Source organism: Meriones unguiculatus, chromosome 3, assembly GCF_030254825.1.
Source record: "Meriones unguiculatus strain TT.TT164.6M chromosome 3, Bangor_MerUng_6.1, whole genome shotgun sequence".
In the NCBI taxonomy this organism is placed as follows: Eukaryota; Metazoa; Chordata; class Mammalia; order Rodentia; family Muridae; genus Meriones; species Meriones unguiculatus.
The window spans coordinates 149,855,884-150,144,241 of NC_083351.1; the positions used below are offsets into that span (position 1 = coordinate 149,855,884).

The 288,358-nt window shown below is 41.9% G+C and overlaps 5 protein-coding genes, 1 long non-coding RNA gene and 1 pseudogene across 16 annotated transcripts; 2 read left to right on the forward strand and 5 right to left on the reverse strand.

Annotated features, from left to right (window-relative positions):
• Positions 1-2,070: 2,070 nt before the first annotated feature.
• Positions 2,071-17,521, forward strand: Srd5a3 (steroid 5 alpha-reductase 3). 2 transcript variants are annotated; one of them, XM_021650959.2, is made up of 6 exons: positions 2,072-2,325; positions 10,071-10,213; positions 11,663-11,698; positions 12,130-12,327; positions 15,492-15,626; positions 16,581-17,521. In XM_021650959.2, exons 1-6 carry the CDS (start codon positions 2,105-2,107, stop codon positions 16,838-16,840), a joined length of 993 nt encoding a protein of 330 aa, XP_021506634.1. In that variant the 5' UTR covers positions 2,072-2,104; the 3' UTR covers positions 16,841-17,521. The 2 variants fall into 2 exon arrangements, with proteins under 2 accessions (XP_021506647.1, XP_021506634.1); XM_021650972.2 differs by lacking the exon at positions 11,663-11,698 and having other exon boundaries at positions 2,071-2,325.
• Positions 17,522-35,870: 18,349 nt separating this feature from the next.
• On the forward strand, positions 35,871-60,400 carry Tmem165 (transmembrane protein 165). Its single transcript, XM_021650937.2, has 6 exons — positions 35,871-36,323; positions 48,579-48,804; positions 54,683-54,858; positions 55,287-55,466; positions 58,866-58,971; positions 59,624-60,400. The coding sequence occupies exons 1-6, from the start codon at positions 36,108-36,110 to the stop codon at positions 59,698-59,700; spliced, it is 981 nt and encodes a 326-aa protein (XP_021506612.1). The 5' UTR covers positions 35,871-36,107; the 3' UTR covers positions 59,701-60,400.
• An 852-nt stretch (positions 60,401-61,252) lies between these two features.
• Clock (clock circadian regulator) lies at positions 61,253-148,521 on the reverse strand. Of its 9 annotated transcripts, none has more exons than XM_060380776.1 (24): positions 148,257-148,520; positions 147,024-147,102; positions 123,053-123,120; positions 122,316-122,393; positions 110,833-110,922; positions 110,198-110,257; positions 109,596-109,744; positions 106,724-106,815; positions 101,368-101,457; positions 94,647-94,767; positions 91,544-91,657; positions 91,291-91,409; positions 88,973-89,055; positions 88,649-88,755; positions 87,576-87,723; positions 86,994-87,069; positions 82,985-83,126; positions 81,804-81,904; positions 81,299-81,388; positions 77,711-77,863; positions 76,608-76,814; positions 75,755-75,960; positions 71,326-71,638; positions 61,253-68,343 (listed from the first exon to the last, which is right to left on the reverse strand). In XM_060380776.1, the coding sequence occupies exons 5-24, from the start codon at positions 110,877-110,879 to the stop codon at positions 68,164-68,166; spliced, it is 2,598 nt and encodes an 865-aa protein (XP_060236759.1). In that variant the 5' UTR covers positions 110,880-110,922; positions 122,316-122,393; positions 123,053-123,120; positions 147,024-147,102; positions 148,257-148,520; the 3' UTR covers positions 61,253-68,163. The 9 variants fall into 9 exon arrangements, with proteins under 9 accessions (XP_060236759.1, XP_060236757.1, XP_021506561.1 ...); XM_060380774.1 differs by lacking the exon at positions 148,257-148,520 and adding an exon at positions 147,958-148,160; XM_021650886.2 differs by lacking the exon at positions 123,053-123,120 and having other exon boundaries at positions 148,257-148,519.
• A 7,529-nt stretch (positions 148,522-156,050) lies between these two features.
• Positions 156,051-177,130, reverse strand: Pdcl2 (phosducin like 2). 2 transcript variants are annotated; one of them, XM_021651465.2, is made up of 6 exons: positions 176,985-177,130; positions 171,206-171,326; positions 170,380-170,470; positions 163,570-163,713; positions 160,842-161,050; positions 156,051-156,538 (listed from the first exon to the last, which is right to left on the reverse strand). In XM_021651465.2, exons 1-6 carry the CDS (start codon positions 176,988-176,990, stop codon positions 156,387-156,389), a joined length of 723 nt encoding a protein of 240 aa, XP_021507140.1. In that variant the 5' UTR covers positions 176,991-177,130; the 3' UTR covers positions 156,051-156,386. The 2 variants fall into 2 exon arrangements, with proteins under 2 accessions (XP_021507140.1, XP_021507148.2); XM_021651473.2 differs by lacking the exon at positions 171,206-171,326.
• Positions 177,131-179,211: 2,081 nt separating this feature from the next.
• On the reverse strand, positions 179,212-208,232 carry Nmu (neuromedin U). The gene is made up of 10 exons (XM_060378726.1): positions 207,616-208,232; positions 202,724-202,782; positions 194,644-194,691; positions 190,479-190,538; positions 189,023-189,052; positions 188,881-188,931; positions 186,367-186,441; positions 183,208-183,261; positions 181,528-181,596; positions 179,212-179,508 (listed from the first exon to the last, which is right to left on the reverse strand). The coding sequence occupies exons 1-9, from the start codon at positions 207,737-207,739 to the stop codon at positions 181,561-181,563; spliced, it is 537 nt and encodes a 178-aa protein (XP_060234709.1). The 5' UTR covers positions 207,740-208,232; the 3' UTR covers positions 179,212-179,508; positions 181,528-181,560.
• Positions 208,233-220,531: 12,299 nt separating this feature from the next.
• On the reverse strand, positions 220,532-221,021 carry LOC110557185 (ATP synthase F(0) complex subunit C3, mitochondrial-like; annotated as a pseudogene).
• Positions 221,022-253,989: 32,968 nt separating this feature from the next.
• Positions 253,990-265,897, reverse strand: LOC132652810 (uncharacterized). Its single transcript, XR_009590367.1, has 3 exons — positions 265,625-265,897; positions 255,189-255,268; positions 253,990-254,048 (listed from the first exon to the last, which is right to left on the reverse strand). It is a non-coding gene; the product is annotated as an uncharacterized LOC132652810 (long non-coding RNA).
• Between the last annotated feature and the right edge of the window lie 22,461 nt (positions 265,898-288,358).

Here is a 288,358-nt window from a genome sequence, read left to right on the forward strand (position 1 = left end):
AAGAGCCACCTGGCATTCTACTGATAACACGTTAGTCAGGGCTGGAGAGGTAGCCCAATGGCTAAGATAAACACAGCGCTTGCAGAGGATGAGAATTTGACTCTGTATTAGTAATAATACTTTTGTTGCTGTGGTAAAACACAGTATTCAGAAACAACTTACGGAAGACGTCGTTTGGCTCACGGTGCCAGAGGGAGAGTGTGTAGTGTCAGGGGAGGCTCCGCAGCAGGTGGCTGGAGCAGGAAGCTCGGTGTCCTGTTTGGTTTGTTGTGTTTTGTCAAGTTTACACATGGCAGAGTCATCTAACTGGGAAGAGAAAGCTCAACTAAGAAAATCCCTCTATCATGCTGCCTGTAGGGCCTTTTCTTGATTAATGATTATTGACATGGGTGGACCCCGCCACAGGGGGACCCCTGGGCAGGTGGTCCTGAGTAGAAGATGAAAGGCTGAGCAGCCAAGAGGAGTATGCCAGGAAGCGACATTCCCTGATGACTTCTGTTTCAGCTCCTGCCTCCAGCTTCCTGCCTTGAGTCCCTGCCCTGGCGTCCCTCAGAGATGGACTGTGACATGGAAATAGAATTGAAAGAAGCCCTTTCCTCGCCAGGTTACGTTTAGTCACAGTGTTTTAGCTCAGCAATAGAAAGCCAAGAAAAGACACGGAGAGATGACATCTTCACCTACAGAGCAGACGGTGTGAACCGGAAATGGGGCAAGTCCCTAAACCCTAGAGCCTGCTCACAGTAACACACTTCCCCCAGCAAGGCTCAAAGTTCCTTACCCTCTCCCAAACAGCATCACCAAACCAGGGACCAAATCTTCAAATACATGAGATGATGAGGAACACCTTTCATCAAAACCACCACAAACGACTGTAACTCTAGCCCCGGGGGATCTGACTTCTTTTGGGAAATCTGAACGGCACCTGAACTCAGGTGTGGACATACTCAACACACACCTGCATACACACAATCTAAAAGTAATAGAAAAAATATTTTTTAAGGGAAAAGATGTGAGTGTACCATAATTTGGCTAAACACGTCAAGGTGTACTCAGGGGTGTTCACATTTTTCTGTCGGAGAGATGCTGTGATAAAGGGTTGTGTTAAAGGGGTGCACTTGGATCCCAGTTGCTTCCTCCTTTGTGAGTACCCTGTGTTATTTCAGACCCGATGGCCTGAAATGCCCGTAAGCACCTGTCAATAGGGAACCAGACCTTCATCCGACGTGATAGCGTTTTCCATTGACACCTGAAAGATGGCATCAGGGCAAGAGCCAGATCCTTGGAGGGAGGTTTGTAGAGATCTGTTGTCCCCTTGGACTCCAGACAGTGAGTGCAGGTCTACCAGATCTCCCGTTTTCATTCCCAGCAGCAGACCTTGCCAACAGCTATTTACTGTCCATAGAGCCGGACAGCATTATGAGCAGATGGGCGAAAAAACTCAAGTCCATGGAGGGAATTACTCTGCTTTTCCACTCCAAGATCCAGAGTCGGCTGGAGCAGCTACAGCTCGCGGTCGACAAAGCCTAGAATTCCTTAGCCAGGGCTCTTCCAGAGGTCAGCCCTAAATTTACACAGTGACCCCCATCTGGAACACACTGATTGATCTGGCCCAGGGTGGTACTAAGATCCTTCAGATGGTCCTGGGGGACCCTCTAGGAATCAAGAATCCAGCCTGGACCACAGCAGTAATCCCGCAAAGTTGGCGGCAAGTGGGGCTGGTGAGAACTTTCCCGCCAGAGTTGGAGTCCCACAGGCCACGAGGTGGAGGGAGAGATCAATTCCCCCAAGCTGTTTTAGCCTTCCACCCCCAAGTCTTGGCATACGCCCACTCCACCAAATAAGACTGTGTGACTTATTTACTTAAGACTTGTACTGCTTGCGTGCTCCTGCAGAATTGCAAGCCGGAGTCGCCTCTAAGGAGCGCCTGTGCGGGAACAGAGGTGGTGAGAGTGCAAAGCGCAGCTAGCCAGCGAGGAGCCCCGGGCGGGGCCGCGCATCCCGCCCTGGAGCCGCGTCACCAGCCCGCGCGCCGCCGAGGCGGGGAGGGAGGGGCCGGGGCGCGGGAGCGGCGCGGCGGCGCGCGTGCGTAGCCCGCTCCCCGGCCATGGCTGGCTGGACGGGCGCCGCGCTCTCGGCGCTCAACCCGCTGCGAGCGCTGTGGCTGGCGCTGGCCGCCGCCTTCCTGCTCGCGCTGCTGCTGCAGCTGGCGCCCGGCAGGCTGCTGCCGAGCTGCGCGCTCTTCCAGGACCTCCTCCGCTACGGGAAGACCAAACAGTCCGGCCCGCAGCGCTCCGCCGTCTGCAGGGCCTTCGATGTCCCCAAGAGGTAACCGCGGTGGCCGGGCGCGCCGGCAGGGGGCAGCAGAGGCGGCGCGGGCGTGTGAGCCTCCGCCTGCCCGGAGCCGTCCCCGGAAATGACCGAGCATCCCAAGCTTGGCCGGGACCTCAGGGGCCCCGCCCAAGTTTCTTCATCCCAAATAGTCCGCTTCCCCTCCCCTGAGCTCCATACTTGACGTGGCGACAGGGTCTTCCTCGATTTGCCCATTTGCCTCCCCGACCTGTCACAGTCAGGAAAGAGGTCCAGAGGGTGCCCTCGTGGGGCTGCGCCGGCATCCCTAACCTGCATCTCAGCAGGTGCGCTGGCACGCTGGCCCAAGAGGCTCCATCCTGGAAGACTGAGTAACCAAGTTGTGAAATACTAAAATCGTTGAGGCACAAGTAGATTGAATCCACTCAGGGTATGTGAAACCGGCTACATGTTTTCATTTTTGGCCCATACTGAATTCAGTATGTAGGAGAAGTCAGTTTCACACTGTTCTAGATAGTAAAGCTGTGTCCTCTTTTTTTTTTTTTTTTAATTCGTCATACATTTGCGTTTAGAATGGAATTTGAAGGAAGTTTAGAACTGAATGTGACGGGTTGTTTTCAAAAGTCTGTAGACAGTCCTCTACCTCTGCAGATGGTGATGGTGGTGGGGCATTGAAAGAACACTGAACAAGTCCAGCTCTGTCTTGACTTTTGGGAGAGCGCTCTATCCTGGGATTTGTGTGAGTAGAGAGCCACATCACTGCGAAGAATGAATGGTAAAGAGATAGGGCCTGAAAGATCTCTTTCTTGGAGGCTCAATTTTTAAAATACGGGCAAATCCTGCCATCCTAGGGCAATTTGGTTTGATTGTGTCCCTTCCTGCTAGACAGCAATTTATTTTCTGACTTTTGAGAAAAGGTCCTAGTGTCTCTGAATTTCAAAACACACTGAAAAAAACCATTTCTCCCCTTTCTGTCTCTGGATGGGGCACCTCAACGGGTTACACTCACATTAGCTAACAGCCAAGAAGAAGGTGGACCTTCCCTGTATTCACCCCAGTAACACTTGGTACTCTGGGCTTCTTGTAATTTCTACAGTATTGTGAAATAATAAGTTTTCCTTCTTCCAGAACTCTAGAGTAGAACCTCCCATGGTGATTGTTGATTTCTCCTAAATCGAGCCTTTGATTTCATTTCGGTACTGGGGATGGTCCAACAAATCCAGGCCAGTAAGGAAAGGTGTTTTTAAGTGAGGCGGAAGAAAGAGAGAAAAAAAGACAACCAGAGCATTTGCATGAAAACTGACAAGGTCTTCAGAAGAACAAATGGCAACAAAAATTGTTCCACGTTCCTTCTTGCATATCCCTTTCCTTTTAAATTGCTGCCTCCCCATTTATATGAAAAAGGGATAACAAGAGATGGATAAAGTAACATTCTGTTGCTGGCTTTGCACTTCCTTCTGTTTTCCGAAGTATTTTCAATGACATTGTGCTTAGCACTTTCATAATGAGAGGGGGAAAAAAAAGATAGTGAGTTGGAGGCCACCACCACAGCTGAGTTGCCCGTGTGTCATAAGCTGATGACTCCCAACACTAAATGCCTTTCTTCATTTAGCCTTCATGACAGATCTGTGAGGGACATGTCACTGTCCTAATTTCTACTGGGAGGGACCTGTCATTGTCACCATCCTCATCCATGTGCAAATACGTGTGTACATTCAGGCTTGTTGTACAGTGAGTGTGGCGCCTAGACCTGGAGTCCCGCCTGTTGCTGTAGGATCCCAAACTCTTAACCTCCAGCTTGCCTCGTTGGCAGGCTCTTGCACCGTGCAAGCCTGAGTCATGTCTGAGAGATGGAATGGCTCAGGATTTACCCGCAGAGGGCGGCACTTCGTAGTTTCTCGGTTAATTCAGATTTTATAGTACGTGGTGATCTTAGCCAATGTGCTTACTCCTTAAGTACTTTGAATAGTTTGTCCTTGTGTGAGATGTAATGACATCCTCAGGAATGAGAACAGAAAGCCTATGACTTCCACTCTTACAGACGGGCAGCCCGGAACCACGTTTCTGCACATAGGGTAGTATTTAGGTCATTTCATTTGTGATTTCCTCCTAAGGAAGCAAGAATAAGTCAGTTCCTGGAATGTCGTTTTCTGTTCTCCAGCCTGGTACCCGTTGTTTGTTTGTTTGTTTGTTTGTTTATTTGAGTTTCAGGGGTTTGTTTGTTTGTTGTTGTTGTTGTTTTGTAAAGCAAGGCAAAAGCAGGTTTTCTTGTTTTGATTCAGTCCCTGGGGAAAGTGTAAAAATAAGTGATCAGGACCAAGAGTCTTATTATTCTTGGCGTTTACAGAAGAAACACGTCTGTTTCTAAAATTTCAAAATAGCTACAAGTAGCATGAAAGGCAAAATCACTGAGCTGGGATCACTCTTCGGGTCAGATGCTGCCCAGTTTTCTGTCCTAGAGTCCAGGAGCATCAGGGGTTCTGTGGACTAGATACAGATTACGCCTTTATCTTCATCGCCCTCTTGCTGAAATGTTAGCATTTTCTTAATTATGAATGTTATCAACAGGTCAATAGAAATGTCTCCAAGTTTGTGATAGAATATATAATGCATTAAATAATATTGAAGACCCCTTGAGAAAGTATTGCTCCAATAACCACAAAAACATAGTGGTTATTCACCACTAGACCTTACTATTCAGGACACAGAATTGCATGAGTTCTGCATGGCATGAACTTGAGTTTTAATCATTGGACTACCTAGCTGGCCATATAATTGATTTTCTTATTATCTTCCATGTGTCTTGTACTTGTGGTGACATTTTGAGGAGGGTCTAGGGCCTCTGTCAAGGAGCGTTTGCATTTGTCATCGGCTGTAGCATCCCCAGCTCCAGCCTGGAGGCGATAAGGCCCTCCCACCAGAATATTTGGAACAAAGGGTAAGAGGTTGGATGCTCAGTTGGCTTGGTGATTAGCCTTGAGTTTTGAGAGTCACCAGATGAGCTAGTTACCATGTCCTCGCTGATTTAGCTTACCCGTTTTCCCAGAGGGCCTGTTGTGTACCTCAAAGGAAGTCTAGGCTCCTTGAAGCTTATAGGCAGACAGAAAAAAAAAATGTGTAAACAAATTTCAGAGAAGCAAAATCTTTTCCGAGGGAGATAAATGCTCCAGAGGAGAGCCGGCGAGGTTATTTGAGCAGGACCAAGTTGTGAGGAGGGACTACCTGGCGTGGATGGGAGAGACGCCCTTCACAGAGTCTTGTGGGCCCTGATGGATTGGGAGCGTGTTCTGGGGGTGGAAGCTGCTGAGGGCTTTGTGGTGGCCAGGGAAACACTCCATCATAGGACTTACCAAGGGTGGTGCTGTTGTGTGGGAAGGACCGAGTAGGAGGCTGCTGTGTTAGTCCAGGAGGGAAACAGTGGTACTCACATGGGTCACAGCTGCAGCGTCACAGTACCTGCAGGTGTCATAGGGTGGGGGTGGCATTCAAGTAGCAGGGGGCCTAGTCATCTGGGTCGGACTCGGTGAACATCAATCAGTTCCCTTCCCTAATGACCCTGAAGCTCTCGTGGCCTAGCTCTGGGGCCGGTACCAGTACCAGCACTCAGTGCACATGTATGTTAAATAAGGTTGTGTTTCCTGGGCTTCAAACCACAGAGCAGCTTCCACCCTACAAAGTCTTAGCTCCTTCTGACTGTGCACCCTGCAGCTTGCTCCTACCGAACCTATTTCAGTTCAGGGCCTCCCCACCAGTCCTCATGCTACCACAGAGCTTTTTGCATGACCTGAAATCTTCCCTTTCACCTGCCCCACGGGTAAAAGTGTAGATATTGTTATCTGCACTGAGGCCTCCCCTACCTGCCTTACTTAAGATGACAATTCCACAACCCCCAACAGTCCTTCCTTCTCCTTCCTGCATTGATACAGCCCATAATAATCACCGAAGTTGCTATTAGGCAAAGGAGTACCCACACCAAGTCTTGTGCAGTCAGAAGATCTCTGTGTCCCTACTCCCAGGACCTAGAAAACGGCACTTCTAGGAAGTAAGTTACGGGAAGAGGAAAGAGGGGGGATGTGTTAACCCAGAAGGCACTGGGGTTTTGAGGTCTATGTTTTTGGTGGGTCTTTGCTGACTCTTTAAATACAAGCAAGAGATAGGACCTCCTGTAAGGACTGGAAAGTGTTTTCTGTAGAAAGACGTTCAGACTGCAGAACAAAACATGAGACAAAAACAGTGTAGTGTGTTTAAATGAAAAGTGCCATGGAACAAGTAGAGAGAGCCGTGTAAGTGTGTAAGGCACGGCCCAGCAACTCATTCGAAACAACTGATTCACTTCCTTATAGGTTTCACATAAACTTGGAAGTCTGTGATGTGGAGCTAGGTAAACAGGTTCAAGCAAGCCTCCTCAGCAGGCAAGAGCGCAACAATGTGACATAAACACCAGTCACTCTGGCTGCATGGAGAGCCAACTACTGCCACTGCTGTGACCTTGGATAAGGAACCCTTAGTTTCCCATGTGCCATGTGAAGAGAGCAAACTGTGGGGTTGTGACAGTAAAACTTCATAATCATGCCTCTTCCCCCCCCCAGTTCTCCGTCTACATCCTTTACATCACACCTAAATAGTCTCTATGTCACCAACAGATGGATGTTTCATTTGTTTTACCTTGGTTTTTTTTTTTTTTTTTTTTTTTTGTTTAGGGGTTTTTGCCAGCATACATGCCTGGGCACCGTGTCCATGCCTGGTGCCCCTGGAGGCTAGAAGGGAGAGTCATATATCCTTTGAAAAAATTGGGTGGTTGTGAACTGCCATGTGGTTCTAGGAATCAAACCTTGGTCCTTTGGAAGAGCAGCAAGTGCTCTCCTTCACTGCTGAGCCATCCCCCAACCCCTCAGATGGATGTTTTGAAACTTTGGAAGGGATTGGATAATGGTGTTCTTTTTAAAATGCTTTATTTTGGTATGCCTGTCTGGATCCCCATTACAAAAGACAGCTTCCTTACAGGGCCCCGTCTCCTCTGCCCTGTCCCCTCTTCTCCAGGTCATGCCACACAGCCAGCCACAGGGGAGCCAGAGGTGGAGCACACCCAACATGTCCCCCTCTCCGTGCCTTTGCAGCCTTTCAAAGTGTACGAGGTGACCTCCCTTAATAGAAGTCCGTCCATTCCCCTGCAAAGCTTGTCACTTCATGTAGAATGTTTAGACTTAAGAGTGTACACCATCAAGTGAGGTCACACAACCTCAGAAAGAGACAGACCAAGTGTTCTCGCTCCACAGGCTCTAGCCAATGATACATGTATATGCAAACACGCGTATGTGTGGGTACACTATAACATAAAGAGAAAAGGCTAAGTAAAAGGAGTGAGAAAGGACACAGTTAGGAAAGTGGATATAGAACTAATTGGTTTTCTAGTTCTAATTCTGCCATGAATTTTTGGTGGCAGATAAGTGCGTAAAATATATTAGATACTGAAAGTGTAAAATCTAGTGTACAAGTCCACAGCTCCTGTTCCAAATGCCCAAACTTACAATATAGAAGTTACTGAGTGTATACACCTTGGTTCTGGCTAGTTTTGGTGTGTGATGTTTTTATTTATTTGCAGATTTTTTAAATAATAAAGTTTATACTTCTTTAAAAGGAAGTGTGCAAGCATTGCATGTTCTGTGCAGGTGTCCCTTCCAGAAAAGCCATCCCAACAACCCATCCATCTGGTCCCTTATCTAACGTTAAGACAGAGACCAGGTCAGTTTACATTCTTGAAGCTCATGCTTGCAGAACTTGGCCTAAAACCCTTCAAGTGGGCCCTAAATATTTATGAAAGAAAAAAAAAATTAGGTTAAGTGCCTAGCCCTTCCCTCCCCCTAGAACCTGAAGTTAAAACTGTCCTCAACCTTCTCCAGTGACTGGGGGCCTCAGCCCACACCTGTGCTCAGTGCCAGATAGTACGTCTTAAGGATGACCTGGAATACAGCAGAGTCCAGGAGCTGTGCTGGAGATGGCTGCGATGCATGAACTTTTGAGAAAATGAGCCCTCTCTTCTGGTGGTTTCTGAATAGTTGGGTGGATGGTCCCGGTGCGATTTGCCAGCTGCAGCTGGGAGCACAGAGAGGGCTGCAGCGGGGTGATTGGATTGGTTTTGTCAAACTGGGCTTATGGGCATGGGTGAGAGCTCTGACTTCTTTTACAAGTGTATTCTCACCTGTCCAGGCTTCGGAGCCTATATTTAGTCCTTTTTGACTCTAGGTCATCCCTGATTGTCACAAGCCAGCGTGAAAAGAAGAAAAGGAATTCATTATTGGGTCATGAAAGACCGAGGAGGGTCACACGATCACCTCAAATGATTTGAATATAGGAAAACTTGTAAATTGAACCTCCCGAACTCAAAAATATGAAATGCTTCAACATCCAAAACTTTTTTCGACAGTGCCCCATGTGGAAAAAATTCCATACCTATCTTCATGAGATTGGTGATGGTGAAATGGCAGATACGCTAAACAGTATCATTCATATAAAGTCACCTTTAGCATATTAGGTATAGAAGGTATTAGTTATATGAGTACATCCTGTGTTTAGACGTGGGTTTCACGCTTCAAGTTCTGACAGTGTATATGCAAAGGAGAGACTGTGTCACACCGGGTCTATCTTGAGCATAGGAGACCTCTAAAGCCCACCCCCACAATGACACACTTTCTCCAACAAGACCACACCCACTCCAACAAGGCCACACCTCCTAATAGTGCCACTCCCTATGGGCCACACATTGAAACAGGAGTCGATGGGGGCCATTCCTATTCAAACCACTGCAATGGCTACAGCCACAGTAGGCCAGTAATGCCAGCACTGTAACCAGCAAAGACAGGAGGATTGCTGGAATCTGCCTCCACAAAATAGCTCAGTGGTCCACATGGTAGACTAAATGATTTTGTTTCAGCAAATCAGCATCATTTACGTTAAGGTATAGCACTGCTAATTTCATTTTATTGGTTTTGTGCCTTTATGTATATTTGCTTTGTAAAATAGGTTCTGCAAAATAGGCTCGTGGTCTTAGTTGGAGAACTATAATCATAAGGAGTTGCTACCTGGCATTATTGTTGTAATCTTTTTTACATTGTAAAAATTTAACTTGAAAGGGTGGAGGAGAAAGATAATGGACCAGGTAGTAAAAGCCTGCGGCATAAGCTTGAGAACCCGTTTGAGCCCAAGCACCCACATAAAAGCCAGACATAGTCCAAGCACCTGTAATCGTAGTGCTAGGGAGGCTGGGACTTGTTGACTGGCTAGTTTAGCTGAAGTTGCAGGCAGTTATGAGCTGGCTGACGTGGGTGCTGGAAATCCAACTCGGGTACTCTGCAGCAGCTGTGCGTGCGCGCATGCGTGCACAAGTGATAATAAACTGAAAAATTTTAAGATAAGGTACATTGGACTAGAAAGATGGTTTAGCAGTTAAGAGCATGCCCTCCTGTTTCAGAAGGCCAAGTTTCATTACTGCGATCCAGTTTGGGATCTAAAAGACTTTCATAGAGCTCACTGGTGTTAGCATGACCCAGATCTTCTGTGAGGGAGCAGCGGCTCCTCATGAGATTTGGGGACCACTCTTGTTTCCCAGAGATGAGAGATCGTTAACTGACCCCCTTTTCACTTCAGTTTAATGAGTCTCATGATTTGGAATGTGGATGGAGGGCCCAGGTAGAGGACGGACCTTAGTCTTCCTGGGACTTGGAGAGGTCTGGCTGGCTGTTGCCTAACTCTTCCTCTTGTTGCAGGTATTTTTCTCACTTCTACGTCATCTCCGTGTTATGGAATGGCTACCTGCTCTGGCTCCTCTCTCAGTCTCTGTTCCTGGGAGCGCCTTTTCCAAACTGGCTCCGCACTTTGCTCAGAACTCTTGGGGCCACGCAGTTCCGAGGTAATTTGGCTCCCTAGCCTGTTCCTGGTTCCTGAACAAGGTTCTCACCAATCGGGTCCCTCTGCAGGGCCTGGAAAGTGGAGGGGAGACAGTTTGCATGGTTAGTTGGTCCCAAGTCCTCACTGAGCTGTGGCACAGCCCAGGGTCAGGCTCTGTTCTGCCTCCTCGCAAGCGTGCTGAATGCAGGACAGGCTGTTCTCCTCTGATATTATTACTATGTGATAATCTTACGAAGAGGGCCTCACACGTGCTGGGGAGGCTTTGGAAATCCCGCAAGTTTGCATTGAAACATTTATCATTTATACACCTGCAGCCAGAATCGTGCCTCAGGGCTCACAGAAATTTGATTTGGGTTTGGGGACTGGTGAAATGGATCAGTGAGTAAACCTGTTAGCCACCAGGCACTGTGATCTGACTTTCACCTGTAGGACCCACACTTTGGAAGGAGGAACTGACTTCTACAAGTTATCCTCTGTCCTACAGAACACACACAAATATACACGAGTAAATAAATTAGCTAATTAAAATTAAACAAAGTTTTGTTCTGTTGCAAGTCTTCATTTAAATAGTGAAGCTGTGAATAGCAGTATAAAGGGCTCTGTAGAAGGGGATGGGGTCCCTAATGGTTATACACCCTTTAGTTCCTCACTGTGGTTATGTATTTGGAAGCTAGATTTGAGGAGTTTTCATTACTTATTTAGCCTGTTCATAAAGAGTTAATAAAGGGTTTTAATATTCTTAAAATACAAAGATCAGAGTGAATCTATACTGATAGAAGTTAGAATGGAGTCCTTAACCTTGGGACAGCCTGAAGCAGGGTCATCCTTAGAAAGTAGCAGTGGGGGCCGCTGGTCAAGCCCCCCCCTTTTTTTCTTTTCAAATATTTTTATTTATTCATTTTACATCCTTATTGTAGCTCCATCCCTCCTTCTTTCCCAGCCTCACCCTTCATTCCTCCCTCCCCTTTTCCTCAGAAAAGGGGACTCCCTTTCCCATCCACTGTAGCTCAGCAAGTTACATCAGGACTGAGTGTGTCCTCTTCCCCTGTGGCCTGGCAAGGCAGTCCTACCAGGGGAAAGTGATCAAAAAGCTGACAAGTGAGTCTGTGTCCAATGCAGTCCCCACTTCCTTTACTAGAAGACCCACACGAGGCCTAAGCTGCCCATCTGCTACATCTTCGTAAGGAGCCTAGGTCCAGTTCATGCATGGTCCTACTCCTTAATCAGGATGCCAGTAAGACGTGGGAGTCAAAATTGACCAAGCTGTGTCCTTGTGCTGTGTGTCTATGTTACTCTTTTAAAAAGGCAGACTGGATCTTACAGTATTTAAAATGAGCTTTTCTTCTTACTTCCTTGGAGCACTTAATGATGGGCCCATAGGAAAGTAGATCTTGGGACCCACTCACTATCTCTGTAAACAAGTAATACCTTTCTCTTTTTCTTTTGGCAGCACTGGGGATGGAGTCCAAGGCCTCCCAAATGCTAGGCAAGTGCTTCACTGCTCAATTCTATCTCCTCTCCTTTATTTTTGAAGTCTGAGAAGAAATACTGACCTGTTTGAGCCCCTGCCCCTGTCTCTACCTTGGTGGGTAGGTAGGTGTGACCCCAGGAGCCCACGAGATAGGACTGTCCCAACGTCATCACGTTACTCCCTAACTGCCAGCATTCAGCATGTTGGCACGGGAACTAGAACCCCATGGACCCTTCCGTGGTGATGCCCATGTGGCCTGAAAGGCTCTTCCATAACAGAGATGCCATTCAATGTGGCTGTGTCCTCACAGCTTGGAAGAGGAAGTCTTTGGTTTACATAGCCTCACCAGCCCTTTGACGTTGGTCTTATGTGGAGCCAAGGGTAAACACAACCCTTGGCTCAATCCTGGAGGAGAAGCTCTGACCGTGCCACCTTGTGTGTTGCAGTGGGTGAGCTGGCTCTGTCTGCCTTCTTGGTGTTGGTGTTTCTCTGGGTCCACAGCCTGCGGAGACTCTTCGAGTGCTTCTGCATCAGCATCTTCTCTAACGCGGTCATTCACATCGTGCAGTACTGTTTCGGGCTTGTCTACTATGTCCTGGTTGGCCTGACGGTACTGAGCCAAGTGCCCATGGATGACAAGAATGGTGAGTGGCCCTTGCCGTGGTCCAAAAGTCATCATGTCAAAAGGAAGATATGTCAATCATGACTGCTAGAGCCTGAGAAACACTAGCATAAAGCAGCCATCACTGCTTTCAGTGACAACTCTAAAGTACAAATCATTCCTGAGAATGTTTAAGGATTATGAAGTTAAGCTGCGTGGGGTCGACTTATAGGGAGGTAGGAAGTATGGATGAACTCTGAACAGGAGGCGGGAAACTCCAAAGAAGAGACTATAAAGAAAGAGGCATCAAAGGAGGTGGCCTCACCAAGATCCAGTTATCGGGGAGTGAGAAGCCACTATATGGGATTAAATCACAGAAAATGAGACTAAGGCACTTCAGGTGAATGGTTCTGATTTGAAGAAGGAATGCAATCTCTTGCCATTAATTCTTGGGATGACTGTCCTTAGAACAAAGCCTTTCTTCCTGTGGGGCAGCCTGAGGGAAGAGGAAAACTGTGTGAGTTGGTAACTGGAGATTGCCTTAAGGTTTCCTTGGTGATTAATGGAGATTGTCTTCATGCTCTCTAGCCAGGAGGAGGGAAGCCAACCTTTGTATTTGAGAAGGAAGTGAAGTAGGTTGTTGTTTTATATGGGACTAGGAAGCTACATATGACTATCAGTTTCATGAAAACAATATGTGCAGATAATATAGAGCTCTTATCCTTTTGGGTGATTGGAATGGCTGTTTTAGGGCTGAGGTTAACTTGACATTTCAGCCCCTTTGTCCATGTCCTATATCATGAGTTGAGAGAGAGATCTGTATTTCCAACTCTTGGCGATTGAGCCTTCTGTTGTCTGATTTCAGTCTCAGAGTGCTCCTTGAAGCCCACTCTGTTGCTGTAATGCACTTCCCGAGGCTGTAAGAGTTATCGGAAAGGCGGCTTATTGATCAGGTAGCACCTCGATGTGTGAATTATTTACCGTTCAGTCAGCATCTCTTCTAATTTCTCCAGACTTCGTTTAGCTTTAGTTTCTTTTCTGTTGCTATGATAAAATACTGTGGCCAAGACAGCTTCCTGAAGGAAGAGCTTATCTTGGCTCACAGTTACAGAGGGCTCAGAGTCAGTCACAGTGGGAGGCACAGCAGCAAGCTGGTAGGAAGCTGAGAGATCACATCTCCCCCGTAAGTAAGAAGCAGAAAGAGAACCGGAAGTAGCGAGAAGCTATATAGTCTCGACTGTATCCTCTAGTTTACATACTCCCTCCAGCATGGCTGCTCCATCCGAGCATCCACAAACTGTACCGTCAACTAGAGACCGGTTGTCCCAATCCCTGAGCCCGGAGAGGACGTTTCTCATCTAAACCACCAGGGTAGTCATCAGTCAAGTCAGTCTTAGCCCCAGCTCTTCCCACGGCGGCATTCCGACGCTCAGCCAGCCCCATGGCTTTGGCCCAGAGGTGCTTTCCTGCCCACTAGCTCTCTCTCTCTGTCTGCTTCTGTTGGCCTTACATCACTTTTCTGAACTTTCTTCTGTGGCTTGAGCACAGCTTCTACCTTCTGCCCAATAAAAATGTTCAAAGAGGCAGCCAAGACACATACACACGACATATTTTGCCAAGCACTTCCTTGTGGAGCTGCTTCTGTTTCACCTGCTTACCCCTCGAGAGGTCACCTGGGGTCATCAGGCAGTATGATTGTACAAGTTAGCTATTTCTGTTGTCAAGACCAAACACCCGACAAGAAGCAGCTTAGTGAAGAGGGCATGGAGGTGGGAGAGCGCTGCCTAGCAGTGGGCTTATGTGTCTTGTCCAGGCCTGGCAGGTGGGTCACACCTATATTCCCAGCACCTGGGGTACAGAGGCAAGAGGATCACTTCAAGTTCAAAGCCAGCTTTGTCCATATACTGAATTCCAGGCTAACAAGGCCTACACAGCAAGACCCTATCACAGCAACACAAAGCAGAATTCACCAGAATAGTGGGAAAAGCTACCTTTGCCGTCCGGGGGATCTGAGAGAAATGCTGTAGATTTGAGTGTCTGCTGGGCCTGTGTCACTTGGCTGAGTTTCTCTGAGCTCAGAACCTCGGTGATGAGGGCCACAGAATGACCTCACAGGGCCCTTATGCACGTGTCTGTTGCCCAGAAGAACCAGGGTTAGAACTGCAGTTGCCAAAGGTGAATTTGCTGGGTTCTTGTAGCCACTGCTTCCCACCTGTGGGTTTCTGTGTAGAGCAGTGTGACCCTTGGAGCTCTTACCCAATCAGTTCTTAGGGCTTTTTTAGGGCTTTGGCTTAGCTCCAGGGCCCGAGGCTTTTGCCACTGGACAATGTTTGCTTCTTCAGTTAGGACAAGGAAGTCTGTTGTGCTAACAATGGTGAGGATTCCATTTGCCTTTTCAATGCTATGGCTTGCTTGTGGAGCCCTTCAACGCCTGCCTTCCCTTCTTGCCACTACATCAAAAGAAAGGTCATGCTACCAGGGGCTTCGGCTTTGGGGACAGTGTCTCAGACTAGGCTCTCTCTAAACCCAGAAAGGGCATCATTTTTGCTGCTCCTCTTGGTGTTTAACTTTCTTCTCTTTATGAGAGACCTCACCTTTTACCTCAGAAAGTTTCTTTCCTGTCCAGAACTAGGCAGACTAGACTCATATTCTCTCAACCCCCCTCCCTCTCTCTCTCTCTCTCTCTCTCTCTTCCTTTCCCTCCCTCTTCTCATCTTTGTTGTCTAAGTTGACCTTGAACTCCTAGGTACTTGGCTGCCCTTGAACTCATGATCCTCTTGCCTCAACTTCCCAAGTACTAGACTAGCAGGCATGTAATCACCATGCCTAGGTTAGCTCAGCTTTCTAGGTTCAGGAACTCCCTGGCAGGGCTCTGGGTGGCAGCTCAGGGAGATGTTTCTCTCAAGAATTTTTTCTTGATGGGAAAAGGTGAGCAAGGCAACTTAAAACGGGACTCAGCCATAGAAGCAGCAAGCAGTCTTCACCACACAGTAATTCACCCAGGGATGGGCCAAGTTCTCGCCAGAAGCATGTGAAGAACATTCGAGAGAAGATGTCAGTATGGTCTCTGCCTGTGGCCAGCGGAGCTGCAGAGACTAAGAAGTAGCCCCAGCTGTCCAGAGTCGACTACGGGGATAACATGACGACTCAGATCCCGGAGCTCTGCAGCTGCAGCCTTGGCTAACAGGACAATTCCTGTCTCCACAGTGTACGTCCTGGGGCGGAATCTACTAAAACAAGCTCGGTGGTTCCACATCCTGGGGATGATGATGTTCTTCTGGTCATCTGCCCATCAGTACAAGTGCCACGTCATTCTCAGCAACCTCAGGAGAAACAAGAAAGGTGAGGGCTCTTCTGGAGCCTCTTAGATGGGCTCAGAGGTGGGCTTTCTCTGTCCCTTCATTCCTTTCCTCCCTTCCCTTGTCAATATCAAATACTCCCTTTTGACGAAACACCTTCCAGAAGCGTGGTCCTCTGGCTGGTGAAATGAGGTGGCAGATCTCAGATTTAGGTCTGATGGTCTGTGGTTCTGTCCTGTACCCAGCTCTGGGGACAGCACAGCACACATGTGTTTGACTGGCATGTAGACAGCTCATCTCAGTATGGAGTCCTGTGACCCAGCTGAAAGGAAGAGACGCAGCTTCTGAGTTAGCCTGGCCTGACTCATCATGGATACAGTTTGCATTATTCTTGTTTTATAGACGAGGAAACTAAGGTGCAGTGAGATTACACAATTTACATGAAGTTACGCAGTTACCAACTGGGAGAGTCAGGATTTGAACTCACCCACTCTGACTGTGGCATCTGAACCCTTATGTGCTTGTTAGAACTGCTGGGAAACCTGAGCAGAGACTTTTTCAGGTGCTTTGTTTTGTTGAGGGTTTTTGGTTTTGTTTTTTGTTTTTGTTTTCATTTGGTTTTGGTTTTGGTTTTTCTTACTACTGTTGTTTTGAGACGGGGTGAGTCTGGTATAGCCCTGGCTATCCTGGAACTCGCTAAGTAGCTAGCCTCAAACCCACAGAGTTCTTCCTGCCTTGGCCTCCTGAGATCAAAGGCATGTACCACCACTCCCAGCAGGCCTTTCCTTTTGAGACATAGTCTCACTATGCGGCACTAGCTGGCCTTGAACTCACAGAGGTCCACTTGCCTGTGCCTCCCCAGCGCTGAGATTAAAGCCATGCCATACCTGTGCCTGGCTAAGGTTGATGGACAGTGGAAGTGGGTGTGATAGTTGGTAGAGTTTCTGTCAGTGGCTCTGGAAGTGCACTGGTAAAACAGCACCGTGTTCCATTTCAGGTGTGATCATTCACTGCCAGCACAGGATCCCCTTTGGAGACTGGTTCGAATATGTGTCTTCGGCTAACTACCTAGCAGAGCTGATGATCTACATCTCCATGGCCGTCACCTTCGGCTTCTACAACTTAACCTGGTGGCTGGTGGTGATGTATGTCTTCTTCAGCCAAGCCCTGTCTGCATTCTTCAACCACAAATTCTACAGAAGCACATTTGTCTCCTACCCAAAGCACAGGAAGGCTTTCCTCCCGTTTTTGTTTTAAAGGCAGACTGTATGGGGACAGATTCCAGTGCTGGAGACTCTGAGACAGAGACTGAAGTACGCCTCCTGCAGGAATGCTGACATTTTCCGTTCTACTTCAGTGCTGAGCTGTGTCCACTGAGCAAGCCAGTGCTCCTGGAGGAGACATCCGGGCAGGACCTGCACTTGCGGGCTCTGCTTTCTGCCAAGCTTTACCGAGCCAACCAACTGCTGACAAGCAAATGGGCATCTCCAAGCTGCTTTAGGCTCATACTAACCAGCAGTATGAACAGCTTCTCATGCATGCATGGTTGAATGCTCTCTCTCGTTCTCTTCTATTCTTTCTTGTTCTCTCTCTTATCTAAGAAAGAAACAAGATCACCTGTGTCTGGGGTAGCCTTGGGAACAGTGAACTGGACTGAATGCTGTGGGATATGATCAGTTTTTCTTGAATGTTTTATGTCAATAAAAACAGAAACCTCTGAAAATAACATGAATGTATGGTATCATACCAGTGGTCCCAGAGAGAAAGGAGTTTGCTGGTGTTAGTTAATATTCTGAAGTTTCCTATCAGTATCTCCACTTACATAACTGCTGCCCTGAAAACCTACCTAATAGTACGCTTGCAAACCTCTTTGAAAGAATTCTCTTTTTGACATGTGTACTGAAAACATTGAGAAATAAAATATTTTTATACCATGCATACAGACATGCCCTGGACTGAAAGAAGCGGTCTCACTCTATCCTCTCTCAGACTGTGTTAGCATACGCCTGTGTCTGTGTCAACGAGTAGAGAAAACCCAAACTATACTAGGAATAAAGTTACATCTCGAATAGCGTATGTTAAAGGAAATATCCAGTAGGGTCAAAGGGAAGTGGAGGCTTGGGGTGAAAGAGACTGAAGTGAGAAAGAATAACATTGTTCGAGCATCAGGAAAATCCTACATCCCTGCAGTGGAACCCTTTGTGGGCCTGGATGTGGCTGGATGGCCAGTGCTTGCCTGGAGTATCTGAGGCTCTGAATTTAGCTCCTAACACTGAGAAAAAACTTGGGCATACTGCTTACTAGCTGAAGTACTTGGTTTATGGCTTTGGTTTTGGTTTGCTTGTTTTGTCTTTTCTTGGTTTGTTTTGTTTTGTTTGAGTCAGGGTCTCATGTAGCCCACGCTGCTTTGAAATCATTATGTACCAGAGGGTGATCTTGCCCCCCCCCCCTTTTTTTTTTGCTCTTGCACTTTTGACCCTCCTGACTCAGTCTCCCAAGTGCTGGAATTTCAGGTATGTGCAGTCCAGTGCTGTGGGCTGAAGCCAGTACCTCATGCGTCTTACACATCTGTCCATGTCTCCAGCCCCCAGCTTCCTCAGTTAATGCAGTATCATATACTCTGCTGAGTAAGACATCCCTAGAGTTACAAACCAAGGCTGTTTAACTGATGGGAGTTTCAGTCTAACATATTTTAAATATTTATGTACTTATCTTGCAGTGAGGGGGTTGAGCTCAAGGCTTCACAAAAGCTAGGCAGACCCTTTTATTACTGAGCTACACTCTATGCCTCTTAATCTAATTTTAAACACATTATTGTGGGGCACAATAATAAGAAGTGAGAAGTGTTTTGTTTGAGGCAGAGTCTCTCCAGTATCTCTGGCTGTTCTGGAACTTAGTACGTGGACCAGCCTGGCCTCAAACTCACAAAGATCCACCCACTTCTGCCTCCCAAATGCTGGGATTGAAGGCATGTGCCACCACACCTAGCTACAGATAAGGAACCTCTGATAGACAGAGCAAGGAGAGCACCAAAATCTAACTTGGTGAGCTCATCAGTTTTATTGTGGTTACTAACAAGAGTATGAGTGAGATGTTACTTAGAGGAACAGAAAAGACTCAGACAGTTGCATCACCAAGGCCCACCCCAGGATGGGTGACAGCTCACAAAAGCTGGGGAAACTGGAGCACAGCACAGCCTGCAGGCAGCTCAACAGGTTAGACAGTGTCCTCTCCAGGCAGCTCAGCCGGTCTCTGCTCCTTCCAGTCAGCTTAGCTTGTCTGAGTGTCTCAGCAGTCCTTACATGTTATATATTTGGGGGGGAGGGGCCTTGTGAATTTGCTCAGTTCCAGGGACTTCCTGAAGCCATTGAGTTGTTTCTTTCCTGAGTTTAATGAGCTTCCCTACAGGATGGAATGTTCCAACTCTTGTGTTTAATGAGCTTCCCTTAAAATGGAAGGTTTAAGTCTTGGAGGAATGTGCCATCTAACACACGCTTACCAAAATCCATCCTGAAGCTCCGATGTGAATTTTTTGGTTGTGTTTTCTCTATCTACCATCAATTAAATCACCATCTAATCATGAGTAATTATTCAAATAAACGAGGTTTATCATTTAGAATTTGCTGTCTTTGGGACCAGGGTTCAGAAACATAACTCTTCCAACATAGGAGATGGCTGTAAATCGTATGGTAGTCTGTTCCTAACTCCCATACAAATAGCATGCACGACTTTAAACAGTTTAAGGGAAAGTTATATTTTACTTTAGGATGAAATTTTATACCTAAGTTCAACTGAGGATTTAGACTTTGGAGTAAAATAAAGAACATCTCAAAAAAAAAACAACAACAACAACAAAAAAAAAAGAACATCTCTCCTGTGGGGTCTGTCAATGAGAAAGCACCAGTTTCCTGTTTATACCCCTCCCGCCCTTTGCTAACCCTTGCACACTGTCCGTTATTTCTGTCTTCCTCTTCTCCCTTGCACAAGCATGTCACTTCTAGGTGAAGATGAAAGAGGGAATAGAGAAGTGTTCCAAAGGTCTCAGAACAGGGCTGGGATGTAGCTCAGTCCCTACAGCAACAGCCCAGCATGCCTGGGTCCCTCAGCCTGCTCCCAGACAATGTAAAAAACCAGGTGTGTGCGTACCCGTCATCCAAATACTTGGAAAATGGAGGCAGGAGGATCAGAAGGTCAAGGTCACCCTCGCCTTACATAGCAAGTTCAAGGCCATCTTGAGCTACATGAGACCCTCCTCAGAAAAGGAAAAAAAAAAGCAGGCATGGGCACGTGTGTGTGACTTCGTGAATAAAGTAGCTTGAGTGTTGGGTGGGGCCTAAGCAGCGCAGCATACTTGAGAACCATGCTGCATCTAAAGGGGCTGATTCAGCACTGAGGTTTGTGTTTATGAAAATGCTCCAAAAAGGAGAGTACCATACAGATTCACAACTGCTTCACAAGGATGACCCAGAAACAGCTTCACACCCTGGGCTGTATCAGCAACACTGTCAAGTTAGGAAATGGTGCCACACTACCTCAGAACAACATTCTCTACAGCAGTGTGCTGAAAGGTAGCCTTTGTTTTGGGGCTGCAACTCATCCTGCACACTAACATTTTCTTAGAGTGTGCGCCGAGTATTTGTCTCCACAATGTTGTGTTTCGTGTTATATTATTAATGTGGTGAGTGTCTATTACTGTGATCTGTTAGAGGTAAAATATACTAGTATCCCCCAAATATTCGTGTATTAGAGGCTGGTTGCAGCTATCGGGTTTAAGTGGTGATTAGAAGGCTGAAGAGGATCCTGTCCTGTTTCATGTTTTGTCCTTCTTCCAATGTCCATCCCATTTGCCTTTCTGAGAGAGGATTGATCATCTTGCCAAGGGTCCTCCTTCTTGCTTAGCTCTTTAGGTGTGTAGATTTTAGTATGTTTATCCTATATGTCTAATATACACTTATATCCTATATTATATGTCTAATATCCACTTATAAGTGAGTATATACCATGACAGAAGCCTCTGAAGCCACAAAGGGCCTCTGAAAGACTCTACCCAGCAGGGTATCAAAGCAGACGCTGAGACTCATAGCCAAACTTTGGGAAGAGTGTAGGGAATCTTATGAAAGAAGGGAGAGATAGAAAGACCTGGAGGGGACAGGAGTTCCACGAGCAGAGCAACATAACAAAAAAATCTGGACACAGAGGTCTTTTCTGAGACTGATACTCTAACCAAGGACCATGCATGGAGGTTACCTAGAACCCCTGCACAGATGTAGCCCATAGCAACTCAGTGTCCAAGTGGGTTCCCTAGTAATGGGAACAGGGGCTGTCTCTGACATGAACTCAGTGGCTGGCTCTTTGATCACCTCCCTCTGAGAGGGGAGCAGCCTTACCAGGCCACAGAGAAAGACAATGTAGCCAGTCCTGATGAGACCTGATAGGGCAGGGTCAGATGGAAGGGGAAGAGGACCTCCTCTATCAGGGACTTGGGGAAGGGCATGGAAGGAGATGAGAGAGGGAAGGTGGAAATGGGAAGGGATGAGGGAGGGGGCTACAGCTGGGATACAAAGTGAATAAACTAATAAAATAATTTTTTTAAAAAAAGAAAAAAATTTTAAAAAAACACTTCAAAAATAAATAAATAAAAGAAGGCTGGAGAGATGGCTCAGCAGTTAAGAGCACTTGTTCTTCCAGAGGATCCAGATTCAATTTCTAGTACACACATGATGCCTCACACCTGTCTGTAACTCCAGTTCTGGGGCATATATCACCCTCTTCTGAACACTGGACGCTAGGCATGTGCATGACGCAAGATAGACCCATATGCACAGATTTGTTTGGTCATTTAAGAGTCGGTTGGCCTGTAAATTAATCCGTTGATTAAATTACTAGTCAAATGGACTTCTAATGGGTGGGGCCTGGTTAAGGAAGCAGCTCTCTAGGCCCGGGACTTCAAAGTGTCTCTCTGTCCCTTGGCAGTTTCTCAACCCTCTCTGCTCTAAAGTGATCAGCTTCCCTCTGGCCCACCCTGCCACCATGGTATCTCTGGCTTGCTCTCATGGGACTTCTCCTAAGAAGATAGAAAGAAACGTTTTATTCAACCCAGATCAGAAGGTACCACCAGACTGAAATACTTCCCGTCTAAATCTAGCTCCGTGAACCATTGACTCAAAGACAGCTATACCACCAGGAAGTCCCTTAGGGCGGCGTGAAGCTATACAGCTGTGAAGTCCTAACCCATGGTCTTCGCACCACAGAAAAGTCCCCTGGACAACTTATGAGTGACTACCCTATCAAAAGAGTTTGTCTCCCACAAGTAACTTGGGGAGTAACTTTATAGAAACTTGGGGAAGGGATGGCCTTGTGAGCCTCCTGAGTCTAGGAAACCTCCCATGACTGACCTCTATGAGGGAATGCTACTAGGCCTAATCAGATAAGGATCTCAACTGGGTGATCACCGTTTGGATTCAAGAGGGCACCGAGCATATCCAACACACAGGGTTAAGCTTCACAATGCCTTCTTGCTCCTGCATTCTCTCCACTCCCTCCGATGCCCAGTGTTCCTTGAGCCCCGGAGAGGTGACAATAAGGTGTATCGTTATTCTCTTCTATTAAGGGCCCAGCATTGAACCACTCTGCCACAGTAACAGTCATTTATTCTAGGCAATGTGACTAGTTAGGTGTTTCCATAATAACCGCTACCCTGAGCAAGGCCAGCAACAGTCATAATCTGTGGCCACAAAGGTAAATGTTTAGAAGGCCACAGGGACGACACATCCATGTAACAAAACAATAGCAGTAACTTCCGCCCTGAGCCGATGACTTTGCTCAGCCAGAAGTTTTTGTTTTGGCTTAAAGTGTCAATCCTAGATTCCCTCTGTAGAGTAGGTGTTAAATCCAACTAGAGAGTAGTTGTTTGTGACCTGACAGTTGTGCTGCTATTGCTCCTAGAAGCACATCGTGCCTGGTATGCGGGTGGCATTGATACCTGGAGTTAGTCCACAGCTGAGCAGGACCATTGTTTACCTCAGCACCTGACACAGCACTGTGTTTGCAGCACTATTAAAGACAGCCGTCAGTGAGGAAGCTACTGTTTCAGCCCCAGGTGGATTCATCCAGAACCTTCAGCCAGAGCGTACAAGATTTTCAGCAATAGAGACTCAACTATCTAGTTCTGGCATGCAAAAAAAACACAGCCTGTGTTGTGTGTAGGAGTGGGTGACCCTCGGAAGCCTCCTTGCTAATAACTAGTTAAGCCACCTGCAGCTGGCGTTGGGATTTTCATTCCGTAACCCTACAGCATCTGGGTGCCCCTGAAATCCAGGCAGAGTGCTTCTGTTTTTAAACCCTTTAGCCGCTGTTCTTCCAGATGCCTCTTCAAATCTGTACGACACTTAGAGGCTAGCATGGTATGATGGGATCTTTTCACACAGGTCGAGCTGTTATCTCTGAAGGTCCATGGCCATCTGTTCTAAGGAAGTGGGAACTGGTCTCGGAATTTGGCAGCTAAGAGGATACTTACAAAATATGAGCAGGGTCCAGGACAACATGAAAAGATCCCATGGTGTGTGTCTAATGTTCTTTCAAAAGAGCAGTAGTGGGCACAGCAGCACAGACAGGGTCATCACCCCATTTAGCTCTTCACAATCCGGGCAGTTTCCATAGCTGTCTCACCTCACAGGGTACACCCGACCGTTAGGGCCTTAGTGTGGACAAATAATCTTGAAGCTTTGTTGCTTCGTTTTGCTCAAACATGTGACTGCTCCTATAGTTTACACCCCAAGGCAGAAACCCTGTGATGGATGTTATCCAAAGTGTGAAGCATCGGCTTAGCTGTCCTGTATTTTCTCACCACTGTGAGGGGTTTATTGGGTTCACGGGTTGAAGGGAGATAGTCATTGTGGTGAGGAAGACACAGTGCCGGGTGGCTCTGTGGCGGCAGAAGCACGAAGCGGCCGAAACCTGCTCACCACTTAGCAGACCGGTAAACAGGGAAGGCAGGAAGCAGGCCTGACTGTCAGCCTCAAAGCTTGCCCCAGTCAGCGACTTCCTCCTGTGAGGCCCCATCACTTAACCGTTCTACAGTCTCTCAGGGTACCACCACCAGTTGGGAACCACGTGTTTAAATACGAGAGCCTCCAGCCAGCCGGTGGTGACTCACACCGTTAATTCCAGTACTCAGGAGGCAGAGGCAGGCAGGTCTGTGCGTCAGAGGCCAGTCTGGTGTATGGAGTGAGTTTTAGGACAAGCCAGGGCTACACGGAGAAACCAAGTCTTGAAAAACCAAGTAATTAACTAATTAATGCATGAGCCTCCGAGGAACACTTCACATTGTAAACGTAATGCACCCCACGTGAACTTCTCACAGGAAAGGAATGTACTCAGTACCCCCCCCCCCCCAGAGAGGAGCCATAGTCACCTCACCTAGGACAAGGGTGATCTTTTCTCACCTGTACCACTCCGTTATCTCCATATGCATCCACAGATATCCGTGGCCCCTGTGTTTCGGAGGGCTGCTCCACCATCCATGCCCAAGTGCTCTGAACACAAGCAGGGGACCAATAAAAACGGAGTTCAACTTGGGGACTCCAGTTGCCCTCTATTTCCCTGATAAGGGCAGCCTTGTCCACTCTTTTGGAGGAGCTGTTCTCACCCCGTAAGATCTCCTGCCTCACTGAGCAGACAGCCCAACCTCAGTGATATGGCTTCCTATATCCAGGCATACTTGTGTGCATGCACATAGGAGGTCAGCTGACGATCTAGGGTGCCAAGCATCAGGTCCCGTCACCTTGTTTTCTTGAGAAATAATCCCTGACTAGCCTGGAACTTGCCTATCTATGCTAGCTGGTCAGGGGGCCCTGGCTATCTGCCTTTTTTTTTTTTTTTTAAATCTCTACGGCTGGGGGATTATGGGCACACAACGTTATGCCTAGTTTTTGTCTTTTAACATGGGTTCTGGATAGCAAACTCAGGTCCTCATGTTTGCAAGGTAGGCGCTTTGGTAACTGAACTATCCTTTGGACGCCCAGTGGCGTTTCTCATCAACCAGTCCACACAACTGCCATCACCCTAAGATGGCAAGCCTTCGCGCCCTAGGAAGAAGAGAGCTGGACCATGATCCCTTCCTGTAGGCTTAGACTTTCAAACCCCTACTTCACTGAAGGTTCTTAAACGCCCTTACCTCCCTTCGAAACCCCCACCCTTAAGTGGGAGATGAGTAGGGAAAGGGGCTGTGCACCAGCTTTATTTGCTCCCTGCTGATAAGGGCCAATGGGTCCTTTGGGGATTACCAAACTCAGTCTTCAGGATGGCAGCAGTCTAATCAAACAGCAAAGCAGCAGCAGCAACATGAATCAGAAGCAGTGGAACGATTTGGTAGAAGTGGCTAGACTCTGCCCAAATGGCGGGAGTCTGCTGAAGTGGCAAAACTCCACCAAAGCAGTCTGGCAAAACTCCACCAAAGCAGCCATAGAAGTTCTCTGGTATGTTTCTCTCTGTGAAGACCGGCAAAGTATGAAAACCATAGCATTGCAAAAGAGATGCAGAAAGTATTGTCTTGCTGTCTCTGGGCTTCTATTTAACCCTTTTCAGCGTCCACAAAAACCACGCCACTCACATGAGGCAGCTTTTCATGCACCCTCTCACGGGGGCTGTTTTCTGAGGGATCTGTTTTTCACAGGGGAAAAGCATTCCCACATCCCACATCTGGGACCAAAAAAAAAAAAAAAACATTCACATGACACAACTGAGTTTCCAGAGAAATCAGAAAGTCCCACTTCCGCTCCCACTCCCAAGAGACACTCCCCTGCCGCCAACCTTGGTTCCACCAGTGCATGTCCCGGCAACAGACTTCACAGAACTTTTCCTAAGGAGACGTAAAGAAATGTGTATTCACCTAGTGAGAGAGGACACTAACAGACCAAAAAAAAAAAAAAAAAGTATTTTGTCCAAGCCTAGATGATAAGTCTCTTGGAATTACTTACCAGGGCATGGGTGTCTGGTTCAAAGGCGGCTATGCCGCCAGGAAGTCCCTTGGGTAACTCATAGGTGGCTATATCACTGAAGAGTCTCACTTTTATGTAGCATAGATGCCCGTAAGAAGGTGCACAACTGAAAAGTCCTGTGTAGCACAGGTGATTCGTTAAGAGTCGATGATGAGTCCCTGGGCAATTTATAGACAGCTGTAGTATCAAGGAGCCTCCTGCTGACCCATGGTTTGTTTTAACCACTTCTGTAACCTCATGGAGAGAGGGGTCTTATCAATCTTAAGAGTTATGTGAGCTCCCTGCTTCCTCCATGAGAGAACAATAATAGGACCAATCTCGTGTGCTGCTATGATTCATGACAGCAATGATCATGTCCAGCCTGGAGGAAACAGCTACCTAACACTTGCCGTAGGTCTGAAAGCCATGAAGCCAGATAACTGTGGACTTGTGTGAGTAGCAATTCTTTCTTCTCTAAATTGTTCTGCTCACCTTCTCTAAGGTGTTTGGTCACAGTGACAAAACTGTCACATCTACCAAGAAAGCTTAACAGATATGCATTTTAAAGAGATGAAATATTTGCATAATCACAGGTACCTCTAGAAACTCCAGGGCTAGTGAGTAATGTATATTAAAATAAACTGCTGTCTTAATGACGTCCTGAACATGGCCAATTATTGCACTTGGAGCTTTAATTTACCTAAAGAGTTTCTGATGTCTCTTCTTTTGACCAGGAAAAAATAATCAGTTTGGCTTGTGGTTGTTCTGCATACGTGAGTGTATGCTGTGCATGCATACATGTATGCATGTTTATATATGTGTGGGCACATGTGTATGGGTACTTGTATGTGTAAGCTTGAGGTTGGCATTGGATGTCTTCCTTAGTTGCTCTCTACCAAGGACTCCAATGCCCACCCACTTTATTTTTTTTTTATAAAGATAAAGTTTTAATAACTGGCAAAGACCTTCCATTATGAAACCGTTTTTGCTATGTCTCTTTATCCACACAACTAATAAAAATTTTAAGTTAGAAAACCAGCTTGCAAAGACTCCTAGTAATGGAGACACAGAGCCCGACTCAGTCATCTTCTGTAAACAGGCAAGGCCCTCAAGTGGAGGGACTGGGACCCAAACCCAGCCTCAAAACCTTTCACCTACAGTTTGTCCTGCCTGCATAGTGTGCTGGGACCAGAAGCCTAGCAGAACCATCATCAAAGAGACTAGAGAGGCTTCATCCAGCAACTGATGTGAGCAGATGCAGAATCCACAGCCAAACGTTACACGGAGCTCAGGGGTCCTACGGAAGAGGCGGGGGAGGAAGGATCTGAGGAACCAGAAGGGTCAGGGAAACACAGTGAGAGGCCCACAGAATTAACTGACGGGGCCTCATGGGAACTGGCAGGGAGCCACACCCTGCTAGGGCCTCTGCATGTATGTTATGGCTAAGTAGCTTGGTGGGAGTCCTAACACAGGGAGCAGGGGCTCTGATTGTTTTGCCAGCTTGTGGGACCCTTTTTGCACTTGGGCAGCTTTTGTGTGATGGTATGTGCCTGGTTAGGTCATGTTAGGTTGATGTGCCTGAGAGGCCTGCTCTTCTCTGAGGGAAAGCAGAGGTGAGGGTGGATCTGGGGGAGAGAGGAGATATGGGGGGGGGGGGAGAGGAATGTCAGGGGAAGGGGAGGAAGGGAGAATTGCAATCAGGATGAGAGAAGAATGTAAATATTTTTAAAAAGGGAGGGGAGGAAAACCAGCTTGGTTTGTGTGTAGGAAAGTGTCACTCTCCAATGCTATGGTCAGACAAATTCATTAGCATTGCATTTTTCTCCCATAGAACACTTTTATTGATTCTATGGGAGTTTCAAATCATGAACCCTGATCACGATCACTTCCCGGTCCTTCCACATACACCCCTCTTGTGACTTCCCCTCCTCAAAAAAAAAAAAAAAAAAAAAACAAAAACAAAAAAAGAAAAATAAGAAGAAAAAGTCTAATTTGTGTCACCTGTATACTCAGTGGAGCATGGTCAGACTCTCAGTGGCCTGCCCCTTAAATGGCTGTGTGTCCTTGCCCTCCTCCCACGCCTCTGCCAGAAGCCATCAATTGTGGAGAGCCGCTCTTCAGCGTCCCCATCCTTCAGAGTTCTCTTCAGTGGCTTCCTGTCTAGGCTGTCACTTTGGGTGGGGGGCATAGAGATTGTCACAGAGGCTTTCCATGTCCCTCTCTCCCAACGTGGGTCTGCAGTCATCAATAGCACAGCAAAAGTAGTCTCCTTGCTTTTTACAGTCATCAGGGCCATCGAGGACATTTTCTGGAGACAACTCAGACCACAAACAGCCCCCTCCTTCAGTAGGACTTTGGGACCTAGACAAGGCCCTGGGAGCTGCCTGAACCACAGATAGCAACACGCTCTCAGGTAGCAGCGCAGGCCATTCTCATCTATATGGCCCTCAGCCCCAAGGTCCACAGACATCCACATGACCGCAGGCTGCAGCACAGGCCAGGACATCCACATGACCTTCAGTGGCAACCGTGGCCCTCAGCACAGACCCCAGCCGCAGCAGGGCCAGGATTTTCCCTCTCAGAACAACTTCAGATTGTCGAGGGATTAGGTTTTGTTTCTGGTTTGTTTGTTTTTTTCTCTCCCAAGGAAGACACGAATTTTTTTTTTTTAAATATTAATTTCATCCCATTTTCTGGATGGCACCCTCTGCAAGGTCTGTCAAAGAATGTGACTATTTAGAAGCAGAAATGTCTGAGGGCATTTCGGAGGGATAAGTAACATTTGGCTTGCCATACATAATTCTTTTCTCATTCATTGACTGCACTCTTGATTTAAGATCAAAAAGGCCTTGGAAGGGTGAGGGAGGTGGCTTAGTGTGAGGATTTGAATTTGGAACCCCAGAACACACAAAAAGCAAGATGAGGTAGGGTCTCCAGAATCCCAGCACTCCTGTGACAAGGTGGAAGGTGGAGACATGAGAATCCCTGAAGGCCACTGGCCAACAAGCTTTGCATACCTGGTGACAAGCAATGAGGGACCTCCCCCCCCCTCACACACACACACACACACACACACACACACACACACACACAAACTCACAGAGCGTGGGGGATTTTTAAAGTATCTGAAGATACGGCTGTCTCACTGGGTGATATGAGACATGCCTGTCTACAGAGGAAACACATTGGCCTATTGTCATGACTCCAGAGTGTATTTTTCTTAACCATAAAATTCAAACAAGTAAAACAAGAAGCATCCCCACGGCCACGGCCACTGCATACTGCTGCTGCTTGGCAGAGAGCTCTCCAGCTGGTCTGCTGAAAGCCTTTGGCCCCTTCCCTTTGCACAGTGTGTATTCTAGTTGGAGTCCCTCATGAGAAGTATTTCATAGGGTGGTCTAAAACAATGTTACGAAATCACCTTTAAGAATTCTTGGTAAGGGAAAAAAAAACTATTTTGGATCTGGGAAAGATATTTTTCTCTTAGGAAAAAATTTGTTCTCTTAGGGAACAAAAAGGGGCAGAGTGGAAACTCATCTGTAATCTCTTAAGAGAAGAAAATCCAGGCCAATTCTCACCATATCTCAGGACACTTACTCTAGGTCACTTTTAAGGGGAGCAGGAGGCACTAATGACGGGTGTTTCTCCTAGATCAGGGAAGCAGTTCTGATGGGTTTTGTACCTGTTTTGATCACTTTAATGTCTTTCCATAAGGAAGGCTAGTTCTCAAGTCTACATGTTAGTGATGTGAAACAGAAGAGCAGTAATTTATATGTTAAACGAAATGCAGTGACATCCCTAACAGGTAACACGTAAAGGTCTGAAGGGAAGACTTCTGCCTCTGAGAGGGTGAACTGAGTGGGAAAAGATGCAGATTTATCAACAGCCTGTTGCTCTGAGTTAACGTGAAGAATCTGCTGGAGTTACAGGCAACTGTGAGCCACCCACGGATGTGGGTGCCGGGAACCAAACTCAAGTCCTCTGCCAGAGCAGCAAGTGCTCCTACGTGCTGAGCCATCTCTTCAGCCGCAAGTGCATTATTTATATACGAAGAACCAACTGTTTACAAAGAAGACGGTTCAAACGTTTCATTTGTAGAGCCAGCCGCGGTGGCACACACCTGTAGTCCTAGCGCTCAAGGAGGCAGAGGCAGGTGGATCTCTGTGATTTCAAGGCCAGCGTGGTCTAGAAAGTGAGTCCACAATAGCCAAGGCTACACAGAGAAACCCTGTCTCAAACAAAACAAAACAAAACAAAACAAAAAAGTATTCTTGTAACTGCAGACACAATGGCAGAATACACAAACAGACCTTTTGAATTATATACAAATCATGAGGCCGCCTTCAGCTTTCTTTGTGCTCTCCATAATTCTAAGGAAACATTTCTTCATTTTAACGGAAACATGAAAATGGCATTGCAGATATTTATATTAATACTTAAAATTAAATCCACACTGAGAAAAAAAAATGAATTTGCATAAAGAGTTAAATCTGCCTAGAAAAATTTTCTACAAGAATCAACAACTCTAGAAATACTAAAATGTATGTTTGAACTAATTTATCAGAAGTTGGACATAGGGGCTGAAACTGCCCTCTGTGGTGAAGCGCTTGCTTAGGGAAGACAATTTACAACACACACAAGAGACAGAAAAGGGGACAGTGCCCGCCTGCCGATCTTCACCAAGCTCTGCCCCTGCCTCCATTTTCAGGGTGTTTCAAGGTCAACGATGAAAGAGAACCCAGAACTGCACACAAGTCACATTCCTCTGTGGAGTGGGACAGTGTGTGTGCATGACTGGTAATTACAGGCTGGAAAGGCCATGGCTTTCTGGGGGCCCTAGTTAATTATCTCCTCCTTCCTTCTACCAATTCTCTAAATCATTAGATAGCAACACAAGTTTGGCTTTTATAAAATAAAGAATTTAGAGAAGGGTCACAGAGAAAAGGTTTTTTTGTTTGTTTTGTTTCTTAGATAGTTCCTCCATCCATGGGCAGAGTGGTTAGAAATCAAAAACAAGCTAAACCCAAGCAGAATCAGGACTGTTTATTTGAGCGAGGCACAGAAAGGATGTGGGACTTGGTGCCTTCACTGCTGAGCTCCTGTTGTGGTATTCAAGATTCTGGTTCTATGCTGGGTGTGGGTTATGGAATTTTCACACTGCAAGCCTATCAGGGGCTAACCTGCTTGGTCAACCATGTAGAAAAAGATTGCAGATAGACTTGATGCAAGTCAAATACAGCCTATAGACAGGCACTGTTTTGTCGCTGGGTCTTTTTTAAATTTTAATTGGGGCTGTAGAAATGGTTCCATGGTTAAGAGTACTTATTGCCTTGCAGAGGACTTGAATTTGGTTCCCCACACATACATTCAGCAGCTCACAGAAGGCTATCAGTCCAGTTCCGGGGGATCTGAAGCTCTCTTCTGGCCTCCAGAGGCACCTGCAGGCACATATACTCAGGCACACAGCTATACACATAAAATAAAATGATTGAACAAACCTCTTTAAAAATTAACAAATTAAAATTTTGAACTGCTCTGATGATGAATGAACGTGTCAACCAGGCTTTTTGTTTTGTTTTGTTTTTTGGATTTTTGAGATAGAGTTACTCTGTGTAGCCTTGGCTGACCTAGACTTGCTTTGTAGACCAGGTTGGCCTCCAACTCACAACAATCATCGGCCTGTGCCTCCCTGAGTGCTGGGATTAAAGGTGTGCACCACTGTTCCTGGCTTCAACCTGGCTTTTTTTGTTGTTTAAACACTAAATTAGCTTGCTTAAAATATTTTATAGACGTAATTAATGTCTGCAGTCAGTTGAGTCTAACTGAAGGAAACTGTCTTCAGTGGATAGGTTCAAATGGATAGTTTCATCGAATCTGCTGAAGCATCTTGAGAGCAGAATCTGAGGTCTTTTGGAAAAGGGAATTCTGCTTCTGGATCATAATAGGAAAGTCCTGTTTTAGTTTCCAGCCTTAGGAAGTTCAGATTTGAGCCAGGAGTGATGGTGCATACCTTTGATCCTAGTACTCAGGGAGGCAGAGGAAGGCAGATCACTGTTAGTTTGAGGCCAGCCTGGTCTACACATTAAGTCCAGGACAACCAATGCTACACAGAGAAACCCTGTCTTGAAAAAGCAAAATAATAATTAATAATAATAATATTTGTTCTTGGTCTACTGTTGTAAAGAATCCTCACTGACACTGTTACTTTGATATAGACTATTAATTTCTTGCCTCAGTAGGCTTACTCCCCTTAGTTTTTGTAACTTAAAGTTCCTGACAGAAAAAAAGAAAACATTTCCCAGCTTCCCTTGCAGCTAGCTATATCCATAGTTTAAAGTCTAGTCTAGTCAATAAGATGTAAGCAGATGCACATTGTGGAAGCTTTATAAAATGTGCCTGATGGATCCCCTGTGCCCCCACTTTGACAGTCAGACATGTATCTTGCAGCCTGGGATTTGGGAGCTAAAGTCTAGAGGACATACTGAGTCATGAAGGTAAGTGCCATACCTCGAGAAAGACAGCACAAAGCTAGAAGGAACTTTGATCTCTGCTCTCCATGGGTCTGCTGGATCGGTTCCAAACCACCTTTTACTGAAGGAAACTTTTCTAACTGATGCTAATGTTGCTTGGGATTTTATGTTAGAACTATGTAGATGTAGTTCTAGTTTGCTACGATGGCCAGCTTTTAAAAAATAGAAACATTACATAAGAATTTGGATCTCTGACTTGTCCCGGGAACATATGAGTGTTTGATAAACTTGAGGTCATGCTCCCTATTATAGCAATTAATCACTACAGAATAACAAAAACCTGTATCAGATGGGGCAGAAGGGCCTACCAAGTCCATTTCCTAGAAGTAAGACAAAACTATGTTCTAAAAATAAAACCAGCAAGTTCAAAGGTCCTGAAGTGGAAGCAAGTGTGATGGTGGAAAAATGTAAAGATGAGCTCATACAAGGAGGCAGGGGTTACACAATCTTTCTTCCAGAGGCAGGGACTTTGGTCTTTATTCTAAGTGCATTTAGATGTTACTCATTTGTGTCTGCGTGATCTGTGTGATGTGGATGTGTCCCTGTGTGAGAGTGTGCCCTTGCCACGGTCACAGGACAACTTCAGTTGCTGGTACTCACCTTCCACTTTATTAGAGAGACAGACAGTGTTGCTTGCCTCTGTGACTCGATGCTAGATGGCCTGTGAGCTTCTGAGAGGTTCTCCCATCTTTGCCTCCCATCCCACTGTAGGAGTGAAAGGAAAGACACGCACTGTGTCCTGCCTTTACACTGATGCTGGGGATCCAAACTCAGGTTGTGTAACAATCACACTTACCAGCTGACCCAGCTCCCCAGTCTTCGTTAGAGAATTTTAAGCAGGTGAATGAAATTACCTACTTCATTAAAAAAAAAAAACTCATTGTGGCTGCTCGCTAGATTGTAGACTTGTAGTAGCACATACCTGTAGTCTTCCCCCTTGAGAACTAAAAGCAGAAGGCCAGCCTGGGCTACATGCAACCCTGCCTCAAAAACAAAACAAAAGAAACATAAAAAAAACTACAAAAAAGCAGACACATGGAGACCCAGTAAGAAGATATTTAACGGTACCCTGAGAAATGACACCTGTTTTGGAAAGTGAGACTTATGATCTGTTTTAAAGGTAGAGACAGCCAAACTTGCTGGCAGATTGGATGTGGAGTTTGGGGACATGATAGGTGCTCCATGGCATGAGTGCTGGTGCCGTTCACTCATATGGAAGGCTGAAGGAGTAAGAAGAACAGATTTCGATGGGTAAGCAGAAGTCCCCTTTGCTTACACTTTGTTTGAAATGCTTGTGAAACATCCCGAGAGAGGATGAGCAAATAGTTGCATGAGTGAGCATGGAGCATTATTTAGCACTCTTCCTGAATGTTCAATCTGCTTTCCTAGGTAGAAATCCAGGAAATCCCATGAGTTACCTCTGAATTGCACTCAATGCATGAAATACATCAAAGTCATACTCAGTCTCTCTTGAAGTTTCCCTGGACCAGCTGGACTTACCTACTAGGTTGTAGATCTCCACTGCTTCAAGGGGCTTAGCCTGCATACCAGGCTTTATCTCTCATAGTAGGTATGCGAGAAAGAGCTGAGGTCGGGCATCCTGCAGATTGCTCTTTGTCAGCCACTTATGTTTCAATTTGCATGTGCCTTCGTTTTTAATTTGGGGTGATCTTGAGCTGACTCGGTGTGACGTTTTCAGCTTCTGCTTCCCCCTCTCTTTTTTCATTTTTTCTCTACCTGGTGTCTTCTCTAACCGGTCTTTATTCAATGCAGTGTTTTAAAGAAATAAGCAAACAAAAAGACTTTTAGTTCATTTCGGGGGCTGATTCTGGGTTGCTGGGGCAGTGCTCTTTCCCTTACTTCCAAAAACATCAGCATGAAAACAAGGAGTCAGACAGGTAGGAGGCCAGGTTGTAGGGAGTTTTTATTAATTTATTTGTGTGTGTTTGTGTGTGCATGCCGGTGGGAGGGCAGAGAACAATTTTGGGGAAAGCTGATTTTTTCATTTCACTATTTGGATTCTGGGGACCTTTACTGTGATGGAAATGTATATGTGTGTGTGTGTATAAATATCATATATATATATATACATATGTGTATGTATATAGACATTAAATATCTACATATATGTATGTATGTATGTATACACACACACACACAAACACACACATATAATAGGTGGAGGCCAGATGGGCTGGGATAATAAAGATTCAAGAGCTTTCCTCATTCAGTAGAATACAGCACTGAGCCTGACCCAGCAGATATCATCTTCCTTGCAGGCTGCAACTCCCAAGAGAAACAGCACAGCGGGAAGAGCCCAACATGCACAGTTTTCCTGTTCCAATTAATTCTATATCACTGGAGATGCAGATTAGGAGGTGAGGAAAAAGCTCTTCCCATAAAGACTAGACGTTCACTGTGGATTAACTGGCTGTTGCTATGACTGAATTCTGAAAAACTGGATTTCCAGTAAGTAGGCTACCAATGGGTATCCAGCAAAATTCTGTCACCTGTTAGCTGTGGAGATAGTTTCTTGTTCTACATTTCTCATTTGTGAAAACATTAAAAGGAAGTCAGTACCACCTTGTTAGGTAGCTTGGACTGTTCTGCCTGGATCAGAATAAACAGTTGATAAAGATCTACTACCAACACAATGACAATAAGTACCCCAGTCCCCTTTTACATAATGTGCTAGGTGCTGGGGCTATCTAGATAAACGGTTTAATCTAGCATATGGAAGCCTTGAGGGCCTGTTCACAGGCGTGCTATACAGCCTCGATCTCGAGTGTTGCCCAAAGGTCCGTATGCCAAAGACCTGGTCCCCAGCTTAGTGATGTTGGGAGGGGTTGGTATCTTTAAGAGCTGGGGCCCGCGGAGAGGTGTCCGGTGACTGGGGGCATGCTCTCAAAATGGGTAGTGTGGGAAGGGTCTTTCCATCATCTGGTATCTTCCTTAATTTATCTCTCCATTGTCTTCAAGCTTTCGTTGTAGAGGTCTTTCATTCCCTTGGTTTTAGGTTTACTCCTAGGTGTGTGTGCTTGTGTGTGCGTGTGTGTTTGCGCGCGCAACTCTGGCAATTACGTTGCTCAGCTTTCCTTTAAAAAATAATGCAGTCATATTCTAGAGCCTAATTCTTTCCTGTCTTCTAGTCTTGCCGACCCAAGGCCTCCGTCCCACAAAAGTCCTAACCACTCAACTCCAAAAGCCAAACCTTTTCAGGATATCCGATGTAGATGGGGCAGGGTATCCTGAGGGAGGGCAGGGTCAGATGTTTTTTGGTCTGCGGCTATCCAACAGTGTTTTAAAATAAAGCTTGGACGTTTTCGTCTTTCACTTCCGAATCCCACTCGAGAGACTTCAAAGCCAGCCTACGGACCCCCGAAGCATATTCTTTGCAGGCGGCCCTGGGACTTGGTGAGGGTGGGTGGAACCTCACTCTGAGGTGTGGCAGTTCCTGCCAGGGAGTGCCACGTAAGTAGCGGGGCTTGGACTCACTTGACATTTAAAAGAAGTGGAGGTGGAGGCGGCTTCCGTTTTAATTACCCAAGACTCCTGAGGAAGTGCTGGTGGGAGCACAGCAGCCTGGCCGCCATGGAGCCCAGAGGCCAGGGGGTCGCCGGTGGGAAGGATGCAAGGAGCGTCAATCACCCAGTGCCGGCTACCTGCCCCGTGCGCGGGGTCCAATGGGAGGAGCGCGAGAGCCGCACCTCAACCTGCCGGAAACGTCACTACGCCGGGGCTGACGTCGGGCCAATGGGAGGCCGCTCTGGCCAGGGGGCGGGGCCGGAGGAGTTGGGCCGCGGAGGCAGTTGAAGGAGTGTGTGTGGGTTCTGCCGCCCGGCAGCCGCGGAGCGCCCGCAGCCGGTGTGTCCCGGTCGCCGCGTCCCGCGTGGTGCAGGCCGTCCCGCCGAGCCGCGGCGAGGCCTGACGGACGCGCCCTCCCGGCACGCCGGGCTCGACGCTTCCCTTCGCCCGCACTTCCTCCTGCTGCGGCGCGGTGCCGGCTGGGCGGGCGGGATGGCGGCCGCGGCCCGGGGGAGCGGCCGGGCGCCGACGCGACGGCTGCTCGCGCTCCCGCTGCTTCTGCCGCTTCTGCTGCTCTGGGCCCCGGGCGGTGTCCGAGCCGGCCCCGAGGAAGATCTGAGCCACCGGAATCAGGAGCCTCCGGCGCCCGCCCAGCAGCTGCAGCCGCAGCCCGCGGCTGTGCAGGGCCTCGAGCCGGCCCGGGCCGAGGTGAGGGCCGCGTCCGGAGGGGATGGGGCGGGCGGAGGCTGCGGTGCGGGCCGCCGGGTACCAGGCTCCGGCGCTGCTTGGCGCCGCCCTCTTTCTGAGGCGGCTGGGGGAGGGGTGCCGGCCCCTGCTAGCCTCGCTGGGAGGAGGGTGACAGACGGCCTTCCCGGGCGCGGCCTGGCCTAGCCTGGCTGCCTGGGGGGGAGGGAAAGAGAGCTTCTGCCACAGGGGTCCCCGGAGGTCCCCTAGATCGCTGGTAACCCAAACGCTTGCCCGGGAGTCTGGGTCTTGCTGATCAGATCTGCCTTACTGGAAACGACTGGAACTACTCATCCCAAGGAGAAAGTTTTTAGCACGGAGCAGCTGGGAGACTTTGGCTTCTCGAAGGATCCATCGCATTGGCCGTGTCCTTGTTGAGGCAGCCCATCCAGAGATGCTCACCCGGATTCAGCTTGGCACACCCTGTGGTTCTTTGCCAAATAATTGTGTAGAGAGATTATGCACCGCCACCCTCCCTTTTGGAAAAACGTGCTTTGGCTTGAAGGAAGTGGCCCTTAAGAATGTAGAGACTTGCTTTGTAGTGAGGGATTCTGAAACTACAGAATTTATAAGTCAACCAGAATGTCGTAGTTTGTTAACTTCACCCAATAGATACGAATTGACCCTATAATCTATTTTCATAGAATTTCTCCTTTCAATGCTACTTTGCTCTGACTTGGATTCTCTATTTCCAGTTTTGACTCCTGCATTCTGGAGGTTTTTAGTGTCTGCTAGTTAGGTCCATTATGGCGTTCAGTTGATTTCCTACCTCCACCCCAGTCTGTGTTCCGACTCTGTGATCTTCTCAGAAATCTTCAGAAAAATTACTCTGTAGTGACTTCAGTCGTATGGCAGGATGGTTATGCATGTTTTCTTCACCATTCCGGTCCAGCCAAACCCCAGGTCTCCTAGGGACCCACCACTCCCTCACTGGATTCTAAAGTAGTGGCTTCCGAAGCCCTGGCCTGACATGTGCTCTCTTGCCAGTCTCCTAAACAAAGACCTTGCAACAGAACTCAAGCTTAGAGCCTGCGGGTTAGAACCCTTCCCATCTTCAAGAGCGAGCAGAAACCTTTGGAGCCTTTCCCAAGATGTCCTTGTTAGAAGAGACCTTTCTTTGAGTAATGGGAGTTTTCATTTCCTTACAGTTCATGTTACATTGTTTGCCCTTTCCAGTATTTTATTTTTCTATGTGGTACCATAAGATGGAAGTTGGTGTGATTCTAAGTTTGGTTTTTTATATAGCATGTACTTCCTAAGAACCACCTGTCCAGAAAGTAGTAAAGCTCTTGAGAAATAAGGGAAAATTCTCCTTACTGGGAGTACTCAGGAAGAAGTTAAATAAATAGCCACTTGTTAGGAGGTTTAGTGATCGTGAAGTTAAGATTCAGTGAGCCGATTTCAGCCTCACTTCAGCCCTTAGGCAGGCAGAGAAGGTGGCATTTCCTGGTTGTGGATGGGGCAGCCTAGGTTTGAGAAGAGTGGTGGATTAGTGTCCAGAGGCAGAACCAGAGCTGGAAAACAGATCCCCAGTTCTCCTTGTAAGGTGCTCTTAGCAGCCCTTCCATTCTGCTAGATCCCCCGAGCCATTTGTTTCATTCTAATGGATTTTAGCGGTTGGTGGATGACATTGATGTAAGCCCTTTATCTTGATACCCCCCACACTTTTGAGGGACTTTAATGTCTTATCTATTTTTACACTCTTGCTTCAGACTTGGTTTCTTAGAACATGTACACGTTCTATCTGCTCTTCAGCTGGTTAACGTCTTGAGAGCATTGTTATAGCTTATCCTTTGTCTCTTTCCTAAGACCTTGTATATTGTTGGCATTTATTTGTTAAGTAATTTTCTATGAGGAAAACGTTAAGACTTTACATTTCAGTTCCTATCAGGTTTTAAATATCTTAATGGAAAAACTATAAAATGAACTCAAGCAGGAAAACACTTTTTTAATAGTATATATGCAGCTGCCTTTTACTTGCTAAGGGATTTACTAGATGAAGTTAAGAAAAACTCAGCTTTTATCTGCTACTGCTGGTGAGTTTGTTCATTAATGGATTGGTTTTAACTTAGAAAATTGAACTGAAACCGATTATCTAGTTGCTAATTCTGGGATTCTTGTAAAGTTTACAACACACACATATGGTGTTGGGGAGATCAGAAGTGTTTGAACATGAGGGTGAGAATGGCTTCCTGATAGTACAAATCAGGTTGTAGTGGAGAAGTAGGAGTCAGGGGCTAAGGAAGCCAGGGCTCCAGTTGTTGGGCATAGAGGCATTGGGTAGAGGGGGCCCCCCCTGTCCTGTTCTCTGCTGACTCTGCATCCTGAAGGAGGCCTTGATCAGCAGCATTGCTGCCATTCAGATGACGGGGGCTTGGCACTGTCTGGCTGGCCTGTCCCTGCTCTGTACATCTGCTTCTGAACACCCCTGCCCCCTGTGCTGAAATGCTGAGTCATCACTGAGCGCTGCCACCATACCTCAGCATCAGAAGCTTACTGTAATGCAGTCTCCACTGGGAGTGAAACAGCCCTAGATGCAAGAGCGCAGTTTATGAATGTGTAACTTTTAGGCATTTCATGGAGGTTGTCATAGTACAATTTTTAAGACAGAAGTGGTGGTGGGCACAGCTGTAGTTATCACAGATCCTTTTTAGGTTCCTGGAGAAAGTCTGCCCATGTTAAGCAAAGGTCACAGTGCTGAAGACAGTATATGCCGGCCCCATTTAAGTTACACACACTTGCCCTTATAAGTAAGGTGTTGGAGGGAAGATGCAGACACTGTGGGTTTTGCTTTAATATTTTTATATATGTTGAGAGTTGTTTCCTTTGAGAATTGATGATTTACACGTAAAAGCAAAACTGTCTCATTTTAATTGTACTTTTGTATAACTTTTTGTTGTGGCTCAAATATTTCTTAAAGTGCTAGAGTACAATGAAGATTTTTTTCTTAAACTGTTTAGTAAAAATCTCTCCTTCTGTGCAGAAACATAAATGGTCACCATACTGTTCAGCACCCAGAGAAGCCAGGGTTTGGATTTGCTTAGTATCTGGGTTTCAGCTGACTGTGCAACTCTATGCCATAGATGTTTTAAAAGGATGGAATATTGAAGTTTAAACTGTGTTGAGAGCAGACTGTGAAAATAAAGGGGGAAATCCTGTCTTCATTGGCAGGCACTCGGGTAGAAGAGACCATACAAAGTGGTTGTATCTGCTGGGTTCAGTGCAGTGGCTGACCTTCCAGACAGGGCTCTCTGTGTCTTCATAATCTAGTTAAAAAGAAGGCTAATGGTGTCCCAGTTATTCTAGCCCTTGGGAGGCTGAGGCAGGAGCAGAGGGGTTCCCTTTGAATATAGGATCATAAATAAACCACAGTTGTTTTTTTTGGTTTTTTTTTTTTTTTTGCCATAGATAGTGACCTTAGTTTGGCACACCTCCGCCCCCCCCCTTTCCTGGGTGGAGTATATATTGTATATATTCTGATATTGAAGGAACTATTCTGGCTGCAAGCCCTCTTAGCAAACCTAAAAAATCCTATTGTCCGATCCTGCCCAGAATCTGTTTTTACTCAACTTCTTGCTGTTATTTTACTTATTTTTCTGCAAGAACACCTCCACAGATTCCATGGCTTTACCATTTTCATTAAATGGTTAAATGAAATTTAAACTGTCTCTGCATGGTTGTAATTGATACTTTCAGCTCTGAAGACTGAGTTTCTCAGGGTGCCCTCTGCATGAAAGGACACTTCGTGCTCCATTTATTGGGTGTCACCATGTCATCAAAAGAACCCTTTCAGAAAAATCAGTAAAACTAAGTATTTAATATGCTTCAAATTTATAAATACATGGTAGAATGGTAATGTTTATAAAGCAGTTGCTAAATGTTAATCAGAAACAAATTTTATACCCTGCAGGGTATAGTCCCTCTACAAGGAGAGAAAAAAAAAATCTGGGCACAGGGGTCCTTTCTGAGACTGATACTCCAGCACAGATGTAGCCCATGTCAGCTCAGTGTCCAAGTGGGTTCCCTAGTAATGGGAACAGGGACTGTCTCTGACATGAACTGATTGGCCTTCTCTTTGATCACCTCTCCCTGAGGAGGGAACAGCCTTGCCAGGCCACAGAGGAAGACAATGCAGCCACTCCTGATAGACTAAGATCAGAAGGAAGGGGAGGAGGACCTCACCTATCAGTGGATTGGGGGAGGGGCATGGGAAGAAATGAGGGAGGGAGAGTGGGATTGGGAGGGGACTAAGGAGGAGGCTACCACTGGGATATAAAGTGAATAAACTAATTAATAAAACAAATAATTAAAAAATAATTTTTATGAAAATTGTTAAAATATACTCTTAGTAGGAGTCAAATGTAACATTAGTAAAAATAATATTTTAGGTTGATGAAATCACCCAGAAAGACTTAGGCATTATATTAGAATGTGTTTATCAGGTCTTGGTGGCATGCATCTATAACCACGGGCCTGAGTTTTAGGTTAGTCTGGGCCTTGTCGGTCCTTCGAGCTCTGTTAGGGGTCCAGCTCCATAGCAAGAGCTACTCCTAACTCAGTCTCTCATCATTGTGGTCTTTTAAAGCCGGATTTGTCTGCAGGGCCAGTGTTCTAGGTTATATGGCTTTTTGTTTTGTTTTGTCTTTTTTTTTTTTTTACACATGTTAGTATTTTCTGAAAAGGCCAGTTCTGACTTTGTCAGTACTGTTGAGGCTGAGCTAGCTAAACGTTTCAGATTCTGTTATCTTCACACGATGCCACCTCTTGCTTAATAACTTCGAATCAAGTGATACATAAATTTTGAGAGGGATGGAATCAGTCTTTTGGTGGCAAGCTATAGATTCTGTTTCAAAACATCCAGCCTTCCTGGTTTCATTCTGAATAAAAGGGAAATTCAGAACAGTCATGTTTGTGTTCATTAAACTGTATGTCTCGGATGGGAATTCGTCTTTTCTGTCATTTTCTCCTGAGGATAATGGTGTGGTGGGTGACACACACTATAATCTTAGCCCTTGGGAAGCTGCAATAGGAGGCATCAAGTTAAGTGCAGCCTAGGCTGTGTAGTAAGACTGGGTCTCCAGGAGCCAGACTCTCCTAAATGAGGATATTATGTGTTATTTAGTGTGTGTGTGTGTGTGTGTGTGTGTGTGTGTTATGAGAGTGTGAGCACAAGCGTGCCATAGTATGTATATGGAGGTGAGTGAGTGATTATTGTTCTGGAGTTCCACCCTGTTTGACACAGGGTCTCCTGTTTTATGCTGTGTATGCCATGCTAGATAGATGTCTTACAAGCCCCTGTCTGCCTGTCCGTACTTCCAATCTCTTTGGAGGAGCTTTGAGGTTCTAGGCAGAGGCTGCAGCACCTGGTTTGCAGGGTTCTGGGATCTAACCTCAAGTCCCTCTTTCCCCAACCCTCTGCAAATATTTGTTTGTTTACTTGTTTAAGTATAAGCTGCTGATCCTGTTCTCAAGATGCAGTTTGTGTTTCACTTATTAAAATACTGACATAGTGGTGTTTCTGGAATACTGTGAGGAAACCCTACCAGTTCATGTCTTGTGGTGTAGTGTTGTGTAACCGTGCAGTGAAGTCCCAACATTGAAACTGCACTCCCTTCCAGCAGATGTCCTGTACAGCTACGTGTTGGCTTCTGTGCTCTTCTGCCTTTTTCATGTCTTGGATGAAACTCTTGTCCTTGCCATACCTCCTCCACTGTCTTCGTTTCTTGTAGGAGGGCAGTGTTGTGGATGGCCCCAGCATCTTGTGCCTGTCGGAAAGTGTCCTCTATCCAGCTACACCCCAGTCCTGGTCACATTGTGCTCTCCTCAGACCACCATTGCAGTCTTCCTTTGATTCTTTTGTTCTCTCCTCTTCCCTCATTTCCTTCAGTTCTCTCACATAGTTTCTCCTGTTTTGAGAAAGGAAGAATAAATAATGAGGGACCTTCATTCTCACGGCTTGGCCTAGATAGTTTCTGCTCTGCCATTTAAAAACCGATTCTACTGGAAGATTAGCTATCAGTTAATCTTTGCTTTAATCTTTCATCATCTGAGTTCCCTCCTTGCTCTTTTGTTCTTTTGAGATTTATTTATTTATAAATGATACTAAGAGCAGCTAGTATTTCTCTGCTGAGCCCCACCCCCCATCATTTTGAAGCACACTTATAACCTAGCCAAGTTTTAAGTCCAGAGCTCTTTTCCTGTTCTCCTTTGACAAGGCTAACTGTCCTCTTAACAATTTTAAGCCTAACACCATCATGGCAGTGTGAATGTTTTAAGGTGAGGTAAGCCTTTTGAGCCTTAGGTTCAGTTGGGATCACAGCTTTTATGATTTTTTTTTTTTTGCATATCAAATGAAATGATATGGAAACGTAGTAACCCAGGGACCCACTTAGCTGGTGGAGTTGCCCTTCTGCTCAGTGCAGTAAGCAGTGGGCACTGTCCCAGCTAAGACAGCCTTTTCATCTGTTTGCTGTCCTCCCTTCTCTTCCTTACCTCTAAATAAGCTTTATAAGCTTTCTCCCATACCCCAGGTTTCTCTCTCTCTGTCTCTCTTGGTTTTTTGAGACAGGGTTTCTCTGTGTAGCCTTGGCTGTTCTAGATTCACTTTGTAGACCAGGTTGGGCTTGAACTCACAGAGACCGATGTTCCTCTGCCTGTCTCTCCGAGTACTGGGAATTGCAGGCATGGAAAAGCGATGTTCTGCAAGGATTTGATGGTTGTGGACACTGACCTGGCAAGTTAGTTATCTAGAGATAGGTTATCCAACAGGAAAGATAATGTTTGTCAGGAATGCCCCCAGCATGCTTTGGCACCTGTACTTTGTGCTTTGTAGGAAAACCTCCATCTTGACCTTATGGCCTTTTGAATGATTGAATGTGCTGCTCACATTATTCTTGGTAATCTGTTACTTGAAGCAGCTGCTTATGGATTATATCCACATCTCAAAGTTGCCTGTGTTGTCACACCATACTTTGTGTGCACATCTGGAGAAACTGGAGCCCAGCTAAAGACATCCGGAAAGCTGACCAGCATATGAGCTCTTGAGCTGGATATGGGGAAAACAAAACAACAGTGGCACATTGGAACACTGTGGGGAGAGCAGCACAGCTGCTGCAGGTCAGTTTCCCTAGAGCAGAAAATAGCTTCACAAAATAATCACAAAACTAAGCCCAGTAGACCATGGCATGCAGAAACGTAGTCTGTTAAGTTCTATGAACTAACACCCTATGCATATTGGAACCCAGAAGCATGCATCTGATGTTGAGAGATGAATTTCTGAAAATACTCCTGTTCTTCAGGTTTTTTAGTGCTAAGGTTCCCCAAACCACAGGGTTTGTATAAAGAATATGGCTGTGATTTTACTTTGATCATTAAGGAAACTTAACCTTATGTAGGTTTGTATTGGGATGGCAAGGGAAAGCTACAGAAGTGAAATGTTTCTGTTGGATTACACATAGTCAGGCAAGCATGAAGCCCCAGAAGACTGAGAGAAGAGCTGGGAATTTGGAAATCAGTTTTATATTTTCATGTTTTAAATATTGTAGTTTTGGATGCCGATCTGTAGATTAATGTATCATTACAGTAAGACATCCTTAAGTGGGATGCCTCCAGTTTTTCAACACTCAGCAGCATTCCCTTTCAAGTGTTAACATGTAGCCAGTCCCAGAGCAATGACAGAGAAGTGCTTGGGAATAATGAGCAGGCTGATGAGTTCATGGCTCCAGTTGTGCTCTGAAAGAGACAGAGAGGGAAGGACACAGCTGGAGCTTCACTCTTAGTGTTGACTGCAGTCAAGTTCAGGAGGATGAACCTTGCAAGCCAAGGGTAACCCCGGGAATGGGGTAGTGTTGTGAGTTTTCCCTGTGCTTTCATTTCTGGTAGACAGCACACAGGTCTTGTAAGCACCAGACTTGTAAGGTTCATTTTTGTGAGCTTTAACTACTTGCCTCTGCCCTGGGAATCACATCCACTTGCGAACAGCCCTGGCTATATCAGGCTGTTAGCACCAGGTCTGTACCCTGAGTCTGACCTAGTCTGATCTTGTGATCCACTTCTACTTGTCACCTCCAGCTGAGTGTATCTAAACCACAATCCTTGTTTTGATGCTTCTTTTCCTCATAGCTTCAGGAGCATGACTTTATCCAGTAGCCAGGCAAAAAATGTCTTTCCACATCCTTAAGTGAACCCTGCCCTCCCTGAGACTTTTTTTTTCTTTCTGTCGTGCATATTCTTTCTTTCCTTCTCTGATTAGTTTCACTATTGCTCTTAGGCAATTTACCTTTCGATAGGCAGACATTCCCCACTGACCTGGTTATTAGTCACAGGGCCTCATCCATGTTTATCTTACATTCAGAATCTTAGGAGCTTTCCTCTTGACTCTGAGTTAGTTATCATTATCATGTACACTTTTCATTTGGGGTGCACTATTCAGACAGCAAGCATTGTCTCTGAGATAAACAAGCTTTATTATTTCTCATTGTTGGTCAGGATCAGGCAGAATGCACGTACTGTGCAGTACTTCTGGTCAGCCAGTCTAGGAGTGTAGTCCTGGGTCCTGTGGGACTTGAGAAAGACCCTCACACCGCACACTCCACTTGTTGGCCAAAGGTTGTCCCACAGGTGTGGGCTCCCGGACAAGTGCAGCGCATGTACTTTCTGGTGGGATCTGCTTGAGGCCTGCCACAGCATGCAAGGAGTTAATGTCCTGCTGGAGTAGCAGGTCAGGTTGACAGTCTTTGGAAGGGTCCTTTGCAGAGGATGCAAGTTTGGTTCCATGTACCCAATTTAAGGTGACTCAGAGCCACTTGTAATTTTAGTTCCAAGGGATCCAACTCCCTCTTGTGGGTTCTGTGGGCACCTCCTCTCAGAAGTACGTGCACACATCGTTAAAAATAAACTTTCAGGTAGGCCTTTGAAGTGATGCATACGAAGTATCCTTACCTGGTTGCATGGTGGCAGAAATCCAGAAGTTACAGAAGGCTGTGTGGTGAAAGGTATCACTTCGCCTTCTCATCCTCTGATCTGCGGCTTAACAGATCAGATTACCACTGGTTGACTGGTGTTTTAAGTAAAGTTCCTTTGCAACAGAGCCATGATGTTTCATCAAGTATTTGAAAGCTGCTCTAAAGTTATGCCACACAGGAAGAATCAACATATAACATACCATTTTAAAGGTAGTGTGGAAATGTTAGAGTACTTCATAACAATTAAAAACTATTGTTTAATGTTGGGCTAAATTGCCCTCTCAAGTAATTTTGCCTGTCTTTATTTTTTAAAATAGGAAATTTAAACCAGAAAATATGAAGGTATATTATGAGGCAAATTTTTTAGCTTGTGGTGTTTTGCATTATACACTGCTGTGCTGTCTTCTTCCGGAGAAAGCTCTATCTTGGGAACTGGTGTGAATCGATGTGATTAGATCATTGAAATTGAGTAGATACAGGTCAGGGTTTACATGTATTCTAGGGAGTTCAGCAGTGAAGTAACATGGACTAGTTTGTTTCAGAAAGGCTGGTGAGCTGGTCTGTTGGGTGTTGTAAGACCCAAGTGCTGCTGTATACTAGGTACCATCCTGAGGACTCAATTCACTTGAAACTCAAGAGTTCGGGGTCATGGATGCCTTGGTTGACAGATGATTGAGTCAGGTCATACCGTAATGCTTTGGATACAAACTCAAGCAGTCTGATTCCAGAGCTGTGGATTTAGCCGCTGTACTAAGTGAGCTGGCCAGACCAGACCAGGGAGCCAGTCCTTTCATGGTGAGCAGTAGATCCATGCTAACAGATCGTCTTCTGACCCAATTTCTATTTCATTTTTTTTAAATGATTGAGAATTTCACACAGGAGTATTTGCATGCTTTCTACCTTTCCTACCCTCTCTGACTCCACTAGTGTCTTCTCTCAAATTCATACATTATTGTGTGTACATTATGTGTGTGTGTCTATACCCATCCACACACACATAGGTTATATACACAGAACCTCTGTGTTCAGTTAGTGTTGTTGGTCTGGACTTCTGAATACTCAGCCTCTCTTCCACAGGTGATTGCAGTTCGGCCCTCAGCAGAGAAGCTCTTTCCAGCAGACGGGCCCCTGCAAATACCTGAACTGGTCAGAATGCAGACAGTGAGTGACCAGGGGCAAACCAGCCCCAAATGGGACACTTCTGATGCTTAACTTTTAAAAATCTCTTGTCTTCACAATATCCTGATTCTTCATTTTTTGCCGCCCAGGACAGGCTTAGTAAGTGGAAAGAACTATAGATGTAGTTTTCTTGTCTTCTGTATGGAAACATTTGAGAATATGGAGGGTTGTGTTTGCTTTACTGTGTTGCACTCTATTTTTTTCATTTATTTACTTAATTTGTGTCTGTCTGTATGTGTGTTTGGACATGCACGTGTAGAGATCAGAAGATAGCTTAGAGGAGTTGGTTCTCTCCTTCCACTGTGAGTCTTGGGCATTAAACATAGGTAATCAGGTTTGGCAGCAAGCACCTTCACCCACTGAGCCACAGCTGGACTAAAATTATTTCTGTTTTTGTGTGTGTGTGTGTGTGTGAATGTATGCCACATGCATGCCTGTGGAAGCCAGAAGAGGGTGTCTAATGCCTTAGAATTGGAATTACAGGTAGTTTTGAGATGCCTTGTGTAGATGCTGAGGACCAAACTTGAATCCTCTTGAAGAGCGCCGAGCCATCTCCCCGATCTTCCCTTTATTGTATTCTTCAGGCAAACTTGATTGCTCATTTCATACAAGAACAGACTAAATTTGGCCAAGGACTTAAAAGCTTATAAAACCAAAGTGTTTTCTTCTCCTCTTAATTTGAAATGCAAATTTTTTTTCTTTTCTTTCCTTTCCTTTTTTTTTTTTTTTTTCTGAGCTTTGGAGCTAAGTGATCTTAAGTGCTACATATTTACTCCTGAACTTTTCTTGGACTTCAGATCTTGAAATTTTGAGAAGTCTTTTCACATAAACACTTTATCTCTGTGTGGTGGCTGATGCTTGATGCTTACTCCTCATTGGCTGTTGGACCAGCTAGAAGCTCATCTTACAGGAATATCAGCATAGACAGAACGAACATGCTGATGGAGAGAGAGCCTTTAAAACGTACCTGCTTAATTAAGGGCTTGGCTGCAAGTACTGCAAAGAATTTCCTTGTTTCTGAACAAATCTTACAGTTCTGTTGTGCCCTGTAGTATTTGAAGTCAAGTTTGTGTCATGTGTTAAGGAATAACATATACAGTAAAAATTGAAGATTTACATATAGTATACATAGAGCCACATAACTTTTCCAGTTACTGAATGATGTCTCATCTGGTGACCTTAGAGTTCCAGCCAGCGAACGTTCTTCGTGGTGGGCCTGGAACTAAACATACTAGACTTCACAGGTCACATCTATCCCGGCTACGTAAAATCTCTGTCGTGTGATTTTCCTTTACGGTTTTTTTTCTTCTTCTTCTTCCACTCCCCTTTTTTTCTCTCCCTTCCTCCCACTCCCCTCTTCTTTTTATTTTTTTATTATCTCTTTAAGTTGCAAACAGGCTGGGATTACCTCTGCTAGTTTACCAGCCCCTGATTTTAGGATCTCTTCATTTCTGATGCTCCTCAGTGGTCAGGGCCTTCTTAAAGGGTAGGGCTCCAGAACTTTCCACTGAACTTTGGAGGAGGCCAATTAAGTTTTGTCTTACTTTTCACCAAGACTGCTTTGCCTTTATTCTGGATCACTTTGCAGGATATTTTTAGAGTTCATCATAGGACCATCTGCACATCAGGTTATATTAAACCTTATCTTAGCTAGAGCCTCCACTGACTGTAGCCTCTGAGAGCTTCCTGGATCCTCCATATTCTTTTGTAGTGTCAGTGATCTTGTCAGCTTCATTTCAATGAATGTTTGATAAACACACCTGAGTCTTTTACCCAAATTACTAGTGAAAACTTGAATGAGACAGCAGTAAATTGACTGTAACATGTGCTTAGAAAATAAGATAATTACGGTGTCTATGCTGCAGTCTTCTGAATTGCTTTGTATAGAGAGCTGAATTACGGTTACTACTAATGGCATTCAGAATTATAAAACAATAAATCACTGGAATGACCACCACTAACAACTATAATAAACAATACAATAATAATAATAATAATAACTACTACTATTCTCATTTAAAATAAAAGAATATCAATTAAAGGACTAAAAAGTATTGTTTGTTTTATTAATTTTCAGAAAGGATTTACACCAGCTGCCCCAGTTCAAACCAACAGAGAAGATGCTGCCACCCAAACAAATCTGGGATTTATCCATGCGTTTGTTGCTGCCATATCAGTCATCATAGTGTCCGAACTTGGCGACAAGACTTTTTTCATAGCTGCCATCATGGCAATGCGCTATAACCGACTGACTGTGCTGGCTGGTGCCATGCTTGCTTTGGCCTTGATGACATGCTTGTCGGGTAAGGGTGCTTTCCCAAGAAGCACAGTGAATTGAGGGAAAGTGTACGTGGAGTTTGATTCATTCACCCAGTTACACTGGAAACTGCTTATCCCCAGAATTCAGTAAACAGCAAATGTGGTTTCAGTATATACATTGTTAAAACCCAGTTTGACTTCTTAAATGGAAGTTTTAGTTATTCAGATCCAAGATATGTACTTTTGTCACTTATTCACTGGTGGTTTTTAGCCTTAATTTTTCTTTATTTTTAGATTGATTCATTCTGTGTATGTGAGTGTTTTACCTATGAGTATAGGGGCACTATATGTACCTGGTACCTGCGGAGTTCACAAAGGTGGTAGTGAGCCATCATGTGCATGGAGAACCAAACCTGGGTCTCTGCAAGAGCAATATGTGCTTTTAACCACTGAGCCATCTCTAGCATTTATTCTTAATTTTATTCTAGTTGTGTTTTTTGTTTGTTTGTTTGTTTTCCTCCTTTCTCTGAAATCCAGATAAGCTTATTTATATTTGCTATTTTAGAAATGGGATTCAGGCCACGGCAAACTGCGTGTTTTCTTGCTGGAAGCCACTGGGTGGCAGTACTGAGAAGCAGTTTTTAGTTTATTTTCATTAAGCTTTTTCTTACCCTGCTTATGTGGAATCAAGTGTCCTTTAGTCTTCTTATTTGTGTTACTCTTTGGCTTACTGCTTTGTAGGCTCTAATTTTAGAGTGTCGAACCACAAAAAAGTGAGCTTAACACTCAAGTAACTAAGCACTATTTAGTTGCTACATCAGAGCTACGTCGAGTGTGTTTGAGGCTCAGTTGGGTTTGAGTCTGACTTCCCACGGCATACCCTAGTAACTAAGTTAGCTGACCCATCTCTGTAAAGTTAATAGTTTTCTACCTACCTCATGATTTCTGTTCTACAGTGATGAGGTAATTTATCTGGAGGGCTTTGCCATTTAACTTATCATAATGAAACCAATTTCTTAAGAGGCAAAACAAGATCAGATTCTCTGGTGCTTTGATGCTTAATGAAAGCTTGTGTTTTTATAAATACATAAGTATAATTTGAATACTACTCACAATTTGAAAAAATAGTATATTAATATTTTATAGTAGCAATTAATTTTCTTTTCAGAAGTGATGTGTCACAGAAGAGGGGGCTGAAGATTGTAAGAACCTAAGGTCAGGGAGGACCAGAGTGAAACAGTCGTGTAGACATGACAGACGACTGCACTCAGAGCAGCTATGGTGGCCCGCACAAGAGCAAGCCTGCCAACAGTCATAAGTCAGGAAGAGGCTCATAATCCCCCACCCCAGACTCAGGAAGTGTGGACAACTGGTGGTTTCTGGGGGAGGGAGAGCGCATTTTCTTGAGTGTGGCCTCCAGGAGGTCATCCATTTTCTAGTGGAGGGCTTCATACCCAGGAGTATATGGTCTTGATTAGTTCTTTAACTTAAAAGAAGAAGATAAGTTGGGGGTGGAAAGTGTACGGGACTGGACCTGGGAGGAGTTAGCTCTGAATATGATCTCTCTCTCTCATATATTTATATTTTATATAAGGATATATATTTTTATTTATGTATATTATCTATATTTTAAAGAAGGAATATTGATTGCAGGAAATGGGGCAGTTGAAACTGTTGGTCCCACTTGGGATGCGCTGTCTGAATGCTCTCAGGAGTGTGTTGCTGCTGGCAGCTTCATTACTGCATCTGTGTGCACTTTCTGTGCTGCAGACGCAGTTCCATCAGCTCTCCCAGCTTAGTTTTCTCAGCTCTCCTTCGTCGTCTTTCCTAAACCTCTCCTACCTCCTGCTGTCTGATGGTTCTGAGGGCCCTTTCAGGACCTAAACATCTTTTTCATACTTTATCTGATGTTATCTAAAATACATGGTTTTTTAAACTTAAATTTAAAGAGTTGCAAAGATCTCATTTCTGGTATACTGTGTAAAGCAAAAACAGGTACAGAATTTAAACTGTCCAGTGCAGGGCTGGAAAGATGCTCAGAGGGCAAGAACACTTGCTGTGTAAGTGTGAGGACCTGAGTTTTCGTAACCAGCACCCATATAAACAGCCAGGCAAGCCCAGCTCTGGAGAGAGACAGTGCGCTCACTGGACAACTGAACTGTTGAGCTTCAGGCTCAGGGAGAGACCTGATATCTTCCTGTGGCCTCCATGTACATACACCTTCATACTCTGGGTGCACACACCAAAAATATAGGGACATTAAAATGGGAAATCTGAAGCTGGAGAGAGAGTTTAGCAGTTAACGGCACTTGCTGCCCTTGCAGTGTTCCAGGTTTGCCTCCCAGCACTCACGTGGCCATCTCCAACTCTGGTTCAGGGCATCCATCAGGTGACCTTGTTTGTCCTCCTTAAGAACCAGGCATGCATGCAGACAAAACACACCCAATAGACAGACAGGCAGGCAGGAGGCAGGAATCTTAAATACCGTTAGCTTCATATGTGCTGTTACTCTTATTCCTTTGAGGAAACACATAAACTCGACAGTTGAAAGCGTGTGGAAATTGGTTTTTCCTGTATTGTTTTCCTCATCAAGCCCTACTCTCATAACTGTGAAAGCTTTGTATGGATCATACTACTTTATCTTCCTGTAAGAAAGTATGCATATGATGCTGGATTTTAAAAGTAATTGAAGGTTCTCTAAACACTTAATTTTATAAATTGAATTATTATGGTTATTATTAGTATATAGTAAAAGTAAATATATCACAAACTTAGTCATATTTTAAAATGGGAACTTGATCCCATTAGTTTGTGTATGAATATTTATTGCTAGAATGAAGTAAGATACATCAACACTAATTTTTTTTAAGTTTTTTGATATCTGAGAAATTGCATTCACACACATATATATTAAGGATATGCATCTATATCTATATCTCTTTATATAAATTTTTGTTATAGCCTTGCTACTCGGTTCAGAGCTCCTGAGGTGTTACAAATCATATGATGAAAATGATAATGATTTATGAAGTGATAGCTAGTGCAGTAGGATTTCTGTATTCCTTTTATTAACATCAAGTACATCAAATAAAGTTTTTCTGAAATGTATCAAATTACTGTTTACATACACGAAATGTAAGTACTTTAATTTGTCATATTTAGCAATGGTGGAGAAAACTGAATTATTGATTGAGTGAACTGTTGCCATTGAGTGCCAGGAAAGGTTTGTTTATTATTTGTATTTTGTTTTTTTGTTTTTGTTTTTTTGTTTTTTGAGACAGGATTGCTCTGTGTGGCCCTGGCTGTTCTAGAACTCAGAGATCCACCTGCCTCTGCCTCCCAGTTGCTGAGATTAAAGGCCTGTACCACCACACCCATCTGGTTTAGAAAAAAATTAAAGGAAACCAGAGGAACAGCAAGTGGAGGAAGAAAAGCCAAGCCTACCAAAACACTGTTAGGGTCTGCTTCCAGTAGAGAAGCTAGTCAGGAGGGCGGAGCGTTGCCACTGTGCTCCCCATCCAGGCTCCCACTTCTGCAGCTCGGGCTGTCTGCAGCCAGCTATACGATAGTACTAACTGGAAAGCTCCAGGAACCACAGTTCATAGGTTTATACCACATAATGACCTTACTATAGTGAACTCGCCCTCATTCTCTCCCTGGACATAAATGTCCTTGCCCAGTGGGGGTCCACATTCTGTGCTACACCATTATTCAGTGACCACCTTGATCTTCAGATCTGTCATGGTAACACAGTTGTGTGCTTCAGAAGCCGTTGCTACACGTACTCCTGGCCCCAGAAGACAAGGTCCGTGATAGAACAGATAATGTGGGGACGTGAGGACAGGAACCTAAAGCACAGATTAGTGCTGTGTGATTGCTTCTGGGCCAGGGGACAGCAGTGTAGCAGGGTTTGGAAGTCTCTGAGTCTTCAGGCACTCACTGGAGGTCCCCGATCATAAGTTCTGTGTGGGTTGGGAGGATATTGTCTCTAAAGAGAAACGGAGAATAAACTTGGGAGTTTCAAAAGGTTTTCTATATTTTATTTCAACATTTAAAATTATTTTGAGGAAGTAGTTTTATTCTTTTTTTGTCTTGTCTCTGTGTGTGATTGTGTAGTGCATGTGTGGAGGTCAGAGGATAGTCTGGAGTGTTTGCTGGTCTTTGCCTTCCTCTTGTGTTGACCACTGTGTCTGTGAGCCTAGCTGGCCTGGCTCTGTGAGCTTCTGGGTTCTCTTGCTCTGGTACCCATCCCCCCTTGCCCCATGTGAGCACTAGGGTTGTAGGTCTGTGTAGCTGTGTCTAGCTTTGGAGTTTATTCAGACTCAGATCCTCATGCTCACACAGTAACTGCTTTACCTGCTGAGCCATCTCCCCAGACTTCTGTGGAAGAAGTTTCAAATCTGAAGCTGTACAGATACAGATAATGAGTGGGTACTGGCGTACCTTCCCTGCTAACCTTACCCAATTGCTTTTTAGTATCTGGATCTAGTCTGTGTGAAAAATGGGAGTATATTTATATTATTTTTGTCTCTGTAGGTAAATAATGTGTACTTATGCACACATAATTTATATCTATATATAGATGATAGATAGATAGATAGATAGATAGATAGATAGATAGTACTTTAGTCAACCATACTTTAACTTTTTGTTCTTTGTGGCACCTGTTTCCACCTGTACAGTGTCCAGGCAAGATCAGGTGTTTGATTTAGTTGCTATTTTTAAAATCTGAACTACTACCTAGACTTAAGTTTTGTGATACAAACAAGTTTTAGAGAATATGACCATGCCCTCTCCCATACCCCTTAGCTCTTCCTCTTTCTGTGTGGGATGTTTTCATGTGCTTAAGCTCAGGCTACTTCTGAGCTAGAAGTGGCAGGGTGCCCTGTCTTCAGAAGAGGATCCTGTAGAAGCATGTGGCAGCCATTTTCCCCTCACTGTTTGCCTGACCCAAGCCAGAATTTTCTTACGTAAGTTTGTCTTCTCTTGCAGCTAATATCCAGCCTATGAGGAGACACTGAACCACAATACATACCTTGCTCTTTACCAAAATTTCCCTAGAGATTTAGTGTAATTCTCACATATTTTCCCTTGATGTTTTCAAATTGGTAGCTTCCTCATTCTGGCATCTGCTCCAGAGATGAGTGACCTCTGGCCTCCCACACTCCTTCCTCCTGCTCTTATGCTCCTGCACTTTCTCCAGCTGTTTGTTGACTACATTGTCCAGGACTGGCTTGTGGGATCCTGTCTAGCTGCTTTCCTTGTCCTTATGGCAAGGTTCTTGTTTTTCCTCAGGCTCGCTCTGCCTCTTCTGGAAAGTTCCCCCAAATGCTCTTTGTTACTAAAGTGTCTGTTTTTTGGCCCTTTAGTAAATAAGCAAGAGATAGAAAATATATGACATATTGGTGTGTCTACACATACCTATAAGGAATTTTCAGAATTGTAAGATACACTAAATTTACATAGTTAAAAAAGAGCAGTGCTGTAAGAGAATCTTGTCATGACTCTTTACCTTTTAAAGATCTTTGACAAAAGAACTATCCAGTGGTGGAGTAGAGTGTGGCTTCTAGTTTGTAAAGTCGTGAAGGTCTTAGAGGACATCACTGTCTGCCTAGTTTGAGTACTGTGTCTAGCTAGCACAGATGTAAGGGGAAGCCAGCGCTAGTTGATTAAGAACGACTAGAGAAGCAGTCAGCATCTGAAGAATTGTCTCTATAGCAGATCTGTGTGCTATTGTAATGAGGCCATGCCCATCACTGGTAGGCTTTTATGGGAAGAAAGAAGCAGAAGTATTTCAGGTCTTTAATATTTGATGTGTCTAATATGAACCGTTTTCCTTCAACAATGTAAATTATGATTCTTGATGTAACTTGCTTTGGTCTGTTGTGGAAAGCACTGTTAACTGTTGGCATTTCCTTTCAGTTTTGTTCGGCTATGCCACAACAGTCATCCCCAGGGTGTATACATACTATGTCTCAACTGCACTCTTTGCCATTTTTGGCATTCGAATGCTTCGGGAAGGTTTGAAGATGAGCCCAGATGAGGGTCAGGAGGAGCTGGAAGAAGTTCAGGCAGAGTTAAAGAAGAAAGACGAAGAAGTAAGTTGTTGGCTGGTGCATGCCAAAGGCATTCGAGGACAAATCCACGAAATGGTTTTCAGTGGTCACATCTGTATGTGTGGGTTAGCTTAATTAGTTTCCACTCTTATTATAACTTGGCTCTGGTTTTGGGTTACTGTGAATGTGCCAGGGAGGGAAATGTTTGCCAAATGCAGTCAGCTTTTTAGACTTATGGTAAGTGTCTGGATCGTGGGAACTGTTGGCTCTGCATGTTTCTGAAGCATGCGCATGCTGTTTGGCTTTGTTAAGGAGTGGGAAAACTGACGCTGTGAGGCTGGTGACCAGAGGGCAGCTGGGGAGACATGCACTTTCTATGCACAGTATACCATACAATTTAAATGCATTAAAAAGATGAAGTGACTTTATGCTATTTTGATACACTTAATGGTAGTTTTTATTTGTTTCAGTTCCAAAGAACCAAACTCTTAAATGGACCAGATGTTGAAACTGGTACAAGCACAACAATACCTCAGAAAAAGTGGTTGCATTTTATTTCACCCATTTTTGTTCAAGCTCTCACATTAACATTCTTGGCAGAATGGGGAGATCGATCTCAGCTCACTACCATTGTTCTGGCAGCTAGAGAGGTGAGTGGAATTTGATGCTTCTGTATCAGGACCACTGTTTCCCATTGCTCCATGCCAGGGGACAATCGGGCCATAGGTGACTACCCGCGCTAGGAGGTTGACAGGTGTTCATTTTATGACCTGGAATTAGCCTCCTTTTTCTTTATGTCTCTAGTTCTTGAACCCAAATTTAATTCTTCTTTTTGTCTTGTTGAGTCCTTTTACTGTTTCAAATACAGCTGTGGTTGGTATCTTTGTTGCTTGGCTTCCTGCCATGCCTTCTCTATATGCTTATTGGGAATACAAATTAGTATATCCCAGGCTTTTAATCCCAGCCCTGGGGAGGCCTGGAAATGTGATCTTGAATTCAGGGTCAGCCTGGGCTACATACTAAGACTGTCTTAGTAACAAACAAAAATTTAAAAAATAGCAACATTTGTCTAAGAGGGGAATTTGTTCAGTTACTAAATTTCTGAGCAGCTTTTTGGTTACTCATTTTCAACATCACTTACCTGCTAAGTTCTCTCTCACTGACCCTAGGAGGGTTACTTCTAAAATAGAGAAAATAAAAATAGGGTCTGAGGACATGAGGATGCTTACAGTGCTCATCTTGGGTCTGTCTCATATATTTTTTCTGTAGGGCATGTCTGTTCCACCTCAGCTCTAGAATGCTGATACTTGCAGTGCAAGTTAGAAGACACCTGCCAACCCTTATTGAACAGATAAGAACCTGAGGCTCAGGGAGCTGGGGTGCCTCGAGTATGGACCAGAAGTGAGCTTGTCTCTGTGTTTTGATCCTATTGGCTTGCTATTGAGGGCCGGTAGAGAGTAGTTAACTGTCATCTCCCATCAAATGTCAGTTCTTGTCCACAGATGCCGATATCCTGACGAGCTGCACACTCTAGATCTTAACTCTGGATCAGTTATGCTATTGTACACTGAAACATTTAAATCCTTGGAAATGTCTGTCATAAAAGATCAAGTTCCTTAACATTCCTATAGCTTAAAATAGTAAGTATTTCAGGCTAAGGCTGAGATCATAGGAAAAGGTTTTGTCAGAGAACCTTAAAAATGCTTTATTTGGAGATGGAAAAAACAAGAAAGGAACTCTCCCATTTGATTCTTGTAAGACAAACTTTAAAAATGTTCCTTAATGGTTATGTCTTGTCTTCATTTCTAGTCTTCCATCAGCTCTTAGAATTCCAGAATTGGGCCTTGGAAATGAGCTTGTGGTGGAAGAGGTTCTTCCACTGCCGGGGTCAGGGGAGGCACTGCCCGCTTTGTGGACTTCTGTCTGCAGGAGGAATACAACAGTGCATAGGGCTGTCAGCACTCACGGTTAGGTACTCTTCTGTGTCTCTTACACTGTAGCTGTTCTTAAAGAGCTCTCAAACTGTCTGTTTTTTTCCTGTAACATTATTTTTTGCGTGAATCATGCTATTTTGCTTTTGAAGGCTCCATTAATACAGGTTAACAGCATTTTTCAGTCTTTGCTAAAAGAATTTTAACTCACTGATTTTTTTTCTAGTACCATTTTATTTTCAGATGGAGTGAAACCACAGCATTCTCTGGTACATGCACAGACTGTATATATGCTGCCTTTGTATTTCACAGCAGCTGGCTGCTGACCTGCCGCTCAGCTTTCTTCATCCCACCCAACCAGTGCATCCCTGGACCCCAGCATCCCACCCTTCTTATAATGTAAATCTTTTGCCTTTCTCCCAGTTCAATTTTGTGAGCGTTTTCTACCTTACTCTCTCCACTTTGTCTTTAGAGGGGAATGAAACCCCTTTCCTTGGTCCTTCTGTTCCATATTCTACTCTGACCTTCTGAAAGTTCAAAGATCATTGATTATTGTGGTTGGTTAAGTGGACAAAGCTCCCATCCAATTGCTGACCTCACAGTGTGGGATAGTAAATCTGTTATGAACTTGAGTGGACTAGAGTAGGTTAGAAGATCCCACTTACGAGTGGGGAGGAACCATTCCCTGGTCTCAGATCCTGGACTACATAAGGAGGAAGTGAGCTGAGCACAAGCATCCATCAGTGTCTGCTTCTTGGGAGGCTTGAGTGAGCAGTTGCTTCAAGCTCCTCCACATGATGAGCTATATACTCAGCTGTGAACTGAAGCAATCCACCGCCCTGAAGTTGCCTTTTCCAGTTTATCACAGACCAAGAAAAATAAGACATCAGGGATGTTCACAAGTGCTCACTGAGACCTGTTGAGGCCAAGCACCTGGTAGTCTTCATTCTGTTGATTACATCACGGTTGACTTGTCCATACTTTTCTCCATGAGTTTTTATACGTGCTATCTGAGGTGATGTTATTCACCATCAAACCTGACCTTTTGAAAAGGCGATTCTCTTTATCTATTCCGGGTCAGCCTTGTTCAGGCACTCTTGCCTAAGCCTCCTGAGATTACAAGGGTGCTGTGCCTGGCTTTCAATTGAATACACTCATCTTTTAATTTGCTAGCACCCGTAATTCATTCTTCTCTGCCCCTTTTAAAATTACATGGGTGAGTCTGTATATGCCATGTGTATGCGGGTGCTTGCAGAAGCCAGAAGAACGTATTGAATTCCCTAGAAACAGTGCCAGGCAGTGGTGAGCCACCTGACATGGATGCTAGAAAGGTACTCTGATCCTCAAGATGAGCAAGTATTTCTAACCACTGAGTGGTCCCCGTCTATTACATCAGTATCACCGTTCTTCAGTTATTTGTCACACCTGATTTCAGATGTCCCATGTGCCTTCATCTCCTTCCAGTCCACTCGGCACTGTTTCTTACAAGGGTTGTCATTTCTCATTGGACTTAGTCCCATGTAGTTAATTGTCTCCTTTAGATTTTGACAACAGAAATCAGCTTATGTTAAAAACTGGCCAGTGTCTCAAGACAAAGGCTGACATCAGAGTCTGAGTTCATAGGGATTTCTTGTAGCTGGGCATTGAGCCCTGGCACATGAGTGGCAACCTACAGCACTACAACCCCATCCCTGACTCCCACCCTTCCTTCAAGGCTCCTCCAGAGCCTCCTTGACTCTCTGTAGAAATACTACAATGCTCTGTTGTTTCTTCCTTCACAAAAGACATGAGGTTCTTACCTACTCTTCTGGGCTATCTTCTGGAAACCCTTCCAGTTCATTCTGGTATTATTTCTTACCTTGGGCTAAAAGCACAAGAGTTAAGGAGAAGGATTTCTGCTCTCAGCAAGCACAGCAATACTGTACCATATAGGACTTAAAACATTCAGATGAAGCTTTGCACTGTCCGAGTTTCCTGAAGCAGCTATTTCCTGTTTCATGATTTCTCAACTGCCTCTGGCGTTGTGTGGTTCATGACCTGTGTCCAGTTCTAGTTGATACTCTTCTTCTCAAGCAGCATCTGACTTACCAAATTAACACTAGCTACATCTGCTTCCAGGATCCCTACGGTGTAGCAGTGGGTGGAACAGTGGGACACTGCTTATGCACTGGATTGGCAGTAATTGGAGGAAGGATGATAGCACAAAAAATCTCTGTCAGAACCGGTAAGGTCTCTTTTTTAATTAAAATTGCAAGAGGCATCTGTTCTAATGCTTGAAAATCACAGATATTAGAGTGCTAGCTTTGATAATCTCCTCCAGAGGCCACGTGGTCCCTGCTTCCCACTTGGGCCTGGGTATTCATATCCGTAGGTCCACTGACTTCCCCATGTGTACACATTAGAAAATTGCAAGTTGATCTAAAACATGGCCAAACTTGTTTTCTAAGCCAGAGGAAAACTTGTAGAACTATGTGAGTTTTGGCCTGAAGTGTTTAATAAGCAGACCCTGTGTGAGACTTCAACATTTTCAACATTTAAAGGGAGCTGGGGTCTGAGCTTCTGAGCATTGATGGTCAGGTTTGGCAGCAGCACCTTTTCATGCTGTGCCATCTCCCTTGGTCCTGTATGTTCTTGATTTTAAAAAGGATGAGTACTACTGCTGCTTGCCAATACTTAGTTTAATGTAATTCTTTCTGTAAGCAGTGCCCAGACAAAGGTCTGAGTTTCAGGGAAGAGTAGAGATTCAGGAATGCTGTGCCACTGGCATTGTTTTCAAGAACAGTTAGTGAGGTTGGAAATGCAGGGAAACACAGTTTTGTTGGCATGACGTCACAGTGGAAGAAATGTCACCTTACTCATCTCTCTTTTTTTTCCAGTGACAATCATAGGAGGCATCGTTTTTTTGGCATTTGCATTTTCTGCTCTATTTATAAGTCCAGATTCTGGTTTTTAAAAAGCTGTTCATCTGTATTCAGCCGAAGATATGCAACTATTGTTTTTCTGTACATAATGTACATTACAACTAAAAGCAATGGAAAATACTGTATTTTGTAGCATTAATTTGTAAGTTTGACCCATTTAATTATTATGTCTAAAAGAGATAATCATTGATTCTATTTGTAAAAATTTTTAAAAGAAAAGTCTGGCTTCTAAGTGTGGGTTTTCTCTAGCTAATTATGTTTACACTTCAGCCCCACTTCTGCTTGACATGTGTGTCCACAGGAGTGGCACAACTGACTGCGTGAGTTTTCTTGTAGCATGACCCCTATATAAACACATTTTCTCCTTGGTCACTGGGGTATTTATATGTATACCTTAAACATTTCCTTGGGGGAAAGAATGAATTATTTCTACTTTTAAAAACATATTCCTGAGCCAGTATAGTAATCAGTAGTTTTGTCTTTGGGGAATTAGGATTGAAGAGAGAAATAAGGTGTTTCTGTTGTATCAATTACAAACAGTAAGAGTTGCTGGCTAGGTCCATTATCCCTCATTTTTTTTTTAATTGGGTAGGACACCCAATATAAAAATAGTCAATATTTGACAACATGGACTTACCAAATTAAAAGAATACTATGAATGTATTCATATTTTTTCTATATTGAATAAACAATGTAACAAATACAATGTAAATAAAAGTGGTGTGACTAGTACTTGTTTTTCCTTGTGTTACACAAAATACCTTCTAACTTACCAAAGTAGTAGTATTTTCTCTTACTTGATTATATTGTTATTTTCTACAAGAAACTAATATATGCAGTTTAAAGCAGAGCCCGCAAGCATTCCTTATGACAAGGTTGTTTCACAGAGACCTCTGTGACCACTCGGTGTGTTGTGACTGCTCTGTGCACCCAGGCGGCAAAGGCTGTTTTCTCCCAGCCTGTGTTCTAGTGCAATATAATAGTCTTTTTTAAATATGAAGGCATTCTATACAGCTGTCGAGGCATTCCTGTGTGGAACACGGCAGAACAGCGCCAGACAGTGATGACAAATGTACACACTGTAATCTGTAACTTGAAGACATGAAGAACCCAGTGCAGTCTCCTTACAACCTTCTGAAAACTGCTGAAGTTGCTCTTCAGTTGTTAGCTCTTCCAAATATTAGGCAGTAGCAAGTATTTATGAAATCATTTCTGCACACTTTTTAAAGGAGTTTTCCAACTCCATAAAAAGTATAGTGTTAGAGGGTAGAAAAACAATTTCCATGAGTTAAAACACCCTAAAGAAATTCTAAAGTCATGTCCCCACACTACACCTTCTAAATTGGTTAGACATGCCATAACTAGAAAGTAGCTGGCAGCCGCTGCTACACTGCTGAATCTCAGTTGAGGCAGCGCAGCCCAAGCACTGGGTGAGTATGTGAGAAGTAAGCATAGCTGTCTGAGGAAGCATTCTTGTAGCTGCCGGGCACCATTTCTTAAGAGAAAGTGGAATGTAAAACATAAGCTACAAGGTAAACACTGTTAACACAATTGGGCCCACTGTTGAATAAAGAAAGGAAAATGTCTGACAGATTTAAAAACATTTAATAGTCTTTCTATTAATCCAGATGTGACTCTTACACATTACGTGCCACATAAAGCAGGTGATACTGAGAAGCAGCACTGAGGTATTCTTTATTTTTAGAACTGAAGGAAACAAAGTCTGGATCTAATTATTTTTACACTTACAAAAAATAAAACATTGCTACTGCTTGGCTCTTTTGCTGTAGTTTTAGGTTCTGAATACATTACAGAGTCTAAGGGGAAGCGCAGTAAGGTAGTACATGAAGATTTAAGTCGAAGCTGTGTACCTCCTACAGCAAGAGGCCTGAGTGACAGCATGCCAAAAGGATAACGTTGATAAACAAGCAGAGCCAACTGTATCAGACCCAATTAAAATGGCAATATTTCACTGGCAGCAGAAAAGTCCGTATTTTATTCAGGACAGTATTTCCAAATGTAGCTATGAAGACCAGGGAACCTAATATAGCACCATTGAAACCATTCATTATCCGTCATGTCTCCAGTTTTGGCCAAGGGGTAACAACGCCTGAAAGAACACCAGTCTCAGCTCTACGGATTACATTTATTTGAATTAAACACTTGCTGTAGGGGAGAAAGGTATTCTTATCTGATGACCAGTATCATATGCATCTCCCTTTTGGAGCTGGAAGGGGTGAGCTATGTTTATTCTTGTTTTAATTTAAACTCAGAACCAAGCAGTAAGAACAGCAATGTCAGGAAGAGCACAGCAAGACCACACAGAACACAGAATCTGGTGCATGTTTGTACAGCTATGAACTGATTAACAATTAGTTTATAAAGGTAGAACATATATATGTTTATATATATGTGGGTTTTTTTTTTTTTTTGCACTAACTGGTTTATTACAACACTAATTTGTCTTTGGGCTTCAGTCTTTACACAGGGTGGATGTGGAAGCGCTACACTAGGTTTCTCCCAACTTAAACCACAGGAAAACAGACTTCAAAATAATTTCAGGATGCTTTAAATAATTGTGCTGGCTGACGCATCCACTGCTTAGTAAGGGGCTTTTTGTAGCAGTGTCTTTGCCTGAAGAGGACTCTCTAGGTATACATCAACTTAACAGCTTCTTCTGGATTTTAGCTTTGCAGTACTCTTAAAACCACTGCCAACAGTAAATGTAAACCAGCACAGGCCAACTCAAACATAAACATTTGATTGTCGTTTCTTAAAGCGATGTCACAGTTTGTTTTCTTAGACTTAAAGGCATACATCTAAAAATGGTATATTTTCAATTTACCCCCTCAGAGTTACCTTTTGAGTAATTAAACCCAACTTGTTTCTGACAGTGTTCTAATCACTGTTCCAAGGAATCCTTGTGTATGCTAGACTCTGCCTGTGGGAATCCAGAGCCACAGGGAGTGCTAATGGAGAATCATATTCCAGTTCATGTGAGCAGGAAGGACCCCTCGCACAGCTAGGCTTCCCATGTTGAAGCACTGACTTACTGGACAGTGCTGGCTATATAGGATCTAAAGATAGCCAACTTTTCAAAGAGTTTTCAGTGTACACACATTGTCCAGCTATATGTAAGGACTTCAATATATGGATATATTATAATGATGACAATCATTAAAGGACAATATTTTGCTATCATTTCCCCAAATGGGCAAAATCAAGCTACGCGTGTTCTCTCACACTGGCCTTTGACTATGTTGGGGAAATAGTTTTAACAAGTGCCTATGAAACAGAGAATGTAACAAGTGACACAAGAAAAAGGTTGGTGTAATGTGAAGCAGAGCTGAAAGGAGTTAGCTTAAAACTTTTTTTTTCCTCCTTAAATGAGTTCAAGAGAGGACGGAGGTGCAGGATGCCCAGTCTGACCCTCCACTACCATCCTGATGTATAATGAATGGATCCCAATTACCTGTCAGTGGGGAGCATTGGAGGGCGGAATAGTGACTTCCCCAAACAAGAGCTAGTCCTCCAAGGACAAGATACTGATGCAGTAACTTAAATACAGGAGACCAATCCACTTACTAGATAACACAGAGATACAAATATAAATATACAGCCATTTTATTCACGCAACCCAGAGAAGTGCTTTTGGAACAAGTGTTCCAGCCACTTCTAAGTCCTTCTATAAATACTTACTATTGTGATTGTCGCTGAGTTCAGCACCTCAGTGTTTTGCTGGTGGTGTCGGTGGGATCTCAATAGTCTCCACAAACTATATATAAATACAAACTACTTCACTAGGGCATTTTCCCGGGGAAACCCAGGCAGCTTAGAAAATATTGTTAAATACTCAAATCTTTCAAAGTATATTTCAGAAAAACAAGGAATGTCGTGTATGACAACAGAAAAAATATGCAAAACAGTCCACGTGGAAAAAAAATTTTAATTTTTAAATATATAAGTTGCTTAATTTCTGGTGAGCTGTTCAACACTGTTTTAAATATCCTGAATTAGTAATGATACCAACAATTTACCTCCAGTGTTTCCACAGGAGACATTAAAATAAGACCAAATTATAGTTTTCTTCAACCAAAGCAGTCTTTCTCAGTCCTTTTTGTGCAAAAATAATACAAGAGCAACTCAAATAGGAACGCTGAAATGACATGCCAACATTTCAGGGCACATTAAAACACTCAGTAATTCCTGAAACTATTGTATCCTAAAATAGTACTACCAACCATTTACAGATTAGTTCCGTATATCTACTCAGACAGATGCATATTCCTAGACCTCTGAAAATAAACAGGCTCATTGGTCTCTTTTGGTGTCCACACAATAGGCAAGATAGGTTTACAATAGTGTTTAAATCAAGCTACGCATCTACAATCTCCTGACTCCACCACATTCAAAACAAAAGTCATAGTTTATTTGGCTACCTTGAAATCACTCCCATAAACCTGCTACGGTTCACTGGATCTAAACATTTCTCAGAAATGTGTCATTTATAATTTCACCTAAGTGATGATTAGGGGATCCTTTAAAAATGGTTAATGCCTAAGATACAAACTTTATCTAAATGAATAATTGCAATAAAGTGCTTATTACCTTTCAAAATGATGCGTTTAGACTGTGGTATGTTGTTCTAAGTGTGTGCTATTCCTCCCATAAAGGATCCCCAGGCATGAGTCTGATCTCACCTGTCTCAGAAAGCAGCAGCACTATCTTTTGGTAGGTAGGCTGACAATAGGCACATTACCCATGCGGATGAGGCTGTACTAGGGCTATGGCGTAAGGGGAGGGAATTAGAAAAGTGGGAGGCATGTGGAGGGTTCCTACTACACTCATAGTTATATACAAATATATTAAATATGCTATAAAAATAGTCAACTCTTTTCCTTTGCAATTTCTTCAGAAGCTCCTCTTAGAAGAGTATTCACTCAATCCAGACACACTTAAAAGGTCTCTTTTTCCAATTACTATGAAAATGGCAAGTGCCTTTGTGCTGTTTCTTCACCACTGAAAAGTTCCAGTCAGCTTACTCCTGGCTATATGCCTTCGGCAATATTAATATCCAGTGTTTATACCTTTCAATGTGGACTCTGTGGTACTAAGAACAGGACCACAGGTACTGGAAAGGTGAATGAGTTTTACACAAATATTTATCAACAAACCTTTAGTCACCAAAGAAACAGAAAAGAAATACTAAAAATGCTATCTGCGTTCCACTTTTTAAAAAATTGCCTCAATATAGTGGAAAGATTTTAAACACAGTAATATCCAAGTAAAAAGAATCTACCTGTGAGGCTATTTTAAGGGTCCTTTCTAAGGCTTGAACAAGGCTCATTTCCCCCAACATGATGCCCTTAATATGACTGGACTGCTTCAGTGTTCCACACTAACTTCAAGAGACTGCTTTAAGGCAACGACCAACTACAGCACACAGAATCCAAACACTCACTGGTCTGCACAGTTTTCTATCACAAACTATTCAAAAGCACTGGCATTCTTGTATTAGTAGTACATTCCAAAGCCATGTCTATACGACAATGGAGCACAGCACTCTAAAGCTACCCTAAATTTAGGACAGAGCCTGGGGAAGGGCCTGAAGTGCTCATTTGCAAGAAACCCTGCCTACCACATCTGCTTTCCTCCCGTAGTTTGTACTCTAAGGAAGAAAAGAGTAACTTTGCAGTGTGTCAGCTCAGCCTTGCTGGCCGCCTCCTAGAGCAGCTTTGTGTTTACTGTCCTCATCCTACGTGTTCAGCGACACCAAGTCACTCCATCAGAAGCAGTCCAGAGCAAGGTACCTGCAGGGCCACTAGAACCTATCTGACCTTCACCCTAACAATTCTTAACTAAAAAGCACTGCCCAGAATAAATTTTTTTTAATGAAAAATGAATCCCCATGAAATACAGCAGGGGGTGTTAAGGATTCTAAGAAGCTGAGAAGTGTTTCTATTTGGTATCTTTTCATGATTTAGATTTGGGGTTTCAGTCAACACCTTTGGCTACAGAAATGAAGACCAGGCAACAGATGAACCTTGATCAGAATGCTGAAGTCTTGTGGGGAGCAGACAGGGACAGTTTGCCATCCAAAGAACCAAGAACTAAGGACCTAAGAGGCAGCTGTTGCCGACAAGGGTTGCCCAGCATGACACTCCATGTGGACAGCAAAGTCAGCAGCTAGGAGCTCTTTATCAATTGCTACTTTCAAGCAGGAAGATGAACTGTGAAGAACAGGAATTACGTAGTTAGTATGGTATATCTCCTGTTAGCTAAATCCTTATCACTAGATATTGCCAAAAAATAAACGAGGCACAACTCAGATGACATGGAATGGCATAAGATTAAGAAGGCAATTTGGAAAGGGAGAAAAGCAATGTGGGCGCTCTAGTTTACATCAATTTTATAATGTGTACACGTCTGCCTACACATGTAGTCTCACAACTATCCCTGGTATTCACATGAGTGTCAGCTAGAAGGACTGTGATATGTTAGTTACTGACTGGTATCTAGCCACACTTCTTTTGCAGAAGGGTAGGTACCAATTTTCTTTGGTTGTTTTCTTTTACACCACTAACCTTCTAACTTAACTGCAGTCAGTAAACAGGAAAACAAAGACATACTGAAGGATGAGAGCAAAGCTGAACATAGAGAACTGACCGAGTCTCGAGTCCCCTGAGCCCTTATCTAACAATTCTGCATTAGGTTCTTTTCACTGCTGAAAACCTTTGTTTAGCAACTTCACCCCTGTTGCACACATTCTTTTAAGGTCAATTCTAATTTGTCACACTTGTCCTCCCTTTTCTCAGTAATGTTTTATATTCTATATTCTACTTATCTTTTGTTCTATAATTGCAAATTTCATTATTAATACCATAAAATTTTTAAAAATGTTTTTTAAAATGTGATTTTTATTTATTACCTATAGAGTATGATATTGCCAAATGAAATCTTAATTCATGTTTAGAAAGCATGTGAGCTATAATATTCTAGTGTTATGATGAAGGTTAAGACAGTTTGTACCCTTTCTCTGAGCAAGTATTTACTGGTAATTTTTAAAGGACTACTTAGCTTTAAAAGAAAATAAATGATCTGGAAACAGTTTTGGGATTCCATTAACAACCGTGATACTATTCGGGTGGTTCAAGAGATGTAGCAGTGCTCATGGGAACCTGAATGACACTGAGACCCACATGCTGCTAAAAATGTACTAAGGTTTCAAAACTGCTACTGAAACCAGACAATGAATTCAAGATGGTGAGTTATCACCTGAATTAAAATCAAGGCACTATGGGTTTTTCCCCCCCTCAAATAACCCTGAATCATTTCTGACTAAAAGAAGCATTGAAATTTTTAAGGATAATAAAAAGATTCCAACAAACCCTAAAAGTTAAAATTCCCACCACTGAGAATGTTAAAAAGTGCCTAAAATGTTTGTGTGCAAATTTTACTCTTATAACTGAAACATTCTTGAAATCACTTTCAGGCTTGTTGAAAACCATTTACATAAATATTCCGACTATGAAATATATCAAAATATGTGATCAAACTCTTAAGCAACCATCTAAAATAAAGCAGTGCAATTCTATTTTCAAACATAATTGAAAAATAATGAAATAAGGGATATTTCTGAATAAATGGAAATATAGCAATAATTTAACCTGAAAAAAAAAAAATCCATTCCCAGCAGCACATTAAACCTCACTAACAAACTGTGACATCACAGCCAAAGGACGAACAAAAAGACTTGTGCCCTGGAAAAAGTGACTAGAACACTATGTGTTGTAAACAAAATGAAAACGAGGCTGCTATCAGTTTGTACGTGGTGTCAAAACCTAATGAAATGTACTCATTTCTGTGAGGGACAGACAATGATTTCATGCTGCATACAGAAAGTTTGCTTTCTCTCCTCCATCCAGACACACACACACACACACACACACACACACACACACACACACACACACCAACATAGCATCTGTACACAGAGAACTCAAACCTGCGCAACATTCTGAAAGTAATCACCGTTCTGTCATTATCTGAACAGGAAGAGGGGTTTGGGATGGGGCTACTAACTACTGGACTGTCTTCATGGCGTTCTAAGCAAACCCCTGGCAGTGGTGCGTCCTCTGTAACATCTGATACCAGGCACAGAACCACAGAAGCCACCAACATTGTTAGTGCTTTTCTGATTCTGTAAAGGTCATGGTTGATAGTTGAGCTTGTTAGCATTTGGCAATATACTCTTTCTCCATCAAAAAATATCTGGGCAAAGAAACTATTAGAATTGGCTGTGTCCCTATATCTCCCACTGGCTGGTATTTAATGCACATCTGTAGCACTGGGCAGTGTTTCCCAACCAACTAATCCAGGAACTGGAACACTCAAGACTACCCTCATGAAACTGCTGAACTTCTAACTATATGTCATCCAAGTGACTCTTTGTGGCCATTCCCTTCCTCTCTAGTGTCAGAGAGGAAGTATGTGTGCTACTGTGGCTGGACCTTGGAAGGGTCAGTCAGGCTATCAGTCCTGTGCCGACTAAGCTGCTGTTGCTGCTGAGGCTGGTGTTGCTGGTGATGCGACGGAGGGAAGGTGCTCTGTTGCAGTGGAAAGGCCGCAGAGAGGATGAGCTGTGTCGAAGGGTTTCCATGGAGCAGCCTAGACGTCTAAAAACAAAAAGGATTATGCACCATGGTTATGCCTTGACACTCTCAGTTCACACTGTCAATCCACAGGGACACGAGCTTGAGCTTTAAATTCTTATTTTGTATGCTAATCTAAAAACTGTTTTTGAAAAACAGAAGCCTTGCCTCTTTCTGAAAGCTTAACAAAATTTAATTTTTCAAAGGAATTCTTGCTGGATTTGTTTTGAGACAAACCATATATTTTTACTTTATTTTCTATGGGCCCAAATTTTAAGCAGTAAAACTGGTAAAGACACAAACATTCTGGTCAGACAGACAATGCACACTGGTCTGCTAGTAAAGAATCGACTCAGAGGTTGGGAAAATAGCTTCGTCCGGAGTGCTTGTACTCCCAGGATGGGTGAGCTGAAGAAGGAGGATCGCTGAGGCTCTGGCCAGCCAACCTAGTAAGTGAACCCCAGGTCCCATGAGACCCTGCTTCAAAAAACAAGGACCACCACCTGACTATGGGCCTTCATGCATGTGCACTCGCACACTGCGTGTATGAACCCCTCCACACACGTGCACAACACAGAGCAGAGCTAAGATAGTAAGCACAGGCCTTGCACATCCTGGGGCTAGCTTGAGATACCCCAGCTGCAGATGCGTGACATCGACTTCTCCACACCTCAAACACTCCCCTTATTGAAAGGGACTACTATGCTGAGTCTGGACAAGCAGTAAAGAAAAAGGAAGGCGGGCACAGCTGGAGGCTGAGGTTCTGTGTGGCTGTAGGAGGTAACAACAGAGCAACAAAAACAAAGGCCCCACCATGGTCTGCCGTCACTGTCCACACCGTGCTTTCATTTCCCACATCTGACCTTCAAAGTCTCAATTTTATTAGTCTGTTTCTTTCACCACATTTTGACTTGTTAGTCTATAACTCTGGCACACAAAAAGGGACTATCTGAGAGAATGGGAGAATTCTCTCAGAATGGGAATAAAGTACTTCTGAAAGGCAACACACTTGCTGCATTCTTGAACTTAACCTGAAGCTAAACCGGGTGACCGACATTTACAACTACCATGCATACAGGAAACCTATGCACACAAGCACAAGGGGTCTTAAGCTTAAGACGAGGAAACCTGTCAGGGAGGGACCTTTACAATTTTTCCTCTTCAGTTGTTACTAGAACAAGTCTTTGTAAGACAAAGAGATTTTAAGCATTTACTTTCCTGACTATAACACAAGTACATTTTCAAAAAGGACCATTAGAAAAGCCAAATTATGTATTTATTATCTACATCAATAGGTTTATGAAAGGCACTGCCTATCTAATATCTGTATGGTTCTTTGTTTGGGGGATACATCTTTGTGATGGGGCAGGGCAGAAGAGAATGTTCACTGTATTAACAATAATTCTTAAATACTCACTCACTGTGTTTGCATGTATACTACCAAGGTTCACACATGGAGGGCAGGGAACAACTTGTAGGAGTCAGTTCCCTCCTGCTACCATGTGGGATCTGGAGATTAACCTCAGGCTGTCAGGCTCAGCAGACAGCACCTTCAGTTACTAAGCCATCTCCCTAGCCCCAAATGTTCATTTTTTAAGGGCTTGTCCGCTTTGACAGATTTAGAACCTTAAGGCAAATTAGACAAAGCTTTTGTCTAATTCTCACAGGATATATAGCCATATATATTAATATTATTATATTATATTCACCTAAGTAACAGTCCAAGAGTGGTTTTATTATTTGTAGTAATAGCTAACCCAGTTATTAATTGTAGCAGTTGAGACTTAAGCCCTATAAATACTGCTGGTATGATTTGGCAATATTTTAGCAAGGAGGCTGCTTCAGAATTCCATGTTGCCAAAATAAGAATTCCATCTAGTCCAGATGGACTCCACCAGATTCCTCAACTCTGGAGTCTAGAAACCAGCTCTGATGGTCTTTGCTGAGGATCCCAACCCAGGTGACCTTCTTCTGGATCCTATGGACAGGCAGGCTCTGTATGATTTATCCACATGAGATCTGTGTGGGTTTTGTCATTAATGTATTACATCTGCCAGTATCATGGCCAACAATGACAGCTAACTATTTACCTTATAGTATATTTAGCATTTTACGTGCTTTTGGTAAAAGGGCATAAAGTATGAACGATATTACCTCAGCTTTACCGATGAGGTTTGACAAGGTTAAGCTCAAGTGCATGTGACTCAATGACTCAACTGAATACACCCCAACTTTAGGGCCTAAATTCTAATGATTACCTACACTGCACCCTACTGGAGTTCTCAAAATTCTAATAAGCTGGCATGATGGTGTACGCCCTTGTCCCAGGACGCAAGAGGTAGAAGCAGGAGTATCTCTGTGAGTTCCAGGCCAGGTAGGGACACAACGAAACAAAATCACAATCTAATAATTTTTATTTTGTTTTGTTTTTGTTTGAGACAGGTTCTCTCTGTGTAACAGTTTTGGATGTCCTGGACTCACTTTGTAGACCAGGCTGGCTTTGAACTCACAGAGATCCGCCTGCCTCTGCCTCCCTGAGTGCTGGGATTACAGATGTGTGCCATTGCGTCCAACTCTAATAACATGTAATCTGATGAATAAGGTAACTCCTAGGCTGAAAAGAGGGTCCTTTTTGATATCCCTGAACAATGAAAACTGTACTTTGATGGTAACTAAGAAGAAAATGGGTTTTTATTAATTCTGGAAATATTTTCCCAAGAGAGAACAGGCTCTACAAGGGACCTGATATGGACAGGAAGTAGGCTACTTATTCTGTCCAGAAGTTCAGATAACTAAGTATGGCTAGGCAAGACTTTAAAAGCTTTCTGAAACTAAAGAGAAAAAAAAGGTACACTAGCCAATCAGTGTTTTCTATTTTTGTAGATATTTAAATCCCATAATAGCTGTTACAGATTTTACAGATCCTTTTCGAACCTATTCATTTAATATCTTACTTGGTTATAAAACAGCCAAATGGCTCAAGGCAGCTTCCTCGGGGAGAATTACCTGTAAGAACTGCTGTGGTGGTTGGGTCAGCTGAGCCTGAGACGGTTGCTGAACTGAAGGAAGCTGCTGTTCCTGTGAGCTCTGCTGCTGCTGCTGCTGCTGCTGCTGCTGCTGTTGCTGCTGCTGCTGCTGTTGCTGCTGCTGCTGCTGCTGTTGAGTTACCGATAACGTCTGTGCCTGCTGCTGTTGTGTGGCAAAGGTAGGATAGGCAGTCACCACCTGACCCATAAGCATGGTACTTGGTACCATGACGGCCCCACAAGCTACAGGAGCAGTCACTAATTTGGTCACAAGTTGTTGACCTTGAGAAAATCTGTGAGAGAAAACAAAATGGAGTCAAAAAGCAAACACATTACTCAGCTGAATATTATCTCAGACAATATGCATAAAATGGTTCGTTTATTTTCAGATATTCTCCTTGGAGGCTAGGGACATAGCTTAGTGGTGGAGCGTTTGCACAGCAGATTGTGCAAACCAAAAATAGTTTAAAATTTTTGGATGTCAGTTAAACTATATAGTAAAATGAACACACTAGAACAAAAACAGACACAGCAAAACACAACTTTTAAAAATATTTACATTCAAGATGGACGTAATAAAAATTAGTTGAGAATGAGTAAGCAATCTAAACACTAAGACATAAACTGTACAACTCTTAGAAAAAAACAGCACACAAGCTTCATGACACTGGACTTGGACAACACAACACTAAAAGCACAGGTAAGTGACATTAAAAAAAATAATTCAACTGGACAACATCAAGTTTAACCAGACATCTAAAGAACTCTTACAATCAAACAGCATTCAAAAGTTAAGCTTTTCTCCAAAAAAATACAAATATTCAACAGACACATATAAAAAGTCCTCACCAGACCTAATCACTAAGAGAAACGAAAAATAAAACAATAATGGAAAGCCATTGTATGTGCCAATCAGAATAGCTATTATAGAAAAATATAACAGACTAGGAAAATTGTTGTCTTAATTTCTTGTCTATTGCTATGCTAAAGTGCTTTTTATGACCAAAATGCAACAAGAGAAGGAAAGGGTTTATTTGGCTTAAATATCCCAAGTCACAGGCCACTGAGGGAAGCTAAGGCAAGAAAAATGGAGGGAGGAACTAAAGCTGAGACCACAGAGAAACCGACTTCCTCTTTGTTTCTTTTTTCTTTCCTTCTCCTTCTCCTCCTCCTTCTTTTTTGTTTTGTTTTGTTTTTTGACACAGGGTTTTTCTGTGTAGCCTTAACTGTCCTGGACTTGCTTTGTAGACCAGGCTGGCCTTGAACTCACAGAGATCTGCCTGCCTGTGTCTTCTGAGTGCTGGGATTAAAGGCATGTGCCACCATGCTTGGCTTTCTTCTAAACCCCAGAACCACCTGGCAGGGGACTGCACTGTCCACAGTAGGCAGTGCCCTGCCACATTAGTCATTCACCAAGAAAATGGCCTACAGACTGGCCTACACAATGATGGAGGCATTTTCTCAATTGAGGTCCTTCTTCCCAAGTAACTCTAGTTAACTATGTAAAGTTTACAAAACAAAACTAACAAACTAACCAACTAAGCCAGACACTCCTCTTACAGTTTCTCAAAGAATTATAGGATGAAAAATTCCATTTCTAAACAGAGCAGAGAGCCAAGGCAAATGAAAGCTGGGGCCCAGGCATGTGTAGGCTTTTGTGCATAACTCTATTTATTCACAGTAGCCAAAAATGAGAAGCAACCCAAGTATCCAGTAACAGAACAGCTAAGCAAAATGTTATCTATATATTTCATAAAGAAGAATACTTGGCCTTAAAAAGGACCTGAGGCATGAAACACAAATGAGGCCTGAGAAAATTATGTTAAGTGAAATAAACAGGTTATGAAAACAAACAAAAAAACAAAACTCCAAATGCTGGGTAATAAAATGACATGAAGTACCTTCAGACAGTCAAATTTTTATACACAGGAAAGAGAATGACAGCTGCCAAAAGCAACAGGCAGAAAGGTTAAGGAATTGTCTAATGGGTTTCAATTTGGAAAGAGGAAAGAAAACTGGTTGGGGTGACAGTTGAAACCATACCCACACGTGATGTCTCCAGACCACTGAGCAGCACACTTTAAAAACGGTTAATACACAAGTTTTTGTTATATGTATTTTATCAATTAAAATTTTTAAATCTGTAAAAGTGAACTTTTTACAAAATGGCAAGGTACCTAGGAGTCAAATATGTGGTGAACATGGTTCATTTATTACACTGGCAAATAATTTGTGAGCAAATTAAAACTATTACAAAATAATGTTTAAAACGTTTGTATTTATAGAAAACTTTGCCTAGGTGCAAAAGAAAAACAAACAAATCAAAGAGACAGAACAATTAAAAATTTCTTCATGAATCAAGTTCAAAGAAACAGTAACTGCAGTCTGTTTATTCTCAGATGAGCTAGGCGTCGGTTTCTCTGCAATGGTAAACGAAGCCTGTGACAGTACTGTAAACAGTATTCTCACCATTTCCAGCACCAAGTACATTCTTTAATCTACACTGCTTTACCGCACGTGGACATATAGGTATTTCTCTGCTATAATGCCTCTCTGAACTCTGAACACAGAAACCTCAAGGCATGTTTTTCTTTATAACACAGGCCAACAAGCTCTTCTGTAAAGCTTTTCTTGACCAGACTTCATTTGCTTGCTTCAACCCAGAAAACTCATTTGCTCCCCTATAAAGTCCACCAAATATTTATCATACCAAATAGTTGTGAGCTAGTTATCCTTTTATTTTTCTTAATCTATCACTCTCTGTGGAAAAAAATAGCCTTTAAATGTCCATTGAAATGTCTCCTCTCTCCCACAAAAAGATATTTACAAATGGTTGCTAAAATACATCCTGCAAAATTCATGGCAGCTCTCCAGTTTAATGTCCTCTCAGGTTTTACAATCACCTTCTGGCTGGGAATGTACGTTATAGCAGTGTATAGGCCTAGCATGCAGAAGGCTCTGGGTCCAACTACCAGCAACAAAAATACAAGAAACACAAACAAAAACCAGCCCTCAGAGAGCATTCCTTTTGCTCATTGTTAACTTTCCCAAAACATGACTGCTAAGCTGAGGAAGATGAGCTCCAAGGAACAACAGATCCTCTGCTCTCGCTGCCTATATAATCTTGCAGCTTTCTTGGTCTGAACATTAGTGTTATCTTAAAAAAATAATATTGCCCAATACAAAAGCAAAATATATAAACAAGCAGCATACATGTACGAAGGAAGTAAAAACATGAAACGATTTCATGTCATGTATTTAAGCCCAGAGACCCTATAGTTAAAAATAACCCCCCAAAACTGTATTTATCAAAAAACTTGATTCTAATTCAGCTATTCAGACTTCTCAATCAAGATACTGTTGCCGTTTTTCTTTAATGGTTGCATCGATTTAGGCATCTAAGCTTTGAAACCACGTGAGTTCATAGCTACCTCTTCTGCCATAGCATTTGGCATGTAATTTTTCTCATCTGAGACTTAGGAAAGAAAATAAAGGAAGATATTAATATACATTTTAAAATTTTGAGCAGAGAGATGAGCTATCCTCCTGCTGCTCAACATCTTTAGTAAAAACACCTAAGGTGCACTCGTACAGGGCCTGTTAAAGCCTTGTGTGATGGCGCACTATAGTGTGGCTTCTAGAGCTGATAGCCCAGTTTGAGATGAAAAATAAAACTTGATGTTACGCTGTTGTCTTTAATAACAGACGTGGTATTTGTTTGCAAATTTAAAAAATGGCCATAGTAAGCAACAAACTATAAATTTTATAGTAAAAAAATAAAATTGGGGAGCTGGAGAGATGGCTCAGAGGTTAACAGCACTGGCTGTTCTTCCAGAAGTCCTGCTTTCAATTCCCAGCAACCACATGGTGGCTCACAACCATCTGTAATAAGATCTGGTGTCTTCTTCTGGCCTGCAGGTGTACATGCAGATAGAACATTGTATGCATAATAAATAAATCGTTAAAAAAATAAATAAAATTGTTGGTTTTGGAAAAAAGGACAATACTGAGTACTGAACTGACTGAACTGAATAAAGGTCCTGCTTATGCTAGGCAAATTCTCCATCCCTGGGTTATATAACTAGCCCATATATGTATGTATGTATGTATATACACACACACACACACACACACATATATATACATAGACATTTTTTAAATGGTTTTCTTTTACTGTTATCTGCTACATGCATACAGGCATGGAGATGGCCAGAAGAGGTCATGTGACTCCATGCATCTGGAGTTAAGATAGTTGTAACCTGTGGGAGGTTAAGTGTTGGGAACCGAACCCATCTCTCTGGAAAAGTAGCAAGTACTCTTACATGCTGAGACGTCCCTCCAGCCCATATAGGTTGTTTTCAGTCAATCAATTTACAACTCTGAAAATAATAAATGAACATGACAACTACCTTATCTGTCTGTCCTGAGTGAATGTAGTTACTGTTGCACTCTGGGTACTGTTCTGTGGTATACTGGATGGAATCTGGACCATGCTCCCAGCCGCAGGCTGAGAAATCACCATTGTATTGTACAGTGGGGCTGTAAGAGTGCTTGGCGTCTGATTGGGAACAGATGTTTGCTGACTGTGTCCACTCATTACACTCTGTTGACTCTGCTAGAAAAGAAGATTTTATAGATTACCTAACAATTGCAGGAGAGCATGCTTCTACTATTCACCATTTAACAATGGTAACAGAACAGAAAAGGACTAGGAAAATATATTACTCTAGGAAAAATCTAGACTAACTTGTAGTAACTGACTTAGTCTGGATTCTTCGATGGAAGGTAAACTTGGACTTTAAAACAAGCATCATCATAACAGGGAAGTAGAAAATTTGTACAGAAGTTGTCTGTTAAAAGCAAGTCACATCACATCACTATGGCCACATGCTTTATTTTCACATACTGTATGTTTTTCAAATATGCTATCAGATGTATGCTAACTAACTGGCAGGATTCTACAGAATGATTCAATTATTCCTGCTTGCTCAACAGTCTATTCAGTATGTTTGTTACTCAGTCTCTTTTGCAGATCAAACTTTGTATATATAGAAAAGTCTGCAACTTATAAGAACCTGGTATAATTATTAAACTAGGTCCTAAAAACAAATCATAAAGTTATTACATATCAAAATATTTAACAGTGCCATTTTCTATAAAATATTTTAATGAACAATGTAAATATTTTATGCTCTAATTTTTATTAAAAGTTAAAAGCTGGTCCAACACAGCTTTTTTTAACTAGGTATTTTAGTCAATTACCTGAGTTGATGTACTTTGTAAAGTCTGTTGTTGTATCATGTGTTGGCCTGTGCTGATATGTCCAGTGTTCATTCCACTTTGGATCTGGTTAGCAGGGACAACTTGGCTTTGCATATTTATGGGTGTGAGTTGCTGGATATTAGCAGTTCCAGAGGAAAGTTGAACAGAACCAAAATTCAATCCAGGGTTTGATTGTTGCAAAAACATCTTTGAAAATAAATATTGCATTTCAATGAAATGTCTTGGCAGGCAAGAAGGCTCAGCAGGTACAAGTGCTTGCTGCACAAGCCTGGCAGCCCGAGTGTGATCCTTAGATCCCATGGTGGAAGGGAAAACCAGATTCCCAAAAGTTATCTTCTGACCTCCACATATACTCTGTGGCACACATGCTCACATTCTTACACACACATGCCCTCACAAACGTGCACATGCACATACACCTCTACATGCACACACACACACACACACATTTTTGGGGGCTGCTGGGAATTAAACTTAGGGCCTCAAGTATTTTAGGTAAAGACTACTAATGAGCTACATTCCCAGTCTGAATAAACTATAGTTCATAAAAAAACTATAGTTAAATAAACTATAGTTAAAAAAAGAGCAAGAATACTGAAAGAAAGCAAACACAGTAAGTTAACAGTCCAGTAATACAGTGTTCACCTAGTTTCCCTTCAGCAAAGCCTTAGTCCCCTAGATGGCCCTGTTGGACAAGTAGTGAGTGTCTAGTCAAGTAATAGGAGTTGTATCTATTCGTATTTTATTACAACTATTATTAAAACTATTATAAACTCTACTTCAAAGGTTCTGTAAGATGTAACTTTTACATTCTATATTTGAACTTACTAAAATTTAGTTCACTAATTTAAAACATAATGATGCTAATAGAAATGTTCTTAGGAACATGGATTTTATTTTTTTTATTATTTTTATTTATTTATTTTTCATGGATTTTAAAGACTCTATACTACTAAGGAGGTAGCCAATGTTTACTATACTGGGAAAAATATACCTCTTGCATCTGAGTTTTCATGAAAAACAAAAAAGCCAAACAGGAACTGAAAATGTGAATGAAGTTTTCTGTGCTCAGAACAACTTACCTGCAGCCCTTGGCCGTGGACCATTTGAAGCTGCTCTTGAATTTTCCTTAGTTCTTCTTGTTGCCGATGGATATTCGCCTCAATCATCCGTGTCCGCTGCTCCAGCTGGTCTTTCAGATGCTGCATGGCTCCTAACTGAGCTGAAAACTGAAACTGAAGCAGCAAATGTAAGGAAAAAATAACCTATTTTAGAATCCCTTGGTTCCTAATAGTTGTGCAATGTGAAAAGTAAGTAGTGCCATGAGTCGAGAGTGTCAGTTTCCAAACTCCCATCTTTACTCTGCTTTGGAGCTGGACCTTAAAATCGGTCTCTTTGCCTGTGGACCCATAGGAACCTGAGGCAGATGGCCCTGGAGGAAGGCTGCAAAGGAAGACGCTTATCTTCCTGATGGTGGTGTTTGTCCTTCGCTTCTGTCAGAGGTGCCAGTGGAGAGCTTCCCCGGAGTCTCATCCAGAAAGCCTCAGTTTCTCAGCAGACGCTTCCTGCCTGCCTTCTGGCCCTTCGTTATGGCAGCTCAGTGACCTTCTCCACCCCATGACTACAGCCATATAAGCCCTCCTGCTGTTTAGGAGGCTCCTCAGCTGTTCTCCCTCCGATTTATGTTGGAGGTTGTTCTCATGTCCTTTTTTTTTTTTTCTTTTTTTAAAGTTACAATTTACTAGCCGGGAAGGGGCACACGGCATAGAATGTGTAAGTTGTCCAACTGACAATTTAGAAGAGTCAGTTCTCTCTTTTAACCATGTAGATCTGGGGGATAAACTCAGGCTGTCAGGCTTAGCAGCAGAGGCCCTTCCTTATTCACTTATCCATCTGGTTTGCCATTCTATATTTTTTAGAGATTCTTCTTTTACTTACTAGCTAACACATTTTCACATTACCCCTGCTTGAATTCCGATATGCTTTGATTTCTGACTCGATCTTTAATGATTATAAGAGCAACTTATAAGATTAAATGTGAGTGCTTCCAGGTGTGTGGCACATACCTTTAATCCTAGCACTTGGGAGGCAGAGGCAGGTGAATCTCTATGTGGTCAAGACCAGAAAGTTCTAGGCCAGCCAGGACTATTTCCTGCCTTTTAAGAATGAAAGAGAGGGGGCAGGAAAGAGAATGAAGAGAAAGGACAACCTGAGCTAATACTGTAACTCAACGACTTAGAAGAACAAGTTCATTAGTTGCTCACTTCACTTCTACGTTTTACCAAATGTGAATGTATCCCACACCTGGAATGAATCCATAGCAAATTCTGTCAACTTTAGAGTTCCCTCTGTGTGTACATCAGCAGAATTATCCAAAGTTAGGCAGAAGGATCACAAGTTCAAGACCTACCTGGGATACAGAGTGAGTTCAAAGTTAGCCTGGGCAACATTTTAAGGCCCTGTCTCAAAATAAAAGGTAAAAAGAAAGGGCTTGAGCTCAAAAACAGAGCATTTGCTTAGAATGTTCAAGACCCAAGTTCAGTTACCAGTATCCTTCTTCGTTCCCACACTATCAATCACTTTATCTGACAAATAAGCAATATTTCATTTTTATGCTATTGTGAAAAAAACAATACTTTTCAACTGATACTATCCTTAGGCCAGTTTAAGCCATAGTAAAGTCTAAGGAATTCTAAAAAATTGTGAATGGGTGCACACACGAATGAAAACAGTCACTCTACATTCAGTGTTTTCATTGCTCTGGCTTTTATGTGCAATTAATAAGCTGCTCCTACAATTCAGACATTCCTGGCGACTCAGTGCTCATTTCACTATTTCCGTGAGTATTTTGTACTACACAATAGCAGATCATTTCACTTCTCCAAAGTCTCCTGCAGTAAACTGCACCTAAAAGTAGGAAATGACCATCCTACCCTTTTTAGTCTATCTTCAAAAAGGTTGTACTAAATGAATGAGTTCTTTTTAAGTTTGTGCTAAAGATACTGACTATAAAGAAAATATTTTCATGAAATGGCCTCAATAAATATAAATATATAGCCTTGATTGGAACTCTCTTTCATAGACCAGGTTGGCTTCAAACTTTTGGTAAGTTTGAAGCCTCTTGCCTCCCAGGTTTTGTGCCATCATGCCTGACTTCTGAATATTACTTTTAAAACATCAAATCCTGACTTTTGAAGATGCAATGACAAACTGCTATCATGTATTAAATTCTACTAAGCTTGAGAAACATTATAGATTTAGTACCTCAACTTTCTCATGCTTTTTTAAAATGTTACTTATTTTTATGTCATACATATATATCTTATTGTAACTAGTGTTTTTTTCTTACAGGCAAATGTTATGTTGTCACAATTTAAGCATTTCTACTAAATACAAACCAAAAAACAGAAGCACAGAAAACAAGATAACAGGAACAAAAAGCCAAAGTACTTAGTTTTACTCAGTGAATGAAAACATGAGATCTGAATGCTCAGTAGTATTTTTTGACATTAAGTATATATTAGTCACATAGTTCATGAAAACACCTCTATAAAGATGTTAACAATGCTTAACTGATAACCCGAAATTAAAGAACAAATAGCATCTACAGTATGTCTGCATATTACATAAAAATTCTACCAATACTTCAAAATAAGTAAGATTTGAAGATTCAGTTTCATAGTTAATAGTACAGTACTGTTACAGTGCTTGTAACCGGGTAGTGTTGCTGATTATCAGGGTTAGTGCTCAATAGTCCAAAGATTCCCCACTGAATTGTTGAAAGAGCTATAAATCGCAAGAAGGTACAGAGTAGTGCTTTGGGAATTCCTTTTCTCTTGCGAATTTCAGCATTCACGCCTCCTTTGGACACCAGCCATCTCACATTTTAAAACAGCTTTCCTTCACTTCAGTGGCCACTTTGTTTTATTTGTTTGTTTTGGGGTTTTTCTGGGAGGTGCTCATACAGTTCAGGCTGGCTGCAAATTCACTATGTAGCTGAGGATAACCTTAAACTACTGATTTTCCATTAAGCTACAGGCACGTACCACCACAGTTGGCTTCTTATACTTTCTAAAGCTGCATTAAGGATTCAAGTATGTGTGTAGACTAAATAAACATGGTATTTTAGTTTTATATTATTTCCTCTAGATCAAGTAGCTTGTTACTATAGCTATAACAAATACTGTCAGCATCCCTGATACATGTAACTCATAACTCAATGCATACACAGAACTCAATAAATATCCCATGTGTAAATAAATGAATATGTAAATAGGAATAAGTGAATTAATACGTAAATATAATTACTCAAGTCTTCCATTATCCATAGGAAGAATAAAATGAACTAGTATATTTCATGTTTAAGCTGATCATACCTGTAGGCTGTTATTATATGTAAGATGTTGTATCACAGTAAGCAAGAAGTGTCTCTGTTGTACCATCATGAATCTTCAGATACATGCACCTGTGATTCTACTTAAGAGTCCAGTGTACCCAAAATCATTGTAAATAACAAAAATGTCACCACATATTCTAAATACTTCTAATTAAGACTCAGTGCACTTATAAACTATATATGTATATATGTTTATATATACATATGTATAAAACTGTATTAGCTTAAATGCAATTATCATTTGTAAATGCTCAACCAAAACAAACAAAAATACCTGTGACATGCCTTGTGGAATTGGTAAACTTGCAGCTTGAGACATCACTGGCTGTGTTAATGATGGACCAACAGACTGGGAGTTTATGGACTAAAAGCAAAATAAAAAATGATGAGGTGACACTCATACTCACCTGTGAGTACTTCCTGCACAATACCAATGCCATTTGTTTATTGTTCAATGACAACCTTGTATTTGCAGAGTATGAAGTACGCTGCCCTTTCTACTCTTTCTATCTTTCTTTCCCACGTCACCCAGAACAGGCCCGTAGATGTGCACTCAACTGAGTGGGCTGCACCAAAGGCAACTGGAACTTAGTAATAGTTCCCACTTAGCACTTTCTCACAATCAAAAACAAAAATCTAGCAAAAATTTTACCTGAAATACAGGAAAGATTTTTAGTGTCTGTCAGCAAAAATTCTGGCCCTCGGAGGAAGGGTAGTTTAACCATCGGTGACTACATCAATGAATCCCTGAAGGGCTCTGACGCTGACTAAGAGCGTACCTGGCTGCCGAAGGATGGCCTCCGCTGTGTCATCTTTTCATGAGCTGGCAGATGCGGTCTGGGAGGAGTGCTAGTATCAGTAGGGATCTTTGTTGGAGTTGCTGAAGTCAGTTAACAGAGAACAGAATTGATACTTATGTCAGTTTCGAATGGTTAATTTCAAAATATGCTCAATGACTAGACACAACTGAGTTACTTTTGTTATTAGATAAAAGTAAAATCCATGTCTAAGATTGATTTTACTTACTTCCTTTTTAAGGACAGAGAAAACATGTGAGATAGAAAAACTTTAAGAACAGTTCCTCCCACACCCTCAACACTCTCAAGGGACAGGCTTCAGAACTCCCTGCAGATATAAAAATCCACATACACTAAGGCCTCTTCAAACAAATGGCCCAGTATTTACTTACTGCACCAGCACATCCTTCTGTATAATTAAAATCAATTAATGTCCAATACCTAATATAATGCATACTTGAAAACACTGCTGTCATATTACTTAGAAAATAATGGCAAGAAAAGAAGCCTGCACATGCTCATTTATGGATAGAACTGAGGAGGCATTTTCTGTCGTATGCTGTAGACACAGAGGACCAACTAAATTGTTGGTTAAAGACAATTATGCAAATCTTCATAAATTAAACAAAAGGCTAGGGCTAGACTCTAGCTGCTAGAGTGATGGCTCAGTAATTAATAGCACTTATTGCAGAGGACCAGGGTTCTATCCCCATCACCCATGTGGTGGCTGACAACTATCCATAACTCCAGTTCCACGGGATCTGATAACCTCATTTGGCTTCCTCATTTGGACCAGACACACATAGTGCATAGACAAATATGCAAGCTAAACACCACACAATCTTAACTGGTTTTATAACAAAATTTAGTGCTTTTTGTTTTTAAGGAATAATTTAAAACTTAAGCAAAATATTACCATCTACATATCATCACTGATGACCTTAACTCTTTTCTAAAGAGAAATAATTTGCTTCTTACTGGAAGCTTCTACTTCAAAACTGAAAAAAACAAAAACAAAAAAAACCAAAAAAAAAAAAAAACCAAAAATCAACAACAAAAAAAAACCTAGAATTTGAAGACACACTTGACAAAAGTACTGATGTCAGCAACACAAATAATTTAGAAAAACTGTTTGAAATGTGTTTTCAGGGAAAGACACTTACAGGAAGGGTCTGAGACTGCTGTGTGAGATGACTTTCTTGAGCTTCTAGAGGAGGCAGAAGGAGTTGGGCTGTGATCAAACCTTTCCAGTGCTTCCTTGAGACTGACTGTATTTATGCGATTGTCGGACCCAGAATCTTGGCTCTAAGGAGACAAGAGGAAAATAAACATTTTCCTATTGCTCAAAGCAGAAGTCTAAATACAGTTTAATCAGGGGTTGGAGAGATGGCTAGTGAATAAAAGTATTTGCCATGCAAAGCATGAGGACCTATATTTGAATTTCAAGAACCCACTGAAAGCTGGGTACAGTATCACACCTGTGCAATCCCAGCATTCCTGTGGGAAGATGGGAGGCAGAGATGAGTGAAAGTACATCCCCAAAGTACATGGGACAGGTAGACTGTTGTACACAGCAGAAAACAAGAGACTGTCTCTTTTTAAAGCAGACTGTGAGGAACAATATTCTCTTCTCATACATACAAAAGGAAAAGAAAAAATTAAACCATACATAGTTTTTGCCTAAAATAAGGCTAATGAGAGAGAGAGAGAGAGAGAGAGAGAGAGAGAGAGAGAGAGAGAGTGTTAGGTAAAAAAAAATATTACTTTAATACTGCTAAAGTTTGGCTTCATTCTCTAGTTAGAAAAATAACAAGACTCATATTGTAGTATATTCAAAAATTAAATCAAAATAAACGAAGGATATAAATATTATGAGCCAAAACTATAAAGCTCTTCAAGAAAACATAATTAAATGGCTTTATGACATGGGATTTACCAGTAAATTGGAATTCACAAAATTAAAAACATTTATGCATCAAGAAACACCACCAACAGAATAAAAATAATTCACAAGAGAGGAGTTATTTATACATCGTTATTTGATTAGTACTTATTATCTAGAATACAAAATTCCATACAATTCAACAACTTGACTTTCTGTTAAAGATTTATTTGTTTGTTTGTTTCTTTATTATGTATACAATATTCTGTCTGCATGTACACCTGCACATCAGAAGAGGGCACCAGATCTCATTATTGATGGTTGTGAGCCACCATGTGGTTGCTGGCAATTGAACTCAGGACCTCTGGAAGAGCAGCCAGTGCTCTTAACCTCTGAGCCATCTCTCCAGCCCGCCAACTCAATTATTAAAAATGAAAACAGAACACATCATGTGTGATGAGATGCACCTGGATTTGTTGCTGAGACAAGGTCTCACACTACAGTCCATGAACCTGTAACAATCCTCCTACCTCAGTTTCCTAAAAGCTAATATTATAGGAGTGAGCAACTGTACCTCGTTGGTTTATACCTTTAAACAGCATTTGCAAAGGCTAATAAGAGGATCATTTGAGCTCATTTTGGGCAACACAGCAAGATGCCCTGTCAAGAAACAAACAAAACCCCCCAAGCAAAAAGAGAACATGTTGGGCATGGTGGCACACACCTGTAAACCAAACAGTTGGGATGGGGAGGCAGGATGATCAGGAGCTCAAGGTCATCCTTGGCCACATAGCCAGGCCAAGGTCAGTCTGGGCTATCTGAAACCTTACCTCCAAAGACAAAAACAAACACCAACCAGACAAAACAAAATACGTAAGTGAATGAGCAGATAAATAAGAAAACAAAAAAGGGAGAGGGAAAAATAAATACTTCTCCAAAGAGGATATAAAAGAGTCACCAGATAAACTGCTCAAACTTACTAATCAGGGAAATATACATCAAAACCAGTCATGCTATTTCATGCCCTATGAGAATAGATAGAATCAAAAAACCCAAGCCAGAAACTTGGATGGCAGGTCTCTGTGAGTTTGAGACCAGCCTAGTCTATAGACTGAGTTCTTGGCCAGTCACTGCTACATAGTGAGACCCTGTCTCAAACAAAACGAAACAACACACACATACACCCCAACAGCCCCCCAATCCCTGCCGCCACCAAACACAAAAGCTTCTCAGAAAACAACCAGTATGACATTTTATATATATAGTATATATATAATCCAGTATTCTGCTTCTTGGTATACATTCAAAGAAAAGAAGTAGGGACTCTAATAGATATCTGAATACCTATGCATAATCACAGTATTATTACAAATAGAAGGTGAGGCCAAACCTGGATTCTGTTGACTAATAAGAGGATACACATATGACGCAATATTACCCAGCTCCAAAACAAAGGGAAATATGATACATGCTCCAACATAATGAACCCTGAGAATATCATACCAATAAAATTAGCCAGTCACAATGTGACAAATACTGTATGAGTCTACTTATAAAAGATAACTCAAGAGTATATAAATTAAAAAAAAGAAAACTATATTTGAAAGAGCTTGAGGGAATGGACGGAAAGCTGTTTAACAAACCAGAGTTTCTGGTTAGGAGGGTGAAAAGGTTCTGTGCATGGATGGCAGTGACAGCTATATTAACAGTGTTACAATGCTGAAGTGTACCCTTAAAATCATTAACATTGGCATTACTGCACATTTTATTTTCAAAAAGTCAGTATAAAAAGTAAATAACAAAGTGCAGGTGGTGCTTTACAGTAGTCTTTGGAAATCAACATTCATTCTGAATCTTCAAATGTGACTTTGTTCATGGTTTTATACTACATGGATGAGCTACTAACTGTCCTATCCTTTCCTATGATCTTTCTCTGACCTTTTCTTTAAACTTACCTTAGTCATTCCGTCTCTGCCTTGTCCTAGTAAATGGTGTAGCACCTATAAGCAGTACAAACTCAGATGCCAATTTAAACCATGCTTCCTGCTCCTGTAGCTCACAGGCTAAAGGCTCTGTGGAAACAACTGCAGGTGGCCTGTGATGGTCACTAACTTCAAATGTATGCTCAATTACAGTCAGCAGAACTGCCAAAGTGTATTAATGGTTCGTTTTCCTATTCTTAAGAATTATCCCAAGCTTTTCCCAGTGTTCCTAAGTCTCTGTCTCCCTCTCTCAACCTTGCCTTTTTGCAGGGGAGAACACTTATCTCAGCACCACCAAAAGCAGAACCATACCATGGATATAGCATTTATACTAGTGCTTCCTCCCAAGTAGAATCAGTGTCCCTTTAAAGTCTTTCCACATGCAGCAGGGAACAAGAAGGAAGTACATCCTTATTTCAGCTACAAATAATTGCTTACATATATGCCAATACGTGTAAACGCAAACTATCTGATCTCAAAGTCACTCATTCTGGGGTGGTGGGCCATGTCACCAATGCCTTTCCTCCTCCTTCATTAACATGCAGTCTGTATTTGAGTCCACTTCTCACCGCTTTTCAGCCTCCAGAACCTTCCACCCACCTTCAAAGTCAATAATAAACAACTTACTATGTATTTTTTACCTTAGCTCTAAATATTTCTTCACCCACCTGCTCTAAATGCCGGGCCTTACCAACTTCCTTATAGGTTCAATCAGAAGTGGGAGTTTTCTGTCTTAAGATTCTGAGACCTTAACTCCACAGATGAAGACGTCTTCCTGCTAGCACTGACATACCTTCCCTGCCTGTATTCCTTAAGCTCAAGATGTGGAGCTCACATTCTGTGTCACATGGTTTCTTGTGGGGATGTATCTTGTGGTCTTGGGTGCCTTCTCAGGAAGTACCTGAATGACACTCTAACTTCTGGTTCAGTATTCTCCCATAATGAGTAATCCCAAATCACCTCTGTTCAAACCCAACACCATGAACTCTCTTACTTGGTGTCCTCCCTTCAAAATCTTCTACTCGTCTTCAACCACTAATGCTTGGTCATACCTCACAATTACCTCAATTCAAGCACCCTCATTTTTGACCCAAACCTGCCATATTACCTACTCATACCCATCAGTATACTAATTCCAGTAATCTTTCACTTAATTAAGTTTTAAGTAGCAAGATCTTCAATTCCTTTTTAGAAGCAAATGAGATTTTAAAATAGTAAACTCAAAAGAAAAATTTTAAAGGATAATGGAACCCCTCGTACAAGTTCTTAGGAAGCTGGGTATTTAAAAAGCGACTGTAGGAAACATACTTTGTCAGCAGCCGTCTCAGGAAGAGACTCTTCAATGCCGAGTTCTCGCCGTCTTTCAGCCCTAACTTCTGCATAACTACAAAAGAAAAGATTGAAATTTTAATGTTTGGCCATTTATTTAAAATACCACAGACCTGTAACCAATTGGTGTCTGTTATATATCTCATTGACCATCTGTAATTCTGTACAATTTTCTTTCAGCTAAACAAACCTAATACTTATCTGCAGTGTAGTGCCTAAATGCAATCTGTACGCTTTAGGTATCGACAAATGATCTGTAGGAGCAAAGCATGTAAAACAAGAGTAACTAAACGAAGGAAGGGTGATTGGCACAGCTACTCTTGTTTTTGCTTTCCATGAAGGACACGGGCACCTGAACACTGGTACAACTTTTGCTATATCGCACACTATTCAAGCCAGGCCTTACATACCCATGCACTATGTCATATTTCTACCTATTAAGTTAAGCTTAATAGTAAAAAATATTAAGTATTAAAACTGGAAAAGGATCACTACTAAATCACATACAAAATTATAATTAGCTGTTATTATACCTTACAAATTTTCTAAAGGAATTATTACCTTACTACAGTGTGAGTACAAACAATGAACTCTGGCCTTGAATTCCACTGATGGTAAGTGATATAATAATGAGTCTGAAGCCAAATCCACTGCTGTCCTTTGGTCAGGAACCTATAATAACATGATTTGCCTTTTCCATATTGCATTACTAAAAAGAAAAGAAACAAGTATTTTTTTTCTTTGATCAATACTTAGTTATGAAAAACCTGGATTTTTTTTAAAAGCAAAAGTTGTCATTTACATTTAATTCTTTATATTATTATTTTCTAGCTTTCAGAAATGTGTCAACTATAAAGATGGTTTTTCAGAACCATCTAAGGTCCCCAAAATAACCAGAACTTCCAGATTCCAACTTACAGTCAGTTATTGCTGATCTTATAAATTTTCATTCACAATGAATTCCCCATACTGAAAGATTCATCCTGTTAACTTGTTCTTGCCTAGATATATAACTTAGGAAACAGCAGTTAACAATCATACTATTTTCCCCCAAATACTGTCACATATGATATGTCTGAGGCATTTAATTTTAAAGCTTTAATTAAACAAAAATCAGAATAACATCATTTGAAGTAATTTTCTTTTTGTGAGTGCGTGCAAGCGTGTGTGTGTGTGTGTGTCTGTGTGTTTTGAGACAGGTTTTTTTCTCAGTGTAGTCCTGGCTGTCCTGGACTCTTAGACCAGGCTGGTCTTAAACTCAGAGCGACCCGTCTGCCTCTGCCTCCCTGAGTACTAGAATTAAAGGCATGCTATAGCATACCCAGCTATTTGAAATAAAATGTTAAGCAGAGTTTCCCAAACTAGTCCAAATGTTAGGTTCTAAAGTATTTTAACAGACGTTAAGCAAAAATTGGGTTTCGTGATTAAACTGATTTGGGAAACTTCCTTTACTTCTTTAATATACTATAAGATTTTCCTTTGCACATAAGAACAAGGTCAACAGTATAAACTTGTTCCTTCTGTATACATTTATAAAAATAGTTCTAAATCTTTTCTGTCCCTTATTAATAAAACAGAATGTCTACTTGTACGTTTTAAAATAGTTCTCAATAGAAACATTAAGATCTACTTACAATGCTCATGACATTTTGCCAGATTTTCTAGGTCATCCACATGATAGTAATCATAGCCTGATGTTCCCAAAACTTCAAATGGCAAATAGCCTATTATTGGTGGTGCCCTAAATTACATAATAATAAAAAAATCAGTATTACAACTTTTCCACAAGTGACACTACAGCCAGAAATTAATTTGGGGAGTGGGTTTTATTTTTATTCAAAAATGGACAACGAATTTCAAAATCCTGATTAGATAGTTTATTCCTGAAGTCCATAAATGTCCAGAATTACATGGGTATCACCTTTCTCTGTGTGTGTGTAATTTAAAGGTGATGTTACCTGTGATCTAGAAACAGAAACTTCCATTCTAAACTGTGTCTAGATGTAAACTCTTCATTGGGTTCTTCAACAGTACACATTTCCTACAAAGAAATTAACAAGCATAATTTAGAAGTAATTTTCTGTTTTAGAAAAATACTAAATACTGTTAACACAAGTCATTATTAAATAACTTTCATCTAGACAAATTTTAATACATTTAAAACACAAGTTTAAAATACTTAGTTTAGCATTTTACTAATATTAAACACAAGTGTGACCAGCTGGAGATACAAAGTGTTAGTCTAGAGTTTGCAAAGTCCTAGGTTTGATCCCCAACAATTCTTATAAACATCTGAGACAACAACAGATAAAAAACATCAACTCACAGATGCCACCCTCAGGTCAGATATTACAGCATTCTCACTCACTCACATACCTAAGATCCCACTTCTAAATCTGAATCTTTCTTCTGATTGTCACTTCTCATTTTTGTGTTTGAAAATGGCCCCAGACAGGCCAAACTGCCTTACTTTTCATACATAGCTTACAACTTCTCATCATTTCTTTACAGTGGCAACACACTATTCCATAATCAAAATGGCCAAACTATACATTTTTTAATATAGATTTGTTCTTATTTATGTGTACATATGAGCATCTCTCTGAGTATATGTCACATCTGTGCCTATCGAGGCCAGATGAGAGTGCTGCATGCCCTGGAGCTGCAGTTTACAGCACACCATACATGAATTTGGAGAACCAAACTGTTCTTCTTTGTAGTTCTTTGTAAGAGCCATCTCTCTAACTCCCAAATATTTCAATTTTGCCTTCTAGGTATTTTAAAATACATTCCATTTCACCTTTAGTGACCCTCATTGATTCACGTCACTGCAACAGCATCTCACCAGTCTTCCCACCCTTCAATTTGTCTTCTATTCGGAGGTCAGCCATTACCATTACCTTAGTAATGGTATAACTTTCCTGTTTAAACTTCTTCTATGGTTCTTCATGCTGCACTATCTTCATGGAGAAAAACCACATACACACAAATGTCATGCCCGGCCTCTGCTTACTTTTTTAACTCAAGTTCTGACTATTCCGCTCCTCACATACATTAAACCTAGCCTCTGCTGTACAAAGCAATGAACGACAGTCTTCCTCTCCATCCTTACATGATCTTCTGTAACAGTTAAAAGCTGGGGCTTTGAAAGAACAATTACAATCAGGCCCCACGTACTAGATGAGACTCTGGCAAGTGACTTCCCTAAGCCTCAGCTTCCTTCCACATAAAATATTATGATGGCACCTATCTCACAGTGTAAGAATGAGGTGAGATAAAGCATGCAACTGTCCTCCGATTTCCTAGAAGCACACAGTGCAGAGCAAGACTAGCTGAAGACGTTCTGCTAACTCAATACTTTGTCTTCTACTATAGCAAATCACCCAAACTGTAAATGGCACCCTGGCTTCTTTCCTACTCCGAGGACTGAAGCAGTTACACGTTTCTACTTCCCTACTAGTCATCTGCTTATGGGTGCAAGAAATTAAAATACAGAACTTAAATTTCAAAGAGCATGGGTTGGAGAGATGAAGTAGCAGTTAAGAACACTGGCTGCTCTCCCAGGACTTTGGTTCAATTTTTAGCACTTACATGGTAACTCACAACTGCATACCAGTATGTAACTCCAGTTTCAGGACATCAAGTGCCCTTTTCTGGCCTCCCAAGCTACTTGGCACCAGGCATGCATGTGGTACACAAACATATATGCAGACAAAACACCACATACATTTAAAATAATTAATTTTAAAAAATGAAATAGCAAATTATATCCAGTAAAGTCACATTCTTTTTTTTTTTTCTTTTTTTAAATTTACTTATTTATTTATTTATTTTTTAATGCAGTTTATTCAGGAACATTGAACAATCCTCGGACCCCAGGGAAAGCCAGCCCACAGCTTAAATAGCCTCTGGGTAGCCAACCCAGGCATGCCACGGGGGCGTAAAGTCACATTCTTAAAAAAAAAAATCACCCAGTTTTTTTTTTTTTTTACTTTCTTCTTTAAGGATGATAGTGAACTCTACACACTAAACTCTATACAAAAGCAGGGACATGGTACTATGCTACCATGGGATACTTGCAAAGAATACATTTAAAAAAGTTACATATTTAATGAGTGCTTATATCCTTCACTATGGTAAACACAAAGTTCAGGCATATTTAATAACTTCAATGTTGACAGAAGTTTCAATCTTCTGAAGACAACAAAAATCTTTTAAGAACAATTCTCATATCATGAACTGGAATGCACTAGAGCAATTAAAATCAGAAACATACCTTGATGAACTGAGGTGTAGCTAGCCTGACAGTAGCTACAAAACAAACTCTATCTTCATAAGAAGGCCTATGTGTGCGTTGTATAGTTCCTTCAAAACCATTGTGTGCTGAAGTTGATACTGAAAAGGCAATGAAACATGTATCAGCGGTTAATCCAGTAACACATAGTCATTCCTGATATTTAAACATCTAAGAACTTGAAAAAGTAAAAAGCCAGTTAAAATACATTACAAAAGAAGCATTTTTAACTTACCACTGTTTAAAGATTTAAAATTTCCTATAAATCTCACATATTCATAAGTGGATGGCTCCTTTGGGTCTATTGTTCCTCGAAGCATGTGACAACAGAATTCTAACTGATTTTTTGCTGAAATAAATGATAAGAAGTTGGGTTAAGTTCACAGTCATTTTCTCCGACACAAGTGTCACTTTCTTCAGTCCACAGCAGTAGAGCAGGAGAGGACTGCAGGCAGCAGAGATAGTCTCTCCATTTTCTCCTGTCCTGCTTTTCACTCTCATTTCACAAAAGCATTCTGTCCTCCCTTTAAAGCCAATGCCTCCCTTTCTTTTCTGTTACTGTTGCTTTTTGGCAGGTCTCTTCCAGTAACACAGTCTAGAATTTTCATTCCCTCACTTCATGCTCCCAAGTGTTAACACTGCAGGCTTACTGTTTCTATCTCTACCTTGAAGAGTTTTTCTCATCTTCTTTAGGACCAGGGCCTTGCCACTTGGTAATCATCCCTTTAGCAACTGCAAATTTTCTTTGGTTCCTTATTTCCTACCATTTTAAATCTGATCAGGTCTTTCTTATTTCAACAAAGGGGTTTTCATGCTAATCCTTCTATGAAACCAGAGAACTCACTCCATATTAAATGCACTCTAGTTTCTGTGTAGATATTTCCCTAACTTCCGCACACCTCAAAAAACAATGATTCTCCCAAATATTACTGACATTCATATCATCAACTTCAAGTGGTTTTTCTCATTACTTCTAGCTAGTCTTAAAACTTGTTCTTCCTCATTTCCAGGATGAACTTGTCTTCCTACATTATTGTATTCTGCTAACTTCTGACCAGCACCAGATACTTTGACAAAGATTTTTTGAACTTGAACTTTTAAAACCTTTTCTACACTCACTGATCTCGGGAGGCTCCTTAATCCCTATATTTTTCTCACCATCTCTACATTTTATGTATGACAGTTTCATATCATGAGTGTAATGCCCTCTTCTTTTGCTCACTACATCACACTTACGCTTTTCTGAATGTGTCTTTATCACCTAACTCAACAGGTTCAAATTCTAATCATCATTATCTTTTCAAAACCTTCTTTGATTTAGTCATATTGGATCTACCAAACTATCAATCATGTTCTTTTTTTCTCCATCCTTGCTTTTATTGTTAATTATACATTTCCCCTTTTGTCCCTAATATGACCCTTTTCAAAATTCTCTACCTTGATTTTTTTCCTTTCCAACTGCAAAACCAAATGGCCTTCACTGATTCTGTACTGTGTAAAAAATAAAAATTAAACAGCATAGGATGAAAAATAGGTCCTTTATAATCTTGCCTCAGCTCCTATACAAATATCCCATCATCTATACCAACTCATCATTGTTGCAGCTAAAAGAGCCTACTAACTATTCTAGGAAAGTAGCTTGTATTTTAATTCACTGACTCTCTCTTCCTGGGGAGGAATGCTGTGTACCAGCTCTTTTAGAGGCCATCAGCAAGCCACTGCACTAAGACTTCTCTGATGTTGAAAGCAGGAGGTCTATCTTCTGAGCAGAAGCTTTATATGCAGTTTTCTGAGTAATTCTGCTCTTCTGAAGGTCCCTGAAACCAGCTCCTTGCTCCTTGTCCTGTTGGCACCTTCAAGTGCCAAGTTACTACTTCTCTTTTCTCTATACATTTGCCTCAACTAACACCATTTGTTCTGTGACTTCAAATACTGCTTAACACCATGTAATTGATTTCTGTATTTAGTCCAGCCCAAATTTTTCTTCTAACTACCATATTACAATGGTCCAAGGACCAGCGTAATGCAAATCTGTCTACAAACAATTATATACAGGCTCCAAGTAAGTTTCCAATTCTAACTTCTTCTAAAAGACCAACATGGATATATATATCACATTTATATACATAAGTACATACATCTTTAGTTCTTAATATTATTGAATCTGAAGACACAAATCCACAGAATCTTTTAAGTTGATTAATAACACTATTACCAAATAAAATAAAATTTAAACCTAATAAAAACTGATTAAAGAAAATATCTAATAGCTATGGTCACATAAACACAATGATGTACTACTAAATTGTGACACACACACAGTTCTTCTGTTTGTATGTTTGTTTCACGTGCATTCCAGGCAAGCACTTCACCAGCGAGTTCCACCTCAGATCGACAATGCTTACTTTTACTCAGGGCGACTGTGATGGTTTGCACAGGCACTGTCCGCACTATGTTAGTGCTCCTGTGGGAGGGGCTAGAAACCGCAGGAGGAGAGCAGCCTGGAGGAAGCAGGCCACAGCAGGTATGTCCCTAAGCTCTTCCTGCCTGCCTTTTCTCTACTTTCCCAGCTGTTATGCTGTGCACATCCGTGTCCCACCAAGTCCACCCCAGCATGTTAGACTTCTCTAAACAATGAACCAAAATAAATATATCCCCCGTCACAGTCTAGTATGTAAGAGCCTGTATGACAGAATCTAGCACACCAAGAGAGACGGTAGTGAGAGTTCCAGACAACCTACAGAAACGCCTCACTTGCAAAGATTATTTCATTAAATAGAGTAAGATTTCAATTAAAAATTTAAAACATATGGCCAATTTCCTTTTTATACACTACCATTTTGTGGCATAATTGTAATCAGTTACAACAAACACATGAGACTTCACTGTACACTAGGATAGACCCAGTATAGTACCTTCTTTTTTTTTAAAGGAAAATATTTTATTATTATTATTTTTTTACACTTTATTATAATACCTTCTTTAAAAAGATTTATTTATATATTTAAGTGCTCTATCTGCATGTACACCTACACACCAGAAGAGGGCATCAGATCATATTAGAGACGCTTGTGAGCCATGTGGTTGCTGGGAATTGAACTCAGAACCTCTGGAAGAGCAGAGGTTTGCTCTCTTAATTGCTTAGCCATCTCTCCAGCCCCACTCTGGTATCCTTTAGTTGTGCATATACATCAACATTTTAAAAGCACAGAAAAGAGTTCATGAAGCAGTGCTACTTTAATTTGGTTAAGCATGTCATGGTTTTCATAAATTTACAGAGCTAAAGGATCATGCTGCCAAGCAAAAACCTGGGTTTCTGCTGAGTAGGACCTACTTACATTTTAAGTACTCAGGGGTTAGCGAATCACTTTCCAGCAGATGAGTAGAGAGTATCTTATAAACCTCTGAATGTTCTCCCTCTGGGATAAAATTAAATATACTTTGATCCACAAGATCAGACTGAAAAATAAAAAGTTTAAAAATTATATAACAGCCCTTTGAGAAGCATTTATCTCTAACACATCTAACAGCTATTAAGTAACAGAAGTGCATATGATTAATCTTCATTACCTATAAAAACCAATAATGTCAAGCTACACACTCCATATTTAAAAAATAATATTGAGAAGGCTAACATGCTAGAGTCATTAGATCCATGACTGATGTGATACTGAAAGCCAGATAAATTATTCAAAAACCTTAGTTTCATCAAAGTTAAACATTGTAAAAAATAATGGAACTGAGAAATTTAAGAAAATGATTGGCTCTAAGACATAGCTTTGTAATTTATTCAAACACCTGTCAAATGGTGATTTTATACAAGAATACACAGAAACAGCGACAAGCTAAATGAAAAGGAAATCTGACACTATTATCATTCATTTTTATTTCATCTTTTCTGACATTTATTCTTTATCACATTGCCAAAAGCCTTGCCTAAAATGGACAGCATTTATAAGACATTCTAATTCTTGCTTGCTTAATATATGGCTTTAGTCATTATCCAATAATCAAGAGCAGTCTGAAAGATGTCAGGAAACTAACAGGTGAGGGCTGTGGACTCAAAGATGACTATGATAGCTCCTATCCTTAAGTACGAATGACAATGAAACCTCTGCAACTTCATCTTTCCTACTGAGTCCAGCCCATCCTACTGGGTTTCTCACCTCCCAAACTGTTCTAACTAATTCTAGATAGGATATTGATAGCTGAAGGGCCTATGGGAAGATGAAGTTGTGATAGCAAAGCAGTTGTACTTTCATTTTGTTTACATTTTATACACCTATAAAAACTGTATCTACAAAAGGGAGTCATATGAAAGGGGAGGAGGTCCTTCCCTATTAGTGGACTTGGAAAGGGGCAGGGAGGAGATGAGGGAGGGAGGGTGGGATTGGGAGGGAATGAGGGATATAGCTGGGATACAGAATTAACAAAATGTAACTAATGAGAAAAATAAAATTATGGAAAAAAAACTGTATATGAATAGCTTCACTGCTTGAAACAATAGTAAGAAAAAAAGCAAATGATGGGTGAAAAAGTGATTTCCCGCTCCCCATATATGTACATGATTTCTTCTGGCTTTTCTCTAGTGATCAGTGTTCTCTACTCCATGAAACGCAATAGCCTTGGCAAACGCCAAATCTCTATCTCACACTTTACAAAGACCATTTCAAATTATTCCCTTCGAGAAAGCATGCCTATTAGTTATTATTTAAAGAAACATGAGGCTGGGTCGACCAATCTTCTCTACAAGAGGTTTATTAAGTGGGTATGGAGGGAAGGGGGAAACAGGACATGGTGGGGAGAGAGAAAGAAAGGGAAAGGGGGCGCCTCAAGAGAGAGAGGGAAAGAAAGAGGAGAGTAATAAAGAGCGAGCAAGAGTGAGAAAGAGAGAGAGAAAGCAAGAGGAGAGTAAGAGAAAGAGAGAAAGAGTAAGAGGAGAGTAAGAGAGAGACCATGTGTTGGGGTTGGCCCTTTAAGGGGCAAGGTAACCACGCCTTCCAGGTGTGGCCACCTGGCTGGTGACACATGATGACATTTTAAGTTGCTGGGTAACCCAGGAGCAGGCTGTGTTCCAAAATACTAACAATGCCTGGTACTAGAACCCTAGCCAAGCACTCCTAGATAGTGAGGGATGGATCTTACAGGAGAATCTACTACAGCCACTTTACTAGACTAGCACAATTCCTAACTGCATCCTAAACCTCATCCTTATATATACAGAAGTGTGGCTCTTACCCCTGACCAAAAAAGTGGCTCTTTGCAGCAGTAGAGACCATGCCATTATAGAAGACAACTGTCAAATGCAGAGAACATTTCATTGTGGTGAGCCCAACACCAATGGACACATCTACAACACAACTCCTGTACCTAAAGACTCAGGAACCATCTCAGAAGAGGTGGCTGAAAAACTGTAAAAGCCAGAGTCTGCTGTGAAATTGTATCGCCTAGAAATGACAAGAAAGCTACATCAATGACACTTCAACATTATGGCTGCCTAAAGAAGACCTGTACTGACAACACTAATAGACATACTATTATGAAAGAGGGAAATCCCACAGAAGCACACCTCTAAAACTGAACTATAAGCTACTAACTATAAGCTACTACTAGTTCTCACTAACTATAAGAAAGTGAGAACTAGTCTGTGGCAGGGATGAGCCCAATAACTGGTTCTCAATACCAAATGGTTAGTCCTAAAATCATATACACACAAGAATAAAGTGACTTAGCAAGATGTATTCATATATGTATATGTATGTACAGGTGTGTAACAATAATAATCAAAGAAAAAGAAGTCATCAATTTGAAATGGAGTAACTGGGAACATGAGAGGGACTAAAGGGAGAAATGATGTATTTATCTTTTAAATACTTTTTTTTTTAATTTAAAAAAAAAAATCACTTCCTTCAAAACAGTATACCATTAACAGCCAAAACCACAAATTCCTTTAGAATGTATGGCTCAGCCTGGTGTGGTAGCACAGACATGTAATCCCAGAACTCAGGGAGATAGAGGCAGGCAGATCTCTGTGAGTTCAAGGACAGCCTGGTCTACAAAGCAAGCCAGGACAGCCAAGGCTACACAGAGAAACCCGGCCAAAAAAAAAAAAAAAAAAAAAGAGGACGATTGTGCCCAAAATGGTATTTGTTCTTTTAATGTCTATGTCTTGTTGCTCCATAATGAACAAAAAGGTCCTATCTTTTATATTTTTATCTTCTAACCCTGCCAACAAAGGTACATTAAACTCTGTGCCTTACATACAAAAGTCGTAAGTACTGAAAATAATTTGGCACCAAGGAGTCATTTGATAATAGCATAAGGGGTAACCACATCCGTATTTTAATGAGGAATTCTTCTGGAAGACTGAAAAGCATTAGTGCTAAAAGAATGGTGGCAATTTCAGGCATGTATAACAAAATGCTAGAAAACTGTTTTTCACTGAAAAACTATAAAAATTTAAGCACTGAACAGAATGCACAAAGTAGTCTTGATAAAAAAAAATGAATTTGAAAGGACTAAAATATTAAGAATCAGTTTTCTGTTTATTCTTAACCAACAGCCTTTTCTGCACCATGATTCCACTTATTTAACCTTGTTTCTCTCTCTAAGCTCACCAGCTGTTTCCTATTCAGGGAGAACATAAATGAAGTACCAAGAGTATAATCACATGCAGAGCTTCCCCACTGCTTCAGACACCGTGTTAAACTTTCCATTTACCACTGCTCTTCATATTCCATTAGTCACTGCACTTAAAGTTGTCATACATTTTTTGACATAAAAAGTACCTGTACTATGTCCACTAAGTTACCAAGTAAAGAAAAGAAAATAGGATTTTCTCTGGATTTTCTTTTTTACTCCCTTAATTATTTTCATGAGAAAGAGATACCTGCTGCCTTTCTCTATAAATCTAAAAATGATTCTAAACTATAAAACTCAAAAATAAACAGGAAGAAACAAGACAGGAACCTACCACAGAGGGCCTCTGAAAGACTCTATCCAGCAGTGTATCAAAGCAGATACTGACACTCTTAACCAAACTTTGGGCAGAGTGCAGGGAATCCTATGAAAGAAGGGGGAGAAAAGGGGACCTGGAGAGGACAGGAGCTTCACAAGAGCAACAGAACCAAAAAATCTGGGCCCAGGGGTCTGAGACTGATACTCCAACCAATGACCATGCATGGATATAACCTAGAACCCCTGCTCAGATATAGCCCATGGCAGCTCAGTATCCAAGTAGGTACCCTAGTAAGGGGAACAGGGATTGTCTCTGACATGAACTCATTGGCTGGCTCTTTGACCACCTCCCCGTGAGGGGGCAACAGCCTTACCAGGCCACAGAGGAAGACAATGCAGCCACTCCTGATGAGACCTACTAGACTAGGATCAGAACGAAGGAAAAGAAGACCTCCCCTATCAGTGGACTTGGAGAATGGGAGGAGATGAGTAAAGGAGGGTAGGATTGGGAGGGGAGGAGGGAGGGGACTACAGCTGGGAAACAAAGTGAATAAACTGTAATTAATATAAAAAATAAATTAATTAAAAAACTTACATTGTTTAAAAAAACACATAGGGAGTTGGAAAGTGAGGTTTATATTGAGAGATTATTAAAAATCAAATGCTTGTTTACAATTAGACCTGTCAGGATGTCCATTTCAAAATGCAATTAAATTATTCCACACAATAGACACAACAGCAATGGATGAGAGACAGCACTGGCTGTTCTTCTAGAGGACCCAGGTTCAATTCCCAGTACCCACATGGCAGCTCACAACTATCTCTAACTCCAGTTCCAGGGGATCGGATGCCCTCTTCTCAAATTAAAAAATTATTATTTAGGTTCTACTTATTTTTTATTTGGTGGGGATATGTGTAGGCCTAAGTGTATGCATGAGCACCGTGTGTGTGTGCACTACCAGATCCCCTGGAACTGTGCGCTCCCTGGTGTGAATGCTGGGACACCTGGGTCCTCTGCAAGAACAGCAAGTGCTCTTAATTCTCTCAAGGCCCTTGGAAACATTTCAAAAGGAGTCATTAAGACGGCCAACTACTTAATTCATTTTTATTCACTCAATAAATAATTATGAGTGGTTCTGAAATAACAGCCAATATTCTTATGAACAAAGAGATAAAAATTCCTGGCTTTAGCATTGTACAACTATGCTAACTGTGAAACAGCAACAACAACAAAACATCAAAATAATGTGGCTAAAAGCACAGTAACTATACTCATTTTCAATTAATCATATCTTAATCTTATAAAAGCATTAATTCCTTGGATTTTCTTGTTCTTCCATTACACTGCATTTTACTGCTGTTATTTTTGAAGAGCTGGGGAGGAAACACAGGTCTATGCACATGCTAGGCAAATGCTCTACCAATTAAACTACCTCCCAAGCTCCCGGCATCCCTCTTCCCTGCTCTCCAGGTTTTCTTATTATGAAAATACTTTTAAAGGGGTTACCCAGAATATACACTTGATCTTCTCTCTGTACATGCCAATTTACTTATATGTTACTGCAGTGTCATGCTTTACTCTCTAATTATTCTTTAAGACTGGGGCTTTATTTGAACTTTTCAGAAGAAGAAAACCCTGGCAAAGTCAGTAAAGTCAAGCTACTTCTAGAAACTCATACAGAGGGCTAGAGAGATGGCTCAGCAGTTAAGAGCACTTACTGCTGCTCTTCCAGAGTCAGGACCTGAGTTCAGTTCCCAGTACCCACATCAGGCAGCTCACAAGCACTTGTAGCTCTGGCTCCCGGGATCCGACACCCTCTTCTGCCTCTGGGGGAACCCACAGGCAAATGGCATATAAGCACAAAGACACACATACATATCGATAAAAATTAGTAATAATAAAAAAATAAATGAGTACAAAGTTTACTGTCTGGCTTTCAGTAAAAAGTTGCCCTGTAGAGTCTAGCATTTTTAAGTGCAGAGTCCATTCTCAATATCTTTTATAAAGATATTGAGCAGCACAGAAACCAGAGGGAAGAAAAATTCTTTTAACCTCGAGTTTAACACAAAATGAATGTTCAATAAATACAGGTTGAATAAAAAAGCAAACACACAATTAAGGTATTTACCATGTCAATCAAAATTATTCAATGTACTTCTAATTTTTTTTTTTTCAATTTCTAAGGAAGCAGGAAAAATCTCACTGAGTGAAACCCCAATAAACGTGTGTTCTGACACTGATGTGACCTGTAGAGGAATCCAGGAGCAACTGGGCCATGGGGATTGGGCAAATCTGTCATTCTCATAGGCCACGCTCAAGAGCAATGGCAAAGCTTTCCTCTGGTGTGTATTTATAAAGGATTGGTCCATGTGTACAAAGACTAGCAACTTCAGTTTCCTTCTCCTAAATGTTTACTACCTGAGACTGACTGCTCTCTCTACTAAGAGATGAAACAAGCCTAGCTAACCTCCCCTCTTGTATTTTACCCAAGGTTCCGAGTCATGAAACAATAGCAGAACCCTACATGATCTCATATTCACTGCACATTTGTGTCTCTTCATTCTTCAGTCCCACACTACTCCTTCTAACAAATACTAAATATCACTGAGCTACATCAGCCCAGTGCACCTTTTGATGATGTTTTAAAATGTTATGACCATTATTACATTCCTAGTCCAACTCATACTACACACAGTTCTGCATCTACTCTCTTTAGCCTTTTAAGTCACTCTTTTGAGAAAATCATGAGTTCTCCTAATAACAAAGAGTATATCAGGAGAATTTTGGTTAGAAAGGGTTTTTTTGTTTTGTTTTTTGTGTTGTTTGTTTGATGCACTGTTCTTTTCATCAGGCTAAAAGGAATACACTGCAAAGTTAGCACTAGGATGCAAAGAGAAGAAAAACTGAGGTTAAAGTACTAGGTACTATGGATGAAGGTTAGCATGGTTTGAGACAACAGCAATGCTAATACAAAGACACACCTGGGGTTTGCATCCCACCCTTCAACCAATGTTCGTATCCCTCTAATGTCTACTTCCTAGTGATCTGTAATATTTAATATAGACAGTAAGTAATAGACATTATAGAATTTTCATACTTACTGGTAAATGTTCAAGTAATGAAGTTACACTCTCAGATACATATATAATACTTCCATCTGTCATGATCGCTAAAAAAAAACCATCAAGAGCCTGAAATTAAACATAATGGTCAGTTAAGGGAAAAGAAAAAAGTACTTTTCTGGATAGAAACAAGATACATGACAAAGAACTTATTGTGAGACCATTTAGAGTACAAATGGCTGCTATTTTGCTTTCAGTATTTTAATAGGGTAGTTTCTGTGCATCTTTAGGTGTTTCACTCTGGCTAGCCACTGGAAGCTGGTTTCTAAAGGTAAGCATCAATGCTCTTCACAGCTGCACACACGCAGTGTAGGGCGCACTCTGCACAGCTTACCTGGAGGAGCTCACATCTGATCACGTACACACAGAGAAGTGTAAGCTTGACGTTTAGAGCTATAAGGAAGAAACGGAATGAAGGGAGAAGACGAAATCAAGCTGGGGCTGAATCATGGAAAGCCCAAACTCTTGGCAAAGGTATCTTTATTCTGTACATAAAAGGAAGCCAACAGAAAGTTTTGTTTAAGGGGGCCCTGTTCCAATACTAGTAGTGGGAGAAATACATAAAACAGAGAATTGAGTAAAGAAAACCTGCCTTGGGATAATCAGGAAATTAGTGATATTGAATGAAATTAGTAGCAATAAGAAAAGAAGACTGACTGAGTGTTAAGAAATACAAACATCTTCAGGAGAGAGGTTAGAGAAAAATATAGGAGACTCAATGTGTTTCATTTGTCAACTACAGGCACAGCAGTGGCAGCTGAAGAGCTGAAACCTTCAATAAAGAAACAGGCCAAAGATAAAGCTTGGAAGAATCACTGAAATATGAACATGAAGAGAAAGGAAAGAGCCGGAGAAACAACAAAGGCAGAAATTGGAACAGAGCTTGACAAGGAAAAGGAATGGTACAGTGACATCAGACAGGACAAGCAACAAGAAAATGGGAAAATTTACTGATTTTTTTCAGTGATGTCAACAGGAAGGTAAGCCAGTTACAATGAATTTAGAACATGTGGACAATAAAAGACTATCTTAACTCCTTCATAAACCTGACAAAGTAATGGAGGAAGACAATTACTTTTAAAGGGTTCATGTACCAAAGGAACACAATGAAACCAAAAACTAAAGCAAAGATGACAAGTATGTATGTAGGCTGAAGGAGAGAAAGATTAAGTGGGGAAGTTGAAAGCATTTTCTTTAAATAGCTCTCTCAAAGGGTCACCACCTCTGGTAAGAGCTGTGTATGTATGTCTCAGTCATCCCTGTGTCTGGGCACAGAATACACTTGGTGCAAGTGAAAAGAATGACACAAATTATGGGAATGGACATGAAAGCAGCCACTCCAATCGGGGTTTTCTTTTTGTTATTTTAGTGTTTGGGGTGGGGGATGGGGGGTGGGGGGTGTGTCTTGAAACACCTTCCATCTCTCAGACTGGCCTGGAACTCGGGTGAGCTACCATGCTCAGCTCCAATTTATTCCTATTATAGCTGTCTTCATTGCCAGGAAATGAATTCAGGGCTTCACAAATGCTAGGCAAGTGACCTATCACAAAGTTATATTCCCAGTCTCTAACTGTTGAATGTACAGTAAAAGGTATCTTTCCCTACTCTTCTCTCCTATTAGGGGAGAAATCTGGGACCAAGAGAAAAAGATTTTAAATAGTTGCTTATTTTCTAGAACAATTCAAATCGATCTATTTTTAGATAACTGGGGTTTCGAAATCTATAATTTAAGCCAACTCTGCCAGTATCAACCCCATTATAGTTTAATCAGTACTTATTTGATTGCTACTAAGAACAGTCAAATTGGTGTAAAGAAAAAAACCTATGCTTTGTAACAATAAGAAAAGACTGTCCACTTTGAAAACAAATGATTTTTCACTATGATGATGTGTACTTGCTGTTACTACACTGCTAGGAACCATGGGCCATCTTTCTTCTCTGAAAAGAATGAAGTGAAATGAAAACTCTTTAGTAATTTAGCCCCTCTTCTAGAGGAAAAACCTGCTCCTTTCTTTTGCAGAGGAAAGCATCAACCAAGTCAGGAAAATGTTTTCAGTAGAGGAATAGATTTCCTTGAGAAGGACGGTTAGAGAAACTTGGCAGAGAATATCCCTGTGTCATGATGGCCAACTGTGAATTAGCCCTGCCTTCTTACTGTCTGGATAAAGAAAAGCTGTTCCTTACTTTGAACACCCAGGCTTTCTTCTTGGAAACAGTGATTATTTAGTCTGTGGAAGATTAGAATGTCAGTTCTTGGGAAGGGGATATAAGTTCCTTGTGGATCTTTAGCAAAGACGAGGCTAACAGAGTGTGAGGCCTTGTCTTATAGACTGTAAGAAAGACTATGAGCTGCCAAGGGGAAAGACTTATATAACCAGAAATGAGTTTAATAAGATGACTGTTGTCCTGCTGTGCCCTACTCCCAGTCCTCCAGGCAACAGCAATCAGAGGAGAGGGCACAGTTGCACTGGAAGAATGGAAGCAACACAAGTAACTATGAAGATCTAGGCTCTAGGTATGACATGAGACAGCTTTTAAAGGTAAGCAAGCTACTACTCTGGGCGTAGTCAGTAATGAATAAGTTGGTCTAAGCTTCTGTACCAACAATGTTAACGTATTGAGATAAAGCCTACATCAGAAACTCAGCTGAAAATGGGCAGGGTCTGCCTACCTATCTACAGTCTAATCAACATGATTAGAAAAACATTATAGTCTTGCCAGTCAGCATCTGACTTTACCCAAACAAAATCAGAGTATTTTATGAACAAATTCAGTTTTAAGTTATGGTTACAATTTTCATATTCAATCAAAAAACTGCAAAGACTTGAAGCATGTAAAATCACATCTGGATTAAGGATATAAAATATACATCTATATATAGGTATGTGTGTGTGTGTGTGTGTGTATACACACATATATATCTTGGCCTATTACTGTTAAAAATACATTTACTCAGTAAATACAAAAACTTTAAAATATTTGTGCTATGAGGACAGCTCAATGGGTACAAGCTGCTGGCAGGCCCGGAAGCTTGAGTTCAGTCTTCAGAACCCACATGGTGGAAGGAGGAAACCCAACACCCACAAGTTGTCCTCTGCCCACCACACATGTGCTGGGCCAAGAATTTGTATAGACAAACAAACAAACAAACAGAAAGATAAATGTAATAAAAAATTTAAAATATTCTTTATAAATTAAAAGCAAATACAACATTGTTCAGGTCTGTGAACCTAAAATATGAGGACAATCATAAAAAAGTTAACTTATATTTTCAAGTTTTTAATATATTTTCTGTTTTTAACTTGTTATAATATCACCAGAATTTTTGGTTTATCTTTCTTTGGTATTTATCTGTGTATGTATGTAGTACACACACCTGGGCAATTAATATAAAGGCTTCCTAGTATGAAGAAAAAAAAAAAACTAAAGGTAACAGCTTTCTATTTAGCCTATTAGTAGAACAGGAGCATGAAGATTATTAATAAAATAAATATTTTTAATCTGCAAGAAACTTTTCATGCCAGTAAACAAAGGTAAGTAGTTTATAATAAACACAGAAAATATTATTAAATGAACAATTGTACTGGGATTATAAAAATAAAGATGAATGAATTTTCTTTCTTGTTATAGAGGCTGGCTTGTGTATATCCTTTTACAAACATTTAAAGAGATACTGTGTACAATGTCAATCTTCCTTTGAAGAGGAAAACAACTAATAAAACTAAGGCTGTTCCTTGAGCCAGCTGTGCACTAACTTAATGAGTTGCCCGTTTCTGAAACAGAGCACGTAATGGTGGCTACGGCACAGTACCCTTACAACACAGCCTAGGAGGACCACCATCTAAGCTATGTGCCATGGGCAAGCTTCCTGAAAACTCTGCCCTGGATTTCCTTTTCTCGAACACCTTCTTAAAGCAGTTATGGGAATTCAATGAGTTAGCAGGAGAAAAGTATCTATCCTTCAGTTTTAAAAGTATAGGCTTAAATGCTTACATTCTACCTAGACTCTAACAAATTTTAATAAACAATTTCTAATTAATACACAGCTAGAATTCACTAATTGTTACACCCTGAAGTATAAATAAACAGAAAGCCCTCTTCTTACGAAACTGTTTCACCTAGCTTCAGACCCTACTAAGTATAAAAGCCATTTGAGATACAGCCATTATATACACATATACAGATACATTCTTCACCTAACAATTTTATTTCTTACATCTACTCATATCTCCACATGCTGCCCAGGCTACCCATAGACCCCTGGCCCAGCCCAATCACTCTGCCTTACCCTTTTGAGTACTGGATTGATATGTTTATGATTTTTCTTATCACTGTTACCTACAAAGTAAAGCACCTGTTTGCTATTGTTGCTTTTTGTAAAACCTGATGCTGAATTCTGACTAGTTTCTGTGCAGAAATGGTAACTACAGTATTCTATCCAGGAAAAGATAAAAAAGTAGAAAAGTGTAACTAATTGGTAGGAAAGTTCTAAAATTTTTATGCATTGTATATTTGACTGGGAGACGTCATAGTCTACATTCAAGCAAAAACTATTCTGAATTAGTCTTAAAAGCAATTCTGTAATAGAACATTGCTCACTTCCTTTCAAAAGTTTCTACTTAGAGAATAATTTCAATACATATTTTCATTTCAAAACTATATCATTTATTACCATTTGTATTCATCTTAGGCAGCTGTCCAGTAGGATGCTGCTAGACTAAATGCTTTGTCCTATAAAATTATGCTGAAACATACCTTTCTATGTTCCTGTATTGCGGGAAGTGGCTAGGTGGTGATTAGGTTACAAAGACCTCAAGATGTAATTAGTGTCCCCACAGGGGTCCTTGAGAGCTCCTGTACAGCATGTCTGCTATGCTATGACACGGAAGACCATCAATGAACTAGACTGACGAGCTCTCACGGTACACCAAGCCAACTGGGGCATCCTTGCTGGGCTGCCTGCCTCTAGGACTATGGAAATTTTCTGTTGTTTGTGAGTCTACAATTCACGTTATCATGACACAGCAGCTGATAACAGTGTTTGATGTGATAGAATGTAGTGGGCGGTCTCAGGCTAAAGACTTAGTAACTATGTTTCTGAATTATACAAAAGTACCTCAAAATTTCAAATAACAAAAATAGGGAAACTTGGTATTACTCTACTACATGGCATTATCTGCTTGCAATACTTGATCAATACACTGATCAACTAATTTATACACAGATTACATTACACTAAATTAAGACTTATTAATAATACTGCTAAAACTAAACTAAAATTAGTAACTTAAAATTTTAGAAAAATAAAACTTTCAAAAATTAAATCTGGACATACCTCTAACATTAATTGTGTAAACTCTTCATTACTAAGGAATGTAGGTTTCCAGTCCTGTCGAATTTCACTAGCATCTGATTGTGCAGTGATTTCTGTAAACAGATTAACACATTAGTGGCATATTCTAACCACTAGGAGATACAAAACCCTACAAGGCGCCTTTTCTTCCTACTCAATGATAAGAAACAGGCAGAGTTATTGTCTACTTAACAGGAGGCCACGTTCTGAAAATGTGAAATGTTGTCTTCTAGTACTTGGTCTGGATAATTTAAAAACAATTTTTTTGAAGTTTTTAAGGGGGGACAAATTAAGGCTTTGATACACTCTATGGTGACAGGCCTAAGTCTGCTTCTCGCTTGACATCATTAGACAATAAAAACAAGCAGATTACAAGATTATTCCAAACATTTTGAAGAAACTTTTTACCTTGCCTTTTCCTCGCTTGTGTATCTAAAGCACAGATAAAAAGTCAGCTCAAAGGAAAAGTGCCAATGGGGTCAGCAGGTCTGTTTTCAACAAAAAAGGACCCATTTTGGGCAGGGCAAAAGATTCCTCCTAATCTTGGCTGCTTTATATTCATTAATCCAGGAGACTAAACTAAGATTTGGGGCAGAAACATGAAAAGTATCACGTGCAAAGTGACTTTGTTCAGTGTCTTCTTTCTTAACGTTCCTGACGATATGGTGCTTGCCAAAGCCTCCAAAGTCTCTGGCATGGCATAAACATTTTAACACATTAGAATTTCATTTTGCTAGAGTGAATAGATTTAGTTATAAGAATGTTTTCACAAATAATAAAATCTCAACTATTTGTTCAACAAATACTATCACTTTTCTTTTTAAACCAGGGTCTTACTATGTATCTCAGACTGACTTCAAACTTATGATCCTCCTGCCTCAGTTTCCAAGTGCTAGGATTATAGATGAGCACCACCACGCCTCAACACTGTTTTTTCCATTTAAAATGTAGACATATAACAACAACCAGACAACTTAAAGATCAATGTGACAGGCTGTACTCTATCTTACTTTATAGTGAAAAGAATGGATTATACTATTTTAACATTTTTGCTACCAAATAGTTAAATGTATATTTACATACTGAAATTGGCATATTATAACATACTAAAACAGGTAACTAAAAATTATAGTTAATAATTCTGTGAGATATAGACATGCTCTTCAAATTACTGCTATCAATTACATACAAAATTATATATACAAATTCATTCAGATTTGGTTAATATAGGTCTACCTTAGATGAATAAACACTTTAAAAATTTCTCTGGAGTTAACACAAATTTCATTTCTGTGAGAATTATACACCCAACTATGGAGGCAAAACCTAGTTAATGCCAAAATTAACTATTGTTAATTGTTCTATTGTCAGATGGTGGAAATGTAAGCATTTCACTTTATTTCATTCAACAATCATTTACTGAGCTCCTACACTATTTTAAAGAACTGATTTCACTGAGTGTGCCATGTAAACAAAAGGAGCTCAATACAGTGAGGATACTATTTACAGAGAGGCTCAATGTAAGTGACTGACATATTTACAAAAGAATCAGTAGAAGAGAATGTGGGATGTATGATATGATGCTAACATAAATGAAAACATTACAAAAGTATTTTCATGTTTGAGTCCTGGGAATCTAATCAAACGGTATAAAAATGGAAAAAGCCAGTTTAGGAGGAACTGGCTTGACAAAATGAATACCATTTTGGAGGAACTGAGTTTGGAGACATGGAAAGTGGTATCTACAAGTTAACTAGAAATACAAGGATGAAAATTTTGCATCTGAAAACAAAGATTCATTAGTAGCTTAATACAGATGCACAGCCACTACAATTATACAAAGAGTTATCCACAGGAAAGAGGGTTGAGAAAGTAAGAACACAAGGATAAACCTTCAGAAACATCCCATTTTCAGAGCAGAGAAGGGAAGAGGAGAGAGTGACAGACAGGAAGGGGAAGTGGCAGCAGAACATGGAAGCCACAGGAGAAGAAAATCAGTAGCAGGCAGATCAAGACCACCAGTTCTAAGTCTACAGAGTAAAGAAGAAGAAAAGGCTCCTGCTGTACTGGGGATGGGTGGGTAATGTCAGTAATGAAAGTAATGGCACACAAACCAGTCTAGCAGTGCATTACAAGGAGTGGTAAGGAAAAAGGAAACAGAGGCAGCAGTTAGCATCTGTCTTCCCAAAAACTGCATGTTACTTCATCTGAAAAGAAAGCATACATCCTTCTCTACTTCTTAGAATTTAGTATCTAGCCTACTTAAATACCAAATTCTTTAAAAGTTTCTTTTCATGACTGATTTAGCCAAGATAATTGTTTTCTATTAACAAATATTTTTAGGTGTGTTTATTTCCTAGACATACACTGAAATGACCTTTTAAAGTAGCCTAGAACCCTACGTGCCAGATTCACAAACACGCCTATAGCCTTTAACACAAACATGCTCAGTTACATTCACATCTTCCTGCTTTTGCACGTAGTATCTCCTTTGTGTAAAATACTGTCTCACTTACTTAAACTAAAAGACTCAGTTAGAAAAATAACCTATTTGTACACCTTTAAACATTATTTCTTTTATGATAAAAGATCAGTAAAAAATGTGCTTGCAAACATAAAAGTTTACAAACACTACTTTTTTTGTATTTTAATTATGTTTCCAAATCTGTCTCCCCTGGCTTAAGCTGAAAGCTAAGAAAGTTGTTCTAACTTTATTAGGACCTAGAATACAGAATCCACTAAATGTTTGTTGAATGAAAGAATGAACACACTAGGAATCCTTTTGTATTTTTATCTTAAACATCATACAACTCATGTTTTAAGGGGATGCCTCTTTCAGAAGTCAGTATTTTACCTTTATGTTTGCGTAAAAAGTCAATGCTCTTCTGCAGAACAGTGGACTTGTCCATCTTCCTCGCGTTACCAGGGAGCATAGAGCCCAGCTCCTTAATGAGAACATTGAACTGATCTCTGCGCTTCTTTTCTGACTTGTTTCTAGACACTCTATGAAAAAGAAATTAAATGTGTAGTTTTTAAACAATCCATTTAATTACACAAATAGTTTCATACAGTGCTCAATTTGGACACAACATAATTTATTTATGCTTACTTTTCAAAAGGTCTGGAAAAAATCTGTAACCTGCATACTGACCATCTAAGCTTTTCTCCTCTGTTACTGTTTCTAATACATGTAGGTATTATACATTTATTTACTATTCTCTTATTTTAATATTTCTATTATTTACTTATTGATATAAATAGCTGTGTATGTCTGTATATGTGTATGTGCCTGAGACTAGGGACATCCCCTGGAGCTGCAGTTACAAGAAGTTGTAAGTTGCCTGATGTGGGTGCTGGGTATTGAAATCATGTACTCTACATGAACAATACATGTTCTTAACTACTGAGCCATCTCTCCAGCCCTAATTTTACTGTTTTCTATTTCACAGCAACTACCTTTTTGCTTTGTCCTTGTCATCTTCTTCCACCAATCCATCAAAAATACTACTGTCATCTCTACAAGAGAAAACAAAGTAAAAAACTGAGTAAGAAGAGCACAATAAGCACTGCCATCAGTAAAGCAACAGGAGAGCCTGTTCAGATTCACTTGTTTCTTAGTGATCAAAGAAATACAGGCTCAGGAACCATAAGCTTATTTTCTAATAAGGTTTAATTAGACTTAATTATATTTTAAGTTTTTCATACCTGAATTTTTTTGTTCTTGTTTGTTTGTTGTTTGTTTGTTTTTTGAGACACAGTTTTTCTGTGTGGCCTTGGTTGTTCCCAATGCACTTTATAGACTAGGCTGGCTTTGAACTCACAGTGATCCGCCTGTCTCTGCCTACCTGAGTGCTAGAATTAAAGGTGTGCACCACCGTACCCAGCTTCACACAAATTTTAAGGGCAGTTATACTCAGCAATATGTATAGATCAGGCTAAACAAGAATTTATTTAATTTAAATATCTTATTTCAAAATTTTCATAACTACTGAAAATCTACCTAAAGCCAGGTCGAAATTATGTCACTGTATTAAACTACCCACTTGAAATTATGTTAATCATTATTCTAATAGTAAATTTTAAAAACATACCTGTCAACAATTGAGCTCATTTTACTACAGCTTACGGTAAACAGCATAACACATTATGTTTTCTTCTTGTGGTAGACATTTGTACTTCTCCTTGGGAGAAGGAAAATAAGAAATGGTTATTAGTTTTCTAAAACACTTTTACAAAGTTATCTTGAGAATACTATAGGTTATTTAGCAGACTTCAAATGAAGCTGGTGCATTATTTTCAAGCAAATATCTTTGGATGGGGAATATTTTAGGCATTTTTCTAACAATAATATAGAAAATTTCAAATTCATGTATTTCTATAAAGTAATAAACTGTCATTTTTAATATTCGGCATATACTTTTGACTATATAACTACAAACTGACCACAAGAATACCATCTAATAAATATTTGCTAACACTCTATTTTCTGCTAAACAGCATGGTAGTCCTATCTATATGGATGAGAAGCTGAGATCTATAGGCAAAAATCTGATTTTCTTGATAAATAGCACTTACTAAAGTTAAATCAAGATCAAAGAACCAATTTAAATAGTCCCCTTAAGAAAACAAAAGCAGTCACTAAAAATCTCCCAACCGAAAAAACCCCAGGATGAGATGGTTTTAGTGCTGAATTTTATCAGCCTTTCAAAGAAGAGCTAATACCAATACTCCTCAAATTATTCTACAAAATAGAGACAGGAGGAACATTGCCAAGAGTGGCCAGTCACCCTGATACCTAAAACACACAAAAACTCAACAAAGAGAAAGAATTTCAGACCAATCTCCGTTATGAACATTGATGCAAAAATACTCAATAAATTACTAACAAACCAAATCCAAGAACACATCAAAAACACCATCCATCATGATCAAGCAGGCTTCATCCCTGGGATGCAGGGATGGTTCAACATATAAAAAAACATCAACGATCAACGTAATCCACCATATAATCAAAGCAAGAAAATAAAACCACATGATCATCTCATTAGATGCTGAAAAAGCCCTTGACAAAATCCAACACCCCTTTATGATAAAAGTCTTAGTATCAGGAATATAAGGCACATACCTAAATACAATAAAGGCAATGTACAGCAAGCCAATAGCCAACAGTAAATTAAATGGAGAGAAACTTAAAGCAATTCCACTAAAATCAGGGACAGGAGATACAGCTGCCCACTCTGTATTTATTCAATATAATACTTGAAGTTCTAGCTAGAGCACAAAGACAACTAAAGGAAATCAAAGGGATTCAAATTGGAAAGGAAAAAGTCAAAATATCATTATTTACATAAGTGATCCTAAAAATTCTACTGGGGACCTCCTACAGCTGATAAATGAACACCTTCAGCAAAGAAGCTGGATACAAAATTAACTCAAAAAATCCATAGCCCTCCTGTATACAAATGGTAAACTGGCTGAGAAAGAGATTAGGGAAACAAATCCCTTTACAATAGCCACAAGCAATATAAAATAGCTCGGTCTAACTCTAACCAAGCAAGTGGAAAATCTGTATGAGAACTTCAAGTCTCTGAAGAAAGAAACTGAAGATATCAGAAGATGGAAGATCTTCCCATGCTCATGGATTGGTAGAGTTAACATAATAAAAATGGCCATCCTACGAAAAGCAATCTACAGATTCAATGCAATTTCCATCAAAATTCCAACACACTTCTTTACAGACCTTGAAAGAACGATACTCAACTTCATATGAAAGAACAACAACAACAACAAAATTACAGGATATCTAAAACAATAATGTACAATAAAAGAACTTTTAGAGGTATCACCACCCTGATTTCAAGCTGTACTACATAGCAATAGTAATAAAAACCTCATGGAATTTGCATAAAAACAGACAGATTAATCAATGGAATCAAATTGAAGACCCAGAATTAAACCCACATACCATGGACACTTGATTTTTGACAAAGAATCCAAAGTATACAATGGAAACAAGAAAGCATAGTCAACAAATGGTGCTGGTCTAATCGAATGTCTGCATGTAGAAGAATCCAAATATCCCTATCACTCTGTACAAAACTCAAGCCCAAGTGGATCAAATACCTCAACATAAAAACAGACGTATTAAAGCTGAAAGAAGAGAAAGTGGAGGGATAACCTTGAATGTGTTGGCACAGGAGACAACTTCCTGAACAGAATACCAACAGCTCAAGCACTAAGATCAACAATTAATAAATGAGACCTCATGAAACTGAAAAGCTTCTGTAAGGTGAAAGATATCTTCGAAAGGACAAAATGACAGCCTACTAAATGGGAAACACTCTTCACCAACCTTACATCCGATAAAGGGCTGCTATCTAAAATATTACCCAGCTATTAACTTAAGAAACTAGACATCAACAAACCAAGCAACCCAATTTAAAAATGGGTACAGAAAAGGAAATAAAGTAGACATCTGAATTAGATGAAGGGAGGAAAGTGGATGGAAGAGCTGGTGGAAATTGGATGGAAAAGAAGGGGTGGAGAGGGGAACAGAGGTGGGAATAAGGCATGGGGACAGACTGGGAGAGAAAATGGAAATGGGGGGGGAGGGCATCTCTAGAATGGGAGAGGCTCCCAGAAGTGTATGAGGGTGGCCCTAGGTGAGACTCCTAGAAGCAGGGAATATAAAGGCCACCTCCTGTAGCCAGGTGGGACTTTCCAGAAGGAGGGGGACACCAACCCACCCATAAAACATTAGACCTAAAATTTATCCTGTCTACAGAAAGTGTAAGGATAAAAATGGAGCAGAGATTAAGGGAATGAGCAACCAATGACTGACCCAACTGAGATCCATCCAATGGGAGAGCACCAACCCCTGACACTATTGATACTCTGCTATGATTACAGACAGGAGGCTAGAAGGAGGATTCACCTAGCAGCTGATGGAAACATGAAGAGCCACAGCTGAACAACAGGTAGAGCTGGGGGAGTCTTGCCGAAGAATGGAGAAAGGACTAAGGGAGCCAGAGGGGTCAAGGACACCACAAGAAGACCTACAGAGTAAACTAACCTGGACCCATGGAGGCTCACAGAGACTAAATCACCAACAAAAAAGCATGCATGGGCTGGAACCAGGCCCCCTACACATATGTAGCAGGTGTACAGCTTGGTCATCAAGTGGGTCCCCTAACAATTGGGGTAAGGGCTGTCTCTGACTCTGTTGCCTGCCTTTGTAGCTGCCTTGTCTGGCCTCAGTGGAAGAGGATGCACTTAGTCCTGCTGTGACTTGAGGTACAGTCCGGGGTGGGAGGGGGGGTGCAGAGAAGGGGAGGGAAAAATTGGGGTAGAGGAGGTATGAGGGTAGGATTGGGAAGAAAAGAGGGAGGGAGCTTCAATCAGGCTGTAAAGTGATTAAATAAATTAATTAATGGACAATATGGGGTACAGATCTAAACAGAGAATTTTCAACAGAAGAATCTCTACTGGCCAAGAAGCACCATTACACCATTAAATGTTTGAACATTAAAGAAATGTTCAACCTCCTGAGTCATCTGGGAAAATGCAAATCAAAATGACTATGAGAGTCCATCTCAACAATCATCAGAATGCCGAAGATCAAAAACTCAATGGACAGCACATGCTGGAGAGGATGTGGAACTAGGGAAACACTCCTCTGCTGCTGTTGGGAGTGCAAACTTGCACAAACACTTTGGAAATCAATTTGGCGCTTTCTCAGAAAACGGGGAACAGCTCCATCTCAAGACCCAGCTATACCACTCCTGGGCATACACCCAAGAGGCTCCACCATACCACAAGGGCACATGCTCAACTATATTCATAGCAGCTTTATCCATAATAGCCAGAAACTAGAAAAAAAACTAGATGTCCCTCAACTGAAGAATGGATAAAGAAAACGGGGTACATTTACACAACAGAATATTACCCAGCTATTAAAAACAGTAACATCATGAAATATGCAGGTGGGAACTAGAAAAGATTATCCTGAGAGAGATAACCCAGCCCTGGAAAGATATGGTATGTACTCATTTATAAGTAGATAGTACCCATAAAGTACAGGATAACCATGCTACAATCCACACACCCAAAGAAGCTAAGTAATAAGGAGGGCCCAAGGGTATTTTCAATCTCACCGAGAAGGGGAAACAGAATAAACATTGGGGGTGGATGGAAGAAGGAAACTGGGTGGGGTAAGGGGACGGGAGCAGGAGGAAGAACGGGAGAGAGAGCATGGGGAGAGAGAACTGGAATAGGTGTGGGGGGTTATTCTGGGACAAGTTAGAATCCTAGGACAATAGAAACTCTCAGGAATCTATGTGGGTGACCCTGGCTAAGGCTGCTAGCAATGGGAGATAGAAAGTTTGAAACCGCCAACTCCAGTAACCAGGAAAGACTTCCAAGGGAGAAACTGGGACACCAACCCAGCCGTAAAACCTTAGACTCAAAATTTCTCCTACTAACAAGACGTACAGGGGTAAAGCTGGAGCAGAAAATGAAGGAATGGCTAACCAATGACTGGCCCAGCTTTAAAAAAGGAAAATCTGTTATGAGCAAGGAGACAGCTATCTAATTAATTATAATAAAATGCACAGTGAAGGTTGTATTGTTCAGCGGTATCACCTAGACAGGAAGCAATCACATGTGTCTGTGAAAAAAAAAATGGCTTAAAAGACTTCCTGACTCACTATTAATCGTTTCTCTACTACTGTCAACAATAATTTAAAAAAAAAAAGGTTGCTCAGCATATAACTTCACTCATAGTCATACATGCAACTTATGACTCTACTTGCTCAGATCTTTTTTCCTTTACTATTTTTCATATTAATTACAGTTTATTTACTTTGTATCCCAGCTGTAGCCCCCTTACTCATTCCCTCCCAATCCCACCCTCCCTCCTCTCCTTCCTGCCCCTCTCTAAGTCCACTGATGGGGGAGGTCCTCCTCCCCTTCCATCTGATCCTAGCTTATCATATCTCTTCAGGGCTGGCTACAATGTCCTCTTCTGTGGCCTGGCAAGGCTGCTCCCCTCTGGGGGGTGGGAGATGGGGGGGTCAAAGAGCCAGCCACTGAGTTCATGTCTGGTCGCTCAAGATCTTTATTCTACTTTTCCAGCCAATTGATAGATTAAACGAAGTGAAATGATAAAGACTAAATATCTCCAGAGCAAAACTCTTTTTAAGAGTGTCAAACTAACAAAACAATGTGGTAACAAAGAAATACACAAAACACCCAGAAACTCAGCTGCCAATTCAAAACGACAAGCCATGGCACACTTGCTCATCAGGAGAGTTCCATTTCAGAAGTTATACCATGACCCTACTCAGGAGAAATTCCAAGTATACAGCCTATTCATATGGAATAAAGTATTGACATTAATAGAATGAAATGATAGCCAGTGTGAGTTTAAGAGGATCAGCTGCAATTACTTAAACACACAGCACACCAGTTCACCAAAATGCAAAAGGGTCAAGTTAAAGCTAGGAATTAAATGTTCCTTTATATAAGCCCTGGAACTCCAAGTCACAGATTTAGCAGGTGAGTGTGTATCACCTTACAATGTCATAATGACAGGGTGCTGAGGCACAAGCGCTGGTGTGGAAACACTACTTTAAATGTAAGCTTCTCACGGAATGAGCAGACAGCATTAAATCAGAAAATTCTATGAGCCACAGCATACTACACTGCACAGAATCAGAGACAATCTCAGTGTCTGGCATCCACCTTTGGCACAGAATTCTCCACATAAGAATGATTCCCTTTTAAATAAATTGTGCAGTGTGTTATTAATAGCACTATACTACTGCTACCCCTGTGTACACTGTGGGTATATCCGCTATCACCACCGCAGACTTTCTTTCCAAATGCTGCCACTGATCAATACCTCAGCATAGCTCATCAATTAGTGCTTCTTAGCTTAAAAAGACCAATAAAATAAAATAAAACTCCACTTCTCTTGCCCACCAACCCTCTTTTGCTACTGCCATATTTTTCTCCTTTCTCTAGGAAAACTACAATGTCCTTATTGCTGTTCTTTTGTTCTACAATTTAGTTTTCTGCAGGTAAGAGCACGTATGACGTTTATAGTCAACAGTTCTAGGAAACTTACTATAAAATCAGAACCCCTGTACCCTGACCCCATTACCCATTCGCAGAGTAATAAACTCTGTTACTCTGAACATCTTTTGCTAGTTTTAATTCTTTTGTTTTTTGAGACAGTGCCTAGATAGTCATTACTTACTAGGATTGTCTTAATGTATTTAAATTAGCCTTTTTGGATCTCAAAAGTGTCTATAGAGTTTTAGGCATCTTTTACTTAATTCTACTAAGAGAATTTAATTGTTTTTAGGGAGCAAGAGGACTTTCAGAACTTTAATGCATTTATTTTTACATGTATGGGTCTTCTGCCTATGCACCACATGAGTCAAGTGCTCTCAGAGGCCAAAGACAGCATAAAATCCCTTGGGACTGCAGTTACAGGTGACTGTACACCATCAGTCAATGCTGGCAACTGAATCTGGATTCTCTGGAACCAAAGTCAGTGATTAGACTTGCTTTCCTGGGTAGTTTTTGTTTTTTGGTCAAATAGACAGGAGCTACGGTTATCTAAGAAGATAAATGAGAAAATGCCACCATTAGAGTGGCCTGTATGTAAGCTCTTAGGCATATTTCTTAACTAGTTATTGATGTAGATGACCGAGCCAGTGCCACCCTTAGATAGGTGGTCCTGGCATGTATAATAAAGCAGTCTGAGCAAGCCATGAGGAGCAAACCAGTAAGCAGCACTCCTCTATGGTCTGCTTCAGTTCCTGCCATCAGGTTCCTGCTTTCATTTCCCTCAGTCATGAGTGTGTCTTAAAGAGTTCTACGCTGAAATGAATTCTTTCCTCTCCATGTTGCTTTTGTCATGTTTTTAATCACAGCAATAGATACCAACTAAGAAAACTACTGAGCAATCTTTCCAAATCCAAGGATTTGTTTTTTCTTTCTTTCTTACATTATAAACATATACACCCCAATTTTCCAAAATCATAATTCTTGTGTTTTTGGTTGTAAGCTTAGCCTTTAATGGCTGAGCCATTTCTCCAGCCCCAATATCATAATTCTAAGTTGCAGAAATACAAGGAGGTGAAATGTTAGAGAAGTCAAGTGATCAATACCCTAGTATCCTTCCTTTCTTTCTGTTTTTTGGCGACCACAAGTGAGTAGCTTTTCTGCCATAATGTTCAGGCTTACCACAAGCAATGACACCAAATGGCTGGAGATGGAAACCTCTGAAACTACAAGCAAAATAAACCTTTTCTCCTTTTAAAAAGTTGCTTATCTTGGGTATTTTGTCAGGGTGACTGAAAGCTGACCAACACATCATGACTTCATCATTTTTTTTATTTACTCAATTTTTGCTTACCAAAAGAGAAATTACCAAAATTTCAATAACACTTATTATTACACCTTTTACTGTGACTGACTTCTTTCACCCTGGAAGTCACCTCTCTGTTTGTATCCTATTTTCCATTTAATTTTCTAGCTGGTATCAGTCATTCTGTAGGCTGTAATTTATACCCTCTCATTCAAGCAAAGTTTCTTAAATCACTCACTATTTACTGTTTTCCTTTGTTTCCTTGACTTTTCTGAAAATTATACTATCTGAATATGGAAGATACGACACAGTTGAATCATTTTATCTAACTTTTACTTTTCTCTCTATTTTTAACACATTGCTTTTATTTTTCAAAACTTCCATTCAGCTCAGACTCTCCCTCACACCTCTGCCTGCCCCCACCCCGTTTTACCTGCTAACACTAGAGGAAAGAAACAAGGATAGTGGGGAGAGGAAAATTAGGATAATCCTGCAACCAATCTCCCGAAACAACCAACAGTCACCTACCCCTCCTAGCATTTATAGATCCTCTGAAAAGTTCCCAGAATTCCAAACATCATACAATCGCAGATGCTATATACAGCTAGAGCACTAGGCAAATCATAGACCGCTGCTACAGACAGTCCAAAGCAGCTCTATATCCCCACACCTGGGACTAAAATGAAAATGTATTCTTAAAATATTTCTGTGTTTTCTAAAGAAATAAAAATTCCAAAATTGCCACAACAGTTTCAGAGTCAAAAAAAAAGAAAGAAATTTTTTAAATATATTTGCAACCAATTACTCTGTTTTAGTGCCACTATCACTTTAATTTCCAGAAATAAAAAAGTGCTCTCAAATTCATGGCAATTTCAGAGGCTCTCTGGAGACAGAAGCTTCTCAGAGTTCCCACTGCTAGTTTAAGAAATGCACTACACTTTCTTTTGCTTTCCAAGGCGCAAAATTTTGTTGCTATTAATTTCTCACATTCTCGATGTCCTTGTGAAGTTGGATTACTTGCAAAACTTACTTTTCTTTCTTTAGCTGTGACTGGTTGATCTTGGTCGACATTACTAGATTAAGAAATGTCTACAACAGTGGCTCTCAGCCTTCATAATGCTACAACGCCTTAATACAGTTCCTCACATGTGGTCACCCCATATGAGGTTTTTGTTTTGTCGTTATATCCTAACTGTAGTTTTGCTTCTGCTGTGAATCATAGTGTAAATATCTGACATGGAGAATGGTCTCAGGTGACCCTGTGACAGGCTGAGAGGATCTGATCTAAGAGATTAACGGCATAGCCTCTGGGAGTACTGACAGGGTAGTGCCAGGGTCACATATATACTAAGGGGTCTGACTTAATAAACAGATTAGTCCTTTGACAGACCCATATCTGAAGTTATTAATGGGAGGTGTTAAAAGTTAGGAGGTGAGGCCTAGTGACAGAAGTAGGTCAATGGTGGCCAGATCCTAGGCTGTGTCTTGTCCTGCCTCTTCCGGTATCCTGCTCCCTCCTCTGTTTCATGTTCCTGCTAATGTTCAACCTCCCACGAGTCTAGAAACCCAAAAGCAAATAACCACAGTCTACTGAAACCAGAATCCAATATAATCACCATGAAGTCTGTCTTTAAACAGTTTATATCAGGAACTACACCAGTGACAAAGGAGCTAACACACTGGCTGTAAGGAGATTTCCAGACACAAAATTAAGCTACAGTGTTTGCCAACCCAGTCTAGATGTCCTCATTCTCTCTCACCACTTTTTTTTTTCAATGCAGTTTATTCAGGAACCTTGAACAATCCTCGGACCCTGGGGAAAGCCAGCCCACAGCTTAAATAGCCTCTGGGTAGCCAACCCAGGCGTGCCACGGGGGCAATGCAGATAGGTCCACATACATGGAAGCAAGCCAGATCCTCAGCCTTAGCCAAATGTGGAATTGTTCCTGACAGAGAGCACTCACCATCGGGAAGGTGGAAGGCAGAAACCAGCTCCATCTTTAAGGCACAGCATTCCGCAGCTCTCTACAGTTCCCCCTTTTTGTTTTAGACGCATCAGGCAAGAGCAGAGGTCTGATCTCTGATATTAGAAATAAATTGGGACTTTGTACTGATGTTCATTTAGGTGTCATCCACCCAAAGAGCATCAGACCTGTCCGATACCTTTTTCTCAGAGGCGGGCCCTGGGGCATCAACCCGCATGCAATCAGACATGCTCTTCTCTGGGTCTAAAGCGGCTGACCCTGAGTGCAGTGCTTAGCCTCGCATCCTGAGCGTAACATTTTAGCTTTTTATGGTATCCAAAAAGTGGAGGAAAACATGGAGCTAGTCAACTGGCATGGAGCATGTCTCGCCCCTGAGGGCAATGGTCTCCTGAACCTACTCAGACCTCGGACACCACCACTGCTAGTTCTAGAACTGACGCAGGATGTTCCAACAAGGAGGTTAAGGCTTCTCATATTTCCTATAAGCCCACACCTGTTTGTTTATATCCCCCATTTTTATTCATTGTTAGCCAGATAGAGCCAAGTAATTGTGGTAATGATACTTGCTTTTTTGCCCAATGCTGGAATGCTAATAAATTTAGGTATGCCCTGGTTACTCGCATGCCTCACTGGGTGCCTGTGCCCGTTGATGCCCCTCACGCTATGACTCTCTTCAGACAGAAAAGAGATCTTGGAACTACAGCCACCATTGTTACTACCATCTCATTGGCGGCTGTTGGAGCTACCACCGGGGCATTAGCCATGAGTCATACTGGGCAGACTGCTCAGACCCTGAATAATCATTTAGCCAATGTAGCTCATGCCTTAGTTGTACATAAAGGAATTAATGCTCTCTCACCACTTTTAAGGTTGCATTCATACCCTTCACTGAGACTGCTCACTGTAGTCACAAATACTGCACTGCTATATGCAAGGGCTGGTTCCCTGATTCTCTAGATGATCCCTTGGTAGATGTGATGTAGATGATCACTTCTGTACTGAATTCATGATCTCTTCTCTTTACTTGTATGACCACTGCTTCTCCTATAATAAATATCAGTCTGTACTAGGGTTGAATACTGAACCCTAGGTAACCGAACACAAACTTTTAAGCACTTCTTATGCCAACAACTCCTAAACCTATTATCTTAGTCCTGATTTCCAACTTTAGAACCTTAAATACAGACTACTTTCTTTTTTTCTTTTTTTAGTGACAGGTTACCACGTGGCCCAGAGTGGCCTCAAATTTTGGATTCTCTATCTCTGCCTCTCCAAAAGGCATGTGCCACCATATCTACATAGCTACAGTTTGTATAGGTGTGTAATGTATGTTATGTATATGCACATGTACGTGCAGGTGCGTGCATGTATGTAAACCAGAGACTGACACGTATGTCTTCTTCTATTGTTCTCTAGCTAACTTTTTGAAACAGAGAATCTGACTGAAGGTGAAGCACACCAATTTTGCTAATCTGGATAGGGAATAGTGGGGATCCACCTGTCTCCACCCCTTAGTGCTGGGATTACAGTTACACAATGCTACAACAGCTTTTTTTTTTTTTTTTTAATGTGGGAGTTAGGGATCTGAACTCAGACTAGGCCTCATGTTTGCATAGTAAGCACTTTGCCCAGTAAGCCTTCTCTTCAGTACACTGTTTTCTACAGGTTTTCAAGGTGTCCAAAATATAACACAGTTTAATCAGAGGATCTGACTTCCTTCCTGTATGTGTTTTACTCCATCTTCTTGTGCAAGCTGATCATCTGGCAAGGACACACTCCAGCCACATTTATATTCTGTTCAAGCATCCCAGTCATTTCTGTTCCCACTGACAATGCAGCTTCTTTAATCTTTCAGAGCTACACAAGGCTTAGCAGCTGCCATTTCACTCACAACTAAAATGACGTTTTCAACACGGCCACCACCGAGCTCTAGTATCTGTTTTTAATTTTCTTGGCAGCACTGGTTTACTACTTGTCTTCTTTGAAAATGTAATCTTCCTGAGACAGGGATCATCATGTAATCATTACAGTAATACATAAACAGTGACTACTGAATGGCAAATGTTCTGAGTTGGACTTAACATAAAGAAAAATTTTAAATAATCCTTTCCTTAAGTAAGTATACCAAGTAATTTCTAAATTCTTTTACATATTTTTTTCTGGGGAAAAAAAAAAAAAAACAATTCAATGGAGCATTATAGGATGCCTTTACCTTTTTCACTTTTTAGATCTGTAGAATGGAATCTCCAAAACCCACGGGCCTTCCTCCGTAGAACTGACCATCAAAACTCTGTTTAAATGAAACAGAAATGCTAAATGTATCCAATTTATATACAATTATCACAAAAAAAACATTTTAACTAATTCTTAAACAGCAAAAATTAGAATTTTATTATAAAAACGTACAATAAGATTTAAATTCTATAAACTGATTCCATTAAAAAAATAGTTTTAAAACTACAAACAAGGCCAGAGACCTAGGAGAAAACCAAATAGGACTGTTCTGCCAAAGGAATGTAGCTATAAAATGATTACTAGTAATACTCTGCTACCCTCATTGGTCAGTTTTTCTCAGCCATCATCACAGAAGCTTCATTCTGCAGTAGATGAGAACAAATACAGACAGCCACGGGTGGACAATGTAAAGAAATGGAGACCTTGGGACACTCGGTCCTAAATGGAATGTCTCCATCAAATCCCTCCCCTCAGGATTTAGGAAACCCAGAGAAGAGGAGGCACAAAGGATGTTAAGAAGCAGAGGGGATGGAGAACACTAAGGAAACAAAGCCTTCTAAACACAGCAGGCCTGATGGACACATGACCTCACAGAGACTGTGGCAGCATGCACAGGGCCTGCACAAATCTGTACCAGATGGGGTCCCAGATGAGAGGAAAAGTAAACTCAGCCCCACTATAACCCAGAAGCTATGTCCACTTGATAACACTCACAAGTGACAACCAGTCCTCTCCGATGGAGTCTGGAGGTCGACACGGCTCTCTAAGGGTAGGTCTCATGCCTACAGGAGATGGGCAACATATAATGAACTCAATGACGTTTCTGAAGGTCTCTGTCTCCTAAGCTTTGACAAGGCTTTAAAACAAACAAAAAATCTTGACAAGTCTTTTGAGGAGATATTATGGCTTCTAGTTTGGTGCTTTTAGGGAATTCATGTGTATGAATCTGTGAGTCTCTACGTCTTCACATGTATCTTGTGCTTTTTCTTTGGCTAATTTTTTTGTTTGTTTTGTCTTATTCTGTTTGTTTTTATCTTATTTTATTATTATTCTTTAGATGCCTGTTTGCAAAAAGGGTGTGCATTCTGATAAGAAGGAAGGTGGGGACATCTTGGAGGAGCTGAGGGACAGGAAATCAGAATAAGGATATATTATGAAAAAAAATTATTTTTAATAAAATGAAAAAAGAACACAGAAAAATTATAAGCAAGATAAATCACTTTTAATTCTCTACAGAAATTGAACCACAAGTTCTTTTAAAAACTACACAAGAATCCTAATGAACATACAATATAAATAAATGTAAGGAGTGACATCAGTAACAAAGTAGGAGATCTCTGCATGCAATTCAAACTTTTAGTTTACAGAGACTTGCACTTTATAATACCCAAGGAGGAACAAGTGTTTCTATAAATACACAGGAAAAGTGAAAGCAGTGAAAGCAAAATAATATAAAAAGAAAATAACAAATGCAGAGGAACCGGCAAGGAAAGAGGAAGATGAGAACTAGAGAGCTGGAAAACAAGAAATTATACTAACATAAAGGAGTATGTCCTCAAGTGCAATGCGTAAGATCCAACCACAGAGTACCAATAAGACTCACTTTAGAATTTAAAAGTACATAGGCTAGAAGTAAAAAGACGGAGAGACCTTCCAGATAGGTCAGGTGGCAAACAGAAACAGGACATATGTGACCATACCTACACACCAAAGAGAGCTTAAGTAAAAAACTGTCACAAGATAAGGACACACACACACACACACACACACACACACACAGATGATATCACTCAAAAGTGCAGCAACTATAAATGTATATTCCCATCAACAAAGCACGCAAATCTAAGAAGCAGAGTAAATGGAAATAAAACAATGGACAGATCGTTCTGCTAAAAATGAAAGCAGAATTACAGACCAAACATACAAAAAGAATATTTCATGGAACAGAATGTACACTCTTCTCAAATGCACTGAGAAAATCTGTAGAACAGGTCACATGCTATAAAACAAGTTTTAACAAATTTAAGTCTAAAGTACACTTTTTAACCACAAAAGAATAAAAACAGAAATTTACAAACATGCAAATTTAACAGCACACTATTACAAAAGCAGAGGGCTAAAGACCAAATCAACAGGGCAATTATCTACTATTCTGCGACAAACAGAAACCATCACAGTGCATGGGTCTGGCCGTCCTAGTGCAGCATTTAAGTACCCACAGTAAGAACTACCACATCTGGAGTGCAGCTCTGCCATGAGCACATGCCTTGATGTACCCATTGCCTTGGGACCAACATGCAGCTCTGAAAAAGGAAAATAGAAACCTCGAAGAACCAGAAAGAAAAACAGTCAAGTCCATAGTCTGCACAAGGAAGGAAATAAAGGTCAATCAGAATAAGGCCCACCCCCCAAATCAAAAAAGCTAAGTCTTTTTTTTTAAAAAAATCATTTAAGCTGATTCACTTTCGAGTCTATTACGTAGATTCAGATAAATCAAATGAGAAATAGAAAATTCAACTAAATCACAGAAACAGGACTGTAAGACATTATAACAACAAATGAGACAAACAAAAACTGGATAATCTCCTACAAATACACAACCTGTCAAGACTTAAACATGAAAAGAATCGGAATAGATAAATATATTCACCAATAATCAAAAACTACTCACACACACACACAAAAAGAACCAAACTGGTTTCATTGATTCTATCAAACCCTGAAGAGTTAACATCTTTTCTCCTCAAACTCTTCCAAAGAACTTAAGTGAATATTTCAAAGTGAGTCTATTACAAAGCCAGCATGATCTTAACAAAAATCCAAAAGAAAAAAGTAAGAAAAAGAATGGAAAGTTCAATATGGCCGTGCCATGGTGACTAACCCTATCAACTTCACAGGACGTAGCCTCATCTAGGAGGTAATCCTGGATATCCCTGTGAGAGATCTTGAGATTTAGGTGACTGAGGTGCCAAGACCCATGCTGATACCCATCCCCATGTATGTGTGTGTGTATTTATGTAGGTGTGTGTACATATATATCCATCTTAACCTACCTTCAAAGTGCTCAAATAAAAACATACAAGGGTAGCTTTAGTCCCTCACATGAGTATTTAGTTCAGTCATTGACTGATTACTTTGTCTTGTGGCAAGTCAAGTCTCCCTCTGAATCTGTAGTATGACAAGGCAGATGAGGTTCAAATTGCACACAGAGCTTTGACCCGCTAAGAAACAATTATGTGAGGACAATGCAGATGTCCTCACATATGTGCAGACAAAAAAACTACTCCACCAGCACAAAGCTGTGATGGACTTCAGATATCAACATGAACCTAAGTTATAAAGCAGACCTTGATGTAGACGAGACAGCTTGGAGACGTCCACTTATTTATCTTCAAGTTCTCTTACTCCTTCCTGTCATTTCCATTGTGCTGAACCCATACAGTAAATTTACACTTCACATATTACATTCTTCAATTCTGAAATTCTATTTGATTCATATTCTAATTTTCATGGGATTTTGAAGTATTAGATGCAAACCCTTAAAACCTATTTTCTACTCATACAACTGCTTAGCTTTAACTCAAGTCTTGTTTAAGGTCTTTCTTATAATTCTATTTTCTATCTCTTCTCATGGTTTCCTTGAGAAGAGGCATAATTTCCTTTGCTTTGTATGTCAAGAAAATGTACACTGTACTCCAGACACTCCAAACATTGCCACAGGACAACTGCAAGAACCCCTGGAGAATATGACTTTAAGTCTGGACCTAATATGACTTTAGTCTGAACTTAATATGACTTTAAGTTCTAAGTAGCCTTCTGTGGGTGGTGGTCCCCGCGCAAGCTCCATTTTCAAAGCGCTTGCCTTACTGTTTGGGGTCACCATCTCCATGCATAATCCAAGCATGGTTCATTTTGTAGGTCACTTCTCTGGGCTTTGCTTTCTGGGATCTGTTCTGAACTCAAGTAGCTTGAATATGGTTGGCCCTGTGGGTTTAGACACACAAACAGCTGCCTTCTCTTACTATTTCCAAATCCAGAAAGCTTTTCCACTTCTTTAAGCCAAAGGCACTTTTCCTTCAGCATTTTGAACGTTTATGGCACCATGGAAATAAAACTGCAACTCTAAGTGTTTGAGGGTGGGCAGGGAAAGAAAAAGAGGAAAGCCCCCTTTGCTACGTCCATGCTATCTGTCCTACTAGTCTGTAGTGTTTTCCTCCATGCACCGCTGAAGGGGCTGTTCAGCTTTGACTTCCGCCCCTGCCTGCTGCCTATGATTTACTTCTCATGCTGGGCTTTTGCCATCTAACCAGAGTTCTAGACTCTGATCAGTGAAAAAAAGTTTATGTACTCTGCTTCTGCCATTGTACTTTACATATTTCACAACTAATTTTTACATAGCACCTTCAGAGTCACTGATCATTAAATTCACTAGGCCCATCATTTTCTAGTATTTCTTAAGAGCTGCAATTCCCCTAAAAATAAAATTTTCCTCTTAATTGATGATTATATCCCTTTTAATAATGGAATATAATCTATACAGAGGATAAATAAAAAATAATATTCAAAAAGAGATAAATAGATGTTGGTTTTATTTTACTTTCACTTACCAATATTTTCAGAATCTATAACAATTTTCCTTCACTAAAAATCCTGTAAACTATCTTTAAATTCTGTAAAATAAGATTTTATAAGTTGAACTGTTGAGGAAACTGTGCAGACACATTCTATTATAAAATAAGGTTGGGTGGAGAGTTGGCAAAGTTCAGCAAACTTACATGAACATATACAAATTTTCCTATCAATAAGTAGCTTTGTCTTCTGTAAAGCAAAAGACACTGTCATCAGAACAAAACGACAGCCTACAGACTAGGAAAGGATCTTCACCAACCCTACATCTGACAGAGGGCTAATATCCAGTATATATAAAGAACTCAAGAAGTTAAAATGCAACAAATCAAGTAATCCAATTAAAAAATGGGGCACGGAGTTAAACAGAGAACTCTCTGTAGAGGATTGTAGAATGGCAGAGAAACACTTAAAAGAAATGTTCAACATCCTTAGCCATCAGGAAGATGAAAATCAAAACCACCCTGAGATTTCACCTTATACCCATCAGCATGGCTATGATCAAAACTCAAGTGACAACACATGTTGGAGAGGATGTGGAGAAAGGGGAACCCTCCTCCATTGCTGGTGGGAATGCAAACTTGTACAACCACTTTGGAAAACAATCTGGCGCTTTCTCAGACAAATTGGAATAGTGATTCCTCAAGATCCAGCTATACCACTCCTAGGCATATATCCAAAAAATGCTCAAGTACACAACAAGGACATTTGCTCAACCATGTTTATAGCAGCTTTATTCATATTAGCCTGGAAACCACCCAGATGTCCCTCAGTTGAGGAATGGATACAGAAATTGTGGTACTTTTACACAATGGAATACTACTCAGCAATTAAAAAGGAAAAAATCATGAAATTTGCAGGGCGAATGGTGGGACCTAGAATCGATCATCCTGAGTAAGGTGTCCCAAAAACAGAAAGACACACATGGTATATACTCACTTATGTAGACCTATAAGACAGGATAAATATACTGAAATCTATACATCTAAAGAAGATAAACAAGAAAGAGCACTCGGGGTAAGATGACCAATCCTTACTTAGAAAGACAAATGGGATGGACATTGGATATAGGAGAAAACAAGTAACAGGACAGGAGCCTATAGCACAGGACCTCGGAAAGACTCTACCTAGCAGTGTATCAAAGCAGATATTAAGACTGATAACCAAATCTTCGACAGAGTGCAGAGAATCATATGAAAGAAGGGGGAGTTAGTAAGACCTGGAGAGTACAGGAGCGCCACAAATATATCAGGGCACAGGGGTCTTTCATGAGACTGTTTCTCCAACCAAGGACCATGTATGGATATAACCTAGAACCCCTGCTCGGTAGCTCAGTGTCCAAATGGATTCTCTAATAAGGGGAACAGGGACTATTCCTGACATGAACTCAACAGCGAGCTCTTCGACCCCCCTCCCAAGGGAGGGGCAGCCTTGCTAGGCCACAGAAGAGGACATGGCAGCTAGGCCTGAAGAGACTGGATAAGCTAGGAAGGGGAGGAGGTCCTCCCCTATTAGTGGACTTGGAAAGGGGCAGGGAGAAGATGAGGGAGTGTGGGATTGGGAGTGAAGGAGGGAGGGGGCTACAGCTGGAATACAAAGTAAATAACCTGTGATTAATATAAAAAATAAATAAATTAAAAAAATAAGTAGCTTTGTGTGTGTGTGTGTGTGTGTGTGTGTGTGCAAGCACATGCACACTAAAGCTTTACAATGAAGTAGCTTCTATGTTTTTAGAGGCTAATTTATTCTTAGAACAGTAGTTCACCTTGCCTTTTAAAGCTTTCAGAAAAAAATATACATTTAATTATAGCAATAAATCTAGTCAGTGAATTGACAGTGCTCTATAAAGATGAGATTTAAAGAAAATTTATTTTCATCAAAATGCTACTCCATTTAACAAAAACACCTCAAATACCAAAAGCAAACCTTTTAAGAAGCTGGCAATACTATGACTGAGCCTATCTGATGGACATGAGATTCCAACCAGCCTTTTCTTTCATTCAACCACCACTCTATCCAATCGTGCCAAGTTATTGCTAGTTGTGGGAGACCAATCAGTGGTGAACAAAACATGTACAATGACTAATGTAGCCAACCCCCAAATGCCAGTCGTCACACACAAAAATAGTTTTTTCTATTTTTCAAAAAGGAACTGGATTTACAGTGATGAGTATCCCCACAGTCGCTAACAAGTGTTCCAGAGGAACAAGAGGGGTGAACACTAAAATCCCGGTCTTCCTTCTAACAGGGTAAAACTGCCTGTGTCTAGAAGGGTCAGCTACTTTAAGGGACAGTACAGAAGGGTCTTAAAGTCTCCGCTGCCACCAACTGTACTATCACTATAGCTTGAAAGCAGGCACACAGAGTCCGCACAAAACAAGAGTGGCTACATCTTAGTAAAATCAACACTAAATCTGAACTTCATCCTTTTTATGTATCACAGTATTCCTACAGGGTTTTTCTGCTCTTCTGTTTCTGTTTAAGCAAACATTACTCTTAGTCTCTGAGCCACAGAGAAATGGGCAGCTTCCATGCTGAACTTAGCAGTGTGCAGACCTCTGATGTGAACTGAAGTTGCAGCACATAACTGGTCCTTGTCTTGCAATGGAAAAACAGAAAGTATACAAATAATACAGCCATTTACATGTAAAATACTAAAACATGGTAACTGTTCATCTCTAGGAATAAAGCCTGACAAATAATTGTTATTTTACTATACAGCCATTTGCAAATAAACCCCCTTTGTCACAGAAAATGGAAAAATATAACTCTCATTTTTGAGAGAGAATTAGGAAATTTTCAGAAATTAATAAAAAGAAAAGAAAATCCATTTGGATTTCAACTACTTTTCATTCTGTTATATGATTCCTAAGGCTCATATTAGAGGCTTAGTCCCAGTGAGTGGTACTACTGAATCATGAATGTTAACCTCATGAATGGACTGATTAATCCACAGCTGATGAGCTATAAGGAGATGGGACCTACTTACAACAACCAGGTCACTGGGAGTATGCCTTTGAAAAGTAGCTCTTCTGCCCAGAATTCTCCTATCTGTTATGAAATAAGCACCTTCTCCACACTCCTGCTGCCATGGTGCTCTGCCTCCCCCCAGACCTGTGGCAACAGAACAAACTGAACATGAACTAAAACCTCTGAAAACTCTAAGCCAAGTAAAACTTTCCCCCTTTAAAAATTGTTGTAAGTTTGTCACAGCAGTTGGGGCTGACTAATATATACTCCTTATAAACATGAAAATTGTAAAGATTTTAAAATAAAAGCCACAAAGAAAAGTAGCAGACCATGCCCCAAATACATTTATATTTCCCTGGTCAATGTCTACTAGGACATTAAAATGCCACCATATTACAATTAAGAAATAAGAAAGAAAAAGGGCAAGACTCTGAGCTCAAAAAGAAGCCTGAAGGCATTGAGTGAAGGCATCAAGTTCATAGACTGATCTAGAAGGACTGTGAAGCTTCCCAAAGGCATGTATCTTACAATTTGACAAAGTCAGCCTCTGAGGTGTACCCAAAAATGAAAAATAACTACGTGAACAAGAGCAGTTGCTTACCAAATCCCAAGCATAACACTGAATCCATTGTTACTATTTTAAAACAGATTTGTAGGGGTGCTCCTATTTGCCAGAAATTGGAAATGTGGCAATGAACATAATAGATCTCATCAATATCTACACTTCAGTGTAGAGTAACTTCAAATGGATTAAACAGCTTGAAGGACCACCACAGGGTAGAGAGACCAAGACAGCAGTACAAATGAAGCAATACGAAGTATCCTAAAAAATGGGCATTTAATGTACACATGGCTATGATCTAAAACCTAATAAAGAAAGGAAATGAGTTCTAGAAAGAAAATATGGTTTTGTCCAGAGAGGAACAGCACATTCAAAAGTCAGTTATCAGAGAGAACATGGCATCTGCATAGCTGTATAAAATTAAAGAAGCGCAGGGTAATTTTCAGAGAGTCATGTATGTGTGCGCTGTGTATGTGAACCCACGTGTGCGTGTGCCTGTGTGTATGCGTGTAGGGGGGGTGAGACAGGCAAGAAAATAAAGTGAGAAGTGAAGTAAAGGAGAAAAAAACAACAGATTATGAAGCAAATTGCCTTCAGTTACACAGGGCTTAAAAGCCAAAGTCTTCCACCCTCAACTCTCGACTCCAGTATACTAGCTGTGCACTGGGTCAGAGGCTCTGAGAGGAATCTCAGGAAGAGTCTACATTGGCTGACTATAGGACTACCCTGGATGATTAGCCAGCCTTGATAGGTGAAGTGGTCATCTTACCATCAGGGGCTCATCAAGCAGAAAATGAAGGAGGGGAAGGAAACATTTTCAACCACTAATTCATAATTGCCAAAAACTTTACTATGCTCAAAGCACTGTTTTAAGTGCTTTACATATTACTTCAATCTTCACAGCAGCCCTATGTGTTGTCTACCAAGTACTATTTTAATGACACAAACAGTAATTTTTAAAGACTACGCAGAAAGCAAGTAAAAAATACATCACTTACAATCACTTAAAAACAAATACTTAGTTATAATTAGCAAAATATGATTAAGACTTCTACATTAAAAATTTGTTTTCTAAATTCATTTTTATTTTCTATATGTATGTTTTGCCTGCATGTATGTATATGTATCACGTGTGTGCAGCGTCCAGTGTGGAGGCCAGAAGAAGGTTCCCTATCCCCTGGAACTGAAATGACAAATCCACCATGGGGTGCTGGGAACTCAGCCTGGGCCCTCTAAAAGGGAAGCAAGTCCTAGTCCACCGGGTCACCTTTCCATGCCCAGATTTTAAAAGGTTATATATATATACATATATATATATGTATATATATACATATATATATATATTTTAATCTGAGTAGCATCCTATTAAAACGCCAATTAAGATGATTTTTTTTTTAGACAGACACAGGATGATTCCAAACCTTAAATGGAAAAGTATAGGATAGCTAAATTCAATTTTGAAAAAGAGTAAGTGTCAGCAGTGACTCCAACTTGATTTCAAGATTATGTTACTGCAGTAATCAAGACTGTGTAGGATTACCAAAGAAACAGACATAGTGAGCAAACAGATTAAGTTTAACACAAAAGTAGACAACAGTATTGATAAAAACAAAACATAATCAAAAGCAGCCCACTGGAGAAAGAATAACCTTTCAACAATGGTACTAGCACAAATCTGATATAAAACCATAGGAAATAAAGAAAATCTGATTAAGAGACGCCTGACCTGATCTTCAAACTTCATACAAGAAACTCAATATACATCTACATTTAAAAGTGTATTGAGAGGGAGGGGGTAAGTCATGTACATGCAGCCAGGAAAACCAGCCCTGGAGCTAGATGTAGATGGTTGCAAGCCACTCAGAGTCCTGGGAACTTAAATCCAGTCCTCTAGAAGATCAGGGAGTGTTCTCAGCCACTGAACCACCTCTCTAGCACCCAGATATATCATGCATTTAAATGCAGACCACTGATCTGGAAAAGAGAAAATCTTGGCTCAGTTCTTCAATGAGACTTCAAATATATGGTCCACAAGCAAACAAAAACTGGAAAACTAAACTTTATCAAAACTGAAAGCTTTTGTTTCACAAAAGACTGTTAAGAGTATGAAAAAATAAGCTACAGACTGGGGAAAATATCTGCAAACCACTTATCTAAAAAAGATACAGTAAGAACTCTCAAAGTTCAACAGTAACAAACTAAACAATACAGTTAGAAAGTAGATAAAAGACATAAACATTTGCAGAAGATAATGATATAAATGATATATGCATATAAAAATATCCTAATGCATCATTAGGGAAATGCAAATTAAAGACTACCTGGTTCCTTCATGCCAATTTAGGAGGTTAGGGCAGAAGAATTTCAAGTTTTAAAGCCAGCCTGGGCAATCTGATGAGATCTTGTCTCAAAATGAAATTAAAGAGGGCTGTCCTTGCAAATGCCAAGAGCCTAAAATTAATCCCCCAAACCAAAGGAAAAGCAAGGAAGCAAGTCTGCCTGCCTGCATGCCTCCCTGTCTGTCAGGCTTCCCCCTTTCCTGTCTGTCTGTCTGCTTGCCTGCCTGCCAACATGGGCTGCCATCACTACACATCTACTAGAAATGCAAAAACACAATACCTAATGCTGATGAGGATATAGAAAATGGGTTTCTTGGACACTATGGGGAATGTAAAACGGTCTTGTACTTTGGAAAGATCACTTCAGTTTCTGAAAAATTTAAACAGACAATATAGCAATTACACTTCTGGTATTTATAATAGAAAAATGAATTGATACTCAAACAGAAACATCTTGACATCACTGTTTATAGCAGCGTTGGTTCTAACAGTGAAAACGTGGAAAGACCACAGTACCCTAACAAAAGACAGTTAAACCAACTGTGCCTCCACACAATGGAGCGCTACTCGGCAATAAGGAACAACTTGGGGAGACCCAAAGAACAACGTGATGGTTTCTTAGGAGTGCTACATTGAGAAAAGACAAAATTTAAAAGGTCATATACTACATGAGTCAGTTTGTATGTCTGCTTGTTTTTATAAGCTTAGTTTGGTTTGCTTTGTTTTTGAGACAGGCTTTCACTGTGGAGGCCAGATTAACCTAGAATTCACTCTGTAACTCAACTGACTTCAAATCCATGATCCGTCTGCTTCAGTCTCTGGGATTACGGGTATGTTTTGCCATGCCCTGCTTATGTGACATTCTTGAAATTTTAATGCAGAGATAGAAAACAGGTTAGGGGTTCCGAGAGCTAGGGATACGGGGGGCGAGGGGGGTAACTACAAAGAGGTCCTCTGAGAGTTGTAGACTAGTTTTGTACCTTGATGCAAGGTGGTAACACAAATCTACACATTTGGTAAACTACAATTACAGTGGAAACACACAGCACACCAGTGTCAATTTCCTGATTTTGATATCATACTATGGCTATATAAGATGTCAACAATAAGGAAACCAGGTAAGGGATTCGATGGATCTTTCTAACATTTTATAAATTCACAATATCCAAATAAAATGTTTAAAAATTTATAATGTGTAGTTTCTGAAATTCATTAAACAAGACTGTTTAATGTAAAATTCAGTAACAAAAATGACACATCTAAGGAAAGCTGAAGGCTTCTCTCTTCCTGTTCTGAATAAAGCATAGGATATTTATCCCTAGGTAATGACTGGTTTGAGAGCATAGATCAACATTCAACGCACTTAAAGTAGCTACACAGGCATTGATGTTCTACTTGGACACTAAGAGCATAAACTGATACAAACTTTATGAAGAACAATTCCAACAAAGTGTAAGAGTGCAAGTGCCTTTACTTTTTTGGTCCAGCAACACAGAGGGTCACAATCATACTGCTAAATGAAACAAAATGTCATCTTGTAACAGTAAGGAGTTAGTTCCTGAATTCAGGGAAGGGTTATTTCCTAAATACAGATACATGTTTGAATGTATATGTGAGTACTATGGCCATACCATTAAACATAATTCTTGCTATAGGTTGTGCTCAAAGAAGTCTGGAGATACTTTGAACTTTAAAAGAGGAAACCTGAGGCACAAATAACATGCTGATAACAAGAAGAAAGGGTGCAGTACCAAGACATGACAACAGTGAACGACAGGGAAGACAGAAGAGCAGACAAAGCAAAGATGTAATAAACACTTAACTAAGTTACAAGGTAGTCTGAGAGATCTTTGTGGCGGTGGTAGACTAGTTTTTCACCTTGACTGCAGCGTGGTTGCACAAATCTATACCACTGATAAAGAAAATGTGACTGTCTGGATAAACATGGGAAACAAGAAAAAGAGTTTCTCATATCAGTGACAAACAAAAAAAAGAGAGAGAGAGAGAGAAAGAGAGAGAGAAGGAAGGAAGGAAGGAAGGAAGGAGAGAGAGAGAGAGAGAGAGAGAGAGAGAGAGAGAAAGAAAGAAAGAAAGAAAGAAAGAAAGAAAGAAAGAATATACCTCAGTTTTTCTTTCTGGGTTATTAAAATTCTAATATTTCTTTTGAGTGTTTCCTTTACAACATGCTTAAGTTAGATGGCAGGAAGCAGGAGGTATGGTGTACGTTTATAATCACTGCACCTGAGAGGCTAAGCCAGGAAGGTAAACTCAAAGCTAGCTAAAACAACAAACAAGTAAGAGGAAAGGCTAGCTGTACTCTGCTTCAGACTTACCAGTACTGTGATCTAAAGGTACCCCACAAAATTCTCATGTGGAAACTTAATCCCCCAATTTAACAGTATTACAATGTGCGACTCTGGGAATGAATGGGATTAGTACCCTTATAAGAAGTGCTAAAGGAGCTTGGGTTCCCTTTTCTACATGTGAAAAGAAGCTAGGAGGTAACCATCTTTGAAGCAGGAAACAAGTCCTCAACAAACACTGATTCTGCTAACACAGCCATCTCTAAATGACTAAAATCAAGGTATTTTATTACTGTGACTAAAGACCCTAAGATAAAGACCTGGGCTGTGGAGAAGGCTCAGTGAACAGCAACATGCGCACTCCACAAGTACGATGTCCCGAGTTTGAATCCCCAGAATCCACATAATGTTCCATGCAGCAGGCATATCTGCACTATGAACCCCAGTGCTGCTGTGGTGAAATGGAGATGGAGACAAGAGAATCTCTAGAAGCTTGGGGCCAGCTGGCCTGGCAGCAAACAAAGAGACCCTGTCTTTAACAAGTCAGAAGGCAAGGACCAACACCCACGTTGCCTCAACTCCACAAGTATACCTCCACATATACATTACATATTACACATCACACACAGACACACACACACACACACACACACACACACATATACAAAAACAGAAATAATTTTAGTCCAGCTGTGGCTCAGTGGGTGAAGGTGCTTGCTGCCAAACCTGATTACCTAAGAGAACCAGAGCCCTTGAAAGACATACAGTGCCTGGTCATTAGTAAGTGACCTCACATCAATAATCTTCCTTCTTTCCAAGTTTTTGTTCAGCTCAACATTTTCCAAACCATTCCCACAACCTGTTTCTCTGGTTTCTCCTCATATATATTATTTAAGTCTTACAAATCATTTTGCATGTAAGATGGGTCTTGCCAGAAGAGGACTTGCAAACCTCTTAGGCTGTGCAAAGCTCCTGACTATAGCTGTTAGGTCGAAGGCAATGAGAAGCAAACTGCACAGACCTTCTTCTTTATCTGGGACCACAGCAGTCTTTAGCCAATAGCCTGTGTATGGGGCGGAGGACGCTATCCTCTGCCAAAGCAAAGGAAATGTTTCTCTAGGTTAGACAAAGGCTTCAGCAAGAACTGTGGGTTCCAAATTCTTAGGTCATAGTGCTTCCTCATTAGGGCCCCAGCAGACACAGAAGGACACACATTTAGTCTCCTCTCAAGTTCTATTACAATGACAGAGTCGGGGCCAGCTTCCTAGCACAAGCTTTCTGAAGCCAACTGGACAAATGTCTTCTGTAAAACTGTTACAGAAGCCCTCTGACTTTGATGAGTTTATCTTAAACTGGAAATTGACTAACTTAAGTCCAACTTTTTTAAAATCACAAAGTTATCAAAAGCAACCAATATAAATTTTAAATTAAGAATGCATATGTGTATATATATTTGTATATACATAGTATTTTTCTTATAGAGCTTTTAAAAGCATTAGAAATTCTAAATAAAAGGAAATGATCCATAATACTGGGAGACCTGGAAGAGAAGATGAGGAGTTGTAGGGTGGAAAGGTGCTTAAGTGAAGGTTCCTGTGTTCAGCTTTTAGAGTTACCTTACTGGCAAAGCCTGAAAGCTTTCATTCTTAAAAAAATGAAATAAAAATAAACTGGATATATGTTATCACATTGGTCAAAAACAACAAGTAGAAATTGAGGTACAGAAGAAAACGGGATAAGATGAGGAAATGCAAAGAAGTCCCACCATCCTCCTCTTACAAAGCAGAGGATTTAATATACAATGTCTAAGAAATACAAGTATTCCATTATTATTTCACAGCAACATTCAAAGAATTAAGTAGATTGTTACATGGCAGATGATGACAATATGAACAGAGAATGACAGTATATGAGATGAAGTCTCTGCTTTTTTCAGGAAGTAAACAGATATAAAGATAATTCAAAATTATTAAATTAAAAAGTAAAAGTAGATTACAACAAGGAAGGCCCAATGCCATTTCACTTCACTTCTACAAATTATCTACCAGTCCTCCGTCAATCTTCAAAGCCCCAAAAAGAACACTTAAAAATCATTCTAGAAAATCAGAATTACCCTATCAAGATCGGACAAACACCTAAAAAAATAGGCCAATAAATTTATTAACATTAAAGAATAATATGTAATTACTTATATACAAAAATAATTACTAACTATAGCCTATGGCCAGGTACTATTTTAGGAACTGAGCCTACTGTAAATAAAACCAAGTCCCTCATGACTGGCATAATACTTAAATTTATACTTATAACTAAAGAAAAGCACTCTAGTAACATCTTGAAGAAAGAATCTCAGGGCCTTTAATAAAAGGTTAAACCAGGGAGGACCTAAAGACAAACCAATAACCTCCTTTAATACACAAAGAGAAGGGTGTAAGAGATTGAGGAAAGCCCTTGTATCAGGTGTAGTGCTATTCCAATTACGCTTCACTGGACTCATCAAGTATTAAACCATAACATTAAAGTGACTGTTTCAATGCTGGTAATCACAGCCATAGCTTGGGCTAAATGTCAAACAGTCACTATTAGACTTTTAGACTGTGTATTAATCCTTAGAGACATAAGCAAATAAAGCATCAAGTGTTTACTGAAAAAATGAGTTTTTAATATGTTCTAAGTTTAGTTAAACAAGTACTAATTCTGTACCTTAAGTAAGCATTCTGTCCTTGATTTAAGAATAATCACAAAGACCTTTAAGTCTATACAATGACTAACTTTACTTTCCAACGCAGTACATCCCCAAATTCTAAAGGAGATCAAAGCAAACCTGAGCTCAGGAATTCCAGATCAGCTTGGGAAACACAGTAAGACTTGCCTCAAAAACTAACAAAAACTCAGCTGAAAAGACTAAGTTTTTTCTACAAGGATATTAAGATCTGAGTTAAATCTCTAGAAACCACATAAAAAACCAGATACAGTAACACACACTTCTAATTCTAGAGCTGGGGAAACAGAAACAGGAGGATCCCTGGGATTTGCTGGGTAGCCAGACCAGCCAAATCAGTGAGTTCTAGGCACCTCAAAAAACAAGGTATCAACAACTCACATCAGAGAAGCTTTTGGCTATAGCTGGAAATTAACACAAAAACCTATGCTGAAAGTGAGAGACAATGCTCAAGATCTATGGGGAGAAAAGGCAGAAAGACTTCAAGGGCCAGAGATTTGGATGACTTCAAGAAAATAGTATGTTCCAGATGTAGTAGGAATGATGCGTATGTGAACTTACTGAGACCGTAGCAGCATACTCAAGACCTACAACAAGTGCAAACCAGATGGGGCACCAGCACTGAAAGGGCAACGTGGTAACAGGATCCTACCCCTAACCAAGAAGCTATCTGCAATTGATACATCCACTGGGAAAGGGAACATTGGTTTTTTTCACTGGGTATATCAACCACACTTCAAAAAAGCCCCACTAGCAGTAGATGGCCAACATACACACAAACACACACACACAAACCACAATTCTATTTTGTGGACTTTTTGCTTCATTTTTGCTTTGTTTTGCCATTTGTTATCCTACTGGTCTTTTGCTTGTTGATTTCCTGGGGGTGCTGTGATTTTTGTTTTGTTTTTGAAAGAAAATGAAGAACATAAAGTTGGGTGAGTAGAACTGGGAAGGATCTGAAAGGAACTGGGGGAATATGACCAAAAGACAGCGCATAAAGAAAATTTCAGTAAGAAAAAAGAAAAATAGAACAAGGTAGCAAGTAACTGAGGAAGAAGCTTTCAGTGTCAACCTTTGGTTTCAGCAAGTGTGAGCACCCATGAGCATGTGCACCCTCAACACACAGAGAAGCAACAGAGCAAAGAGACATTTCTCAAAACTAGATATAAGAGGGTGAAGGGTATGGCTCAGTCACTCACCTCTTACATAATATGAGGCCCTAGGTTCAATCTGCAGTCATCCACACATACATCCACACACACACACACACACACACACACACACACCACACACTCACAAGGGATCAGGAGGAGAGGAAGAGATAGAAGAAAAAAGTAGCAAAACAACACAAATGACCAACTGGTACAGGAAATAATGCTCAACATCACTACTCGTTAGGGAATACAAATCACAACCACAATGAACTATCTCCTCACTGTATTAAGAATTACTAATATCAAAAAAGAAGATAAAAGTGCTGACAGGGATATACAGAAAAGGGGACTCTCACATACTGTTGATAGGAATGTAAACTAGTATAGCCACTATAGAAAACAGTGTGACATCCCTCAATAACATTAACAATAATTCACCAATTCCACAACTGTATATAAAGGAACTGAAGACAAAATGTTCAAGAGAAACCTATATAGTGAGCATAAAAACATAGGTTTCTCTTGAATATATATATATACACACACACACACACACAAGCTCCATATTAACCAATAAAATGGAAATAATTACATCCACCAACAGATTTTTAAAGGAAGAGGTATGCATATATGATAGTACTTCTCAGCTATAACAAAACCGTTTCATCTGTTATAATATGGATGGTTACTAGATTTAGCGAGGCACAGAAAGACAAGTAAGTACTACATGATTTCACACACATGGAATCGAAAACATTGATCTCCTAGTTCATACTACAAAAGTGGTTCCCAGAGGCTGAGGTCAGTTAAGGAGACAGTAGTGGATGGAGAAAGGCTGACTTACAGGGTACCAATTTACAGTTCGGACAGGAGGGAGTACAGCTCTGGGGTACTACTGAACATTATTCATCACTACAGACAGCAATTACACACTACTAATTCCAAAAGCCACAAAAAAGACTGATCAAGTTTCCATCATAAAACAAAACAAAAGTCTGAAGACAGAAATATATAATTTGACTTAAAATACTATGCAATATATACATGTAGTGAACATTACATGGTACTCCATTAATATATACAACTTTCAGGTTTGTGTGTCAGGGTAAAAATCAACTCACTTTATAATCTAGCACAATACTTAGTTTTTTAATATTTTCCCACAAATGTTCTGAAGGTAAGTACAATAACCTTTCTTTTCAAAGCAGAGTTAAGACTACCTACCCTACCCAGGTGCAGGCACACCTGTGATCCCAGCACTCAGGAGGCAGAGGCAGGCGGACCTCTCTGAGTTCGAGGTCAGTCTGGTCTACAAAGCAAGTCCAGGATAGCCAAGGCTACACAGAGACTAACCACCCAATTATGATCATAACTTGTGCATTTAGATACTATATACAGCTTTGCTTTTTGTTCATCTGATATAGTATCATCTGACAGAAGTCCATGAAAATCCTCCACTAAGGTTTCTAAAAACTTTTGCTTGTCTCTTAAATATTAATGCTTCATTATTTTTTGAAAAATACTATTTATTAACTATAAATTTAAACTTCACAATTATGAAACACAATCATGGTAACAACTGAGTAACTATGTGGTAAGTTTTTAATATTAATCTTTTCCTCATACGTTATATAAAAATCAACCTACGTCACACTTAAATATAAAAACAAAACCCTTAAAATTTCTGTGACAGACATGAGATAAAATAGTTCTTAGCTAAGACACCAAAAAACATGAAGCATAAGAAAAAAATTGCCAGGTACAGTGGTGCACTTTTAATCCTAGCACTCAGAAAGCAGAAAGAAGCAGGTCTCGGTGAATTTGAGGGCAGCCTGGTCTACTAAGCAAGTTCTAGGACAGTCAGGGCTACGTAGTCAGACACTGTCTCAAAACAAACAAACAAACAAACAAAAACCTACAACAACAGAAAAGGAAAAAAAGAAAAGGAAAGAAAAACAAATTAATACATCTAAAATCATAGTTAAAACTCTCTTCAAAAATGTTAACAAACATAAAAAGGCAAGCAAGTAACAGGTTGGGAGATAATTTCTGTAACTCTAACTATCTAATATCCGACAAAATAAACCCTTCTAATAAAATATACTTAAGGCAAGGTATATTGTTCAACCTCAATAATAAGCAAATAAAGATTTGGGCATATACTTCACAAAAGAAAAATATACCAATGGCACAGTTGAAAATATGTTTAATATCATTAATTTTAGAAATGCAAATGAAAACCAAAACAAGGTAACTAATTACACACATGCACTAAAATGGCTAAAATGCAAATATCCTAACATTACTGAGTGTAGGCCACCAAAACCAGGAGCAAATGAAACTGCCAATGATTGGTGCAAGGAATGTAAAGCTACAAAGCCACTGTAGAAAACTCCATCAGGATCTTATAAAGTCAAACACACAGTTACTATGAAGCCTGCTAATATCATTCTCAGGTGTTTGCCCAAGTGAAATGAAAGTTCTTATAATAGTCCCATACCAGAAGCAGCCCAATGTCTATTAACTCATAACTGGATAAACACATTACATGCATACCCCACACAACAGAACCACATCCTACATGAAAAGAGGTGAACTAGTGACATGAGAGCTATGAATGGTTGGCCTAGAAGACAGACTGCATGGCTCCACTTCAGCATCACAGAAAAGGCAAACATGCAAACAGAAGATAAGCCAGAGACTGCCAGACAACAAAAAACTTTCGAGGGTGAAAAGAATTTGTTTCTTGGTATTGGACATAGCTGCATTTATTTGTACACATTTGTTAAAACTCAACCTGTATACTTAATTCAGCAAATTTTAAGATATATATACTTCTAAAAACAATGATTTTTAAAAAGCATTAAAACTAAAATCTAACAACATTAATACCTAAACACAAAGCAGCATAAAATTATTTCCCCAAATCAAGAATTCTAGGAATTTTTTAAAATAATAGGCAGATGTTCGTGTGTAAGTACAAAAAAGAGCTTGCAGTAGACCACTTCTTTTTGAGAACTTGAAAAGGCAATCGAATTATAAAAACCTTATTCACAAGACAGCATGAGGATAAGAGTCCAGGTGCAGGGTGGGGTCTTTTAAAGGTTTTCATGCTCTCAGAACTTTACTTAACTAGGGCATTTTCCAATCTGGACTCAGACCAGAGGCTAAGCTTCAACTTGGTCTGTACAGAACACTGTTGATGAAGAATAGAGAAGCCAGGAGAGCACTTCGGTTGTTCACACAGGGCTAAAGTAACAAAACTGTCAGCCTACAGGAATCCCGAGTTCTTAGCTTCTATCTTCTCCAGGACACTCACTGATTTTAAAACTGCACAGGGGCAGGATTTGGTGTGTACCTGCGAACCATGTTCTCAGATGGCTAAGGCTGAAATATCCTGACTCCAACGGCAACCTAGCAAGACCCCGTCTCTTTGCTCCGAGTTCCACCTGTCTATGTGAAAGGTGAGCACTCTGTTACAGTCCAGATACATGTGCCTACCCAAAGGCTGTAGTGTTGAAGGCATGGTCTCTAGCTAGTGGATCAACCAGAGAGGTGAACAGGATGGCAGAGCTCTGACCTTTCCAGTGGATTAATCCACTGACAGATTCCTAATTTGATGGCATTATTGGACATAAGAATGCTTCCAGAGGTCCCTGGAGAGAACCATAATCTGTTCAAAGCTCTCGTCTCTGCTGTTCCAGCTGCTGAGTGCCCTGTCTCTCATGCCCTCTCCCATCAAGTTCTGTCTCACCTCAGAACCTGAACAATGGGGCCAGCCAACCACTGACTAAGGCTCCTGCAACTACGAAACCAAGTAAGTCCTCCCTTAAGTTGTTTCATTCAGAAATTTTGTCACAGCAATGAAAAAGCTAACATACTGTCTGGCAGAAAATACCAGGTCTGACATTCATTCAAAAATAATTAGCCATAAGTAAAACAACAGACCAACTTGACCTAACTGGTATTTAACAGAACACTGTACCCAACAACATTCTTTTCAAATATATATAAGACATTTGCCAAGATCGTATTTGGAGCTATAAAATAAAGTTCAGTGAAATGAAAACAATTTCATCTCACTGGAATTAGATTAGTGGAATGATCTCTGGAAAATCCTCAAATATTTGGAAACTAACAAACTTCTCAATAATCTCAGATCAAAGAGATACCAGAAGCCAGACACAACTGTGTTTGCCTATTGTCCCAGATACTCATAAGAGTGGAAAAAAAAAAAAAAAAACCCAAACTGATCCTCTCAGCTAGGGATTAGAGGCTAACCTGAAAAATAGAATCCCAGCCCCCAAAACAGAAAAATCTAGAAGTAAACATTTTAAGCAGTCAGAATTTCTAGTGTGCTTACAGTGAAAAACCAAATGATTTCACTTCCAACTTGAGAGATTAAGGAATATAAATTTATAACTAAAGTAAATAATAATCAACAAAAAAGAAACAGGTCTTTAAAACAGGTAGAGGAAATCTAGTTTAACTAACTAGAGGTTAGCTATGATAATCCCAGTAAATTAATAACTATCTAGGTAGGCTGCTAAAGAAAAAAGAATATTCAAATTACTAGATCAGGAATGATATAGACAGTAAATGATATAGAGCAGTGGTTCTCAATCTGGGATCTTGAGCCTTTGGGGGCCAAATGACACTTTCGCAAGGGTCATCTAAGGCCATCGAAAAGCACCAAGTATTTACATTATCATTCATAACAGTAGCAAAATTACAGTCATGAAAAAGCAGTAAAATAATTTTATAGTTGGGGTCACTACAACACGAGGCCCTGTATTAAAGGGTCACAGCATCAGGAAGGTTGAGAACCACTAGCCTAGACGTTACATGGATACTAGACTCACTGTATTTTCTAAAGATACCAAAAGGACAAAAGTAATATTACAACCAATATTCTGCCAGTGACTGCAAAGAAACAATTTATTTTTAAAGCATGGCAGAATCATATAGCCACATGGGTAATAACAAACAGATAAAAAAACCAGAAGCAGACCAATGAATGGCGGACCAGCAAAGCAGCCCCATTCTTGATGGTAGAGCCCCATTCACCCAGCATATGAAAGGCCCTAGATTTCATCCTCAGCACCAAAAAGAAAACCAAATCCCCTATTGATTTATGCTCATAAAATATAATGTGAAATGTTTCAAAACAAAACATAAATTAAAAAAAATACACTACAAAAATCTTGTATTTACTTCACTATTGTTATTGTTAACTAATTATATACTGTCATACTTTTCCAACAAAAAAGTACAAAACCTGTTTAATTTGCTTATCAACACAAATTCAGTATCATCTTACTTGCATTCTAATTCTTAAGACTATCAAAACTATCAAGGAACAATTACCCTTATTCTTAAAAATTAAAAATGTATGTGTCCAACAGCAAACGTAGTTAATTATATAAAAAACATGGATAACAGACATATTAAAAAGTAACACTGCAGAAAAACACTGACATGAAAATACGCTGCTGAGTCGTCGTTAAAGAGAAGCGCCTGCGCGGTGGTGAATGCTGTGGGTCTATGCTGCCAGACGTGGGTGTGTAGACGCACACAGTGCTCATGCAGAATGGAGGACCGGGTACCCGGAAGACTAACAATGGCTGCTCTGGGTGACAGGAATCTCAGGAGCATTTTAAATTCTTAATCTGTGCTTTTTTGTTGTCTCTGCTTTTCCCAAATTTCCTTACTGAAATGTGCTACATTTATATATAACTGAGGGTCGAAAGTAAAGAAAGTTAACTACTTTACATTAAAGTATATTTCAATGAAATGATCAATTCTTAGCCAGGCAAATTGTTTAACCTACAGGTACAACTTAATTTGTGCTTCTCATTTTCTAAGTACAAAACCTTTAGAGCCAGATATGGTGTACCCCTGTATTCCCAGGACTAGAGAAGCTGGAGCAGAAGGACTGAGAGGACAAGCAAACATGGAATACACAGCAAGACTCAAAACAATCCAACACCACTGAAACATAAAAGGAATCCACTTCTACTTCTATTTTCTACTATTTAATACTTAAAAATTAAATATCAGATTAAATATAAACTCTTTTAAAAAGCAGAGAATTTGATGGGCATGGTGGTACAGTACAGGCAAAATGGCAGAACAATGACTCAAGGACTCAACAATTGGCCAAGCATAACCAAACACTCAAAAGGTTGAGTAAGTAAGGTAGGAGGTTCTCTAGCTCAACACCAGTCTCAACTACATGCTAAGACAGCCCCCCCCCCAAAAAAAACTACCACAAAACAAGATCAATAATTCAGTGAAGGCTAAAAATTTACATATTTACAAATTCACAGAAAAAGATGTAGAAAGCTACACATCCAATTGTTACTACAAAATGTCTGGAGAAACATATAAGGTACAAGTAGAAATATATATTCACTGGGTGGAACATACCTATAATCCTAGTACCCAGAAAGCTGAGGCAGGAGAATTATCATCAGTTAAAGGCCAGTCCAGACTACAGAGTAAATTCCAGGGTTAGATAACAGCATGAGATTCTATCTCAACAACAACAAAGACAGAAGACAGCCTTCACTGATACAAGTGATTCATCTGTTAAAAAGATTGGAAAGCTCTACATATATGAAATTCAAGTGAAAAATAAATGCTATTTTCACTAGAGTGGCTGTCATAAACCTGCATCAATCAAAAACAAAACAAATATCCTGGCTGACAAAACAAAAAATACTAGTAATATTAATTAAAATGCCTACGCAACTAGTTCCCATAAAAATATTACTGTCACTAGAGGGAGTTTATGAGTATTCCCTCCCTAAAATTGCAGCCACTCTCACAACACCCTTTCAACCTTAGCCTCGCCGCAAAGGTTAGGCTGCTGGCAGAACTAAAAGAAGCATTAATTCATGTTTGCACAACCTGTTATCATAAAAACGTTTAGTTTCGAACATCTAATTCTGCATTTCATTTTCTGAGAAATAACCACACAGACAGACAGACACACACACACTCACATATACACATTTATATTTCACTGGGGTTCATACCTGACTTCCTGAAAGGAAATAATAGCTTCCCACCAGAAAAGCACACTAAGCTAAACAATCTAGTTTATTACCATTGTAAATAGAGTGCTTAGACTTTGAGGTCGGGATCAAGCAAAGGAAAAAAATATACATAAACTGTAGTTTCTACAAAGAGTAAAACAGAGACACTGTGCGATCAAAGCAGCATATTCCAACTGTGATGCCAAATGCAGTTACGACTAGGTGTTAGCAAGTCAAAACTTTCAGTGCTCAATTCACCTGTGACCTCAGCAGCATAAAGTGTGAACAGCCAGCAAATTCATCCTACATTTTTCTCCAGCTTATTCTTTCACACATTAAGAGAAATACCAAAAATGGTCAAAATTCCCTACAAAATAGAAAACCAACAGCATACAAATCATTTTAAGCAATTTCTGGTCAGTTTATAAATCCATAAAACATCTTTAAAAATGAAGCCTATACACAATGGACCAAACACTTCATTTTCCACCGTTTCGTTTTCGGATCACTTTTCCCTTTGCCATAATTACTGGTTTTCTAGTATTACTCTAGGTCTTCCCTAAATAGAAGAGCAATACCAATCTTACAGTTACTACACTCTTCCCCTAACACCTAAAACAGCACACAAGTCACACTTCTACTTCTTGCTTTTTTTTTTTTTTTTCACTTCACGACAAACTTTTGTTTTATTGTTTTCATAGATGATCATGGCTAGCCCTGCAAGCTAGCCAATGGCACTCCAGTCAGTAAACTACTTGGCGCATGTTCCTTTCCCCTACAACTTTAAAATAAACCACATCTGAAGTGTTCCGTGAGATACGATTCAGAGACAGCCACGAATTAAGTTATAGCCTATTAATTTCTTTTAAAATTAATTAATTTTTTTAATGGAAAGAAATGGTCTGCAATCTTTCTTCTCTAATGGCTATTAAAAACTACAATGACAAAGCAATCGAGCGAAATTACCTTTCCTGTGATTTCGGGGATCAGTGTCCTTGTCAAATCAACATCGCCTGTAAAAGTTTCTTCTTGTGCTTTTCTTTCACTGCAAAAGAAAACACCGGGGTTTGCTGTTGCTGTTGTCTTTAAAGCGTCTAGAGAGCCTTCCAAGATGCGTGTGGTGCGGCATTCTAGTATCAAAACACCCCAACTTGATCTGTCATCTGCCAGGCCAGAGGCCAAAGCTGTTCATCCCTCAGGATTCTGCTGACTGCCTCGGACCTCCACGGCGGCAGAAGACACCCACTGGAATATAAACTTCTCGGCGCTGATCGGTCGAGGCAGGACCTCGTCCGGGGCGGTCAGCTCCGCAGGCGGCGCGGGCCGGGCGCCGCGCACCGCTCCACTCGGACGCCCGGGGCCCAGCGCAGCCCGCGGCCCGAGCCCCGGAACCACGACCACTAACGGAACCAGCCCTGGGCGGCGGCGGCGGCCGCTCGGACCGCGGAACCCGGCGCGCGCCGGCCGCCGCGAGGGCGGGGGCTCCGCGGAGGAGCTGGCCGCCCCAGCGCCCCATTGGGCGCCGCTCCAAACGTGCCCGAGTGGTGACAGGAATAAAGTGGGTCACAAGGCCTAGCGGGTCCCGGGCGCGGGCGCTCCCGGCGGCCGACTCGGCCTGCACGGGCGCCCGGCCTCGGGCGCGCAGCCGCCCCCGGCGCCCCCTGGGCCTCCGGACCCACCGCGCCCCCCTGCCCCGCAGGTAACCCCGGCGGCCCAGGGGGACGGCTCGCGCAGGCCCGGCCGAGCGCGACTGTTGCCAGCCCCGCGCTCCCCGCGTCGCCCGAGCCCGGGCCGCCGCTCCCGCCTCCCGGCGCGGCCGCCGACCACCCCCCCCCCCCCCCGGCCCCGACCCGACACGCCGCCCCCGGGCTCCCGCACCCGCGCTCGCCCGCCTTCTTACCGCGCGGCCGCTCGGGGCTCCAGCTTCCTCCCTCCCCTCACCCGGGACGCCGGCCGCCGGGACTCGCGACCGCCGGGCCGCGACGACCGGGGAAACGCCGCGGCTCCCGGAGCCCGCAGCGCCTGGGGCGGCGAGTGCGCGCCCCCAACCCACCCCTCCAAATTCACCGCTACCGCCGCGCTCCTCCCCCTCCCGGCTCCCTCCCCTCCTCCACCGGCCCCGGGAGCACGCATGCGCCGCCGAGGGCAGCCGCCTGCCGCGCTCCGGGCCGGGGGGCCCACCCGGCGGGGCGCACTCACCGGGAGCGCGCGCGGCGGCGGCGGCGGCCAGGTTTCCTTCGCGCTCTCGCCGGCCGGGGTTTCCTCTCTCCGGCCGGTAGCCGCCGGCCGAGTCCGTGATTGCGCTCGCTCCCGGCGCATGCGTCGTGGGCGCGGGGCTTCGCGGCCGGCCGGGCTCTGCGCTCGCCCCTCCCCTCGCGGCCGCCTTTCCCCGGCGCGTCCCGGCGCGCATGCGACTTCTCCCCCCCCCGTTGGGCAGCCCGGAGCCGCGCCGCGCTGTGCCTGGGGATCCCGGGCGGCCGAGGAAACCCCACTCCCGCAGGCCGCCGCGAGCTCGCTCTGCGGCCGCCACGGGGAAGCCGGGATGCCCCGGGGCCCCCTTGGCGGCGCGGCGCGGCCCGGGAGGCGGGGCCTAGCGGAGGGTGCGGCCGCCGGCTGCGGCTTGGGCTGCCCGCGGTCCCCCGGGTTGCGGCGCTCCCCTTCGGTGGGAGCGGGCGGCCGGAGAGGCGCCTCTGTTCCCTGGGAAGGCAGGGAGAGCTCGGTCTTAGGCCAAGTTAGACTTCTCCAACCCCGTGCTCGGCTTCCTCTCCCGGAGGTGCGTGGACTGTCGGGCGCTCGGTTCCCCGACTCCTAGGGACGCCCTAGGCCGGCTGCTCCCCGGAGGTGGGCTCGGACGACCCGAGTGACCTCGGCTGCAGCCGGGAAGGCAAAAGGTCGGGATGGGTTTGCTCCTGGCAGGAGACGCCGTAAGAGATGAGCATGGCGCTAGCGATGAACCAGGACCCTAGTTTACACTGGTTTCTTGGCCACTGCATCTGAATTACTGGGAAAGAAAGATGCCCTTGCAGTCCTAATTCCTAGCAATTTCTTTTAAAAATCAGTTTGGACACGAAACAGAAGGAAATAAGCAAACATGTACTCTTTAGCTCCAAAATCCTCCAAGGTAATCCTCAGTAAAATTGAATTCTTGGTGTACGTTTAAAAGAACTTTAAAACTAGGGAATTTAACTGCGTTCTCCAGCAATGTGAACACTGAGGAAGGAGAATCCAAATTCTCTGCTAATTTGAGCTACACAGCCAGAGCCTGTCAAGGAAGCTTTTCCTTGGAGCATTCTTAGTCCATTTAAGCCATCGAAAGGCTCCTAATGTACATTTCTGCTGTTCACATTCATCTGCTGCTCTGATTCATTTCCTTTGAAGAACTTACCCATTCTCCACTCAGTCCCTGTGGTCCAGGCCAGACGCTAGGAAAGAGGAAACCTTGTTTGAGTTCTCTCTCAGGCTGGCAGTTACTGCCAAGAAGACTGTTTAATGGATTTGAATCTGGAAAAATAAAGCCTTTTCCTGTGTGACTAGTGAAAAAGAAGGCACCACGAAGAAAAAAGAAAAAAAAAAAAAAGCTGATTCAAAGATGGAGATGTAACCTAGATATTTGAGCCCTGAAATCAATCAATGTGGGCGAGATTCCTCTGGAAATTTCAGTTAAATTAATCAATAAATTCCTGAATGTGTTTGTTTTATTGTTTAAACCAATGGCAGCTTTTCTGCCACCTACAAGTTAGTATCTTGATCACTGGTAGGGAGTTTTAAAAAAAGGAAGTAAGGTTAAGAGTGCTGATGAAGAAAGTCGCAGCCAGACAGGAGAGTTTGTGTGCTTTTCCTGGGTTTTATTCCCTAGTTTAGGCTTTATTCTAGAAATAGTCCGTTTTTATATTTTAGTACATATATAATCTTCAGAAATGACCTTTGCCCCTTTTAATGGTTTCATTGTCCTCTTAGTCACCTCTTACTCCTCCCTCTCTCACATTCTGTGTTTAATTATTTACCATGACCTGTTGATAATCCCTTGATTTTCTGCTCAGTCCTCTGTCACTGAATATTTCCCACGGTTCAGCTTACAACTTTCCCCCCACATTCTCTCCAAGGGAAAGAGGGAAAAAAGTTTTTTCTCCCCAATTTTAACATTCTGTGTTCCCATCAAATAAAAATTTTGCCTCATAGTTTAATAAATCCTAAATCTAGGTTCCCAGTTCTAAACCCCTGCCTTTAGCACCACATGTATTAGTTATGTACTGTGACACTCCCATGTGCCTTACTGTCATTTAAACTGTTTCCAATTCGCTTTTCAACTGATTTCACCATCAAATTATTCATCTGTAAAATGAAGATAATAGTGTCCGTTCATAGGACAATTGAGAGGCAACTGTGTATTAACACTACCTGCTATGTAAAGCCTATGTCAAGTATTGGCCACTTTAAATTTTGCTATTAAAATATAGTTACATCATTCTCCCCATTTCCTTTCTTCCCTCCAAGCCTTCCTGTGCATCCCACCTTGCTCTCTCTCAAAATCATGGCCTGTATTTCTCTAATTAGGTGTGTGTTCCTAAATATATAAATACAGCCCTTTAGTTTCTATAATGTCACCGGTGTGGATATAATTTCAGGGCTGACCACTTGATATTGGATAACCAATTTAGGGGCTCTTCTCTGGGGAAGACTATTTTCCCAATTTTGGCACCAATTTTGCCTTCAGTTCTTTGTCAAGAGTTGAGACCCCATGAGATTTACTCCTTCCATGTTAGCATGTCTATTGGTGTCTTCCTTGTTCCAGTCTTGTTTAGGCAGCCATACTGTTGAGACGTCATGGGTGTAGCTTCTCTGACCTTCCTAGGAAACCATCTCAGAGCAAACTTCCTGTCCTCCTGTGTCTTATAATCTCCTGCCTCTTGATCCACTGTGATCCAAGAGGCTTAGATACAGGAGCTGGATTGTAGATGTATCAGTTGGGGCTGAGCACACCACATAGTCCTTATTCTCTGCATTTGATGCAGTTTTCTGGAATGGTCTCCATTTGGTGCGGAAAAGTTTCTTTGATGAAGGGTGAGATCTATCTTTATCTGAGGGTATAAGGATTAATATTGGAATGTAGTTAGGATTTGCTGTATCAGTAATGTGGCAGTTGGAGCTTCTCCTTCAAGATCCATGACATCACCAACACCAGGTAATTGGCTAGGTTTCCAATACTTACAATGATTTCCTTCTTGTTCAGTGGGCCTTAAGCCCCCTTGAGGAGCTACAGAGCTCTTGGGTTTTGGCCGGTATATGTGTGCCACTATTGTACTCAGGGATATTGGTTGGCCACTTTTAAAAACCAGAGTCTCCTCCCATTTTTTTTTTTGTTGTTGTTGTTGTTGTTCAGAATCTTTCCCTAGCTCTGTATGTCCCACTAGTCACAAAATAATGTATGCTCTTTCATAGTATCATTCACATCTGCCATTAGCATTCCTAGTTTTATCATATTTTAGGTGAGTTGGAAGCATCAGGCATGCAAAATAGTACTGTTACGTTTTTAAGTTTTTCATGGCTCCGTTACTCAGATTCTTTCTAGTGCTTTTAAGATGGAATTTCAGTAATGAATGTAGTATGGATTCATAGTCAAAAGTATAGGCTTAAAATGTTGCTAATTTCCATAAAGATGAGGGACACCAAGAGTCAAGTAATTCCCCAGAGTTTCAGAGTATTACCTATAAGATTAAAAAATAAAGAGAGTATTTTGGAGAATTGTGGCTTGTCTCTCTTTGCAGTCTGTCACTGAAGCCCTAGGAATGGTTACATTGACTCAAGCATTTTGACTGCAGCTCCTCCTCTCCCTCAGTTTTCATGCACATATGTCCAAGTACTAACTTGATGTCTTCTTGGCTGTCTCAAGTATGCCCCATAAAACAAGAATATTTTGAAACTGCAAGTGGTTAATAGTGATACATGCTTGTAATCCTAGCACTGGGGAGGCCAAGACAGAACGATGATGAGTTCAAGGTCAGTTTAGCCTACCTAGCAGGACCCTGTTTTTTTTGTTTGTTTGTTTTTTAAAGTGTGTGTGTGTGTGTGTGTGTGTGTGTGTGTGTGTGTGTGTATGAGAGGGAGAGGAAGAGAGAAGAGAAAGAAATCACATTGTGTTCCTTCTAAAACCCTCATTTGCAGTTCATTTGAATGCTTAATCATGGTCATAATACCCTATTTGATCTGCCCCTTGCCTACCCTCCAAGCTCATTGCTTACCATTGGCTCCTATGACATTCCAGAAACATCTTTGAATTCTTTGTTAATCGCCGCCCACTTCAGCCTTTGACAGAGGCGCTGCTGTGTGACCTTGCCTGGCTGCTGCTGTACCTATTCTTAAGCCTGCCTCCTCAATGTTCAAGTGTCAAAAGATCTTGGTACATTATTTAAGTATTCCTACTCTACCTACACAGTACCCACAGTTTCTCTATTTACTGTTTCTCCCATAATGCTTTGTAATTGCATATGTATTTGTTTAATGTTCAGTGTCTTACTTTAACCATCTCCCCTATTACCAGGTGATTCAGGAAAGGACCTGTTGTTTTATTAATTTACAGCATTTATTTCAATACCTGGAGTGAATCAGTAATAGAGTGAATGAGATTAGAGGTAAAACATGTTAGAAAAAATTTTATATCCCCAAACTATGATTGGAGGCAGTTTGTCAAGAAGCTTTAGAAATGTATATAAAAGTATAAAGGAGGGATAAACTGGAATTCATTGGGGGAAAGGCCATGTGCTAGTACCATTGTCCTAATAGTATTTGAGAATTGATGAGAATGCAGAACATTATAGCAGGTTAAGAAGCCCTACCTGGATAAGAACATGTGACGATAATAAAGTCACCACCTATGTAAGACTTGCGTCACTGTGAACAGATAAATCTACCCCCTGTGTAGGAGTGTGTAACCTGAAGTAGATGTCACTGTGGAAGAATGTGTAACACTGATGGAGAAGGCTGTCACCTGTGTAATGTGTGTAACACTGTGACAGAGGAAGTGACCGCTAGCATATGCAGCTGAGCGAAGTCCAAAGGAGCAAACAAAGAACACTGAATAGCTCATGAATAACTGCCAATATTCATACCAGAAACCTGCTCCTCCTCTTCCTCCATGTCTGTGTGTGTGTGTGTGTGTGTGTGTGTGTGTGTGTGTACATGCACTAAGGACCAAAGCACTCTACCCCTGAAATACATCTCCAGCTGCTGACTCTTTTTGAACAAGTCTCAGTATGTAGCCCAGGCTGGCCTCAAACTAGTGTTCTGTCTCTGTATCCCTGAAGCCATGTCTTCCTCGATGCCATCTTTTTCTTTCCTCCTCCTTTATCCCATTTCATTCCATGATAGGTGACTAAGGCTTCAATAGCATCAACTATTGAATGAGATTAGGGACTGTAATCTCATCCGTAGGCAGATTTATCAGTATCACCCAGTACTTACCAAAAAGGAGGAGAGAGACTTGAAGAGAAACTGCTGGCCAAAGATGGGTGGAACTGAATTAAAGTGCACTTTCCCATTTGACCTGGTGAGGGTGTGATATTTCTCACCATTTGACTGGCCGAAAGTGCTGTCCAGGTTTGAATTGTTTGACACAGAGAAAGGAAATTCTAACAGCAAGAAGACAAGGTATTCTTCCTTGGGAGTTGGGGGCCTAAGAGGTCAGCAGAGACAAGGTTAAACCATGTCCATTTGAGCAAGGGACTGTGCAACGGGAGGTTGACCCAGTTTCCAGCAGAACCCAGCATGCCTCATTAAAAACAAGTATTTGGATGCAACATGGATTTTAGGCAATCTAAACATATTCCTTTTCTCCAAGTTCCCACCACCATGGAGATAGAAGCAGGAAAGGAAGAAAACAGTATAAAACACAACTCCATTTGAGGCCAACCTTGGCTACATTGCTAGACCCTGTCTTAAAGCAGCATCTTCCATCTTCAGAGTTCTCTGAATTCATTTCTGACTTGGAACTGAAACTGGAGTTTCAACTTGGGTAGATTTATTAATGCAGTGTGGGGAGAGGTTAACATACTCATGCTTTAAGGGATTTGCTGCCTAGTACTCCTGAAATTTTAATGAACATGCCAGTCACCCAAGGCAATCTTATTAAAGAGAAAATTCAACCCAGTTAGTTTGTATATAGGACCAGAGGTCATGCACTTCTAACCAACTTCCTGGAAATGCCCATAACACTAGGAGCAAACTTAAATCAGACACTGTGAGTAGAGAAAGGTTTCGACAGCGCACAATTGTTTAGGATAGTTAAAAATGCTAGAATGAAATGGAAAGTGTCCACCTTATAAGACACAATTGTAATGGAAGTTTTGAGTTTTTGTAAACTCAGTTATGTTATGGAAATATATTTTTGTTTTAATCCCAAGCGTGGGATTTTAGTTGGGTTATAGTTTGTCCACACCTGCTAATTTTCTTGTGTGGAGAGGGGCGTGGTCTAGGACTCTGAGAGTATAAATATGAGAGCAGAGAAGCTGTGGTATGCAGTGTTGGCATCTGGCTTGTAGCAGTGTGGAGCAGACAGACAGACAGAAGTGCTTCAGGGTGCAGAGGCACGGAGGAGACTGCTGTCTGCATTTGCTGTTGGTGGAGATTGGGATAGAGCCCTAAAAGAAACCCTTGACCCTAAACAGCTGGGAGAAGTACAGAAGTAAAGTAAAATCTTTTACCTCTCTCGCCACTAACTTTCTCTTTCCTCCACAGAGTTGGGAGGTTGGAAGAAAGGTTGAGGCCTCGATACCCCAAATAAAGTAGAGTTTTAAAAACGAGCACTACACACAATTAGTAAGAATTGGCAATTAAAAACTGTCAAGTTTCTGCCCTATGAAATTGTTCAATATAGTGAAAAACACTACATTATCAATTTTCTCACACACTGACAAATATCTATATCCTGCTGAAATGACAAATGTATTTTTGAGATAGTAGAGGCTCGTGCTGGGATTATCAGCATGAGCCTTTGCTGGGAGAATATGTGTACATCTTGTGGAAGAGTTAGGCTAGAATCAACCATCCTGTTCTTATGGTGACTGTACAGTTTTTACAGTCTTTGTGGATAAACCTTTGCTACTGTCTTCTGGTGAATCAGAGTCAAGCAGGAAAAGTTTACCTTTTATTTTAGCTATTCTGTTAATTTTAACATTAAAAAGAAAGTGACAGCTACTTTAAACTAAAGAGAGAGAGGAGTGAGACAGTAAAACAGACAGAGAGAGATGTGCTGGAGGAATGGTTCAGTGGTTAAGATCACTGGCTGCTCTTCCAGAGGACTTGGGTTTGATGTTCCACAGAATCACAGCAGCTCACAACTGTCTACAAGTCCAGTTCCAGGGAGTTTGATATATTCTTCTGGGCTCCTAGAGCACCAGGCAGGTGATGTACAGATTATCATAAAGGCAAAACACCCATACATATCAAATAAATAAAATTTAAAATGAAAAGACTACATCATGGAGATGTTTTACACTTGGTTTCACTTGGAGGGAAAATGAATGCCCATGCTTATATGCATTAGATAGCATAAGAGATGCATTGTGACTTTATGATAATATGGCTCTTCCTTTCATCCCACAGTTGTTTGTATCCTGAACAAAAAACAGTCTATCACTTAAAAGAGTTCAGGAATTGAATGGCTATAGCTAGGCTGCAATGTCTTTGATAAGATTTTCCTAGAAAACAGACTCTAAAATGTATTGACTTAGCATCTGTAGCAATGGCTCCCTGCTAAACTGCAGTCCAGATCCTCAGCACCCAGGTCAAAGCCAGGTGTGGCATTGTGTGCCTGCATGCAGGGACCGAAGGATGGGGACAGGGAAAAGGGCTCCTTGCTCAGCCAGTCCAGCTTTGCTATGAGAGGTCCTATCTTGGAAATTAAGATGGAAGGCAGTTAAGGAAGACACCCCAAATCGACCTCTGACCTTCACATGCACATTTGCAGGCGTGCACACCTATATATATATATACATGGGTGCATACATACAAAATATATTAACTTTATTTTAAGAAGTCGTGTTTATTTCCTTTCATGGGTCTTTTGGGAAGTAATAGGCTATACAGAGGACTTGAAGTATTTGTTGGTTTTGTCCAACGGGAGTCAGAAAAAAAAAGTTACAGAATAATATTAAGGAGTAAAAATCCATATTTGCAATAGACAATATTCTTAAATATCAGAAATTTTTGATTGACATATAGGCTATAATTTTTACATAAAAATTAAAATAAAGTCTACACGTTGTATCTTATTATAATGTCAATGGGAAATAAAGCATTCAATACATATGCTTTAAAGCTATTTATTAACTTTTTCTACTTGGCATCATTATCACTGTTGGAGCTATCACTGTCATAAATAGAAATGTTTCTAATTGAAGACACCATCATGTCTTCAATGCCCTTTTTGGGGTTTTCTTCCAAGTCAGTCTGTATTGCGCCAACTTCCGATAGTTTCCATTCAAGTTCTACAATAGATAAAATCTCATCATTAAACTGGATAAAAAATCTTGGAAGATGATTATGAATTTCTCGTCTACATGAAACAGGAGCTGACTCTGATAAAAATTAGCATGAACTTGAGTCTGGCTTGAGGGCTCACTGGATAAAGGTGCTTGCCAGCAAGTCTGACAGACAACCTGAGATTGAGCCCTAAGACCCACATGTGTGGGAGAGAACTGACTTGTAAAAGTTATCCTCTGACTCCATGCACAAACTATGTCATGCCAGTAAACACACACACACACATACACTAGATAAAATATAAAAAAGAAATAATAATGTGGAATTGAAGATGTATTTAAACTGAATGACAAAGGATTATACTATCAGAATTACACTGGGTAATTCTATTTTCATTATTATTATTATTATTTACAATTTATTCAACATGTATTACAGTTGTAGCCCCCTCCCTCATCTTCTCCTGGTCCCATCCTCCCTCCCTTTTCTTCCCCTAACTGTCCCCTACTGTCTGATCCTAGCCTATAAGGTCCCATCAGGGCTGCGTGGATCCTCTTCCTTTGTGGGCTGGCCAGTTCATCCTGCCAGGGGAAAATGAAGAGCAGGCAACCAAGTTCATGTCAGAGACTGCTCCTGTTCCCCTTACTAGGGAACCCACATGCGGACCCAGCTGTCTATGGGCTATATCTGAGCAGGAGGTCTAGGTCCTCTCTACAAAGTAAAAACCTTCACAAAACCAAGATCTGGTACAGGAGAGAATAAATGACTAATTCATAAAAATTAAAACTCAATATTTTAAAAGCCATAGTCCTACTGGGAAGAGACATAAACCAACACACCTGAAAAATTATAAAGACTGTTAATGGAAGAATTTTTTGAGAAAAATATAAATTACCAAAATTGATCTATCAACAACAAAAAATAATCAAGTTGATATCACTAAATGTCCTATTCCTGCAAATCTATCACTATGTTTTATTTATTAACTAAATTCTATGTAATCAGCATGTTTGTGAAGAAAATTGTGAAATATATTTTAAACAAAATATCAAAATAGGAACTAGGATGTCACTTTAAAAAAAGATTTGTTTTTATTTTATATGCATTAGTGTTTTTCTGCATGTATGTCTGTGAAGGTATCGGATTCCCTGGAACTGGAGCTACACAGTTGTAAGCTCCCATGTGGGTCTTGGGATTGAACCTGAGTCCTCTGGAAGAGCAGCCAGTACTGTTAACCACTGACCTATCCTTTCAGCACACTAGGATTTTACTTTAACAGCTAATCTATAAATATTCTAATAAATACATTACCTTTTCAATAGAACTTAATTATAAATTATATGAAATTCTGATTTATTAGAGATAGTTATATCACTATAAAGCTACACTAAATACAGTGTTCTATTAATATGAGAATCAACAACAACAACAACAACAACAACAAAAACCCTAGAAAACCATAGTAAAGATCTCAGAAATAAATTGAAGCATTACAGCAGAAACAGAAAACACCCCATTCCATGCACCAGGCTAGCTATTAAAAAAATAAACAAAAAACAAAAACAAAAAAACTAAAAACCAAAACCAACTAGTCAGTATTGATAAGATCAAAGAGAACTTAAGAGCCTTGTATACTGACCATTGGGTAGAATGTGGTACGTCCACTAGGGAAAACTGTGTGGCAATTTCTAAAACAAACTTAAAGTAAAATTACTGGAAGTGTAACTCGGTGGTAGAGAGCTTGGGCTCAATCACATACATCCCAGAAAAATACATAAACCCAGGGTGCAGGGGGAACTTAAGTAGTAAGCTACTGAGAACCTGTGAATGATGCCATAGAAACAGTGGGCAGAACCTCACATGCTTCCATAACTCAATGAAAAAACACACTGAAAAATGGACAAAGCAACTAGAAGAGACCAAATGACCAACATCTATTAAAGAATGCTTAACCCCACTAGTTTTCCAAATTTAAATAGTGACAAGATTTTTGTAGCAATGACATTATAGCTCAGAGGTAGAGACTTGTCTAGTATGCACAAAGCCCTGGGTTCAATCCCCAATATTGCCAAAACTCAAAAGATAACATTGTATATCCATCAGCTTGAGAAAACTGCACCCAAGTAACAATTCTAAGAGCTGATGGAGATGTGGGTAAATAAGAACTGTATCTGATAGGAGAAATTGACACTATCATTGGTAGAGCGTTAGTTTCCTTTCCTGTTGCTGTGATAACATACCTTGAGAAAAGCAACTTAACGGAGAATGGGTAGATTTAGCTTGCAGTTCCGTTATCGTCCATTATGTGTACAGTCAGGGGAGAGCAGTGAACACATGTCTCCATGCCTAGCGGGCTCTCTCCACTCTTAACCTACTCTAGCATCCTCCTCCTGGAGAATGGTACCACCCACAGGAGATGGCTCTTCCACCTCAGTTAAAACAAGGCAGCAATCCCCTCAGAGATCTGCCCAAAGTCCACCTCTCCTGGATTCTACCCTTTACCAAGCTGACGAATGACACCATCACAGACACCTTCCTAGTGGATTTTCACAGATGGGCACCAGGAGGGTTGCGGAAGAATTGTCATTGAAATCAGCTCACATTCTCTCAGAAAGGGGGTGACAAACACATAAACTAAGGTGTATTTAATGAGCAAACGCTAAGATTTAAAATTATTAAATAAGATACCAAGGGAAGAAGTTTGAAAAACTATTATTGAGCTTAAAAAAATAAGTTTCCGGATGATATACTGACTTACTAATACAATCATTTCTAACATTTCTATGTATGTACATGAATGTGGGTGTGTGCTAAAATACATATATGTATATTCACATATACATTATGGCTAAAGTATAAGAAAATGACTCAGTCTCTCAAAACATAAATTAGAATAGCCATATGGCCTAGCAATATTATTCTGGGTATTATTTCCCAAACTATTGAACAGGTGATCTGTACATCCATGTTTCAATAGTATTATTCATAACAATCAAAAGGTAAGAACAATATAAGTATCCACCGATGAAGGCTGTATACCTGCAATGTGGCCTATGTTGACACTGGGACATTGTTCAGACCTAAAAGAAGGAAATGCTAACACTTTCTGAAGGATGTGCCTTGACGACATGATGTTGGGTGATAGGCATGAGGGAGAAAAACACTCAGCATTATCCTACTTATATGATGTGTCTAAAGTTATCAACTTCATAAAGACAGAAAAGTAGACTGGCGGCTTCCAGGGAAGGGAAAGAGAGTAAAATGAAAGGTTACTCTCTAATGGGTCCAGACTTTCATTATACAAAGTGATAAAGAGTTGTGGAGATAGATGAAAGTTACAGCAATATAACAATGTGAATGTCAGGGTCACTGAGGGATAGCATCTAACATGGTGATGATAAAGATGTCCAACTTCATAAAATAGGTTAAAACAATATGAAACAGGCATGAAAAAGTCAAAGGGATGACTTGAGGGGTGAAAAACATTTATAAAAAAAAAAAAAGGTGAACAATATAAAGTCCTGTGCTGTTTGCTCTAGAAAGGAAAACAGAAGACTGGTTTTTCCTTACCTGTTCCAGAGGTGGAGACTCACGGGGAAATTACCAATAAACAAATCCAGGGTGACATGTGACTAAGCAGCACAGAGAATGCACAGGACAGAAAGTTCACAGAGAAGGGGAAGAGTTGTAAAAGTCCAGGAATATGTGGAGATGAATAGAAATGAGGCAAGCCTTAGGAAAAGGGTTTGGACCAGGAACTGGTGGGGAATTTAGGTAAAAGTGTGAGCACAGAGGTCTGTCTGGGGACTGTGGTGACTAAGCTCAGGATGGCTAAAGCAGACATTACACAGAACCGAGAAACAGAGTTGTAGAAGTAGACTAGATTCTAAACTAGATGATTTACATTTTAAAGTCACTTTAGACGGACATCATTAAGAATTTTAAGCAGACAGTGTTATAAGCATGACAACAGGAAAGCTGATCTGGAGGCATTTAAAAAGGGAATTGAGTGGGGGCTGGAGAGACAGATCCCAGCACCCACAGGGTAGGATCATGAGTCCCTGTAACTCTAGTTCCAGGGAATGTGACACCTGTTTCTGGCTTCCATGGACACTAAGCATGCACATTGACACAGGGACACAAACACACACGTAGACAAACACTCAGACACACAAGAATAATTTCTAAATTCTTAAAAAGAGAAGAAAAGGGGGAACTTTGTTTCAAAGAAATAAACTTTCATACTTGTTCATCTAGAGAAGTTTCCACTTGTTTGTTTTGTAAAAGTTTTAAAAATAACATCATTACCTTCGAGCTTGAGATTAATCCCTCCACATTCTATAATTCCAATGAATTTGCCTTCTATTTGACCATTTCTATAAACAAAAATTGTTGGCAAACAGTTGTCATGGTAGTGTTGAATGCAGCTGTTCACGATGGCTTTAACGAATTTGGTTTCTGGAAACTTTCTTGCTAGGACACTAAGATGCTGGTTAACCAACAAGCACATGGGGATGCTAAAAAAAATGAGAGAGAGAGAATGTACACACAATGCTTCAAATAATATCGCTCCTCTCAGTCTAGTAAAAAAAAAGTGAAACCTCTCTATTGCAACAAGCACTCTTTACTTTTTAAAGAAAAGCATATCCGTATCTTATGCTGCAACCTTTAGCAAAGATGGACTGTGTTAGCACCCTCTGGTTTTTATTCGAAATACTGCCTGGGAATGATGCTGGTACCATCAGAATCTGCTACCTAAACTGTATTCCACTTAGCATCACTTTAAGCTGGTTCCTGGATTGAAGACCATAGGTCACCATTGAAAAACAGGAGCTGCTTAGGGAATCTCAGCAGTCCTGAGCTGAAATAAAGGGATCCAGCTGTGGTCACTTGACAGTTTCATTGCACCCGTGCTCATATCCAGAGTTCCTCATCTCAGACTTCTTTGACCTTCTTGATCCTAACAAATTTCACCCACAGTATTCAATATCCTGTATCCCAGTACCCCAAATTACTTCTCTTCTAAGGTTTAAAACTGATTGCAAACAGGATCCCAAACCTGCAGTTCTTCCTGCCTCATCCGTCTCAGAACTCTTACCCTATCCATCCTTCAACCCATCCCTTCAGGCTACCCTGTCACTCTGAGCTTTAGCAAGTGAGCTTAGGGCTGGCCCACACCCCAGACCCACCCACATCTCTACTTTCTTCCAGCTCCCTGGTTTTAGTCTGCTTCCCTTTCCCTTCTCCAGAGACTTTCCCCACTTTATGTAAACATGCTAAAGCTCATGAATCTTAGGTTTGTTTTTAAAGAATACCCCTTATAACTTCACACCCCTTTCTAATAACTGCTTTATTTCCTCGTAGCCACAACTAAGATGAAAAGGGACAGGGGAGGGGTTCCTCAAACAACAACAAAAGCCAGCCTCTGTGTTTCGGTTGCCTCTGTTACTGGAACGCTCTCCACCTTTGGTTTCTGGGTTACTGCATTCTAATGTCCTTTTAACCTCTCTGAGTTCCCTCTTCTGTCTCCCAGATAAATGTAAGTGTTAGGGGGGAGGGGTTCTTTGTTTTTGTTGTATTGTTTTTTCAAAAGAGGGTTTCTCTGTGTAGTCCTGACTGTGCTGTTCTATAAATTATTCTGTAGACCGGACTGGCCTCGAAGTCATAGACATCTGCCTGCCTCTGCCTCCTGAGTGCTGGGATTAAAGGTGTGCACCACCATGCCCGGCTGTAAATGTTTCTTAACGCAGCTAATAGATTTCATTTCCCTTCCTTACCCAACCCCAGACCCAAACTGAAAAACAAAAACAAAAACAAACAAAACAAAACAAAACAAAAAAACCCCACTAATCTTTTTTCATTATTTCCTACATTGGCTCAGCCCAAAATTCTCTCTACAGTGTCTACACAGTAATCAAGTCACATCAACTCCATCTCTTGTTTCATTGCTCTCTATCTTTTTTTCCTTGCCCACTGCATTACTACCAATGAGCTACATTGTTACCTTAATTAGCAAATTTGTTACCCATATCCATAGTTGGCCCTACTTCAAAGGAAACACAGCCTAACACTCCCATATAACCCTGAGATAGCACAGTTGGCCCACACTTAAAAAGCTTCCGTGCTTCCTCCTCACCGGCTGGCATACAATCTGAAGTCCGTAGTGTAGTTTCAGAAGGTCTTCATGGGTTGGTTGCTGCTCTCCTCTCCGGCACGGTGACCTGCCTGACGCAGCATCACACTGGGTGACTGAGGCTGATCTGACACTCCCAAGCCTGGAAGCACTGTGACAAATCTGACCACTGCACTCTTGTTAAGGTCGTGCGGTCCATCTATAAGGCCTCATTCAAGCCTGTCTCCTTTCCCAACCCAGGAAACATTTTTATTTCTTTTCTGATACCAATACCAAGAACGAGAACTTGTTGTGAAACTTACTCAGGATTGAAACATTTCCCCTTAGAAGGGGAAAGCGGAGAGGGAAGTGGGCCAAAGACATGAGACCAGAAGACCCAGGAAGCTTAGGAAACTGAAGGAGTCAGGAAACCCTAGAAATTTACAAGATTTAGCCAGCTCAAGGTTGCAAGATTCACACGCCTACAAGATCGAGGAATGGAGCTCAGCTGGTGGGGTGCTTGCCCAACACGCATGAAGTCCTGGGTTTGATCCCCAGCACATCATAAAACACATATGATGGTGCACACTAATCTCAGAATTAGTGGGAGGTGGAAAGCAAATCAGGAGTTCAAGACCATCCTTGGCTGAATTTGAGGTCAGTTTAGCAGAGAAGGAGGGGGACAAATACAGGTTTTCACTACCACTGATAATGTCTTACAAATGTGACATCCTTCAGATTAGAAATGAAAATATTTTAGCACGCTTAGCTTAATCCCTAAAGATAAAATTTCTATAATGTATTCATATGCAATATGTGTTTCTTTTTCTTAAATATTCCTCATCGTGGGTGTCACAGACCCTAAAGCTAGGAGTGTTTTAAAAGAAACACAACACCAACATTCTGAAATATTGTGGTAATTACCTTGATCTGTATAGATGAATTATAACCCACAAGTCTTTTTCTGCATTTGTGACTTCATTCACATACTGATTTCCAGCAATTTCTCTCAATTCCCCAAATTTTTGTTTCTTCTTAAGTGCTTTCCATTCCTGTAACCGCTTTTCTCTAATTAAAACAAAAATGTTATGTTTTTTAAAATATTATAGTCTTTTATTTTTGTGTATTTATTCTCTTTCTCTTCCTGTGTGTGTGTGTGTCTGTCTGTATGTATGTATGTATATCTGTCTGCCTGTCTGTGTGTTTATGTGTTCCAGGTGTTTGCACATGCCTGAGGAGGTTCCCTGGTATTGGAGTTATAGGCACTGATAAGCCATTTGACGGGGGTTCCCAGGAACCAAACCCACATCCTCTGCAAGATCAGTAAGCACTCTTAACAGCTGGATCATCTCTCCAGCCCCAAGTGTATGTTCTTATAGGTCAATCAATATCAATAATAATTATGAGTAACAAACGTGATGCCCGTACATAACAACCCTGAATAACTGAATAACCACTAGGAGCTTAGAAAGCCATTTCTCTTTTTGTATGAGAATTGGTATGACTGTATGTATAGCAACCGTAAGAACTTCACTATTGACTTAGAAATTATTTTTACTTAAGACTAGGTATCATATAACAGTTTCCTCTGAGATTGAAACTTTCCACACTGTCGTGAAACTTAAGCAGGAAGGAAAAACAAAAACAAAAACTCAAAAATTGCTGCAGGAAGTCCCTGAAATTGACCAAATTCACTGGGCCCCTCCCCGCTAGAATAAGCAATACAAGTTGCGAGGAAGACTCTCAGAAGTGAGCAGCTGCCTGGAAGAAGCAGAAACCAGTTCAGCTATCGGGATGAGGTCTGTACTGACTGATCAACATTTAGAGGATGCTCTCGAACCTGCTGAGCTGCCTGCAGGCTGTGCAGCGGGCTCCAGGTTCCCAGCTTTGCGAGCTGGGGTGGGCCTTGCTGATTCAGCTGTCTTTTTGAGTCATTAATACTCCTCACCCATATTCCCGTAAGTAACCCTAATATTTCTGTAAGTAACCCTTATGAAAGTCATCAGTTCACTGAATTGGACTCTGGTATCCGTACTTTATTCTCTCATGGCTTCTCTACCTGAGGTGAATGGAGGTACGTTTCTCATCTCTCCAGGAAAAGTTTTGTCACACACAACATCAGGTTTTTTAGGCATTGGGCCAACAATTCTTTTCTCTTTCTTTTTTTTTAACAAAATCCTTTCTTTATTATCCATGAGTATTTAGCCTGCACGCATGTCTGTGTACCATATTTTTGCTTGCCAAAGCCAGAAGTGGGTGTCAGATCCCCAAGACCTGGAATTACAGATAGTTGTAAAACTATCATGTGGTTGCTAGGAACTGAACTTGAGTCCTCTGGAAGAACAGCCAGTGCTCTCAACCTCTGAGCCATCTCTCCAGTCCACTGCAAAGTCTTGTGTCCCAACAACAACAAACACCAAAAAGCTTCATCAGTGAATACCTTGAGCAACAATAATAGTATTGCGGATGTCTGCTGTGTTGCCAGGCACTACTTTAAGTACACGAACTAATTTAGTCCTTGCAAAAACTTGATGAAGTCAGTATTATCATTCCCCCCAGTTATAGGCCTATTACAGGGCAAGTTAGGCAGTCCGAAGCCTTTGTGGACATCTAGAATTGTTTGTTATTAAGGTAAATGAATTACAGGCAGAGGCAGCAGAGGAAAGTGACTAAGAATCTTAATTCCACTATCAGGCCAAACAGGGTTTAGCTCCAGCACTTGAGAGTAGCACGAAGTGGGTGACTTGTTTAACTTCTCTAATTTCCCTTTTCCCGGTCTCCGCATGACAAAAACCACTCAGCCTGATCAGGAGGGATTGCTGCGGATTAGGTGGCATAACAGGTAATCTTCACCATCAACCTGACAGCCATAGGAACCACCCTGGAGACGCCCCTACATGGGCCGTGTGGGGGCGGTGTTCCAGAAAGGTTTGATCAAGAAGGGAAGATCAATCCTGGCTGTGGATAGGGTTCTGGGCTGAGAAGTAATTAAGAGAAGTAATTAAGTTGAGCTTCAGTGTCCATCTCTGCTTCTTCAGTTCCTGCTGCCATGACATCCACACCATGACGGATGGAGCCCTCAATCAAGGAGCCAAAATAAACCTTTCTTTTCTTAGGTATATTGTCACAGCAATAAGAAAAGTAGTACGTTAACTTCTCAGCAAGGTGCGCGGCACACGGTAAACTTTTATTTGTTTCTTACTCGTCCATATGGAACATTAAACCTTTGTTAGTAACTCTCAAATTTGCATACGTGGATGAATAAGCTATGCTTGGATTTATCAAGTAACCTCAAGTAGTTTACAGCATACCCATAAGTTCCTGTACTTCAGTTTGCTAGGGTAAATGTAGTAGGATTATCTTGTACTCCTGGCCCTTTAAAGCATCCCCACTGCTTTGTTACCTGGCCCTTCAAGAATTCTTAGCCTTTAGAACCACTTGATCCTATGACCTTCGACGTTGGTTGTGTCTTGGACTTCTGGGAACAGGAGTGAATATAAAACTGCCAGCAGAGGCTGAGAGAGATGAATAGAGTGAGAAGAGAAGGCAGTTGGGGAAGAAGATATTGCTAGGAGACAGTTGAACCAGGAGAAGCCATGCTGAGCAGGTAGGCTAGAACAGTTGTCATAGTTTGGGAATCCTGCCCTAGTATTGGGAAAACTGGGAGAAGGGACTGTTGAGCAGAATTTTGGGGAACTGAGGAAGAAATGGTTGGGAGACACGTTTGAAGGGGCTGGGCTAGAAACTGTAAGAAATTAGATTCAGGCATGTTTCCCCCCACACCATCACTCTCTCTCTTCTATCAAGTGCTAGGGGGTGAAATGAGGGGGGGGATAAAGGGTAGGTAAAAGAAGAGCCACAAAGGAGCCAAGAGCAGCTTCAGGGACTTCCTCCTGTTTATAACTCCATCTTCTTATTTTCTGTATTCTTTTAAAAAATTGTTATAGTTTATTGTATGTCTATATGTATGTGTATATATGTATATGTGCCTGTGTTTGTGCATGCATGCACAAACATATATATGTGTATACCTGTGCATGCCACTGCACATGTAACCATCTTGCAGTTCTTTCCTTCCGGCAGGTGGGTTCCAGGAACAAACTCAGGTTATGGGGCTTGGCAGCAAGCACCTCTCCTCACTGAGCCGTTTTCCTGGCCCTCACTTTCTGCATTCTTGGTGTTCTGGCATCTAGAACTCTGCTAATCCTTCAGGGAATACTCAGTTCAGAACCAGCTGGTTCTGAGAAAGAACAAACACTTGCCTGACAAGGCATTCTTCAAACGCAAACCAGCCAGCCCTGAATGCACACCCTCAGTAGCTTTGTATTCTCTCTCCAGTCTCCCTCTCCTTCTACCCCTGCCTCAGACTGGTCTCAAACTCCTGGGTTCAGGTAATCCTCCCATCTTAGCCTCCCAAGTGTCTGGGGCTTTGGGCATGTACCATCATGCCTGGTTTCAATCGCCCCCTGCGGTTCTTGTTTTGTTTTTTTCTTATAAGGCTCCCTGCCCTAGTCATCGCTGAACCAGATGACTCATGACCTCACCCAGAGCCCACCTAAATGATTCAGGCAGCCAATCATAAGCCAGCTTCCTCGTGCCTCGCATGTCCCTTCCCACAGAAACCACTACAAAGGCTGTGGGGGATTTTTTTTTTCCCCTTGTGCTTTTGATCTTGACCTGTAGCCCTTTGTGGCCCCATGTGCCATGGTGTATGCCTCCTCTTGAGAATGGTAACTGTTCAGTGGTAATCACCTCTTGATCACGCTTGTATTAAAGCAAACAAAAACTTTTGCACGCGCTTCAGAACACGAACACACAACACGCTGGCCTCATTTCGCAGGTTAGAAGCACACCAGATGAAAACTCACAATGAAGGCAACCACAATGAAACCCAAAGAGAACAATGCAGAACCAGGTCTACTACTAGGTACCTTCTTCTTAGTACAACTGTCAACCTCTCCCTCCCCCTCATTCTCCCTGCTATTTCACTGGAAAGGTTAACACATGGGCGTTAGTTCTGCCATCAGAAAGACACTGTTCTGTGGCCTGCATTTTTCACTTAACAATCAAATCAATTGTGATTCACGAACAGACGCAAAAAGCCCTCTAGCTATTTTAGGCAGAAAGGAACTCAATCTGGGAAATTGGGCCTTTGCAAACTTGCTGAAAAGGCGGAAGGAATAGACTCTAGGCTGGGCAACCAGGAATGTCTCCCAGAACAACACTGCAAAACTGGTCTGCCAAGGCTTTCTTTGCAGCAATCCAGAAACTGGGGGATCTAGATTCCAGTTGTTGGCCCAAGTATCACATTACTCTGAGACTCAGGCACAATAACTACTGCTGGCACCAGGAGCCAGGCTCCCTAGCAACAATCTGAGAGGATGAAACCAACCACTGCCGGAGCAATGGCTCCAGAATTCTGACACAGTTCTAGGCTCGGACCACTTAAATAGTCACTTTTCTTCCCTTGATTTTTCCCACTGCTTTCTCCATTTAATTTAGCGCTGAACTCAAATATCCTGTGGGTGTGTTAGCAGAACCTGAAACATCTGTTGTCCTTGCACAGCAGGGAACTCTTCCAGCTCCTGAACTACTATAACGCACAACAAGAATGTAACATGCATCAAGAGAAAGAGGAACGTATGTCACATAAGACAGTTCAGTGTATTTGCCAAAAAACATACTGCAGATATGTTCACTGGCACATTTAGATGTTCCTTCCTTCTTTTGGCTAGAGGAGCTTCTGGGTGTAATTTACTTGCTATTTCATAACTGGTTACCTACCCAGTGGCATTTTTGTCTTTACTTTTCTTTCTTTCTTTTTCTTTTTTGGTTTTTTGAGACATTGTTTCTCTATGCATAGCAAAGTCCTAGAACTCACACTATGGACCAGGCTGGCCTCAAACTCACAGAGATCTGCCTGCCTCTGCCTCCCAAATGCTAGAATTAGAGGCCTGTTCCACCACCACCACCACCACCGGCATTTTTTTTTTTTTTTGGCTCTAATTTCTTGAATAAGATATCTATCACTTCTTTATCTTATCTTGTGGCTTTGTTAGAACCTAAGGATCATTACAGATGTCTCTTTTGTGGCTTGTGAGACTAGATTGTAACCTCTCTAGTACTAAGTCCTAAGGTGTCCTGTGCAGCCTTTCTACACAGACCCCTGACTCCTAAGGTGATGTGGCGCTAGAGAAAAGAGCCCAGGCCACAGTCACTGCCTGGGAAAAAGCTTCTCAAGAAACAAGTAGGAGATGATCAAAACATTTAGGAACCACCCAGCATGCCTTTAATCACTTAGGAGGCAGAGGCAGGTGGATCACAAAGTTCAAGGTCAGCCTGGTCTACAGAGCTAATTCCAGGACAGCCAGGGCTACACAGAGAAACCCTGTCTCAAGAAACCAAACCAAAAAAAGTTAAGGAATCATTACCACAATACAACTCAAAGCATTTTTAAAATTTACTTGTATTTACATGCATGGGTATTCTGTGTGCGTGTATACCTGTGTACCACTTGGGTGCTTGCTGCCCATGAAAGACAGTAGCAGGGTCAGATCTCCTGAAACTGAAGATGGCTGTGAGCCTCCGTGTGCATGCTGGGAAACTAGGTCTTCTGGAAGATCAGCCAGTGTTCTAAACCACTGAGCTACCTCTCCAGTCCCAATTAACTTTTTGATGGCCACAAATAGGTCCTGTATCCATTTATGGTTACCTCTGATTTGTTTATTGCAAGATCTGGTAGCTAATAATTTTCTTTCTATTTATAGAGCCTTTTCTCACTTTTTTCTTTCTCTTGTGATAGTTTTGAAAGTTCATCTGTTTGTTATAGCGGCTACCATGCCCAAGGCAACTGGAAGAGTTTATTTGGGCCTATGGTTCACGAGGGTTGAGAGTTCATCGTGGTAGGAAGGTATAGCAGCACAAAGGCACAGCAGCCAGAGCAGGAAGCTGAGAGACAGCAAGCACAAATGCACAGAGAGCAGACTGGAAGCAGACCGGGGCTATGGACTCTCCAAGCCCATCCCCAGTGATATAGCTCTCCGCCACAGCTGCACTACCTCCCCAAACAGCATCACCAAATGGGGACCAAATGTTGACATATCTGAGCCCATGAGAAAAAAAATGCTTCACATTTCATTTTACAAGCGTTGCAGGTAACAACCCTCGAGGGGAATTCAAGAGAATTTACTAAATTCTGGAGGGTTTCACAAAGTCAAGCAACCAAAAAAGAAAGAATCAGAAAATCAAAAGGTAGTACTAATGCTATTATTAACCCAGAAGAACATATTTTAAAAACACACAAGTAACAACAATGAAGAAGGAGAAGGAGGAGGAGGAGGAGGAGGAGGAGGAGGAGGAGAAAGAGAAGAGTGAACAAAGCCCAGGGGGTCTTTGGGCCACCACCCAGCAGATTAACATACTATTGTGGGAGTCCCAGAAGCAGCAGACATATAGAAAGAATCAAAGTGTCTCCACAGTTATTGGCTGACTGATTCCCAAATGTGAATACAGACACAAGTTTAAAATCCACCATTATCAGATACACTTCAAGTAGGCTAAACCCAAAGATACCCATGTGGTGACACAACAAAGTCAAACTGTCAGGACAGTTGGACAGTCAAGACAGGCAGAATCTTGAATGCAGTAAGAGAAAAGCAAGCTATGGCATCAAGTAGATTATAAGACTATCAGCCAATTTCTCAGGGAAAATCCCACAGTAACGCAATACTGTACCTATATATCTCAATAGCTTTTATGTCTTCTTCATCAAATTCGTCTTCAGCTTCCTTCAACTGTGCAAGTGTCATCTTCTCATATGGTTTAACTGAAACATAAATTTTAGGTAATCAAATTCTCCAAACATTATTTTTACTTTACGACCAACATCCAGAAAACCAACCAAACAAAAAACTAAAACCCACAACCCTAACAACTTAGCTAATGGAGATCAAGTCTCTTTAACAAACTGGCAGCAACCAGCCAAAACATGGTTACATAGTACATAAACTACAATATTAGCATTTTTGATCCCCTCAAAGCTCACAGACAGGACACTTTAGAGAGCAGTTGGGAAAATCAATTAGATCCCCTAAATTTAGGTTTCCTCCAAGTACCTGGAAGCATTAATGAGTAATATACTACATAGGCCAGGTAGCAGTTGTGCACGCCTTTAATCCCAGTACTTGGGAGGCAGCGGCAGGTAGATGTCTATGAGTTTAAGGCCAGCCTGGTCTACAAAGCAAGTCCAGGACAGCCAATGCTACACAAAGAAAAACCTGTCTTGGAAAACCAATCCGTCCCCTCCCCCCAAAAAAAAACATATATAGAATAAGCAAAAGGGAAGGTAATCTCAGAGTGGAGGGATATTTAACTTTTATTAACTGACATGTGCCTTTCAACATACAAATCAGCCAATTTAGATGTCAGTCTCCTAATTTCAAGTAGATAGTCAGCGTTTATAGCAAGTAATATCTAATTTCCTCTCCTGTGTTTATGAAATCTATTTTATGCCCTTCATTGTGTTATCCCCTTCATGCAGCCCACCAGGTGCACACTATACCCATTGCTTCCTGCTGTAAGCGTAGCACCATCTCTTCAATTTCATCTTTTGGTTCTTCTTTCGGAGGAAGGATGCCGAAATCTCTTAAAATTTCATTCCATTCTGTATCTTCATTTGGATCCTACGCAAAAGGAGAGAGACTAGTAACATATTCGGGCATTGTAAAATGTGCTGATAAAATTGACTGATGGGCGACGGCACGTCCACGCACAAAGCTGAGGCTTGAAGAACAGACCTACCTGTCCCACCAAGAACGAGACTGCCTGCTTTGACTAGCAGGACACATCCATGCTCAGCATTGCAGAGACGTTTATAAAAAGATCAATGCAGGGGCTGGCCCGATGGCTTGTTAGTTAAAGGCAGTAGTCACACAAACCTGGTGACCTGAGTCAGGATCCAGGTCCCACGTAAAGGCAGAGAGAGAGGACTGACGACACAGGGTTGTCCTGTGACCTCCACACTCACGCTGTCACACCCACGTCATGTGCACACATACGATAATAAAACATTTCAAAAATCAATTTTGATCACATTTTAAAAAGTATTAAGAGAGTAAACTTAGAAGTCACAGAAGGTGTACTGATGACTACAATGGACAGACCAATTTACATGATGCCCAAATGTGTGCTGATCCTTCTCTATGCTCCAGACTGTCAAGAACCTTTATAACAAGCTACCATATTGTGAAATGTCCGACAAAAAGGATCGGATGTTGAGAAAATGTGTCCGGGCATGGTGGTGCACGCCAGTAATCCCGGAACTTAGGAGTCCAAAGCAGTTAGATCTTTACAAATTCCAGCCAGCCTGGTCTACACTGGGAGTTCTAGACCATCAGGGCCTACATGGTGAGGCCCAGTTTTAAGGAAGGGAGAAACAGAGGAGATGGTTGGGTGCAGTGATGAAAGACTGTGATCCCAGCACTCAGCCTGGGCTACATAGCAATTTCCATGCCAACACACACAACAAGACCCAGTCTCAAAAACCAAACAGAACTGAACAACGACAAAAATTGAAAATAAGAAAGAAAAGGAAAACAAAAAAACAAAATAAAGAAAGAAGGCTTGGTTAAGAATAAGCTAGAAATGAAGCTTTAAAAAGCAAGATAATTCAAATATAACTAAGTCCCACCAACAACCGAGTGGGTGGGCTCTTCTCTGTTGGTCCCTCAGTCAACCGGTGTGCTGAGACTGTCTATGTTTTTGTCTATGGTTTCCTCACGATGCACCAAGGTACGCATCTCACTTGTCTTCCATGCGCTCGCTGGGAGTTTTGAAGCTGTGGAACAGTATCTTTAAACAATTATAGAAAATGTCTCTTCAAATATTCCTCAACATCTAATAGTCTCCTATTCCTAGTTTTCTGACATAAAAGAAAAACCTTATCCATGGATATTTTAAAATTTCACAAGTTCTACTAGTCTTTTTTTTTTTTTGATGAGTTTTGCTCTATTATTGCAAAAAACAAAAGTTTTCTTGTACTGTCAAAAGCAACATGTTTGTCTGATGTTAGAAATTATTATTTAAATAAGCAGTGGCTTAAGATGTCAGAAAACAGGCGAGAGGCACAGCTCAGTATTTAAGAGGACTTGCTGCTGTTGCAGGGGACACAGGGCAGGTTCCTAGCACCCACACGGTGGCTCACAAGCAGCCCTAACTCCAACTGTGAGCGATCCAATGTCCTCTCCTGGCCTCCCGGGGCACTGGCACCCACACAGTGCAGATGTATAGTCTGATGTCCTAGTTAGGCTTCTATGGCTGCGATAAACAGGACGATCACAAGCAACTTGGGAAGGAAAAGGTTTATTTCGGTTTATCCCTTGCAGTCCTACATGAACTGGGAAGTCAGCAATTCCCCAGTGCGTGCATTTCTTCATCTTTATACATTTAAAGTTTTTTTTTTCCTCAGACACTAAAAAAATGTAGAGAACGGCATACATCGAGGTCCTATCAGCTCTTCTCAATTTCACAGGTTTGAAAAATAAAAAATACTGTGGCTTTACCCACAATATGCCTATCTTTGTCTCTCTCGGGGCAGGTACTTTGAACTGACCTCTGATGGGCAACAGTGTCATGTTTCAGAGTCTGATGTGGAGGTTGATGACAGAGGAGTGGCAGGTCAGCATCTTGGTGACATGCTGGTCTCTACTCAGAGAACAACCTGGCTGGAGCTTGCGGGCCTGAGCAGAGTGTGCAAAACTGATTTTATTATTCTGGTGTCAGGACTTATTATTTGTGTATGTGTATTGCGTGTTTTACATGCCTGTGTGAATCTGTGTGCACCATAATGCACGCAGTGCCCACAGAGGCAGAAGGTGCTAGATTCCCTGACCCTGGAGTCACATGTGGTTGTGAGCACCCTGATATGGGTGCTGGGAGCCAAACTGGGTTCTGGGGGAGAGCTGTAAGTGTCCTTAACCACTGGGCCATTTCTCCAGCCCCTTACTTTTTATTTTTTAATTAAAAATCATTTCTTTTTCATACAATATATTCTTACTATTGTTTCTTCTCCCTCAAATCCTCCCAGGGTCCAACCTCATCCCTTCAGAAAACAAATAGACAAAAACAAAACCAGAAATATATATATATATATGCAGGGTAAACACAAACACAGAGACACATACACAAAACAAAACCCAGAGCAAGAAAAGAACCATAACGTTTTAAAAAAAGCAAAAGAGCCTGAACAAAGCAATATGAAACAACGTCATCTCAAAAAATTCCATTGAGTTTGTTTTGTGTTTGCCTTCTACTCCTGGGCATGGGGCCTGTCCTTCAGTGTGCTTTACATTGAAAACCCAAAGGAGAAAACTCAAATTTCCTTTGCAAAATAGCTGTCAATTAGAAATAGCTTCTTGGTTAGGGGTGGGAACCCTTGTCCAGCTTGGGACCCCTTCTGACTTGGACCTGTGCAGGCTCTGTGCATGCTGCTGTCCTTTCTGAGAGGTCATATGTACACTGAGCCCTGCTGTATCTGTATCTGTTTGCTTCATGTCTTCCATCTCCTCTGGCTCTTATCTTCTGTCTCCTCTTCCCAGAGCTCTGAAGGGAAGGATTTGATGGAGTCAATCCAGTTATGACTGGTGTGCCGAGGTCTCTCCCTCTCTGCACATGGTCTAGTTGTGGGTCTCTGTATTTGTTCCCGTCTGATGCAGGAAGGAAATGTGAGTGTAGCATAGTGTTGTCAGAGTCACTATTTGACAAGCTCCTTTAGCAGAACGATAGTGTTTGTTTCTCCCCTAAGCCCCCAAACTATTTAGTCTCAGGCTTTTGACAACCTTTTTTTTTTTTTTTTAATATATGAAGTCCCACTCTGTCACTTAGGCTGGCTTACAAACCAGCATGCCCAAATATCAAGTGTTTTATACTTGGAAAAATATACATAGTATGGAGATGACCATTTTTAGGCATTTATCAACAAACGGTACAGCATAAAGAGGTACAAACACATTGATGTAACCACCCCACCATCCTTTGAGAGATTTCCAACTTTCCTGTTCTTCTCGAGACTACCTGGGGGCCCCTTGGGAGTCCTCATTCATTTTTAGGTAAACTTTTCTATTCCTGAAAAAAATAATGCTAGAAGTTGATTTAAAAAAAAATTAAGCTTACAGATTGCTGTAAATAGCATTGATTTTTTTTTTTTTTGGCATTAGTGATATAAGAAGGAGCCTTGAAGTTGGGTTCCTGAAGAAGGTAACTTGTTAGGAATGAAAAGGGGGCAGCCCGAGAGTGCAAAGGCCAGGAGAAACACATCTTCTAGGAGAACAGCTGTGGCGATGCAGACATAGCACTGAAGCTTCATGTGGATATATATATTTCTTAGCTTTTAAAATCATCCTGTCGCATTGCTGTGGGCTGGGCAAAGGTTATGAATACATTATTTTGGTTTTATTTTATTAAGTTATAAACAAACTCATTACTCCCACTAAACTAATTTTATACCTTTTCCTCTTAACGAAGGCAAGCTTTTGTTTCCTAATCCGAGCCTTAGAGCCAGATAACCCTCAGTGTACCCATCCACAAACATGGGGTATGTTTTCACTTTTTATGTCTTGTTTCCAGAATCGTTTTATAGTTTTATTCGTATAAGTCTTCAGCCTCATTAGTTTATTCCTTTGTGTTCTATTCGTTCTGGTGTTATGATAAATTAAAGGCTTTTTATTGTTAGTATGTGAAACTATCTTTATGAAAATTTTATGGTCTTTCAAGTGCTTCCTGCAGACACTTTTGGAACACAATAGGCACAATTGTTTCATAACTGGCTTCTGTCCATTCCAGCACTGGAAATCTCTGCAAGTCATTGTTTCCCTGGCTCATGATCGTGCCGCCCTTCTTCTCTGTGTGCCCTATACTTTTGGCTGGGTTCTGCTCACCGTCTTTGAGATTTTATTGGTGGGAATTCGTTACGGCTGAACATAAAATGTCACTGTAAATCCGTGGGGAAGCTGCCAAGGGCCAAGGCTACCTGAGGGGTGGGTTTGATCCCCAACCACTAAGCATCAGGAGAACCTTCCTCAAATTTCCCTGTGCCATCCTACTCTACCCTCCTGGTTACCTCCCATCCTTGGGCACACCACAGTCTTCAGTCCTCACTCACTCCGCTAATTGTACCCAAGACCAACGTGCAAATGTGTCAGCTCCATGTTGCTTCCTGGTGGCTTCACTTCAGCCGAATGCCGGAGAAGTAGTTGCAAAGCAGGACAGACTGCAATGCCAGGCTGACTGTACAGACACACGCGCCAACAGCCGCCTAACGTGAAAGAATTCCGTTACACGTGAATCGAGCTTAAAGAGGCTTAATGAATTGTATGGTCTACACAGCCACCCAAAGTAAGTATGTAAACCAAGGAAAACCTAAAGCACTTCACTAGGGAGCAAGTAAGAGAAAGCTGTTTTTTATGTCAGAAAGTGAGGATTTTACTCTGAGAAAGGAGGAAAAGGAAGGAGGGAGGATGGAATGGAGGGACCAAGGGAGGAGAAATTAAAACTTTATTATAAAGAACTCATGGGGCTGGAGAGATGGCTCAGCGGTTAAAAGCATTGGCTGCTCTTAAGAGCCTGTGTTTTAATTCCCACTTACATGCTGATTCACAGCCATCTGTAACTCCAGTTTCGGGGATCCAACGCCCTCTTCAGAACTCTATGTACAGACATACACACAAGCAAAATGCCCATACAAATAAAAAATAAAAATACAATAATTAAAAAAAATAAAGAACTTGTAAATAAAAAGCATCACCCTGAGAAATTACCCAGTCTAAAAGTCTTGAAATGTATAGCTGTAACCTAACTTTATTTTTATTAAAAAATTTAATTAGGTGTGTGAGTGTGGCGCGTGTGTGTTCTCACTTTCCACCATGTAGATCCCGCAGATCAAACTCAGGTTAACAGGCTTGGCAAGCAAGCACCCCACAGGCCAAGGGACACCTCCTTTTAAAAGAACATAAACGAAAGACGACAGTTAAATTGAATCCACTTGGGAATCCACTTGGGCCAATGTTACTCCTTTCTTAAATTCAAAAATAGAACAGCACTTGAATATCCGGAACTCAGTAAAAGGCAGTACTGAAGAGTGTCTCCTCCAGCCTCCCTTGAGACCCCTGAATATCAAAAAATGGCATTCTCTCAAAACTAGACAGAGGCGCACAAAATAGCACCCACCGAGAGCAAATGTTAGTAGCTAACCCTGTGGATAACCCACGCCACTCCGTTTACACCCCTCGGCTTGGAGCCATTATCCTGCTCAGGCCTCCACAGTCACCCACCGGCCTCACCCTCACCTGCATGGTGTTCTCTTCTGCCCCTCAGTAGGAGCCAAGGCCCCAGACTTCCTCCAGGTTGGCAAAGGGAGCTAGCCAGCCCTGGATAGAGGTTTCTAACGCCCCAGGAGCGGGCCAAGGAGGACCAGGACCTCCTGCGCATGTGCAACGGTAGCTCAGTTGCCAGGCAACACAGAGGCCTCGTTCGGGGATATGTGGTCCAGGTACATCTGGCCAGGCAGCATCTGTCTGGAGCAGTGTCTCCTCTGCTGGTCACTTGGTGCTCATGTTGCTGTCCATTTCACCTCCTTCTATTATCACCTACTTGCCAAGACTGAATCCAATATTAGTGGAGAAAAAAAAAAAATTCCTTGGGAGGTGAACACTTCAGAGGCGTTTTTAACCTGGACCCATGGCCTCTTTGGAGATTTCTTTCTTTGTTCATTTGGTTAGTTAGTTATTTGAGGCAGGTTTTTTTTTTTTTTTTTCCTGTGTAGTTCTGACTGTCCTGGAACTCTATAGACCAAGCTGACCTTGAACTCACAGAGGAGATCCATCAGGTTCTGCCTCCCGGGATGGGATTAATGGCATCAGGCTAGAGACAGAATTTAAGGGGCATCTAAGCATTACCCTCAATTGTGTATTTGTGTGTGTGTAATCCCCATCCCGCCCCCGGCCCTCCCGGATCTTAGATCAAAAATTTCCAAAAGATTCTCAAGGAGACGGTAAGCTTCAGGACCTCCCACCTGTGGTCCTAACCCTCAGGTGGCTTCGGAGAGGTCAGCCTGGGCTATATATTGAGAACCTGTCTCAAAGAAACAGATAAAAACAAAATAAAAATCTCTGCAAGAAAGGACCTCTCTCCCCTTAGATGCCCTGGCTTAGATAGGAGGCCTTGACAGTTGATTTCTCTGAGTTAGTTCAGGAAAGGATTTTACTAGGAATTATTTACTAGGAGCGGGTGGGAACTACCTTGTAAGTGGTTGTGAACATGGCCCCAGAGATACACTTAAAAGGATTTAAAAGGGAAAAAAAATGTACTTAGCGACACAGTTTTCAATTTGGGTTCAGCAGTGGAACGATTCAATAATTCCCCAGCAGTGATCAGTTAGCGATACAGATTATACACGCCAAACATCCCACATTGTTTGTGTATGACACATTATTAGGCGAACACATCAGTCTTTGTAGCCATATCTGGGTATTTCTGCTTTTCACCCTGCCTCACTTTCATGTGGAGATTCTTAAAATACACAAGCAATTGTTGTCTTTCTGGATTTTAAAGAGACCCTGCTGCCTAATATTTAACCTTTTCTATCTTAACAAAAGAAGGTAACGGGAGGAGGAAAATATCGCATGTTTTTTCTCATATGCAGAATTTGTATTGATCTACATAACATAGGTATGACATGAAACCAGAAGATGGCTTATTTGGCTGGGAGAAGGGAGCCAAAAGGGGCATCAGGGACAGTGGAGGCTAAATATGAACAAGGACAATTATAAAGATGTATGAACTACCACAGATCTGATGTATATTAACTAAAGAACTAATTTTAAAATGCAAGTTAATAAAACCACTGTGTACAGAAAGCTAACACTGTCTAACTCGTGGCTTCAGAATATGGGACCCTCGATGTTCTAAGGCTCATCCTGCCAAGGCCATTCACTTTTAAACCAAGACTGTGATTTTTTTTTTTCTACCTCTCCACTTCTTCTTGATTTCTGTTCTTCCCAGGGCTTGGTAGCAAGAGTAATTCAAGAACTTTCTTCATGAAATGTTAGTTAAATTCCTTAAATAACCTTACGAGGTCGGTTAGCACCATCCCCTCGTAAGGTGTTTTCTTCCTGGTAATAAGCCAGGAGTGCTGCTTTTCACCACTTGCAAGGTGAAGCAATCACAAGTAAACTAACCACTATTAACTGCCAGGCAAGCATCATCTGGTATGCTTGCAGCAATCTGAAATCTATTTTGTAAGACGTAAATCACAGCTTGCCGCTGGACCACTGAATAATTTCATAACTCACGTGGCTCTGCTGGCGTTCTGAGATAGCTAGCACTCCATTTTGTTGTTTCGCTTGTGTTTTCAGGCAGACTCTTGCCACATAGCCCAGGCCAGCCTTGAACTGGCCTTCATCCTGCCTCCGCATCACAACACTGAGGTTACAGACTCCATCATGACAGTCTGCATTCTGGTGCTTATAAGTGCTGGTGGTCCGCCCAACTCTCTATGTGTGACATCAGCAAACACTCAAAAGGAATGTGTTCCAGTGCTATCCAGAGCTGTGGGCACTGATAGGATTCATCTTCAGGTACAGCTTTGCTGTGCAATCCGTCAGAAAAGATTTTAAGATGCCATTTTATTTTAAACAAATTAAACATTTATAATCTCAACCATCACAGAGACTGTTTCAATACAGAGATTTGCAACAATAAATTTAGGAGGGATCGTTTTTGAGAACCAAATGTGAATATATTTTATATCCCAAAGCAGTGTTTTCTTTTTTTTTCCATAGCAGTGTTTCCAATGAAAGATGAGCTGACATTCTGTAAAAAGAAAAAAAAAATGAATTAGATTCACATATACGTGAGAATATGAATATGCACATATAATACTTATATAGATATTTCTAGGAATATTTTGTTATAATATAACAATGTTGGCAGTTGAGCTATTTCCCAACTATTCTTCAGCTCCCGTTTTCTCTGTTTTACCATTCATCACTTAATAACTCTCAGATGGGACAGTTACTCTACACTTCTGAATATCTTAATAGATTATAGTATTTAATAATATAAAAGTAGTTGACTACCAGCTCTCAGGAGGCAGAGGCAGGTGGATCTCTGTGAGTTCGAGGCCAGCCTGGTCTACAGAGGGAGTTCCAGAACAGCCAAGGCTACACAGAAAAACCCTATCTTGAAAAAAAAAATAACATCAGGCAACAAACAAGTAGTTTACTAAAGGTCATCATTACCAATAAGAAGATTCTTCTAGTTTAGAGATGTAGAGAGTTTTAGATTCAGAGATTTTTCTACTTCCACCTTAGACCAGCTGTCCCTCGTGGAGAAGGCCCAAGCACAGGGGAACCCTGCTGTGGCTTTACTCCAAGCTTCCTCTGGCCATGTTTTGACTCCTTGGCTGGTTTAGCTGGTTTCCCCAATCCCTGCTGAGCTCCTTACAACTATTCGGATGTGAAAAAAAAAAATCTTAAGTGCTGAACCTGGTAGTTTCATAGAGCCCACAGTTCCAGAAGCTATGCTGAATGGCTTAGTGGTGTTGATGTGATTTTCTATCTGAAATCATTAGCAAATGGGGCATCATTGGCTATAATGTTTGAACACTAATCTTTCACATCTGATTTTGTTTAAGTTCTTATTTGAATGTTCTTGGATTACGTGTGACAAGACTGATATCTGAATCAAATGAGAGCTATCAAAAAGTTTTTCCTGTTTATTTACTTGGTATATCTGCCATTACACCATCCATATTTTATACTTATTTTCTTAAAAACTTACATTACCGAGATAAAATAAGACCTTAGGTAACCAGATGACAAACCCAAGGGGCAAATAACTGTTGAATTACTATTCTATTAGCAACGTAGACAAAATCCTGACCAAAATAGACCGAGTAGACCCTAACCTAGGGGAATTGATCATAAAGCTAAATTTTCTCAACTTTAGAGAGAAGTTAATACTAAACAGATCAGATTCCATTTCACTTTGTCAATTATGCAAAGTGTTCTTGGTGATTTTTACTTGTCCAGTTGTTTCAATGACTATATTTTCATTTCTGTCTTTGTGTATTTATAGTTTTGTCATTTTTCTAGAATAAATGAAATGAAATAACTTACTTTTTTCAAACACCCAGATTTTTCTTTTCTTTCTTTTTTTTTTTTTTTTTTTTTTTTTTACTGTCAGAAATTTCTGCTTTACTCTTTTTTAAATTTTTAAAAAAATTGTATGTGTGTGGTATTGAGGGAACCTGCGGAGGTCAGAAGAGAGTATGGGATCCCGGGCGATGGAGAGCTGCTGGTATGGGTTGCAGAAAGAAATTCCCATCCACTGCGTGAACCTCTCCAGCCCTCCCTCCCCAACCCGCCGCTTTTGAGACAGGGTCTCGCGGGGCTGAGAATGGCTCACCTGGCCTGAGAATGGCTACGGGGGCTTCGTGCATGCTGGCCACCACCCCATCATCTGAACTGCATCCCCGTAATTACAGAGAGTGTTAGAGAGGGAGCTATGTGGAAGAGGGAAGTGCGGGGCCGTGAATCCCGGCCCGCTCCAGGGGACGCTGAGTAACAGGGCAGAAATGAAGCCCTGGCCAGGCCGTGTGCTCACTAAGCGATGGTGGGCGTCACAGACCAAGGAATCCTGGGCCCAAAGCACATCCAGCCCTAAGTTACTAGCAGTTCCCATTTTCTCAGGCCTGCACTGCCCCAATGCCTGTAGGATTTACGTACAACGTTAGTGCACGCGTGCACTTGAACACTAGACAGCTCAGTACGCTTCAGTTTGTGACCAACTCCCAAGCCGTGAAACACACGCCGTTTCATCTCTACTTACTGATCTATTTTTTTTTTTCGAACACGTGCCGTTTTAAATGATGCCTGCTGACCTCTTCCCATTGCGTGGCTGCAAAAAAATAAATCGGAAAGAAAAATTTGTAACCTGTAAGGTAAATGCCATAGAAAGAAGACTATTGGTATAAAGGGGGGTTTCCTTCGTGTACGTCGAGGTCTCCTGACAGGCTTTGGGCAGGACAGTAATGGGCTTGTTGGACCCGGAAGCTGCTAGAACCATGAGGAATTAGAAACCACTTGCTTTTGTTTATAGGGGGCCAACATTTGAAAACAGGCGCTCAGATGTCGCTGATCGGCAGCTCACTCTCCAATGGGTCCCTTAGTATGGGAAGCGGGGGCTATCTCTGGCATGGACTCTGTTGCCTGCTCCTTGATCACTTCCTCCTAGTGGGGTAGCCTTCCCCAGGCCACAGAGAAAGAGGATGCCGCCAGTCCTGATGAACCTTGATGTGCTGGTAGGGGAGGAAAGCTCCTCTTTCTGAGAACTAGGGGAGGGGAGTCCGGGGAAGAGGGACAGAGGGTGGGACCTGGAGGAGATGAAGGAGGAGGCTATGATTGGGATGTAAAGTGAATATATTTTAAAAATTTTAATTAAATTTAAATTTAAAATATGTCCTGTCTAGTCTTCAGTATTCACACATAAAGTCATCTGTTCTGCCTCCATTCTCCAGCTAAAGTGTTTGCCTCCAATCTCATCTAAATGTGACTTACAAAGGATGTGGTTGAATTTAAACAAATACTACATCATTTAACATGAAGGGCTTGAGTACCCTCATTGTTTGTTTGTTTAATTTTAAACAATACCCCATAGATACTAAGGGATGGCTGTTCTTAGCTTTTATTTATTTTTTTTATATCAGGCTGCAAAGTCCTAGGGTGTGGAAGCTGAACTCTATTCTTTTAAAATATTTTATTTTACCTTAAACTGTGTGTGTGCGCGTGCATGTGTGCATATAAACACAGCTGCCCACAGAGACCAGAAGAGAGCTCCAGATGCCCCGGAGCTGGAGTTACAGGTTGTGAGCTGCCTGAAGTGAGTGCTGGGAACTGAGCTCTTTAAGAGTAGCACCCACTCTTAATTCTTATCCTCTTACTCCCATCTGTTGGCTCCTTGCCTAGCACCTATTAGACGTTCAGAAAATAGTTACACATTTACTAAATGTGTAACTCTCTGTCTATGTGTTAAGAAAGTAAATATTACAGAAAACAGTTCTGTAATTAGAAACACATTTCATATGCAAATGCAAAATGACAAACGCAGTCACAAAGCTACCTCTATGTGTAGAGAAAGCTTTTTATTATCATTGAATTTTCAGTTTTAACAGTTTGGCAGCATAGTCACATCTCTTACAAATCCTCAAATCAAAACCTTAATAACTGACTCCTTGGACCTATGAAACAGCACTAAAAACTTATTTCTTACACAGAAAGTATCATGAGATGAATCTGTGGGGTAGATGGTTCCATTGGAGTGCTGACACATTCGAGTGGTGGAAGGAGGATTAGAGCAACAGAAATGACATCAGGCTGAGCCCCCTGACTTGAGAAGTCTATAAGTACACCCCCAAATGTCATTAAAATGTGAGCCAAGTCAGTGAACATGCACCGGAAATACTTTGCCGATTTTCATATTTATTGATCACAAGATACTATATTTACATACCCTGAATAAAAAGTATCCCCTACTTTGACCAGTGAAAGGACTCCGGAATTCCTCCTGGAAGAAATAAGGAAGACACAACAAATAAAGCCACACTGAAGAAGTGCAAAGCCTTCCTGAGCCCATAGCGAAGCTCAGGATTACTTCCGGCTCCTCCCACTCACAAAAAGGTACCAAGAGTTGAGTAAAGTATTCATGTCAGTAGAGAAGCATCGCATTTACACCCACATCATTTCAACAACTGCAGTGTCCCCAGAGCGGTGCATTTAAAAGTATTTTTCTGTGTCACTATCATGGATTCTTTCCCCAGGAATTTTGTTGTCAGATGTACGCATGTTCATCAGTAAGTAGAAAGATAATAGCAGGCGTGCTCTATTTAAAAGTCTCATTTTGACATTTTGCTAGAATAAAATAATCTCTTAAAAAATAAATGTTGGGTGTGGTCACATAGGAACGGGAAAATATAAGCAGGGGTTGGTTGCTGTTATAACAAGGATATAACACTTCTTCACGGAAACCGAGGGACAACTTGGGCAAATGTGTATCTACTCGATGCCTTGAAAGACACTTTTCTGATATTATTGTATATGCAGAATATAGAAACAACTGTATTTATAACAAGTGTGTTACGTAGTATTACTTAAGTATATCATTCTAAGCTTGATGGAAAGAATACTCAGCGTTTTATTGTTTCTGTAGAATTGGCTTGTTTGCATTAATCATTTGTGATGGTCATTAAATTTATCAGTCGAGACTGTTTTCAAATTTTCCATAAGTATGCTCATACTCTTTATTCTACTAAATATCTCTGATACCTATTTAAGTTCATAAATCCTAGATTTGTAGAAAATGTAACTCTGTTTCTCAATATTTGTACTCAATTCTTATTTTTACTATACCTATCACATTACTTAAAATTGAAACATGTATTTAAAATGTATACATAGAAACTGTATGTCTCTGTACTTGTCTAAGAACAGTTCTTGTGTACATTCAAGAGAAAGAAGAACACAATAAAAATTAAAATATACTAATTACTCAAAGCACTCAACCACAAAACCAAAGATTTCAGGGTGTTGTCATAAAAGACAGGGTTATCAATAACTGAAAGAATTTGGAAAGGAAAGATAAAAAGGTTCATATCTAGCAAACAGAATTCAAAATGTTTGAATGCTTAAAAATTCAAATTTTTTTAAAGTTAAGATATTTCACTATAAAACTATATTTTAAAATCAGATGTTGCTGACCAGCACAACCAACATTCTTTTGTAATTGTTTTTTGTTTTGTTTTGTTTTCATTTATCTCTCACATTCTTTGTTCTCAGGGTTCTCTAAGGACATTGGCTTGTGGGAGAATGTCTTCAAGGTTTACCTTCATTTGGCAGCACCCGCACATATGTCAGGCCTCGGACAGTTGCCTGCAACTATAGTAGTCTCGCACAAGACAGAAAATGGGGACCATGTTCTAAGTTGGCCATAATAATGACTATTACTCATTCTTTCTTTGTGTAAATAGTGAGACTGAAAAGACATAGTTAAAATAATTACCACTAGTTATTATAGACATTGTAGAAAATAGAGTAAAATTTTATAAGTATGCCTTTATTTCTAGAAGATTTTAGATCAGTTCACTTTCTTCTTCGTTCCAGGAATTCTAACATTTTGGGGGTGGATGGTGTTGGAAACTGAACTCAGGGGCTCACACATTTAGAACAGTGCTCTACCACTGAACTAAACTCCCAGCTTTGTAAATTCAACAAGGTTAAGCTGTTATTAAATCCCCTCCTAAATTCCCTTTAAAGTTAGCAGCAGATAGCCCTATTCAATTGAAGCTAAAAATATGAAGAATTTTTTTGGGGAGGGGGGAAATAATGTTCATAAAAATAAATTCTGGGACATTCACTCATCTAACTGTGTGCTTTTTTAAAAAAATGTGCTTTAAGAAGAGTTTTAAAAAATGCAGTATCAAAGTTATGAAAACACCAGACTTGCTTTCAGCTTTTAAAACTAATACATGTAATGGCAATGATCTAATAATGAAGTAACCATCACTAAACCATAAAGGGAATGTTACAATAAAAAAGTTGTTTGTTTTTTTGTTTGCTTGGCCTAGGCTAAGGGTCTGTGAACTGCTTTGTCACCTCTCATACTAGACAGTCCGTAGAAACATCTTTAACTATCGTGACCTTCCTTTCTCTTAACTTGTGGTAGCAGAAGCTGTGGAAATCCAGCCAAGTTCCCAATAAATCAGAGGTGGTAACGCTAGAGCAAATATGCAATTTCTTGCTTTAAAATGTTACCCCAGGACTTTCAACACTGAAAGCGTTAGGATTGTTCTTACGTGATATTGAAACTTCTCACTTTTTCGTTCAGAATGTGTGGCTTAGTCATATTTACCTTACACACCAGATTCAGACGCAATTTTTCTTAGCCATGGGAAAAATGAAACACTGACATTTGTTTTAGGATATGTATATTTACAATCCTTATTCTTATCAATGTTTTAATACTTGGACAAAAAAAAAAAGCTTACACTGCCCTAGTTATTTGTCAACAAGATACAGGGGTAATAAATTGTCCTTGACTGGACTTCTAATTCCTACCTAAAGATGAAACACTCAGCAGTTCCCTTTCTTAAACATGGTACGTTCTCTCAGTGAGAATGTCACGGAAGGGTGTATAACCCCAGTTTTCCTCAACGTCTGGAGCTCGAGCTAGAAGGGGCCGGAACATGGAGAAGGAGAAAGATTGCATGATGATCTCTCGTGGGTTAACCCAGTGTGTGATGATTGGGATCTGAAATGTCCCCAAGGCCTATGTGCTTGGTCAGCAGCCGCTGGTGGTATTGGGAGGTAGCGGACTCTGTCTGAGGAAGCGGCAGAAGGAAATGATGTCACTGCATGCATTTGCTTGGAGAAAATGGGGACGCCAACCTCGCTTTCTCTCCTAAGTTGAGCCCAACGACTCCTTTAAAGTCTTTTTTTTTTTTTTTTTTTTTTTTTTTTCTGGCATACTGTCCTTGTGACTGACAGAAAGCTAACACCGAGTATGAATGTGAGGGGCTCACCCGGGAGAAAGGTATCTTACAAAGGACCACAGCTGCAGTTAGCGGAAGGGGCTGCCCCAGAGTGCCAAAGCCAGCATGCAGTTTGGGTTACATACGTCCACTTTGAATCTCTTCATTCTTCTCTCACGCAGTTGAGGAGCGAGCTGCAGCCACGGACGCACGACAGAGGACTGAGAGGGTATGAGCACATGATGAGCACGAGGGCTCCTCAGCAGAGGGCGTTAAGAAGGCTTCCTGCCTGCCTGCCTGCCTGCCTGCCTGCCTGTCTATATGGTTTTACCCCCTATTCTCACCCCAGATGGAAGGACAAAAAAAAAAAAAAAAAAAAAAAAAAAAGGAAATTAAATACATTATCTCAGACAGCCCGTTCCAAGCTCTTTAAAGAACTGCCATAAATAAACCAAAGGGTAGGACAGGTTGCTGGCCCTACACTAAGCTGTTTGTCATCTCCTTCGGCCCATCTAGGAGGCAAAAAGCCATCTGTCAGCTTCTACACTTACTCAGAATAATTTGGCCGACATGAAGGCAACTTGCTCGTATCAGTGTTCTCTTACAAACGCTGCTGTCTGCATGCTTATGGCACACACATCCCCCGGAAATCTCCTTCCTAAGTTAAACACGTAAAACGGAGCAAGACAGCAGGGGACACAAAGATGACAATGTGCTGTTGGTGCTGAGAAGATGTCACGTGGAAGAAGACGAAAGCACACCCGAGACACACAGCCGCCCGATAACGCTGCGCTTTTCCTAAGATCTAGGTCGAGCTGAGCCTCCTCACTAATATTAAGTTCATTTAACAAATGGATAAACAGATCCCCCAGATAATGGTTTTCTGCTCATGAATGCAACTGTGTCCAGTATGCAGTTAATCTAACTTAAAACTTTCATCTGTCCATGAGATTATTCCACAAGGTCCTCATTTAACATGGATTCACATTCACATTTAGCTTTCTGCACGTGTTTAAACAACGCCACCCTTTTCATTCCCCAACTGTGCACGGATCCCAGGCTTAAAAAGAGCAAACCCAGGGCCTTGTTTATACTACCACTATGTTACAGCCATAGCTAGATTGTCTTTAATTCCATGCAAAGAAAAAAAGAAAAAAGAAAAGAAAAGAAATAAAGTGAAATAACAAAAACTAACAAACCAAAACGACCACTGAAACGACATGCATTTGATGTGAATTAAACCTGGTTAGTTACTCCTTTCTATTTACTCTGGTATAAACTCTCCCAGGGAACATGGACCTAACGATGAGGAACAAGAGTAGAAGGTGGTATTTCCAGTTAGCCGCTGGTACTTGTCTTTTGAAGCAATTGTTTTTAAAAATGTCTTTGGATGAGAACAATTTGTTTCTACTTATTTATTTGTTCTTAGACTTTCTTGGTCATTGAATACAAATTGATGAAGGAGGGATTTCTTTCTTAAATGTTTTTTATTTATCACCATATCTTCAGCGTTTAGAGTTAGGGTTGTCGCATACTAGGTAATAAAAATTGTGAATGAGTGAACATAAAGCACATGCAGTTATTGACATATAAAGTAAGTGTATATATAAGTATTGATTTTTGCTTCTTCAGTCATATGTAAACTTAGTTTTATTTCCCTTGTGGTACTGAAGAATGGAACACTGAGCCGCACCACCAGACTCATACATAACTTTCAGAGTAAAAAAAATATGAGTTTTGCAAGGAAATAATGAAATTTGCAGGTAAATGGTGGGAACTGGAAAAGATCATCCTGAGTGAGCTATCCCAGAAGCAGAAAGACACACACGGTATATACTCACTCATATAGACATATAATATAGGATAAACCTACTATAATATGTACACCTAAAGAAACTAATCAAGAGGGAGGACTCTGGCTATAATGCTCAATCCCCATCCTGAAAGGCAAAGAGGATGGACATCAGAAGAAGAAGAAAACAGGAAACAAGTTAGGAACCTACCACAGAGGGCCTCTGAAAGGCTCTGCCCTGCAGACTATCAAAGTAGATGCTGCGACTTATGGCCAACTGTTGGGCAGAGTGAATGGAATTTTATGTAAGAAGTGGGAAATAGTAAGATATGGAGAGGACAGGAGCTCCACGAGGAGAGCAACAGAACCAAAAATCTGAGCACAGGGGTCTTTCCATGGTACTCCAACCAAGTACCATGCATGGAGATAACCTAGAACCCCTGCACAGATGTAGCCCATGGCAGTTCAGTGTCCAAATGAGTACCCTAGTAAGGGGAACAGGGATTGCCTCTCACATGAACTGATTGGCCTGCTCTTTGATCACCTCCCCCTGAGAGGGGAGCAGCCTTACCAGGCCACAGAGGAAGACAATGCAGCCACTCCTGATGAGATCTGATAGACTAGGATCAGAAGGAAGGAGAGGAAGACCTCCCCTATCAGTGGACTTGGGAAGGGGCATGCGTGGAGAAGGGGAAGGGAAGGTGGGATTGGGAGGGGAGGAGGGAGGGGTTTATGGGGGTACAAAGTGAATAAAGTGTAGTTAATAAAAATTTAAAAAAAGAAAAAATATGAATTTTGGTCTTATTGTATGCTATATAATTATTTTAATAATCAGTTTTCTCTTAAACACATAATAGTGATTACTTACCACAACATTTGAATTTCCAGACTTCTGTATCTTTGAATAATGAAATAAGAACTGTTAAAACAGAAGGCATTGAGTTATCCATAAAGTATCTGTGGCTTTCTTTATTCTTTTTAGTGTATATGTATTTAGGAAAATGCCTTACCCTCTTAGTATTATCTTTTTCATTTTGTTCCTAGTGAAGAGATGTATATCATTATAATATACATTTTAAAACTATATGCTACATACTTTGAAACTTACAATAAATTATGTATATGTTAAAAAATTAAAATATGACACATATTTCAAACATAAGACTAAAATTGATTACACATGGTTTTGATCAAAAGTAAATGAAAACTTGATTAAACATTATTTATAAAAAGTGGAGGGTGATCTTTTCTACAAAATTAGTTATAAGAAAAAAAACTGGAAGCATCCACAAAGTTTAATAGTAGAGGGATGGAAATCCAGTCACATGATGGAGTACCCAGAGAAACCACCCTAACAGACTACATCAAAATATTTTTAGTTGTCATCACTAAATAAGCCCATGGATACTTTTTCTGCCATATGTTTCCCTCTATGCTTTTGTCTCTAAAATGTCTGTGCTTTTTAGGAGTCAAATCACTTTTTTTTCCCTCTCATTTGCTCTTAGCACTAAAGAAAGGCAATGGATAGATATTACTGTCATTTCTTTATCTTAATTAGGAAAAATTACATTTTTGGGGAGGGGGGACATCCCCAGTAGAAAGAATAATTGCTGCTGAATATGAAGTTTCAGAAAACCTCCATGCCTTCACACTATCGTTTCCTTCCCGGAGTCACTCTGTGTGGAAGGTTCGTTGCTGGAGTGGGCCAACAATCACAGGTTAAGTTTGAGATGCTGGTAAAACACATCATTTGGAACTCCAGGCTTTCACCTTTAATAAGGGAAAGTTTGTCCAACCAAGACACAGGCTAGACAGAACCCAAGGTTTAATTGTATGCATTTTCTTAGCTTCTACCTGCCTTTACCTAGAAAAACATATTCTCCCAGAAGAAACAAATCATTCGGGTCAGAAACCCGGCCACAGAGGCAAACAGAACAGTTAAGCTGACATTGACAATGCAGTTGGCTGGTTTGCTCTTGTTTGTTTTTCCCCACTCGGGGGTGGGGGGTGGGGGCCAGGGGTGTGTGTGTTGGGGGGTGAAAGCTGACATGCCAGCTAAGTGTTCTCCCCAGCTACGTTTTTCCATTCTTAAATTCCTACACTGCAACAAAGTATAAGGTCCTAAATACAGACCATAAGCAATTTAGCAATTTAGTTTCATTCTTGTCTCCAATTGTACAAGCTGGTGAGAAAAATAAGGAAGGCATGACCATCGGTTTCTCCCATCAGATCAGATTTTATGCTTGAAGGAGACGTGGTTTCCCAGTTGGTTAAGTATGAACTTTACCAGTATAATCCCAACATGTTAGGTATCAGAGAAACGGAAGTACTTGTTTCTTATCCCAAGTCAATGTGTCTTCTAGCTCCTGTTGACACACTTCCTAAATTGGGCGTATTTGCTTCTAGGAGGAAGAACTTCAAGGCATTTTTTTGAATGTTTGGTTACTTACAGGACTTCAGCCTTACCTGAGGCTTCTGGAAAATCTCCATCACCACACGGCAAAGCTCCCTCAGGGCAACAAATGCCTAAGGCAAACAAGAAGACCCTTGGCACTATATTTGCTCAGAGGGTGAGATTTCAGATCTTGGAAACACAAGGATATCCCATTGACGCTGCAAAGAAGTCTTGCTGTGCTTCACTGAAACTCTGTAGGTATCTCTTGATTTCTCTCAGAACAGTGCCCAAACATCCTAGGGCCAGGGTGATGGCTCAGCAGGTGAGAGAGTTGGCTGGGATAGCAAGAGGACTTGAGTTCAAATCCCTAGAACCTACATACAGGTCTTGCATAGCTGAGTGAGTGTGTAACCCCATCATTGGGCATGGGAGTTTGCTTGGGCAGTCAGTCTAGACACAATGGCGAACTTCAGGCCCTGTGAGATTCTCATCTCGAAAAACAAGGTGGAGAGCAATGGAGGAAGATGCCAGGTCTCTGCTTGGGTATACCTGGGCATGCATTCCCATGCACACACACACACACACACACACTTGAACACACATACAACAAACAAACAAATTCCTCTTTCCTTGCAGCATCTTTGCAGCAATGGAGGCCTTCCCTGTGGTTTAGTTACATAGCTCTCAGCGCTTGCTAAGACATCATGGAACTCTATGACTAAGACAACCTGGGCAGTGCCAGCAAGGGATTAGGCTCCCCAGCTTGTAGCAATGGGCATGTGCATGCCAGAGCAGTGAGCCTCGCTGAACATTACTCATTACCGGCTCGTTTGAAAATCCAGCAATTGCTCTCAAACAATGGGAACCGAAGGACAAGAAGCCATGCGTGGTGCGCCCTGTCCGAGTACCACCCTTTCCAGGGTGCTGACTGCACACCCCAGGATCAGGTTTGTCAGAGCACGGAATTAGGGCAGGAATCCTGTGGTTGGCAGCCAGCTGGGCGTGGTAAGGAGTGGCACAAATGGACAAGCAGGGGCAAACCCTGCTTTGCACAGGACCAAGCATAGCTGGCCTGTGAACCATTGGTTCCTTCGTAAGTTCCTTTCTGAAGTCAAGAAAAGCTGCGACAGTGGGAGGCAGTGTAAAGAGGGGTTAAGGTGTGTGCTGCGGAGGTAAACAGCCTGGAACTAGACAGCAGTGCGGATCCCATTTCCACTGCACACCGCGTTTCCCATGCTGGCTACTTGACCTCCCTAAACTTTAATTTCTTTAGCCAGAAATCAGGGGTGATGTCGCCGCAGGAAGTTCCTGGAAGGATTAAGGGCAGGAAAGGCTCTTTGGTTTAATTTACCGTTGCAGGTACTCCCAGCTTGGAGGCTGTGTGAAGGGTGGCTCTGTGCTGTCAGCCAGCGCACCTAGAGTGGCTGGCTGTTGTTAGGAACACAGCTGGGGTCACTGTGCAGGGCCGCACATCCTTCCTTTCCACGGGGGTCTGTTTTTGTCGTCTCCCTCCCAGCTGCTTGCTTTCCGGGCAAACTGTTAGAATAGATAATACTACAAGATGGAGCATGCATACACGCTGTTTCACTGTGTTACAAAATACTTTCCTGCACACAACTTACATTCTGTCTTTAAAACATGGGGGGGGGGGCAAGGCACCTAGGACAGGAAGTGCTGCCCTTTTGTATAGAGGCCTTCTGAGGTGGTGGTTGACTGGTTGAGCGTGGACTGGGAGCCAGGCCTTCCACCTATCGATCCTGGTGGACTCAGCAATGTCCGCTGATCCTGTAGTTGGGAGTCGACTATTTTTCAGCTCTTTTATGTTGTGTGTGGGGGGTGTCACATGTGCCTTTCAGGTGACTGCTCAACCACCGAGGCCTGGTCCCCAAACTATTAGGAGGTGAATGAAGTACGGAGTCTGATAAGTCCTTCCTTACTTGTTCCCTTCAGGTCACTCTATGAAAACGTGGTCATAAAAATCCCTGAAGTTCTGAAGTTTTGGTTTTTTTTTCTCCAAACAGCCCATATAGAAGTGCAGCAAAATCCAAAGTAACAAAAAGAAGATGCTGAGCTATGTCCCATGTCAAAGGTGCATCTCAGTTGAAGAGGACTATTATTTATATATGTAGGCTGTTTCTCCTTAGGAAACTGTGTCCAGGCTGAATGAGGCTTGGCAATAACACTGACCTTTGGCTGGAAACATTTCAAAATAAGTGTGTTTTCTCTAGCTCTCTCTCTCTCTTTTTTTAAGAAGCCATTATTCTCAACAATTTTTTTAAGGACTTTCATATATGGGATAGATAATATTTTATCTTGTGTTTATGGCCCTAAAGTTTTTTTTTACTTTTTATTTGGCAAAAATATCTTGAAGCACTCTTCAGATAATCACATCATTAATAAAATAAGTTAAGGTGAAAAATTAATGATATTTAAAGTATCAAAATATGTTGGAATATCCGTTATAAACGTGAAAGACAGAAACGGTACATCTGCCAGGTGCACGGAGATGAGGGCTAGTGAGGAGCTGATTTGTGGAGCCGGGGAGCTGGCCTGGCGCTTAAAGTGCTTGCTGCTTCAGTGTGAGTTTGGATCCCCAGAACCCGCATAAAGGCTGGGTGTGTGCATCAGCTGCATTCCAGCCTCATAAGGTGGAGACACGGAATCCCTGCAGCAAGCTGGCTAGCAAGACTGGCCATTTAGGGAAGGTCTGTGTGTAACTGAGGGCCCCAGCACACCCAGTGGGAGAATGATGGAAGATGATTCCTGACATTAATCTTGAGCCTTCCCATGCGTAGGCGCACATATAGGGTGTGCACCTTTCCTGCCCCACACAGAATGCCACAGATACACGCATGCACACACACACAGACACACACACACCATAAGTAGAGAAAGAACTTTTTTAAAGTTATTTGTTTATGTTGATAGAGTTTAGATAAGTTTAAAAAAAAACATATCCAGTGGGTTTTATGGATATAAATATCTTTCTGAAGCTGTTCCTGAGTTTCAAGTTCATCATGAAGGCTTCCATGCTAATGTCCCCCATGTCATTCGCCTGACAGGGCATCTTGTGGTTCGCGTATGTCTCCTAGAGACCCGCATGTTTGAACACGTGGTCCGAAGTTTGTGCCACTCTTGGGGGAGTCTTGTGGAGCCTTTAAGGCAGTGGTGTTTTTATTGGAGGAGGTGGGCCACTGTCGATGGGCCTTGAAGCTTTACAGCCGGGACTCACTTCCAGTCATTGTCTGTTTCCTGTGAACTGAGGCAATGGGAGCAGCCAGCCTCCTGTTCCTGTCACCATGTTTTCCTGCCAAGATGGACTGTGTTCCCCTGAGCTGTGAGTCAGTGTAAACCTTTCCATACTTAAATTGCTTTTACTGGGCTGGTTTGTTTGTTTGTTTTTATCAACAGCAGTGAGAAAGCCACTAAAGAAGAAATTGGGGTTGGTCTTGCTTCCCTACCCCCTCCCTAAGCCCAAGCAAATCTGTCTAACTTCTGGCAAGGGAACCTCTGCAGCCAGGAAATGACGCTGCACAAGTCTGCTTCTCGCTTCTGCCAGGACCGCCATATGAACAGTCACTTGGTTTTGGCCAGAGGATGTGAACAAGGCACATTAGTTTCTGTCCATGATCCTGGAGGGGCTGCCTAAGAAAGTAAAGTCTGTAGGGTGAACTCTGGATCCTTGCACTAGCTATGCTAGCACTCTCCCTCCCCCCTGCCATGGGAAAAGATGTGAACTGTGTCCTGGCTATCCTGGAAACAGGAAACTGGGCATGTAGCACAGTTCAGCCTCTTGTCTTATGCCAGCATGATGATCAGCTGTACTCATGCGTTGTCTGCCACAGCTCTGGCTAGAGACCCAGAGCCACTGCCTGAGCCCATCCAAAAAGCTTGATTCTGGTGCAAAAACCCATGGCACTAGATATAAAGCAATATTCAAATTAGCTGTTTAGTTATTGGATATAATGTTTTCTTTTAAACAAAGTTTGACTTTAAAATTTGCATTTTAATAGTCTACAATTTCCAAAATAAAATTATTTTACTTAATGATGAAAGGAAAGGCTAGCCTTTTAAAACACAAGCCCACAGCACTGGCATTACCTGAAGATATTGCTGTATCATCTAATATGTGATGGGTCTTAGTGAGTTCAAAATGTTCAAAGGGAGAAATTGAGATTTTTTTTTAAGCACCAGGAAATGCCAACATTATCATGAAACACCTCCAGATTAAATTACCTGAGGCTGGGAATCAATAGACAGAAAGGATGAGCAAGCTTCATTAATCTGTAGAAAACAAAGACATCAGTTACACCCTAGAAATGGAAAAGAACCGAAAACAGAAAGTAGATTCCATGGAATCATTACATATAGACAGCAAGAGCTATGGCAGCCAAACAACAAAACAAACCCATGCATGGAGTGCATATCAGTTACTATACAATTCCTTATTAGCCATCACTCTAATGTCACTTCACTTAGCCTGATAACTGAATGACACACAGAATGTAGGAAAAGTCTTAGGACAGCATAAGCCACGGCTCTCCACCTCCTAATGACCTCCTACTAAGCTCTGGTTTGGCAGCTGGCTACTCTCAGCCTTTATGCTAAAGAGAAAATGTTAGAGGTCTTACACTGTAGAGCACAGCTGTATTAGCTGGACGCCGTGGCACAGGCCTATAATCCCAGCACGTGGGAGGCTGACACGGGAGGATCACAAGTTTTATACCAGCCGGGTCTATCTAGTAAGAGTGTCATAAACAAACAATAATGTACAAGCAGAGATTTATAGCAATCATAAAAAGCTATGCCGAAAGGTTAAGTCCTAAGCTGGGTGTTTACAGTGTTTATGGCATACTCTTTGGTGGCTTTTCAAAATGGGACCAGAAAAAAAAAATAAGAGCACGGATGCTGTGTGCCCAGAGTAGTTTCAGTTAAATCCTCTTGACGGCATAGCATCACAGAGCCCCTTCCAGGGTCAGGATTCTTTATCGGTCTACTTAATTGGAACTGTATTCTCACGCCAGGCTAAGAGGGGGAGCGGTGTGTCTCAACGGTAACTTCTTAGGCTCCTTGCTGCTTCCCAATTGACGGCGTCCTGAAATAGAGGATTCTTTAGCATAGAGAACAGCAAGGGCATGAGCGAGTGCAGAAGAGCAGGACCTCATGTCTGTCGCCTTCAGCTCGTGGGACCCATTATCTTTGTGTATCATCACTACGTGGGGAATATTTAGAAATTCCACTTGTCCCTTGTGCTATGTACCTGCTCCCACTTACACACACACAGACACACACGCACATGCACACACATACAGAGAGAGAGAGAGAGGGAGGGAGGGAGGGAGGGAGAAAAGAGAAACTTTTTTAGTCAAGAGTTATATTGTACTTTTTTCTTTCTTTTTCTTTGGGTTTTTAATGGTTGATTACTTTTTATTAATTAATTCAATTTACATCTCTGTCATAGACCCCTCCTTCTCTCCTCCAGTCTCCCCCTTTTTCCTGCATCCCCTCTCCCCTATTCCTCAGAATAAGGGAGCCCCCTCCCCAGACAGCCCAGCTCATCTATTCACAGGAGGACTGATTTTGTCTTCCTCCCCTGTGGCCTGGTAGGGACGTTCCATCAGGGGGAAGTGACCAAAAAGCAGGCAACATAGTCTGTGTCAGAGATAGCCCCCACTCCCCACCGGACTTATCTTCTTGGGGTCTATGCACTGTAATATGTCTATCCTGTACTATGTGACTAAAATCTGCTTATAAGGGAGTATATACCATGTGTGTCTTTCTGGGTCTGTGTTACCTCACTCAGGATGAACTTTTCTAGTTCCACCCATTTTCCTGCAAATTTCATGCTTTCCTTGTTTTTAATGGATGAGTAGTATTCCACCATATAAATGTACCACAGTTTCTTGATCTATTCTTTGGTTGAGGTTCATCTAGATTGTTTCCAGTTTCTTGCTATTACAAACAAAGCTGCTATGAACATGGCTGAGCAAACGTCCTTGTTGTATGATGGAGCATCTTTTGGGTATATGCCTAGGAGTGGTATAGCTGGATCTTGAGGTATTGCTATTCCCAGTTTTCTGAGAAAGTGTCAGATTGAGTTCAATAGTGGGTGTACAAGTTTGCACCCCCGCCAGCAACAAATGGTGCTGATATAACTGGATATCTAGGTGTAGAAAAATGCAAACAGATCCATATTTATCACCTTGCACAAAACTCAAGTCCAAGTGGATCAAAGACCTCAACATAAAATCAGATACACTAAATCTGCTAGAGAAGAAAGTGGGTAAGAGCCTTAAACTCATCGACACAGGAAAAAACTTCCTGAACAGAACACCAGCAGCACAGGCTCTAAGATCAACAATTAATACTCGGGACCTCATGAAACTGAAAAGCTTCTGTAAAGCAAAGGACACTGTCATCAGAACAAAATGACAGCCTACAGACTGGGAAAGGATCTTCACCAACCCTACATCCAACAAAGGGCTAATATCCAGAATATAGAAAGAACTTAAGAAATTAAACACCAACAAACGAAATAGTACAATTAAAAATGGGTTACAGAGCTAAAAAGAGAATTCTCAACAGAGCAATCTTGGATGGCAGAGAAACACTTAAAGAAATGCTCAACATCCTTAGTCATCAGGGAAATGCAAATCAAAACGACTCTTACAGCTATCAGAATGGCTAAGATAAAAAACTCAAGAGTTATATCATATTTAACTTGACCAGAATCAATGTTAAATATGTTCTTGAATTAAATTTTTGGAAAAAAAAATGTAAAAGGAGAAGTAGAGAAATTAACTGAAGGGTAACTCACAAGACGATGCCCTCTGAAGCCATGAACACTGACTGGTACATAACACCATTGACTCTAAACGCACAGTCTTTGCTTTGGTAGGCAGGGTGGGTGGAGGGGGTGGGTTCTACTGAATTATTTGTGATACAGAGAGGCCTAAAGCCACAGCACGCCCAAGAGCAATGCTGGGTAATGCTGGTACTACCACTGTGTGCTGTCATGTTAACACTTGGCTATCATGTTAACTTCTTTTCCTATGGAAGAATGGCAATGTTTCCTTAGTAACCCTCCTTCCCACAAACCAAGCTGCTCATACATCTGAGGTGGCCTGTGTTGAAGAACAGAGAGCCTTGCCCCTCTGCTAACTAATCTGTGGGTCAAGTTACTTTAATTAAAAAATGTCCCTAATTAACCCAATTAGGAGATCATTGTAGGGTTTCCGGTCTTAGTTCTCATTCGCTGGAAAGGGACAGCAGCCCCATTCATTCCCCTGCCATCTCTGTAGACACTTGCCAGCTTTCTTCAGCTGATGGCTCCAGTGAGTTCTAGGGCCACCAATGGCCTTTGAGACCTCTGCATGGTCCGTTGGTGAATCTGTTTGAAATGAACAGTCCTGTGCACATGGCTTGGGAAGCACATGCTTCCAGGGTCTGGGCCACTCTGTGATGTAAAATCCTCCAGCAGGGGGGAAAAAGCCATTTTTGTGTTGTTAGCAGGTCACCAAGTGTTTGCTGTTGTTGTTGGGGGTTGGTTTGGTTTTGGGGTTGGGGGAGAGGTACAGGGTCTTACTCTATAGCCCAAGCTGGCTCTGAAATTGCCTTTTGAATACTAGTATGACAACTGTATGCAACCACACTCAGCTAACATGTTAACATCTTTAAATATCGTTTCCTATAAAAGAAGGATGATGTTTTCATAACTCCTTCCTGGCACTATGATCTAGAACAGTTTTCAAAGCTATTCACTGAAAGAGATCATGTCAAGCTAAAATAAATGTTCCATTTTGTACACTAGTATGAGTTCATTCAATTCTTCGCCGTGCTTTCGGTTAATCCCCATGTTCTTCGATGATCTACTGAAGCAGAGACCCTTCTAATAGACTTCGTGATGATCGGGACTGTTAAAGAATGTTTGGTACCTGGTACTTATCATCTACTTGTTCTTTTCCCTTATGGACTTTGTTGGAAGCTGGTGGCCTAGACACAAAAAGTGTTCTCAGCTTGAAGCACACCATAACCGTTAGCCTTCTTTGTAATATATCCATTTGTTATCATTACACCTTCTAGGCCATTCTTCTAAGGTATTTGATGCACACCTTTCATGGTCTTGTAGAATCTGTTTTGTCTGCATGCACTGGACGTCCTTAAGACATTTAGTTTGTTTTCCACTTAACATGCTGCTTAGAGATCCATTCATAGGGCCAAGTGTGCATCTCATAGATGGCTTCTCCTCGCTGCACAGCCTTGTAGACTGTGTCTGTCTACTGCCCAGGGATGGACAGACCGTGGTGTCCCGTTTAATTCTTTCCACTACAGAGACACAGCCAGTCTCCTCACGCAGTTGTTCAGTCCTCTGCCTGTGAAAGACTCTCTTTCCTGGGACTCTCTTTCCCGGGAGAGGAGGTGCTGGAGCATTCGAAGCTCTGTTTGAGAAGTTTCCCCTGCTCCTCACAAACTTTCATCTCGCCTATTTCTCCACAATTTATCTTTTCTATTTGGATCTTTAATTCCCCTCATATCATCTTTGTACGGAGCCTGGGCTTTATGTCTCCGGATACGATGAGTCAGTTTCAACCTGTTCTTTGCCTTCTTTTATTGCAGTGTTGTTGATATGTGTATCCAGTCTGCCTGGGGCTCCAGCTCCCTCCGCCTTCCAGAAACAGACCTTTAGAAAAGGAAGTATTTGGGGCTATAACTCAGGAGTAGAGCACTTGTCCAACATGCCTAATGCTCTGAGTTGAATCCCCAGTTACTGCGATAAATAAATGAGCAAACAGAGAAGGAAGAAGAGGCTAAAATGCAACTGTCTGATTTAGCATCAGCAAAGGAGTGAAGGGAAACCAGGATGAGAAGGAACTCAGGAGGAAGGGGTCATCACCGTGACTGGCTGGGGTTTTGTCTGTCTGGGGTGTCTGGGAGACAGTCTAGAATAAGTTGCTGTCAGCCACAATGGGGTTCAGGGAACAAGTTAATTTCCTGCCACCATCCATCCTACACACACACACACACACACACACACACACACACAGCTCTCCATGGCAGTGGGGTGGGGATGGAGACTCTGGGTGATTGACACCTGCAGGGCCAGCAGAGTCACAGAGGCTTGCAGTAAGAAACTAACTCGAGGGGCCAGATGGCAACTGTAAACTGAGTTATTCCATGACTTCATGCCTTTATTTCTGTGTCTGACTTTTCAGACTATAAACTACTATAGTTTTATAGTGCTCTTCAGAAGCAGGAGCAGATAGTCCTCGCCTTTAAGCTCCTTGTGTTCAAAGTGTCCTCAGGATTTGTAGACACTTAGTTTCTCATGCTGATGTTAGGATAAATTTATATGTTCTCCTTTTTAAAGAAAAAGTAAATGGAACCATTCTCAATAAGACTACACTGATTTTATGCACCTTGCTTTGATTCATTTTAGGAAGATGTGGTATTTTTTTTTAATCATAGATAATGAATTATTCTGAATCCTGGGGGCAAAGCATTTGCCATATCAGGATGAGGACCTGAGCTGAGTCTCCAACAAACATAAAAAGCCACCACGCTTGTAATCAGTATAGGAGAAACAGAGACAGGAGGTGCAATGGGGATCACCAATCAACCAGCCCAGCCTTGTTTGTGAACCCCAGATCCCAGTGAGAGACCCTGTCTCTCTCCCTCTCTTTCTGTATCTCTCTCTCTCTCTCTCACACACACACACACACACACACACACACGCACGCACGCGCACACACACACATGCTGTCAGCAAGACAACTGACAACTGTTGACAATAAGACAACTGTCTTGAACACCAAGACAGTTCCTAAAAATACCCTCACACACAATTGCTTTGTTGAAAAAAAAGATGTCGCTCCATCTAGTCACACAGCTCTCTCTTATCATCATTTACTTTTTTCCTCCCTAAATGTACTGTACATTCACTATTTATCACTTTCCATTGCTGTTATGGATGATGCACAATGGTCTCTCAGTATCTGTGGGGGTTGGCTTCAGCCTCCCTGAGAATACTAAAATCCACAGGTGCTCGTGCTCCTCATACAAAGCAGGGTAACACTGGGTATAATCCACACCCTCCCACATTCTTTACGTCATCCCTAAACTATTTGTAACACGGAGTGCACTGTGGCTGCAGTGTAGATAGTCGTTATACTCTGCTGTTTAGGAAATAACAACCAAGAGAGCCTGTATACCCTTAGGAAGGACAAACAGGTTTTCACCCCTAAATATTTTCAACTCATTGTTGGTTGAATCTGCAGCTGTAGAGCTAACTCACGGGTTCAGAAAGCCAATTCTATTTTAACTATATTGCTATGTTACTTTCTTTCAGTGAAAAGAAATGTTAATGATTCTTATCTATTGGTGCTATACCCCCAAGGCTTGTGGACTAACATTTCAACAGCGGGAAACTTAATTCATGCAATTCTTCACCACCACGGAGAACAGGAGCAAAAAAGGTCGTCGCCAATCTCAAATGAGCTCTGCTCGCTTAAAGTATTTGATTAAGCTTGGAATCGAAGGTTTTGTTAATCGACTATTGACAAAACTCTTAGCAAGACAGAAAAAAAGGAGAGAAGCTACTTATCTAGATAAAGGGTAGACACGTAAACTTTAGAGCAGTTTTCTTTTGTAGAGAAACTTATGACACATTGACTGTGTAACAGAGCCCAGGCTTTGGCCAATGACACAAGAAACAACTTCTAACTTCAGGGCATTTTAAAACTGCACAATTTCACAATGCACATATAATGTGTTTGGATCAAAGCTTCTGCATTTCCTTACCCTCTCCTAACTCCCCACTACTTTTACCTCCAAACCTCATGTGCTCTTTGTAAAAGACCTTTGAGTCCACTCAGTGCTGCCGGGATGGCATGGGTGTAGGACCAACTTCTGGAGCAGAGGCAGCCTTGCATGGAGTTTATACTTTTGGACTTCTATAACGAAGCACAATGTCCTCTGCAGTCTTGGCTATAGCCTGCAAATTCTGATTTGTAATGTTTTTGTCGTTCAATTTTAAGTGTAATTTTCTTTTTGTTCTAGGGTCATTTCCCAGAAATGCTACTTACTTCCCAAATAAATGGGATGTTTGAGCAGTGAATTTGTTGTTTTCTTACTGTATTTATGGCATTATGATTGGGAAAACTACTAGATCTCTTCTCATTTATGGAACCTTCCTTTCTAACCTAACACATTCTGTGTTTTTCTTGTCATTTGTTTGGTTTGTTTGTTTGTTTTGAGACAGGGTTTCTCTGTGTAATACATAGCTCTAACTGTCCTGGACTCACTTTGTAGACCAGGCTGGCCTTGAACTCACAGAGATCTGTCTGCCTCTGCCTCCCGAGTGCTGGGACTAAAGGCATGTGCCACTACGCCCGGCTTCACATTCCAAATTTTTAATGCTCATTTTTTTCCCATGATTTTTTTTTTTTACCAGATGTTAGACTGGTAGAATTTGAGGCTGTCTTTCTGGTGAATTAATGATGGCTACACCTTCTTGTCCATATTTTTTAAGCATATTAATGGTTACCTGCCTGTTTTGACAGTTTGTTTATTTGAATTTTATTCATTGGCTATTAAGGCTACTACCCCAGTTTTCTTTCCGTTCGTGTTTGCTTTCTATGTCATTTCCGTCCCTCCACACTTCAACCCCTCTCCATGGTATGTGTGGTTCTTGTGTGTGTGGATGGTGGAAGGGGGATACTAGAGATTGAGCTAGGGCCTCACACATGCTAGGCAAGTATTTAAGCACTGAGCTGCATCTTCAGCCCTTAGATGTGACTTTTAGTAGATAATTATTCCTAGATCTTGAACAACTAGAACACAAGTCCAGTCTGGGTACCCATGTCTTTAAGTGCTATATTTTAGAATATTCACATTTACTATAATTACCCTATTTTTACAGCTTGTTCCTGCCTTCTGATTTTTACCATTTACTGTATTATTTCCTTTTATCTCTCTGTCTCTCTTTTAGCATTTCCTGAGATAAGATCTTGTGATACAGATATATACAAATATATATGAATCTATATATCAGCATGACTTAAATTCATTATTTACTTCAGTTTAGTCTCAAACTTACATAAATCCTCCTGTCTCAGTATTTATAATTCTAAATACTAGAATTATAGGTGTTTTTCACCATATCTGGCTCTTTTATTTTAATAAAACGCTCCTAACGACTATGATGTCACAATGTTGGTGCACAGTGTTCCCCAAAGTTCAACTACACTATTTCAGTTTACCATAATAATTTTAAAGAGTGAAGGTTTCAATAATTTTTGCAAGAATAATTTTTTTTTACCTCATTCCACAACTGTAGTTCTTTTTCTTGCTGTAATCTTTGAGGTGATGTTGGCATACCTAAAGAGAAAGTGTTGAATACACATTAATGACAATCCTCCTGCCTCAGTTTCCTGGGTGCTGGGATTACAGGTATAGACCTCTATGCCTGGCTTTAGTGAAGACTGCCAATACACATATATTTTTTCAACTTTTCAGATTCTAGTTGTCATTTTTTTTTTGCTATGAATTACTACCAAGCTAATTCAACTAGATATATCAACATTTGACCTTACATAAAAGTCATAATTATCAAAGAAATCTCAGTAACACAGTATAGATAGTATTCTTAAGAACAAATTACCTATATCGTTACATGAAAACTTATATCTGGATGCTCATAGCAGCTTTATTCAATTTGCCTGAAAGAGGAAATATTCCCACAACATATGCAAAGCTGTGATAAGGACTTCACACACTTTATATCCTTAATCTTCACGCCAGACTTCCCAGACAGGCGTTGTTGTTGTTATTATTGTTATTCCTAATTCATTACAAGAAACCAGAAGCAAGGGAGCTTGCCTACGGCTACCTAAATAAATAGGCAGCAAGAAGCATATAATTAGTTTTGTTTTGGAGACAGGATCACTGTATCTCTGAAACTACCTGCAGATGAGAATCCTCCTGCCTCAGTTTCCGAGTGCTGGAATTACCTCTTTGCCTGGCTTCAGTGAAGACTTCCAAACGTCTCTGACTGACTGTAGATCCTGGCAAGTCCCATCTCCCCTAATGCTAGTACTCTGTACACAATGTTGCCTCAAGTTCCAGCAGGCTTTTGCTATTATTTACGTTATAATAAGAATCACAATTAGCTACATTTTCTGTGTTATTAATCTGATTCTGGTGTGTGTGTGTGTGTGTGTGTGTGTGTGTGTGTGTATGTGTGTGTGTACACAACTGTGCATGCCCTGGGACTTGAACCAAGGACCCTGCACCTACTTTCGTTAACAATGCCACTTTCTGGGGCGGTGAGTTTTAGAGACAACTTAGAAGCACCAGATAAAGAGTTGATTAAATTCAGCACGGGGTGGAATGCTCTTTTACGGAACTCCCTTCCATTGGACCGTTTTCATGGAAAAATCCTTCACCCTCTTCAGTGATGGATTGCTCACCGTACCGCAGACATTTGTGTCAGGCCACAGTTGCCTGATGAGTCACATTCTGGGCTCTTGCTGCTGTGGGAAATGATTAAGCCGTGATTTCAAACCTTCATATAAAGTACCTGGAGATCTTACTGAGTGAGATTATGTTTGACAGGCATGCCTGTGATTTGCTTATCTTTATTCTGTGTGTTTGAGCATTTCTCTGCATGTATGCACTGGGCATATGTGCACTGGGCACATGTCTTGTGTGGCCCAAGGGGGCCAAAAGAGAGCGGCGTCAGAGTCCATAGAACTGGAGTTCCAGACAGTTACAAGATCCCATGTGGGTGCTTGGGAACAGAACCCAGGTCCTCTGCAAGAGCAGCACATACATTTCTGTTTAAACAGTGCAGTTTTACATTCCTAGTCCTTATCCATCCCAGGACAAAGTGAAGTTTCCATCTTGACTGTCCTGCATTAGGGCCAGACTTTCTCACCATGACCAATGGGGGTTGGACTCCTTCCAAACCCCAAGCTCCCATGAGCGACTTGGAAACTGCCATTGTACTTAACAGTTTTATATAGTAAAAACAAAGGGGGGTTGTGCTTCGTGACCCTTTTGCACAGTCTCAGGATAAGAAGGGCACAGAACCCAAAACAGAATGTCTGTCTACAGCTGATAGAAATCCACTAATATCATCTGACCGAAGGGGAACACTGCATTTCTCTTCCTTTTTCTGACCCTCCCAGTAGAGATGAGACAATGTTGCTTTTAAGCCACTTGGTATGTTAGTCTGGTTTCTGCTGGGTAAACTGTAAAGAAAGGAGGTTTATTTAGTTCTGGAAACTGTAAGTCTAAGCTCCAGCCCTTGCTGAGGGCCTGGGGCGGGCAGAGGACTTGCTAGAGCGATGGTGCAATGAGAGAGAAAGCCAGAGGGCAGGGAGGCTCCAATCTCACTCTTGAAACAACCCACTCTCCCAAGGGAACTCCTTTAATCCCTTCTGAGGGCAGTGTCCCCAGTCTCCTACCAATGTCCCACTAACCCCGCGTCTCAAAGTTCATCATGTCTCAGTGTTACCACACTGAGAACCAGGATTTCCAAACACTGAGCTTCGCAGGGCTTGCTCAGTCCGTGCCGCCTTGGATGTGGGCTTTACACAGTACTAGCAGAACTACACAGAACTAGCAGTGCTTGCACTGCTCTCTGTGTTTCCCGAAACAATACCACTTATTTCTTCTGGAGCCTTAAAATGCCAGCTTTTGCTCATTTTTGTCGATTTATTTCTGCTTAAGCACTGTGTCATAGGACAGCCCTGATTATTTTAAAGGTGGCACCAATGCTGTTCTCGCAAACAGAGCTTCCCTGCAGCGTTAGCATGTGAGAAACAGTTACTGCTAACTGAACATTAAGAGTCAGCCACAGAACCAGAGACCTGGGTAGGAAAGACAGGCATCAAGTCAGCCTTGGCTGAGTGATCTCTTATTGACACAGGCATAATCACGTGACGGGCAGAGCCCAAGAGGATGCTCCTCTTTAGAGAAAGTTCCCACTTCCAATATGTTCTCTGAGTCAACTGTTCTCACCCGGGAAGTCTGGCTTGTCCTTATCACCTCACTAACTCCTTGCCCTGTGCACCTTGTCCAATAGCCTTTTTCCTGTATGATAACGATGCTGCATTTATTGACACTTGACTTTTCTGGCTTTATGACGTTTGTGTTGCCATTTTTAGATCTATCTAGCTGTATCTATGTGCTGATTGCCTCCAACTTCTGCTTATGTGTGCCATGCGTGTCCCTGTCTCCGTGCTCAGGAGCCCGGGGACCACTGTAGATGGCACTGGCTTTTCATCCCCCCACATGCCACCTCACTGCATTTTTAAAGAAAGGAATTTATCTTAATGTCTGAAAGGGAATGAAAAACAGAAGGAAAAAAATGCAGTCAGGGAGTTTCTTGAGGGCGAGGGGAGCCTTTTGCTTGAATGATATCAAGGTTATTTATGATGTGCTGGGTCAGCCAGTAGGTTTACTCTTTTGAAAACAGAACTGAAGGCTCATCTGTTTTCTAGGAACCTGTTGTCCACTCAGTTCTCTGAGACGGTCATTTCCCACAGCTGCAGAAGCCTTTGCAAGCACCCTGCACACAGCCTGCATGGGAAGCATAGCTCCTGCCCCTAACAAAACAAAACTGAGAACCACAGCTGTCTGGGCTGGCACCGCCGCTAAGGGCGCTGTGTGTTCTTCCAAAGAGCCCGGGTTCCATTTCCAAAACTTGCATGGTAGCTCTCAAACATCTGTAACTCTAGTCCCAGGGGAGGCCACACCCTCTTCTGGACTCCCAGGTCGCCATGCACACATGGATTGCACAAGCATACACGCAGAAAAAAAAAAAAAAAAAAAAAAAAAAAAAAAAAAAAAAAAACAGCCATATTTGTTAAATAAATACAAATACAAATAAAAACGAATTCTCTGGCTGCGGGTGGTTTATGTGCTACTGCTGGGCTGCTGATCTCTCTGCACGGCATTAGGTAAGTCTGCTTTCTTCCTTAAAAGACACACACACACACACACACACACATACACACAAAGAAAACTATAATGATCTTTTTCCTTAAGAAGGCAAATGAAATTATCACTTTATATTTCCAAAAAAAATATTTAAAAAACAAAAGGCTAATTCAGCTTGCATAAGCCATGGTGAATCACTAATGTAGAATATTAATATGTGATCATATCATTGCCACCTTGCTATCTGGTTTTTCTTTCTTTCAGAGAACAACTTGTGGATCCCGGGAGGATTGAACTCGGGTCTTTGTTGTTGTTGTTGTTTCTGAGACAGGGTTTCTCTGTGTAACAGAACTCTGGCTGTCCTAGACTCACTTTGCAGACCAGGCTGGCTTTGAACTCACAGAGATCTGTCTGCCCTCTGCCTCCCAAATGCTCCAGTAACCCAGCCTCGAACTCAGGTCTTCACGCTTGGCAGTAGGCACTTTTATCAGATGAGCTATCTCACTGCCCCCATCCCCTTGCTTTTCAAATGAGGGATCCCGGTACTCCCGCCACTTGTCAGGAACAAAGATCAAAATAATGAATCGAAGGCAATAGAAACCAGGTAAGGCTGTTTGTCGCTGTCCATCTTCTGAGGGCGAGGCTCCGAAAGCGCCCTGCAGCTGTGATATTTAAGTCCTCAACATTTCTGAAAAATGAGCAGCCTGCTGAAGGACCCTCAGAAGGCAGGAATGAATGACAGTCCCCCCTCCCCACCCCTCACCCCTGGTTACCTGTAACTAAACGTTCTTTACAGAATCAAGGGACACGTTTTGCTCTGTCACTCACCCGGGGACTTCAGACCTCCCTGCCTCATCTTGCTTTTTCCTATGTTTCCCAGGAGCCCAGCGCGGGAAGTCCCTGTGGTCGTCAGATCCCACCTGCCTCGCCAAGTCTACGCGTCCACGACTGGAAACCCAGATAAGCCTTGCATGCTCGCTTCAACTTTTCTGTGAGTAGGGGAGCTCCCTCACCCCGAAAACCAGTACCCCGGCCTCTCCTCCACTCCATAACCCAATAGCCGGCCTCCCAGGAGGCGCAGTGCATCACATCACAATTTTACCTCTCCTTGGGTAGGGGAGCAGCAGACTGCGACGTAAGAGAGAGTGTTTTAATTTGTAATTTTTAAACTCTAAACTCCATAGAGTCTGCAGTGCGCCCCGCACCTTCCCCGGCTGGCTGCTCCTGCAGTCCTGGGCCAGAAGGTGGGTGCCAGAAGCATCTTACCTCTGCAGGCGTTTGCACAGCAGGCGAGCAGCAGCAGCAGCAGCAGGGACAGGGCGTGGGGTGCGGACGAGGCGGCCGCTTGTCCCGCGGACAGCCCTGGGCAGCGACCCTCCGCTCGCGGCATCTCCGAGCGTCTCTGGGCTGGGGTCCAGGGGACCCTGCGCCGTGCTGCACCGGGGTTCTGGGCGTGTTTGGCGCGCCCCTTGCCGAGCTCACCCACCGAAGCGACCGTTTCCGCACCGGCCACCAACTTTTAAATCTGGCGCACACGTGGGCTGGGCTGGCGTGGTCTCCGCGAGAGACCTCGCCGCCCCTGGCTCCCTGGCGTCACCCGGACCCGCTGCCGCCCCCGCGGGACGCGCGCTCCCTGGCCGGGTGTCTGAGTCAGGGCATCACGCAGTTGCTTGGCTCCGAGACGGAGGATGGAATTAAAGCACGGCGGTCCACTCCCACCTGTGGAGGGACTGGAGTGGGAGCCGGAGAGGGCGTCTCGGCCTTCAGAGCCTGAGATCGGGGTGGTCGAGTTTGGTGGAGGCGGCGACCCTCTTCCCTGTGTCGCCTGGAATGCCACACTATGCCTGTCCCATTCGCGCCTGTTCCCGGAGACGCAGCGGTCAGTTTGAAAGGTGGTGAGGAGAGGGCGGGGCTTGGGCACAGTTGTAGAGGTGTAAAAGTGCCCTTGTCTGCCGGACACCGGAGGGGAAGGTGGACTTTTGGCCCTAAAGATGCACCCTCATTTCCTGCGCAGCCTCCCTTCCGCTATCCCACACTCCAGGAACCCGCCTCTTGACAGGACACCGGGGAACACAATTTAATTTCCTTCTGTAGGGGGAAAAAAAAGGAGCGGCTGATCTTATTTGACCTCTTTTTGAAAGGTGAGGCGCTCGGAGGGGAGGACAGGAAGGAAGCACATTGCTGCTCTTCTAAAGGGGCATTTTGGGGTCATGTAGCCACGGACTTCCTCGTGCAACTTCATTTACTATTCATGACCTATCTGCAGTGTAAAACCACCCTTTAAAAAAACCTATTGTAGGGCACGGCGTGAGCAACCTGGTCAACCTAGCCTGAGAAGGAGCCTTTCTACTCTGCCCATAGGTATCTTCCCAAGCTGGGAGTTTCCTGGCACCTGGTGTGAATGCGCGCGCAGCCCGCTATACGCATGAGAGGTTCTTTGAAAGAGTCACCATTTAGCAGAAAGACCTTTCCCTAAAGGTAATTAATCTTTGGCAAAGCATCCCCAAACCATACCCAATGGCTGTGCAGTTCGAAGGGGCATGGGGCTGTGCTACTGGAAATACGGAGAGAAGCAGAAATGAAATGCTGGTGATCAGATTATATATATAATATATATATTACATATAATATAGATTGGCTATTCTTTTTAAGTTAATTCTATACAAGAAACAGGTGAGAAAGGCAGGATTAGAACGGAGTTGATGGAGGAGAACGTGTTTGATTGAAGATGGCTTGTGTTTTGATTTACTCCCAAAGTAGTAATTGGGTTATTGCAAGCGGTTCAACGGATCTAAGTGACCTAAGGATGGGGTAGGAGAGTGGGAGACGGGGAAGGTGTGGCTCATGTCTCCCAGGGGTCTCTGGGAGATCCCAGGTCTCAGCAGCCAGCATGGCGTGGGTTAACCCTGACCACTTGGTGCTGTCTTTATCACCCCCATCAGTGCCAGGACTGCATTACCTGAGCTGGGCTGCTCCGAGTTCTCAAATGCGCCCCTCATGCAAGAGTGTGAGTGTTTGCCGAGGTCTATACCTAGGAATGGAGTTATTGGGTCAAAGGGGATGACCTAGTTAAACTCTTTTGTAAATGGTTTTCAGATGGCTATACCGACTTACCCGCCCACGAAGTTTCCACGGCCGCTAGTCCATGTAAAAATCTCTGCCAGTCGGGCGGCTCTGGCAGTTTACTGGGGATGTACTTTGAAGTTCCTAATTTACCAATGAGACCGGCAGTCTTTGCTAAGTCTGTTGGCCATTATTGTTTCTTCTTCAGAGAACATACAGTGAACGCTGATCTCTTTGGCCTACCCCTTCGAATTTATATTTTTGAAGGTGTGTTTAAGGAAACAGACTCTCGGGTCACATCATTTGGAGATGTGGATATTAAGACAAGGTAGATGGGTGAATAAGGGGCTGTTTTTCCTATTTCCTGGACTTTATTTCCCTAGGAGCAAAGACTGGGAATAAATGACTAAATGGAAGATGATTGTGTGTATCTTTCTTTGTCCAAATACAAAAACAAAACAAAACACCCAAAAAACAAACACCTAACCTCTAGATCTGGATTATATCTCAATTTCTAACACAGAGGTCTGTTTGAACCGTAATAATATGTTGGGTTGGATACTGGCAATCTTTATAATTTAGTGAGAACTAAATTACCTATTTTATATAAAAAATCCAAATTTTGCTGTATGTTGTATTTCTGTCTTCATCGGTCCCTTCTAACTCTGTAGATATTAACCTCTCCCCTTCTGAGGTCACGTCTTCTGCCTTGGAAGGATGTTTGGATGGACTATTCCATAGTGGAAATGACCCCCCAGAGAAAGACTTTCCAGAAGACATCCAAAGCCATTATTTTATACAATGAAGATACCACTTCAAACGAGACTGTCACAAGCAACTAAAGATCATCTGAAGACTGAGTGCACAGTACAGCAGAATGCATAAAAAGGGGAAGAAAAAGGAGAAGGAAAAGAGCAGGGGGCGGTGCTAACGGCCTTAAACACTTGTCAATCAGCACTTGGAAGGTTAAGGTGGAAGAGTTCCAAGTTGAGCCTAGACCATACAGCCAGACCCTGTCCCAGGAAACAGTAAACCAAAGCAAAACAAAACAATGAAAGTATAATAAATACAAGAAAGGGAGGCTTGCAAGCCAAGTAGGTCATTGCTATTTAAGAATTCCCACGGCAGGATAATTAATGTTGTTGAGACAGCAGGGCACAGAATGTGAGAAATACCACATCTTTTGCAAGAGGGAAGCCTTGCTTGCTTTTTGTAATTACTGTTAATAGTCACTTTAAGCATTTTTTTTTTCAGAAATAATAAGCCATGCTATTCAAAGCCCTTCCCCATGGAGGGATGTTCAGTTTCATCCAATGTACACCATAACTCTGATGATGGCGAGTGAAAGGTCCATGTGAAAGTCCAAAGCCACTGTACTGCAGAAGAGACTGGTCTGGGGACTCCTGGAGTGAGCTGGCATTTGTGGGGAGGCGTCTAGTTACAGAATTTTCCACATGGAGGTCAGGGCAGGTTGAGATACAGCAGCGTGAGGTTATCTCAAAGGCATGAAGGCACCTGTAAACATAGCTGGTGGAAGACTTGAGGCAGGAGGATTAGGATTTCAAAGCTACATAGCAAGCTTTGGACTAGCCTAGGAGAAGGAAGGAAGGAAGGAGGGAGGGAAGGAGGGAGGGAAGGAAGGAAGGAAGGAAGGAAGGAAGGAAGGAAGGAGGGAAGGAGGGAAGGAAGGAAGGAAGGGAGGGAGGGAGGAAGGAAGGAAGGAAATACAGGTTTTTAAAGGAGCAAAGGCAGTAGTTGCTGCTGGTTGATTGATGCCCGTGAGGCTAGGTTTTCACGTCATAGATGTTCTAAAAGTAAAGCCATTACAAGAGGCAGCAATGTGTTGCTAATTTTAAATGCCATATTAAAACATTCCAATCCGCTGAAAGCAGCATCTTTCTTTTGTTCCTTAAATTGCAATTAGAATATTAATGCACACCAATAAAAGATTTATTAGATTTTCTTGACACATTTGTGAATCACACTGGACAAACCCGGCAGGTAAACAGATACTTGTAGATTTATGAGGTTTTATAAAAATGGAAGCTAAAATTAAATGATAGCCATAAAAATACAAGAACAGATACAATAAGTTTTCTTATTTATACACAGCACATTGTATAATTATTTTTAAATGCCTAGACTGACTTTTAATCCACCTAAAATAAATGAGAATGTCTCTGTATTTCCTAAACATGTCTGTTACTTATGAAAATAACTGAATTCCTTATGTAGATTGTCCAGATCAAAACTGAATTGTGTTTTAGCCAAAAGCAATTGAAAAGAGGGAAAAATGGGTGTAATTTGACATCTTTAAAAAGTTAAAATAATCAAGAGACCTGGAATGAATCTCTAAACATAGAAACAAGTGACGTTTAGAGGATGTTCTAAGAGGGGGTCCCTACTCATTTAATCTCGTGTGTTTCCATTTTAGCTCTGCTTTTTAAAGCTGTAAGCAGTACAGTGTGTGTGTGTGTTTCCATACATGCTCTAAGTTAAATAATAGTTGCTATTATTTTAAGATGTTTGTGTTCTAATAAAGATAATATTAGCCAATTTTGAGTAGTTTAGTCTTTTTTCATCTATAATCAAATTCTTCTTTGTCAAAAATAAATCTGTGCGTATCTATAATCCCCCAAATTCTGAAGGTTAAGGCAGAAAATCACAAGTTCAATGCCAGCTTGGGCTTTATGGTGAGTCTGAGCCTAGCCTGGGCCTTTTTCTGTTTTTACCCAGTAGTATGATTTCTGATGGATGCCAATTTCAATGTTATGTAACTTAAACGTTTGTGTACAAAATGGTATGAGCAACACCCCTCCAGCTCACTGCATCAGGTCCCGCCCGCAGGTTCCTGCCCTGTCTCAGTTCCTGCCCTGACTTCCCTCAATGATCAGCTGTGACTGAGATATATAAACCAAATAAAGCCTTTCCTTTCCAAGTTGCCTTTGGACATGGTCTTTATCACAGCATTAAAATCCAACTAAAAAAATAATGCTGTCATGTCAGGAAGGGCTAGGTGGGAAGAGCATTTTCTTGATTTTTATTATTAGTGAGAGAATAAAAATATCGGAGGGAAGAAAGGTGACAGGAAGCAATTCAAGCTGATTTTAAAGGCCAGCAAGTCCTGCGGGGGCTGTTGAATCAACAGATGAGTGTACAGATGAATGGCAGATGTCGGAACTGCAGAGGTTGCCTGCCCGGAAGCCTGGGTAGTTAAAGAGGTGACTGTCACGCCTGTGTTCTCAGCCTCCTCTAAGAAGTAAACATCTTTCTATGTTTTCCTTTTCCTTTTCTCTTTCATTATTTTAGGGGTACAGGTAGGAATTAAGGAGCAGAGGACCTCACTTGCTGGGCCCTCTTCGAGTGAGCTGTATCCCTAGCCTTTAAAAAAAATTTTGTTTGGTTTTAAGACAGGTTAGCCTTGAACTCCTTGAGGCCCTGGGCAGGCCTCACATTTGCAATTCTGAAACCCTCACCTCTTGAATTATTCTGTGTGTGGGTGGGTGTTTGAGACAAGGTCTCTTTATGTCCCCTGGTTGTCCTGTAACTCACCCTCTAGACCAGGCAGGCCTGTCATTCCAGGACCACCTCACCAGGATGACTTTGCCCACAGAGGGCTAGGCCCTCCCACTTCCATCATCGATTAGGAAAATGCCTCGACTTACACGTCTTAATTTTATGGAAATACTTTCTCAGTTGAGGGTCCCTCTCCCCAGATTACCCTAGCTTGAGTCAGGTTGCCAAAAACTAACCAACACAACCTCTCATAGACATCTTCAGAGAACTGTGCTAACAGAGAATGGGGAGAGCGACCAAGGTAGAGGGCAGGCCGCCTTCTCAGTGACATCATGCTTCTCCGATCCGATAGTACAAGGCGCCCTCCTTCCACTCTGCAGTTCCTGTCTTCCTTGCATTGCTTTCTTTGCTCTCCTGAAGATTTACTATCACCTGGTACATGATCATATGTATTCATGAATGTGTGTGTTTGTAAATGCATATATTTGATGTAAATGAATAAGGAAAATAACTGGATTTATGATTTTTTTTATTTCATGCAGCCTTTAAGCACACACACACACACACACACACACACACACACACACACAGAGAACACCATAAAAACAAGATGCTTCCTTGCATTGTGAGGGAATGAGAAGCAAGCCATTGCTCACCAGCCTCCTGGGTTCCACTTCTACTGTGTTCTAGTCCATCTGGGAGGCTTGGAACTGATAAAGGAAAGTGCTACTAATACATGATAAAGAATAAAAACAAGCAAAAAGCCTTTGTTAGGAGCTGGAGCCTTTAACCAAGAGAGCAGTTTTGGAGGCACTTCCTGCGTTCTTGTGGGGCTATGGTGAAGCTGGCTCTTTCTTCCCTGTGCCTATCACAAGCGAGGACAGTGCTGGTTACATGGCAGGAAGATTTCTTGGAATGATGCCAAGTAACAATGAGAGGCAATAGTGGGGGAGGGGACAAAGAGAAAGAGAGGACGGGAGGGAAGGGAAGGAATGAAAAGGGGAGAACAAGTGGCAGAAAGAATAGAGGAAGGGAGGAAGAAGCAGGAGAGAGAAGAAGGATGCTCCAGCCATTTCTGAAGCTAACTCCATCTTTTTGCCCCTTGGCTTTGGACAAATAAAAACTGCCATTCTGGAATGCAGATATAGTTTGGTTGGTAGACTGCCTACCTATGATGCACAAAGTCAAGGGTTTGATCCCTGGCACCACACAAACCAGGCATGGTTGGTTGGTGGCAAACCTGTAATCTGAGCACTCAGGAGGCTGAAGCAGGAGACCCAGAAGTTCATCCTGAGCTGTAAAAGGTCACCGTTGGCTACACAACAAGTTCTAAGCCAGTTTGGGCTACTTAAGGACATGTCTCAAAAAACAAAAACCTGCCATTTTTTTTCTTCTGAGATCTGACGTCCTCAACAGTGACACTCAATACACATGGAGAGTTTAGGATGCAGCTGATAAGTGAACAGAAGAGACTGATTTGAAAACAGCTAGTTTCACTGCCGTTTGAATTGTTCTGTGATAAGGAGTGGAAATATATAGAAGTAGAATGATCCTGGGAAAGAGATTGTGTTGTCCTCTGTGACACTCTTTAAGTCCTGTGTCGTCAGAAAGAAGGGGTGGAGGTCACCATCACAGTGGCCTTTAAGCAGCTAGGGCTCTCAATGCGTACATGACCCACACTCTCAGAAACTGATTTGATTGACTGAGGCTTGATCGAGACGACCTTATGTCATCCTGGCCGGCCTTGAACTCTAGCTCAAATGATCCTCCTGCTGAAATCCTCCTCCTTCTCCAGTAGCTGAAACTGCCTGGCTTAACATTGTTTTCTTTTTCTCTTGTGGTGCTGGGTAGGTCCAGTGTCTCCCTAAGGCTAGGCTGGAGTGCTTACCTCTTAGTTTTATCTGTATCATCTTATTTACTTTCTGTTTTAAAGACAGAGACTCATTGCTTCTGCTCCCCAAGCGCTGGGATTATAGTGATGTGCCAGCACATCTGGCTTATTTAATTTTAATATTGCTGTAGGTTCACACCCCGCTTAGTTTCCCCCAATTGCCTTAGTTACAGCTTCTCTTGCTGTAATGAGACACCATGACCAAAAGCAACTTGGGGTAGAAAGACTTTTTTTCACTCACACTTCCATATAAATGTTCATCATCAAAAGCAGCAAGGGCAGAAGCTGAAAGAGGGCAGGAACCTGGAGGCAGGAGCTGATGCAGAGGCCATGAAGGAGAGCTGCTTACTGGTTTGCTCATCACGGCTTGCTCAGCCCGCTTTCTAATAAAACTCAGGACCACCAGCCCAGGGATGGCAACACCCACAATGGCCTGAACCCTCCCACATGGCTGGATCTTATGGAGGCATTTTCTCAAACGAGGCTCCCATTTTCAAATAACTAACTTGTGTCAACTTGACATAGAACTAGCCAGGGTATCAATGAAACATCTTTTTTGTTTTATTATTGAGAGACAATCTTAAATAGCTCTACTACAATACCAAAACTAGGAAATAGGTATATTGGTACAAATCATACAGCTTACTCAGCTGTTAAACATATATTACATACCGTCTGTGTCCCTGTGTGCACCTTTCGTTTTCATCAAACATATATGTTCTTATAACCTCTTTTCTCTCTTAACATGTGTGTGCATTAACCCTTTCGAAGTAGACATTTCAAGGCCTTTTAGTGATTTTACTAAAGTGTGAACCCTTCACCATGATCTTGGTTGAGAATACCTTCACACTCCCATTCTGAAAACAACACCCATTCCCACTCCCGACCCTGGCGAATAACAATCTATTTCTCATCTCCATGCATTTGCCTTTTCTGAATATTTTACACAAATGACACTGTGCAGTACATTTTTTCAAAATCAGGCTTCCTTCACATTTCCTGACATTTTTTTTTGTGGCTCATTTCTGTGTGGCATCAATCTGGATTTCATTCCTTCTTACGGCTCAGTAATAACTCATCATATGCACAGCCCATACTTTGCTTATCCATTCATCTGTTGATGAATATTTTAGTTGTTCTTTTTTAGTGACTGCAAATGACACCTCTATGAACATTTGTATGTAGAACTTTGAGCATATGTTTTTACTTTCCCGATGGATGACTAGGAAATCAATTACTGGGACATAAGGTAAGCTTATGCGGCTTTAGGAGAAACTGTCACACCATTTCCCAGAGTGACTACATCATTTTACATTCAGTAGTGCATGACGGTTCTGATTTTGCCATTCCTCACTAACATTTGTTATTGTATTTTTTTAATCACAGCCATTCTAATGAGGATATACAAGAATGCTCTTCAGATCCATCTATGTTGCGTATATATTGGTATTTCATTCTTACATATTTTCATTATTATTCAATTATATGAATATTTAACTTTGAAAAGAAACCCCTCATTTTCTATCCATGAGCACTTGAGTGCCTTTCCACTATAAGGGAAATATTATAAACATTATTTTACACACATTTTTGTGAAAATATATTTTTTTGAGGATTTTTTTTGCAAGTGAAATTGCTAGATGACAGTAGATATGCATTTGGTGCTGTAAGAAGCTGAAAAATCAGCCAGGCGCAGTGGCACAGGGCTGTAATCTCAGCACTCTGGGAGGTAGAGGCAGGCCGATTTCTGTGAGTATGAGGCTGGCCTGGTCGACAAAGCAAGTCTAGGACAGCTAAGGCTACGCAGAGAAACCCTGCCTTGAAGAGCAAAAAAAAAGCTGAAAAATCATTGTTGTTTTGTACTTCCAGTAAAAAAGCACAGGAATTCTAAGTGCCTATATCCTTAGGAGCTTTTGGCATTAATCCTTTTAATTTATAGTATTCTAATATTATTGCTCTTTTAAAAATAGCATTATATACACATTTTTTCTACATACCCTTAGTATTTAGGAATAATGCTCAATTTTGTACAGGTTAAATCCAGTGGAGGACTAGATTAGGGTTGAGGCTGTGCTCAGTGAAACAAGAATCTACGAGTGAATGGTTGTGTTGCTAACAGATGGGTGCCTGGGGGTCCATTCAACCTTCCTCTCTAATTCTCTAATTCTGTGTTTGAAATATTCATAATAAATAAAAGTTGAAAATCCACACACACATAGTTTTTAAATAAAGAACCAAGTAAACTGCTAAGCTAGCCTTAATGTTCCATTGTGAGGCACATTGCTTCAGAACACAAGTAGGTAATAACACAACTTAGCCTTAAAACTAGTCTTGTTGGAGAGAATATTGTTGATACATTCAGTAATGTCATGTGATCTGATTTTTTTTTTTTTTTTTTTTTTTTTTTAGGGAGGTCTGAAAAGCAAGGACATGCTGTCATTTAGAGATTTTTTTTTTTTTTTAAATCTGACTAATAATGAAGACACCGGCTCCTGGGAGACCCACTGTACCAGCTGCTTCATTTTTCTGTAGGAGAACATAAGGAGGCAAAGTAGTATTCACAAGTCACTCCACTGTTTTCCCTCTCTGAGTGCTTTGGTATCCCAGGAGCATGGACCGGTTCTCAAAAGCACTGGAATCGGCCATTTAGTTTTTGGCATTGTTGTCAGTACCTTAAGGAGACTGTTCCAGGCCACAGACAGAGAAACAGTTTCTTGGGGGATGAACTTGTGTTGAGGCTTTTTAAAATTAGTATTAGCGATATCCCACTTGCCAAGCTTCAGCCTCCTCGTCTATGATCACTGCTCATCTAAAATATGGCAATCAGGACACTGGCTAGACCAGTGACCCAGGAGAGCGGACCACCCTCATTCTGATGAGGTCAGAAAATAGCTCGTCCTAAATGTCATTTCTAAAATTGTGCTTCCCCTTTCGGGCCAGAGGGGGAAAAAAGGCTCCTACTGCCTGCCCATGGCTTTAGCAGCAGATTTCGCTTCCAAGTGCACCAAGTCCCCATCTAAAACTCGCAAAGATACCAAGTGGATAATATCAAATTTGATTAATGACTTCATTCTGTCAGCTTCTTCTCTGTGGTTATGTGATTTCCTGAGAGTCATTTTAATTCTCTTAAATCGTGGATAGGACTGAAGTGTTCCCTCAGACATTGCTAATTGCGAAATCTTGCAATCCATTTTTTTTTATTCACTTTTGAATCTTATACACCAAAAAAAGGACACAATCCAGGAACATGGCTCCAGACACTCCCCCAGTCCTATATCTCCCCAAAGCAAAGAACTATTAAACATCAGAAAATTGTTCTCTGGTGAATTATATTAAAAACTGGATCAATAGAACAGCTATTTTTACAGTTATTTCTGTCTATACAGGCACACAAGTACATTTACATTTATAGTTTATAAAAGTACATTTATACAGTGCAATACTACTCAGCTACTAAAAACAAGAAAAATCATGAAATTTGCAGGCAAATGGATGGAACGAGGAAAGATCATCTTGAGTGAGGTAACCCACAAGCAAAAAGACCCACATGGTATATAATTCCTTATAAGTGGATATTAGATATATAATATAGGATAACCATACTAAAAGAAGCGAAATAACAAGGAAGACTCTAGGGAGTCTTCAATTCTCATTCAGAAGGGCAAACAGAATAGACACTGGAGTGGTTGGAGAGACAGAAGAGGAAGGAAGCCTACCATAGATGTCCTCTGAAAGACTCCACCAACCAGGGGATTGAAGCAGATGCTGAGACTCACAACCAAACTTCGGGCAGAATACAGGGAGTCTTATAGAAAAGTAGGGGGATGAAAGGACTTGGGGGTGGGGTGGGAGATAGGAGCTCCACAAGGAGATCAACAAAGCCAACACATCTGGACCAAGGGAGGCCTGCAGAGACTGATGCGCCAACCAAGGACCATGCATAGAGAGGACCTAGACCCCCTGCTCAGATGTAGCCAATAGGCAGCTCAGTCTCCATGTGGGTCACCTAGTAAGGGAGTAGGGGCAGTCTCTGACATAGACTCTGTTGCTTGCTCATTGATCACTTCCCCCTGGGTGGGCAGCCTTGCCAGGCTTCAGAGAAAGAGGATGCAGGCAGTCCTGATGAGACTTGCTGTGTCGGGGTCAGTTACTAGGGGAGGAGGGCTCCCCATTTCTGAGGACTAGGAGAAGAGGATGCAGGGGAGAGGGAGGAAGGGTGGAACTGGGAGGAGATTACGATCGGGATATAAAGTGAATAAATTATTAAAAATTAAAAAGTTTGTCTCATGAATGAACTTTGTGCACATTTATGTATTTTAAATGTCTTTGCTTAGGCAATCCATCATCCAAAAATATTTACTATATCCCCTTAATCTTCTAGATTAGAGGAAGGTCTAGGCCAAGCCTCCTCATATTTTACCTGAATATTTGGATATGTCATACCCAAGGCAAGGCTAAACTGAGTAAATCTACAAAGTTTCGGTTTCAGAGATGACAGTATTTGAGACAACAAAGCAAATTGATTATGATCATTTTTTTTTAATTTGGATTATTCTTGGAACAGTACATTTTAAACATCAGATCACCCGTTCAGACGGTGTTCACTCTTTGAGAGTCACAGAAGGTTAGTACACGGACAAAACAAATGGCCTCTGAGAAACCATTTCCATAGCTGGGAAGGGCAATTAGTCTTCAGGCGAGCTCTGCCCTGTGTGACCCAAGCCTGAGTTATATAAAGATAATGGTAATAAAGTTCACAGACCTGCACCTGCAGTTTTGAAATCGGAAAAGCTCTCACCTAGCTTTCATAACTCATCTGGCAGTGAAACTTGACGTGACCTGAATTCTGGTGGCAGGGCACAGCCTGAAATGTAAAGACGGTTCACGGCTTCTGCTTCTGCCAGTAGCTGTGAATTTTCACATAACAGCTGTGTAAATCTTAGTGTGGCCACTACAGGTGTCTTCCCTAGACCAAACAGGGGCCGTTGTTACATTGTTAATGTTTGGTATTAATTATAGGATATATATATCATATGTATGTATATAAATTCTGAATTCTGAAACATACCTGACACAAGAGCTTTGAGCAAGAAACTCACAGACCCAAAGAAGATGAATTTTAATAAAAACGAAAATGAGGGGCTGGATAGATAGCTCAGCGGTTAGAACACTTGCTGCTTTTCCAGAGGATCTGGTTTAGTTCCCAGCACCTACATGGTTGCTCACAACCGTCTATAACTCCCTCTACTGTTCAGAACAGGTGGTTTACATGTGGTACATGGGCATGCAAAGCACTAATGCAGACATAAATCTTAAAATGGAAAAAACTAATAATTATGGCAAACCTTGCTTTCTACACTTGGATCTCATCCATATGATTTGAGTATAGATTAAAATTTATCTTACTACATTTGCTATTATGACATAAACACTTCCTAATTTCTCTGGATATTTTTGCCCTGGTTATTTATTTAAAGAGAAGGGGTGACAAAAACAAGTCCTTTAGTTATTTGTACACATGACCTCAAACTACTTTTACCTTCCTTATTAGGTCATTAATTTAAACCAGAATTTAAATAACACCAGTGGCTATGTGTGTCTGTATGTATGTGAGAGAGATTTTCTTGAGTCTTTTTCCTTTTAAATTTTTTATCTTTAATGAATGATTTTGGAAATAAGGTACATTTCCAAGACACCAGCACTGCTGTTTTTGGAGTCACAGCAAGATACACAGAATTACATCCGTAATTACTATGAATGCCAACATTTCAGGCAGTAATTTCTGCCACGTGGCAAACAAGACCAAGAAAGCAACCATCAAACAAAAGAGACCCATAGCTTCAGACCAGGCAAATCCCAGGGTGGCATACGAGAACAGCTGCTGCTTCAGTGAAGGGCTTCTGGAACAACCAATGATAAGACTGCCAAAGACTGTCCCAACGCCAGCGCCAGAACCAGCAACTCCTGCTGTTGCGGCACGCCAATGAAGCCCGCAGCAGATTCAATCAGCGGTAATCTCTGCTGATTACGCTGGTCTGAAACTCCCCTTCAGATCAGCTGACACGCACCATGCTGGGCTCCATTAGACACTGGAGAGCCCTCTCCAGTCCTAGCTGCTGTGTCAAGAAAGCACTGATGCAGAAATTGGTCTGTATGCAACTCTGGATCCGGCTCGGATCAGAGTGGGATTGCAGGCAAACATCTTTCCTCCTGGCTGCACGTGCGGCGTGGGTCTAAGAGACAAGTGACGTGGGCTCCTCTCCTGCTTCCGTTGTCTGAGGCGGCAGCAGCAGCGGCAGGCAGGGGTCAAAGCAGCGGGGACTGAGTGTTTCTTAAATGTAGATTATCTTTAGTGGCTTTTATTTTAAAAAGGACGCCATACATGTTGTTCAGTTGTATTAATAGAACCAGATCATTATAATATTTAAGGGGCTTGGAGACCAGTGTTTTCAAACAGGATTCTAGACTATTAAGAAAATGACAGTGTTATATTCTCATAAAAGCATAAAATGTCTTTCTTTGTCTCAAAAAAAAAAAATGTAGGTGATCAGCGGCACACATTCCCGCAAGCTCTGTTCGCTTGTCAGACAACTTAAAAACTCTGACTACGATATAAATGTAATACCAATCGCTTTCTAAATAAGCAGTTCTCAGCCGTCTTCTGCCCCCAAACACTTAAGGCAGACAGTATGATTTTTCTAGTAGTTATGATGTACAAATTAATTATTCTTATTCTGCCACCCGAGACTCCCGTGCCTCAGGTCCGACGGAACAAGGCGGTGAGCCAGCTTAGTTTTTATTAAAAAGCCAGCACGCTGTGTGCCGCATCCGTAAAAGATTCTCGCTCTCTACAGTAGCAACTTCCCTCTACCCCAGGGCACACCTCCCCAGGCTTGGTGCAGGCCCAGGGCAAAGGGAATCTAGACTAGGCGAGGAGAAGTAGAAAACGATGCCACAGCCTTCGACGGTGCAGATTTTAACATGTCCAGCTGAGGATTGAGTCTTTCTTAGAAGTTGTGGCCATCCATCATCTTGAAGACTCCAGGCTTAATCTAGGGCACTGGTACATCTGATGGGGCAAGGGATGGGCTGCCATGGGCTCAGCCTCACGCCCTCTCTGCTCATATTTTATTACTGGCATTGTAATGGCAGGCAGCTTTACAGAGGTGTAACCAGACAACACCTCAGCCAGGCTCTGCCAGGGACTTCCCGCTCTCTGCTCTGGAGATTGTTGGATGCTTCAGTGGGTGACACCCAACTGTATACAATCTAAATGCTCTAGGCTTAAGTGGTCATTATTATTCTGAAAAAAAAATAATAATCCTAGGTGGCAGGGTGCTGGAGATGACAAATGGATAAATGGTCCTAGCTGCCAGCAGACAGTTCTGGGACATTTCGTGGCTCTTTAGAACATTCCAGGACATGCTGGCTTCACACATCCGCAGTGATGATGAACATGATAACATACTTCCCCTTCTTTTTCTGACCATGTCCTAAATAAGCTGCTTGATGGAGAGACCCAGATTAGTGTTGCTTGTCACATATTTTGTAAGGAGTCCCCGCAACTGCTTTCAGGCTTCATGATTTGTGTAAAAAAAGGGGGGGGACCCCACAGTGTAGGGATCCAGCAAAGTCCAGAGTGAATGTGCGTTGTTGACAGGAACACAGCTGTGTCAAGAGCCCTAATGCCCTGTGCTCATTGGAGTGGCAAAGCCTTCCCCGGGTGAGGCTCGGAGGGAGGGCAGAGCCCTCCCTTGGTCCATGTGTGGATGGTGAAAATCTCCACCGCAGCTTTCTCCCCTGACTTTCCTCTTGGCATCATCTCACGCTTTAGCCGGACTCTGAGTAGGTTCTGAGATGAGGATTTAAAGAGAAGGGAGTTTTTGATGGACAGGAAGCGCTGACAGCGGCAGGGAGGGACAGGGTTGTAGGGCAGGAAGCAGTAAAGGATATAACTTACTCCAGCCATAAGTGCAGGCGGCTGGGAACCTGGGCTACTCAGCCTTGAGGGGAAGTTGTGAGATTCGTCCGATTGCTTTCCAGTGAAGATTGTCAGGGATATTAAGTTCTCTCTTCCTTCCTTCTGTCCTGTCCCCTCGTGGCTGCACAAACGCATGTCCCAGGAAATGTTCTCAGGGACAGCAGTGTCTGGAGCGCGCTGGAGGGCAGGAGGGGCCACGGGAGCAAAGGGGACCCGCGGCACCTAGTGACGAAGGAAAGGGGAGGAGAGACCTGGGAAGGCTTCAAGCCATTCTCACTTGACTCCTTCATCTTCAGAGATAAAGAACAGAGGTGGCTGTGAGACATGATAGAAAGGCAGGGAAACTTATGGGGAACTGGGAAGGAAGAGGGCCCTTTACCCAGAAGTCTGGTCAAAACCTCTGTCCAGGGCTGGAGAGATGGCTCAGTGGTTAAGAGCACTGTCTGCTCTTCCAGAGGTCCTGAGTTCGGTTCCCAGTAAACCACATGGTGGCTCACAACGATCTATACTGGGATCTGATGCCCTCTTCTGGACTGCAGTCATACATGCAGATAGAGCACTCATATAAATAAATAAATACAATCTTTAAAAACCAAAACCAAAAACAAACCCTCTGACCGGACAAGAAGCAAGAATTTCAACACAGTTAACACTTGCTGGGGCCTTTTGCCCTCAGCAGCTATACATGCTAGGAATCTCACCAGAAACCTCCTTTACGGTAAAAGGACATGTCCAAACGCATCCCAAGCACATCTTGAGCCACCCTTTAATCCCACTTATCAAAAGAGAGAGAGGAGGGGCCAAAGTTTCTTAGCCATCTTTAGAGGTGCAACCTTAGAGCCACCAAAATGGCATCTATAACGCCAAGACTGTTACTTGCAATTCTCCCTTGAAAAGACCGTACACAAGCAGCTGTGCCTTGTGCTGAAGGCCTCTGCTGGCACATCTTTTAATAGACTGTGACTCTTCGTGAGAAGGTCACCCCCATGCCCATGGACGTGCTTTTAGTCTTCTCCTGGACACAAGTCTCTCTATCTTTAATAAAAACTCAACTCCTTTGAGTACTGGCTAGTCTTGAAATTCATTTTGTGTCAAAACCGTGGACTTTGGAGTCTGCTTGTATTGTGGTCACCCCGGGCGGCCTTGGGGTGATGGTGCAGGGCTGTGTTTCTGTCCCCTCACTGCTGGTAGTTAGAAGCTGTATATAGTGAGAGACTGAGCCAATGGATAAAAGTCAACGTAAGTATACATGACAGATAGGATTACAACTTCAAGGAACAGATGAACAGCCCTAAAAACCCCTTACTCCTACCGTAAATCAGGAGTGGTTTTGACAGCATACTGAGCACCCTCAGCAAATGATGAGCAGGGCCTGTAGACTTGGCAGTTAGCTGAGAAAATGTAATGACATTGACAGATCTGGTTAATAAGGGAGTCAGCATATGAGATTTGGAAGATACACCCCAAAGAAAAAAAAAATTGTATTAAAAGCCTGAATGGCCATCTGACATGACTGTGTTTACTGTCTCAAGACCTCTTCTGGGTCACTGTAAGGGACTTTTATGGAGAACAAACCAATATAAGAGCAAAACCCAAATGCCTAGGGCCCTGCTGATGGCTTGTGGAGATAATTGTGTATTATGCCTTTGATTTCCCCAGCAGTTACTGCAGTAAGGAAGATACAAGCTTTAAAAATAACGCCATGCACGGAGCTGACTCATTTAGCCTACCCCAGCGAGCTACATCTGAGCACAAGATAGGTAGAGAAAGTGGCAAAGAACAGATTTGACTGGAGAAAAAAAAATCAATACATATGTAAAATGTAGCCAAATTTTAAATGAGATTTTTAAAGGTTTCTGGGCCAAAATGAGAAAGAGAGAACTGATTTAAATGGTATTCATCACTCCCTTCTCTTTTCTTCTCCTTGGTGGTGAGGAACAGAGTAAGGGCCTCAGGCATATGAAGCAAGTGCTTTATCAACCGACTACAATCCTAGTCTTTAGTATTTCTTAATGGCATTGTTGCAATGTAAGAGGAGGCCTGCATGCAAATACAGAAATTCAGGTAAGAAAGATGAAGTCAGCATTGTCCATCCACAAAGCATTGTCTAGGGAGAGGCCCCTGACTCTCTAGAAGATCGGTGCCCACACTGAAGCATCACACTCCGCTTATTAGGATGGGACATCCCTCTATATCCAGTCCCTCCCTTGGTTCCATACCCATCAGCTCCCTTGGTAATAGAGGTGATTTCAAGGAGCTACCTACAGATTTATTTCCATACAAGCTTTAAGACACCTTGAAACCAGGTAGTGCTTGCTGGAGGGGAGACATGACCATGTCTGTAGCTGTAAAAATAGGTCTTAGAAAGTCAAGTCCTCAGGTCACAAAGTTCCCTTCGGGAGTGTTAAAGAGCCCATGAGGCCTTTCTTAACTGCATAACCAGACAAGCAACCCCAAGCCCGTTGGCCCCTGCACCTTCAAACTGGATGGTAATATCCACATTAGCAGCGTACGTGTAAAAGACTATGAGAGATGACCAAGAGTTTGTTCCTAAACTTCAGTCCGTAAAATGGCAACAACTGTCATATCTAGTCCTGTTGGAAGCAGAACTTATACCCACAAATAAATACTATCTCCCGAAATCACACTGAGAAGCCATTTTGGCCTTAAGTAAAAGCACCTTAAAAAAAAAAAAAAAAAAAAAAAAAACAAGCAAACAAACTCAACTTTGGGGGTTTCCCTCAGAGGCCCTTAAGGAGGGACAAGTTTGTTGGGGCCACACAGTCCGTGGCACACAGGTGACCTGCTGAACCACGGGAACATGTGCTGAGCTGTGCATCATTAGTCAGCTCTGTCCCGGTGACACAGACCTCAGTTGCATACCTTTCCGCAGGGACCTGGGATAGATGACTGAAGAATATGCAGGCTAGTCTGTGCTCCTCTGGCTGGGAAGAACGAAACAACCTGAGATTAAACTAGACCTGAGACAAAAGAATGTCAATGGAATTTGGGAACGGAGACTTAGCAGGCTCCTGCTGCGGTAGCAAACACATAATGTGTGACTATAAATCCCCCCCCTTTTTTTTAGCAAGTTGACAGCATTTGCTCTAAAAATAAGGGGTGTCATAGAGTAAACACATAGAGCAGGCTTGTGCTGTCTGTTATTGTGGACACTATATGCCCTATAAAGCATCGCTATGCTTTAACACAACAGGCAGGCAGTAGGTTTGCTTACAAAAACATCCCGCTAATGCATGAGTAGTATGTTAGGCTTAACAACAGATAACATGTTACTAGACAAAAAAAGCATTTTTCAGTTTTGTATAAAAGATGGGACCATTTATTCATTGTTGATCTTAGAGCCTGTTTCCTGTGCCAGTGAGTTCAAGGCTCTTCCCCACTTTTTCTTCTAACAGGGTTAGTGGGTGTGGTTTTATATTGAGGTCTTTGATCCACCTGGGCTTTAGTTTTGTGCAGGGTGATAAATATGGATCGACTTGCATTTTTCTACATGTAGACACCCAGTTAGACCAGCACCATTTGTTGAAGATGCTGTCTTTTTTTTTCCATTGTATTGTTTTGGCTTCTTTGTCAAAAATCAAATAGCCATAGGTGTGTGGGTTTATTTCTGGGTCTTCGATTCGGTTCCACTGATCATACAGACTGTTTCTCTGCCAGTACCATGCAGTTTTTGTTACTGTGGCTCTATAGTACAGCTTGAGACTCTTAGCCAAACTTTGGGCAGAGTGCATGGAATTTTATGAAAGAAGGGAGAGATAGAAAGATCTGGAGGGGGCAGGAACTCCAAAAGGAAACCAAAAGAGTAAAACAACAACAACAAACAACAAACTGGGCTCTGGGGACCCTGCAGAGACTGATATCCCAACCAAGGACCATGGTTGGGATATCAAGGACCATAGTGATGACCTAAAACCCCAGCTCAGATGTAGTCCATAGACTCAGTCTTCAAGTGGTTTTCCTAGTAAGGGAAACAGGGGCTGTCTCTGACATGAACTCAGTGGCAGGCTCTTTGATTACCTCCCCTTGAGGTGGGAGCAGCCTTACGAGGCCACAGAGGAAGACAATGCAGCCAGCCCTGATGAGACCTGATAGGCTAGGATCAGATGGAAGAGGAGAAGGACCTTCCCTATCAGTGGACTGGGTAAGGGGCATGGGAGGAGAAGAGGGAGGGGGTCACAACCAGGATACAAAGTGAATAAATTGTAATAAATAATAAATTCTAAAAAACTGAACAACAGCAACAAAAAGATGGGACCATTGTCACATTAACTACAATATGACTATGTGGTACGTTTTGTGCTTGTCACAACAGCCAGGACCAACTGAGACACACAACTCATCAGAACGTCCTTTCCTGGAGAGCAGAATGGCTCCCCACTTGACTTAGGCAAAGAAGGGGTTCAGAGTGGAGGCTTGCTAAGTTAAGGCATGACAACAAGACAGGTAAAGAGCAGATGTTCTGCAAACTGACTTCTAAAAATATTTCTTAGGCTTTTACCACCTACACTGAAAACAACTTTCTAGCTCCAACTGAAGATCAATTGGAATTATTGATCTTCCCGTGGAAGGGCTCATCATCCTGCCCAGTACATCATCTAGACATTCCTTCAGAAAGGCAAAGATGCCAAAGGATAAAAGTCCAGTTCATGGCACGGCCATGAACTCAGGCCCGTTGAGACACTGCAGAGCAGCTCCAGTGTGGCGGGTGGGGCCCATGTCAGGGCAGGCGAGGGTCCCTGGAGAATCGCTCCTTTCCTTTGCCAGGGCAAGCGCCTACCACTCTACCCCGCAGACACTCCGTCATATCAGCAAGGAACCGTCTGCTGAATAGGAGTGTTGGCTTTCTTCTTTCCACGGTGTAACATTTTATGAAATGTTCTTTGCCATCGTGTGGGTGTTCGTAGGGAAAAGGATAGATTCCTCTTTCCTGAATGTCGAATTCCCTTTGCTGGTCGTATTTACTGGGGACTCTTAAATTGTTCTCCTTTGTGGCTCAGTGGGGAAAAGCACTTGATACCAAGAGAGAAAAATCTGAGCTTAGTAAAACCTAGGATCCATATAATGGAAGGAGATAACTAACAGCACAAGTTGCCCTCTGACCTCCACAGGCGTGCAATGGCAAACATGTATCCCCACAAATAGACACACACAATATTAGTAAATAAATAAAATGATTACATGTAAAAAATTAGGACATTTCTCCCTTTTCTTTAAAACAATCAAAATGAAAATAGAAAGCAACAGAAAATAAAAACCTAAGAAGTGTCAGCCGTGAGGCAAGAAATTGTTATTGATTAGTTGAAAGATAGGATTATGGGAAAGACTGTGCTATATAATACTTTCGTTCATTAAGATCTAAACAAGGCGTGTCTGGGTAACACCTTTGGTCTGCTCTGCTTTATTTGACTCAATTCCCTTCATCATTTTTTCGGTGTGATCTTGACATTTTCATCCCAGAAAGTCATCCATTTCTTACGGCTGGAATATAAAGAAGCAGATAGAACTGCATAGTGAGTTATATGGTATAATAATTGTTTAGTATCACATAAAGTATGCAGGGTAAGTGGGAGTGATTATTCTTGCTTTACAGTGGAGGATCGCTCAGGGCGGGGGGGGGGAAGTGACAAGAAGAATTTCAGGCAGGAGAAGGCAGGAGAGAGAGAAAGAGAGAGAGAGAGAGACAGAGAGAGAGAGAGAAAGGAGATTTAAGATGAGACCAGGATGTGGCGATATGCAGCAGTGAACAAGCTGTCTGGGAGGATAGGCACAGACAGGGCTGGAGGGACCTGCTCATGTAAGGCAGTAGGGGCTGGTTTACTAGGCCAAGACAGAAGGATTCTCTCTGGAAGGGACAAAAAGAAGCCATTGAGATTTTTCAAGTGGGCAGCTGTCAGGGTAAGATCTGTTTTAGAAGGATGGCTCTAATGCAATGGAGGAAGCTGGGTGGAGGAGTGAGTGGGAGCTCGGGTACTGTGTATATTCAGAACTGGTTCAGGCTGTGGGTGTGGAGAGGAGGAGGCAGGCTGAGAGAGGGTTCAACGGAAATGGTGGCGAGTTAATGGGAAGGGGGGGGACAGCACACAGTGTGAGCATTTATCCACCCATGCAATTACCTCAGTTTGTTCCTTATTTCATGAGCTCACACCCTGGAGAGACTGCAGACACAAGTGGATCCCACTTGCTTGTTTTCAGATCGCTCTTCATTTTAGACTAGTGCAGAATTTGTTTTGAGTGAAAGAGTTCCTGGGTTCAATTTGACTTTGAGCCACCAACCATTAAACAAAAGAAATATTTACTAAGAAAATTCATTTTTTTTTCCTCTGAAGATCACAGCTTTAAAAAAATACTTGAGTGTGGTATATGTGTCAGGACCAAAAGACAGCATTTGGCTGTCCTCTTCCATCTCTTATCTATTCCTTTGAGGCAGGGTCTCTCCCTGAACCTGGGGCTTGTGTCTTCCCACTACAGTACTGGCCAGCAAACCCCAGCAATCTTTCTGTCTCCACCCTGCTTGGAGTTGAGGTTATTTTACATGAGTCATTCAGCTTTTAGGTATATGTTGTCACCTGCATTCTGGTTCCCTTCAAGTCTCTTAACTGCTGAGCCATCTCCAGCCCTTGAAGAAAGTTTTGATCCTTTAAAGCATCCCAAAGTCAGGCTGGGGAGATAGTTGGCACAGTGGTTAAAGCACATGCAACGAAGACATGAGAACCAGGCTCTGGTTCTCAGAACCTAAGTAAATGCCAGATGGGCAGTGGCGGCTCACCTCTAGTTACAGCTTCTGTAGGCAGGAAGACTCACGGGGATTCCCCAGAACAAGCTTGCTAGTGAGTAAGAGACTTCGCCTTACCGAATAATATGGAAGAGCTATCAGGATTGTTCGCCCCCACAAACACTGGACCGCCACACATCATGAGTGGGCACGCACATACACACACAGAGAAAGGAAAAGAAATCCTAGAGTTTATAGAATTGGTGTATGCTGGCGTCTCGGGCTACTCTAGGAGACACGTGTCTCCTTGTGCTCCCTCCCCTGGCATTTCCCCAAGACAGCTCTGTAGCTGCCAAAGAATCATCTGGAGTAGTCATAAACATGTTAGAAAAACTGAGTTTGGAAGTGGGAAAAGACAGAGAGGTGTCGAGTGGGGCACCGAAGCGTGGAAGACTCAGAAGCACAAGAGGGCTGCCATCAGGACCCTCTGCACACTGTCCGGCGCTCACTGCCTGGATCTTTGCATCTTCCTTTGTGATGTAGCTTGAAACCCTGCAATTAGCAGTCCCGGAAGTTGACACATACCTGTTTAACAGATCATATACTGGGAAAGTTTTAAGTCAAGTTAGCCCTTCTCAGATTACTGTGAACGGAGACAGGCTCAAACCCTTCATGGCATGAGAATCACAGAGAATCACAGAGGAGGCCAACTGGGAAAGAAAGAGGAAAGAGGCAAACAAGCCAGACCTCTGCTGACTTCATCCCTCACGTAAGAGACTTCATGCTTCTCTCTCGACCTTTCCCCTTTGACACTTCATGGCCTATTGTTTCCAGGGTCCAAACCAGGATGAATCCTATAAGAACAAGCTGAGCCTGTTATAACTCAAATATGCTGTCAACCACTGTCATACCCAGAGGAAGAATTAAGCTGCCATGTCCTGTAGGCATAAGGTTATTGTGTAATCCAAATGCAGATTTCTGTACCCCACAACCCCCATATCTGGTTGCAATCCTTGTCCTGGGAATCTCCTGTCTCAATGAAGTGTGAACACTGCTCCCCAATTGTCCCCTGATAATGCCAAAAAAGCAGTTTACAGCCAATCGTTGAGAAGGGGAGAATAGGGCTGAACTTCCTGCCAGCTCAGAGAGGAGGAATTAGAGGAGGAAACAGGGGATTGAGCTATGGGCAGAGGGCCAGAATACATCAGGAGAGAGAGCTCAGTAGGAAAAGCCACAAGTGCAAATATCTCTGGGACTTGCGCTGGGAGAAAGCCAGACTAGCCTAGAGAGTTAAAAATAATTGTTACCCAGATTGTGCTGTAAAGCCGTGTTAAATTAATATAAAGAGTCACAATTATTTGAGTGAGAGAGAAACTGAGAAACAAGCACAATTCTATAAAAACAACTTTAACAGTGTCCTAAGCCATCTGGTTAGGAAAAGGTGAGGACGTTCCAAAGAGCTCATTTGAATCAAGTTCAAAAGATATCATTCATTCATTTTGTTCTTTTTAAACTATTGTTTAAGTTGACTCCAAGCCATTGCATACAAGGACAAGGGCATGGTACAGTATGTCATGATCAGTCAGAGAATGCACACTTTTGAATTACAACCTACGTGTGGGAAAAGGTCAGTGATGACTATCCATGGACTGAAGGTTTTCTGAGCCATTTGTCTAATTTCTACTAGTGTGGGTCTCTGGAAGTATTTTGTGTTAATTTGAGATCACTCTTCTCCATAGAACCGAATTACCTAAGCAATATATTTCCACCACTATTATAACACTAGTGTGTGCTCGTATCTCATACCGCTGTGTTGCTCTGCAGTGAAACACATCTTTAGGCCAGCTATGAGCAAATTCAAATTTTAATTCTATGTTTGACACAGTTAAAAAAAAAAAAACTAAATCATATGTATTTTTTCAGTTAAAAAAAAAACAACATAATTTTTATATTTTCAATCTTCTTAGATAGTCTAAGGTGTTAACAGGTTTTTTTAATTTATTTATTTTCAGGGAAGCATTTTCATACCACAGCACATATGTGTGGGGTCCTGTGCTTTCATCTGGATTCCAGTGAAGAAACCTATGTGGCCAGGCTTGGCAGCAGGGGCCCTGAGCTGATTCTCTGTGTTATAATGGTATTAACTTATTAAACTTTTAAAAGTAAAATATGGCCATAATCTTTCAATATTATATTTTCTCTATTCCTAAAAGTCCACTTCCAGTGTCCAAGTAAGGCATCAAGTTCTACAGAGGCTGGGGGTGAGCTATAATGTAGAGATAAAAAGTGATTATTTTTGGCTTCATATTTCAAGTTTTTGCTCCATGTCTGGATTAAGAGGCTATTTGTCATTTTGTGGCTGTTGATTACCTCAAATAAAGAGTATCTTTTGTCTCACATGTGTCCCATTCTAAAGAACACTAGAAATGTAGGAAATGTCTCCAAAGACAGAAATACACTGGAACAAATTTCTTTACCAATTCTGCTCTTAACGCTCCTTTGCCGAGCAGCAAGCTGACATCTTGAAACCGGCGTGGACACTCATCCCATAACCTTTCAATTAAGGATTAGGAAAAACTTCCAGACTTTCCAAACTGAACGCATCCCACAGTGGAGGAAGCCCACCTTTCACAAGCCAATGGCTATCTCTGATTAAAATGGAATTAGAGAGCTGCATCCTGTGTTTTGGGCTAATGCCCACACAGCATGAGTTCTTCTGTGACGGTTGACCTGTCAGCCTAACAGGACTCACAATCACCATAGAAGCAAACTTCTGGCATGTCTGGGAGGCAGTTTCTAGATTTTTCTAATTAAAGTTGGGAGACACGAGCAGAATGTGGATGGTACCATTCCGTGGGACTGGGCCCTGGACTGAATAAAAAGGAGAAACTAAGATGAGCATCAAGATGCATTGCTCTCTCCTTCCTGGCTGCAGACACCCTGTGGCCAGCTGTCTCACACTCCTGTCACATGACTTCCACTATCATACCTTGGAACTTCGAGCCAAAATAAACCTTTCTTTACTGAAGTTGTTTCTGTCAGGTTTTTGTTGCAGCAATGAGAAAGTAACGTTCACTCCTTTGCTGAAGCACTGATGGGCTGAGGGAAGGAACCATAGCCACAGAAATGCCCTGACCAATCCAGTTTTATTCTTAGAGACTTTTTTTAAGCACAGTAGAAGCTTTCTGTCATTGTAATAAAATACCCAAGACAATCCAACTTCAAAGAGAAAGGTTTTATTTTTGGCCCATGGTTTTAGAGTTTGAGCCTGTTGTTTCTGGCCCACAGTAAGGTGCAGATTATGGTTGAAATGCATGTGGCACAAAACCATTCATTTCATCGATAGGAGGAAGCCAAAAAGAAAGTGTGGAAGAGGCCAGATTGCTACAACTACCTTCAACAGTTCTCTTTCAAGGACCTGACAGTCTGTGTTAGGTCTCACCTCTTAAAGATTTAACCACCTCTCAGTGGCATCATCCTGGAGCCTGAACCCTTAATATGAGTCTGTTTCCTCATCTGCAGAATGGTAGACATTTTGCTTGGTCTTCTACAGAGGGCTCTTGGGAAACCCAAGTGATAAACTGTTCCTAAATGTTCCTTTATCCACTCAAATAACTACCATTAGCATTTTGACTCACGGTCATCAGCAATGTGTGTGACTCCATCTACATATGACAGGTAACTGGTACCACTGACCACCTTTTCAGAGAACGTGGCAGGCACTGTATCGTGTGACCTTGCGGTGACACGTTACTATAGGGTAGAACTGACTGTAAACCTTTCTAGGAAATGACCTTTAGCTACTGGCGCTTTCCATGGAATTATTAGTATGATGCAATGCAATGGTATCAGTCCAGCATACGGCACTCCTTTTCTAGAAGGGATTACAAGGCCATTTCTTTGCAATTAGCTAATTGGTTAAGGACATGAATTTACTCCTGCAGACCAATTAATACTCATTTTAGCTGTAATGAAAACTGAGCGGAAATCAACCTAAGGCCATTTTCTGCAGTAGATGTTAAGTCCTCATCCTAGGGACAAGGAATATTGATCATCTCAGTGTCTGGGAGGACGGGTGGGGACTCAGTCATAGCACTATGAACTGAACAAACTGAAATACTGAGGTATGGGCGTAAAGAGAAAGTGATCACTGCGTTAGTGGTATGAGCTGCCAACAACGAAATGCTTGAGTTGTCAGGGTGCTGGAGCTGCCGATTCAGAAGCCCATGAGATGACACTCAGAGCACAGAGAAGAGGTGGGAGCTCAGGGTCCCGGCGGGTCAGCTTCTTCTTGGTGGGTCCGGGGCTGCACCATAGCTAAAACCAAGGATATTTTAGTTTTTCTTTTTCTTACTAAATATACATTTAAACAAACAAACAAGCAAGCAAAAACAAAACAAAAACAAACAAGAAAAACCAGCAGAGCAAAAATAGGAATGGTAGAGGCCTCCTGATTTGTTAGTATCACACATGGAAAAGCTGAGGGCAGGAGACTGTAGCTGACAAGAAATTTAATGTGAACCAGCCAGCGCCTTTGGGATTCTCACAGTGTCTGGACCATAGAGTATTCTGAGATGACTAACATATTCTGGAGGGTCATAATCAGGAGCCACTCGTTCCATTAGCTCCAGGAGCCAGATTTAACAGGAGGGTTGACAGTTCAGCAGGGAGAGGAGGGTATGAACTTGAAAAGCCTCCAGTGAGAAAGGAAGACATTTGTCTCCATGCAGTTCCAGAAGGAAGACACACAGAGATGGATGGGAGGGGTCAGTTTTAAACGAAAGAAGAAAGAACATTCAAACACATGCACACACACACACACACACACACACACATGCATGCACTAGCACACTCACACACCTAAATGCTTTGTATTACTTCCTGTCTAAAATTACTGAATGGCTCCTCAGTGAGTCCCTGGTGTTCAGAAGGCTCCTTTCCGGTTCTTCAGGGCGTCCACCCTGCGCCATGGTGACCACTCTTCTCTCCACCAATCCCCTTGCTCACCCTGAAGCTCTGTTTCCTGTCCACTGGGAAAGACTTCTGCCCACCAAGGAAAGGGTTAGTTTTTGCCCTGTCTCCACACGTGATGTTCCTTATTAGCTCTTATTGGAATCAGTCCTCCGGCTTTCCACTTGTTTGGTTTACCTTGGAGATATGTATGTAACATGCATGTGTTATATATAATGAAAGTTACCATTGCAGCCACGTTTAAGTGTTCCGTTCAGTGACTTCATTCACACACTGTAACCGTCACCACTCTCCAGCTCCAGAATGTACTTTCAGCTTGCACCAACCCACTGTGTTCAGCTAACAAGAGTGTCCCTTCCTCCTGTTCTATTTAGTCTGTGGATTTGACTACTCCAGATGATTCTTCTTAACCTGTTGAGTGAGGTAAGGGAATGTGTTTCTCCAGGGCCTAGTTACAAGGCCTGGCACATAGTGAGAATTCAACATGGGTCCTCGGAAGAATAGATGGGAGAGGTCAGGAAAGAGGAATACACGGGAGCCTGGAACTGGAAAGAATTTAGCAGAAGATATGAAGAACCAGAGGCCAATGGTTGGACATCCCTGCACTGGGCAGGAAGATTGAACTACACCAGGCTCTTTACTGAGTATTTACAAAATGCTTATTGCTACATAGTAAGCCAGGCTTTCCAGTTATAGAAAAGGGACTTTTATATTCTAAGAATTGGTAATTAAATAAAGAATATTCATTTACTATCATAAAACAACAACAACAAAAATAGTAAGAAATAGTGAGGCCATGCCGCATTCTGCACCAAGTTTCCATAACAAACTATAATCACCTCTAGCTTCATTGAATGCATACTGTTTACCTTGAGCATTGGGTTTCATTTTGAGAAGCTATCTCTATTAATGATCTGAGAATGGGAGAGGGAGAATTAAATTTCTGTCTTGTGAAAAACAACCACGAGACCTGGAATGAGGAAACACGCTGGCAAGGTGACTCAGGTTAACACTGCTTAGGAACCTTAAAGAAAGCCTGTCTGGGGTGGCTTGCACTGAATTCTTTCAAAGTATTCAAATATGTAAGGTCAAGATGATTAAAAAAACATCCAAACTCCTCTTTCTGGATGTTGTCATCGAAAGTTTTTATTTAAAATCAATAGTGTCTCCATTTGCAACTTTAATAATCAAGCTTTGTACTTCTGATGAAAAGATGAGGGCAGGCTCATAACTTTTAGGTCAGGGGAGAGGTAGAAAGATTATGAAAGGAACAGGATGATCATGAAGGGATCAATCAGTATTTTTTTGATACTGGGTTAAAAAAATAAAAGGACAAAATGAACCTTTGCTGCATTTTTAATTGCTTACTGCATTTCTTTTTATTGTTTTATGGCTGGCCTATTCAGAGTTGCTTGGGAGACTCAATCTATCATTAAATATTTCCGCTATCGTGTTCCTTGTAACATCCTGCCTAGGGATGGCCAATGAGAAGCTGTTTGTATCAAGGTTTATGGCTTCTGACCTTGAGTCATTAAGTTTGAAGTCCACATTTGCAGTCACTGCTCTCTCTGTCCATAGTGTCTTCATACTTATGTCATAGAACATATGTGTGTATTGGTAGCTTGTAGTTTATCAAGAGCTTTGTGCACAAGAAGAATTTTTTTTATTAATTACAGTTTATTCACTTTGTATCTCCCCATAAACTCCTCCCTCCTCCCCTCCCGGTCCCATCCTCCCTCCCCCTTCTTCGAGCATGTCCCTCCCCAAGTCCACTGATAGGGGAGGTCCTCCTCTCCTTCCTTCTGATCTTAGTCTATCAGATCACATCAGGAATGGCTGCATTGTCATCTTCTGTGGCCTGGTAAGGCTGCTCTCCCCTCAGGGGGAGGTGATCAAAGAGCAGGCCAATCAGATTATGTCAGAGGCAGTCCCTCTTCCCATTACTATGTAACCCACTTGGACACTACACTGCCATGGACTACATCTGTGCAGGGGTTCTAGGTTATCTCCATGCATGGTACTTGATTGGAGTATGAGTCTCTGGGAAGACCCCTGTGTTCAAATTTTCTGGTTCTATTGCTCTCCTTGTGGGAGGAATAATTTTGATGTATTATTGCTTAAAAATACTGGCTATTTTTCAAAAAGAACAGTCAGGAACATAGACAGATAGACTGTTGGAAGGGAAAACAGTGGAATAAGATTTTGAAGCAGACAGAAGGGAATAAACAAATTCCCCCATTTGTCTGAAAAGTCATATTGAGACTAAGTTCCAGAATGCTGCTAAAAAAAAAAAAAAAGCAATCTGAGTTTGGAATTTCTTTGTGGTTTACATTTGTTCTTCTTATACAGAAATCATTGTGTATTGTATGTATCTGTTTAGTGTGTGGATGTGTGTGTGCACATCATGTGTAGGTCTGAGGACAACTTGCAGGAATTGTTTCTCTGCTTCTACCACGTGGGGCCTGGAGATTGAAATCAGGTCATCGGGCTTGGCAGCGGGTCCTTTCATCGGCCGAGCCAATTCACTGGCTCCACATTTGTTCTTCTAACTAAAATAATATAGTGAAGCAATAACTCACAAGAATCTGTTGTCTCGCCTTCAGAATACAGCGACTGAAGAACGAAATGTTGGTTACCTCACCCCTACAGAACCAGGACTTGCTTGAGGATCTGCTGAAGGCAGGGATGGTTCACCTTCGTCGTCGGCTTGTCTGGACTTGGAGTTACCGTAGAAACACTTCTCTGGCCGTGTCTATCAGGGTGTTTCCTGAAAGGTTTAACTACGAAGAACTTCTCGTGGTGTGACTGGCACCAGCCACTGAGCTGGGATCCCAAATGAACCGAGAAGGAGAAACTGAGCACTACCTCAGCTTTCTCTGCTGCTGACACCACAGAAAAAAATGTGACCAGTATTGGTAACAAAAATCACAGGCAAAGAGGGAAAGTTCATCCCAGCTCTGTTTATGTATCCATTTGTATTTTTTAAAAAAATGCCACCAACAGTAGCTACTTATCTTCTCTTAAGGTGTTGTTGTCCTGACTAAGCTGGGCAGTGTGGTCTCTGCTTTGCATGTCATCTTCAGGCAAGTACAGTGCCAGGTGCTGATAGGAACTGTAGTCTAAGCACCTGGGTTTTCCTAAGTGCCCATTTGTATGTGATTACCAGATAAAGCAGAGGACATGTGCAACAGAACCAAAAAAAATCTGAGCACAGGGGTCTTTTCTGGGACTGATACTCCAACCAAGGGCCATGCATGGAGATAAACTAGAACCCCTGCACAGATGTAGCACATGGCAGTTCAGTCTCCAAGTAAGGGAAACAAGACTGTCTCTGACATGAACTCAGTGGCTGGCTCTTTGATCACCTCCCCAAGAGGGGGGAACAGCCTTACCAGGCCATAGAGGAGGACAATGCAGCCACTCCTGGTGAGACCTGATAGGCTAGGGTCAAAGGGAAGGAGAGGAGGACCTCCCCTATCAGTGGACTTGGGGAGGGTCATGGGAGGAGATGAGGGAGAGAGGGTGGGACTGGGAAGGGATGAGGGAGGGGGCTACAGCTGGGATTCAAGGTGAATCAAATGTAATTAATAAAAAATAAATAAAAATTTAAAAAGCAGAGGCTGTGTATTAAATTTTAATTTCAGATGAAGAGCTTTTAGTGTGCATAATTTTATTTAGAATTAAAATTCAATTAAACATTTAAAAAGAATCTGTTCCGAAAATCTTTGAAAACACAGAAATACAAAAAGAAAAAAAAAGTTAAAAGGGGAAAGCTCCATCACTTATAGTCATTGCCAAAACCTATTTCGTATGCTGTAAAAACGCTATAATAATTTTTTGTGGAAATCACACCAGTCATCGTTTTATAGCTTATTTTATTACTAACAGATACACTGAGAAAGTTTTCTGATATGAGGTGATACTACGTCCATGACTAAACCTTGAACCCATCACTCAAAGAAAAGACAATACTGCAACCTGTCAGGCTTTCTCTCTGTTTCTCAGTGAGATGACAGGACTGGATGGAGCCTGAGCCAACTGGAGCTGCAGTTTTAGAAAAGACGCTAACTCAAAGCTGTGTGCTGACCACTGTGCAGGAAAGCCCGGAGGACTCAGAAACAGCCCTGCGCCTCACCTCAGCCTGCTTTCAGATGCTGCATACGACGAAAGCAAGCTGTCCTGCGTCCTGTCCTGGGGCGCGCTGTCAGGAGCCCTGGGGCCTCCCAGTGGCCTCCCCTGTGGGGTAAGCCAGCTGTCTCTAAGAGCTCTCCTGGACCCAGGGCTGCCTTCCGACAGTAATACCTGTTCGAAAATAAAAAATGCTGCCTGATGCTTCACTGATTTAGGGGGAAAAAATAATATGGAGTCATCCAGTGCACAAAGGAAATACAACGTGAGGCGGGGGCGAAGCAGTCGGCCTTGTGTGGCCCACACCAGGCTGTGCAGAAGGCTGGTCCAGATCTGGGAACCCGGATGACAACCGTGAGTGACTCTGGGTCCTTGTAGCCCCAGAGTTCTCCTCGCTGATACATTGTGAGATTCTGTGTGAAAACTAACCTGAGTTTCTTTTAGAAGTGATGGAGCCAAACGGGACAGGTTTACATAGATGATGCTTCCCTGAACACTTCCGCATACTTTGTGCTGTAGATGGGTCTGTGTGGGCCGGGGACATAGCTGTGAGCTTGGGACTAATCACTTTCTCATACTGGACACAGCAGGCGGCTTTTGTAAGAATGACTCAGAGACCCCCCAAGGGAAAATGGATGTGGTGTTACCAGACACGCAGGAGGATCACGTGACTTGTCCACGCTTTTTGCCAAGCTCCAAAATTCCAAGAGAACCCAGATCACTAAGAAACAATGGTAACTGTTTATCAAGCAGAGACCAGGCTAGAGAAGTCAAATCGGAAACGTCGATTTGGGACTGGCGAAATGGCCCAGCAAATAAAGGTGCTCGCTGCCAAGCCTGATGACTTGGGTTCCTTCCCTGGAGTCCACGGGGTGGAGAGAGAGGGAACCAACCCACGCAATTTTAATTGCCCTTAAACTTCGTCTTTAAAATATTCATTATGAGTAAATATAAGTTCTGCCAAAGGGGAATTTTATGATTATCATCTTTTCCACACAGAACATCCCCATTTGGTGCTGACAGGTTCACGTATCTGAATTCGTTCTGTTGTTTTATTCTACCTGCACCTATGAAACGCTTGGTTCAAATTTAAGTTTGTGGGCCTCACTCCAAGTAAGTTACTTGTTTCGATATTTGTGCGTTTTGAATTTTCAGGGTAAAATATTGATATCAGCATAAGTGTGGGTTTGGAGCCCGGAGACATAGCTCAATGGTGGTGTATTTGCTTAGCATGCACAGAGAAAAGATGGGAAGGGAATAACAGAAGAGGAGAGGAGAGGAGAGGAGAGGAGAGGAGAGGAGAGGAGAGGAGAGGAGAGGAGAGGAGAGGGGAGGGGAGGGGAGGGGAGGGGAGGGGAGGGGAGGGGAGGGGAGGGGAGGGGAGGCGGAGGGGAGGGGAGGGGAGGGGAGGGGAGAAGGCAAGAAGAGGGGAAAGAAGGGAAGGGGAGGAAGCAGAAAAAAAAAAAAGAAGTTGGAATCGGATCCTTGTTTTGCAGTTTAGAATGTACGAGAGTTAGGGCCAAATACTTACTTCTGTGAAGCCCAACTGTATTGTTAAACTTGTAAAATGAGGATAATGATTAACTCATGGGGTCACTGTGAGGGAACACTCTGTTTCCTCAGGCTCTGGTGTGCTTCTATGGGAGACACCCCCTTCTGTACGAAGCAGCACAGACGCCCTTGACTTCAAAATTGATAGTTGCCTTGTCTCTGGAAGCACATGCAAAAATTTAGATGACTGTTTTAATTGCATCCATGAAACAAAATGAAATGCTACACATATTAGAGTCTAATAACGGGCTCCGGGGAAGACCAAATAATCATCTCTGAAGTCTCCTTAATCAGCAGTGGAGTCATTCTAATCTCATCCCCAAGTGAGGCAGAACAGGCTTCATTTGCCTGAGCCTCCTCCACAGACACGGAGCATAGTGACAACATGCTGAGGCCATCATCACCTCCTTCATTTCCTTGGTGACCATCTGAAGTCTTAGGAGAAGGTCTTTCTTCCATTTGAGGACTGTGAAAATGACAACCGACTAAACATCATTGCAAAGTATCTTATCAGTGCACAGGCCCGGGGAACGTGCATCAGGAAACCCTTAGAACGGAGGAGGCTGCAGGAGGATGAGTGAGATCTAATCTTTTGGGTAAAGAAAGCCCAGGTTGCTTGGCAAGACAAGCTTTTGTGCTTTGAACTCATCTAATTGCAGCAAAGAACTCAAAGGTCTGTTTTGTAATGAGTTGCGTTCACGTAAGAGCTGACACGCGTATCATATGTACAATGTTCTGAACCTTGTGGTTCAGATTCTCATTGCTGGGACGTGGATACAATTACTTTCACTTTGTAGATGACACCACGGACACTCCTACAGATGGTGCTCCCTGGCGTGGGATATAGAGCCAGGGAGGAATGATGTGAAGGAGGCAGCACCAGGCCGGGGTGTCTGAATCCAATATCCTGACATTTTTATTTCCACTAAGAGAGAAATCTTTATGAAGTAGACCCAATTTGAAGCAAAGTTTTGTATTAGCTTGGGTTTGGATGATACCGATATTAACATTTTCTTAACAAAACCAGAGACAGCGCAACTAAATTTTAATGAAGCCTTTCATTATGAGACAAGGTGGGAGCATAAGGAAGCAAAAGGCAGTTAAGCCGATTGAAGGAAGAGATTCTTTGTCTCTATTTAAAGAGAACCAGCTTAATAACCTGAACAAACTGTATTACTGCCCTGTTAAGCAATGTTTTAAAATTTGCCCTTTTAGCTTTATTGTTATTTTACTTACATATTATCTTTTGCAGTAGCAGATATTGAGCCTAGGTTTTTACATGTGCTGGGTGACGGCTCTGTCAATGAGCTATGCCCCCAGATCCAGCATCTTCAATTGAGAAGGCAATATTGCAGACAGGAACCATATTGGGTTGGAAGATCTGGATTTGAGTTTTTAGCTTCGGAGTTGCTGTGAGATCGGCTCCCGAAGCTTACATAACACTGTTGCGTTCCCGAGGAGAATCCTAGGTACCCTTCCAGTCCAATTCAGCCGTCCCCTCACCTACCTGCCTCACAACCACCTCTTCGCCCATAGATTTATTCAACATGTAGTTCAATATACATTTCTTGAGCATCAGCCACGCTGGGCCTCGAGATATGTCACAGTTAACACGGACTCTGCTCCTGAGGACCCCACAGCAGAAGATGGGCCTCAGGGATAGAGAACCATGCAGGAAGAGACAGTGGGCGCTATGCTGAAATGCCACCGATTGCAGTGCTCAGAGAGGAGAGGCCGTGAGTACTCAGGCGGGAGTGAATGCACAGACACCCCCTGGACGCAATGGCAAAGAGGTAGGGCGTGTACCGTGGAGTAAGTTTGGGTTAAATCTTAGTAAAGAGCAAGGGGATCTGAGGCGATGAGGGGAGGAAGTGTGTCCTCATCAGGGCGAAGCACTTCAACACAGGGCTGATACGCTATTGGAAAGCAACCATGTGTAATTAGATTTGGCTGAAACTCAGAGACGCCACTAGAGATAACGTAGAGGCAAAGTTTCGCCATGATCAGAAGCTTGTAGTTTGTTGGGTAGGCACCAAGAAGATGGCAAAATCCAGAGGGCAGGGACATCTGCTGTGACACTGCGTCTTCTATATATGATAGGGAAGTCGCACTCGAGGAATCTCAACAATGTGGCTGCCTAAACAAGGCCTGGACAGTGACACCACCAGTGGGTAGGGGAAAACCTTAGAAGGCCCGTTCCTAGAAAAAGAGCTACAGGCAGTTAGAATCAGTCTCCTCCAGGGATGTGCCTCTGATTGGTACTCAGTCCCAAATGGTCAGCCTTAAATAGATCTATGTATGAGAAATCCTAAGCACCCAGTAGGGTGCATTTATATACACATACATGTATATATATATGCATACATATAAACAATAATAATTAAAGAAGAGGAGGTCATGGATTTGAGTGGGAACAGGGGGATTAGGGAAGAGTTGGAGTAGGAGTCCCAGAAGCCCAGTACTAAAGGCCTGAAATACTGAAAGTACAATACTCATGTATGAAATAAAAAAACTAAATAAAACGTCTGTTAAAAATATGTAAGAGCCAGGTATGGTGGTGCACGCCTGTTACTCCAACACTCAGGGAGGCGGAGGCAGGCAGATCTCTGTGAGTTCGAGGCCAGCCTGGTCTACAAAGTGAGTCCAGGATAGCTAAGTCTATACAGAGAAATTCTGTCTTGAAAAACCAAACCAAACCAAATAAAAAAGCCCACAAACAAACAAACAAAAAAATCCAAGCAAACAAAACCCTAGAAAAACAAAACAAAACAAAAAAGACACAGAAATAATACTCCTGTAAAGAGGAGACTCATGAAAACCATGAGACACTATATGAAGAGTCACAATGATCAGCAGCTCACCCTACGGTCACCACGTAAACGTCTTAATTATTACACTTACCTCAATAGGTACTGAAGGCCATTCAAGTGTCCATCAAAATAAAAGAAAAGCAAGACATAGGACACAAATACGGTGGAATATTATTCAGCCGTGACAAGGAAGAAGCTTCTGGTGAGTGCTACAGCATGATGGACTTTATGCTGCAACAATAGTCAATTCATAGAACTAAATGAGAAAGGGAGGTTCCAGGAGTTAGGGGAGGAAGAAGCCGTCACCGGCTGAGCATCGAGCGAGGTGTACTCAATATGAAAACGTGAAAGAGCCAAAACTTGGGAACTTAAAATGATCAAGATGGACATATGCACCACAATTTAAGACTATAATAGTGCTGTTAAATAGATTAAAAAAAAAATCATTCAAGGAGCGTATGGACAACAGGCATCAAGTGAGAGAGTTTTAGAACCAGTGTGGTGGGGCGCACCTGCCGTCCCTGAGTGGAGGGACAGCCGAGCCGGGGAGGTGTGAGTCTGAGGCCAGTCTGGGCTGAAAATGAGATTCTGTCTTAAAAACCAAGGGCTGGAGAACACAGTGGGTAGTACTGGCCCATCGCGCAGGAGTCATCTCAAGCAAAGAGAAAGACAGGAGAGGAGAGAGCAACTCAGTAAACTTGACCGAGCGAAGCTTTCCGAGGTCTCTGAACCCAGCCCACGTTACGGGTCCCAGCTCGTCAGTCCCACCAGACGCAGGACTTCGGATCTTGGGTTCTCGGTCCATTTCCTGATCCTAGGAGGCGATGGACCAGTCAAGCCTTTGTTTGCCACAGGCAAGTTTCCTAAAGGCTCAAATTGAATCAGACATTTTTCCTATAAGGAAAACGTCTGTCATGGCTGCCCAGATGCTCTATCTGCCCAGGAAGAGTCCAGCAAACATATCTGTCTAGATTTCCACGTCTCACTGCATGACTGCCTCCAAGTTTGGCTACAGCACAAGACACCTTACATAGAGTTTTATTCACAGATTATGGCAAAAAAAATCTATAAACTCCTCAAACAGAGAAAATGTCATAATCTTTTAGGTAATAGTCTTTTTGCTTCTTGTAGGGTAAAACCCAAACGTACGTTTGCAAGAATGGAAGCCAACTCTCCAGTTTTTAAAAACACGAGCTGCACTTATCCTTAAATAAATTAAACGGATATATTTTCCTAGGCAGTCCAGCATAACTTTGGATATAATGATTCCTAACTAGTGTCTTTATTGAATTTAACTGGAAGGAAGTGGCTGCATTAACATGCTAACATATTTTCTTTGTGCTAGGGCAATGTCCTCGGTGATCTGCATAAATGACATTACTCATTTAAATGGAACAGGATGAGTCACATGTAAACATTATCATACAGTTAGGATGTGCAAATCAGATATATTATCTTTATCAATTTAAAAATGACCATTAATTTAATCTTGCTACCCAAGAATTCATTCCTTGGAATCCCAAAATTACATTTTGATCCACCCAATCACCAACCAACGTACTAAACTTAGACTATTGCAGGCACTGACATTACAGCTGAAATGACAGCTAAGCATATTCTGTGGTAAGTTGTGGCGATATGATAATACTGCTTTAAATACACCTACACAGATCACTGTGCCTGTTCTCGAAGGGATTTTCATCCTTGAAAGGGAATGAGTTTCTTCAAAAGAACTGTGTTTTTCCCCCTTGGTATTTTCTTTTAGTACCAAGCGTGTGCCTCGCTTCTGGTAGAGTCACGTGGCTGATACACTATGCAATTGTGGGCACCAGAGTATTTTTAGCTGAGGAAAAATAGTTCTACTTGGAAGATTTTTGACTGGGTTTTGGTTTTGTTTCTACTGAAGTAGTTACTGAGCAATTTTCTTCTAAAAATACGCAAAGGGCTGGGGAGATGGCTCAGTCAGTAAAGTGCCTACTGTGCAAACGTGAGGACAGCTTGGGGGAGCGTGGGAGCATGGGGAGACAGAGACAGGCGGATTCCCGGAGCGCGAAACCCAGGCTGCCTGCCTTGGTAGCCAAACTGTGACTAGTGAGAAACAGCCCATCTCAAAAGATAAAGGGAGAGCGATAGTCCCCTGGCCTCCACGTGCACACACACACGGTTGCGTGTGCCTCCACATACGAGCACAGACAGCACACAGTTGCACCTGAGAAAGAAAAGAGAAGTAAGTAAATAAAAATAATGTAAAACGTGGTGGACTTACCTAAGGTTAAGACTCGCGGCTTTGACTCTAATACCGTTGGTATCAGTGAGGGCACGGGTCCACAAGTGGCATTTGAGAAGGCACAGCCTTTGTCGTTGTTGGAGTAGGAGAAAGATTTCAGACAGACACAGAGTTCAGTGGGTTAGAGAGTTCATGTTGTCTCACACCGTCCGGTACCCAATTCCACTCGGTAAATGTGATCTTTTATACCACGACACCTTTCTGTTGCCTTTGTTTTGTATTGTTTTGCATTTGAGGGGGGGTGGATGATACCCAGGCCTTGCACGTGCTACACAAGCATTCTGACAACGAGCGGCAGCCCGTTCCGACGTCCAGCGTGTCTAATGGCGAGACTTACCGCGCGACAGGATGCCACAGGCACTGTTTGTAAGTCGACTACCACGTATCTAAAATATTTACCCATGCGCATAAAACTCTCCATATAACATACCTATGTTAGGTGTGTCTTGAATTGCATGTTCTGGGACAGAACAGATGGCTCGGCTAGTAGGGTGCTTGCAGTGTAAGCCTAGGGGCCTGAGTCTGCATCCCCAGGGCGGTGCTGAGCCTCCGCAGGAACAGTACCGAGGAGGTAGAAACAGGAGCCTCTCTGGAGCTCACTGGCCGACTACTCTTACTGAATTGGAAGTTCCAGGTTCAGCACGAGACTCTATCAGAAAAAAATATACATATGGTGGTCAACAGCCTAGGGAGATACCCACTGACCTTTGTCCTTGGCGTGTACATACATATCTGCCCACTTGCACATACACACACATGCGCAGGACACACACACACCTGAAAGTTACATGTTATTTTTTTCCACACCCGTATTTAGTGGGAGACATGTGCACGCCTCAACACACATGCGGAAGTCAGAGGACAGCTTGCAGAAGTTGGTTTTGTCCTTCTACCATGTGGGTCGTGGTGACTGAACTCAGGTTATCAGGCTTGGTGGCGGGCACCTTTACCTGCTGAGCTATCTCATTGATCTGTATGTTTTCTAAGATACATAGATGAGGTATGCATGCATTGGTACCAAATGTATCATCCCCTAAAATTTAGATATCACTAAGTGTGTACATCATGGAATAATTATTATACAATGTGCAGCCCATGCTTCTGTTAACATTTCCAGTTTTAAGTCGTAAACAGCGGTACATGTGACCATGAAGAAGGGACCTTAAGCTTTGGAGTTCTTTGCTTGCATAGCCTCTTACAAGGTCCAGAGGAGCTCCAGAAATACATTCTCACAGACAAATATCTTTGTAAACTTGGCAAAGGCAAGACTTTTATTAATTTTTCTCCATCTGTCATAACAGTCCCTCATCACTTTTCCATTTTTTTTGGACGGCCAGAAGTATTCTAAACGTCTGGCTTAAGTGGCGATGGAGATAACACACCTTAGCTCGGGCTATACTGGTGTGGGTCTCCATCGCCTCTCTGTGTACTTAGATAGTTGCTGGCCTCCTGTGGCAACATTTCCATGAGCTGTCCAGATGCCTATGCGGGGGCTCGTTCAGCTCTGCTGCGTGATGAATGTGGAGATGAACTGGGTTGAGATGTTCAGAGCCAGGTGTCATCCAAGAAGTCTTCAGCTGGAGAGGCGGAACCTTAGCTGAAGATTTGGCCTCATTTGTCTCCCAGGCAAGACAGAATTGCTATTTAGGTAAAAAACATGTATGGTATTACATGCAAAGAAGAACACATTGCATTTTTAAAGTGAGAATCCTAAAATGTTAAAGATGCGCATAACTGTTGTGAATTAATCTATGTATGTGTGTGTGTATACACAAACACATGTATCTCCTATTTCTCTGGAGAATCCTAAAGATTGCTTGAAGATTATGTGAGGGTAGTTTGCTTCACCAATCATGTCTACATACTTATGTGTGTACATATATGTATACAACCCATGTATACACACACATATATACATATATACTCTCATATGCACATACTTATACAGACATGTATGATGTGGGCTCATCTCTCTTCAATATAGGCCAAAAAAAGAAGGAAAAAAGAAAGAGAGGGAGAGAGAGAGAGAGAGAGAGAGAGAGAGAGAGAGAAGAAAAGCCAGTATTAGGAAACCCCTGTATCTCTAAGAGAATGTGTTGTTCAGGATGTAACTCAAGCTCTACAAGGAGTAAAGAAACTAACACTATTTATAAATTACAAGTTAATCAAATATTCTTAAAACACAAACTATACATGCGTGCCCAGTTTCCCACATCCAGGAGACCAAACTAACGGTGATAAAATTCTAATATAATCAGTGTTGCGGGACACACCTATAATCCCAGCTGCCGAGGAAGCCGAGATGGGAGTCTAGTCAACTTGTCAAGAATCTGATAGAGAGGCTGGACAAGTTAGCTCAGTGGTACAGAGCTTCATACAAGGTGAGACCTGCATTTAATCCTCATTATCACCTAAGAAAATCCCCCAATACAGGGTATGTGCCTTTTATTCTTAACTTTTAATCAAAGACTCACGTGGCTTAAATTTCAATATAAAATATTAAAGCTACAAATCACATTAAATATTAAATTTTATGTTTTTTGAAAAAAAAAAAACTCATTTTCTCACTTGGCCCCCATCTACGCGTTCACCCCTCATTGGAAGTCCCTCTGAATTAGGTACCTCGAACAGTTCCTGTGCGCATCGCCCAACCCATGAGCTTGCTTGCTCATGGTTTCAGAGGAAGGGGAACCCTCCTCCACTGCTGGTGAGAACATAAACCTGTACAACCGCTTTGGAAATCAATCTGGTGCTTTCTCAGAAAATCAGGAATAGTGCTACCTCAAGATCCAGCTATACCACTGATGGGCATGTATCTTAAAGAAGTTCAACCATACTAGGACATCTGCTCAACGATGTTCATGGCAGCTTTCTTCATAATAGCCAGAAACTAGAAACAACCGAGATGTCCTTCAACTGAAGAATGGATACACAAAGTATCCATTCTTTCTGTACATTTATATGTATCATTTAATCATTTAGCATTTATGATACATTTGAATGGTACATTTATACAATGTAAAAGTACATTGTGTAATTACTCAGCAATTAAAAACAAGGAAATCATGATATTTGCAGGCAAATGGTGGGAACTAGAAAAGATCATCCTGAGTGAGGTAACCCAGAAGCAGAAACACACACACGGTATATACTCGATTACAAGTGGATTTTAGTCATATAATATAGGATAAACATAATAAAATATATAACCCTAGAGAGGCTAAACAAAAAGGAGGACCCTAGAGAAGAAGCCATAACCACTTCTTAAGACAAAAGGAATACTGTGGCAATTGTTATTTTACATATCTTGGAGCATTTTTTTTTTTTACATATCCTAGACAGCTTTAGTTGTCTTCACGGCACTGCCTAAAGTAACCTGACAAAGGAGTCGCAACTGAGGAACTGCCTAGATCATGTTGATCTGTGGAGGATTTTCTTGATTATTAGTTGAGGTTGAAGGGTCCATTCCACCAGGGGAGGCACCATCCCGAGGCAGGCGGTCCTTTCAGGATCTTACAGTCACATGCTGCAGGTTTGTAGCACATGACAATCTAACTCAGTACGCCACAAGTTAGTGGCACTTGCTGACGCATAGAGATCCCTGAATTTTCTAAGTGTCTTTATCCAAGGAACCAAGTATATAAACTTGTGATACCTCTAGTTAAAGACAGATCTCTCCATTCACTAAGAAAAGGTTGATATTTGGCAGCACTCAAAATAGAATTATTAATCTATTACTCAATTGTGGGCATTAGTGAAGGATAACTCTCCACGCACACTATGGCATGGTAGAAAGCTGTGGACAAGAGGTCAAGAAATAGAACTAAATCCTGACTGACAGTTATCTTGCTGTCTGGGACCATCTGTCATCTAGACTGCCACAGTCCTTTCTCACTGAGAAGCTGGTGTCATCTCTAAATCCTAGATAATTCTCTAACTGCTATTCCTTTTTGTACTATTGTTTCCTGCTCCTGGCACCACCAGAACAAATGTGGGCAGTAGGAATGGATTATACGGCAGATAGGCACATCTGTAACAACTAACTACAGAGTGGTGGACTCAGGGAAATAGAAGGCTGCCATCCATGCCCTCCTTTAGCAAAAGCATGGACCTGGAGAGGGCAGGTGACTAGCGCTAAGACAGCGTTCCTAGCGTGAATAGCTTCAGTAGAATAGATCTCTAGAGTAAATGCACAAAACAAGGGGTCTTAATAGATGGAGCCTAGAGAGAAGACCACATGCTTCCTGACAGTGAGAAAAAAAAATAAGCCCGGGGTGACAGTATATGTATAATTGTGTAGTTATTTTTGTACAGGAAGAAGTGCCTGGATTCTGTCAAATTCTCAAAGGAGTTTATTTTTGCTCAGATAAATGCTCAGGTCCCAGCAAAACAAAATGTCTGGCATATTAGAGCTAATCTATAAACATTAGCTGGCTGACTGTCAAATTCTCAACCAAGAAACTGAGTAACTACTTCTACTGAAACAAAAGAAAGAGGAATAGAGCCATTCCTGGAAAATAACCCTCTCAATTTCATGCTGCCATGAAGCTCCACCGGAATGAAGCCTTCCCTCACCCACTATTCCAAGTCCCAGGTGAACAGAGATGCAAAGTAATTTTAAAGATATTTGAAATCATAATTTCATTCCCTTTAGGAAATCACTCTTCTTTTTTAATTTAACTTTCCCAGCTGATTTAATTAACAGAGGCTTAATGACAGTTAATAAATGATGTATTAATTAAGTGATTTTTTTTTCTTTATTAAAGTAACCCAAACTTTTGAATGCTTGTAAGCTTCATTGGTTCCATCAAGTAAGAGATTCCTAGCTCAGCTGAAGGTGATTTATCTCACTTTGCTGTTAGCCCAAGTACCCAGGGAGCTCTCGAATCCACATGGGGCATTCAGAGAAAGGATCATTAAAAGCTGAACTTGGGGCCAGAAGTATAGTCAGTCGGTACAGTATACAATGTGTGAGCCTGCACAGGCCCTGACTCCGTCCCTAGAACCACCACCACCTCCTCCTACTCCACCACCACCACCACCACCACCACCATCACCACCACCACCACCATCACCACCACCACCACCACCACCATCACCACCACCACCACCACCACCATCACCACTACTACCACCACCATCACCATCACCACCTCAACCTCCACCATTACCACCATCACCACCTCAACCTCCACCATCATCACCATCACCACCTCAACCTCCACCATCACCACCATCACCACAACTACCACCACCATCACCACCATCACCACCTCAACCTCCACCATCACCACCATCACCATCACCATCACCATCACCACCATTACCACCACCACCATCACCACCTCAACCTCCACCATCACCACCATCACCACAACTACCATCACCACCTCAACCTCCATCAACTTCACCACCTTCACCACTACCACCACCATCACCACCACCACCACCATCACCACCTCAACCTCCACCATCACCATCTCAACCTCCACCTCCACCATCACCTCCATCACTACCTTCACCTCCATAACCACCCCCACCTCCATCAACTCCACTTCCATCACCTCCACCACCACCACAACTCTTGGCTTTGACAATAATAAGGAAATACTTTGGACCCAATAAAAATAATATAATCAGAAAGCAGCAGCACCATAGAGATGATCAATAAACATATGAGGGGTTAATGAATTAAAAGAAGTAGCCAACATTGTTAGAAGAACAGAAGACCAACGATCTAACCCTGGCTGACCTGGAGCTATGTAGACCAGCCTGGCCTTGAACTCAGGTCTACTTGCCTTTGACTCCCCAGTGCTAGGAGTGAAAGTGTGTGCCACAACATCTGGGTTAGATCAGTCTTAATAATTAGCACCTGCTAGAACACCATTAGTAAAGGGGTTGCAGCATTTACATACAGAAGGTCAATATTTATAAGACATTCAGAAATGGCACCAAAGCACACGTGGTGGTGCAAACGCACTTAGGAGACCAAGGCAGTAGTTGCAAGTTCCAGATCAGCCTGAGCTACATAGCAAGTCCTTGTGGAAGGAAGGAAGGAAGGAGGGAGGGAAGGAAGGAAGGAAGGAAGGAAGGAGGGAAGGAAGGAAGGAAGGAAAAAGGGAAGAAGGGAGGAAGACAGCAAGTGGGACATTACCAATGTAAATACAAATCCAGATCTCTGTCTGTTTGTAGTTATTAATCATTTGCTCTGGTAAGATTTTATTAAGACAGTCAAATACGGCAGCAGCATAGAGGTCCAGGGGTGGACCCTCAGCATGGGAAAGGCACAGTTATTTCAAGAATTGGTTCAGGCTACTCTGCATACCCGTGAAACAGTTAATGTGTGGTTGCTCTCTAACACACACATGCTATCTGAAAACAACCTGTCCTTCTCAGAGTCCTTACAGTTCAGGATTCACTTTGCCAATGGAAATTCAAAACTGTATTCCTTACAAAACTGGCTCTTACTGTTTCTTTCCCCCCAGATCCAGCGAAGAAAAGCTGCCTAACAAGGGATTGTATATATAAATGAAATATAATCAGGAAAGTGCATAGAGAGCCTTGTCATTTATCTTCTCTGGTTCGCTAAACTATGTCATGGGGAAAAGGTGGCTTTGTCATCCTGAATCTTCCTCACTACATGAAGACTGCCTAAGGGTGAATAGACCCACAGGGCACAGGTTACAGGAACTGAGAGTTCCCTTGGCGAGACAAGACCTAAGGTGCACTTTTACCTCACTACTCAGAACCCCCTTGAACAATGCTCTCAATATTTAAAGACTTCAATGAAACATCCAATTCAATCTCTCTCTCTCTCTCTCTCTCTCTCTCTCTCTCTCTCTCTCTCTCTCTTAGAGCCGATATTTCTTTGTGTAGAGTGTGGCTGTTTTAGGAACACAGGTGGGAGTTTTGAAGAAGAATATGCTCTCTTGTAACAAATTTTGTTTTAAACATTATGATTCAGTCATTAGATGAAATTCTAAGCACTTGTTAGAAGGGAGTGTAAAAGGGTAGCTAATGAAGCACTCTTTTTCACTTCTCCTGCCCTTATGGAAGTGCATTTTAAATTCTTTTGCTTTTTAATATTGTACGTTACTGTACATAATTAATAAAAACGAACAAAACATGACAGAAACAGGCCAAGAACCAGTGGGCTCCAATTCAGGAGAAACTCCCAGTGATCATGAAGTTTTATTCTGTAGAGCTGTTCTTACTTTCTACGATTTTCCTAGGTTTGCCCATGTGTCTTCATGATGGAAGAGCAGCATGGGCATTTTTCACAGTGGAAGGACCTGCCCTCATCACCAACAAGGGTAGAGTTATGGACTCATGAGAAGTAAAAATGTTAAGGCACCTAATCTAGGGCCAGGTTCTCCCTCACAGCCTGACACTGTGAGGGGTGTGACTGAACTTGGTAGCAGAGGTCATACTATGAGTAACAGTCAGAAAGTTTGAGAAGTGTGGCCATTGGTAGGTAGGTAGGTAGGTAGGAAGGAAGCAAATTTAGTTTCATTCCCCTCAGCACTTGTTTCTAAATTCCTAAATTCCTAACTTATTTTCTTCTGGCCTCTTAAAAACATGTTTTTGTTTACATGTATGTCTGTGTACCACGTGCACACAGAGTCATGGAGGTCAGAAGAGGGTGTTAGATCCCCCAGGACCATGGTGACAAGCGGTCGTGAGCCGCCATGTTGGTGCTGGGAATCTAACCTGGGTCCTCTTGGAATGCAGCCATTTCTTTTAACCGCCGAGCTCTCTCTCCAGCCATGCCTTTGGATTTTTGATGCTGCCATCCTGTTGGTTCCAAGCATCACCAAGCAGGACGGCCTGACAAGCTATACCCTTACAAGGCCTTGGCTTGCAAAGCGCTTCTCTTCTCCGTGTCTACATAGAACCTGTTCTGGCCACATGGTAACAGATACAAAAGCTGGTGATGGCAAACCTCAAGGCGGACACAGATGTATGGACTTGGCTTTCTGGAGTAATCAGCCAATACTCTCCATCTGTATCAAAGTTTCCAATTCTTGGTACCGACTTCATTATATAATGGAGAAAAAGACCTAGAAAATTAACATTTCTGAACATTCCTCAGAGGAAACTGTAATTCACAGAAGAGCAATCAAACCTGTAATCTCAAATCAGTAACTTATTTTAATTTTGAAAATAGAGCAGCAAAAATCCAGCAATTTTGAAAATATAGATCCTATGAGAAAATTTTTATGATTCAAGTTTATTTCTTGAGATGGTAGTTGTAACCAAAAAATACAATTTTAAAAGGTCAAGTTGGATGGAATTACACTCTAATTTGAAGTTTGTTTTATTTTTGTTCACAGATGATGGCAAAAGCTAAAATGTGAGCAAATGCACTTATAATAACATTCAGCTTTCTTAACGGATATGCTTTACTTTTAAAATGGCCTAGAAGGGAATTCCCTCCCTAATTACTTCAGACAAATACAGAAACAAGGTAGTGATCTGGGGGCATCTGTGGCTTTTTGTGTTGCCATGGTGAAAACCTACAGTCTCACATATTTGGGTAGCTATAACACCCCACCCACACTCTGCACCAAGTCACAAATGATGGTCAGAAGGTACCACCAGCTGCTCCCACATTATTCGGAAAGTAAAGATTATCTCTTCATCTTACGTGCTACCCATTATCCAGCATCTCTTTCACAGAGGCAGCTGGGACTTGATGAACATTTACCAGGGGTTCATTTGGTCAGCAATGATGTATCAAGTACACCTAAGTGGGGGATGGTAGTTTTCTGAAAAATAAATAAATAAATAAATAAATTAATTAATAAACCGACCCTCTGTCTCCCCAGCATAGTTCCAGGAATGGCCTTCCTGTGCTGATAGAGAAGCTCACAGAACTTGAAAAGGGGAGAGCTATCAGGATATTCAGAGTGTTTGGAAAAATTCTCTTTAATGAAAATGCCAGATAATTGAGGATATGTTATTGTCTAATAACTCTTACAAAGAAGGAAATCAGACGTTTTGAAGAGTAAGAAGACCACCCGGGAGGGGCACAGAGGACGTACAAAGGTGGCGCAGAGCTCAAAGACTGCAGAAACCACACAGCCAGAAGAGTCAGGAAAGGTTTCATGGTGATTTCAGACGTGCTGTGATGGCTCTTCTTGGCCGTCAACTCACCTACATCTGTAATTAGCTGAACTCCAAGTAGCTGTGTGCACCTGTGAGGGGTTTTTCTTGACTAAATCATTTGAAGTAGGAAGAACCACCTTTGATTTCTATTTGTTTGAGGTGGTAAGAGCCACCTTTAATCTGGGCCACACCTTCTGGTGGCAGCCTACATAAAGGATGCAGAAGAAGGAAGCTGCTGCTCTCTGCCTGTTTGCCCTCACTCTTATTAGCAAGTCCGTTAGAGCCTGCCTCTGAGACTGAGGCAGAAACAAGGTAGTGATCTGGGGGCATCAGATCACTCAAAAGCTGGCTAAGACATCCAGCCTTGTGGACCGAAAAGCTACTGGATTCTTGGACTTTCCATTGGTAGATAGTCAAGCCACTCTAATAAATCCCCATATATATATACATTATATATATATATTATATATATACACCGTATAATATACATATTAGACTCTGTATAATATGTATATATAATATAATATGTATACATATTATACAGTATATATATATAATACATATATATTCATTCAATGGTGATTCACACACACACACATATTCATTCTATCACTTCTGTTCTTCTAGAAAACCTTGAACAATACAGATTTTCTTAGGAGCAATAGTTAAGGGGGGGGCAACAGGCAGAGAAGATTCTGAAAGGTTAAAGCAAGCCAAGCCTCCCAGTTCATGTCCTAAATTTTAATATTTATTAATTGATTATAAAAGAGGACCATAAAGTACAAAACATGACAGTGTACCCTGAAGCATCTTCATGAGGAACAGTAACGCAGAAAGTCTGTCTTTGTCTTTGGAGCATGGAGAGAAGTACTCGAGATTCCTGCCAAGAGAGAGGAACACATTTATTAGAATTTAGAAAGATACTCTGGCAATCTTTTAAATTTCTCCCAAGTGGCTGCCCCTCCCATTGTTCTTTCTGTGATCAAAGTCAAATGCCTCAGTTCCGTAGTCAGGCTCCACTCCTGACTCAATAGAACCTACTGTTCAGCTTCTTAACTCTAATCCACCTGCCTACTCTAGCGTCAGCCAAGAGTGATAACCACCTCTTGGGCCGTGTCCCATGCTGAGGGGGACTAAGGCTCTCCTGTGGAAAGGGTCTACCGCTCTTGAGAGTCCATCTTCTTGGAGAGTGCTAGCACACAATCACCCTTCCACAAACCTGCTGGACCAAGGGTTGAGCTTCAGGGACACAGATCCTTTTATACAAAGTAAAACCTGAAATAACTAAGGTCGCTTGATCTACTGTCCTTGGTGAATTCTTTTTTGGGGGATGGGGGAAGGGAGATCATTTCTCTTGTGTAGCCTTGGCTGCCCTGGACTCACTTTGTAGACCAAGCTGGCCTCAAATTCATAGAGATCTGCCTGATTCTGCCTCCCTGAGTGCTGGAAATAAAGACTTGCACCACTGCACCCGATTCCTTGGTGAATTTTTGAGTCTCCAGTATTTTCTCTTTTGTCCTAATGGCTGCCATTCAGTGATGACACTTTTCTCAAGAGAGATGTCACTTGCCAACTTTTCTTCTTCTCCTCCTCCTTTTCCTCCCCCTCCTCTTCCTTTTCTTCATCCTTCTCCTCTTTTGTATTTTATGAGTCATTTGGTTATTTTTTAAATTTTTTTTTACTTTTTTATTAAAAATAAAGTCATTTTTATACATTATACTGTTTCTGATCCTGTTTTTCCCTTCTAATTTTCTCCAAGACCTTCCCCTCCCCAACCCTTCCAACTCTATACCCTCTTTCTCTTTCAAGAAAACAGACAAATAAAAAGCAAAGAAGGATAAAGCAAAAGAAGCAAGCAAACAAATAAAAAACAGAGATCGTGAAACCACACACACACACACACACACACACACACACACACACATCATATCACGTCACATCACAAGGCTGCAGCTTCATGCCCTGGCTCCCACCTCCAGCAAGAGGGTAACCACACACAAACCGAAATTCTGCATTTTCACTCAGAGAGTCACGGGATTGAGGGAGTCTTGTTACTAATCCCCCATGTTGGTGAGCTTTGACCGATACTGTGGCTCCTGGAATTTCCTCTGGTTTCCTCCCGAGCAATAGTTCTGAATCCAGTCCCTGGAACACTGATTCCTCCATCTGAACTCTGACAGCTCCAGTTCTTAAAGCTGCATCCTGCTTCTAGGATCCCTTCCTGATGTGTTTCTTACACTCCTCTTAGGGTCCCAGAAGTACCCACTCCAACCTTGTTCTGACTTGTGTGAGAGAACTTGATGGCAGGGGAGGTTGATGAAAATGGTCTTTCCCATACTTACCCAGCTGCAAGTGTCATCACGAAGGGCTGCATAAAAATTTCTGGCGCCTCTTCTGAACATCTTGTTGCAGATCTGGGGCAGGGACCCCAGATGTGTTTCCAACCAATGCCCCAGCTCATCCCTGGAATCCTTGGCATTTAGGGAAATGCTAGATTGGAATTTGTTCTGTCTCCTCAGACTTGCTGATTGCACCATTAGCTCTTCTGGAAAAGGGTCAACCCTTTTGTCCGGGAGAATTTCCTGTAGATCCAACCCCAGGGATGTTGGCTCCTACCACTTTGTCCTATTTTCCAGCATGTCTTTTATCAGGGATCACCCTTACCATGGCACTTCTTGAAGTAATTCAGAGGTTTCTCCGGCCTAAAATTCTCTTACATGCCCAGCTGAATACAAATCCTACTTTGCCAGCCTTGGGACAATCCCTATAGCGTCACCTTCTGTATCAGAATGGAATCTCCTATTCCATGGACATGAAGATTTTCCTCCCTGGGTCTCTAGGAGGTACCAGCACTTTGTCTCATTAGTTTGTCTTGATAGTAGCTTCCTCTGTGAGAGATGGCCTATGACGTGACCAGCCTCCTTATAATAAATCCAGCCTTCAAGACTCTCCTGCATAGTCGTGCATGTGTCTACCTCCAAAGAACTGTTCCTAGTTATAGAATACAGAGTAGTCCACATTTCTCCACAGAAACCATGAAACTGAGAACAGTATCACATCCTGTAGATTCTATGCTATTTCCTTATACTTGCTTATGATAAAGTTTACAAATTAGTCACAAAAAGAAATTAATAATAGCTAGCATCAAAATAGATATGATATACTGTAATAAAAGCCATGCAAACATAGTCTCTCTGCTTATTTCTGGAATTTTCCATTTAATATTTTAATGCACAGTAACAGAAATCATGGGGTGTGAAACCATATGCAAGAGAAGATTTCTAGACATAAAATTGATTTCTCCACTTTACCCACAAACCCCATAACTGTAACAATGAAAACTTGTTAAGCTAATGGTTAAATGAAAACTTATTTAATACCCTTTCTTATGTGGGCAATTTTCTAAAAACAAAAATATAATTATATGTAATGTTTATATAAAAATTATATATAATGTATAAATGTACGTTATGTTATGTGATACAGCAATTTAAATATAATAAATGCATTTATATCTTTCATTATTTTTCTTTTCTCTTTGAGGACAGGTTCCAGTTTCTCAGCTCTTAATCCTTATTTACACCTCACAGGTCTCAAATGTACAGATACAAAGTAGGCAATCACGAGCTGATTGAAACAGCAGTTAACTGAAGGACTTAAGGTAGCCCCAACCTGAGTAATAATAGGAAATAATAATCAAATTGTTTGAAAAACACCTGCTAGAGAAATTTAGTACATCACTTTGGAGATAGAAGAAGAAGAAGGAGGAGGAGGAGGAGGAGGAGGAGGAGGAGGAGGAGGAGGAGGAGGAAGAAAGGATGAGGAAGAAGAAAAAGAAGAAGAAGAAGAAGAAAAAGAAGAAGAAGAAGAAGAAGAAAAAGAAGAAGAAGAAGAAGAAGAAGAAGAAGAAGAAGAAGAAGAAGAAGAAGAAGAAGAAGAAGAAGAAGAAGAAGAAGAAGGAGAAGAGGAAAGAGGATGAGGAAGAGAAGGAAGGAGGGGAAAGCAGGAGAGGAAGTCAGCAGTCAGCATTTTTGTTCCCTGGGTCCTTCTTTTGAGACATTCAAGCAGGTGACATGACAGTCAACTTGACATGTCCCAAATTAAATAGAACAAAACTATAGCTGAACCCATTTACTTCCTGTCTGAAAATTACAAACATGAAATTTGGTAGAAATCAAATCAATCAATCAATCAATGAACAATGTTTCTGTGTTGATGTTGGCATGGATCATATGTGAAGGTGATTGCTGGATTAGTGTATTATATGGAGGAATACAAATGTGTTCATTTCTCAGGAATTCTTAGGGTATGCAATTATGAGGCTCTAAGAAGTAAATTATCATACTTTTCTCTGAAAATATTTCCTTTGAATCAACATATGTTTTCTTGAAAATATTTCCTTTGAATCAATTGCCTTTGGGGAAACAGAAGGTTCTATCATAAAAATGATTAAAGGTTGAATGGATGAAGGAATGGTCACAAATTAAGCAGGCAATGCACCCAAGACTCTGCCCAGTGTTCTGTGCATGCCCCATGAGTCCAAGAAAACCTTATGGAAGGAGATTAGGGCAAGAGTCCTAATTCGTTTCTATTGTCATGATAAAGACCAAATCCAAAACAGCTTGTGGAGAAGGTAGTCCGAACTCTGTAATCACAGTCCATCGTTGAGAGAAGCCAAGGCAGGGACTTAAAGTAGGACAGGAACTTGGAGACAGGAACTGACGTGGAGACTATGAAGGGGTGTTTACTGGGTTGCTCCTCATAGTTTGCTCACATTACTTTTTTATACCACCAGGACCACTGGCCAGGGGTGACACCACTCATGGTGAGCTGATCATTAATTAAGAAAATGTCCCACAGGCCTGCCCACATGCCACTCTGCTGGAATAAGAATTGTATCATACAGTACATTTAGATAAGAAAATAACTAACTGTGAGTATACCTTTGTGTTTTCACGTTTTTACCATGGCTGATGTTATAGAACCATGGTCGTATTTCATATTGCTTTCTCAGATGCTTCTTGAAGAATCCTTCTAAAGTGTGAGGCATCTGGGGATGTGGGGATGATCTAGAAATGCCTTGATTCCTTGTAGCTGTGTTTTCTAAATCCAGGCATCTTTTTGCTAGACAAAGACATAATTTAGACACTTAAACGTCACCCTCTCTACAGATATATGTATATATACACACAGAGTAGTGACCAGGCTGGGAACTATAAATAGAAAATACTGGCCTGGATTCTGATTTTTTTTGGGGGGAATAGAAAGAAATAGCGTTATGTGCAAGGAAGAGAAACAATCGGAAAGAAGAAAAGTGGGGCACAGTGTATCATAAAGGAGCGTAGGAGCCTGGGAGAAAGTGGCCTACAGGAGTGAGAAGAGAATCTAACACTAAAGGAAGCATAGGGGTGGGGATGTGGCCAGTGGTGCAATGCTTGCCTAGGTTTGGTTCCCAACATCGCAAAACAAAAACGTCATGAAACCATTGTAGCTTTCTTCTTCCTTTCCTTTTTTTTTTTTTTGTGCCTTTATATTGCTGTTTTCGTCTACAGCTTTGTGAGGTTTACCTTTGACACGTGTAAAGTAGGACCATTCTATCACTGTCCAGAAACTTCAGTGCTGCTCTCTAGCAGCCCAACCTTCCCACAGTTCTATTCGTGGGTGTCCACTGACGTGCCCTTCATGACTCACTGGCAGATCGTCCAGTGTATAACCTTTGAAGACTGGCTCCCACCCCCCCAACTCTTTCCATGTGTTTTTGTGTGGGATGTCCAGGTGTGTATGTGTGTGTTTGCATGAATGTAGGTATGTGTGTTGTGTGATACGTGTCCATGTGTGCGTCTGTGTGTGGAGGTTTGAGGTTAATGTTGGGATCTTCTTCAATCACGCTTCCATCTTATTTTGAGGCAGAATCTTTCAATCAAACCCAAAGCTCATTGGCATCGCTAGACAGATAAGCCAGCTTCCTCCAGGGACTTCCCCTGTCCTCCACCTTCCAAGGCTGGAATTACATGTGCATTGCTTCACCCATCTGGCATTTATGAGGATTCTCAGCATCCAAACTCAGGTCTTCTTACTTGTGCAGCAAATAGCTGAGCCATCTCCCTAACCGCAAGACTAAATTCTTAAAATTTCCTTCAGCACTAAGCCTTCACCTTGGTTCCCAAGGTTCTAATCAAGCAAAATTTCAAATAAAATGAACTTCCCTATTTTTAAAAACTGTTGTGTTCTGTGAGTGCTTTGCTGCTGTTGTTGTTTTGATTTTTGAAAGCAATTAAAAAAATCAATGGCTTTGGTTAACTGAAGCATTTTGTTCTGACTTCCGTGCACACTGTAGCATCAGGACCACTGAGACTATGACCATTTTGTTCTATCAGTCAAATAGCTATAGCTACTTTTGAGAGCAGAGTTCCACTTTGTAAATAGAATAGACACTACAAATCAGTTTCTCAGAACCCCAAACCTAACCAAATGCTGATACCTACATTTCTGTGTCCACAACTATCACAGGGCCACAGATTTTCAAGGCCATTTCCATCGCTGATAGAATGAAACACTGGCAAAGTTTCTATTAAAATGTGGTTATTACTCAGAACATCGATTTTTCTATGAAAAATGAGGCAAAATTTTAACAAGAGTCTCAATTCCTCACACACACACACACACACACACACACACACACAAAACCATTTGTGATTTATGCAAGTTCAGAGAGTAAAAACAATTCAGATAAATGGGCAATTATCTGGGCGTAGAGGGTGGCTAACTAAAGCAAGAATGGGGATCTCTGTGGGTAAGGATTGTGATAGGTATAAGCAGCGGACATGCTGTAGGGATTGCAACCATTTGAGAAGAGCAACTGGCCACTGATGGGGACTGAAAGCCACATCAGGTAGTTGGCCTGGTAGCATAACACATAGGGTTATATGTAGCTGTATGTATATGAATGAGGTCATTTACGCTCTGTTTTGCCTTGTATTTGAAGCTCCGTCTCTGTAGATGAATTTTTTTAGCTATTTTATTTGGATTCTTATATCTACCATCCTTCTCTACCCCAATCCTTTCCAACCCCCCAACACTAGGTAGGTTAGAAGGGAGAGGGCATATAGAGCTCTTTAAACTACTAATTCCTCATCAGGGTTGTCAGGTTCCTAGGGGCAAATCCTATCTTTTTCTTCAGAATATCTAGCAATCCAGCAATCCAGCAATCCAGCAATCCAGCAACAGCAAACACAGCAGCAAGGCCTAACAACAGTAGGGACCAGCAGCGGGAGCCAGCAGCTGCCACAGGCCATCTCAGTGCTCTCACATTTGTACCTTCTCAACAGATCCCAGAATTAAACTTTCTGCAGCTGGCAAAATCACACCCCTGCCAGAGCATGAGACACATTACAGTTACCTGCTGTGGACAATGTGAAGCAGCTCCATAATCCCACACCTGGGATTAAGACAAAATATATCCACATAAACATAACTGTTTTTCCAAGAAACCAGCATTCTCACTACAGGTCTCTATTATGGCAATGTGGGAGGTGATGGAATCTCTCACTGGTAGAGCATCATGGGAAGTCCTTAGGTGATTACATGCATGCACTTTAGAAGTGAGTTGGCTTTTGGGAGTGAGCTCAAGCATGAGAGGTAATAGCCTGAGCCTGGCTATTGAGTATCCCTCTGGTTTTTCCCTCAGGGATGGATTTTGCTCCAATAAATGTGTTTCCATTATGATGTGATGCCAACTGCCACCAGGTCCTCACCTGAACCAATGGGACTCTCTGATCTTAGACTCAATCTTTAGATGTAAACTTTTTTTATTTAGCCTGCCCTGGGTATTCTGTTATAAACAATGAAAAATTAACCGTCTTAGGTTTTTTTCCCCTCTGCTGCTATGATAAATATACTGACAAAAGCAACTTAAGGGTAAAGGATTTATTTTAGCTCACTGTCTTAGGCAGTGTTCTATTGCTGTGAAGAGATGCCATGACCGCCGCGACTCTTATAAAGGAAACATTTAATTGGGGCTGGCTTACAGGTTTAGTCCATTGTCGTCAGGGTGGGAAGCATGGTGGCACACAGGCAGTTGTGACGTTGGAGAAGGAGATGAGAGTTCTACCTCTGTATCTGCAGGCCTGGCTTGAGCTTCTGAAACCTCAAAGCACACTTCCTCCAACTTGAAGGCCACACCTTCTTCGACAAAGCCACACCTCCTAATAGTGTTATAATTACGATTCGTTTACTACCAAATCTTTCAGAACCCAGTGCCTAGGGTGTTTCTCCTTCTGTTCTCTTCTGGTGGATAGAGTGGGAAATGGTCACATCTCTCTATGAATACTCTTTCAAGGAAGGCAAGAAGAAAGCAGCATGCTGGGTGAACAGGCTGACCACAGCTCCACAGCCTCAGAGGGACCCATTGAGGAGGAAGTTGAGCCAAAAGCAGTTACCATTACAGGAGAGAATGGAGCGGAGCCAGGGGTGTTTGATGAAACCAGGTCATCTTGAAACTGGTCAACTTGACCGGATTTAGAACCACACAGGACACAGACCTCTGGATAGATCATACATGAGGGAGCTTCTAGATTAGGGTAACTAAGGTGAGGAAAACCACCCAAATGTGGACAACACTATCCCGAGGGCTGGAAGCCTAGACTGAATAAATGGGAGGTGGCTGGTGACAGTCTCCTCTCTCCCTCCTTTCCCCCTTTCTTTTTCTCCCTCCTTCCTCTCTCTCTTCCTTCCTTCCTTCCTTCCTTCCTTCCTTCCTTCCTTCCTTTCTTTCTTTCTTTCTTTCTATCTCCTTTCTGACCTTTCATGCTCCTGCCTCCATGCCATCCCTGCCATGAGGGACTGTATCCCTGGAACTGTAAGCTGAGGTAAATTATTCTTCTTTTAAACGGCTTCCTGTCAGATAAATTCAAGCAAGTAACTAACACGTCCCCTGAACTGGTCATAGCATCCCAGGGCTTCATCCAACACACATCGGGCTGTGGGCTCTGACGGGGACCAGCTGAGGCCCCAAGGATTTGGAAGGAGGACTGTAAATACAGATGGTCTTTGTACCAACAGCCACGGAGATCCTCTTGGTTTTACATACCGTCTAAGAAAAGCAAAGTCAGTGTAATTATTTTCATCCTGACGTCTTTCTAATGAACATAATTGACATAATTAAAGGACATACATATTTCAAATAAAGGTTAATTGGTCTTATACCCTTTCCCAGTTCGATAATAGTTAATAAGTTGAATATCATCCCTGGTGACATAATCTTTCAAATTAAGGACTGAAGTCAATTTGGTTTCAGAGCACCATCTGGTGGATTAATTACCAACAACAAGCCAGAAATAAGGTGAACCTAGAGATCCCCATGGCCATAAAAGGATAATAAAGGAATATTATCAAAAATACGTTTGTATATGTGTGCACACATGTGTGTTCATTTGCATGTAGCACAACATGCATGTGAAAGTCCAAGGAGAATTTGTGGGTGTTGGTTCTCTCTACCTGTGGGTCTGAGGAACTGAACTCGGGCCTTCACACTTAGCAGCAGACACCTTTAATCTACTCTGCCCAATATCCACAAATTCAATAGATGAGAGGAACCTTAAACACATAGTTCTGAGAATTCACTCAAGAAGGCATACCAAACTAGAATAAACCCAAGTCTGTAAGCAGGTTCAAACTAAATCAGTTGTCAATAACCTTCCAAACACGCACACACACGCATGCACGCACACAGCAGGTTCAGATAGGTGAATTCTAGAAAGCGTTTAAGGAAAAAAAAAAAAAAAAAACACTCACGTTTTGAGCTGAAGGAAGTAACCCCAGTCTCTATATTCCTAGTTCGTACATCTGCAGATTCAACCAATCTCTGATCAAACACACGTGAGGAGAGTTCACGGTCCCGAACACAGAGGCTCCTCTGACTTACTGGTATCTCTTATACAATTCAGTATAATGACTCTTTGCATGCTATTACGTATTGTTTACTGTACAGTGGTCATTGTACTGAGTATGGATAAGTAATCTGGGAGTGACCTAGAGCACTGGAGAGGATTTATAAAGGCTGTAGGGAAGAACTGTGTCATTCTACATGAGGGACATGGGTACCTGCAGATTCTGGTGTCACGGGGAAGAGCCCTGGAGCACTGGGTTCCATGGACAACAGTAGTTTCTAGTTTCATTTATGAAGCCAGCATTACCCTAATACAGAGATGAGATAACAACAGCACAAGAAGAACTGTGCTTTGCTCTGAATGTTTGTGTCTCCCGAAGTTTAACTACTGGAAGCTATTCCCACTGTCACAAGTTTAAGGACAGACCTCTGTCGAGCAAGTAGGGTCGTGAAGGCAGAGCCACTTGGATGAGACTAGGATCCTTATGAAAGATGATTTCCTACTCTTCACTTCAGAACAACAGGGTACCACATATGAGCCAGGAAAAGGCGATCGGCAGGTGGTGAAGATGCTGCCAACTTGATCCTAGGCTCCATATACTCCGGAGTTGTGAGAAATAAACACATCATAATATTTGGCTAAAGCAACCCAAAATGCCAGAAAAGTGAAACTGCAGACTAATTTCACTCACGAGCAGAGATCCTAAACAAATATGAGCAAATTAAGCCACATTGTGTAAAAGCCCGGCACACTATCCCAGGTATGCAAATAAGGGTCAACCTTTGAAAACCAGTTAATGGGGGCTGGAGAGATGGCTCAGCAGTTAAGAGCATTTCCTGATCTTCCAACAGGAGCTAGGTTCAATTCCCAGCACCTACATGGCAGCCCACAACTGTCTATAACTCCTGCTCCAGGGGACCCGACCCCCTTACACATGCAGACAAAACACCAATGTACATAAAAAAATTAAAAAAAGAAAACCAATTAATGTAATTCATCATCTCAACAGACTGAAGAAGAAAAGTCACACATCGACAAATGCATTAAAACATTTTAAAATGTATTATGCATTGGTAAGAAAAATACCTTCAACAAACAGAAACCCACAGCCGACTCAACACCTTTTAAAAATTGATTTTACCTGATAGTTTCTTAAGATTTATTTATTCGTGTATATGAGTGCTCTGTCCTCACGCACACCAGAAGAGGCAGTCAGACCTCAGTATAGACAGTTGTGAGCCACCATGTGGGAGTTGAACTCAGGACCTCTAGAAGAGCAATCAAGTGCTCTTAGCCACTGAGCCATCTCTCCAGCACCCCACCCCACTCCACCCCCGTGGCTGACTCACACTTGGTGGCGAGAAACTTGAAGCTGTTCTTAGCCGTGAAGTACTTTCCAAGACTCAGCTTTCCACGCACTCAGTACTAGCGGTAGGTGTGGCTTCATCTGAATTTGCTCTGGACTTTCAGAAGTCATCAATTTGTTACTCCTTCTAGGAGACTGGGTGTAACACGAGTCTAGATTTCAATTTTACTCTTTGCTCCTCAGTAAATGGCTACTTGACCAAACAAAGTTGTGGTTTGGACCCAAATAATTCACAATGCTTACACAATTCCTTCAAAAGAACATCTTTTCTATTTTTTAATTACTACTGAGAAATGACCCAGGTCAGGGACGGTGGTCAATTCTCCTCTGCGCTTCTCATTTCCATGCTCTGTGTTCCGAAGCCACGTTGGCCCTGTCCTCTGCCTAAACTGCTCAGCGGAGTAAGTAAAAAGTTCAAAGCGGGACTGAGCTTTCCAGATTTCTTCTCCTCATGGGAATCTAGACTATGGCTGGAGAAAAACCAATGTCAGCAAGATACGGATTCAAGAATTAATGATCTTGTCAGTCATGGTGTCATTTGAGGACAATGCTGACGACAAACCCCAAGACAGCTCAGGCAGCTGCTCTTCAAAAAACAGGGGGGGAAATATCTTCCCAGCAAAGCAAAGCTAAGCAGCCTTGCGACATAAGACACTTGTCCCCATAGTTCCTAGTTCTCATATCTCTGAGTCCCCACCATAGCAGGCTTACGAGAGACCAGTTCCTAAGGGTGTTTACAATACAGTGTAGTAACAGAAAATCTGAGGAACAGAGAGGCCATATTACAGGATTTTTAAACTGGTTTTCACATGTTGTGATGGAAGGATGGCTCCTGAGAAGAGGGACTGTGCCCCAAAGTACCAGAATCGGCCATAACGCAGAGGGATGGGGCAGAGGGCAGGAGGGCTTTTGACTTTAGGTCCAGAGGAGGAGCTGGTGGGCCAGATGATAAACAGCTTTAGCTTTGGTGAAATTGACTAGGTCCCACAGTCTGGAGACTATTCGAGCTGTCTCTGGACATCAGTACCAGGCTCAGGGATCATGGAGGCAGATGCGCCATGGTGGTGAAGGTGAGAGTCTAGTAAAGGAGGCAACTAGGGCTGCAAACTCTGAGGTAGTTAGCCTGCATGGGCAAAGCTTGCTCCTGGGAGTGATAGTCCTCCAAAGGATGGGAAAGGCTGAGGCAGGAGGCTGATGCAAGGTGAGCTGAGCGTACCGCGGAACGGGCTGGAACTAGGTGCGCCCAGCGCAAGCCTGTAGGTCAGATGTTAAAGTGTCACGGCTGCAGGAGCTGGAAACTGGTTTCGTGACTCGGAGCCAAGCACGCTCTGACACAGCGTCCGGAACGTGTCCAAAGCTGCAGAGCCAATTAGGAGCAATTCTAAGTGCCGAAGCTAAGTTCCGCCCCTTACCTAACCTACTACGTTCCTCCCATCATGTCTCCACAGCTTCGGTCTCTCTGCAGGAAATCGTGGGGCCACGAGACCCAGACTCCAAAACCGCAAGAGCAAAAATCCCCACCGAGAGCTTCTTGATCGTCCTTGGAGAGGACAGGAAATGCCAGAGCTCCAGCTGCTCAGCCATCACGCAGGAGTCACTTTTGCCTACAACAACAATGGCTAATTTTTTTTTTTTTACTCATTTCTCACCTGGAATTGATATAGTGTATCATGGAATGGTTATTCTTAGCAAAAGGTGCTTGAGAGGGCCGGGTTCCTGTTTCTTAACATGCCTTTAAGCCTGTGACCTGAGCCTGCAACTCTATGATCAACAGGCCTTGCTCGTGGGTGAGGCTCTCACTCAAGGTGCTGTTCACCTTGACGAACCACGCCTCGACTTCACCTCGACGGCCCAGTAGCCGTAGACGCATGCAGCTCCTTACCGACTGTTCTCATTCCCTGGGCGTCTCCGGAAGGAGCAACTTTATACAGCGCATGCTCACTAAGCGGGGCCTACGTTTTTGTGGTCTCTCTTCTTGGATTACAGACTCCCTACTGGCAGAAAGCGGTCTGTGTTTCGTCTTATTTCCTCTCCCTCAGCCTTCATTCTGCTTTTTAAAAAAAAGTTCATGATGTGAAAAGGAAGCACAAGCATAAATGGGCTCTCAAGTGGAATAAAAATAAACTGGGCCACTTTCATGCTGCTCGGTGAATATTCTTATGGCGTCTATTTCTTGTCTTAGAGTCTAGTCAACTCATGTACTCGTTCAGAGAGAATGCTAAATGTAAGTGACTTGAAATCCGTTGTGGTGAGTACACGAACCATCTGTACGGCAAGTGCACAAAGATGCGGAAGATGTATTAGCTACCGCGTGCATTTAGGTTATGAAACCTAAAAACGAATCGCCTCCTGAAGGACTCGCGTGTGTGCACGCCCGCGACGCTGCTGCCTTCTGACAGAGGGCTGGCTGCCGAGCAGGATAAGTGAAGGATCCAGAGACAGATGCAAACATGGGATTTATACGCCCGTTTCAGTCATTTTTATCTGCACTATACATTTCATCATTTATTCAGTCAACAAAAGCTTAGTGACTATGCATTGGTGGGCACCGTTCTAAGGTATCCAAAAATAGAACAATGATAAATTTTTGTCTTATTTTATTTATTTAATCTACAGCACTCCAATGAAGCATGTGGAAAACTAGCCGGAAAGAAGTGACTCATCTTGACCCGATATATACATTGCTGATAAGCTGGACAGATTTCACCTCTCTAAGCTATTTAGCTATCTCTCTCCTACACAATACAAGTTACTTGCCAATAAGTTGTCATTTCTGGTCCAGCAGGCCACATCCTCTTAGTCCATCTGCTGTTCCTTCTCCCCTCTCTTCTCCCTGCCTTGTGGTCTCCTGACCCCCAGCCTGGGGACCTAAACTCTGCCTCCCTCTCTTCTGCCAGGTCACAAGTGTCAGCATCTTCTATTAACCAATCAAATTTAAAGTAAGTAGAGCAAGGTATATACAAGATATATGCAACAAAGACAGATGTGTGGGGGAATGTTAATGCAGAGCATGGTTATTCTGGCAACAGAGCACATCCGAAGACCTTCTAGGCCTGGATGATCCTGCCTTTAATACAGGAGACTGAGGCAAGCAGATCTCCGAGTTCAAGGCCAGCCTGGTGTAAAGCAAGTTTCAGGTAAAGAAAAGCTTAGGTTCAGGCATAGTGGTTTAATCCCAAACAATGAAGGAAAAGTTAGTTTGTAGAAGGAAGCACCATGTTTGAAAGTGATGTCTAGTTGAGTGTCAGAAACTGACAAATCAGAGCAAGACTTGACAGAATAGGATAGGCCCAACTCTCGCTAGAAGGTAGAGGAACGGGAAGCTACTTGAGAGGCAATGAGAGGAAGAAGAGGCAGTTTTGCCGGGAGAGTTATGCAGAGAGAGGTTGAAGGCAGAACAAGCCAGAGAATGAGAACAAGCCGAGATTAGAGCACATTGCTGGAATTAGTATGAAGCCAAACAGAGCAATTTGGAGCCAAGAGAGGAGCCAGATTGAATAAATAAACTGGCAGAGGAGTTTGAGCCAGAACAGCTGAGTTGAACCAGCCAGCCCAGAGCTCACTAAGAACAGGCAAAGGTGAGCTTATTAAGAAGTAAGTCTCAGAGGATGAAAACATTCTACGCTTAGATTAGATAGAATGGAGGCTAGAGGCTTCCAGGACTAGGCCAAGGTTAGCAGAAGGAAGCATAAGCCTCAGAGACAACTGAGCCAGACAAATAAAAGTTCTTTTTATACAGGGGTAAAAAGAGGAAAGAGAGGGGGGAGGAAGATTCCACGATGGATTAGTGTGGAGAAAAAAAAAAAAACAAACATGGGCTGAGAGAGAGGAGTCCAATAATGTCGTGAAAGGCCCAAATGAAGAATATAAGCAAGTACGATGGGGTTATGGAAGGTAGACCAGATGAGGACTATTGTCGATGGATGGCATTGGATGGGGGCTGGGAGATGGATGGTGAGGTTATTGAGACAGTGTATAGCCAGTTAAATAATACTGCCATGACAATCTCAGGGCAAATAAAAAACATGATATAGCCCAACACTCATTTATTTTTTTAATTTCAACAGCACCAACCCCCAAGAGACTATGAGCCAAACTAAACCTGTCCTTTCTTCAGTTCCCTTTTTCGGGTATTTTTATCTTAGCAATAAAAAAGTAACTAATGCAGAAGACTCAACCATGGGACTGGAGGGCGGGGAGAAGCCCACCCCATTCCACATAAGATTAAAATCCCCCAGTGTGGAACTGACGCGGCCCAGAGGCAACTTCAAGCAGACCTGAGTGAGAAGAAGGAGTGGAAAAGCTGAGTGAGTGTGTTTCCGAACACAAGTAAATAACACCTTAGGGCTGGATAAGGAGGGAGATCCCTAAGGATAAGTCAATTGGTCATGCCAGGCAGGCGATGGTGGAGCATGCCTTTTATTCCACAATCAGGAGGCAGACCTCTGTGAGTTCAAGGCCAGGCTGGTCTACAGAGGGAGTTCCAGGACGGCCAGGGCTGCACATAGAGAAACCCTGACAACGATGACAACAATGACAACGATCAGTTGGTTACCAAGAACTACCCATAGTTCAGACACTAGTATGAGTAAGCTGCTCTGTCACGGAAGGCCTGGGCAAGGCCACATGAGGCCCCACACAGTCTTTCCAACATGGAATCAGGGGTTCTTCAGCCTGCCTGAGAGCATGAATCCACATCCCTTCTTGGTCCTTGGGAAACTATGCTTTATTATGTCAATAGGACTGTTGTCTAAGTCCATCTTGTGTTGCTATAATAGAATATCTGGTCTAAGTAATTTACAACAAACAGAAGTTTATTTTTTACAGTTCTAGTGCCTGGGAAGTCCAGCATCATGGGGCTGGATCTGCTGAGGGTTTTTGTGCTATATGGCACAGGGCAGAGGGAAATGTTCGTCCTCCTGTTTCTCTTCCTCTTCTTCTCAAGCTATTTATCTCATCATGCCAACCCTCACCCATGATCCATCTAACTGTCACTCAAAGGTCCTCTCCAAATATCATCAATTTGAAGGTTGGATTTCCATATAAAATTTGATTCAAACTCTATTTGAATTCAGGTCAGGGCTTTGTTAGCCTCTTGTTGGAGACTGTCAGAATACTTAGCTTGTCTTTCAAACTCAAATTTCTGTGATAAGATCATGGAAATCTATGGACTTTTCACTTTGCTTTTGAGTTTTTATCATCTTTTATATGGCATGTCTTTACTTGACACTGCAAAAAGAAGTCTGCCTTCTCTGGATAGTTAGTCAAACACTGGTCACATGAGATTTTATTCTCAAGGAACAAGCCCTAGAACTGAAAAAAATCACTGAATGCACTCTTGATTTTAAGCTTAATGGCTAATTATTTCTCAATAAAATGGGGCTTGGCCATATTTGACACGTCTCCATTCATGCATGAGGCTGAACTTCTAGCAAAACTAAGTCTTTGATTTAAGAATGTGCCAGGGGCTCAGCTGGGAAGCATATAAATAATGAAGGCTAGGAGGCTGGCAAATGGCGAGTTGGCACAATCTCGCTCATCAGGTCCAGCTGCAAACACTGGAACTGATGAAAAATGCATGCAGGGTTTCTTTTTAAGCATTAACACACTACTACTTTAAATGTTGGTTCTGACTGAGAAATTCCTCTCTGCAGGTACTTTTTACCCCCATAACCTTAGCACATTGCCAGGGCCTCTGGAGACTAAACAAACTGCTAACTTAAAAATTCATTATAGTTATCTACTCCCTTTCCAGGACATAAAATCCACTCCATAGCATTTGTTCCTCTGAATCCCAAGATTGTAATAATCAAAGCTGCATCTTGCCCATTTAAAATCTACTAGATATAATTTTTTTAAAGAAAAAAAAACACATTATGTCCAGAAGTCTCCAATGGGAAGTGAAAACACCCCTAGCCAGCATATTCATTTCCCCCATATAAGCAACATCAATAATGATGAAAAGGGTGACCTCAAAAGACCTGGTTCTTGGAAAGGAAGTATGGAGCATTTCTAATCTGCATGTAGGCAGGCTAGCAAATAGACAATATGGTCCGGGGCCCAGAATTGCTGTTAGAACTCTAGGAGCAAAAGAAATTTCATTCCACGTAGCTATGCAAAGACTAGCCTTATCCTGAGATGGCTAGAACACAAATGGGTCCCATGAGACTTTGGCTCTCTAGAGTGGACACATGGGAAAAGGAAGAAAGAACCAAGGAAACAGATCCAACCAGAGCTAAGTGTGGCTACCGAGAAAGGAATAAAAGAGTAAAAAACAGGGTAAATAATAATCCCTTAAATAAACCTGCGGAGGTCACATCATGATTAAAAACTAGATTTTCCCTGGTTGCTTGAGGCTAAATTCCCAGGTGAATTCAGTTTCAGGCACCTCTCTAGAATACAGTCCATAGAACAATACAGCAGAGATGGGTTTAGTTGATAAAGGAATTAGAAACCTAATTAAATAAAGGAAAAAAAAAAACAGGTTACTAATGGATATTAATCTGCTCTAAAGCAATGTAATGCTTTTTTTCTTTTCAGTGCTGGGGGTGGAATCCAGGGCTCCATGGTGTCTAAGTAAGAATTCTATTGTTGAGCCCCACCCTCAGCTCCCTACTTTTTCTTTGGATGCAGTGATAGATAAGTGGATGTCAAGAGAACACTGTGAACCAGCGGTCTATAATAACCCTTGAGAGTGGCCAGTGACTGGAGTGACCATTAAAGACTGTAAGTCATTCCAGATTACATGAGAAATAATGCCACTTCTAATGGAAGGCTGTATGATCTCATTTCTACTTGACCTTGATAGTATGAGAGCTGATGAGAAATGTGTCACTCAGCAGAGGAACAGCCTAACCGGAAATGAGGATTCAGAAGAGTTAGTGGTAAATAGCAGCAAAGTCAGTCCCAACAGGATCACTTCTCTCAGAGGTGCCTTGAGCTGCAGGGCTTAAATTTATCCCACTTGTCCCCACAGCCAGGAGAAGAAAGCTGTCGAAACCATTTACACAAGTCCACTTCAATCTTGTCCTCACTTAGCAATGCTCTAATTCAGTCTCTCCAGCAGCCTAGTACTGGAAGGACTCATTAGGTGATAAAAATTAATATTTTAGTGACTGGAAAGAAATATCCCATTAAAATTAATAAACCAACAAGTGGATTTATCCGCCATTCTCTCCTGCGTTAACATGAGCCTATCCTTTTCTCTGCTTCAGGATGTATCGCGTGGGTTACTGGCACAGAAACTTCTGGAACTGTAAATCCAAAGCCAGACTCAGGCAATAAGAATCCCGCTACCCAGTGATTCAGCGAGGCAACCAGCTGGCTAGCTCCCTTGAGTACCCTGTCCTTCATTTCAAAAACTAAAAAAAAAAGATTAGGAAGCCGTGATTTTCTTATTATCCTGTGAATTTAGCACTAGATGATTATTTGAACCCAAAGGCAATCAAAATCCAATATTAAGCTTATTAGACGTTACAAGGACAGACCACATATCTGTCTTGTTTCCTTTGGGTACCAACATAATATCTAGCAGATTTTCAGAAAAAAAAATTTAAATCATTCAATAAATATTTGTATTTTAAATTTTATTTAAATATTTGTGTGTACAAGTGTTCTGCTTGAATGTATGTGTGTGTACCACAAGCATGCCTGGTGCTAATGGAGGTCAGAAGAGGGTGTTAGATCCCCTAGAATTGGAGTTATAGATGGTGGTGAGCCACCATGTGGGTGTTGGGCATTGAACCTGGGTCCTCTGCAAAAGTCATAAGGGCTCCTAACTGCTAGTCTATTTCTCTAGTCCTTCAGGAAGTATTTTTTAATGAATAAAATTTTAAGAAAGAGAAGAAAAAGACTTAGAGCCAGTGTCGCTCCAGGAAATGAAATCACTGATGAGATGTGACGTTTTTAATAAAGCTATTATGTCAAGTGGTTTCTATCCATAGGACGTTTTGGAGAAAAAAGAACTATATCCATAGGATCAGCCAGGTAACTGGACTATTTGTTGTAGTACAAAACTATTATGAAGCAAGCTGTCTTTGTATTAGTCAAAGTCTGTTACTGCAACAAAATACCTGACATAAACAACATATAAAGAGAAAGGGTATATCTAGTTCACAGTTTGGGAGATTTCAGTCCATAATCTGAGGCAGCATCTCCTAGAGAGAAGGGGCAAAGTTCTTTTCCTTATGGTCAAGGTGTGGAAAAGAGGAGGAAGCTAGATCTCAGTGACAAGACAATCCCCCATCAGATTCTAAGTCTTAAGGTTCCCACCCCCTTCCAACAGCACCAAGCTGGAAACTAACCCTCTGACAGGAGCCGTTAGAGAACATGACAGACCCAAGCTACAGCACAGCTTTAATGTAAGTGTAGATTGAAATGATCTTAGAATGATTCCTGTGTGTTTATTATCCTACTTGAAAACGAGAGGCATCTATCTCAAAGCCCACAGTATATATTTGTCAATTACAGGACTTGGGATATGTGTCTGCAAACTGATGCTTTTACCAACACTATGCTGTAGAGTGAGAAGGGTGGAGCATAAGAAGACAGAAACCGCAGATGGCCCTTGTGTGAGGGAACCAAAGGACATGGCAGCCATTGACATGAAGACTCAGCAAGCCTTTCACACACAATGAAGATGTTGCTAGTATGTGTGAGTGTGTGTGTATGTGTGTGTGAGAGAGAGAGAGAGAGAGAGAATGGGAGAAAGAATGTAATACTCTTATTCTTTGAACACTTTATACAAGGTGTTTTAAACATACTCAATACCTCCCTATCACCACCTTCACCCTCCCGTTCTTTCCTACACAATTTTGAGATGATGTCTTCTTCTCCTCCTCCTCCTTCTCCTTCTTCTCCTTCTCCTCCCCCTTCCCATCCTCCTCTTCCCTTTCTTGTTTTCTCATTTAAGTTCAGGTTGTATTCCCCACTTCATCTTGGAAGTAGGACCCGCCCCAATGTTTGACAAATCTCTATCATTATTAAAGAAAACTGACTCTTCTTTTCCCTAGCAGCTATTAAATGTCAGTATCTCTTCTGCTCGTGGCGGGATTGTGTCCCCCTTCCCCCATCTGTGCTGGGATCCTTGTCTGGCTGGGTCTTTTTATATGGTGGTATGCTAAACTACTTTGAGCCTCCGGACATCTAAGCTGTTCACATGTTACAATGTCAGAACATAGACTTCCAAACAACTAAGCTATCCTAGAGTTGTTATAAGTCAATGTGTGGAGTCCCAGAAAAAAAAAAAAAAAAAAAAAAAAAAAAACTCTAGTGAGGACTTTATGCCAATGAAACAGGCCAGTCACCAAAGGACAAATACTGGTGATTTCACTATATCGGTATTTGTAGCTTGGGGAGTCAAATACAGAGAGACGGAGGCAGAGCAATGGTCAGCCTAGCTAGGGGAGGGCAGGGTGGAGAGACTGTTTAATAGGTTCAGACTTCTGTTAAGGTAGTAGACATCTTCTCTAGAGATGGACAGTGGTGGGAGCTCTGCAACAACAGGAATGTTCTCAGTTACACCCTTAGAACACGGTTAAAGTGAGCAATCTCCTGTGAATTCGCTGCAATAAACAAAATCTAGTGAGGAACCCTCACTCCCTGGACCTTGAGAGCCATTCAGTGGGTGAGACCGTCTGCCTGCTACACGGTTGCTGGATTACAGTGTTCTGAGATGCCATCTTTCCTTGTGACCCTTCAGCAGACAGAATGGCCTTCCTTCCTGGCCTAACTGGTCGCTTGCTGAAGGCCATTATTGTCATTCTCTGAGGTATGCTGTGTGCTGCTAGATTCCTTCATGCAAGCCACTTCTTGGGATAAAATTCAACATTCTCATCTCGATTTTTCACTCAACTGCTTCCTTCTCCAGGTCCCTGTTCAACTACAGTTTTCTACTTCAACTCTACACACAGAGAGAGAGGTGGGGTAAAGAAGAGAGAGCAGAGATGCATACCCCCCACAGAGACAGACAGACAGAAAGACTTGTTACATATTAAAATCACATGGGAAACTTTAAAAAAATCTGAATTAACATGTGTGTGTAAAGATCAAAACATTTTTGGGCTTTGTTTTATTTTTGTTTTAAATTCTCTGGGACATCCTACTTAATAGTCAGTCACTGGCCAGGGAATCATTGGTGGTGCCTGAGTTCTTCATATTTTTCTTTTTTAATCATTATTATTATTAATTATAATTTATTCACTTTGTATCCCGGCTGTAGGCCCCTCATCATCTCCTCCCGGTCCCACCCTCCCTCTCTCTTGAACACCAGAGGCCCCTCACACTTCTCCTGGCACAAGTCATTGTTAGCTTGTGCCTCCTCTGAGGGATACCACAGTACTGGCACAAAGAAAGGAACAAAAACATTCCTTTCTTGAATTTAGTTGGGGCCTATTATTATTGTTGTTGTTGTTGAGACAGGATTTCTCTTTGTAGCCCTGGTTGCCCCAGACCTCACTCTGTAGACCTGGCTGGCCTTAAACTCAGAGGTCTGCCTGCCTCAGCTTCTGAGTGCTGGGATAAAAGGCCTGAGCTACCATCGTGGCTGGGGGCTATTATTTGTAATAAGCTGTATCCTTCCCACTCACAGTGAGCAGTTGAAACTAGGAAAACCTAAGTTACAACCCCAAAGCTGCTCATGAAGGGAGCAGTAGAGCTAAGATTTGAATCCAACTCTCTTTCTGCAAACCTTTCACTGTAATATACGGCTTCCCAACTTGGATAAAGTGCTTGTATGAAATGAGGTATTATTACCCGACACATTTGAAGGAAAGGCAGGGTGTAGACTGCAAGGAGGCCTTCAGACAAGTTCTCACAAAGCGTGTAGGTCAGATGAACAACAGGCAACATTCTACTGAGACTTAATGCCTGCTCTCACCTATCTCTCACCAGGACTGCTGATGTCCACCCATTCAGCTTTAGGAACAACCTGTAACTCAGGTGTTCAGAATGCAGAAGGAAGATTTCAAGTATTCCAAGCTCCGCCACCATTTCCCACTAACTGCGCAAATATAGCTGAAACCCCTCTGTGGAGCGACCAGCACCGAGCGCCTGCCACAACAGACACTCCTACGTGAGACTCCTTTGCAAAACACAGAGTGCAGTTGCTGGTGTCCTCTAATGAACTTCCTTCAGTGCTGAAGGGAGAAGCGTGGCTGCCAAGTCCCAGGTGACGTGGGAGTGCCAACTGCTTTCTTCTCAGCACCCAGCCCTACCCTTCATTATGGAAAACTTTGAAGAACATACAATAGTGAGTAAACATTGCTGCCTGTGCTTGAACCAGACTGTGAGTACAGAATGTACGAGAAGGTGACTAAGACAGTGAGTCAGGCCAGAGAGAGGTCTGACCAAATACTCCAGGGCCACACTGTAGCTTGGGCCACTCCATACCAACTCTTGGCACAGATGGATCAGGACACCTCTTGTGTTAGCGTGGAAGAGTCTGCAAGTTTCACAGTTGGCCTGCCAGTTGCCTAAGGCTTGTCATGGAACACGTTGGAACTTCACGGGGAGATTCTCATGGACTCACCCAGTGGGGAAAACTTAGCAGGCAGGAAACCACAGTTAGGGGCTGGTTCAAGTTCAGCGCTAATGGGGGTGGGTTTCAGTTATATTGTCTATTTTGTCTTGGGACCTTGAACAATGTACATGGCATCTCCCAGCATGTTTTGCATTTATTTGTGTTGGGAGCTATCAAAAGGCGTATTGTAAGAATTTGGTGACAAAAAGCAAGCAAAGCCCTCAGCCTCCGTGTGCCCTCTTTTAATTTTAAAGTGTTCAATAAATCACAGTATGTCACACTGTGAATCACAACCATTAGCTCCTGCAACCTTCTCCCACTCACAGCTCCACTGAGGGCCTCCTGCCCAGTCCCCAAGGGTCCCACAGTGTCTCATGACCACCTCACTTAGTCTCTCTGTCCTAATATTCTCAGTCTGTGGGTGGTGATGTGAGATGTGTAATCAAAACTGCTGTGATGTAGTGAATGATGAAGTCACTTCGGTTTGATATTTCAAACCCTATCTGTAAGGGCTTGTTGGGGCAGGATATAAAACTTTCAAAAAATTGTTTAATTTATTTATGTCTTACTTAAATCATAGATATTTATGGAACTTTTAAAAAAATGTGTGTGACTTTTTTTTTTTTTTTAAGACATGCAATAGAATACAGAGAGGGAAATAGAAAGCTTCAGTGGTATAGTCTTACCAAATCATGCCCTGGGCAAACTTGGGATGTATGTGTCTATACAGGTAAGCCGGGTTATGAATGCCCTGTTTCCAGTGGGGAAAAGAACAGATGCCCTATTATAGAATCCACATATGCCAGCGTGTGTCTTGAGTGGCAGGCACCATTACGAGCATTTTATCTATATCAACTCACTTGACGGTCACTGTTAGCCCCTCCTGCTAATGGCACTGCTGTTGTTGATGCTTAGATGAACAGGAAACTGAGATGCCAAAGGGCAAAATAAGTAGCCCAGCCTGGTCACTCGGCAGCCCTAAAATTTGAGCCGGGGTCACATGGGTTCACATGCTCTTAAGGACCAAGCAACCTTGTTTTGATAGACAAGGCTGCACAGAGGAGTGGTAAGCCGGCCATGGAGAGGACCCAGAGAACACAGAACACAGAGCACCCAGATATTGGAGTTTCCAGCTCAGTTCATTAAATTGACAAAAGAAAACACACACTTGCTGTAAAGGTATACAGCGTATGGATGACAACCTCTTTTTGTGTGTGTGCATTAAGTGAGAACATTAAAACGATGATAACCACAGAGGTTCCAGCATCATTTCATAAAACAAAACAAATGGACACACACACAAAGAGCAGAAGGGACACAATCCAAAAGGTAAAGGATGTTATTTCTGAATGAGAATAAATGTGACCTTGTGCAAAAGGATTCTGTTCACATTATCCTCGCTTGGCCCCTGCTAGGTAAGGGTCACCTGGAGAACACCAGCAATGTGGGACTACCATGTAGGGACCATCGACAGCCCCCCTTGTGACGTCAGCACACCCAAACCCTAACAGCCCCTTGACACTCCATTCTTCTCCTGCTGGACCCCAGGAAGTTTTTAAAGTTAATGTCTTAGGGTCCGGATGTGGTAATATGACCACAGGACTTGGAAGATTAGAAAGAGGGGTGTGAGTGGGAACCCAGGAGCGTCACCTTAATGTTCCCAGTGCTCCCATATGGGAACACCCCGCTGCATTGGCCGAGACAGCCCACAGCGATGCTTCTCAGCACACATTCTTAGTCCGGACAGACTGGGGTCTATGCCTGGGAGCACCTGGGAGGCAGAAACAGATGGAGTCTGTGAGTTCAAGGCCAGCCTGGTGTGCACAGAGAGTTCCAGGCCAGCCAATACTACACGGTAATACCATTCTCTTGATGCTGACTCACGAGTGACAGTTTTCTTCTCTCTTCTGTAAAGGGTTTTACGCTGCTTGCAAAGTTGTGCTAAATACATTGGATGCTTTTCAGAGACTGAAGCGAACCACCTCACTTGTTCAGGGTGTTGTCTTTATAGTACCTATATGCCCTATATCTCCATTAGAATGCAATTATCTCGCTTGGGGCAAGATATCAAGGTCACTGGGTTAATGGAGCTCACCTTTCATTTTTAGTCCATAAATAATAAATCAAATATAATATCTAAAATGAAAACGACATCCTATATGCCACCATGTTTCTGATGCCTTCCTTGCAGGACCTTTGAATAGTAGCCCTGACGAGGATCCTGAACAGTTGCCATCCGTCAAGTTCTCCTGGCACTGGCTTGGGGAGGAAGCACACAGCGCATGACTATGAGGTTGGTGCTCAGCAATCCTCAAGCAGTCCAGAACTTTCTCCTGACACTTTCAAATCAGATGACTGTACATCCTGTTCCAAGTTTGAGGAGCCTGTCACGGGATGATTCATATACAGAAAACCTCACACGCCATATTCAATAAGTATTGACAAACATGTCCACTTAAAAATCTTCTAAATCGAATATAGACCCCAGCACATTTCGTTGCTTCCAGAACAGCTCATTAACAGCCCTTGCTCGGAGAGAGCAGATGGAATGTCTGACCCAACCACTACTAAGAAGTGTCTCCAGGTAAAGATCTGCTACCCCTAGTTACCCTAATGAAGGGACAGAATTTCCTGGCAGCTAAATATCTGAACAGGGCTCTCAGCCCAAGAGAGTCTAATCAATGCTTTCACTTCAGCCTTCCCAGGGGACTAACTAAGCAATCACTCCATAGCTGGCACATCAAGATTTATAAGACAGAAAAGGATGCATGGCCTAAATAGCTGCAGAAAATTATTTGTCATAAGTAATAAACAACAAAAGATAAACTAAACAAAAAAAAACCCAGCTCACAGTAGCTTCCACTAAATCAGTATGAACCTCAAAAATAAAACGTGTGTCCCGTGAGATTGAGAAAATATATTATTTCACCTGTGAGCCTGCTATAAAAAAAAAAATTGGTGCAAGCTTCTAATCACTCACTCTCCCAAATACTGCAAATAGCCCTGCTTTCGGCCTGATGCACGGCTGTTGCCACACACCAGCCTGGCACACGGGCCTTTGCCCACTCACTGAGATGCAGGAGGAACCTCTAGCATCAGGGAACAGGGACATTTTTTTTAAGCCTGATATCACAGCTAGCAACGAACTAGTCACTGGTTTCTTAAGCAACACGGGTTTTACACTCACTTGAAGTTTTTTAAAAATTAGGATCGTTATTAAGTTAATAGGTAACAAACACATGATAATTGTGTTTTTTTGTTTGTTTTTGTTTTTTCTTGTTTTAAAGAACAGGGGTTTGCCACCAACGGCAAGTAATTATTTTTGTATAATCAACAATAACAACCACTGTTGCTAATTCCATTTTCTCCTGCTACTTAGACCGGTGCATGGGCTAAATAGCAGTTTTCATTTAGTCCTTGAGAACAAACATTTGTGGGCTGTGCCGGCGTATTACCTAATCGAGGCTGTACTGTCTGTCAGCACACAGCATGAAGAATTAACGTTGTTTATCTTGTAGGCAGCATTTTCACAATATTCCTTCTTAATGCCAGCCTCTTGGCTTTAAAACAAGTCCAGGCTTTATTGTAGTACCCGATACCAAATCTCACCTCCACTGACATTTCTTTTGTTGTTTCTTTTATTTTTGAGGTTATTTATTTATTCACATTATATAATATTTTTCTGATTATGCTTTTTTTGTATCCCAAATATTCCCAGATCTTCCCCACTTCTCTACCCGCTCAAATCCATACCTTCTTTCTGACTCATTAGAATACAAACAGGCATCTAAAATTAATAATAATAATTAACAAGCTAAAATGAAAATAAGTCAGGATAGGACAAAACAAACAAATAAAAAGAGCCAAAGAAAAGGCACAAAAAGCACAGACTCTGAGACACATCTATTTTGCACACACAGAAAGCCCACAGAAACAAAACTGGAAACTAATACATAAGCAAAATTTCTGTAAGACAGAAGAAAAATAATGCCGAGACACAGCATTGTGAGAGAGAAAACAAACAAACAAGTAAACCCTTCAAGAATACCATGCAGTTCATTTTATGTTGGCCATTTACGGCTGAATGTGAGGCCTGTTCTGAAATGTGCTCTATATACCAGGTGAGACTCCATTGGAGAATACCACATTTTCCTTTGCGAGCCCTTACTAATTGGAGATGGTTTCTGGGTTAGGGGTTGGGGTTTGTTTCTATTTTCCCTTGCAGCACAGAACCCCATCAGTCCCAGACCTCCCCCCCTTCCACGGGCCCTATATATTATGCCACAGTCTCCATGAGCTCATACGTGCAACTGTCCTGTTGTGTTTGGAAGCCCTGTTTCCTTGGGGCCCTCCGTCCCCTGTGGTTCTTACAATCTCTTCTGCAGAGTTCCCTGAGCCCCGGGGGACGGGGGAGGGAGATTTGATGGAGACATCCCACTTAGGACTAGTTAGGACTAAGTGTTCCACTGTCTGCACACTGTCCAGTTGTGGGTTCTCTGTATTTGTTTTCATCTCAGTAGTATTTGGTTTTCCCCTGGGTCCGTGGTCTAGCTATCCTCAGGTTCATGGCCGCCTGGCAGTGTCGGGCAATGAGTCCAGTTTCATGCCCTTAATTACAATCAGATAACAGTTTGCTACACCCACACTTTTGGGCCACTTTTGCAACAGTGCCTCTAGCAGGCAGGACACCACTGTAGACCACAGGGTTGGTAGACGGCCTGGAGTTCAGCTCTGAGTGGACAGAGTGCCTTCCAGCACCACGAACACCAGTCAGTAGGGGTGAAGGCTCCCGGTGGGCACCAGCCCAACTTCTCCATGATCAGTGGGTTGTGTGGCTGTCATCTTCAGCAATGGTGCTTTACTCTTAGTTTGTGGAGAACAGCCAACACCTTTGGCGATAGCCTGGGCCGCTTGGGGGTTTCCATGAGGCCAACAATGTGTTTGAATGTAACCCATTCCTGGTGTTGTGTGTTGCATTTGGTGGCGAGAGATGTCTAGTTGGGCTTTGTCTCCTCCGTTGTTTGCCTGCCCCATTGTTTATGTTAATTTCATACATGTGTATTTTTAAAGAAGCTTCTACTGTATTTCAAAACCAAACTCAGCGAACACTTCCTCCCACCTCCCAAATAAGGGCTTCTGGATTCACAAATCTCCAAATTCAGTCTGGACTTGGCTCAATATAGAAACGAGTTAAGCTTGAATACAAGGTCCTTCCTTAGCCTAAAACTTATTCTTTTGACAAAAAAAAAAAAAAAAAAATCACTTGCAGTATAGAATTTCTTTAAAGGATCAAAAAGAGATCCTCCCATATCAACTGCATGATGTCTAATTTAAAAAAATTGTAAGGAGCAATGATAGAGATGGCTTATCAATTTAAGATAAATTGATGTGCTTCTTTCTGGAGGACCTGAGTTCAGTTCCCAGCACTCACATCAGGCAGCCTGCAACCACCTGTAACTTCCACTCCAGAAGAATGGACACCTTCTTTTGGCCTCCCAGGATACCCACACATAGGTACACAGGAACACACATATTCACACACACACACAAACATGTGCACATACGAACATAGACAGGCACATAAATAAAAATAAACCTTCTTAAAATGATAAGAAGCGACTGAGAAAATGAGACAATATATACCCCTCTAGAATCACCTTCAAACTCATTTACAGCATCAGAGATGAAATTTTTGTTCATGCTTGTATTACCAAATAAGATGCTTAAATGTCCCTCAAGGACTCTGTTGCATTGGAGTGGAATATGCCCTTGGCTTAGGACCATGCTTTCAACTCTAAAACCTAAGAAGAAACTCAAAAACATTTCTCTTGAAAGAAAGAGACTAGTAAAAGCCATTGGTGACAGATGAAAACTCAAACGTGTCATTTTTCATGTAAAGGCATTCACTTTTGCTAAGAAGCAGTTACCACTGTGCTCTGTGCTGTCTGGTCCCTTGGGCAGGGAGGCAGACACCTCACCCAGGCCTGGGGCATCAGGCTATAGCATGGAACAGGCCCCAGGTCCCTTTCAGTGTGCACAGAAGGGGGTGTTTGTTACACAAGAAAAGAAGTGATTTCCTACTCGAGCTTTGTTATTTCACAAAGGCAGACAAGTTTTAAACTAGTACTACTCCATTCGTGATATAAGGCAAGGTCTTTAGTTTTTCCAGGAGATAAATTTGGGGGGTGTGTGTGTGTGTGTGTGAATATATGTCTTTAGGAACAGTTTTCTAAAGTCTGTCACTTCTTCAGTTTGGAGGTGTTTAGGCAGAGGGTGCTGGTTGGTCCATTCATGTTTTATGAACACGGTATATCCATGACCACAGAGCATGCAAGCTTTAAGAGATACAAAAGGCCACCTGGTATGTTTGGTCTCAAACAGAACATTCCTTTCTACTCTGAAAGCTCTGACTAAGCAGTTCAGAGACGGAACATTTTCCTAAAGATGTTCCAGATTATCTTGATGAGACCATCCTTGAGAAACACCATATTTGAAAAATGGTTATCACTGATTCTATTTTTCTTTTCCTGATCTATTTGCCTGTGGCTAGGCACCTACACTGACTGCGTTTCCTTGTTATTGTGAATACAGAAGTAATAAACAAGACTGTGCAAGGGTTTTGTGATAAGATGTGAAGCCTTTGAGAATCTATGGGTATCAAATTTGAAACCATTATTCAAATTCCATAGGATTGGACAAAAATATTTTTAAATCGCAGAACTGCTGCCTTGCAGAAACATCCTCAAAATAATGGTTGTTTCTTACGTGAACAAGGGCAAGAATGGGGGATGGTGAGAAAGAAGAGGGGCATGTGGGAAGCTGAACAACAGAGGGAAGGCCTAAAACACGGGTGGCAAGATTCCACGGGAGAGTCTGATTTTCAGGACTCAGTTGGCCTGAAAGCATCACACACAGAACACGGGAGGACTGTTCTGCATCCCCCACACGGGGAAAGCGTGGAAGAGGGCCAGTCCCCTCTCAGCCAGGTTTTGAAGTGCACCATTTGCGAGCCAGATGCCCATTAACACTAATTGGATCAGCGGCCTCCTCTGCGCCTCACTGACACAAGGAGGGCAGAGCACCCCCTTCCCTCTGCAGCATTAAAGTTTAAGAACATCATCATCTATACAATAGGCCATAAAATATTCACACGGACCTGTGCTCTACTCTACATTGCAACTCCTGAAGAGTCTGCTCCAGCCGACTTAGCAACGTGAGGCAACACCAAGACTCGACTCGACGTATTTCTCATATTTAAACATTTCCTATATGCTTCTGGAACAGTTGAAGCACTTACAGATAGAATTTCCTTAATATTTTTTTTTCTTGCTGAACTTGTAGACACAGTTATTTTAATATATCTCAGATAGAAGTTAAAGTACTTTTTAGAATATAAAAATTTAACATCTTCAGTTCAGAAATTAAATGCCTACATAATTACACATGTGTCTATATAGATAAGGTTATAATGTACTCTAAGAGCCTATGAACATCATTAACTATTTATAAACATATTGATTTATTTTTGATTTTTAGTCTCAACTTAAAAGGGTAAATCTGAGTGAACATTAATGTCAATCTTCATCGGATGAAATGTTGCTTAAAGAAAGCAATTCCCCACTGAAACTTATAAATATCCGTAGGTTTTAAATGAGGCAACACTATTAAACTTTTTCCATGAATGAATCACATACAAAAGGAATCTTAGACAATTCCAGGTTGTACACAACAGAATCCACTGTGGCTAGTCTGAGAAAGAAAGTTTTTTATTACAGGTAGGAGGTAGATTTCAGGATATATGAAGAGGTTCAGGAACATTTCCCACTTCAAACTTCCAGCAACAACTCTGGAGAAGACACTGGACAGACCCTAGAAACCCACGGGCCCTCTAGAAGGCAAGGGACCACACAGCTGAGCAAAAAGTCAACTGGCCATTGCCCAGATCTGCACCCTAACATTGATGTCCATGCCCCCTTTTCCCAATAAATTTCAAATAAAAACATCCTAAAGATGACTGGCCTTCAAGATCGAAATCCCTATCTACAGTCTAAGAGAAAGAAAGGCCAGGAAAGCCCGCTCTCTAGTTCTGATCTACATTGAGGTGCTAGACTTACGCTACGAAGAACGAAAATGTCAGTGTGTGTTCACGCTAATTATAAAGACAATGCAGCCTTTTCCATAACATCTGAGCTTTTTGCCTAAGATATTTGCATGTGCTCCTTGCTGCAGACAAATGCATAGCTTGTGCCAGCACTCACCCAATTTTTAAAAGCTGTTTTGCTACTCTGCTTATATGATCTTCCTGCTTTGGGTGGATCTGGGAAAAAAAAATCATCAAATTACTGACTTTACAATACAAATTTCACTTGTCATATTTTGTTTGGTTAGTGTTATATGTGTAACATGTATCTTGGAGCATTGTGTTTGGTTGGTTGGTTGGTTGGCTGGTTGGTTACTTTGGGTTTTATTGTTGTTTACTCCTTTCTGAGATGGAACCTCACAGGGTAGCTGGCTCAGGCTGGCCTCAAGCATACCGTGTGACGTAGGGGAATATTTTTGTGTCATTTACTCTTGATACACCACAGCCTGGCAAAGTTGGAGCTGTGTTTCATCTGGCAAATTGCAAAAATAAGCTGTCCCTCTCTAGGCATAGCTGAATCTAAAAATGAAGAAGGAAGAGGAGAAGAAGGAAGAGGAGGAGGAATAGGTGGAAAGAAAGGAAAGGAAGAAAAAAGAAAAAAAACAAAAAAGAAAAAGATATTAACCCTCTGTCAGATACAGGGTTGGTGAAGAGCCTTTCCCAATCTTTAGGCTGTCATTTTGTTCTGATGACAGTGTCCTTTGCTATACAGAAGCTTTTCATGAGGTCCCATTTATTGATTGTTGCTCTTAGAGCCTATGCTGTTGATATTCTGTTCAGGAAATTGCCTCCTGTGCCAATGAGTTCAAGGCTCTTCCCCATTTTTTCTTCTAACAGGTTTAGTGTGTCCATTTTTATATTGAGGTCTTTAATCCACTTGGATTTTAGTTTTGTGCAGGGTGTTAAGTATGGGTCTGTTTGCATTTTTCTACATGTAGACAATCCAGCTAGACCAGCACCATTTGTTGAAGATGCTATCTTTTTTTCCATTGTACGGTTTTGGCATCTTTGTCAAAAAGCAGGTGTCCATAAGTGTGTCGGTTTATTTCTGGGTCTTCTATTCGATTCCATTGATCTACCATTCTGTTTGGGCTAATGTCCAGAATATATAAAGAACTTAAGAAGTTAAACAGCAACAAATCAACTAACCCAATTAAAAAATGGCGTACAGAGGTAAACAGAGAATTCTCAATAGAGGAACACTGAATGGCAGAGAAACACTCAACATCCTTAGTCATCAGGGAAATGCAAATCAAAATGACTCTGAGATTTCACCTTACACCCATCAGAATGGCTAAGATCAAAAACTCAAGTGACAACACATGCTGGAGAGGATGTGGAGAAAGAAGAAGCCTACTCCATTGCTGGTGGGAATGTAAACTTGTACAACCACTTTGGAAATCAATCTGGCGCTTTCTCAGATAATTAGGAATAGTGCTACCTCAAGATCCAGCTATACCACTCCTAGGTATATATCCAAAAGATGCTCAAGTACACAACAAGGACATTTGCTCAACCATGTTCATAGCAGTGTTATTCATAATAACCAGAAGTGGGAAACAACCCAGATGCCCCTCAGTTGAGAAATAAATACAGAAATTGTGGTACATTTACACAATGGAACACTACTCAGCAATTAAAAACAGAGAAATTATGAAATTTGCAGGCAAATGGTGGGATCTAGAAATTATCATCCTGAGTGAGGTATCCCAGAAGCAGAAAGACACACATGGTATATACTCACTTATAAGTGGATATTAGACATATAATATAGGATAATCATACTAAAATCTGTATACCTAAAGAAGCTCAGCAAGAAGGAGGACCCTGGTAAGATGCTCAATCTTCATTCAGAAAGGCAAACAAGATGGACATCAGAAGTGGGAGAAAACAGGGAACAGGTCAGGAGCCTACCACAGAAGGCCTCTGAAAGACTCTACCCAGTGGTGTAACAAAGCATATGCTGAGATTCATAGCCAAACTTTTTGCAGAGTGCTGGGAATCTTATGAAAGAAGGAAGAGACAGAAGGACCTGGAAGGAACAGGAGCTTCATAAGGAGAGCAACAAAACCAAAATATCTGGGAACAAAGGTCTTTTCTGAGACTGTTTCTCCAACGAATGACCATGCATGGAGATAACCTAGAACGCCTGTACAGATGAAGCCCATGGCAGCTCAGTGTCCAAGAGGGTTCCCCAATAATAGGAACAGGGACTGTCTCTGACATGAACTCATGGGCTAGCTCTTTGATCACCTACACCTGAGTGGGGAGCAGCCTTACCAGTCCACAGAGGAAGACAATGAAGCCAGTCCTGATGAGACCTTATAAGCTAGGGTCAGATGGAACGGGAAGAGGACCTCCCCTATCATTGGACTAGGGAAAGGGCATAGGAGAAGAAGAGGGAGAGGGAAGGGAAAGGATTAGGAGGTGGCTACAGCTGGGATACAAAGCAAGTAAACTATAATTAATAAAAATGAAATAAAAAGTTTAAAAAAGAAAAAGAAAAGAAAAGAAAAATAGCTTAGAAAGTGGTAGAGTGATATTATGGTGCCCAGGCCTTTCACTAATTCTGATAGCCAGAGTAAGAATGGCTTTTATGTGTTCCCCAAATGCTGACTGTCTTAACATGGTGGATTCTGGGAAGTACAATCTTCTGTACACAGAATCATGAAAATTTGGCATGACCCCCAAAAGGCAAAAAAATCCCCATGTGGAAAGGAAGGTGATGTCAGAACAAGAACATGGTCCTCTCAACATCTATGAGTTGCCAACATCAGTGAAGAAGCTGGTCAACAGCCATTCCTAACCTGCTTGCCTGGTGAATATCCATTTACACACTGATGGACAAAAATACCAGGCAAAAGCTATTTAAGGGAGGAGGGCTTTCTTGGCTCACAGTTTGAAGAGACAATCCGTCATGGTGGGGAAGTAAAGATGGCCAGAGCTTAGAGCAGCTAGCCACGCCTCATCCACAGACAGGAAGCAGAGGGGTGAATTCCGTTGCTCTACTTATTGTTTTCTTTTTATTTAGCCCAGAGAGCCAGCCTACGAATAGTGCT

Excerpts from the sequence above, each read along its gene's own strand:
- Srd5a3 (XM_021650959.2), top strand. The coding sequence starts at position 2,105 with ATGGCTGGCTGGACGGGCGCCGCGCTCTCGGCGCTCAACCCGCTGCGA. Across the intron at positions 11,699-12,129 it reads CAAGGCCTCCCAAATGCTAG|TGGGTGAGCTGGCTCTGTCT; the intron begins GCAAGTGCTTCA and ends TGTGTGTTGCAG. Across the intron at positions 15,627-16,580 it reads CCTCAGGAGAAACAAGAAAG|GTGTGATCATTCACTGCCAG; the intron begins GTGAGGGCTCTT and ends GTTCCATTTCAG.
- Tmem165 (XM_021650937.2), top strand. The coding sequence starts at position 36,108 with ATGGCGGCCGCGGCCCGGGGGAGCGGCCGGGCGCCGACGCGACGGCTG. Across the intron at positions 55,467-58,865 it reads TTGTTCTGGCAGCTAGAGAG|GATCCCTACGGTGTAGCAGT; the intron begins GTGAGTGGAATT and ends ATCTGCTTCCAG. Across the intron at positions 58,972-59,623 it reads AAAAATCTCTGTCAGAACCG|TGACAATCATAGGAGGCATC; the intron begins GTAAGGTCTCTT and ends TTTTTTTTCCAG.
- Clock (XM_060380778.1), bottom strand. The coding sequence starts at position 110,879 with ATGCTGTTTACCGTAAGCTGTAGTAAAATGAGCTCAATTGTTGACAG. Across the intron at positions 81,905-82,984 it reads AGCAGTCTCAGACCCTTCCT|CAACTCCAACAAAGATCCCT; the intron begins GTAAGTGTCTTT and ends AACTGACTTCAG. Across the intron at positions 71,639-75,754 it reads ACTCAGGACAGACAGATAAG|ATTTTCTCAAGGTCAACAAC; the intron begins GTAGTTGTCATG and ends TTTCTCTCACAG.
- Pdcl2 (XM_021651473.2), bottom strand. The coding sequence starts at position 177,126 with ATGCGCAGGAGGTCCTGGTCCTCCTTGGCCCGCTCCTGGGGCGTTAGA. Across the intron at positions 161,051-163,569 it reads ATTCATCTATACAGATCAAG|CATCCCCATGTGCTTGTTGG; the intron begins GTAATTACCACA and ends CATTTTTTTTAG. Across the intron at positions 156,539-160,841 it reads GATTAATCTCAAGCTCGAAG|AACTTGAATGGAAACTATCG; the intron begins GTAATGATGTTA and ends TATCTATTGTAG.
- Nmu (XM_060378726.1), bottom strand. The coding sequence starts at position 207,739 with ATGCCGCGAGCGGAGGGTCGCTGCCCAGGGCTGTCCGCGGGACAAGCG. Across the intron at positions 189,053-190,478 it reads AGATTTTCCAGAAGCCTCAG|GAACAAAATGAAAAAGATAA; the intron begins GTAAGGCTGAAG and ends TCTCTTCACTAG. Across the intron at positions 188,932-189,022 it reads AAAAAGATAATACTAAGAGG|TTCTTATTTCATTATTCAAA; the intron begins GTAAGGCATTTT and ends CTGTTTTAACAG.